At 43.7% G+C, this 288,358-nt stretch overlaps 1 protein-coding gene and 1 pseudogene across 2 annotated transcripts in view; both read right to left on the bottom strand.

Moving 5' to 3' along the window:
• Positions 1–699, bottom strand: part of LOC143963106 (migration and invasion enhancer 1-like) — a 12,970-nt pseudogene extending 12,271 nt beyond the window's left edge. Inside the window, exon 1 of the transcript XR_013270878.1 lies at positions 534–699. The product of XR_013270878.1 is annotated as a migration and invasion enhancer 1-like (transcript). The remainder of the gene's footprint in view (positions 1–533) is intronic.
• A 67,179-nt stretch (positions 700–67,878) lies between these two features.
• On the bottom strand, positions 67,879–257,851 carry LOC143963324 (transient receptor potential cation channel subfamily M member 7-like). The gene is made up of 39 exons (XM_077472928.1): positions 257,518–257,851; positions 234,978–235,057; positions 224,643–224,681; positions 217,616–217,796; positions 212,046–212,259; positions 210,725–210,849; positions 210,468–210,639; positions 207,285–207,459; positions 207,058–207,181; positions 200,007–200,079; positions 193,965–194,065; positions 193,720–193,854; positions 188,384–188,437; positions 174,746–174,877; positions 171,377–171,499; positions 171,018–171,289; positions 170,059–170,287; positions 158,692–158,844; positions 158,215–158,361; positions 155,928–156,056; positions 150,473–150,754; positions 146,493–146,667; positions 140,188–140,314; positions 139,522–139,703; positions 133,222–133,354; positions 128,762–129,702; positions 128,278–128,321; positions 126,520–126,616; positions 121,202–121,272; positions 110,357–110,394; positions 110,190–110,215; positions 103,107–103,157; positions 102,964–103,029; positions 101,235–101,518; positions 90,850–90,932; positions 88,628–88,833; positions 85,548–85,599; positions 73,698–73,804; positions 67,879–68,275 (listed from the first exon to the last, which is right to left on the bottom strand). Exons 1-39 carry the CDS (start codon positions 257,542–257,544, stop codon positions 68,151–68,153), a joined length of 5,775 nt encoding a protein of 1,924 aa, XP_077329054.1. The 5' UTR covers positions 257,545–257,851; the 3' UTR covers positions 67,879–68,150.
• Positions 257,852–288,358: the final 30,507 nt, after the last annotated feature.

Here is a 288,358-nt window from a genome sequence, read left to right as displayed (position 1 = left end):
CAATTCACTTGGCATAACATTATCTTTCACAATATTAAAAAAAGATATATTTGGGCTAACTTTACTGTTGTCTTATATTTTAATTCAAAAAAGTGTATTTTTTTCCCCAAAAAAGCGTGCTTGTAAGACCGCTGCGCAAATACAGTATGACAGAAAGTTTGCAACGACCGCCGTTTTATTCTCTAGGATGTTAGAAAAAAAAAATATATATAACAGTATAGTGTTTGGGGGTTCTAAGTAACTTTCTAGCAAAAAAAATAAACTGTTTTTAACTTGTAAACAACAAATCTCAAAAAGAGGTCCTTAAGTGGTTACACTTCAACAACAAAAAAAAAATCTGGAAGCCGATTGGTTTCTATGCAGAGCTGCACCAGATTTTGTACCCTTCAGTTTTAGTAAATCCTCCCCACTGTGCTCTTATAAACTCATGTCACGTAATGTAACATCGAATGCAAGTCCTGCGATACTAGGTCCACAATGATGGAAGGTGACCGTTTCTGCAGTATTTGATCCATGATGATAGACTTACTTACCAGTACTCTATATGGATCCTCACGGCTTGGCTCTGGCTCGTCATCTTGCTGCTTTGTTGTGCTTTCCAGGACTGGGCTGCCTCTATTTAAAGCAGCAAACAGATCACTGATACAGGAAGAACCAGAAAAGCTGCCTAGTCATTGTGAGCACATTCTCTGGGGTCACGTGACCGATGAAACCAGAGCTGTCAGCTGAAACTAGCAACACAATAAAGACTGGGAGTGGTGGGAGCTATGGGAGCGCATGGATAGAGCAGCTTGTGATATCTCAGTGATGGCCTGCCAAATGCACAGATTCCAGACACATCTCCAGCCAGTCCAGCTGAAATCTGGTCCAGATGCTACTAAATGAAGAGCTCATCCTGTGTGGGTGTTCAGCTCATGATCTGCAGTTAACCACTTACAGACCGGAAGATTTTCCCCCTTAATGAGCAGGCTGTATTTTGCGATACGGCACTGCGTTGCTTTAACTGACAATTGTGCTGTCGTTCTTTTGGTGGTATTTGATCACCACTGCTGTTTTTATTATTATTATTATTATTATTATTATTATGTAGCGGTGGCTCCTGAAGAGTGCGCGCTATGCGTTTTTCAAAGTTAAAGTTATGCCTGAACTGCAGTCTGGTTTGGGTACAATTGTCTAAATTTAGACTTTCGGCATCAGTCTGACTTGACTGTGAGATGTTCAGCCTGGCCACAGGGGGCGCTGTCGCTTCTGGCAGGCATGGAACTATGGTCTGATTAGGTGCTTAAGTTACTCTCTCTTGGAGCCCACCCAGGGGGAGTGGCGCTCTCGCTGTGCTTTCTGGGAGAGGGTATTTAAGATGCGGACGTCACGTGGTTTGGGGTTTCCGGTCCAGAATGATGTACTGACTTCATGGTTCTGGTCCTCCTGACTAGCCCCCAGGAAGGCTATGGCCTGGGGTGAGGATCCACCCGATTTTGATGTCTCAGGACTGGCTAGCCCGAGGCAAGGAAACTAAAGGAGGATTCTGAGGTGGTTGGCTGCTGTCTCCAGTTTGGGAGAGACCCAGTGACTTCAAGCATTCCAGGGGAAGACTCTTCAGAAGAAGACCATGTACGGGTTGGTTTCTTAGTAAGAGCCTGGAAGGGCTGAAGTACCCAAGAGAATACGGTCTCGTGGATATCCCCAAGCTGGCTGAGAGATCCAGGTATCCCACGAGTGTTCTTCAAGTTTAGTTTCCCTACGTGTTCTACAACAATGTCTGGCAGAGACTTTATCTTGTACGTTCTACAACAACGTCTGTGGCAGAGACTTTTTCCTGAGTAAGCACCTTGTTGGCTGCTAGGCCTTGGGAGAGATGGACTGTCCAACTTGAGTGAACATCCAGTTGCGAATGGCTATTCTCTGGATGCAGTCAAAGTAAGCAAGTTCTTCAACATTTTGACTTTGACACTAATGCCGCGTACACACGATCGAATTGTCCGGCATACTTAGTCCGGCAAACAATCCGGCGGATAGTCCGGCGGACTTTCTACCGAACGGACTTGGCCACACACGGACACACAGAAAGTCCGGCGTTTGCTTGCGCGATGACGTACAGCACGTACGACGGGACTAGAAAAAGGAAGTTCAATAGCCAGTAGCCAATAGCTTCCTTTTTGTACTTGCTTCTGAGCATGCGTCATTCTTAAGCCTTGTACACACGGTCGGAGAATCCATCGGAATGTGTGCTATCGGACCGTGTCGTCGGATAATCCGACTGTGTGTGGTATGCATTGGACTGATTCCGTCCAAATCTCCGTCGGACCCAATTTTCCAACATGTTGGAAATATTTCCCGACCAACTGGGCCGGTCGGACCTAATCAGATCATGTGTAGAGCATTTTGATCGGACCAAGTGCCACGCATGCTCAGATCAAATTCCTACATCAAAGCTATTGGCTACTAACCTGAATGTAGTCCCATCGTAACGAATGATCTGAATGATCGGATTTTTCGCAACTTTGTCCGACTGTGTGTATGCAACAGTTTCGGACAAAATCCGACGGATTTGGTTGGCAAAATCTCCGACCATGTGTACAGGGGCTTAGTCCGCCGGACTAGCATACTGACGAACATACACTACTTCAAATCATCAGATGCTCAGATCTCTGCTTCCACTCTTACATTGACAACACGCAACTTTATTTCCAGATCAATGGAAAAAAAGATCACCAACAACAACTTGAAATCAATAGAGGACTGGATGACCACTAACTCCCTCCAGCTGAACGAATCAAAGACAAAGCTTCTTATCTTACACCCAAATCATAAGCCCGCAACCAAAACCTCCTGGTCTCCACCAACCGTCTTTGGGCAGACTATCTCCCCAAAGACCAAAGCGAAAAGTCTCGGGGTTATTTTAGACGCACAAATGTCAATGGATGCGCAAATAGGATCTGTAGTCAGTGGATCTCACCATCTGCTGCGCATGCTTCGCAGACTCATCCCTTTTATCCCAAAGAATGACAAAGCAGTGGTAATTGGAACAATCATTAATTCACGTCTGGACTACGCAAATTCGCTTTACATAGGATTACCACAATATCAACTTGTTACAACTGATCCAAAACACGGCGGCAAGGCTGATAACAGGAAAAAAACCCTGCGAATCCATCTCTCCTTCGCTGAGGAGTTTACATTGGCTAACCGTAAAAAATCCGATCACGTTCAAGACCCTTTGCCTCACCCACAAATGCGTGCATAGAGAAGCTCCGCAATACCTAATGGAGAAAATAAATCATTACACACCAAACCGCAGTCTTCGATCAGCCAACAAAAACCTCCTCCTCATGCCCAAAGCCCGGTATAAATCCAAGGGTGATCGGAGATTCGCTATCCAAGGGCCTCGGCTATGGAATGCTCTACCAATCAACATCCGCCTGGAAGAAAATCACCTGGCTTTTAGGAAAAAACTCAAGACCTTCCTCTTTTAGCAGATGATCAAAGCTCGCCACAGCGTCTAGAGGCGATTCAGTTCACATTGTGCGCTATACAAGTCTTTCATTCATTCATTGTCCGCTGAAACCCAAGTCTGGCGGAAAGATTGGACTGCAAAAATACTTTCTAAGTCCGCCGGACTTTACGCTGAGAAAGTCTGCTGAAGCCCACACACGATCGAATTGTCCGGTGAAATGCATTTCGGCGGACTAAGTACGCCGGACAATTTGATTGTGTGTACGCGGCATAAGAGTACTTGAACTTCCTTTCCAACCCTCTGATCCCAATTTAAGAGACTGTTCATTGTCTAAGTTTTGCAAATAAAATCCATTCAAGTGGATCTGTTGTCAGTCTATCGAGTTACTGGGCCATTTACCACGGGACACCCCTAGACGTGAAACGAGGAGAAGAGAAGGTAACGGTAAGCCCAAATCTAACCAGCAGCTCCTTCAGGGGTAGTGCTACAATTATTATACAGGTTTTATATAGCGCCAACAGTTTGCAGCGCTTTACAACATGAGGGCAGACATTACAGTTACATTACAATTTGGTACAAGAGGAATCAGAGGGCCCTACTCGTTAGAGCTTACAATCTAAAAAGGAAGAGTCAATTGATACAAAAGGTAATAGCTGTGGGGGATGAGCTGATGGAGGAAGTAAAACAGTGTTAGTTAGAAGCAGAATAGGCTTCTTTGAAGAGAAGGGTTTTCAGGGATCGCCTAAAGATGGATAGATTAGGGGACAGTCGGACAGATTGGGGTAGGGAGTTCCAAAGGATGGCAGAAGCTCTGGAGAAATCCTGGAGGCGAGCATGGGAGGAGGTGACAAGGGAGCTAGAGAGCAGGAGGTCTTGGGATGACCGAAGAGAGCGGCTTGGTTGGTATTTTGGGACTAGGTCAGTGATGTAACTAGGCGCAGAGTTATGGATGGCTTTATAAGTTATTGTTAGTACTTTGAATTTTATTCATTGGGTGAGTGGAAGCCAGTAGAGGGATTGGCAGAGAGGGGTGGAGGACACTGAATGGCTGGTAAGGTGGATGAGTGGCAGCGGCGTTCATTACGGACTGAAATGGGGATAGTCTATATAAAGGTAATCCAATGAGGGAGTTGCAGTAAATGTTGCGGAGGCTAAGGCAGCATGATTTTATTGGTTTTTATTTTTTTTGCACTATAAAACAGAGCGACAATTTTGAAAAAAAAAATATATATTTTTTTTTTTTACTTTTTGCTATAATAAATATCCCCCCAAAAAAAAAAAAAAATGTCCTCATCGGTTTAGGCCCATATGTATTCTTCTACATCATTTTGGTAAAAAAAAAAAAAAAAAAACACCACGCAATAAGCGTATATTAATTGGTTTGCACAAAATTTATAGCGTCTACTAAATAGAGGATATATTTATGAATTTTTTTTTTTGTTACTAGTAATGGCGGTGATCTGCAATTTTTAGCGGAACTATGACATTGCAGTGGACAGATGGAACTATTGACATTTATAAACGACGACTGCTGGTCGGCCATTCAGTTTAACCGCTTGCCCTACCAGCCGCCGCAGTTTTACTGCGGCAGAATGGCACAGCTTGGCGAAATGACATTACCTTACGTTTCATCGTCTTTTGGCCACTAGGGGCAAGCGCACCCGCATCGCATGCCTGACTCCAATGCGATAGGGTGACTGCATTTCCAAGCTGCCATACAGGGACACCCCCCCTTCCCAAAAATCAGCTTGTGCTGTAATGAATCACAACACAGCCAGGGCGGCAGGTGCACGCTCTACACAGAAGCACTGATCATGCCCCCCAAAAAGGCCCCCGCATCAGGGATTGTGCCTCTGCAGACATTTCCAGGACAAGTACTGTCAGTGAGTAAAGCGGTGATGTGGCAGCCTTTTTTTTTGGGGGGGGGGGGGCATCAGATCAGCAATCCGAGACACGTGGTCACCTTACGATGCGAGTGCCCGGCTTGTGACAGAGCGAGAACCGGGATCTATGTGTGTAAACGCACAGATCCCGGTTCTTTCAGGGGAGAGGAGACAGATCGTGTTTTGGAAGGATTCGTTATTTCAGGAGTTTATATTAATTTCTTTCCAAAACAATTTGTCATTTCGGAAATGTTCTGTTATTCTTTTGTTTTTTCGAAAGATTGACTATATTCATTTTAAAGTGTTTGGACAATATAAACTGGAGTCAAATGCATCCGAAAGTAACGAATGGAACTAAATTCATTTTGGATTCATTTGTTATGTTATGATTTCAAGATTCTGAGGGATCCACCTCCATCCAACCCAAACACAATAAGTAGCAATCCTCTTATTTCACTTTTACACCTTACTGCAACCCTCAAAATTTCTACTCGCATTTGGCAAGTGGATATAAGCTGACGGCGAGTGTGTAGATTTGCATCAGAGGAGGGGGCAGCATCAGTGGCAGGCGGGGTTGAATGGGAGCCGATTCTCCTCCAGCCTACACCCCCCTAGCGCTGTGCCCGTACAATGTTAGGACCCGATTCTGAAGGGAGGATTCACACACAGTCATCCAATCAGTGACGTCTTTCATGTGATGAGCGTAGTGTGACTCCTCCCCGGTGTGTTGGTGGGCGGAGCTCAGGCTATGTGCAGTGTGGGGATGGAGGTGGAGGAGAGGTGAGCTCTGTGTGTCCTGTGCAGGAAGGCGGATAATAGTCTGGATTGTAGGGGAGGGAGGGGAATAATAGTCCAGATGGTTGGGGAGGGAGGGGGATAATAGTCCGGATGATAGGGGAGGGAGGGGGGTAATAGTCCGGATGGTAGGGGAGGGAGGGGGGTAAATGTCCAGATGGTAGAGGAGGGAGGGGGATAAATGTCCAGATGGTTGGGAAGGGAGGAGAAGATGAAATGTCTCCATAGATGAAGCGATGTCTGCACACCAATCATCCACATCCCATCACCCACCGGTCCCTCTGTCTGTATGACAATCCTTTATCCATACTTGGTTGTGTGATCTGTGCTCTGCTCTATATAATATATACACCTCTATAAACACTCTATACACTAATCGGAATTTCCGAAAACATTTTTGCGACCGTGTGTATGCAAGACAGGTTTCAGCCAACATCTGTCGGAAATAAATCCACGGTTTGGTTGTCAGAAATTCCGATCGTACACAGCATTATGCCTTGTACACACGGTCAGACATTCCGACGACAAAATCCATCGGATTTTTTCCGACGGATTTTGGCCCAAACTTGACTTGCATACACATGGTCGCACAAAGTTGTCGGAAAATCCGAACGTTTAGAACGAGGTGACGTACAACATGTACAATGAGACTATAAAGAGGCCAGTAGCCAATAGCTTTCGTCTCGTAATTTATGCTGAGCATGCCTGGCACTTTGTCCGTCGGAATTGTCTACACACGATCGTAATTTAAATGATCGGATTTTGTTGTCAGAAAATTTTAGATCCAGCTCTCAAACTTTGTGTGTCGGAAATTCCGACTGAAAAAGTCAGATGGAGCCCACAAACGATTGGATTTTCCGACAACACGTTCCGATTGCACATTTTCCATCGGAAAGTCCAACCGTGTGTACAGGGCATTAGAGTCTGCAAAAGACTTGAGACTGGGGTGGAGGTTCACCTTCCAGCAGAACATCGACCCTAAACATACAACCAGAGCTACAATGGAATGGTTTAGATCCAAGCATATTTATGTGTTATGCCGCATACACACGACAAACTTTTTTCCATCAGAATAAACTCTGACAGTCTTTCCGACGGAGTTCCGCTAAAATGGACTTGCCTACACATGATCATACCAATAGCTGCCCATGCGCAGTTTTTGGTCGGTCGGAATAGCATACAGGCGAATGGTTTTCTCGGTAGGAATCGATTCCGTCGGAAAGATTTAAAACATGTTCTATTTCTAGGTCCGTCAGAATTTTTGAAAAAAAAAAGTCAGATGAAGCCCACATATGATCGGACTATCCGATGAAATGATTCCGTCTGACCTTTTCTGACGGAAAGTCCGGTCGTGTGTACGCAGCATTAGAATGGGCCAGTCAAAGTCCAGACCTAAATCCAATTGAGAATCTGTGGCAAGACTGGGAAATTGCTGTTCACAGACACTCTCCATCCAATCTGACAGCTTGAGCTATTTTGCAAAGAAGAATGAGCAAACATGTCACTCTCTAGATGTGCAAAGCTGGTAGAGACATCCCCAAAATACATGCAGCTGTAATTGCAGTGAAAGGTGGTTCTACAAAGTATTGACTGATTGATGTGGGAAATTTCAAGGGGTATGATTACTTTTTCAAGGCACTTTAAGGATAGCCCACCCAAGGACCAGGTTGCTAAACCAATCCCTGGACCAGGTGTCCAATGTAGATCTGACTGCTGGCAGTCTTTTGAATCAACAGTTAGACTTGGTTCACATATATACGGGTGCGGCTTTTATTCGTTTTTATATTAGTGAGCATTGCGTGAATATTCTAATAAGATTCTTTCTGTATTGGGGTTGAGACTATTTGTTTACGCTGTCCAACAAACAAAGTCTGTTGGGAATGGGGAAATGAATTCAACTTAAAATGGAACCTCACCCAAAAGGGGAAGTTCCGCTTGTTTGCATGTTTCAGACGCCAAACGCGACTAACAAGTTTTTCAAGTTTTTTGTTTTTGAACATTTAAAAAAAAAAAAAGTTTTTTTTTAGAAACGCTTCTAAACGCAAACGTAGCAAAACGCTGCTTAATGTGGCATGTAAACACGACAAAATGGACGGTTTAAACGTGGGTTACTAACTGTCAAGTTAATTTGTTCAGGATATGTTGTAAAAACATCCCGTGTACACGAAGCCTTATAAAGAAGAAGAGAACGCGCTCTACACACAATAGGATTTTCCGACAACAAAACCGTGGATTTTTTTCTGAAAGAATGTTGGCTCAAACTTGTCTTGCATACACACAGTCACAAAAATGTTGTCAGAAATACCGATCGGCAAGAATGAAGTACAACACATACGACAAGCTGAGAAAAATGAAGTTCAATAGCCAGTGCCGCTCTTTTGCTTGATACCGAGCATGTGTTGATTTTTGTGCATCGGAATTGTGTACACACGATCGGAATTTCCGACAACAAGTCTTATGCCGCGTACACGCGATAGGAATTTTGGTCGGAAAAAGCTCTGATGGTTTTCCCGACGGAATTCCGACAGGATTTCGCTCAAGCTGTCTTGCATACACACTGTCACACCAAATTCCGACCGTCAAGAACGCGGTGAAGTACAACACGTACGATGTGACTAGAAAAAGGAAGTTCAATACCCAGTAGCCAATAGCATCCATCTTATAGTTGAATCTGCGCATGCCTGAGTTTTTGCACATTGGAATTGCATACACACGATCGTAATTTCCGATAGAACGCTTTTCCGTTGGAAAAAATTGAGAACATATTTTTGCTGGTGGGAATTCGGCCAGCTAAATTCCGATGGAGCATACACACGGCATACACACGGTCGCATTTTCTGATGAAAAACTCTGTCTTTTGCTGGCCGAAATTCTGATTGTGCGTACGCAGCATTATTGTTGGAAAATTTGAGAACCTGCTCTCAAACATTTGTTGGCGGAAATTCTGACAACAAATGTTCTATGGAGCATACACATGGTGGGACTTTCTGAAAACAAGCTCACATCCAACAGTTGTCGGAAAATCCTATTGTGGGTACGGCCCATTACAGGTTTTCTTCTAAGGTTGTCCTGTATTTGGCTCCATCAACTCTGACCAGCTTCCCTGTCCCTGCTGAAGAAAATCATCTCCTCAACATGATGCTGCCACCACCATGTTTCACAGTGGGGATGGTGTGTTCAGGGTGATGTGCAGTGTTAGTTTTCCACCACTCTTAGTTTTGCTTTTAGGCCAAAAAGTTCAGTTTTGGTCTCATTTGACCAGAGAACCTTCTTCCACATGTTTGCTGTGTCCCTCACATGGCTTCTCTCAAACTGCAAATGGGACTTTTTATGGCTTTCTTCTTGTCACTCTTCCATAAATGCCAGATTTGTGGTTCTCTAACAAACCTATAAGGACTGCACAGAACTATTGTATTTTTACTGAGATTAACTTACACACAGATGGACTCTATTTACAAATTAGGTGACTTCTGAAGGCAATTGGCTCCACTAGATTTTAGTTATTATTATTATAGGGTTATAAGATTAAGGGGGGCTGAATACAAATGCACGCCACACTATCAGATATTTGTTTGTAAAAAAAAATAAAAAAAAATGAAAACCATTTATCATTCGCCTTCCACTTCACAATTATGTGCCACTTTGTGTGGGTCTATCACATAAAATCCCAATAACATACATTTATGGTTTTGGTTGTAACATGACAAAATGTGGAAAATTTCAAGGGGGTATGAATACTTTTTCAAGGCACTGTACATCCAGAGATCTTTGACTGTCACAGGGAGGACAGCTATATCTTTGGTTCATCTTCACTATGCTGTGTGAGAAGCAGCAATGACCTTGAGGGAATAGATGGGTCCCAGGGGGCGAGAGGAAGCGGAGATAATCTTGTTCTGATTATGCTGATTGGCGGTTTATAAATAGTTTCTATTTTGCAGCAGTCTCTGTAAACATTTTAAAATATGAAGCTTTGCTTTACAAATGAATGCTGTCAATGATTGCTGACTGTGTCTTTGGTACTCATAAACATTTATAAATAAAGAATTTGGGAAAAAATAATAATGCAGATTTGATTATTAAAGAGGAGTTCCCCTTAAAAAAAAAAAAAAAAAAAAAAAAAGTCAGCCGCTACAAATACTGCAGCTGCTGACTTTTAGTAAAATCGGACACTTACTTGTCCCAGGGTCCAGCGATGTGGGGGAATGAAGCCCCCCTCGTCCCCCGCCTCCGCTCGGCGGCGCTGGCATTGCAACTGTGGGCACCCAGCTGTGGCTTCACAGCCGGGCACCCACTGTGCATGCGCGCGCTGCGCCACACGCCGTGATTGGCCGCACAGTCATCTGGGACCTGTCACATGTCCCAGATAGGTGAAAAAAGTGAGCTGCGCTTAAAAAAAAAAACTCTAATCAAAAAATGTTATCTAATCACAAAAATTCATCAGTAATCACAAGGAAAAAATAGTGACAAAAAGGGATACAAACAATTAACTTGAAAAATGAAAGAAAATGAATTATATCAGTAATATCTTTTAAACATATAAGTGACAAAAAATTTTAATCAGTGCCCATAATATAGTTAACATAAATTGCATACCCCTTATATATAAATCACATAAATTGTCAGTATTAAAGAAAATAAACCGACACACCCCCAATTAGTTGTAATAAATGAACAAAAAAAAACCAACAAAAAAATTATTTTGTTAAAGAAAAAAATCAGAAAGAGTCCCAGAAATAATATCCAAAGGATAGTGTTGATTCTTCCAAAGTGAAAATATGGAATTTTTCCATTTTTCCATCTATCACAATCGGAGATGCAGCATGTTATCCTGCTGGACGTCATGTGACACCCAGTCAGGATAACAGAACCACTTCCCGGCTATCATTCTGTTATAGGCTAGGCGGGAAGTGGTTAAAGAGGAACTGCAGTTTGCTCACATAATTTGTAATAAAAACATCTTTGCCATTCTGAAGCTTCCGTCCAACCACTTTGCATATTTTATATATACTGCGATTTTATACTTGCCAAATATGCTGCAGAAATCTCCCTACACTGAGTCTGGCTGCAGCCATTTTAACTTGTGGGCAGCTGAAGCCGTTGCCTGTTCACTTCCTGGATTTACACAGAGGCACACCTGCAGCTCTCATTGGCCCCCTTATGACTCATCCCTCCTTCCTTCTTCTGACCAGAGAGAGAGAGAGAGAGCTGTGCATGATGTCATAAGCCTAGGCTTTTTACCAGACAAGAAACATGAAGTCGGCTGTATAAGGTATTTACTGGCAGGAAAATAATGTTTTACTATCCAAAGTTAAAACAACAAGGCCAGAAGATTTAACAAATGGGAAGATGAAAAAATGACTGAAGTTCCACTTTAACCACTTAAGCCCCGGACCATTTGGCTGGCCAAAGACCAGACCACTTTTTGTGATTCGGCACTGCGTCGCTTTAACTGACAATTGTGCAGTCATGCAACGTGGCTCACAAACAAAATTGATGTCCTTTTTTCCCCACAAATAGAGCTTTCTTTTGGTAGCATTTTATCACCTCTGCGGTTTTTATTTTTTTGCGCTATAAACAAAAAAAGAGCGCCAATTTTGAAAAAAAAAACGCATTCTTTTTAACTTTTTGCTATAATAAATATCCCCCAAAAATATATAAAAAAACATTTTTTTTCCTCAGTTTAGGCCGATACGTATTTGTCTACATATTTTTGGTAAAAAAAAAAAAAAACGCAATTAGTGTTTATTGATTGGTTTGCGCAAAAGTTATAGCGTCTACAAAATAGGGGATACATTTATGGCATTTTTATAAAAAAATTTTTACTAGTAATGGCGGCGATCAGCGATTTTTATTTTGACTGTGACATTATGGTGGACACGTCGGAAAATTTTGACAAATTTTTGGGACCATTGGCATTAATACAGAGATCAGTGCGATTAAAATTGCATTGATTACTGTAAAAATGTCACTAGCAGTGAAGGGGTTAACACTAGGGGGCAGGGGAGTGGTTAATATGTATCCTATTTTGTGTTCTAACTGAACGGGGGATGGGACTGTGCAGGGAAACTAACAGATCGCTGTCTATACTCTCTATGAACAAACGATGTGTCTGTTCCCTGCTCAGATAACCGGAAACCGTGTGTTTATACACACAGCTCCCGGTTCTCCATGTACCCTGAGCGATCGCGGGAGCCAGGCGGCGATCGAGACCACCAGGCACTTGCATCTGCTCGGGGAGCAAGCGTGGGCTCGCGTGCATGCCCCCTAGTGGCCGTTTATATTAAGTAATTGACGTAACATAACGGCGATTCGCGCAGCCGAGCCATGATGCCGCAGTACAAATGCGGCGGCTGGTCGGTATGCGGTTAAGCTGTATTGGCAGCGGACAGGTGTGTTTGCATGTTGCTGTTGTGATGCCCCACTTCACGCCAGTGGCAAAAATGATCCAACGTACAGCTGCAAGATGTTTGTTCAGCTCAAATGGGGTTAAAATAGGCAGTGAGGAGGCATCTCACCATTTGTCAATCACCTCTGAAAAGCGATCTGAACATGAATCGCTCTTCAGAGGAGCAGCAGGTTTAGCCTTATTTCAGTTCAGTTCTAAGGTGCTGCAGGGCAGAAGAAAGACTAAAGAAATGGGAAGCAGCACAGACAAATAATAATGGAGAAAAGAGATGACATGGGGACAAGAATTTGCGTCACTTGCTTTCTGCTTGCTTAATAAAAGGCAAAGAATCCCGAACAGAGCACCTTCTACAATGCTTGTTCTGGGTCATGACTAATTTCTAATGCAGCACTGACCCCCGAAGGAGCGGCTGGTTTTTCTGGGCTTACCATTTACCTTCTGCACCTCATTCTTGTCTAGGGGTTCCCGAGGTTGATGGCCCAATAAACTGCAGAGACCGACACTTGAATCCCTTTTTAGGGCCGGTTCACACTGCGGGCGATGCGAGGCGACACGACTTGCCTCGCCGCGATCTGACAAGTCGCCCCCGTTCTGTACAATGGAACCGTTCTGAGAGGAGTGACTCGAGTCGCTCCGACTCAGAAAAAAGGTTCCTGTACTACTTTTGGGCGACCTCGGGGTGACTTGCATTGACTTCTATACAGAAGTCATTTGCAAGTCGCCGCTGAGGTCGCGGCAGGTCGCGGCGAGGCAAGTCGGTGTCGCCTCGCATCGCCCGCAGTGTGAACCGGCCCTTAGGAATTTTTATTTGCATAAAATGTTGAACAGAACTCAGTCTTTCCGTTGGGAATAGAGGGTATGGGTAGTAAAGCTCAGGTACTTTTGGAACTGCTGACACTTGAAATGTCTCTCTCTAGATGATCCAGGGAATAGCCATTCACAACTGGATATTTCATCTATCGGATAAATCCCTGTTTGTGGATTTAGCAGCCGACAGGTGATTTAAGCTTAGCAAAGTCTCTGCCACAGACTTGATTGTAGAACTTTAAATGAGCACAGAAACTTAGGGGTAACTGAAGGATGAAATTAGGAACTTTCTTATAGTACCAGTATCTTGCAGCCGGTCCGGCGATACCGTAAGAATGCGGATTTACTTGGTGTCCTTTCAGCTTAGCTTCCAGACTCTTACCGAGCAGCCAGCCTCGTGCGTGGCCCTCTTCTGAAGAGTCCTCCCCCGGTTGCGTTTTGAGTTGCTGGGCCTCTCCAAACCCGAGACGGCACTGGACCACCTTGAAATCCTCCTTCCAGTTACTGTGCCTAGGACTAGCCATTCCCGAGACTCGGAAATGGATGGATCTGCACCCCAGGCCATGAGGGCCTCTGGGGGCTGGTCAGGAGGACCAGGACCTCGGAGTCAGAACATACTTCTGGTCCGGAACCCAGAACCATGTGACCTCAGAACCTTAATTACCCTCTCCCAGAATACACAGCGAGACAACGCACCAGCTGATAAAGAGATTGGTACCCAATGCGTCCAACCAGACTGCGTTCCAATGCCTGTCAAAGGTGATACCTATACCTATGACCAGGCAGAACATAGTACAGCCCAGCCAAACTGATGCCAATACCACAATTTACTGAAATTAACCCTAAGACCCAACGATGGTCTTAGGAAAAAACTAAATTTAAAAAACATAGCACATGCTCTTCAGGAGCCTGGCGCTACACTAACATTTGCAGATGTCAGCCAGTAATGGAAGTCCACACATTTCTTTGACTATAATGGTTTTGGTCAGTTTTACCTGCCTCATGCACACGAGACGCAGATGAAACCTCTGTCAAAAAAAAGCTGAAACGCGCGTTTAGAAACGCGCGTTTTGCCGCGTTTGCATGTCGCGTTTAGACGCGTTTAGACGCGTTTGCGTTTAGACGCGTTTATAAAGATAACATCATGTAGACCCTCCCCAAGCTCTCAAAGCATTTTTTTTAACTATTTCTGCTATTTTGATCAGAGTGAGCAGCAGCAGCATAGAGAGCAGTTGTACACTTGCATTTGCCGTGTCACTTGCCACGGCACCTGCCACAAGTTGTGGATTGTCCACTTGCCACGTCACTTGCCACAAGTTGGGGATTGTCCACTTGCCACATCACCTGCCACGTCACCTGCCACAAATTGTGGATTGTCCACTTGCCACGTCACTTGCCACATCACCTGCCACGTCACTTGCCACGAGATGTGGATTGTCCACTTTCCACGTCATCTGCCATGCCACCTGCCACAAGCTGTGGATTGTCCACTTGCCACGTCACCAGCCACATCACCTGCCACAAGTTGTGGATTGTCTACTTGCCGCGTCACTTGCCACATCACCTGCCATGTCACTTGCCACATCACCTGCCACAAGTTGTGGATTGTTCACTTGCCACGTCACCTGCCACGTCACCTGCCACAAGTTGTGGATTGTCCACTTGCCACGTCACTTGCCACAAGCTGTGGATTGTCCACTTGCCACATCACTTGCCACGTCACCTGCCACGTCACTTGCCACGTCACCTGCCACGTCACCTGCCACAAGTTTTGGATTGTCCACTTGCCATGTCACTTGCCACGTCAGCTGCCACGTCACTTGCCACGAGATGTGGATTGTCCACTTTCCACGTCATCTGCCATGCCACCTGCCACAAGCTGTGGATTGTCCACTTGACACGTCACCAGCCACATCACCTGCCACAAGTTGTGGATTGTCCACTTGCCACGTGACTTGCCACATCACCTGCCACGTCACTTGCCACATCACCTGCCACAAGTTGTGGATTGTCTACTTGCCGCGTCACTTGCCACTTCACCTGTCACGTCACTTGCCACGTCACCTGCCACAAGTTGTCTATTGTCCACTTTCCACGTCACTTGCCACTTCACCTGCCACGTCACTTGCCACAAGTTGTGGATTGTCCACTTGCCACATCACTTGCCACCTGCCATGTCACTTGCCACAAGTTGTGGATTGTCCACTTGCCACGTCACTTGCCACAAGTTGTGGATTGTCCACTTGCAATTGCAATTGTTTAAAATATTTTTCTAATGGTTTTTCATCATTTGCAATCATTTTTGAGATTTTTAATGTAAAAAAAAAGGTCACCTTTAAAAACGCATATAAACGCAAACGCGGCTAAACGCGGTTGCCGCGTTCAGCCGCGTTTAGCCGCGTTTAGCCCCGTTTTGCGTCTGAAACGCAGAAATTTTTGTCTCTGAACGCATTTTTTTGCTTCTGGAAAAACGTGATTAAACGCAACTGCATATAAACGCAAAAAAACGAGACTGTGTGCATGGACACATAGGATAACATTGAATGAGTTCAGGTGCAGTTGAAAAAACTGTCCAACTGCATCTGAACGCGCGTTTAACTGCGTCTCGTGTGCATGAGGCAATGTAATGTTTTTAAAATATTTCAATGTTTTTTCAAAATATTTTTAAAATATTATTTATTCAAAATAATTTTAACCTTTAAACAAGTCCCATCAATCTACCAGGTAATGGAGATGAACAAAGCCAGACATGTTTAATGTCCTGTCTGTGGGACAACCATGGCTTCCTCCATAGATACAACGAAGAACTAAGTGTAGAAACAAAATGACAGGAAATGCGTTATGAGCAGAATAACCAGGTGGAAATTAAGGGACAATGCCTAATCATCACAACTAAGGCCGCGTACACACGGGCGGACTGTTCGCCCAACTTAGTCCGCTGAACAGTGTTTCAGCGGACAGTCCGCTCGTGTGTGGGCTTCAGCGGACTGTTTCAGCGGACAGTCTGATGAACAAAGTCTTACGGAATTTCCGTAAGACAGTCCGTTCAAACTTGGTTTTGTCCGTCCAAACTTGGTTTCAGCGGACAGTCCGCTCGTGTGTAGGCAAGTTGGACGGACTAAGTATCGCGCATGCTCAGAAAGGGTTTACACGGCCGAAGGTTGCATTGCAGTGTATAGGACGTCGTTTTTCTAGTCCCGTCGTACGTGCTGTACATGTCATCACGCACGTTTTCAGCGGACTGTTCGTTCATCGTGTGTGGTCAAGTCCGTTCATGCTAATTTTGAATGGACTGTTTGTCGGATTGTTTGACGAACTTAGTTGGGCGAACAGTCCGCCCGTGTGTACGCGGCCTAAGGATTAAACCCAGGACCCTGCATTTACAATATCTGATCTCCCACAGTATACAGAAAGTAGGAATGCAATTATTTTAGTAAATACCAACTGCTAAATACCTTTTCTCATCAGCGGTATATAGCAGTTTTGTGATTTCTATCAGTGTCTGGCCAGGCACTGGTTAAAGCTTGTAGGAGGATATTGCATTCTACTCTTTCCTATGAAGCTGCATGACCCCTGTCCCTCTGTCTGGTTTGTGCTGATTGGCCCTGTGCTGATCACACAAAACTCTCCTAAGAAAAAAGAAAAAACTCTAGCATTACACACCAAACTGAGCAAGGCTCTGCACTATCAGGAGATAGATTGGGGATGGTAAAAGAAGGGGAGGATCAGAGAAGACAGGATCATACAGCCTTTTTACACAATGCATAGGATTAACCCCTTAGGTTCCACAGTGAGTATAACAATATACATATACAGACTGATTTTACTGTTGGGGGTTTAGTAAAACTTCAAGGTCCATTACGGCAACATGGAAAAGGCATATTAGTGGCTATTTCAGAAATGTTCCAGAGTGAAATTACTTATCAGGAAACGCTCAGGAAGGAAGCTGTTTAGCAAAAAAGTAAATAGTTACCTTATGTGTGAGGAGCTATAATAGCGTGCAAATAGAAGATATTGCAGCAATACCCGTGTCTACACACGACACAGGAAGCTTTATGATGAAAGCACTTCTTGGTAATAAGGCTGGATTCACACCTCTGCATTTTTAGTGCTTTTTGCATTTCGCAGATTTGCTATACAGAACATGTTCCATAGGAAACCATGGTAAATGGACTGTAGTGCAAATCTGCAAAATGCAAAAAGCACTAAAACTGCATAGGTGTGAATCCAGCCTAATTCTCAGTGTTTGATTTGTGGGTGAATGTTATATTTATCGCTGTCCTATTGCTGAGCTGTACATCCCATTGTTTGAAAGTCACTATCTGCTGAAGTGTATTTCCACGTTTGCAGCCAAACTGGGATAACACCTTCCGGATGTATGTTACATGTCCCCATTCACTTAGCATACCATAAATATTTAAAAACTGGAACTTACCTTTTTGAAATTGTATTTTCTGGACAAGGTATCTGTGTTTGCCATAATTAACCCTGTCTGTTGTTGGCAGGCAGATCTTCATTATCGATTGTAACTAGATTTAACCACTTGGGATCCGCGCTATTGCCGAATGACGGCATTAGCGCGGACCTAGATTGCCGGGACTACGTCTATTGACGTCGTCCCGGTTACGAGCGGCGCGCTCTGTGATCGGCGAGTCCGTGAGACTCGCCTGATCACCGATCCGTGTAAGGGGTCGATCCCGACCCCTTATCACGTGATCAGCTGTCAGCCAATGACAGCTGATCATGTGATAAAACGGAGCCGGTAATCGGCTAGTATTCCTCCTCGCGCTGACAGCGCGAGGAGAAAAAAAAAAAGCCGATCGCCGGCGGCCGTGTTCGGGACATCAGTCCCGATCACGGCCAGCAATTCAAGCGGACACCTGCCCCCTGCCAGTGCCCACCTGCCACCCGCAGTGCCATCCTGAAATAAAGTAAGTGCCCCCCTGTCAGTGCCACCCAGCAGTGCCCATAGTGCCCACAGTGCCACCCAGCAGTGCCCACAGTGCCACCCAGCAGTGCCCACAGTGCCACCCACAGTGCCACCCAGCAGTGCCACCCACAGTGCCACCCAAAATCTGCCTCAAAGGTGCTGCACCCCAGTGCCGCCCAGCAGTGCCGCCCATCAGTGCCCAGCAGTGCCGCCCATCAGTGCCCAGCAGTGCCACCTATCAGAGCCACCTATCAGTGCCACCTATCAGTGCCCATCAGTCCCATCTATCTGTGGTACCTATCAGTGCCCATCCGTGCCACCCATCCGTGCCACTTATCCGTGCCACCCATCCGTGCCATCTTATCTGTGCCCATCTTTGCCCATCAGTGCTGCATTATCTGTGCCCATCGGTGCCGCCTTATCTGTGCCTATTAGTGCCGCCTTAACTATGCCTATCAGTGCCCACCAGTGCAGCCTATCAGTGCCCACCAATGCAGCCCATCAGTGCCCACCAATGCAGCCCATCAGTGCCCACCAATGCAGCCTATCAGTGCCGCCTAATCAGCGCACTTCAATGAAGGAGAAAAATGACCCGTTTGCAAAATTTTATAACAAACTATTAAAACATGATTTTTTTTTTTTTTTTTTGCATCCTTTTTTGTTTGTTTAGCAAAAAATAAAACTCCCAGCTGTAACTAAATACCACCAAAAGAAAGCTCTATTTGTGGGAAAAAAATGATAAAAATTTCATTTGGGTACAGTGTTGTATGACCGCGTAATTGTCACTCAAAGTGCATCAGCGCTGAAAGCTGAAAATTGGTCTGGGACTGAGGGGGGTTTAAGTGCCCAGTAAGCAAGTGGTTAAAGAGGTTGTAAACTGCCATAAAAAAAAACCCCCCAAAAAAACTAAAACCTGCAAGACAATAGCATAATGTGCTAGTATGCATCACATACAATCACATTATGAAATATTTACCTTAGAACAAGGCTCCTGTAGCTCGCCTGGTCACCGCCGTGGAAGCTGACATCCTCTGCATTTCTTCTGGGTTTGCGGGCTCCGGCACTGTGATTGGCCGACGTCGCGTGGAAGTCCTTTGTTGCGACAAGGTCCAGCACAAGCCACCGGACCTTCGGCACGCATTGTGCCACTGGCATCAGCGGCTGCATAAAAGGTGAATATGTTATCATATGTATCATTTTACCTACAGGTAAGCCTTATTATAGGCTTGAACGAAAGTGGAGAATTCCCCATGGGGCTTTTTAGCAGCAAATATGAGTCAGAATTTTTTTTCATAAATTATAATTATACAATTATAATTCATCAATACTGTGAGGGAGTACACTCTGATGTATATTGTTTATCAGTTATATCACATGGCATGATCCACTGTTTGCTTCCCCTTCTTAGTTCAAACTGTCTCGCATTGTGTACACCGGAGCTCATATTTTAACTTTTGTATCACATCGATGTCCAATTGTCTCTTGATGAATAAAATTAATATTTTTTATGAAAAAAATTCCGACTCCTATTTTCTGCTAAAAAGCCCCACTTTCATTCAAACATTTGTATCGGGGTGTACAGCCTTATCAGACGCCCATAAATGTGTCATTCATTGCTATAGCCTTATTATAGGCTTACCTGTAGGTAAAAACGACCAAGCGGACCATACAACCGCTTTAAACACTGTCTGTTCTAAGCCCCTGTACACACGGTTGGAGATTTCGACAACCAAATCCATCGGATTTTGTCCGTCGGATCTTGTCCGAAACTGTTGCATACACACGGTCGGACTAAGTTGTCGAAAAATCCGATCATTCAGAACATGATGACGTAATTTCGTTACAATGGGACTACGTTCAGGCTAGTAGCCAATAGCTTTGATGTAGGAATTTGATCTGAACATGCGTGGAACTTGGTCCGATCAAAATTCTCTACACATGATCGGAGTATGTCCGATCGAACCAGTTGGTCGGAAAATATTTCCAACAAGTTGGAAAATTGGGTCCGACGGAATCAGTCCGATGCATATCACACACAGTCGGATTATCCGACAACACGGTCCGATAGGACACATTCCGACGGATTCTCCGACCGTGTGTACAAGGGCTTACACAGGGTTAAAGGTGTAGATACAAACAAACCCAAGGATAAACCAAGGAAAAAAACAAGCTTTACTTACCACCAGCCCACAGACAACCAGATAACCTGTCTAACAGTATGCGTTAAAAACAGGGGTTTAGTCTGCACAAATTTGCAAATGCATGCGTAAGCCACAGAGCCGCGCCAAGGCACCCCAATATCTGTGGTACCTAGGACTAACTTATAAGTGTCCCCACAGTGGAGGCACATGCATTCTGTTGGATAGGTGAAAGCAGGTGGACTGAAAGGGAGCCATCCCTTCTTAAAGGTACAGGAGCACACTGAACACCCAGCACAATGGCAACACAGGTGTCAGTGAGATACCTGACCAAAAACACAACCTGTGACACAAAAAGGTGTAGATGCTGGGCTTCTTGCACTGTATGATAAGCTGGCCATAGATGGTTTGAATCGAGATTCGATCCATCTATGGGCAGGCTGATTATACCCAAGTCAATCCATCAATCGTCTTGGGTACAATCAGCATGTCAGATTTCTAGCATACGATTATTGCCAGCGGCTATAGCTGCTAGCAACGATCAGAGTGTTCTCCTTGTTTGTAAGGCTACCCCTGCCAGGAAATAGCTTGCAGTCAGCCATGACACCTCTTCCTGAAAAACATCTGAAAGTGTATTTTTAATGAAGGTGGGGTAATAAATAGTTCTGTTCTTTCTCCTTTTCATGGTCATTCCTTCACTTGCACTTTTAGCATTCCCTTGTTGATGCACTGTCTGTACACCCTATTCAACTTACAATTCCTTCCTTTTGCCTTTTACCCCTGGCTAGGTTGTTCCCAATCCCATAGGAAATGATCTTTTATGGATCTAGAGAACTAGCCTCCTCACCTCACATTTTACCCCTCTCATCTACCCTCCCTGCATATTCTCCTGTTTTGCTCTTTTCCCCTTTCCTACCTACTTATCTGCAGAGGATCTGTGAACCTCCTCAGGTCTATTTTCTTGCATTCGTCTTTTGTTTATCATACATCATGGGACACAGAGCCATAGTAATAACTGTATGAGTTATAAGGCACCTTCAGGTGATGGACACTGGCACACCCTAAACAGGAACTTCAATTCCCCATATAACCCCTCCCCTTGTTGGGAGTACCTCCATTTTTTCACCCCTTAGTCTTAGGTGTTGGTCACTAGTAAAGATGCTGTGCTGAGCTCCGCTGGAATATTCCTTACTGGGGCAAGCCATGCAACCGGATCCATTCAAAGTGTCTTTTCCAGGCTGAATTGGATGGTACCCGGGCCTCGTGTCCAAAGAAACAAGGTTTTACCTGTTACGCTTCTCTTTTTAGAGAGCTGGACCCCGGGATCCAGTGGGTTTTTTTTCAGCCATATTCCTGGCAGGGTGCTTTTTACAGGCCCAGGACCGTGGATCCCCCGATAAAAAGAGGTCCCCTGTCCCTGAAGGTTTTCTAACGGAGCCCACAGTGAGAGGTGAAGATTGGGTCTGCATAGTTGCCAACTGTCCCGAATTTCGTGGGACATTCCCGCCATTAGGATATTTGTCCCGAATTAATTTTGTCCCGGGAAATGTCCCGCGAAATTCGGTTTGTCACGGGAAATTGAATTTCCCATTTTTTTGCCGCCGGCCGCTGGAGACAATGTCTCCGCCGGCCGGCATTTTTAAGAACACCGGAAGTTGGTCTACACCTGTGGCGCCGCCCACCCCCGCTGCTAGTGTGTGTTTGTGTCAGTGAAGGGCGGTGGGCGGCGCCACAGTTATGTCTGCGCGTGGCAACGGCGGCCAGTCAGAAGTCTGTCAATGTGGATGTCGGGGCGAGGGCCAGGTGGATGTCGGGGGCCAGTCGGATGTCGGGGGCCAGTGACAGTCATGGTATGTGGCCAGTCTGAGAATGTGGGGGGCCAGTCTCTGAATGTGGGGGACCAGTCTCTGAATGTGGGGGCCAGTCTGTGAATGTGGGGGCCAGTGACAGTCATGGTATGTGGCAAGTCTCTGAATTTGGGGGGGCCAGTCTCTGAATGTGGGGGGGCCAGTCTCTGAATGTGGGGGCCAGTCTGTGAATGTGGGGGGCCAGTGGTATGTCGGGGGCCAGTCTGTGGATGTGGGGGGCCAGTTTGTGGATGTCGGGGGGCCAGTTGTATGTCGGGGGCCAGTCTGGAGATGTGGATGTCGGGGCGGGGGCCAGTCGGATGTCGGGGGCCAGTCGGATGTCGGGGGCCAGTGACAGTCATGGTATGTGGCCAGTCTGTGAATGTGGGGGTCCAGTCTGTGAATGTGGGGTCCAGTCTGTGAATGTGGGGGCCAGTGGTATGTCGGGGGCCAGTCTATGGCTGTGGGGGCCAGTCTGTGGATGTCGGGGGCCAGTTGTATGTCGGGGGCCAGTCTGTGGATGTTGGAGGGCCAGTGGTATGTCGGGGGTCAGTCTGGAGATGTGGATGTCGGGGCGGGGGCCAGTCGGATGTCGGGTGACAGTCATGGTATGTGGCCAGTCTGTGAATGTGGGGTCCAGTCTGTGAATGTGGGGGCCAGTGGTATGTGGGGGGGCCAGTCTGTGGATGTGGGGGGCCAGTCTGTGGATGTCGGGGGCCAGTTGTATGTCAGGGGCCAGTCTGTGGATGTTGGGGGGCCAGTGGTATGTCGGGGGTCAGTCTGGAGATGTGGATGTCGGGGCAGGGGCCAGTCGGATGTCGGGGGCCAGTGGCAGTCATGGTATGTGGCCAGTCTGTGAATGTGGGGGTCCAGTCTGTGAATGTGGGGAGCCAGTCTGTGGATGTGGGGGGCCAGTCTGTGGATGTTGGGGGGCCAGTCTGTGGATGTTGGGGGGCCAGTGGTATGTGGGGGCCGGTCTGTGGAGTATGTGGGGGCGGTCTGTGCAGGATGTGGGGGGGCGGTCTGTGCAGGATGTGTAGGGGCGGTCTGTGGATGTCAGAGGGACACCAGATGTAAGGAGGGGCTCCGCTGATGGACACAGATGTGAGGAAGGTACCTCTGATGGGGCACCTGATGTAAGGACAGACTCCGCTTGGGACACCTGATGGCATCTGGTGGCAGGCAACGTGGCTAGTGACGCCCGCATGGCTACCACTAATTCTGCATTATGGTGAGTGGAATGATTTCATTTCATATTACAATGTAATAATAGAAATAATGCGCTTCAATCATCCTGACACCATAACAATCATGGCGCCGGAATGATTGAAGCGCCAACACCAGGTATTTGGAGTATCTTTATCTGCTGATTGTCAAACTCTGGAAAACACATATTGCTATTGTGGTGTAGGATCGGGGGGCTGCTGTCCCTCCTTTCCCTCCCCCCCCTCTCTTCATCCCCCTCCTTTCCCTCTCTCCATCCCCCTCCTTTCCCTCTCCATCCCGCATTCATCTCAGACTCTAACCACACCCCTTTGAGCCACGCCCCATGTAAGCCACACCCACTATTTTACGTAAACCACGCCCATTTTTACATTTTCCTACACCACACCTATAAACTCATGCCCTGCCCCCTAATATACCACGACTCCGCCCACTGCCAAAAAAGTGTCCCGGATTTTTTTTTACAATGTTGGCAACTATGGGTCTGGTACCACAGAACCCTGCAGCTGGATAAGGTAAGGGAGATTCCTAAGGAATTTTTCTAATTTTTGTGGGCTTTCTCCTTTAACCACTTCCCACCCGGCCAATGTATATATACGGCGGGTGGGAGCCGCCTGCTCCTGATAGGACGTTCAGGAACGTCATTCAGGAGCAGCGGGATCGCGCGCGCGCGCGCCCGCGCAGCGGCGCGATCCCGATGTGCTCGTGTCACCCGGACACGGCACATCTCAGATCGGCAGGAGGGCTCTGTGATTGGCCCTCCTGATCACATGACGGCCGTGTCCAATCACGGCCGTCATGTGATGTAAACAAACAGCCGGTTGCTAGGCAATCGGCTCTCCTCTCCTCACACGGAAGTCACCGCTGAGAAGAGGAGAGCAGAACGCTGCAGCCGGCTGATGATCAGTGAGTATGGGCTGCTTTTCACAGCTTTTTACTCACTGATCATCAGTGTAGTGTAAACACACAACACACCACACAGTGAAAACACAGTCCCCACATATGTCCCCAAAACACACATGTCCCCAAAACATACATGTCCCCAAATAATAAAAACACATGTCCCTAATAATAAAAACATGTCCCCCACATATGTCCCACTAAAATCACATGTCCCAATGATTATCTGCACACATATGTACGTGATCACCTGCACACATATGTACATGATCATTTGCGTACATATGTCCGTGATCACACAAACCAATTATTATACACTTAACGGAATTTTTTTTACCAAAAACATGTAGCAGAATACATTTTGGCTTAAATTTATGACAAAATTTGATTTTATTGGATTTCTTTTCAAATAGAAAAAAGAAAATATTGTTTTTTTCCCAAATTTCCGCTTTTTTTGCGCTTATATCGCAAAAAAAAAAAAACGGAGTCGTGAATAAATAACACCAAAATAAAGCTCTATTTGTGCGAACAAAATGATAACAATTTCATTTGGGTACAGTGTAGCATGACCGCGCAATTGTCACTGAAAGCGCTAGAGCGATGAAAGCTGAAAATTGGGCTGGGAAGGAAGGGGGTGAAAGTGCCCTGTATTGAAGTGGTTAAAGTAAATGTTGCTATGCCTGTAGTCAATAAGGGCTGTCAAGAGCATGTACCTGTTCCATGCTTGTCAGTCTCGCCTCTGTGTTTCAAGCTGCACGCTTCCTCCGGCCCAAAGCTCCAGGTAGGATGTGGGAAAGGAAGGGGGGTTTTCTTATCCCAGGCATTTCCCCCCACCTGGATAGCTTCCTCCAGGCAGAGGGAGCATAGCGCTAGATGGCGGTATACTGCACCGCTCCCACTGCCATTATGGTGGTTCCCTTCGGCCGCTTCCCTCCTCTCCTAGTCCTCCTCCATGTGGTCTGGTCTGGATCAGAGCCCGCTCACACGGGGAACAATTTAATTTAAAATTGATGAAGGAGGGAGGCGCAATGCGTGGTCGGAGGAAGGGGATGGGTCTTAGCAGCATTGGCGCGAATTGAGCGTCCACAATGCGGGCTGCATAGTTATAAAATGCACCTTTCTGAGGTGCATACAGCTAGGAGGGACACAGAGCGGACGCGTGGCATGTGAGTTGGTGACACAGGCATTCCCAGGCACATTTTACTTTAAAGCATCAGACTGAGCTTAATAGCAGCGGCAGTTGCTGGACTATTACTCAGCAGTGGGTGCATTTTTGGTGGTACCTCTGCGTTTGTGTTCAGCACTGTGACCAGAGGAGGTAGTTCTAATACCACAAAGACCAAGGACATGAAGGTGTCACCCTCAGCTCCTAGGGACCCTCCCTCTGCAACATCATCCTGATCTAAGGAGGCTGGTCAGAGTGAGCCATCAGGGTCATCAGGAGCTGCAATTGCTTCCGACACTTCAGCCCCTGTCTATATAACTGAGCAGATCTTCTCCTCACATACCTCCCAACCATCCCGGATTCCGTAGGACCTTCCCGTGATTTGAAGTAAGTCCCGGGGTCTCGTGGATCAGGGCTGGAGTCCCGGAACCCAGGGCTGGAACAAGTTCCAGCCCTGGGCTCCACTATGTAGTGGTATCCTCAATGGGTTTAGTGTGTGCTCTCACACACAGCACCAAGTGAGGATTTTTGGGAGAATAGCTGGCTCTCAGTGGCCCACATCCCGCCTCTCAAAAGCCCCGATTCTGCCTGTCAGTGCTCGTGAAAGGTAAGAGGAACTGAATTCTTTCTCGCACAGAAGCGCTCCACCTGCTTCTGTGTGTTTGCGCCAGGCGCCCAGGGGGGACATGGTCCACATTTGCTGGTGGGTGTCCTGGGTCCCGGTGCCACAACTGCCCACATTGCTGCCCTCATATTGGGGATGCCGGATGTGTCTTTCCCTGCCTGTCAGGACTGTAGCATGGAGCCCAGTGAAGTGCTGTGAAAGTCCTCCTGGGCTCCTTGCTACAGTCCGAACACTCTGAGCTATCAGCAGTGCTGTGCTTAAAAAAGCACAGGGATTCACATTAATCTGCTTTTCTGAGAGCTGGGGGGTAGGCACTAGAGGAGAGGGGAATTGGTGAGAGAGCTGGGGGGGGCATTAGTAAGAAAAGAGGGGGGGAATTTGTGAGAGAGCTGGGGGGGGGGGGCATTAGTAAGAAAGAAGGGGAAATTGCTGAGAGAATGGAGCGGTATTAGTAAGAGAGAAGGTGGAATTGGTGAGAGAGCTGGGGGGGGGGGGCATTAGTAAGAGAGGAGGGTGGGAATTTGTGAGAGAATTGGGAGGCATCAGTAAGAGAAGAGGGGGGAAATGGTGAGAGATCTGGGGGGGGGGGGCATTAGTAAGAGAGGAGAGGGGGATTGGTGAGAGAGCTGGGGGGAGGGGAGCATTAGTAAGAAAGAAGCGGAGATTGCTGAGAGAATTGGGGGGATTTAGTAAGAGAGGAGGGGGAATTGGTGAGAGAGCTGGGGGCGGGGCATTAGTAAGAAAGAAGGGGAAATTTGTGAGAGAGCTGGGGGGAGGGGGGTATTAGTAAGAAAGAAGCAGAGATTACTGAGAGAATTGGGGGGATTTAGTAAGAGAGGAGGGGGAATTAGTGAGAGAGCTGGGGGGGCCATTAGTAAGAAAGAAGGGGAAATTGGTGAGAGAGCTGGGGAGGGGGACATTAGTAAGGGAGGAAGTGGAATTGGTGAGAGAGTTGGGGGGGGCATTAGTAAGAGAGGAGGGTGGGAATTTGTGAGAGAGCTGGGTGGGGACATTAGTAAGAGAGGAGGTGGAATTGTTAAGAGGGCTGGGGGGGGGGGGGGCATTAGTAAAAGAGAAGGTGGAATTGGTGTGAGAGCTGGGTGGGCATTAGTAAGAGAGAAGGTGGAATTGGTGAGAGAGCTGGGGGGACATTAGTAAAAAAGAAAGGGAAATTGGTGAGAGAGCTGAGGGGGGGGGGGCATTAGTAAGAGAGGAGGTGGAATTGGTGAGAGAGCTGGGGGGGGGGGGCATTGGTAAGAAAGAAGCGGAAACTGGTGAGAGAGCTGGGGGGGCATTAGTAAGAGAGAAGGTGGCATTGGTGAGAGATCTGGGGGGGCGGCATTAGTAAGAGAGAAGTTGGAATTGGTGAGAGAGCTGGGGGGGGGCATTAGTAAGAGAGGAGGGTGGGAATTTGTGAAAGAGCTGGGGTGGGCATTAGTAAGAGAGGAGGGGGGCATTGGTGAGAGAGCTGAGGAGCATTAGTGAGAGAGTTGGGAGGCATTGGTGAGAGAGCTGAGCAGCATTAGTGAGAGAGCTGGGGGGCATTGGTGAGAGAGCTGGGGGGCATTGGTGAGAGAGCAGGGGGGCATTGGTGAGAGAGCAGGGGGGCATTGGTGAGAGAGCAGGGGGGCATTGGTGAGAGAGCTGGGGGGCATTAGTGAGAATTAGAGGCATTAGGGAGAGCTGAGGGCATTGGTGAGATAGCTGGGTTTTGTTTAACCACACCCCTTAGGCACCTCCCACCATTAAGACTTTGTCCACAACCACATTTTGCCATTACGCGCGTCACAGCTAGGGATGAGCTTGGTGTTCGAGTCGAACGTATGTTCGACTTGAACATCGGCTGTTACACGTTCGGCGAATACTGAACGTTATGTGTGGCGCTCACGGGCCACAATGCACTGCGCCATCGCAGTGCATTGCTGGCTCATGATTGGCCAAACATGCACTGTGACCCCGCATGCTTGGCCAATCACAGCGCCGGCAGCGAGGAGAGCCATGATTGGCCACAGGCAAGGTGCCTGTGGCCAATTATAGCTCAGGCTGTGTAGTACACGCCCCACACTATATAAGGCCGCCAGCGCAGCGGCCTTGTGTAGTGTTCCGGCATCTGCAGGAGATAGTGGGTGTTGTCTGTGTGCCTTCAGCGCAGTATACGCCTGTATCTACATATATTGCTCTTCTCTAATTGAGCCATCAGCCATCTGCAGGAGTTAGTGGGTGTTGTCTGTGTGCCTTCAGCGCAGTGTACACCTGTATCTACCCTTTATTGCTGTTGTCTAATTGAGCCATCTGCAGGAGTTAGTGGGTGTTGTCTGTGTGCCTTCAGCACAGTATACACCTGTATCTATCTATATTGCTCTTCTCTAATTGAGCCATCAGCCATCTGCAGGAGTTAGTTGGTGTTGTGTGCCTCCAGCGCAGTATACACCTGTATCTACCTAATATTGCTCTTCTCTAATTGAGCCATCTGCCACCTGCAGGAGTTAGTTGGTGTTGTGTGCCTCCAGCGCAGTATACACCTGTATCTACCTATATTGCTCTTCTCTAATTGAGCCATCTGCCATCTGCAGGAGTTAGTGGGTGTTGTCTGTGTGCCTTCAGCGCAGTATACACCTGTATCTACCCTTTGTTGCTGTTGTCTAATTTAGCCATCAGCCATCTGCAGAAGTTAGTGGGTGTTGTCTGTGTGCTTCAGCGCAGTATACACCTGTATCTACCTATATTGCTCTTCTCTAATTGAGCCATCTGCAGGAGTTAGTTGGTGTTGTGTGCCTCCAGCGCAGTATACACCTGTATCTACCTATATTGCTCTTCTCTAATTGAGCCATCTGCAGGAGTTAGTTGGTGTTGTGTGCCTCCAGCGCAGTATACACCTGTATCTACCTATATTGCTCTTCTCTAATTGAGCCATCTGCAGGAGTTAGTGGGTGTTGTCTGTGTGCCTTCAGCGCAGTATACACCTGTATTTACCTATATCGCTCTTCTCTAATTGAGCCATCTGCCATCTGCAGGAGTTAGTGGGTGTTGTGTGCCTCCAGCACAGCACAATATACACCTGTATCTACCCTTTATTGCTGGTGTTCTATAATAAAGGCATCTGCAGGAGTTAGTTGGTGTTGTGTTCCCCCAGCACAGCACAGTATACACCGGTATCTACCCTTTAATTGCTGGTGTTCTATAATAAAGGCATCTGCAGGAGTTAGTGGGTGTTGTGTGCCTCCAGCCCAAAATACACTACTCAATTGCTGGTTTTCCCATCTCCCCACAGGCCATTACCATGTCTGGAAGGCCAGCAAGGAGAGGCAGACAGGCACGAGCCAATAAAAGAGGGCAAGCAGGCTCTGTGTCTAGAGACAACAGTGCTGGTCGTGGACGTGGTGCATCGTCATCAGCATGTGGCCATGGGACACGCTTGTCCTTATTTTCGGCAGCTAGACGCGTTGAGCCGCATCATGCCGAAGACTTGGTAGAGTGGATGACCAAGCCCTCTTCATCCTCCTCATCCTCTCTCACCCAGGCTCAGGGTACTAGCAAAGCAGCTGCCAACGCATCCTCTTCCCTCGTCTCAATGTCATCATCAGTGACTCCTTCCCTGGACCCACCACGTCCTCCTGAGCAGTCCCCCGAACTGTTTGAGCACAGTGTTGGGTACATCCTCCAGGAGGATGCTCAGTTTTTGTAGGCTCTGATGATGATACTCAGCTGGAGGAAGGCAGTAGTGTGAGCGCAGAGAGAGGGGATGCTCAAGAAGGACAGCAATCTAGCAGTCATGTTCCACAAGCTACAGCATACTGCCAGGTTTGCTCCAGTGATGAAGAGGTAGGGGATGATGAGGGCACTGACTCCACGTGGGTGCCTGGTAGGAGAGAGGAGGAGGAGGCACATCTCCAACGAGGCAAGATGCCCTCCGGGGGCCAGCTTAGGGGCAGCACACAGACTGAATCACACCGCAGAGCTCCTCCTGTGCAGGACTCTGCCTCTGCGTGTTATTCTAAAAGTTCTTTGGTGTGGGCCTTTTTTGAGACAAGTGCATCAGATCGCACCGCTGCTATTTGCATCATATGTCTCAAGCGTGTCTCGCGTGGCCAAAACATCAGCCGCTTGGGCACCACATGCTTGACCAGACATATGTTGACCTGCCATGCAGCTCGTTGGCAAGCTTACCTCAAAGACCCACGCCAAAGAACAAAGTGGACCTTTCCTTGCTCCTCATCAGCTGGGATCTCCAACCCCACTAGACCTTCAGTCCTCTCTGAAACCTGCACTGAGAGGAATGAAGGTGTAGAATTAGGTGTATCACAGCCAAGTACTTGCAGGCACTCTGCTAGCAGTACACCCATGTCCGATTGTAGAAGGCAAATTTCCCTGCCGAAGCTGCTGGACCGGGGAAAGAAGTTCACTCCCAGCCATCCACATGCCCAGCGGTTGAATGCTAGCTTGGCTAAATTGCTAGCACTTCAACTGCTACCTTTTCAGTTGGTAGACTCGGCCCCCTTCCGTGAGTTTGTGCAATGTGCGGTTCCTCACTGGCAGGTCCCCAAGTGCCATTTTTTCTCACGGAAGGCGATTCCGGCTCTCTACCGGCAAGTGGAAGGCAATGTCCTTTCCTCGCTGGACAGGGCGGTCAGCGGTAAGGTGCATATTACCGCTGACTCATGGTCCAGCAGGCATGGACAGGGATGTTACCTGTCTTTCACGGCCCATTGGGTCACTCTTCTGGCAGCTGGGAAGGATGCAGGACAAGGTGCAGTAGTGTTGGAGGTTGTTCTGCCACCACGCCTCCAAAATGCTACTATTGGTTGTGACACACCTCTCTCCTCCACCCCCTCCTCTTCTTCTTCCTCTATGGCCTCTTCCAGTGCTCTGTCCTCAGAACCAGCGGTGCTCCGTAGGCGTTCCAGGGGCAAGTACGCAGGCAAAACGATGCCATGCCGTGCTTGCGCTGGTTTGTTTGGGGGACAGGAGCCACACTGGGGCGGATGTTTTGTCAGCTCTGCAGGGGCAGGCCGAGAGGTGGTTGATGCCACGCCAGCTTAAGCCAGGAATGGTGGTTTGTGACAATGGCACCAACCTTCTCTCCGCCCTCCGACAGGGACAACTGACCCATGTGCCCTGTGTAGCTCACGTCCTTAACCTGGTGGTGCAGCGGTTCTTGGGAAGGTACCCGGGCTTACAGGATGTCCTGAAGCAGGCCAGGAAAGTCTGTGTGCATTTCCGCCGATCATTTAATGCCTGTGCTCGGCTGGCTGAGCTCCAAAAGGAGTTTAACCTGCCCAAGAACCGCCTTATATGTGACATGCCCACCAGGTGCAACTCAACCGGGCAGACCGCCGCAGACCCCCGAAGACGCTCCGCCCCCGTTGTGTTCTGGGAAACACACAGTTCCCAGAGACACAGCGGGGGACCATAAGAGACGCGCAGCGCGACTTGCGCATGCGCAGTAGGGAACCGGGCAGTGAAGCTGTAATGCTTCACTTCCCGATTCCCTGACAGAGGATGGCAGCGGGGGCAGCAGCGAGACGAGCGATCGCTCGTCATCTGCCGCCGACATCGCTGGACCCTGGGACAGGTAAGTGTGATTTTATTAAAAGTCAGCAGCTGCAATATTAGTAGCTGCTGGCTTTTAATATTTTTTTTTTAGGTGCAGAACCGCTTTAAGGACTGAGCCTCTTTTTCAGACTCAGTGTTTACATGTTTAAAACTGTTTTTATTGCTAGAAAATTATTTAGAACCCCCAAATGTTATAAATTGTTTTTTTTCTAACACCCTAGAGAATAAAATGGTGGTCATTGCAATACTTTTTTTCACACCGTATTTGCGCAGCGGTCTTACAGGCGTACTTTTTTGGGAAAAAATTTACTTTTTTGAATAAAAAAATAAAAAAAGACAACAGTAAAAAAATTTTTTTATATTGTAAAAGATAATATTGCGCCGAGTAAATTTATACCCAACATGTCACGCATCAAAATTGCGCCCGCTCGTGGAATGGCATCAAACTTTTACCCTCAAAAATCTCCATAAGTGGCATTAAAAAAATTCTACAGGTTGCATGTTTTGCATTACAGAGGAGGTCTAAGGCTAGACTTATTACTCTCTATCTACTGATCGCGGCGATACCTCACATGTGTGGTTTGACTACTGTTTTCATATGCGGGCGCTACTCGCATATGTGTTGGCTTCTGCGCGCAAGCTCGTGGGGACGGGGTGTTTTAAAAAAAAAAAAATGTTTTTCTTATTTTACTTGATTTTATGTATTTTTACACTGTGGGTCAAAAAGTCCTCAGATCTCATATTTGGACTTAAATGCAATAAAAAAATAAATAAATTGTAATTTGAAAAAAATTACATTGAAAAAATGTGCTTTTAAGAGGTATGGGCGGAAGTGACGTTTTGACGTCGCTTCCGCCCTGCTATGGTATAGAGACGGGTGGGGGCCATCTTAGCCTCACTCGTCTCCATACCACAGATAAGTAAGGTCCCAATCGCCTCCGCCGCTACTGACGGCTCTGGGAAGCGGCAGAAGGCACGGGAGAGCGGCGGGAGGGGGGTGGCACCTCTTCCGCTGCCTATAATGGTGATCTCATGGCGAACCCACCGCAGATACCACCATTATTGTACACACAACCGGCGCCTGAAGAGATGGATATCTGGGTTGTGGCAGCAGCTGCTGCTGTTACGGAGATATCCCTCTTCGAAAAATGGACGTACATTGGCGTACGCTGGTCCTAAAGTGGTTAAGGAATCGTGGGCTTTCAGGCTCAGTGATACCTACCTTGATTAATGCAAGGAAATCAGTTTCCAGAGTCATTTATCATAGTGTGTGAAAGGCATATGTTTCTTGGTGTGAATCCAGGGGTTGGCATCCTAGGAAGTATGTCATAGGTAAAATTCTTGCCTTTCTGCTAATGGGGCTAGAGATGAAGCTGGCCTTGAGTACTATCAAGGGCCAGGTTTTGGCCTTATCAGTATTGTTTCAGCATCTGCTTGCTTCACATTTTTTGATTTGAAGCTTTATACAGGGGGTAACACAGCTTAATCCATCGATTAGAGCACCCCTGAACCCTCGGGGCTTGAATTTAGTTCTGTTGGTATTACAGAAACAGCTTTTTGATACGACAGATTCCTTTGGTCCTTTTTGACAAAGAAAATAGTTTTTCTGGTAGCCATTTCTTCTGCAAGAAGGGTATCAGAGTTGGTGATTCCTTCTTGTAAAGAGCCATATTTAATCGTTGGATGGAGTAGTACTGCATCCTCATCCTAGCTTTCTGTCAAAGGTGGTTTCAGGTTTTTACCTAAACCACGATATTGTTTTACCTTCATTTTTCCCAGAACCCTGTTCTAAGGAATAAGAGTCACTACACTCTTTGGATGTAGTGAGAGCAGTCAAGATCTGTTTGAAGGCGACTGATCAGATTTGAAAAACAGATATCTTGTTCATGTTGCCTGAAGGTCCTAGGAAAGGGCAGGCAGCATCAAAATCCACTATTGCCAAATGGATTCCACAGGTAATTATTCAAGCTTATGGTTTGAAGAAGAAGGTGCTTCATGGGCAGTGCATCACCAAGCCTCCATGGCTTAAATCTGCAAGGCCGCAACCTTGTCTTCAGTCCATACCTTCACCAGATTCTATCAGGTGGATGTAAGAAGGCATGAGGATATCGCCTTTGGGCGCAGTGTGCTGCAGGCAGCAGTATAGGTCAGGTCTGATTGCACCCTACTTTTGTTTGTGTCCCCTCCCCTCAGTTGGCATTGCTCTGGGACATCCCATACAGTTATTACTGTGGCTCTGTGTACCGTGATGTACGATAAAGAAAATATGATTTTTATAACAGCTCAGTTTGGGTAAAACTCACCTTGCATAATGTGAAGGGTGTTTCAGAAAAATAATGGAGATTACTGTCAGATCTTGGCAAGATAGGGAGCAAAATAGTTTTTCTGCAAGAAACTCACTTTCAAAGTTATAAAATACCCGTAATGTACTACAAGAAAAGGATTTTACAGGTAAGCTGTTATAAAAATCCTATTTTTTCACTATTTTTGCTTCTCTCTCTATCACAATGTGCTCTGGGAGTTTAACCTCCCCCTCGACTTGGAACTGAGGTCTCTGGTTAAACTCAACTTGTATAATGTGAAGGGACTCAGTGTTTCAGAAAAATAATTGAGATTGCTGTCTGATCTTGGCAAGATAGGGAGCAACGTAGTTTTTCTGCAAGAAACTCACTTTCAAATTTATAAAATGCCCAAATTAACAGACACTTCCCAGTTGTCTATCACTGCCCCTCATCTTGTTTTTTTTCTTTAAATTCTTTATTTGTTTGTCTGAAACAAAAACAACTTAAAATACAAAGACTTCTGACACTTCTATAAATGCGACGGAAGGCATGGTATCACAATAACCTATAGCCATCATCTCTTTCTAAGGCCAAAGGGGGGTTAGTATCCTCCTAGATCACACTGTACCCTGGAAACTGCAAGCGCAAATAAAGACATGTACGTAGCTGTAGTGCAACGTAAGCGTAGGACATACATGACAGGGTGCAAGGCTTACGCAGGGGAATGGTACGAGGGGTTAAGAAAGTTACAAAGCTTACCTGATTGGAGGATGGTGTAAGAGGGGGTGGAGTAGAGTTGATGTGAAGGCACGTGAGTCTAGGAAGGTCAGCAGTCTGGAGCAGCAGGTCAGGAGGAACGTTCCCGCCCGCCCGCCCTTTAATGGGGAGGGTTGGTTGGCTATGGGGTATCCATGAGTACGAGTGGCGGTAGGGTCCTTGACGGCTGGTATGCAATTTATCTTTTCCAAATTAGGTTTTGGAAAAGTTAGGATCCATCATGGGTATGGAGTCCTCCCGGGTGGTCTGGCGGCTGGCCAGACTGACGGGCTAATAAGTTGGGGGTCTGTGGTCAATTGGTAAGTCCCCGAGGCAAGTTGGCGGCTGGGGACGAATGCCATAAAAAGTTGGGATTACAGGCTCAAGTAAAAATGGGGTCGTCAGGGATCAACAACTGTTTATCTGATGAGCTGGTTTTGGTTACAGGAAAATATATGGTAAAATAAAATGGTTACAGAAGTTTTAAAGAAAAAAGTTTAGTTTGGTTTATTGTTTAAATAAAGACCTGAAAGGCCATTTACATCCAGCAGGTGTCTGTGTCATTTTTTATAGAATAAGGTATAAAAGGGGTGTACATGTATGGATTGGCGTAGTAAGGTATCTGGCTACCTTGTCATGGATGGCAATTGCAGATACCTCCTGCCAAAAGGGTTCCATTGGGACCTCTATGGTGATTATGCTCAATGTATATTTCCCTAACATTTATCAATTACAATTTCTCAAACACTTGGTCTATAGTTCTGGAACACAGCAAGAGCCTCTTAAATATGAGGGGCAACTTTTAATTTTCAAAAAATTCCTTACTGCGTGTCTCTAGAGGGGCTTCACATTTAGTTTATTCCTGTCTCAAGAAACTGGAAACTGAATTGCTTTAGCTCCAACTCACTGATACTTATCGTTCTGTTCACCTGCATGTTCAAGACTACACGTTCGACTGCTCAATACATGACACCTATTCTCGTCTGGACTATTTTTTTAACCCCCATAGTGAACTGTCCCACATTGCGTCCTTGATGAGAGATCCGATTCTCGTCTTCGACCATGCTCCTGTGACTCATAAAATCTCTTCATAGTGATTAAACAAAGCCCTAATTCACGATACGGTTACCATGCAAAAAGTATCTATTGAACTTCGTGCCTACTTCTCCACTAATGATAGATCTGAGATAAGCCCTACTTTACTTTGGAAGGCACACAAATGTGTGTCTGGGATAGGGTTGCCACCTGTCCGGTTTTGACCCGGACAGTCCGGGTTTTGACACATGTGCCCGGGTTTCCGCCTGCTGGAAACCCGAGCAAACATTCCATGGTCCTATGGCCAGTGGCAGCCGGATCTCTGTCCCCGGCCGCAACATCTAGAGGAGCTGCGCGTACGATCCCCTGCCTGCTATCACTATCACACAGCGGGGCGCTCTGAGCTAGCGGGTGCCCTGCGATTGGCCGAACGGCCATGGGTGGGGCGGTCCAGGCGGCAGAAATGAGGGTCTGTAAATGGCCCTGCGGAGCTGCTGCTGGTCATGTGTGGAGGTGGAGGCGGGGCGGGGCTGCGCTGTGGATTTGATAATCGCGCATGCTTGCTCCCGGAGTCCTGCCTCACGATGTGTGTCTCCGACTCTCCTGAGGTCTCATCTGCTCTGTCACCCCTCTCCTGTGTCACCCCTCCTCCTCTGTGTGACCCCCCCCTTCCTCTGTGTCGCTCCTCCTCCTCTGTGTGACCCCCCCTTCCTCTGTGTGACCCCCATCATCTGTGTCGCCCCCTCCTCCTCTGTGCCACCCCCCCTTCCTCTGTGTGACCCCCCTCCTGTGTCACCCCCTCCTGTGTCACTCCTCCTCCTCTGTGTCACCCTGCTTCTTCTGTATCACCCCCTCCTGTGTTACTCCCCCTCCTCTGTGTCACCCCGCTTCTTCTGTATCACCCCCTCCTGTGTCACTCCTCCTCCGTGTCACCCCGCTTCTTCTGTATCACCCCCTCCTGTGTCACTCCTCTTTCTCTGTGTCACCCTGCTTCTTCTGTATCACCCCCTCCTGTGTCACTCCCCCTCCTCTGTGTCACCCCGCTTCTTCTGTATTACCCCCTCCTGTGACACTCCTCCACCTCTGTGTCACCCCGCTTCTTCTGTATCACCCCCTCCTGTGTCACTCCCCCTCCTCTGTGTCACCCCGTTTCTTCTGTATCACCCCCTCCTGTGTCACTGCTCCTCCTCTGTGTCATCCCGCTTCTTCTGTATCACCCCCTCCTGTGTCACTCCCCCTCCTCTGTGTCACCCCGCTTCTTCTGTATCACCCCCTCCTGTGTCACTCCTCCTCCTCTGTGTCACCCCCTCCTCCTCTGTGTCGCCCCTCCTCCTCTGTGTCGCCCCTCCTCCTCTGTGTGACCCTCCACCTCTGTGTCACCCCCTCCTCCTCTGTGTCACCCCCCCCCCCTTCCTCTGTGTCGCCCCTCCTCCTCTGTGTGACCCCCCTCCTGTGTCACTCCTCCTCCTCTGTGTCACCCCCTCCTCCTCGGTGTCACCCCCCCTTCCTCTGTGTCACCCCCTTCCTCTGTGTCGCCCCTCCTCCTCTGTGTGACTCCCCTCCTGTGTCACCCCTTCCTGTGTCAGTCCCCCTCCTCTGTGTCACCCCGCTTCTACTGTATCACCCCCTCCTGTGTCACTCCTCCTCCTCTGTGTCACACCTCCTCCTCTGTGTCACACCTCCTCCTCTGTGTCACCCCTCCTCCTCTGGTTTACCCCCTCCCATGTCACCCCCTCATCCTCTGTGTCACCCCCTCATCCTCTGTGTCACCCCTCCTCCTCTGTGTCACCCCCTTCTGTGTCACCCCTCATCCTCTGTATCACCCCCTCCGCCTCCTGTGTCACCCCCTCCTCCTCCTGTGTCACCCCCCTCCTCCTGTGTCACTCCTCCTCTGTGTCACCCCCTCATCCTCTTCCTCTCCCCTCCCCCTCTCCTTCCCCCCTCTCTCTCTCTCTCCCACCACTCTCTTTCTAATCCCCACTCTCACACCCCCACCTCACCCCCACCATCTCACCCCACCCTCACTTTCACCCCCTCTCTCTCCTACCTCCTCCCCCCTTTTGCTAACCGCCCCTTACCTCCTCCTCCTCTCTCACACCCCACCTCCTCCTCTCTCTCACCACTGCCTCTCTCTCACCTCCTCCTCTTACCTTCCCCTTTCTCACCCCCCACCCCTTTCCCTCCTCAGGGGATGGGGGCCCCATGAGTATAGCTGTATGGGACCCCAATAATTGCTAACAGCAGCCTTGTGAGTGAGTGCACCAGTTCACATGTGTCCTGAATCCTGTGTCTTTCCGACACACTTCTCCCAAGGCTCCCCACACAGGAAGGAAAACAACGCTACAGTACAGGAGCTCCACCCCCAAACTCCAGCTCCCATACTTCCTGGCTCGAAGCGACTCTCGGTAAGGCAATCCAATTGGGGACTTTTGGGGAAGGGGACACTGATGGGTGGGTTCCCAGATCTAATCGAGGGGGGGGACTGATATAAGGGAAGGGGAGTCTGTGGATAGGGAGGTGGACGATGTCAGTGGGGCAGTGGACAATGTCAGTAGGGCAGTGGACAGTGTCAGTAGGGAAGTGGACGATGTCAGTAGGGCAGTGGGCGGTGTCAGTAGACAGTGTCAGTAGGGAAGTGGACAATGTCAGTAGGGCAGTGGGCGGTGTCAGTAGAGCAGTGGACGGTATCAGTAGGGCAGTGGACGGTGTCAGTAGGGCAATGGACGGTGTCAGTAGGGCAGAGGACGGTGTCAGTAGGGCAGTGGGCGGTGTCAGTAGGGCAGTGGACGATGTCAGTAGAGCAGAGGACGGTGTCGGTAGAGCAGTGGACGGTGTCGGTAGAGCAGTGGACGGTGTCAGTAGAGCAGTGGACGGTGTCAGTAGAGCAGTGGACGGTAACAGTAGAGCAGAGGACGGTGTCAGTAGGGCAGTGGACGGTGTCAGTAGGGCAGTGGACGGTACCAGTTGTTTCAGTAAAATCTTATAGTGCATACCACAAAAAATTTGCCATGCGTCGCTAAAGTGTTTGGCTTGAGGAAAAGGTGGCAACCCTAGTCTGGGACAGGTTTCTTTTTAAATCATGGAGCTAAAATTAAAGAGGACCGAATGCAGCAAAGCACTTCGCTTTACATTCTCTATTTACTCCGTAACAGTAGTAAGAAACCAGGTTCTTTACTTGTCAAGGCCCCAGGGGCGTTACTAGGTGTCAAAAAGACCAGGGGCTTCAGCCCAAAGGCCGACGGGGTGGTCGTGTCGCGGGTGTGTTTGGCAGAGAGATGGGGTTGTGTTGCGGGGGGTAAGCTAACTTGCTGGTTGCTGCCTGGCTTACTAGTGCTGCCCATCAATGATGCATCAATGTATGACTCACCTACCTGACACACACTGACCTCACCTACAGTGGTGTGAAAAAGTGTTTGCCCCCTTCCTCATTTCCTGTTCCTTTGCATGTTTGTCACACTTAAGTGTTTCGGAACATCAAACCAATTTAAATAATAGTCAAGGACAACACAAGTAAACACAAAATGCAATTTGTAAATGAAGGTGTTTATTATTAAAGGTGAAAAAAAATCCAAACCATCATGGCCCTGTGTGAAAAAGTGATTGCCCCCCTTGTTAAAACATACTATAACTGTGGTTGTCCACACCTGAGTTCAATTTCTCTAGCCACACCCAGGCCTGATTATTGCCACACCTGTTCACAATCAAGGCATCACTTAAATAGGAACTGCTTGACACAGTAAGGTCCACCAGAAGATCCTTAAAAGCTACACATCATGCCGAGACCCAAAGAAATTCAGGAACAATTGAGAAAGAAAGTAATTGAGATCTATCAGTCTGGAAAGGGTTATAAAGCCATTTCCAAAGCTTTGGGAATCCAGCGAACCACAGTGAGAGCCATTATCCACAAATGGCGAAGACATGGAACAGTGGTGAACCTTCCCAGGAGTGGCCGGCCACCCAAAATTACCCCAAGAGCGCAGCGACGACTCATCCAAGAGGTCACAAAAGACCCCACAACAACGTCCAAGGAACTGCAGGCCTCACTTGCCTCAGTTAAGGTCAGCGTTCATGCCTCCACCATCAGGAAAAGACTGGGCAAAAATGGCCTGCATGGCAGAGTTCCAAGGAGAAAACCACTGCTGAGCAAAAAGAACATCAAAGCTCGTCTCAATTTCTCCACAACACATCTTGATGATCCCCAAGACTTTTGGGACAACATTCTGTGGACCGATGAGACAAAAGTGGAACTCTTTGGAAGGTGTGTGTCCAAGTATATCTGGCGTAGAAGGAACACTGCATTTCATAAAAAGAACATTATACCAACAGTAAAATATGGTGGTGGTAGTGTGATGGTCTGGGGCTGTTTTGCTGCTTCAGGACCTGGAAGTCTTGCCGTGATAAAAGGAACTATGAATTCTGCTGTCTACCAAGAGATCCTGAAGGAGAATGTCCGACCATCTGTTCGTGTACTCAAGCTGAAACGAACTTGGGTTCTGCAGCAGGACAATGATCCTAAACACACCAGCAAGTCCACCACCGAATGGCTGAAGAAAAACAAAATGAAGACTTTGGAGTGGCCTAGCCAAAGTCCTGACCTGAATCCTATTGAGATGTTGTGGTATGACCTTAAAAAGGCCTTTCATGCTCGAAAACCCTCTAATGTAACTGAATTAGGACAATTCTGCAAAGATGAGTGGGCCAAAATTCCTCCAGGACGCTGTAAAAGCCTCATTGCACGTTATCGCAAACGCTTGGTTGCAGTTGTTGCTGCTAAGGGTGGCCCAACCAGTTATTAGGTTTAGGGGGCAATCACTTTTTCACACAGGGCCATGATGGTTTGGATTTTTTTTCACCTTTAATAATAAACACCTTCATTTACAAATTGCATTTTGTGTTTACTTGTGTTGTCCTTGACTATTGTTTAAATTGGTTTGATGTTCCGAAACACTTAAGTGTGACAAACATGCAAAGGAACAGGAAATGAGGAAGGGGGCAAACACTTTTTCACACCACTGTACCTGAAATACATACACTGACTGACAGTACAGACATACATACACTGACCTCACCTTACCGGCTACCTGACATACATACACTACACTGACCTGGCTAACTGACATACACTGAGCTCACCTACGACGAGTATTATATATACCTATGTTTAAGTCAGTATTAATCATATGCAAGGAGCAAAAATAGAATATATGCATGGGCATTGTGCACACATATTCCCTTTGTCCAATGCACACACCAAAACACATTGGCAGAAGAGTAAACTTAGACTCAATTAAAAAAATATGCATACAAAATTTCTTAATAAGTTGTATTTTTATTATACTTAAAACAAAATCATCAACATCCAATATATGGGTGGGAGAGAGACAGAGTGTGGTTAATTTCTTATATTTTATGTATTATTATTTCTATTATTATTTGTTGTTGTCCTTTACTTACCTTTGTGGATTTTGTAATGGCCTGATATAGTTCGATCTAGCAGTGTGAGCACACAAGAGGGGATTCACTCTAAGGCCGCGTACACACGGGCGGACTGTTCGTCCAACTTTGTCCGCTGAACAGTGTTTCAGCGGACAGTCCGCTCGTGTGTGGGCTTCAGCGGACAGTTTTAGCGGACAGTCTGACGAACAAAGTTTTTCGGAATTTCCGTAAGACTGTCCGCTGAAACTTGGTTTGAGCGGACAGTCCGCTCATGTGTAGGCTTGTTCGTCAAACTAAGTTCCGCGCATGCTCAGAAAGGATTTACACGCCGAAGGTTGCATTGCAGTGTATAGGACTTCGAATCTCTCGTCCCGTCCTACGTGCCGTTAACGTCATCGCGCAAGTTTTCAGCGGACTGTTCGTTCGTCGCGTGTGGTCAAGTCCGTTGATGCTAATTTTGAACGGACTGTTTGTCAAACTGTTTGACGAACCTAGTTGGGCGGACAGTCCGCCCGTGTGTACGCGGCCTCAGACTTTTTAGAGTATATGGTGGGCATCAATACGGGGTAAACTTTCATGCACAGTGTTGGATATTATAATTTAATATACCTAATTCTGTGGGAGGGGATACTATGTCTCCTCTAATATTAAAAAACACAACTAGAAACATACAGTAGACTAGAGTATCCCCTCCCACAGAATTAGGTATATTAAATTATAATATCCAACACTGTGCATGAAAGTTTACCCCGTATTGATGCCCACCATATACTCTAAAAAGTCTGAGAGTGAATCCCCTCTTGTGTGCTCACACTGCTAGATCGGACTATATCAGGCCATTACAAAATCCACAAAGGTAAGTAAAGGACAACAACAAATAATAATAGAAATAATAATACATAAAATATAAGAAATTAACCACATCAATACCAGGCACTTAAACACCTTCCCGCCCAGACCAATTTTGAGCTTTCTGCGCTGTCACAATTTCAATGACAATTGCGCGGTCATGCTACACTGTACCCAAATGAATTTTTTTTTCATTTTTTCCCCACAAATAGAGCTTTCTTTTGGTGGTATTTGATCACCTCTGCGGTTTTTATTTTTTGCTAAACAAATAAAATAAGACAGAAAATTTTGAAAAAAACATGTTTTTGTTTCAGTTTCAAAACTTTGTAAATAAGTACGTTTTCTCCTTCATTGATGGGCACTGGTGGGGCGGCACTGATGGGCACTGATAAGGCGGCACTGATGAAGTGGCACCAATGAAGTGGCACTGATAAGGTGGCATTGATGGGCACTGATATGTGGCACTGATAGGTGGCAATGATGGGTGACACGGATGGACACTGATAGGTGGCACAAATTGGCACGGATTGGCATGGATAGCTGGCACGGATTGGCATGGATAGGTGGCACGGATGGGCATGGATAGGTGGCACGGATGGGCATGGATGGGCACTGATAGGTGGCCTGGATAGGCACTGATAGGCGGCATTGTATTGTACTGATGGATGCCAATCAGTGCCAAACAATAATGCATGCCAATCAGTGATGCCCATTGTGGGCATTGATTGGCATACATTGTGGGCACTGACTGGCATCCCTGGTCGTCTAGGGTGGCATACCTGCTGCTGGGCATCCCTGGTGATCTGGTGGAGTCCCTGGTGGTCCAGTGTGCAGCACAGACCCCCCCCCCTCTCAGAGGAGCAGCCGATCGGCTCTCCTCTACTCACGTCTGACAGACGAGAGTGAGGAACAGCTGATCACCGGCTCTTCCTATTTACACTGTGATCAGCCTGTGTGAAAAAGTGATTGCCCCCCTTGTTAAAACATACTATAACTGTGGTTGTCCACACCTGAGTTCAATTTCTCTAGCCACACCCAGGCCTGATTATTGCCACACCTGTTCACAATCAAGGCATCACTTAAATAGGAACTGCTTGACACAGTAAGGTCCACCAGAAGATCCTTAAAAGCTACACATCATGCCGAGACCCAAAGAAATTCAGGAACAATTGAGAAAGAAAGTAATTGAGATCTATCAGTCTGGAAAGGGTTATAAAGCCATTTCCAAAGCTTTGGGAATCCAGCGAACCACAGTGAGAGCCATTATCCACAAATGGCGAAGACATGGAACAGTGGTGAACCTTCCCAGGAGTGGCCGGCCACCCAAAATTACCCCAAGAGCGCAGCGACGACTCATCCAAGAGGTCACAAAAGACCCCACAACAACGTCCAAGAAACTGCAGGCCTCACTTGCCTCAGTTAAGGTCAGCGTTCATGCCTCCACCATCAGGAAAAGACTGGGCAAAAATGGCCTGCATGGCAGAGTTCCAAGGAGAAAACCACTGCTGAGCAAAAAGAACATCAAAGCTCGTCTCAATTTCTCCACAACACATCTTGATGATCCCCAAGACTTTTGGGACAACATTCTGTGGACCGATGAGACAAAAGTGGAACTCTTTGGAAGGTGTGTGTCCAAGTATATCTGGCGTAGAAGGAACACTGCATTTCATAAAAAGAACATTATACCAACAGTAAAATATGGTGGTGGTAGTGTGATGGTCTGGGGCTGTTTTGCTGCTTCAGGACCTGGAAGTCTTGCCGTGATAAAAGGAACTATGAATTCTGCTGTCTACCAAGAGATCCTGAAGGAGAATGTCCGACCATCTGTTCGTGTACTCAAGCTGAAACGAACTTGGGTTCTGCAGCAGGACAATGATCCTAAACACACCAGCAAGTCCACCACCGAATGGCTGAAGAAAAACAAAATGAAGACTTTGGAGTGGCCTAGCCAAAGTCCTGACCTGAATCCTATTGAGATGTTGTGGTATGACCTTAAAAAGGCCGTTCATGCTCGAAAACCCTCTAATGTAACTGAATTAGGACAATTCTGCAAAGATGAGTGGGCCAAAATTCCTCCAGGACGCTGTAAAAGCCTCATTGCACGTTATCGCAAACGCTTGGTTGCAGTTGTTGCTGCTAAGGGTGGCCCAACCAGTTATTAGGTTTAGGGGGCAATCACTTTTTCACACAGGGCCATGATGGTTTGGATTTTTTTTCACCTTTAATAATAAACACCTTCATTTACAAATTGCATTTTGTGTTTACTTGTGTTGTCCTTGACTATTGTTTAAATTGGTTTGATGTTCCGAAACACTTAAGTGTGACAAACATGCAAAGGAACAGGAAATGAGGAAGGGGGCAAACACTTTTTCACACCACTGTACCTGAAATACATACACTGACGGACAGTACAGACATACATACACTGACCTCACCTTACCGGCTACCTGACATACATACACTACACTGACCTGGCTAACTGACATACACTGAGCTCACCTACGACGAGTATTATATATACCTATGTTTAAGTCAGTATTAATCATATGCAAGGAGCAAAAATAGAATATATGCATGGGCATTGTGCACACATATTCCCTTTGTCCAATGCACACACCAAAACACATTGGCAGAAGAGTAAACTTAGACTCAATTAAAAAAATATGCATACAAAATTTCTTAATAAGTTGTATTTTTATTATACTTAAAACAAAATCATCAACATCCAATATATGGGTGGGAGAGAGACAGAGTGTGGTTAATTTCTTATATTTTATGTATTATTATTTCTATTATTATTTGTTGTTGTCCTTTACTTACCTTTGTGGATTTTGTAATGGCCTGATATAGTTCGATCTAGCAGTGTGAGCACACAAGAGGGGATTCACTCTAAGGCCGCGTACACACGGGCGGACTGTTCGTCCAACTTTGTCCGCTGAACAGTGTTTCAGCGGACAGTCCGCTCGTGTGTGGGCTTCAGCGGACAGTTTTAGCGGACAGTCTGACGAACAAAGTTTTTCGGAATTTCCGTAAGACTGTCCGCTGAAACTTGGTTTGAGCGGACAGTCCGCTCATGTGTAGGCTTGTTCGTCAAACTAAGTTCCGCGCATGCTCAGAAAGGATTTACACGCCGAAGGTTGCATTGCAGTGTATAGGACTTCGAATCTCTCGTCCCGTCGTACGTGCCGTTAACGTCATCGCGCAAGTTTTCAGCGGACTGTTCGTTCGTCGTGTGTGGTCAAGTCCGTTGATGCTAATTTTGAACGGACTGTTTGTCAAACTGTTTGACGAACCTAGTTGGGCGGACAGTCCGCCCGTGTGTACGCGGCCTCAGACTTTTTAGAGTATATGGTGGGCATCAATACGGGGTAAACTTTCATGCACAGTGTTGGATATTATAATTTAATATACCTAATTCTGTGGGAGGGGATACTATGTCTCCTCTAATATTAAAAAACACAACTAGAAACATACAGTAGACTAGAGTATCCCCTCCCACAGAATTAGGTATATTAAATTATAATATCCAACACTGTGCATGAAAGTTTACCCCGTATTGATGCCCACCATATACTCTAAAAAGTCTGAGAGTGAATCCCCTCTTGTGTGCTCACACTGCTAGATCGGACTATATCAGGCCATTACAAAATCCACAAAGGTAAGTAAAGGACAACAACAAATAATAATAGAAATAATAATACATAAAATATAAGAAATTAACCACATCAATACCAGGCACTTAAACACCTTCCCGCCCAGACCAATTTTGAGCTTTCTGCGCTGTCACAATTTCAATGACAATTGCGCGGTCATGCTACACTGTACCCAAATGAATTTTTTTTTCATTTTTTCCCCACAAATAGAGCTTTCTTTTGGTGGTATTTGATCACCTCTGCGGTTTTTATTTTTTGCTAAACAAATAAAATAAGACAGAAAATTTTGAAAAAAACATGTTTTTGTTTCAGTTTCAAAACTTTGTAAATAAGTACGTTTTCTCCTTCATTGATGGGCACTGGTGGGGCGGCACTGATGGGCACTGATAAGGCGGCACTGATGAAGTGGCACCAATGAAGTGGCACTGATAAGGTGGCATTGATGGGCACTGATATGTGGCACTGATAGGTGGCAATGATGGGTGACACGGATGGACACTGATAGGTGGCACAAATTGGCACGGATTGGCATGGATAGCTGGCACGGATTGGCATGGATAGGTGGCACGGATGGGCATGGATAGGTGGCACGGATGGGCATGGATGGGCACTGATAGGTGGCCTGGATAGGCACTGATAGGCGGCATTGTATTGTACTGATGGATGCCAATCAGTGCCAAACAATAATGCATGCCAATCAGTGATGCCCATTGTGGGCATTGATTGGCATACATTGTGGGCACTGACTGGCATCCCTGGTCGTCTAGGGTGGCATACCTGCTGCTGGGCATCCCTGGTGATCTGGTGGAGTCCCTGGTGGTCCAGTGTGCAGCACAGACCCCCCCCCCTCTCAGAGGAGCAGCCGATCGGCTCTCCTCTACTCACGTCTGACAGACGAGAGTGAGGAACAGCTGATCACCGGCTCTTCCTATTTACACTGTGATCAGCCGTGATTGGACACGGCTGATCACCTGGTAAAGAGTCTCTGTCGGAGACTCTTTACCGAGATCGTAGTTGAGGGGTGTCAGACTGACACCCCGCAACAATGATCGCAGTGATGCGCACCCCCGGGGGCGCACAGCGGCTCAAAATCCCGAGGACGGTCTATGACGTCCAGTCAGGATTTTGAAACCACTTTGCCGCCGTCATTTGACAATGGGCGGGTGGCAAGTGGTTAATGTGGACTAGAATATAAGTGTCTTAAATATCGTATATTGTATATAACATCCAATGTTAATCAAGGATCAATAAAAGTCCAAAAATAGTGCAAAACTGTATATCTCTTGTGTCCATAAAGTGCAGAGTGCAAAAAAAAAAAATCCAAAAAATATGTGCAAATAGTGCAAATAGTGCAAAAATAAATAAATAAATTGTATATGCAAAAAACTGTAAAAAAAACTGAGCAAAGCAAAGCTGTTTTATATATGCCACATAAGGCTACCAGCTATATAAGTAATGCGCTCAGTCAATATGTATCAGTTCACTGGAACCATGAGGTAGATCAAAAACAGATTATAGGTGAGTCACCTATAATCTGTTTTTGATCTACCTCATGGTTCCTGTGAACAGATACATATTGACTGAGCGCATTACTTATATAGCTGGTAGCCTTATGTGGCATATATAAAACAGCTTTGCTTTGCTCAGTTTTTTTCACAGTTTTTTGCATATACAATTTTAATTTTATTTATTTTTGCACTATTTTTACATATTTTTGGGATTTTTTTTTTTTTTTGCACGCTGCACTTTATGGGCACAAGAGATATAATACTGATTTGCACTATTTTTGGGCTTTTACTGATCCTTGATTAACGTTGGATCAGAGCTAATCCTCCAGGCTCCAGCCTCCAGCTAAGTTATTAATTATGCTTACCAAGCCCTCCTGCCGCCGTTCGCGCTCCTTCTCTCATAATTTTAATTTTAACTCCCACCAGTCCCCACAGTGCCGCACTACGCATGAGCGAGAAGGAACGTCGGCGGCGCCGCACTGCGCATGAGCGAGAAGGAGCGTCGGCGGCCGGTGGGACGTGTGACGTCGATACAATCACATGCGGTATCGACGTCACACGTCCCGCCGGTGTTCTGCCATATAGTGTCCGGCCATCATATAGTGTTCACCCCGTACTGCACATGCGCAGTACGGAGCAGACGAAGCTTTGGAAAATCTCCGAAGCTGAACGGCGCCTGCGCCGTGAGTGGAGGTGGTAGCCCCACCATCCAAGTGGACATAGGGTTGTGAATATTAGAGGGCCCGTCGCGGGCGAGCTTTGCTCGCCACGCTTCGGGCTCAGCCTCGCTGCGCTTGGCTCTTTTATATTCCTACTGTATGTCCACTTGGATAGTGGGGATAGAACCTGGACTCACGGCGCATGCGCCGTTCATCCTCGGCAATTTTCGGAATCTGTGTTGCTGTGTACTGCGCATGCGCAGTACGCAGCGGACACTATCGGATGGAGGACCTTATATGATAGGACATCGGCCGACGCTCGCTCCTTCTCGCTCATGCGCAGTGCGGCGCCGCCAACACTCCTTCTCGCTCATGCGCAGTGCGGCGCCGCCGACGCTCCTTCTCGGTCATGCGCAGTGCGGCGCCGCCGACGCTCCTCGCTCATGCGCAGTGCGGCACCGTGGGGACTCGGGGCTAGTAATTATAAAATAAATATACCAGACTCTGGGCTTTTCAGGAACACATTTGGGGCTTCAGTCACTGCTAGCCACCCCCTACTGACGCCCCTGCAAGGCCCTGAGGTCCTCAAAACAAGAACCATCAACTTTATAACTTATGTGATTCTTTCGAGACAACCTCACCCACCCACACTGAACACATTCGATCATGTATTCAAGTGTCTAATCTTTCAGTGTTCCTGCATTTAATCATAAATGCACTTGACACTCCCCTCTCAGGGGAGAAACTACATGCAGCTATCTGTTCCTCTAAGTCAGGTAAGGCCTCTGGTCCAGACAGGCTCCCACTTATCCACTTTAAATACTTTCAAAGCATGGCTTGTCTCAGAGAAAGTAGATAGAAAAAAAATTTAAGTATGACTAAAGGTAAAACTTTGTATTTAGTTTGAATAGAGAAGGGAGGTATCAACACCTTTCAGGCCTTCATTGCGATCTGTGCTCCCATTAGGGAGATTCATCCTCTGTCCTGTCATGTTCTCTGAGTGAAAATGTAAGTCCCAAAGATTGGGTTGTCACCAGAAATGAAATAGAGGGGAAATCTTCCAATTGGGGCACTAAATCTGGTGACCAGGATAACAATTTGCATTGATTTTCTCTCACTTCCTGTTTTGGCTATGGGACAGGAAGTGAAGGGAAATCTCTCCAATGGGACACAGTTGTCAAAAAAACTGATGGGTTAAAACCCTGAAAAAAAGATGTTTTGCTTTTAGTTCCACATTAAGAAGAGCATCTTCATCTGAAAGTAGGGGGTCTACAGGGGAATGGAAGAGAGTGGAAACTAGCTAGATGATTACGGTAATTAATTTTAATGAATACATAACTGACAATAACAATAAGATAAAACGGGAAAATGAGAAAAAACATTTAAAAAAAACTATAGATTTACTATATATACAGTATATTTACTATATATACAGCTCTTGTCCGTTCTCGGCGGTTTTCAGCCGCCGAGAAGGGCCGAAGGCGGCCGAAAGCTGATGAGAAGGGCCGAAGGCGGCCGAAAACCACAGAGAATGTCGGAAGGCGGGCAAAAGCCGCCGAGAAGGGCTGAAAGCTGCCCAGAGGCTCCAAGATGGTGGAGGATCGACGTATAACATGCATCGGTGATTTTACCCTGATTTTAAGGGGAAAAAAGTGCGTGTTATACGCCAATAAATATGGTATATATATATATATATATATATATATATATATATATATATAGCTGTTACTGATTAAAATTTTCATGGTCAATTAGTCATTTTTTTTAAATTGATTAATCAACGAATTTCGATTAATTATAACGGACATACAGATCCAACTACTTTTAGCTGATCTCCTAGCATTGTAACTCTGCATTACTCAGTGGTAAATGAGCAGATGAGGTTTAATGTTGAGAAATGTAAAGTTATGCACTTGGGGGCTAAGAATATGCATGCATCATCCATGACCTATGCATCTGATAATACACCCCTTCCCGGAAACCTTCCATTTACTCTACCCCTTACCTTTAACCTTTTCCCACCTTTTCCTTACCCCCCAAAAAATAGACCACACCGGAGTTTGGAGTATAAAAATGCCCATAGCAGCCTTTATTTTAACCAATCTTCAACCAAAATAAAATAAATAACTTTTATTACTATAATAGAAAAATACTTATATTGCAACAGCAATTACAACTCCCAGTCGTTTGGTCTTTGACGGTACCTCAGTTCTCCTTTTAACGTTACCCTTTTCACCAATACACTGCAGGACCAAATTTTCACCATACCAGGCCTCCGGCTGTTTATCAGCCCGGAGACAACCCACTTTCCCGCAGTGCCACCAAACCCGTATCCCAGCCTACCCTTCCTCTGGGATACACCAAAAGGGGGCACATACCACCTATGAGCCCCCCACACACTTCCATCACATCAGTTTCTTTACCCCGTCAAAGACCAAAGACACCGCCACAGCCCGCAAGGATGACCACCTTAGCCTTAAGGGCCCCTCCACACCCGCAGAGCCCGCTCAATCCCATCCTGCACCCCCAGGGTCCAAAGGTCGGTCCCCACAGCCGTGAGATGCACGCCATCCCCCCGAAGGTACATGCCCACATTCACCTCCAACTCCGTATTGCCTTACCACCAACCCACCATTCCTCTTTATAAACCTCCCCAAGGCCTTATTCACTTTAATCCTGACCTTATTGAGCCTGACCACCGATCGGGCCATACGCCACGCCATCCGTGCAACAATGTCGGACCAAACTAATACCATACCAGGAAAATCCCTGCGAAGCATCAAAAAGTCCCTTTTGACATCCGCAACGAGATCCCTGGTTAACCGGACCCCCAAGTCATTGCCCCCCACATGTAGTACTAACACATCCGGGGGCCTATCCAGTCTGGCGTTCCGATTAATTTCTGGCACAACCCTGCTACATTTCATCCCAGGGATCCCCAGCCACTGTATGCACGCTTCCCTACGAGAAATCCCCAGCTGCCTTCCTTCTGGCCTGACATCCACTCCTGGCACCCCAAAAAAACGTATGAGTGCCCTAATATCCAGACGAGGCGTTTGCGACCTCCTTCTGAAATGACAAAACAAAGTACTAAAAACAACTGTGTAACACCCTTCTGTGTCCCCATGTCCAGCCAAACCCCCTCTTCTCCCCCTGCACCGTAACCAGCAACCACCCCCATACAAACCCCTCCGAGCCCCACTTACACCAGTTGCGGCCTCACGTAGGACTTAAACCACCTCGATTCCCATCTCCCAATCCTCTTGACTGCCGCCTCATCCAACCCACATCTGGCAGCCTCTGTGGCCGCCCCAATGCGGAAGGAGTGGGAGGCAAAGTGCGAGCAATCCAAACCCTCGGCCCGTAAACACCTTCGGAACACAGCCACAAATTGAAATCTGGATAAAAAGGTCCCGTCCTCGTGCATCAACAAAGGGCCCTCCCCCTGAGGTCTAATCCCTAGAAATTCCGACACCACCCGCACCGGGCATAACCTCGAACTTGGCAGGGTGAATAGCCGTATATCCACCCCTCTGCCCCCTTGATACGTCTTAGACCTACGCAGCTTCAACATCACCCTATCCGCCCACAGCGCCACATTCTGTCCCAACAGACCTCCCCCAACTGTCTTCGCCGGACTCACCAACTCCCCCACCCGAAAAGCTCCAAAGAATGCTAACGAAAATGCTGTTCGGAACAACTGCGCTTCATAACGTGAAGTACATTGTTCCCACAATTGATCACAAATGACCTGCAAGATATGGAATGTCACAGGTCTTCTCATATCTTTCCGCGGATTGCCCTTGCTGTACCCTTTTAATGCCTGCTTCACCCAAAACCCTTTCGTGAACTCCTCTTCACCGCGCAATTGAAACCAAAAAGCCAGCGCCACTAGCTTACGCTCAATATAAGCAACAGACCCTAAGCGCTCCATAACCCTAGAAATGAAATACACCACCAACAGTCCCTGGTCACCACCCCCCCCCCCCCCAGCTCGGTGTCCGCCAGCCGTGTAAACTCCAACCATTCCTTCCACACTTTACTGTATGCCGCCCATGTTGCACCGCTCACCGACCTCCTGATCCATCCCGCGGCGACTCCAACGCAACCTCCCAGAGCCACCCCGGGCAGGGAATCCCCTCTCTCGCCACGTCCGGAGCCAGAGCCCGGAACCTCTGCCACTGAAATCGAGGCAAGGCATCGGCTACATTATTGTCTACCCCTGGAATATGGACGGCACCAGATGGCGCAACAGCCTGATCCCCGGCTGCGAAGATGCCGAAATCCGATTTATCACCTGCACCGCGCCCATGTTGTCGCAGTGCAACCTGATCTTCAGATCCCGGCATGTCTCTCCCCACAGTTCCACTGCCAGTACCACTGGAAACAATTCCAGCAGCACTAGGTTCCTCGTGTACCCTGCCTCCACCCACATCCGTGGCCAGGCTTCCGCACTCCATTGTCCCTGAAAAAAGGCCCCGTATCCTGTGGACCCCGCCGCGTCCGTCATCAATTCCATGTCGAAGTTACTCACCGGCCCTTTCATCCAGACCGACTGTCCATTGAACCCTTCCAAAAACGTCTGCCAAATCCGTAAGTCCTCCCTATGCTCCCTAGTTAACCGAATGAAATGGATCGGAACCTGAGTTCCCGCCATAGCCGCCGACAGCCGTTGGCAAAAACCCTGCCCATCGGTATGATTCGGCAAGCAAAATTCAACTTACCCAAGATCGACTGTAACTTCCGAAGTTGCACCTTCCTCAGGCCCATCAACTCCCTCAACTCCCCTTTGAGCCCTTCCACCTTGTCCCCAGGCAATCGGCATTCCATGGCATCCGTATCTATCTCAATGCCCAAAAAACTTAAAACCATAGCCGGCCCTTCCGTCTTGTCGGAACTCTGAACTTCTCCGCAATGTGCTGCAACGTGGCCAAGAGGATCGCACACACATTGGAAGAAGGAGGGCCCACCACAAGGAAATCGTTCAGGTAATGAATCACTGACGCTCAGCCCGACACATCCCGCACCACCCATTCCAAAAATGAACTAAAAAGTTCAAACTAGGCACAGGATACGGAACAGCCCATGGGTAAACACTGGTCCACGTAAAACTGCTCCTGCCAACAACACCCCAAGAGACTAAAGCTCTCCGGGTATACAGGCAACAGCCAAAACGCCGCCTCGATGTCAGACTTCGCCATAAGGGCCCCCTTCCCGTAGTGCCAAACCCAGCCCGCCACAGCGTCAAACGATGTGTATGACACCGTGCAGGCTTCCAGATCTATGGCATCGTTCACTGAACCCCCTCTGGGAAAGGAAAGGTGATGAATAAGCCGGAACTTGTTAGGCTCCTTCTTAGGCACCACCCCCAATGGAGACACCACTAAATTCGACAACAGTCGCTCTGTGAAGGGTCCACACATTCTGCCCAACGACACTTCCTTCGCCAATTTCTCGGTGACCACCCCGGGATTCCGCAATGCGGACCGTACGTTTTTTGCCATCGGAGGAACCACTTGCAATGAACACGGAATCCTAAAACCCACTGTGAACCCTTCCCCCAACACCCGCGCAGCCCCCTGTCCGGATACCTATTTAGGAAAAGCTGCATCTTTTCCATTCTCACTGGGTTATCCCTCTTGAACGCAGGCTCGCCGGCACGCTTGCCTTTTTTAAAACAACGGGAGAGTGAGTGATTTCCCCCGCATCCTGAACAGGACCCCCCGAACTTGCAGGACCCTTCGTTAAACTGCCAGCACACCCCCAATTTTTTCCCGGCCGGAAGTCCAGAGGTGGGAGTTCCCCCGCCCCCCCCTGAAAAAACTGTTGAGGTGCCCTCGCCGACGACATCAAGCGCATCCAGAGGCTGATATCCTTGTGGTCCCACCGAATATCAGGACGCACGGCCCTCCTCTGCCAAAACTGCTCGTCATAGCGCAGCCAAGCCGTACCCCCATACACTCTATGCGCTTCCCCGATGGCGTCCATATAACAAAACAGTGCCGAGCAGTGCTCTGGCGCTGTCTCACCAATCACGCTCGCTATTATGGCAAACGCTTGCAGCCAATTAGTGAAAGTCCTTGGTATCAGCCGATACATCCTCTTCTCCTCATCGTCTTTCTTAGAATCATCTGGCTTGACCCTATCAAAATTGAACTTCTCAAGGGGGAGTAGCGAAAAGATCTCCACATACTCACCCTTCTTTATCTTGTCCCTCACGTCCTGCTTGAGATGTGCCCCCAAGGGTCCCTCGTAACAGACATACACTTCGCACTTTGCAGCGTCAGCTAACCGAACCAAATCGCCCCGCGCCGCGGCCTCCTTCGATGTCTTCTCCTCCGCCGCACTCACCGAGCTCGTTCCAGCCGCCGGCGCTGCCGCCCCTTGCTGCGAACTTACCTCTACCGCCGTGCTCCCTGACGCCGGCACCGGAGCCGCTTACTGGGCGCCCGGAGCCTGTGACCCGTTAGCCACCTGGAGCAGGCCTGTCCCTGGCCCTGAGGCACCCAACCCCGACCTTGCCCCCAGGTCCCCCACCCAGGGCGCAACCTGCGGGGGCCCCCCTGTAGCATTATCAGCAAAGCGCTGGATCAGATCCTTCAAACCACCCAGCAACGCCTGTAACGACTCGGTAGCACGCCCGCCCCCTGCGGCACCCCCGCCCCTGACCCAGCTTCCTTATGGCCCCCCGCAGCACCCCCAACCTCCCCATCCAGCATAACCCCCAAAGCCTCTTGTAGAAACATGAGAAGATAATGGTAACACCTTACCTGGCTGCCTGGGTCTGCTCCCTTCAGCCGTCACTCCGGATGCTCCCGCCGCCTCCTCGCGACCATGGACCTCTTCCTCCAAACCCGACAGCTCCCCTTCGGATCGCACATCTGCCGTGGATAGCATAGGCGTTGATAACCCTCCGGTCGCCGGGTGTCCCGGGGGCGTGTCTGCAGTGCTAGCAGGCACTCTGCTGCCGCTATAGGCCCGCCCCTCAGCCTCTCTGCTGTGCAAGGCACCTGCACCACGTCCCCGCGCGGGCCCTGCAGGCCTGCCTCTGCTCTCCCTCTCGGCTCCATTTCCACCCCTCACCGGCCTTCCAGCAGCGTCTGGTAGCTGCAGCGCAGGCGTGACACTGCCTCTCCGCCGTCGGATCTCCCCCCGCGGTGACAACACTGCCGTGGCCGGGGGGACCGTTCTCCCTCCGTCTCATGTCCACGCCGGTGGGGAGGGGGTGGCTTCCGTCCCTAAACCCCCGCTTCCCGAGCCCCGCCCAAGAAGAGGATTCCACCCAGACCCCCCATGCGCCCCCGCTGAAGACCGTTTTGCCGGGGGGGGCAGCGGGTCCGCTATCGGGCTCCTAGGAAGGCGCTGGGCTCTGGTGGAGGGGCAAGGTGAAAAGCGCTCCGGTGGTCTGGACCGCCGAGCGCGTGGTGTGCAATCCCCCCCAGCAGCAGGCCCCCCCGCCGCCTCCCGCGTGATGGCCGTCACTTGTGACTGCAGCCATTCAGTCCCCCTTGTTGCTGCCACCGCGTGGAGCCTCTCCAGTAAGTCAGCTACGTCCGTCATGCCGCCCAATAGCCCGTACCGAGTCCAGGAAGACTGTCACTAACCCCCCGCCCTGCCGCCAATGCACCCCCACTCCGTCCCCGCTATGCACCGCTGAGTACCTCTCTCTCCAACTTCCTGAACCTTGTGACCCACGCTTGCCGTTCGGCTCCTCCCCTCATTTAAATAGTGCTCCGCCCCCCTTTCTTCCTGACTCTCAGCTCCTCCCTCCTACTCTTCTTCTATCTTTTAGTTTAACCCTGCAGGGGTTTACCCTAGCATTAGTCATGCCAGCTCTGCACCTCCATCTTTGCCTGTGTTTCCATGCCTCCCTTGCTAGGGGGAGTACAACTGGGGGAATCCATGGTGGAGAAGGATCTGGAGGTTTTGATAGATCATAAGCTCAATAATAGCAAGCAATGACAAGCTGCGGTTTCCAAAGTAAGCAAAGTCCTTTCTTGTATTAGGAGAGGTATGGACTCCAGAGAGAGAGATATCATTTTGCCCTTGTTCAAATCATTAGTAAGACCTCACCTGGAATATGCAGTTCAGTTTTGGGCACCAGTTCTCAAAAGGGATATCGGGGAACTGGAGAAAGAGTGCAGAGAAGGGCAACCAAACTGATAAGAGGCATGGAGGAGCTCAGCTATGAGGAAAGATTAGAGGAACAGAATGTATTCTCTCTGGAGAAGAGGAGAATAAGGGGGGGTATGATCAACATGTTCAAATATATCAGGGGTCCATATAGTGAACTTGGTGTTGAGTTATTCTCTTTACGGTCAAACCAGAGGACACAGGGGCATTCTTTACATCTAGAGGATTCATCTTCAAATACGGAAAGGTTTCTTCACAGTAAGAGCTGTGAAAATGTGGAATAGACTCCCGCCAGAGGTGGTTCTGGCCTGCTCAGTAGATTGCTTTAAGAAAGGCCTGGATACTTTCCTGAATGCACATAATATAACTGGGTACTAACATTTATAGGTAAAGTTGATCCAGGGAAAATCCGATTGCCTCTCGGGGGATCAGGAAGAAATTTTTTTCCCTTGCTGTAGCAAATTGGAGCATGCTCTGCTGGTTTTTTTTTTGCCTTCCTCTGGATCAACTGTGGGTATAAAATTGGGTATATTGGATTGGACGATATTTTGATATTTTTTATTTTATTTATTTATTGTTTTTAGGTTGAACTGGATGGGCTTGTGTCTTTTTTCAACCTGACTAACTATGTAAATGTGGTATACACTATATACAATCACCCGACACTAGTTAGTTTCCACAATCCATGACTTAACTTCACAGTTCACGCAAATACGTTTTAAATTCAAACTATAGCACTGACCTAAGTCATTTTTTTCCCACAGTAGCGGGACAATCCCTCCGTATCCGGTCTAACTAATTGCTCTCCCCTTATGGCATGGACCCCTGTGCAAAGAGGTGGTCATGCAAGCGGGTATCAAAAGGGTTAACACGGACCATAAACTTCTCTCACGTCTCCTTAGATCTCAGCAAGGACTCCAGGTCGTGGGTAGAAAGAAAAGATCTAAGTGCTCAACGCTTAAGTATAAGATTTAATTTTTGTGTTCAAACACAAACTACTCACATAAAGATGATAAAAACACAGCATGAAAAGCTGACAATCGTGTTAGTTCCGTAGGGAATCAGCGGGTGATGTCATGTGTAGCTCCTCCTCCGTATGCGTTACGTTCAATCAGAACTTCTACATCACCAGACTCCTCCCCCCTTACCTTCGTTAACAGACGGAGGCACTTGGGGAGAAGTCCTTGTGAGGTCGATGTCCGTGACGTCACCGGATCTCCGACAGAATTCTCTGAAGACTTGGAAGCCGGCGGAGAGGTGAGTACCGATCAAAAGAATTTTTACCAATCAAAAAAAATTAACGATTGAGAAATTCACCTTTCATTTCCACAGCCCTAATATACATACATTGTATATATTATATATATATATACAAAGTGCCACCGTAATGTAGGGTTGCCACCTTTTCTTCAAGTCAAACCTGAACACTTTATCGGCGCATGTTTTTTTTTTTGAGGTATAAACTATACATATAGTTTGCTATTATATAACATTTCTAATCATATGACATTAATAACAAGAGTCCCCCTTTACATCAGAGTCCACAGAGTTCCCCTTTTACATCTGAACTTGCAGAGTTCCCTTTCACTGTAAGGGAGAAATCTGGGGACTCTAACATAAGGGATGCTCTGATTTAAGGGGGAACACTAAGAACTCTGATGTAAGGAGAGGACTTTGATGTAAGAGGGAACACTGTGCCCTTTGGTGTAAAGGGGAACTCTGATGTAAAGGGTGCTCTGAGAACCCTTATTTACCTAAGTGTACTCTCTCAGAGGTAGGAGAGAGAAGGGGGGAGACTTCAGTCACAGACAGGGATGGATGGTGAGCTCACTCACCCCTTGGCAGTCAGCACCTCTCATCCAGATGTATCTGAGGCTACTGGACTTCTAATTAAGAGAGTAAGAGGTACAGATCAAGCCCTCTCTCCTCTCCTGTCTGTGTGTGTGTTTGGGGGGAGTGCTGGCTTTAGGCAGTGTGAAAGAGGGTGTAACAGACACTCTCAGCTTAGATAACTGCAGCCAGTAACCCTGCTGGAAAGCCATGGTCCAGTCTGAATAATGTGTCCGGGTTTCAGGCAGTCTGAAACCTGGACGCATACTTCCAAACCCGAACTGTCCGGGTGAATCCTGGACAGGTGGCAACCCTACCGTAATGCCAGGACGAAGTCGGTATGATGAAACACATCGGACCCGTGGCTGGATGGCAACTGGAAGGGACGATGACCTACCACCGGAAGTGGCGTTCTGAGTGTTTTTAGATAAGGAAGATGGGTGAAATTTGAACTTTGTCTTAGGTTCGCCGCAATGTAATATTTCCGGCATCATACACAATACCTATGCAATACTTTCATTGCCTTCTGGTAAGTGCACCACTATTAGGCTAGTGATGTAATGCTATATTTAAATAAACTTTTATATAGGGTATCACACTATCTGGAGTTGGACCTCTGTCTGATGGGATGTCGTTTTTACCGTGAGGGGTGACTGCTTTGTTTGCTAAGAGTGTGAAGCAATACTAATTGGTGAGTGTACATCTGACTGGGGAAGCGGTGACATGTTTACTCACATGAAGTGGTGAATATATATATATATAATATTGGGGGGTGTTTTATTTAAATGTAGAGCTTACCAGTGAGCTGAGTCCATGCCAATTGTGCCATTTTAAGGGCTTGTTAGCCCACTTTTATTAAAGGAAACATAATATAATTATATAATATAATACAAATGAAAAATGCAAAGCCACCTGGCACATCTGCTCAGGCTTATGCTTCAGCCCTCTTGGCTATATAAGAGAGGTCCTGTACAGGCACTGTACCTCTTTTCCAGCTTTTGTCCTGCTCAGCCACAGGCTCGATCTCTCAGTCTGATTATACCGTGCAGCCATACACGCACACACACCTGGAACATTCTTAGCTACCCTCATTAGCAGCTTCTAAATCTTTAACTCTTTGTTAGGACCAGTAGCGGCTGGTGCTTGAAAATATTTTTTTTGGGGGCGGGGGGTGGGTTGGTGGCAAACAAATCTAATGAGCTGGCTGCCACTGGTTAGGACAGACGGTGTTCAAATCCACATTTATAGCTGATAAGGAGATCTGCCAGCACAGAAAGACAGCATTATTTATTTTATTATAATTTATTTATTTATTATTTATTATTTTATTATTTATAATACAAATTAAAAAAAAACTTGCATTCCACAGAAAAATTCAGTTTAGGAGTAAAATATAAGAGCAAGTAAAAGGCTAAGCAGCAACTTTGTGAGATTTTTTTTTTCACTTGTTTCCTATTTGTTGAATGAGCATGAGATTATTTTTCCCAAAAGTGGATTCAAGGGGGCCTGTAATCATACCTCCCAAAATTTTGAGATAGGAATGAGTAGGGCCGGATTAAGAACGTCATGGGCCTTTTGCTGAGGGTTTTGTTGGGGCTTTTTAAAAAAATTTTTTAAATAAAAATGCAAACAATTTTTGGTTATAACAAATTAAATTAAATGGAGAGAGGGAAGATGAGAGAGAGAGAAAGGGGATGGGTGAGGGGTAAGGGAGGGAGGATGAGAGAGAGGATGCGCATTACAATGCGTTGGAGTGAGAGCAATGCAGTCTGGCCAAGGCAAGTGTCCGAAGGCACAGAACCCAGAAGGAAGACTGGGTAAAGATGGAAGCACCTGGGACCCGCCAGATTGATCACAGTGCAGCGCTGGAGGGCTCAGTCTGACAGGTAAGTGTACCCTAATGTGCTAATATGCTGTGCATACTATTACATTATGGCATAACCTACCTGAGAGCCTCTAAAAAGCAGTAATGTTAGCAAAGTTTATTATCGCTTTAATATCACAGGATGCCAGGAGCCTCTCATGGGGCTCCCTACTGACTCTGTGGCCATTGGCCTGTGCCTAAATGCATAGTTGTCAACATTTCAAAAATATTTTCAGGGACACTTTTTTTTTTACCAGTGGTTAATTTAGAGTAGCTGACATCCCCTATGTTCCTCTATACATCACAGTAGTAATCACACAATTAAATGAGTCCTAATAATGGGCAGAACAAATATGAGGAATGAGAAGTTTTCCTTTAGTTAACTAACAAAAGTGTGGCCATTCTAGAGCTGGTAACACTGAGGATATTCAATATACCGTATATACTCGAGTATAGGCCGACCCGAATATAAGCCGAGGCCCCCAATTTACCCCCAAAAAAACTGGCAAACTTATTGACTCGTGTATAAGCCGAGGGTGAGACATGCCTGTCCATCCCTGTGTGTGTGTCCGTCCATCCCTGTGTGTCCGTCCATCCCTGTGTGTCCGTCCATCCCTGTGTGTCCGTCCATCCCTGTGTGTCCGTCCATCCATCCCTGTGTGTGTGTGTGTCCATCCATCCATCCATCCCTGTGTGTGTGTGTCTCCATCCATCCATCCATCCATCCCTGTGTGTGTGTGTCTCCATCCATCCATCCATCCATCCATCCCTGTGTGTGTGTGTCTCCATCCATCCATCCATCCATCCCTGTGTGTGTCTCCATCCGTGTGTGTGTGTGTGTGTGTGTGTGTGTGTGTGTGTGTGTGTGTGTGTGTGTGTGTCCAGCCTACCTTTGTCCCGAGCCTCCGTCCCGTGCCTTGCCTCCTTGCCTCCGTCCCGTGCCGTGCCTTGCCTCCTTGCATCCGTCCCGTGTCGTGCCTTGCCTTGCCCCCGTCCCGTCCCGTCCCGTGCCGTGCCGTCCCGTGCCCTCTTCGTCGGCGGCCATTGTAAAGTTCAAAAGCTGCGCCGCCGCCTTCGCCTGTGATAGGCGGAACACTGAATTTCCCAGCAGCCTGTGTTCCGCCTATCACAGACGTCGTATCATCCTCGTCCGTAGTACGAGGATGATACGACGTCCGTGATAGGCGGAACACAGGCTGCTGGGAAATTCAGTGTTCCGCCTATCACAGGCGAAGGCGGAGCCGGAGGCGCGGCTTTTGAATAGAATGGCCGCTGTCTGTCTGCTCGACACGCTGATCGAGCGGGCAGACAGCGATGACTCGAGTATAAGCCGAGGGGGGCACTTTCAGCCTCAAAAAAGAGGCTGAAAATCTCGGCTTATACTCGAGTATATACGGTACATTTTAAAGAACTGTTTTGTGGGTAAGAGGCATAGGGGAGGAGTATGGGTGGTATAAAAGTTGGAAGTATATACAGGTGAGGGAGAGGAATCTGGAGGGCATATCAGTGGGTATTATGTACAGGAGAGGAGTGTGGGGGGTATGACAGTGGGCGGTATGCAGAGCAGAGGAGTGTGGAGGGTTGACAGTGGGCACTATGTACAGGAGAGGAGTATGGAGGGTATGCCAGTGGGCAGTATGTACAGGAGAGGAGTGCGGAGGGTATGATGGGGGCAGTATGTACAGGAGAGGAGTGTGGCGGGTATGATAGGGGTAGCATGTACAGGAGAGTAGTGTGGAAGGTATTATGGGGAGGGGGCAGTATGTACAGGATAGGAGTGTGGGGAGAGAGACAGTTGGCAGTATGTATAGGAGAGGAGTGTGGAGGGTATGACAGTTGGAAGTATGTACAGGATAGGAGTGTAGAGGGTTGACAGTGGGCACTATGTACAGGAGAGGAGTATGGCGGGTATGCCAGGTGGGCAGTATGTACAAGAGAGGAGTGTGGAGGGTATGATTCGGCAGTATGTGCAGGAGAGGAGTGTGGAGGGTTTGATAGGGGTAGCATGTACAGGAGAGGATTGTGGAAGGTATTATGGGGGGCAGTATGTACAAGAGAGGAGTGTGGAGAGAAACACAGTAGGCAGTATGTATAGGAGAGGAGTGTGGAGGGTATAACGTTGGCAGTATGTACTGGAGAGGAGTGTCGAGGATATGATGGGGCATTATGTGCAGGAGAGGAGTGTGGAGGGTTGGCAGTGGGCATTATGTACAGGAGAGGTGTGTGGAGGGTATCACAGTGGGCAGTATGTACCAAAGAGGAGTGTGAACAGTATGATAGTGGGAAGTATGCACAGGAGAGGAGTGTGGAGGGTATGACAGCCGGCACTATGTACAGTAGAGGAATTTATGAAAGTGCGAAGGGTATGGCGGTGGGCAGTATGTATAGGAGAGGAGTGTGGATGGTATGATTCTGAGCAGTATGTACAAGAGACTAATGTGGAGGGTAAGACAGTGAGCAGTATATACAGGAGACAAGTGTGAAGGGTAAAACAGTGGGCAGTATGTACAGGAGAGGAGAGTGGAGGGTATGACAGTGGACAGTATGTACAGGAGAGGAATGTGGAGGGTATGACAGTGATTAGTATGTACAGGAGAGGAGTGTGAAGGGTATGACAGTGGGCAGTATGTACAGGAGAGGTGTGTGGTGGGGTATCACAGTGGGCGGTATGTACAGGAGAGAAGTGTGGAGGGTATGGCAGCCGGCACTATGTAAAGTACAGGAGTTTATGAAAGTAGGTAGTATGTACAAGAGAGGAGTGTGAAGGGTATGACAGTGGGCAGTATGTACACGAAAGGAGTGTGGATGGTATGATACTGAGCAGTATGTGCAGCAGACGAATGTGGAGGGTAAGACAGTGAGCAGTATGTACAGGAAACGAGTGTGGAGGGCAAGCCAGTGGGCCCTATGTACAGGAGAGGAGTGTGAAGGGTATGACGATGAGCAGTATGTTCAAGAGAGGAATGTTACATAGTTATATAGTTGTGGATGGTATGTGGAGGGTATGACAGCGGGTACTATGTAAAGGAGAGAAGTGTATGACAGTGGGCAGTATGTACAGGAGAGGATTGTGGTGGTATGACAGGGGGCACTATGTACAGTGGGGCAAAAAAGTATTTAGTCAGCCACCAATTGTGCAAGTTCTCCCACTTAAAAAGATGAGAGAGGCCTGTAATTGTCATCATAGGTATACCTCAACTATGAGAGACAAAATGTGGAAACAAATCCAGACAATCACATTGTCTATTTTTTGAAAGAATTTATTTGCAAATTATGGTGGAAAATAAGTATTTGGTCACTACAAACAAGGAAGATTTCTGGCTCTCATGGACCTGTATCTTCTTCTTTAAGAGGCTCCTCTGTCCTCCACTCATTACCTGTATTAATGGCACCTGTATGAACTTGTTATCAGTATAAAAGACACCTGTCCACAGCCTCAAACAGTCACACTCCAAACTCCACTATGGTGAAAACCAAAGAGCTGTTGAAGGACACCAGAAACAAAATTATAGACCTGAACCAGGCTGGGAAGACTGAATCTGCAATAGGCAAGCAACTTTGTGTAAAGAAATCAACTGCAGGAGCAATAATTAGAAAATGGAAGACATACAAGACCACTGATAATCTCCCTCGATCTGGGGCTCCACGTAAGATCTCACCCCGTGGGGTCAAAATTATCACAAGAACGGTGAGCAAAAATCGAAGAACCACACATGGCGACATAGGGAATGACCTGCAGAGCTGGGACCAACGTATCGAAGGCTACCATCAGTAACACCCTACGCCTCCAGGGACTCAGATCTTGCAGAGCCAGACGTGTCCCCCTGCTTAAGCCAGTACATGTCCGGGCACGTCTGAGGTTTGCTAGAGGGCATTTGGATGATCCAGAAGAGGATTGGGAGAATGTCATATGGTCAGCTGAAACCAAAGTAGAACTGTTTGGTAGAAACCCAACTCGTCATGTTTAGAGGAGAGAGAATACTGAGTTGCAATCAAAGAACACCATACCTACTGTGAAGCAAACAGTTTTGGGACTGTTTCTCTGCAAAGGGAACAGGACGACTGATCTGTGTACATGAAAGAATGAATAAGGCCATGTATCGTGAGATTTTGAGCACAAACCTCCTCCCATCAGCAAAGGTATTGAAGATGAAACATGGCTGGGTCTTTCAGCATGACAATGATCCCAAACACACCGCCCGGGCAACGAAGGAGTGGCTTTGTAAGAAGCATTTCAAGATCCTGGAGTGGCCTAGCCAGTCTCCAGATCACAACCCCATAGAAAACCTTTGCAGGGAGTTGAAAGTTTGCGTTGCCCAGCGACAGCCTCAAAACACCACAACTAGAGGAGATCTACATGGAGGAATGGGCCAACATACCAGCAACAGTGTGTGACAACCTTGTGAAGACTTACAGAAATTGTTTGACCTCTGTCATTGCTAACAAAAGATATATAACAAAGTATTTAGATTAACTTTTGATATTGACAAAATACTTATTTTCTACCATAATTTGCAAATAAATTCTTTCAAAAATCAGACAATGTGATTGTCTGGATTTTTTTCCACATTTTGTCTCTCATAGTTGAGGTATACCTGTGATGACAATTACAGGCCTCTCTCATCTTTTTAAGTGGGAGAACTTGCACAATTGGTGGCTGACTAAATACTTTTTTTGCCCCACGGTATAAGAGACAAGTGTGGACGGTATGACAGTGGGAACTATGTATAGGAGAGAAGTGTGGAGGGTATGACAGTGGGCACTATGTATAGGAGAGGAGTGTGGAGGGTATGACAGTGGGCAGTACATACAGGAGAGGTGTGTGGGGGTATCACAGTGGGCGGTATGTACAGAAGAGGAGTGTGGAGGGTTTGACAGCTGGCACTATGTACAGTAGAGGAGTTTATGAAAGTAGGTAGTATGTACAAGAGAGGAGTGTGAAGGGTATGACAGTGGGCAGTATGTACACAAGGGGAATATGGGTGGTATGATACTGATCAGTATGTGCAGGAGACGAATGTGGAGGGTAAGACAATGACCAGTATGTACAGGAGACGAGTGTGGAGGGCAAGACAGTGGGCCCTATGTACAGGAGAGGAGTATGGAGGGTATGACATTGGGCACTATGCACAGATGACAGGCGGATGAAGGAATCTGGGAAGGAAAATTTAAAGGTTTGGGGAAGGTATTTAGGGACTGTGTAGTGGTTAAGCGAGCCATACATGGATTGAAATTATGCCAATTGAGCTGAGACCAGCCATAATCGATCTATGTATGGGCTAGCTGGTTGTACACAAGTCAATCTATTAATAAACTTGATTACGACCAGCCTGTCATGTTTTTCTCAAAACAATCAGTACTGCCAGCTATAGTTAGCAACACTGATCATTGTATTCTGTGGGTAGGGAAGGCTCTCCACTGGCAGAACACAATAACATTGCGGGGGTGATTATCCCAACAACAGGTTAGCATGTGAGAGGGTATGTGAGGATATGCTGGGAAGAGAGGTTGGTCAGCAGGAGGTTGTGGGGTGGTCATGGGATATCAATCAGCAGGTGGGGAGTAATTGGGAGTGATATCTTTTGGAGTAGGGTCTGTCATCGGAAGGTTGGGAAATGGTCACCTGTGATATAAGTTGAAGGCAGGTGGCTAACATGGGAAGTGGCTGGGGAGTGACCTGGTTTGTGGGGTGTGAAATGGATGATGTGTTTCTTTCATATTTGCCGTAATGATCACTGCCCTCTAAAAAGTGATCTGTGGTGGATTGCTTTTTAATGAGTGGTATAGCAGCAGCTGACAGGCGTTCATGAGGTGCTACTGCTGCCTCCTTGCTTTATTTTTTTTGTACGTTGCTGAATGGTATTTTTACATTGTTGGACTATGCTGCTACTGCGAGTGAGTTTGGCTTGCAGTTGCAGAGTGGCCCCATTGAAATCAATAGGCGAGTTTGACAGACTGTGCTGCCTGTCAAACTCTGCAGGCTCCAAGCTGTCCATTGAGCTTAGCGCCTCTGACAAGAAACGAGGAAAGGCACTTGTGAGCTCATCCTCTCAGTCTGCTGCAAAGAGAGTGTGCCAGTTAGTCGCTGAGCTACGACCCTCGAAGTTGATCGTTTTTTTTCTTTTGGCAAATGGGCCTATCTTAAGGTAAGGGGCCTGGAGCTGCAGCTCCAATAGCCCCTATGTTAATCCGGCTTTGGGAATGAGGGACACCTACTAGCAAACGTATGTAGGCATAGGACATGCCCTTGCCACACCCCCTTAAAGGAAAATGAACCAAAATAAAAGGTTAATTAAATCCACAAGGGTTTTTTTTTCCCACTACTATTCCTTTTATATTGTTTTTTTTAAATGTACAAATGCAGCAATTTAGAAATTGGATAAAAGGTTTAGCACTGGGAAACAATTTTTGAGAGATGAAAAGTGCATTTTATATTCAACTATATAGATCATAGCAAAATGAGGGACAAATGAGAAGGAATGAGGGGTAGAGAGACATTGCTCCAAACCAGGGACAGTCCCTCAAAATCAGGGACAGTTAGGAGCTATGCCTGTAATGACAGCTGTTACTTGTTGCCTCCAAGGCTCCCACCCCAGACCTGCCATTGCCCAACTACTGGAAGTGATGACAGCTTCAAACAGTTACATCAGTGTATACTGTATTGCCAACATATGATGTAGCACTATAAACACTTTCAGGAATCAGTAAATAGCAACCTCCATGTGAGCTTTAGTTGTGACAGATAACAGCCCTAACGTGTTTTTGTGCGGTTGCAGGGTAGTATCTACTACAAATAAACACAGTAATCAAACAGGGAACAAAAACTAGATGATGCATTTATCAGGCAGTTTGGATGTATTTATTTAAGCTAAGTTCAGGTTGACAGCCTTTGTTTGGATCTGTATTATAGTTCAGATAAGGGTAGCTGTGGCATATGATAAGGTGTCCATTTGTAGCATAGAAGAGCTGGAATGACTCCTTAAGGCTGGGTTCATACTGGCGTACGGCGTAAGCCCAGAGTCCCTGAAGTGAATCATAAAGTGGAACTAAACCCATAGATTTACCCGTTTCAAAAAACAGTTACATTGCTGGAATGCCCGGATTGCTAACTGTCACATTTGCTTGTGCCCTCAACCAAACTGTCAAACCATCAAATGGCTGGTGTCATAACTGATCACATGTGCAGCACCAAGGCAGTTGCAGATCAAACAGAGGCAGCTTCCTTGGCCATAAAGGATTTTAATTAAGCTTTAAGGCTGTCAGCCGACCACTCCCCAATGCCAAAAAATGGAGAGCAACTGAGCATGTGCAGAGCAGGGTGTGACATTGTATTACTGGATTTTAAACTGTATAGGCACTTATTTTTAATGTTTTACATATCTATACCTGCAAAAGGGGCCAACCTGAAGTCATCTAGCAGGACTTCATTTTCTGACTAAAGTTCCACTTTAAAGGAGAACTAAACCTATCAATATAACTCACAAAGGAGAAATGTAGTTATAGAGCAAGTCTAAAGGAAAAATTCATTTTGAAAGCGCCACATCCCTCTTAAAGTACACAGAAAATCACAGAAAAATCTATTTTTTGGGGACTTTTTAAGCGCATACATATAAAAAAGGAGAAATATATATATATATATATATATATATATATATATATATATATATATATATATATATATATATATATATATAGATATATATATATATATTATTTTATTTTTTTCTATATATTTCTCCTTTTGTATATGTATGCACTTTTAAAAAGTCCCAAAAAATAGATTTTCTGTGTTTTCTATCAATATAACTATTTCTCAAAACAGTTACATTCAAGGCATGACAGGAATGAGAACTGTCACATTTACTTGTGCCCCCAACCCAACTGTCAAACCATGAAATCGCTGGTGACATAACTGATCACATGTGCAGCATCATGGCAACTGCAGATCAAACAGAGACCAGACGGCAGCTTCCTTGACTGTAAAGGATAGGAGGGTTTAGTTCCACTTTAAGTTGGCCATATACTGGTAAACTTTCATACGAACGTACAGGTTAACTTACTGCATGTAAAAAAAGAAAACCTGCTATGATGTCATAATGAGTACCTGTACAGTACAGACATATATCCATCTGTAGTATAGAAATTACACTGGCAAACCTTTACAAAAATTAGACCTTTTATTTGACCAAAAATTACAGTATTACACAGTATATGGAATGAATCCATAGACAAATATTTACATCAACATTTAAAAAAAGAACATTTTATAGAAGACTAAAACAATGTATTCCTCAATAAAAAAAAAAAATCTTTCTTTGAAAAATATTATAGCAAACAATGAAAAAGACCTACAAATGGCACGTTCACCAGGCCAATATTCTAGGGCAGTGGAAAGCTTAGGAAATAGTCTTTTTCAGGTTAACATGATTGATCTTCCCTTAGAGATTGCTGGATTGGCCTTTCTGTCCCATGACTCTCATTAATGAGTAGAGCGCTTCCTCGGAGCAAAGCTTCATCTACAACATAGTCGTTCCTTTTTATCTCTGAGGAGATAAATATGATCTTTTTTAGCAGACATGCATTCAAATACTATGTAACATCAAAGTAAAACAAAAAAGCATACAACCATACCCACACATAACGCAACAAATTAAGAATGCTATTCAACTGCCTATAATATGAAGGGAGGGCCTAAATTTTGGACGGTGAAGAGGACAGTCATTAAGATTTTGAGCAAACATAATCCAACTGGAGCTAGTTTTAAAGGAGAAGTACAACCAAAGTTTGTTCTGCACTCCTGTGACTCGTTTTCAGCAGACAGAAGGCTGAAGCCCACTGTGGGCTGATGTCGGAGAGCTGGTCTAGGCTCGGACAAGATCGCGACCATAAGGTTGGGATCCACCCACATGCCTGGACCTGAGCCGGTGTTCTGGCATATAGTGTCCTGCCATCGGATACTAAACGCCCTGTACTTGCGCAGTACGGAGCAGAAGAAGCTTCGCAAAATCTCCGAAGATGAACGGTGCCTGCCTGCCTGCGCCGTGAGTCGAGGTGGTAGCCCACCATCCAGGCGAACATAGGCTGGCAAAATTAGAAGCCCCCTGTCCTGCCATTGGATACTGTCCGCCCCGTACTTGCGCAGTACGGAGCAGAAGAAGCTTTGCAAAATCTCCGAAGATGAACGGCGCCTGCCTGCGCCGTGAGTCGAGGTGGTAGCCCCACCATCCAGGCAGACATAGTCTGGCAAAATTAGAGGGCCCCTCGCGGGCACGCTTCGCTCGCCACGCTTCGGGCGCTACGCTTCGGGCTCGGCCTCGCTGCACTCGGCTCTTTTTATTCCAACTCTATGTCCACTTGGATGGTGGGGCTAGAACCTGGACTCACGGTGCAGGCGCCGTTCATCTTCGGGTATTTTCGGAATCTGTGTGTGCTGTGCACAGCGGACACTATCTACCCATCGCCCCAGTGAGTGAGAAGAAGGAAGAGCAGGCAATGGTGACTGACAGTCAGCAGCTCTCTGCTCAGGGAGCTCCGAGAACCAAGTGATCAGCAGTATTTGATTGCTCGGTTCTCAGTCTTAGAGGCGGTGGGGACAGATGTAGCATCCAGCTAGGTAAGTATGATTCTTAAAAATAAAATACAACCTATACTTCTTTTTTTAAGAAAAATGAGATAGGGATTCAATGATCTAACTTATCATTAGGATGTTGAAAGGTATAGGGTTGTGCATAACTTAAATGATAGATTCACCTTTTAAACATGTTACATCCTCAACCCCCCCCACACTGTGACAGGGGGCAGGGCACACTCTCCCTGCACCTGCCATCACATTTTAAAAACAGCATGGCTGTGTGGGGCTCTGCCAGTACAGCTGCATCATTTATTCACAGGGATCTGTGTATGAAAAAAAAACAACCACTGCAGCAGACAGACATGGAGCTTTATTGAACTTGTAGCTGTTGTAAAATAAAAAAACAAAAACAAAACCACCGGTAAGGCAATGGCATAATGTGCTAGTATGCATCGAATACTAGCACATTACGAAATACTCACCTTGGAACAAAGCCCTCCAGCGCTGTGCTGTCACTGCTGAAAGGTCTGACATCTTTCCCCGGTCTTTCTTTTCCGGGTTTGCATGCTTCAGAGCCGCGAAGACGTCACTCCTGCATGCACACAGGAGCCTTCAGTTCTGGCACAAAGCTCTGAAGGTCTGGCAAGGTATGCCAGACTTTCAGAGCGCATGTGTCGGTGACGTAACTGGCTGCATCCAGGGGGAATATCTCCTAAACTGTGTGCATTTAGTAGATATTCATTTTACCTACAGGTAAGTATTATTATAGTCTTACCTGTAGGTAAAAATGACCAAGGAGGGTTTACTACTGCTTTAACCCCTTCGTACCAACCAGGGACATACAGTATATGCGGCCTCACGGAAGTGGGCTTTTTTCTGTGGGGCCACATATATGAGTACCTCCCTTTGTGCTGGGAGCGCGTACTAACGATCAGGACCTGGGACTGTGGGTTCTGTGGGTCACCTGATCGTTGCGGTAGCCTCTGATTGGCTATCACAGTGATCAGTCACTGTGAGCCCGAACCTGGTTTCCTTCCTTTTCTGAATGAAGAGAATGATACATTGTATCTTCCTTTTCTTGCAGGAGAGGCAATAAACAATACAAGTGTGTAAAAAAAAATTTTTAAATGTAAATATAAAGCTAAAAATTGAGAAAAATAAAATAAAAGGACCAAGGTTGCCCGGGTTTTTCTTAGCATTAAGGTCAAAAGGTGAAGATCGGGATCAAAGGTCACAGCATATTTTGTGTAGAATAAAAAAAATGTTTTTTAATGCAAAATGCTCACCATTATTTCTGGGCTGTACTACAGGTACAAACAACAACATATACCACATATGTGGTATTGCTGCGATCGGCAAGAGCAGGAGAATTTAATTTGGGTAGTACTTTGGTGGTAAATTATGAAAATAGCAAGAAATATACAGCTGAATAAAAAAATATTTATTTTTACTATTTTGGCCAAGTTTTCCTTAGATAATAAAACAAAAAAATAAGGAGATACCATTACCATTTACCACCAAAAGAAAGCCCAATTTGTTCTGAAAAAAACAAGGGATAATCTATCTGGATATACTAAGTAGTTGTGACGATATGTACAGTTTTACTAACACGTGTCAAACTTGCAAACTTGAGTTTAGGCATTTAGATTACCTGTAGGTATGAAAGGGTTAATCTATTCTTCTGGCTTTGTAACAAAAAGCCCATACAGAAGTACAGGCACAAAGTTGGAGAATGGAGGAAGACTGTGCAGGAGCCTGACATTGCACCAATGATCTGTTGATCAACAGTGCAATGATTTTTAAGCTCCTGTAGAAAAATTTATAAATGCACATTGCACAATAGTACGAAGTGTAATGAACACTATCAAAAAGCCAGGATGCCTATGTAAGAAGCTTCAAGTGGAAGCTGCTATTCACCAACACTCAACCTGCTCTGTGCCTTAGCCCTTGTACACACGGTCGGAGATTCCAACAGAATGTGTCCTATCGGACCGTTTTGACGGATATTCCAACTGTGTGTGGGCTCCATCGGACTGTTTCCGTCGGAATATCCGACGGACCAACTTTTCCAACTTGCCGGTAAAATTTTCCGACAAAATGCTCCGATCGGACATACTCCGATCATGTGTAGCCTACTCCGACGGACAAAGTGCCATGCTCAGATCAAATTCCTAGACCAAAGCTATTGGCTACTAGCCTGAACGTAGTCCCGTCGTAACAAAATAACGTCATTACATTATGTACAATCGGATTTTCCAACAACTTTGTCCGACCGCGTGTATGCAACAGTTTCGGACAAAATCCGTCAGACAAAATCCAACGGATTTGGTTGTCAGAATGTCCGACCGTGTGTACAAGGGCTAAGGGTCAGCTTCTATCTAAAGTTGGGCATAGGCTTATTGAAATCTGGGTGGGTCAGCGGGACCCATCTGAATTTCGATCAGTGTGTGACCCATAACCGACAGTCCCAGGTCCCAATCATTAGTACGCGCTCCCAGCACAAAGGGAGGCACTCATATATGCGGCCACAGGGAAAAAAGCCCACCTCCGTAAGGCCGCATATACTGTATGTGTCCAGCCGGTACGAAAGGGTTAAAGCTCTAGTAAACCCTCAACAGAAGTCGATTGACTTCTGTTTAAGGAACATGCTAAAAAGCTTTTGTCAATCTGTGGCTGCAGCCAAGCAGCTGTTGCTGCAGATCAATGTATTCATGACAGCAGCAGGTCCCACTGTAAGAATATTATATTATTAATATTATAATTTCCGGGTGCGAGAAATTCCTCCATCTACCTCATTTGTGTAGATGGAGAAATCTGCAAATTTTCTTTCATTCAGGCTAAAAATAACTGCACATCTATAGCCTTCTCATAGGAGTATTTTGCTGTACCATGCAGATCCCCAAAAGACAATTCTCGATTTAACCAAAAACTGCACTTTATTATTATGTTTCAACAGTGTTACTGAATAAGAAAATTTTGTTCTTGAATATGAGGAAACATTTTTTGGTTTATGGTAAAAGCCATAGCATCTTCTATCTAAGCTTGATCTAGATCCTTGGTAACCATCCTGGGGCCCTCTGGTATTTATTATGCAGCCATCAAGAAGGTCTCCCCTCTGCAGTGCTGCCAGCTTCCCTCTTCCCCTCTCCCTCTGGCTCCAATGGGGGATGTTTCAGGATGAAGGGTGGGGGAAGGGGCCAGTAAATATTTCCTTTACCGGCACCTTCTTTTTCTGAATGAACACAGTGAGGTATCTGTACCGAGCGCACCTGTGTTCATTCTTAACTGAAGCATAGTAAACTATGCTGTTGAGCACAGAGCACTTCCCATTCCTTCACTGCTCAGGGCAGCGAAGGCTGCAGAGAAAGGGACTGGGGAAGCTCTGTCCTCAGTCCCTTTCCCTGTCTCTAAAAAAACCGACCCCCCCCCCCACCCCAAACAGGTCTCCTAAAATGATTGTAAACAAATAATAAAAAAAAATAGAACTGTAAACAATAATTAAAAAATCTAAATTGTAAAAAATAATACAAATAAAAAACTACTGACACCTTCCACTGCCCTACTGACACCAATCTCTGCTCTTCTGACACCAATCTCTGCTCTACTGACACTGTCCATTGCTCTGCTGATATACATGCATGTGTCATTGTGCTCCGGGGTGCACGCACTAATGCAATAGGCTACGCACACCAATGTGTACGGTCCTTTGGTGATGTGAGGGACCACATATGAGGCCCCCTGCATCATGTAAGTTGACCACCACTGATTTAGAGGGTGGCAATGCTGACACCTTGTGACCCCTGTTAGCATGCAGCCCTATGAAATGCAGTGCTAGTCAATTTCAAAGCATAGGGGTGACTATGCAAAAACAAGGACAACTGTGCATGTTCAGTTTTTCCTTGGAGTGCATGAAAATACGGAAAAAAACACACCTGAGCAATATATGCTGTATGTTGTAAATTGAACATGAGATAAGTATCATGAGATCACATAGGGCCCATGGCAAACACTTCTGAAGAACTTTGAAGTCCTTTAACAAATCCTCTCTACCCCCTTAATGCAGCATGCCATGTTTAATACTTCTTCCCCATTCCAGAGATCTTCATATATGGCTCTGCACAGCACTGCCCAGCTTTTTTACAGAAAGTGTCAGTGTTCCTTTTCTTGACGCTCATGCTCACCATGGCCCTATTCATTGCTATAGGAGAGGTGTATTCTGCAGGTTGGCTAATGACATGGACCTTACTTGTTCATAATGTACATTAAATAACAAAAAATGATTGTGCTGTCATATCAGTGTAGATATGAGGAGTGGTATCTTTAACCAGCAATTAATTTACAAAGCAACAGTTCCCCCATACTGCCTTCAGGTGCACTCATTAAGTATACCTTACCTGGAAGTTTTAAATGCTTGCAGCATGTGTTACATTGGTGGTTGGCACAGAAGTTTTTAATGGCATCATCCCCGAGGTTGGCTGGTCCAAATACCATGTCATTCGATCTGGACAAGAGTAAGAAAGACATGTCATAAGGAATAAAGTAAGTAAGAAAGGAACCATAAACTGGCTTAAGACCATTTCCATTTCAGCACAGTATGGGTCTATTCATAAATAATTTGCTGGACGAATGTCACAGGTATTCTCCAAGCCGTAATAAATGTTTCATATGAACGTCAGCTCCATCCATTGGAGATAATGCAGTACTTTCCTAATTGAAGTATTTAAAAAGAAAAATACCACATTATGGCCATTCGATGGATCATATGAACTAATCATATTAGTGAAAATATGGGGAAAATTTGGTACACCTGGTTGAATACTTATCCAGTTTTTTTGTTTTTTTTATAATAATTTGTATGTGTTTTAGTGTCTTGTTGTTATAATCAAGTGACAAGGGAAAGATAATGCCAGTTGAAGGCAATGCAACAGAAAGTCTTCTCTCAATGTGTATATTAGATATAACAAGGTTACTAGTCTTAAGTGAGATATTTCTGTTTCAACACAAACAATAGCATGTAACTATCTAAATTAAAGTTAGCTAAAATCCTAGCAATGTACTGCATATGAGTGTACAGAAGATATTTTTTTCAGTCCAGTAACACTCAAACCATAGTTATACCCCTAAATGCTACCCTTTAGGTGTGGTGGTTGCATTTGTTTCCTTTGTTCAGAAAAATTATTTCCTTTATTTTCACCTAGTTATTCTGTAAGTAACACACTTGTCGGCGAGGCCAAGAGAACGTAGGACACTTATTGCATCCTGGGGTGCCATCGGCAGGTTTTCAGTCCACAGCTGGTGTGAGCACCACTCTCGGAGGTAGTAATAGAATATCAGTTCCACCTTAGCATGCACAAATAATTTGCACAGCACATTATCCTGCTCTCCATTGCTTAGTCGGGGATCAGTTTTGGAATAGGCCACCAGTGAAAGTAAGGGACAAGTCTAGAGTGCTTTTCTAATGCTTTACTTTGTGCGACTGTAGTACACACAATTCCAGAGGCGGATATTAGCACTTCTTATAGTGGACAGTCTTTCGTCCTTTTCCTATCCCTAAGCCCAACTGGTAGAAACAGAACTCCAAGGCATTTCCCAGCCAGGGAATACTATGTTCATGGTAGGCTATATAGCTGCAGCCAAGTCTCCACCATATCTCATAGGGGCCAGACCCAAATACTCCATGCCTCTCCACTGACTGTATACCTGAACTCCCCTCTGGCTAAAGCACACCTATATATATGTTAGGAAAGGGCGCCACCTAGTGGCAGGACACAGAGACCCCACCTCCTTACACCTGTCCTGTCCTAGGGTGAAAATGTATTCAGAGAGGAGCAACGCTGCCACCCTAGGCTGCTCTCCTGATTGAGATTCCAGTTCCGTGCACAGGAAGGTACAAGGACAACATACTTCTGACAAGATCAACAGATATTTTATGTACTAGCATAAAATGTTGTTAACCAAAAAAAAAACAAAAAAAACAGCCACCACATCTATGGACCGGTAGACCACAATATATTAAATTTTTGTTCTTGGGTTTAGATACCATTGAAATATATGTCATTATATGCTATTAGGTTTGCAGTTAAACAGTACTGACCAGTGGCGGCCCGTCTATAGGGGATGTATGGGCACACCCCCCCCCCCAGTCGGGTGCAGGACACAGTGCACTATGGGAAGCAATGACGCCAATGCAATCACGTGATTGCAGACTAGACACTTAATTTGCAGGGTTTTCTGCTGCTTTGTGGTGCTATGCAGTGCACCTCTACACTCTCATAGTGTCATTCTCCTTGCTGTATGTTGCTTGGCACCGCCGTAGAACGTGGGCGGTGCTTTCCGCTCTGATGTCACTTCCGGTTTCTCTCTGCCAGTGAGAAGCTGGAAGTAATGTTGCCGCAGCTTGGATGGAATGCAGGCCCGAGCGAGGCCTAGTTGAAGATGCTGCTGCTGGGAGAACAGGAAAACTTGGAGAAGTGACAGATCGGAGGACATGCCAGGACATTTAACGCCTCATCTTCATCATCCTCCCACTGACCGTTGGACAATGAAGAGGAAGAAAGGTAGGTGCAGGCTGTGTACAGGGGGCAGAGTAGGGTTGTCACCTGTCCAGTTTTGACCCAGACAGTCTGGGTTTTGACACATGTGCCCAGGTTTCCACCTGCTGGAAACCCGGGCACAGATTCCACGGTCCTATGGCCAGTGGCAGGCAGATCTCTGTCCATGGCCGCAACATCTAAAGGGGCTGCGCGCATCATCCTGTGCCCGCTATCACTATCACACAGCGGTGCGCTCTGAGCCAGCGGGTGCCCTGCGATTGGCCGAACGGGCCATGTGCGGGACAGGGCGGGCCGAGCGGCAAACATGGGGGTCTGTGAATAGCCCTGCGGAGCTGGTGCTGGTCATGTGTGGAGGTGGGGGTGGGGGCGGTACTGCACTGTGGATTTGATAATCGCGCCTGCTTGCTCCCGGAGTCCTGCCTCACGATGTGTGTCTCCTGAGGTCTCATCTGCTCTGTCAGCTTACCCTCCTCCTCTGTGTCACCCCTCTTCCTCTGTGTCATCCCCCTCCCTCTGTATCACCCCCTCCTCCTCTGTGTCACCCCCTTCCTCTATCACCCCCTCCTGTGTCACCCCCCTCCTCCTCTGTGTCATTCCCCCTCCGTGTAACCCCCCTCCTCTGTATCACCCCCTCCTGTGTCACCCCCTCCTCATCTGTGTCACCCCCCCTCCTCTGTGTCACCCCATTCCTCTGTATCACCCCCTCCTGTGTCACCCCCTCCTCTGTCACCCCCCTTCCTCTGTATCACCCTCTCCTCCTCTGTGTCACCCCCCTCCTCTATGTCACCCCCCTTCCTCTCTATCACCCCCTCCTGTGTCACATCCTCCTTATCTGTGTCACCCCCTCCTCTGTGTCACCCCCTTCCTCTGTATCACCCCTCCTCTGTGTCACCCCCCTTTCTCTCTGTCACCCCCCTTTCTCTCTATCACCCCCTCCTGTGTCACCCCCTCCTCCTCTGTGTCACCCCCTCCTGTGTCTCCCCCTCCTCCTCTGTGTCACCCCCTCCTCCTCTGTGTCACCCTCCTTCATCTGTGTCACCCCCTTCCTCTGTCACTCCCTTCTTCTGTATCACCCTCTCCTGTGTCACTCCCTCCTCCTCTATGTCACCCCCTCCTGTGTCACTCCCCCTCCTCTGTCACCCCCTACTTCTCCGTGTCACCCCCTCCTCCTCTGTGTCACTCCCCCTTACTCTGTATCACCCCCTCCTGTGTCACCCCCTCCTCCTCTGTGTCACCTCCCTTCCTCTGTATCACCCTGTTATGTCCCTTTGACACAGGGTCTCTCAGGGTGTTGCTAGCAATGCTGCCAGTGTCTGCTCAGCAAGTTACACACAGGCTGGATGGACTTCTTAACCAGGGAAGAGTTTATTACTCACTCAAAATGCGATGTACATTTTTTACATGGAGGATTAATATAAACAGATCTCCCTCTCAGTATCATGCTGCTGCTTTCAGTCCCACACACACTGTGCATGACTTCCTGGTATAGCCCCTCCCTCAGCATGCATCAGGAGAAAGGGGTTAAGGATCACAGTGATTCTGCATAAACATTACACCTCCTCTTTTTCTCGAAGAAAAAGAATAAAACATAAAATATATATATATATATATATATATATATATATATATATATAACAAGAGAAAAATTACACAACACATAAAGAACAAGGCAAACAGGATCAGTTCAGCAAGTAGTATCTTCAACACAGTCCTGTGGCTCCCGCAGCACTTCAGGAGCCCTTTTTCTCAGTTTCCTATCCCGTAAGATTTCAGTGCTTTGCCAAAGAGCAGTCTGATGTCTTTAGCGGGCAGACTTACGAAGTGGCACAGCACTGGAAGGGATAGAGTCGGTCAAGGGTTCTGGAGATGTCAGTGGGTGTCCAACAGACCAATCAGTCTCTGCGACTCCAGGCACATGTCCGGACTCCTCAGGAATATGGTCACTGTTGTGAACTTGTGGGATCATGCCAGACACCATGCCATATGTCACTAGTAGAGCCCTGAGTAGACTCTGGTGGTTGGTTAGAAAGAGGGGTCGGGTTTGTTTCTAGTGGTCGGCAAATGAGCTTCCTCAATTGTGAAAGGTGTCGTCGAACATAAACACCATTCTCCAGGCAAACAAGGTACATTCTTCTATCAAGAGGTCCATCAATTATGCCAGGAAGCCAATGAGGCAAACCTCTGTAACTCCAAAACCATACAAGATCACCGGCACGGAATCCAGGATGGCCTGGTGGAGGAGGTGTTGGTGACTTTTCCTGTGGACGGACTAAATCCAGTTTGGTGCGGAGATGCCTGCCAAACATAAGAAAAGCAGGGGACAGCCCATTAGTAGCGTGTTTTGTGTTTGTGTTTTGTGTACAGGGTCAAGAAGTCCAGCATCTTCTACTCTGACAGTCCGATCTGGTCCAGAGTGGACAGTAAGTGCTTCTTAAACGTCTGCACAAACCGTTCTGCCAGCCCATTCGAGGCTGGGTGATAAGGAGCTGTTTTGTAGTGTTGGATGATCAAGGCACTGAGGAAGGATTGAAACTCATGCAATGTAAATTGAGTTCCATTGTCCGAGACTATGGCTGTTGGCAAGCCATCCTGAGCAAAGAGCTTCCTTAAGACTAGAATGGTAGCAGCTGAGGTAGTAGAAGGCATTTGAAATACCTCCGGCCATTTTGAATGTGCATCTACCATGATCAAATACATTTTACCCTGGATTGGGCCAGCAAAATCAAGATGGTGTCTTGACCATGGGTCTGTCGGCCACGGCCAAGGTAGCAGGGTTCATTTCTTTTGGGGTCGCTGAGCTTGACAGCACTCAGGACATTGAGCCACATAATCTTCAATTGCTTTATCCATTTGTGGACACCAAACATAGCTCCGGGCTCGCTGCTTCATGCGCACCACGCCAGGATGGCCTTCATGCAGTATCCTTAGCATGGTTGGTTGCAAACACTGAGGTATAATCACTCTATTGCCCCACTGTAGGCAACCAGCATTAGTCACAAGCTCACATTTTCTGGTAATGTACGGACGAAATTCACCTGGGCCATCCAGCCTGAACATACGAGAATATCAGAGACAGGATGGGATCTGCGGCTGTATGTCTGGCAATTAGGGAGGTGGACATACAGGACCGTGGCCTGTGTATTTCCACTATGCGTATGTCTCCAGGTGGGTGGTCTCCAATTGGCAATCTGGAAAATGCATCTGCATTGCCATGGGCCTCGTGGGAGCGGTATCTGATAGAATAAGTATAACCTCCCAAGAATAAAGCATACCTTTGTAAGCGAGATGCGATTGTTGTAGAAATTATTTTCTCAGGATTCAGTATGGACAACAGAGGTTTGTGGTCAGTGATAAGTGTGAACTCCCATCCATAGATGTATGTGTGAATTTTTTTTGTGGCCCATACAATGGCCAAAGCTTTCTTGTCTATCTGGGAGTAGTTTAGTTCTGCTGAGGTTAAAGACCTGGAGGCAAAAGAAATGGGGCGCTCCGTGCCATCTGGCATGACATGGGAAAGCACAGCACCCAGTCCATAAGGTGAGGCATCACAAGCCAAGGTGACGTGTTTCTTTAAATTGTAGTGGACCAGAACCTGAGAGGACAGAATGAGCTCTTTAGAAAGCAGAAAAGCTTCTTTATATTTGTCTGTCCATATTCATTTAGCTCTTGTATCCAGTAAGCAATGTAATGGGTAGAGCTGGTGTGCTAGGTTCAGCAAGAAACGGTGGTAGTAATTTAGAAGGCCAAGGTAGGACCTGAGCTCTGTGACATTCTGGTGAGTAGGGGCATGGGTAAGGGCTTTCACCTTTTCTTCAGTAGTGTGTAACCCATGTTGGTCCACAGTGTGGGCACAAAATTCCAGTTGAGACTTGAAAAATTTGCATTTTGAAAGATTGGCACGTAAACCATACCGTTGGAGTCTCTCTGGCACAGCTTCAACATTCGTTCTGTGTTCTTCATCAGTGGGACCAGTAATGAGCATGTCATCTAGTAAACATTAGGTGAAAGGTATGCATGCCAGGACCCTTATCCATGATCCGCTGCCAGATGGCTGGAGCTGGGGCTATGCCAAAAACCATGCGGTTATATTGGAATAATCCTTTATGGGTGTTAATGTTCAACAGATGGCGTGAATTTGGGTGTACTTGCAGTTGCAGGTAACCCTTCTTTAAGTCTATTTTTGTAAATTTTTGCCCCCCAGCCAGTGAGCCAAATAGATCTTCAAGTCGAGGCAACGGGTATTGATCCACAAGAAGTTGGTTGTTCAGGGCAACCCTGAAATCCCGACAAATTCTAATGTCTCCATTCTTTTTCTTGACAGGCACAATTGGTGATGCCCATTCACTTCTATCAACTTTAGTTATGATCTTTTCAGCCAATAGATGGTCCAGCTCTGCTTCCACTTTCTTCCGCAAGGCAAAGGGCACTGATCTTGCCTTACAAAACGAGGTGAAGCACCAGGCTTAAAGATAAGGTGGGCCATTTTTTTTTTTTACCGAGCCCAATAAGTTCTCAAAAACCTCCTTAAAGTGTGACTTCAGGGATTCCACCCAATGGTCTACCTCAGAAAGCAATGTACATTGGGCAATGGCAAGAGGGGGCATTCCCAGGGCTTTGATCCAGTCCCTACCATAGAGCGGAGGACCTCCTTTACTGACCCGATGCCTTTAAATCAGTCCATGAAAGGACAGACACAGCTGCCCCTGTATCAACATCCATGGAGAGAGGACAGCCATCGAGTGTGACATCCACTTTTATCGCAGGAGTGTTCCCAGCTACCCGAAACAGTCCAACATGCTGGACACAGGTCTTCTCATCAGAGCTGGAGCCGTTCTTGTCAGTATTCACATGAGATGTCTGTTTATGTCTACCTTTGTGGTAGTGTTCGGGGAGTGTGAGCTGTGGCAAACACGCCTAATATGACCAGTCTTTCCACAAAGAAAACAAATGACATCCTTAAACTTGCAAGCAGGTGCACTGTGAGAAGTGTTACCACAACGGTAGCAAGTTGGTATCCTAGAGACAGAAGAATTAGGGTGGTGAGGTTTAGGTTGATTTGGCGACGGCTGTCTTGGGTGTCGGGCGATAGCAGTGTGGAATATTTCCTCTCCCTGGCTTGCAGGAGGTTCAGGTGGTGCCTTCAGTAGGGTGGCATCCCGTGTAGCCAACTCCATGACTGTAACAGTGTCTGTGGCTTTCATCAGAGTCAAGTCTGTTTCTGTGAGTAAACGTTTCTGTATGGCTGGGTCGTAAAGTCCCATGACAAACATGTCGCGGAGAGCCGTCTGCAGGTAGTCTCCAAACTGGCAAGTGGCAGCTAGTTTACATAAAGCAATGATATAAGTCTTTAGATCCTCCCCAGCATGCTGCCTCCTACTGTAGAATTTAAACCGCTCTGCGATTTCTAACGGCTTTGGGTTGTAGTGCTCATGTAGACTCTGAATTAACTCAGGCAGGGGCTTAGAGGCCGGCTTGTCTGGAGAAATTACATTTCTGAGAGTGCCATATGCAGCCTGACCCAATGCTGTGAGGAAAACTGCAACTTTCTTTTCTACAGCCACACTATTTGCTTCCATATACTGCTCCAGCCTCTCCACCCAGGAGCTCCATGATTCAGCAGCAGGATCAAATGGTTGAATAAACCCTATGAAAGCCATATGTGCTAAAATCCACAATCCTTGTCGCCACTGTTATGCCCATTTGACACAGGGTCTCTCAGGGTGTTGCTAGCAATGCTGCCAGTGTCTGCTCGGCAAGTTACACACAGGCTGGATGCAATTCTTAACCAGGGAAGGGTTTATTATTCACTCAGAAAGCGATGTATATTCTTACATGGAGGATTAATATACAACAGATTTCCCTCTCAGTATCATGCGGCTGCTTCCAGTCCCACACACACTGTGCATGACTTCCTGGTATAGCCCCTCCCACAGCATGCATGAGGAGAAGGGGGTTAAGGGTCACAGCGATTCTGCATAAACATTACACACCCCCTCCTGTGTCACCCCCTCCTCCTCTGTGTCACCCCCTCCTGTGTCACTCCCCCTCCTCTAAGTCACCCCCTCCTCCTCTGTGTCACCCCCCCCTCCTCCTCTGTGTCACCCCCCTCCTCCTCTGTGTCACTCCCCTCCTCTGTATCACCCCCTCCTCTCTGTCACCCCCTCTTCTGTGTCAGCTCCCCCTCCTCTGTGTCAGCTCCCCCTCCTCTGTGTCAGCTCCCCCTCCTCTGTCACCCCCTCCTCCTCTGTGTCACCCCCTTCCTCCTCTGTGTCACCCCCCTCCTCCTCTGTGTCACTCCCCTACTCTGTATCACCCCCCTCCTCCTCTGTGTCACCCCCCTCCTCTGTGTCACCCCCTCCTCTGTGTCAGCTCCCCTTCCTCTGTGTCAGCTCCCCTTCCTCCTCTGTGTCACCCCCTCCTCCTCTGTGTCACCCCCCTCCTCCTCTGTCACCCCCTCCTCTGTGTCACCCCCTCCTCTGTGTCACCCCCTCCTCTGTGTCACCCCCCCTTCCTCTGTGTCACCCCCTCCTCCTCTGTGTCACCCCTTCCTCTGTGTCAGCTCCCCTTCCTCTGTGTCAGCTCCCCTTCCTCTGTGTCAGCTCCCCTTCCTCTGTGTCAGCTCTCCTTCCTCTGTGTCAGCTCTCCTTCCTCTGTGTCAGCTCTTCTTCCTCTGTGTCAGCTCCCCCTCCTCTTTGTCGCCCCTACTGTGTCAGCTCCCCTTCCTCTGTGTCAGCCCCCCTCTTCTGTGTCAGCTCCCCCTCCTCTGTGTCAGCTCCCCCTCCTCTGTGTCAGCTCCCCCTCCTCTGTGTCAGCCCCCCTCTTCTGTGTCAGCTCCCCCTCCTCTGTGTCAGCTCCCCTCTGTGTCATAGTAGTTAACATCTACCTTAAAGTGCTTGTAAACCCTTACAAACCACTTTGACCTACAGGTAAGCCTAGATTAAGGCTTACCTGTAGGTCCAAGAAACATCTCCTAAACCTACACAGTTTAGGAGATATTTACTAAAAGACAGGCACTGCTGTCTATGGCGCATGCGCCATAGACAGCAGTGCGCAGGCGCACTATTGCCGCTAGCAGCATGGAGCTGCTAACGGCGATATGCCATTAGTGGCGGCTCCCATGCGCTCTGTACTACAGGGGACAGCGGTGACATCGCTGGCTCCTGTGTCAGGTAAGTGACACATATTGGGCTACTATGCGATGCATAGTAGCCCATTATGCTTTACCTTTGCAGGGAGACAAAGAGGAAGTAAACAAATCAGGGTTTACTTCCTCTTTAAGTGTGTTAGGTATAGAAACAGGTAAGATAAGATGATCTTTTTCCAATATCTTATGCCCATGGTCAGCCGTATACAACCCAGATCAGCATATGTTTGCAGCGGGCATGGGCAGGTTTTTGTGATCAGCCACAGATAGGAATCAATTTTTTGCTATTCAGCGCTGCATTGATTTAACTGACAATTGTGCAGCCGTGCAACGATGTACACAAATAAAATAAATGTCCTTTTTCCCCCACAAATATAACTTTTTGGTGGTATTTTTCCTGACGGCTCCATGCCAGCCCAGCTGGGGATAGGCTCCACCCCCCATGCCTCCATGATGTAACCCATATAAATTTGAGCCCACCTACAGCCTCGGCGTTCTTCTTTTTTCCTCCTATGCGCAGGACCTAGGTGTGATCCTCTACCTGGCTGGTCTAAAGGGCTGGCCATCCGTCCATGTGTGGATTAGAGTGGACGAAATCCCTGGAGTCTCGGCTAAATGACCCATAATCCAGGGAGCCCTGCTGCTGGTCCTCAGGGCAGCTTTTGTCAAGGCTAACAGCCTTGTCTGGGGTCTGCTGGGTCCATGTAAAGTGGGCACTAGTGTTGGCAGAGTCTCCCCTATGCACAAAACAAGAAAGGACAGTGCTCATTGTGCCTATAGTAGAATATGCCATAAATTCCCAGTATTATTGCTGATCAAGATTTTAGGCTGGACTTTTCAGAAGTCTGTTCTGAAATGTCTTCAGGCGTGGCTTGATTTTCGGTCTATGTGTAAGTATGCTATAGGCACACATTTCATCTATCTCTGCCTTCACCGGCATACCTAATAAACACCTAATACTTTTTTTCAAGATGCAATTTTGTTGAAACCTCAAATAGTTGTTTCCGAAATGGGATCTCCCATTGCTGTTGGACGTTATTTCATCAGATGCCTTCAATCTCCCTGTGGTACCTCTCTGAAAACTGCTTTACTGGTGGCAATAACATCAGCCAGAAGAGAGTCACCATTGGTGGCCTTGGGGTTTAAAGAACCCATACTCGCGTACTTCCCAGACAGGGTGGTAATCATGTCAGTGCTCAAATTTTGTGCCTTCAGAATCCATATCACACAAGAATCACGGCACCCTTCACTAGAGGGGTCTCGACCTTGAGAGTGGCAGCAGACCGAGTGTCTGAAACTATCTGCAAGGCAGCTACGTGGGCACCAAAATATTCATATTCATGGCTTAATGACAGTTGAGTTTGGCCGAAGCATCCTGGCTTCTGTTTTTTTAATCAGAATTGAGGAGTGTGTAGCATTATCCCTCCCCTGTTTTGGCTAGTTAGTTCCCAGCTGTGCTGACATGGAGCCGTCAGGAAAACTGAAAATTTAATTCAAATACTTACCGTAATTTTCCTTTCCCGACGAGCTCCATGGCAGCACAGATCCCACCCAGCTTGGTAGGACTAGTTACAGAACCCCGAGACGGTAGGTAGGCTCAAATTTATATGAGTTAAGTCCTGGAGGCATGGGGGGGGGTGGAGCCTATACCCAGCTGTACCCAGCTGTACCCAGCTGCCATGGAGCTCTTCAGGAAAGGAAAATTATGGTAAGTATTTGAATTCAATTTTCCGTTATTTGCACCCCCCTCCCCAAAAAAAATTTTGAGCACCAGCCGCCTCCGGTACTGCCTTATGTATTTTATTTCTAAATATACTTTAAAACTACAATACACCGAAAAGCACAGTAACCTTGATAAGGAAAGGAATGCAGATAAAAAATACATTTATGAGGGCCATGTAACTAACTCTAGTAAGTCAAATTAGAAAATAATTAGACAGGAATATTCAGCCTTAGGCCCCTTTCACACAGGCTTTTCAATCAGGACTGCCTGTCAGTTTTTCAGGCAGACCTGATTAGAGCCTCCATTCACTCCTGTCAGCGGTGAAGTGTCCGCTGACACTCGCTGCTATCCGATCCCATGAAATTCCAACAGATGGTGATCCTATTTCTATCCATCTGGCAGGTTGGATCGGATAAGGGTCCTTTCACATAGGCAGTTTGCCTGGCGGACTCCGCTTTGCTCAGCGGGGATTGATCTGCTGATCCCCGCTAAGTAGGCAGATGACCGGTCTGTCTCCATTCACTGCACTGAGACGGACCTGTCAGAGTCCCCCTCTCCTCTAGTTTGTTTTCATCCTATCCGATCCACCAGGCAGATGGGAAATAGGGTCACCATCCATCTGGATGTCACAGACAGGATCGGATTGGATAGCAGCGGGTGTCAGTGGACATGTCACCGCTGACATATGCCTCTCTATAGGAGCGAATGGAGGAAGGCCCATGTGAACACACGTTGGCCTAACACATGATTTTGTTTTTCATTTCAAAATACTATCAGTTGGGTGTGTCTTTTAGCTAAGTTAGTTTATATATATATGACTCACCTGCGTTCTCCAGCTTTAATAACAGATGGATCTGTCAAATTTTCCCCAACGCCTTGAAAAATAAAAATAAAGCACAAACATTTTCTAATGTGGTTTTTAACAGTTGATCTTCAGTTACATTTCACATTTTAGTAGACATGTGCGCCATTAATAAATTTGTTTCATTTCGTTCCGTTTCGTATTAGCCGGTAATTCGTATTTCGTAATTTGAGTCCGAAATAAAATTTTGATTCGTACAAAATACGAATTTTTGTTAGGTTCGTTAACTTTTTGTAACAATTACGAATGTTCGTTATGATGAATTTAAAAAGCAAAAAATACCTTTCTCAATATGGCGTTGTCTCATTATGCTCATTATGAGGGGCTCCCACCATCCCTGTCCTGTGCTGACTTCCTGGGTTTGTACACCTGCTGTGCTCATTATGAGGGGCTCCCACCATCCCTGTCCTGTACTGACTTCCTGGGTTTGTATGCCTGCTGTGCTCATTATGAGGGGCTCCCACCATTCCTGTGCTGTGCTGACTTCCTGGGTTTTTAACTTCATCATAACGAATAATCGTAATTATTATGACAATAGTAAAATGATATTAACGAACATTCTTATTTTGTTCGATTCTGAATCTCCCATCGACTACCAGTCTCCCACTCCCATATTAAAAAAGGTAATTTTCCAAACCCCCACTCAGCAGCAGAAGAAAACCTCTGATTGGTCAACAAAACACCAGTCACGTGTTACGGAATTTGGATCTGAAATTCGTCAACGAAATTTCATATTTCAAATTGTATACGAAATTTCATATTTCGTATACAATTCGGAAGCATAGAAATTTGTATTTTGGATGCTTTCCGAATGTATGAATTTTTGGAAAATCGTACGAATGTCTACATTTTAGCTGTAGGGCTACAAATATGACAAATGTTTGTCATAACTTACAATACAGGAGTGACATTGGAGTGAAATCTACACTTTTTGGTAATAGTATTAAAGTTTCTATCTATAGTAATCCTTTTGCTACCTAAGCATTTTGTTCATTTTTCACATGATATTTGAGCAACTGTTTCATATATTCATATTCAGATATTCATATATTATATTCATAAATATAAAATAACATATTTGTAATAATAATTAAAGAGAAAGTAAAACCTGTTGGGTTTTACTTCTTCTTTATTTCCCTGCAAAGCTAAAGCATAATGGGCTACTATGCATCGCATAGTAGCCCATTATGTGTCACTTACCTGACACCAAAGCCCACGCTGCCGCCGTTGTCCCAGCGAGCAGGGAGCTTCCATCTTCGCCCCTCTTCCTTTCAGGGCAGTGAACTCTGGCTCTGTGACTGGCCAGAGTTGCATGATGTCAATCCAGTCACTGCATGTCTCCTATTAGAAATGGCATGATGTGCCCTTTCTAAAGGGCACATGCCCCGATGACATCGGCGCATGCACCATAGTCATCTCCGTTCGTCAGTTTAGTAAATATCTCCTAAACCGTGGAGGTTTAGGAGATATTTCAAGCACCTGCAAGTAAGCCTTAATATAGGCTTACCTGTAGGTAAAAGTGGTTGTACAGGGTGTACAACCACTTTAATATAACATAATTATTTATATATATTCATATAACTGTTTCAAATCTGTTATTGTTATTATTATACAAGACTTATATGTCACTTACAGTTTATGCAGCGCTTTACAATATGAGTACAGACAGTACAATTGCAATATACTTTAATACAAGATTAATCAGAGGCCCCTGCTTGTCAGAGCTGACAATCTTATGCCTTGTACCCACGGTCGGACATTCCGATAACAAAATCCATCAGATTTTTTCAGACGGATTTTGTGCCAAACTTGTTTAGCATACACACAGTGGGACAAAGTTGTCGGAAAATCCGATCATTCGGAACATGGTGGCGTTCGTTGCGTACGACGGGACTACGTAGAGGCTAGTAGCCAATAGCTTTAGTCTAGTTATTTAATCTGAGCATGCGTGGCACTTTGTTCATCGGAATTCTCTACAAACGATCGGAAAAAGTCTGATCTGATTTTTTTGTCAGTAAATTTGAGATCCTGCTCTCAAATTTTTTCCGTCGGAATTTCCGAAATGTCCGATAGAGCCCACACACGATCGGATTTTCTGACAATATAATCCGATCGGACCTTTTCTGTCGGAATTTCCGACCGTGTGTACAAGGCATAAGAGGGAGGGTCAAGAAATACAAAAGGCAATAACTGTGGGAGATGGGAGAAAGTGAAGTGTTTTTGGGGATCATCTAAAAGTGGACAGAATAGGAGATAGACAGATTCAGGTAGGGGGTTCCAGAGGGGGGCAGAGGCTCAGGAGAGGTCCTGGAGGTGAGCATGGGAGGAGCTGACAAAGGAGCTAGAGAGCAGGAGGTCTTGGGAGGAATGAAGAGAATTAATCTGTTTGTATTTTAGATTTGTAAAATATAAAATAATGAGATTATGTCAAATAAAGAGGTACCAAATATGTCAAGTCTATGAGAACCCTTTTGTGGTTTACAGGTGCTTTAGCGCTGGGAATAGTCTCTGCCAAGTGCCTGAAAACCGCCTCCCATTAATTCAAGTGTGACTTTTCACAATGGGGCAGTGCGCTTGCGGGACGTTAGGAAAAGTCCTGCAAGCTGCATCTTTGGGGTGGTTTGGGAGTGCTGTAATTAGCGCTCCCAAAATACCCTGCCCATTGGCATGAATGGGCAGCCCTTCCAAAGCGTTTTGGAAGCGCCACAACATGGGAGTTTTTATCCCCTTCTTTGGGGTTAAAAGCGCTCCGCTAGCGCCCGAAAAGCTCAGCTTAAACAGCACTAGAGCGCCACTATAACTAGTAGCACTTTAGTGCTGATGCGGCTGCGGCCCCAGTGTGAAATGAGTGTTAATGTGTGCATCCCCAAATCTCTATTTTAAATATTATATCTGCAACATTCTGCTTTGCCTTAAAGATAATATTGTTTAAAAGTCAACCAGTTAAATAAAATGTTAATTTATAATAGTGGGTGTAAGGACAGCAACACATACATTTTGTTACTGATAATATTAAGGAGCCATTAAACAAAGTGATCTACCTTGTAAGTCCAGGACCAGAAATTCCCCTCTTGAATACTCATAGGTCCAGTGGCTGAAGGCTAGCATGGTCTTCTCCAGCTTGTTTGATGGGACTGTTTCATTACCGGTGTTGTTATTATATTTTCGAAATCTTCCCGCCATGCATTCTTCAATTGTAAACCACTGTCCAACAGAGTGACAATAGAGGAGGAAAACCTCCAGAAATCTGCCATGGAAGAATATTTCATCAGCTCTACAGGTCACAAAACCTTGGCAGAAGTACACACATATCACTAATATGGTAAGGTGGGTGATGGAATCTGAGACTATACACTAACTTAGATAGGGCTTTTTCCCTTTTATGGTATATCACTTTAAGAGCTGGAACTGATAGGCGATGCTCTGACTGATATATAACTCTGTGACAGGAAGAGAGCTTAAATGTCCTGAAAAAGTTCCGGGGTTGGAACAAAACATGTAGACACGGACACTAGGATGGGCTCCACCACACACCCTCTCTGATGTACCGCAACCAATTATACCATCCGATCCTATATTAGAACTTAGTGGAGCCATTGAATACTACTGCAATCACTGTCCATCCATGAGACATAAGCTGCCAACAGTACACTGTATACCTTCGACCTATGGGACTACTGTAGATTGCATGCTGCTGATTTTCATCATGTCTATATTACCGGCCAGTACTTCAAGAGCCTAGACGCATGGAGAGTGGGATGTACAGTGGGATATACACTGGAACCATGAGACAGCTGCAGCGGGACTCTGAGTAACCTTGACCCCTAACACAGGTAGACTGGCTCTACTGGCAGTACATCATCACAACACACTTCCGGTCCCGGAAATCAACCAGTATACCGGGGCAGCAGCTTACCACTGCTTATGGGCAGATTTCCTGGGAACTTATCTGCTGTTTACACTGGGTGCCAGGCTTTTAGGCACCCTTACATGTGAGTCTAATACCATGTTTCTTTTTTACCTGGAATAAATGTTGTAAACGTTACTGCTCAATGAGGCTTTTTCTGTAATTTTTATGAGGAACATCTGCCCCAAACATCGCTAGTACTTAGAGGATTGAGGCACTCCTTATTGAGTCCACTCATATGAGGAATCAACTAAGTTTAAACCACATCAGCCCACAGAAAATCCACGGGCACTGCCCCACATGCGTGTTTGACCAAACTAGAAATAGTTGGTCCACTTGGAGGGGTGAGTTCACATCTATGTGGGGGGCACCATCTTGTGAGCACATATCAAGCATTTATCAAGCATGGATTCCTATCCCCTTTGTAGAGCACGAGCACTTTACTTGGGATTTGGAACTTTTATTGCTTCAAGGTTATTGATGTTTGCAACAAATTATCTGCATTGGACCTTTTAGCGATTTTTTTTCAAAGTCAGTTTCAAATGTGATATTTATTTAACATTTTTGGCACTTAGCGTGGTATATTTATTTTCTTTAGTGCAGTATGATACCCACAATGGCTTGGATGCAAGCATAGCACTGGACATGCCAGCTACACTCACTACGAATGGTTCCTTTTAAACAAGGTGTAATGATTTTTGGCCTGCCTGCTGAGCTCCATCTCTCTGTCTCCAGTACACTATGCCTCATTAGTACTGGTGGTAAATCATGCAATCCTTTGGAGGGGCTCAGGTTTAAATTGTACCCATGGTCTGAAGGTGCTTATATTGACTATCTGTTATTTGAGTTTGACCAGTACATCACTCATACCTGATGACATTGGATGGGCTGCATTTACTCTCATGACATAGTTGGCACTTATTACATAGCTCTAGTTTTCCTCACTGGATCATCAGGGCGTTGGCTGTGCACTGCATTTGCTCATTGTGCCCTTAAGGTGCAGAGTTACCACATACAATTATTCCGTTTTTATTGGGTCCCTTGACTTATATGGACTTTAGGTCCCTTTAGTGTGCATTTATTCACATCAGGGGTTCCATTTATAAAGTCACCTCTGTCTCAGCTTCCTATGGGAGGGTTATAGTGTTTTTCTATGTTAGGGAGGAGGGTTATAGGGTGTGGGTCTGGGTAGGTTTGAATATTTGGGTATGTGATGATGATGGTTTTTAGGAAGGAGGGAGGAACATAATGTTGTAGGAGCCTTTATGCTGTTTATATTTTATATTCAATCAACAAGATTTTTTCTATTTATTGTAGTACACACATAGACACAATGCCTGAACACACAGTACTTACTTTGGAGTATATGGGATTGCTTTGGGTTTCATTTGGTTGAAAGCAAACAGTAATTTTTGGGCAGCTCGTTGTTGCTGGATTTCCTAGAATAGAAGTAGAAATAGAGAATTTAAGATAAAATTTAGGTAATATGTTAGCATATGACCACTAAAACACGAACAGAGGCTGCATGTGTGTGATGTATTATAATGATATTTCCAAAACAAATTCTATATAAATCTATATACATCTTTCAGACCTTTATTTCCCTTAAAGCACAGCTACACTACCCTCTGTCACCAGCTCTTGTAGTGGGTATAGCATGTATGCCTTTTCTTTTTTAGTTAAAACAAGGTTTACTGCGTTTAAACTTGGCAAAGAAAACTATTAAATGCAATTAACTTGCTTATATACTATGACAATTATACAGCATGCCCCTCTTACCCATGGCACATGTATCAAGAAGAAGTATAGAATTTTAATAAGTTGGTTCCTGTTGAAAAGTATAATAAACATCACAGTGACCCTAATATACTGTAGGGAAGGTTATTTAAAAGTAAGTGTAGAATTTGAAAAGAACAAACATTCATACTCACCTAGGTGGATGTAGCATCTTTAGAGAGCAGCGAGCAAGTGACTGTCAGTCACCAGCTCTCTGCTCTGCCCCTCCAGCACTCACTGGAGCGCTGGGCTGTGGAGGGAGCTGAACGGCTGGCTCAGGATCTCAGCATCGCTCTGAGAGGCTGAGCAAGCTGCCGGTCAGGCATCTGTGTGTATCAGCTATATGCGGGTCACAGGAGTGCCGAACTAAATGCATTTCTGTGACCCAAAGGAGAACTAGGGTCAAAAGAAATTTGAGAGCTCTCATACATGCAGACCACAGTAGACTCTACTACCCTAGGATATACCTGAAACCCTCAAATACATACATATTTTAAACAGGATACTTGCAGTAGGGTATCTTACAAATATACCTTATCATTGTTTATTCTGTTGCCTTTGGATTATGGCAGCATGTCTACAATACTGGCAGATTAGTAGACAAATATAACTTTGCCTTGTATATATTACAGGGCCTCCTCAACCTGAATAATATCTCTAAAATACACCCCTTCCTAAGAAATGACACCACCAAGCTTCTAGTTCACTCCCTGGCCATCTCTCACCTCGACTACTAAAACTCCCTCCTCATTGGATTACCTTTACATAGGCTATCCCCCATTCAGTCCATCATGAATGCCACCGTTAGACTCATTTACCTCACCAACCATTCAGTGTCTGCTACCCTCCACTGCTCCCTCCACTGGCTTCCGCACCCAACAAATGAAATTCAAAATAATAAAAACAACTTACAAAGCCATCCACAACTCGGCCCCCAGCTACATCACTAACCTAGTCTCAAAATATCAACCAAACCGCTCTCTTCATTTCTCCCAAAACCTTCTGCTCTCTAGCTCCCTTGTCACCTCCACCCATGCTCACCTCCAGAACTTATCCCTCTGCCACCCTCTGGAATTCCCTACCCCAATCTGCCTGACTATCTCCTACTCTGTCCACTTTAGACAATCCCTGAAAACCCTCCTCTCCAGAGAGGTCCACCCTGCCCTCACCTAACAACTGTATTACCACAAGCTCTAACAAGCAGGGCCCTCTAATTCCTGCTGTACTAAAAATTGTATTGTAATTGTACTGTCTGCCCTCTTTTTATGTTGTAAAAAGCTGTGCAAACTGTTGCTGCTACATAAATCTTATATTATTATAATAATAATAATTACTTGGAAAAAGTAATACTATGCCTTATATATATTACTTATGTGAATTCTACTGCCAATGTTTCTGGGTGCCACTAGATGTCCTTCCTTACATATCTACAATTTACTTGTGTAGAAACTATCCTAACACCTAGTGCACATGATGAGAAAATGGGATGAAAAATACAGCTTTCTAAGCCGATCGCTAGTACACAGCTTTTGAGAGACAATCACAACAGTTCATGAGAAAATATCTGAAGGGACAAGAATGAAAATATTTCTCGCACGACAACTGAACAAACAGTTTTTATGTAATTAGTATGGTATTTGTACGAAAAGAATTGTGCGACCAAGACCACGCAAGCTTGGAAATTAAGATATACTTTACAATACAATACATTACAACACTTCTGAAGTTTATTCTTTTTTTAACTTAACCTATTGGTTTTCGATATAAGACTAGCATGCAAAAAAAATGAAATAAATAGGACAATAAGGGGCAAAAATGGCATAAGGGTAGCTAAGTATATGACTAATATGTTCTCTGCTGTGGGCTTCAGGGAACATCTTGCAGAGATCTGTATCCCAAATGGAAACCAAGTACTTCCGCCATGATATATAAATAAAATATATCGCATCACAGCAGGAGGTTCTTCATCAGTAGTAAGGATATAGTCTAGGAGAGGGAGGCGCATGTGATCACCACTTCTAGGGAACAGTACTGCTCCCCAACAAGTTGGGGGATAGGGGGAACCAAGTCAGGACTTATGTGACACCAGGCGACTCTGCTGTGGTGGCTTTCCTATTGGGAGAAGCAGGAGGACCCCTAAGTGCACAAAATCCATTGATTGCCCTTAGTTCAGGAGAGCCTTCTGGGAACAGACAGGACAGAATTTTCACCTTTTAGGAGCCTAAGCACCCATGGCACTCTAAGCACCTGAGTATTAGCAGTTACATATTTACAAGACACAAGTCAAGTCCAACCTATGTGTGTGATTTTATGTCAGTATTACATTGTATATCCCTGTATGTTGTGGTCGTTCAGATGCTTATCTAATAGTTTTTTGAAATTATCAATGCTCCCCGCTGAAACCACTGCTTGTGGAAGAGATTCCCACATCCTAACCATTATTACAGTAAAGAACCCTCTATGCAGTTTAAGGTTAAACAGCTTTTCTTCTAGTTTTAGTGAATGGCTGCGTGTCTTATTCAATTCCCTTTCGTGGAAAAGTTTTATCCCTATTGTGGGGACACCAGTATGGTGTTTGTACATTGAAATCATATCCCCTCAAGCGCCTCTTCTCCAGAGAGAACAAGTTCAGTGCTCGTAACCTTTCCTCAACTAAGGTCCTCCAGTCCCTTTATAAGTTTTGTTGCCCTTCTCTGGACTCCAGTTGGACATTCCAGTTCCAGCACATCCTTCCTGAGGACTGGTGCCTAGAACTGGACAGCATACTCCAGATGCAGCCAGACCACAGTCTTGTAGAGTGGGAGAATTATAGTTTTATCTCTGGAGTTGATTCCCTTTTTAATGCATGCCAATATTAGGCTTGTGCAATTCGTTTCGTAACGAATCGAAATTCGGCCAAATTTTGCATCTTTCGGACATTCGGATGCATCCGAATAAAAAAATAACAAATTACAACGAATACGAAAGAAATATAACGAATGAATTCGAATGAATTCGACATGATTCGAAATTATTTCAACCGCATTCGAAATTATTTCAACTGCATTCGAAATTATTTCAACTGCATTCGACATTATTTCAACCACATTCAAAAATATTTTGTGACCCGACTTTAGGGCCATGTATCTCGGGGTCACTTGGTGCTAGAAACCTGCATACCAAATTTGGGGTTTCTAGCTATAAGTGACCCAGAGATATGTGGCCCCAAAATCGGGTCGCAAAATGTCATTCTCTGCTCTAATAACTAATAACATTTTGCGACCCGATTTGGTATGCAAACACAATAGTACGAGCACTACAACATATCCAAATTTGGAGTTTCTAGCACCAAGTGACCCCGAGATACACGGCCCTAAAATCGGGTCACAAAATATTTTCGAATGTGGTTGAAATAATGTCGAATCATGTTGAAATAATTTTGAATCCGGTAGAAATATTTTCGAATTTGGTTGAAATATTTTTGAATGTGGCCGATTTTTCGAATTCGGTAGAAAACTAAACGAAATCCGAAAACGAATTTAAGGAAGTTAACGAATATAACTAAACGAAATGAATGAATTAACGAATTAAAACGAAACTAAACTTAACGATTTTTTTCCTTTTGCACATGTCTAGCCAATATTCTGTTTACTTTTCTTGAAGCAGCTTGGTGAGCCTGTCATCTGCCAGGACCCCCAGGTCCTTTTGCATCCTAGATTCCCCCAGAGGTTCTCCCCCTAGTGAGTATATTGCATTAATATTTTTGCCACCCAAATGCATTATTTTACATTTTTCTACATTAAACCTCATTTGCCCACCCCATTAATTTGTTCAGATCTTCTTGCAAGGTTTCCACATCTTGCAGAAAAGTTATTGCCCTGATTAGCTTAGTATCGTTCACAAATACAGAGATTGAGCTATTTATCCCATGAATTAATAAATTAAATAGGATTGGTCCCAGGACAGAACCCTAGGGGACCCCACTTTCCACCTCAGCCCATTCAGAGTACTCCCCATTTATCACTACCCTCTGAACTCATCCCTGTAGCCAGTTTACAATCTATGTACTCACCCTATGGTCCATGCCAACGGACCTTACTTTGTACAATAAACATTTATGGGGAAATGTGTCAAATGCTTTTTGCAAAATCCAGATACACCACATCTACAGGCCTTCCTCTATCTAGATATCAGCTCATCTCCTCATAGAAGGTTAATATATTGGTTTGGCAAGAACGATTTGTCATGAATCCATGCTGATTACTGCTAACGGTACTGTTGTCATTACTAAAATATTGAATATAATTCCTTTTCATCCCCTCCAAGAGCTTGCATACAATTGATTTTAGGCTAACTGGAATTCCCAGGGATGTATCTTGGCCCTTTTTAAAATATTGGTGCTACATTGGCTTTTCTCCATTCCAGTCAGTAGACTGTTTGTAAAAATTAGGAACAATGGTCTGGCAATTACTTGAATGAGTTCATTAAGGACCCTCGGGTGTAAGCCATCTGGTCCCGGTGACTAATGTTACGTTTTTCAAGTCTAATTCTAATTCTGTCCTCTGTTAGCAATGAGGGTGTTTCCTGTGATGTGTCATAAGCATAAACATTTCAGTTTTGGTTACGGAAGCCCCCTGATTCCTTCGTGAAGACTGAGGAGAAGAATAAATTTAAAACCTCGCCATCTCTCCATCCTTAGTAACCAGATTCCCTTTATCATTCTTTATGGGATCAATATGATCTGACCTCCCTTTCTTACTATTTATGTACTTAAATAATTAATTGCCATTTTATTTACCTATGTGCCTTTTGTGTTCTCTCTTAGCCGCCCTGATTGCACCCTTACATTTCTTGTTGCATTCTTTGTAAATTTTTTGAAGGCCTTCTCATTTGCTATATGCATTTTTACGTTGGAATTAAGCCACCCAGGACTTTTATTAGCTCTTTTAAATTTATTTTACATTGGAATGCACTTGCTAATGCCCTTATTTAATATGCTCTTAAAGCATACCCATTTTCTTTGTACCTAAGATTGTATCCCAATTATTATCTTCTAGCAAGGATCGTAGTTTAGGGAAGTTGGCTCTTTTGAAATTCAGTGTCTTTGTATTCCCTTTATGTTTCCTATTTGAGTGATTTATACTAAAACATAAATGACCTGTGATCGCTGTTTTCTAAATTGCCCCATATTCCCAAATTTGTGATCAGGTCTGTATTGTTGGTAATCTAATCAGTAGGTCTAGTAACGCTTTGTTTCTAGTTGGTGCATTTACCGTCTGACCCATGTCCTGCAAGTCATTTAGGAACTGGTGAGCCTTATGCGTGGTTCCTTCCACCCAGTCAATGTCTGGATAATTAAAATCCCCCATTATAATGACACGTCCCATTCTTGCTGCTAATCCAAATTGTGATAGGAGGTCAACCTCTGCCCTGTCCCTCTGGTTAGGGAGCCTACAGCATAATCCCATTATTACTTTCCCCTTAGTTTCCTCCCTTTGTAGCTCCACTCATAAGGATTCCACCTCCTTCCTTGCTCCCTTAGTGATGTCATCTCTCACATTCACTTGTACATAATTTTTTATATACAGGCATACCCCACCTCCTTTTTTACCTTATCTATCCCTGCAATATAGGGAATACTCTTGAATGGTTGCCAGCCAATCATGAGAGCTGTCGAACCAATGCCCCCAATTCTACCCTCTGGAATATGTTCCACTCCGACTATCTCTACCTCTGGACCCCCCTCCCCTCGTCACCTAGTTTAACCACTTCCCGACCAGCGCACGACGATGTATGTCGACAGAATGGCACGGGCAGGCATATTGGCATACAGGTACGTAGAATATTCAATGCCGCCCTGCCATCGGGAGCGCGCCGGCGGCGGCGCGCTCCCGCGCTGGTCGGGACCCCCGTGAGTCTGGTCGCGGGACCCGCGGACTCAATCGCCGCGGGCATCCCCGCGATCGTCTCACGGAGCGGCCGAATGGAGGAAATGCTGTGTAAACAACATTTCTCCATTCTGCCTAGCAACTAGTGACGCTGATCTCTGCTCCATGTGATTGGAGCAGAGATCAGTGTTCACTAAATGAAAGCCCAACCCCCCTACAGTTAGTAACACACCCCTAGGAACACTTAACCCCTACACTGCCACCCACTGGTTAACCCTTTCACTGCCAGTGTCATTTACACAGGAATCACTGCATTTATATAGCAGTGATTACTGTATAAATGACAATGGTCCCAAAAATGTGTCAAAAATGTCCGATGGGTCCCCCACAATGTCGCAGTCACAATAAAAATCGCTGATCGCCGCCATTACTAGTAAAAAAAAAAAATAATAAAAAATTATTAATAAAAATGCTATAAAACTATCCCTATTTTGTAAACGCTATAACTTTTGCGCAAACCAATCAATAATCGCTTATTGCGATTTTTTTTACCAAAAATATGTAGAAGAATACGTATCGGCCTAAACTGAGGGAAAAATTTTTTTTTTTAGATATTTTTGGGGGATATTTATTATAACAAAAAGTAAAAAATAATGTGTTTTTTTCAAAATTGTCGCTCTATTTTTGTTTATAGCGCAAAAAATAAAAACCGCAGGGGTGATCAAATACCACCAAAAGAAAGCTCTATTAGTGGGAAAAAAAGGGCGTCAATTTTGTTAGGGAGCCACGTCGCACAACCGCGCAATTGTCAGTTAAAGCGACGCAGTGCCGAATCGCAAAAAGTGGTCTGGTCTTTGACCAGCAAAATGGTCCGGTCTGCAAGTGGTTAAAAGCCCCTCTAACTTCTCGGCCATCTTCACTCCATCTTCACTCCCAGCAGATCTGCACCTTCCCCATTTAGGTGCAGTCCGTCCCTTCTATAGAGCTGGTAACCGACAGAGAAGTTGCCCCAGTTCTCCAGGAACCCAAACCCCTCCTTACTACCCCAGCTCCTCAGCCACTTGTTTACTTCCCTAATCTCCCTCTGCCATTCTGAAAGAAGTTTTTCTTTTTTTTTTTATTAAAACTTGCTGTAAGCTACCTTGTTGGAAATGCCTCTGTGTGAAGAAAAGATTAACAGCAATGAGTTGTCATCACTATAGAGCGAGTTGCGTAAATTTCCCCTTTTCCTTTATTTTTGGGCCTTGTTCACACCATGTGCAGAGGCGTCAGTTTTTATGCAATATTCTGCAAGGGCACAACAAAAAAACAATTTTCCTCTATGTGCCCTGTTCACAACACAACTCTGGTATAACGTGCAGATTTTTTCTGGGTAGGAATCTGTATCCTGTGCAGAAAAAAAATCTGCATGGGATACCAGAGTTGTGGTGTGAACAGGACACTCAGAGGACAATTGTTTTTTTTGTACCCGTGCAGAACAAATGCAGAAAAAGTGACATCTCTGCACATGGTGTGAACGAGTCCTGAAGGTCCTCAGTGTTGTAGTGGGACCCTGGAGACAGATGCCTGAAGCTACTGGTACAAAGAGAGTAATCTCAAAGTAAATGCAGTGGTGTACTAATGGGGGTGCAGGGGGTGAGGTCTGCTCTTGGTGGGGGCTCACTGGGAGTGCTGGGCCAACCTGACAGTTCATTTTTTGTGTAGCACGCTGCTACCTGGCAGTGCTGTGTAAAGAATCTTCTGCGGCCATGGAACCCCTAGTGGGCCCGCACCTGCTGTGCCAGAGAGAGTGGGAGCTCAGTGAGATGCAGTCTCCTCCCCCCAGCTTTCTCTTTCTCTGCTACGGCTCCCCTTTAAGCCTTCCCTCTATTAACACATCCTGCTTCATTTCTCCATATTATTAAATTTTTTTGGGGGTCTTGATCTGTCATAAAAAATGACAGGCCCCAGGTGCCAGATATGCTAGGTATGCCGCTGAGTAAATGTATCAATGACAGCAATGAAGCTTTGTAGATGTGAGCTCTGAGTTTCTCTGGTTTCTGACCTTCCTTAAAGTGATAGTAGATTGATCTTTTTTTTTTAACAAACATGTTATACTTACCTGCTCTGTGCAATGCTATTGCACAGAGCAGCCCTGATCCTCCTCTTCTTGGGTCCCCCGCCAGTGCTCCTCCCTCCTTTATAGTGCCCCCATAGCAAGCCTCTAAGTCAATCCTGAGCCATGCTCTGTGTGTCCATTGCTCGCTCTGGCACCCCCCACACCCAGATCGTGGCTCTGGCACCCGAGGGGGGTGATGCAGCCGAGAAACGTACCTCTCAGAGCAGCAGCGACCTCCGCTCCAGCGCGAGTCTCCTCGCTCCTCTTTCTAAGCGTCAGGCATCCAATAGAGTGGCCTGGCGCTTTGGCCAATGATTGGCGAGGGAGGAAGGTTAGTGTGAAAATAGCAAAAATGTATTTGCTATGGTCAAACATTTGGGTGGGATCAGGGAGCACTCTCTGCGCCCCAAACACACCCTATTTTAAAGCCTCAGGCTCTAATCAGGTGCTTCAAAATATACCACCCCCTCCCACCCCCGCCATAGGAATCCATGCGTCCGGCATCCTGAAAGGGGCTGGGCGCATGGATGGGGGGCGGTGCCCTTTTGCCCACAGTCCACGGGCCGCCACTGGTCTGACGAGCGCTAGGGTGCATCAAAACTGCTCCACAAACGCCTATTCCATTACAGGAAATAAACTACTTTTAATGCCCTGGAACTGCAACGCAACTGCTTGCCAGAGCATTTGCAAGGAGTTACCATAGACTTGAATGGGAGGCGTTGAAAAGCTTAAAACACTTCCTGACTTGACATGAGGCTTCATGTCTTAATAGTATGATCAGCACTGTGTGCTGTCTATTGTATCATTTGCATAGGCGTTTGAGGGGTGTTTTTAACGCCTCTCAAATGCCTGCTTTTAGACCCCTTACAGATTGAGGTGCTTTTCAGGCGTTTTAGCGCTAATAATAGCGCCTGTAAAGCCACCCCAGTGGGAAAGCCCGAGTGCTTTCACACTGGGGCGGTGCGCTTGCAGGATGGGAAAAAAGTCCTGCAAGCAGTGTCTTTGGGACGGTGCAGGAGAGCTGTATACACCAATCCCAAAACGCCCTGCCTATTGAAATGAAAGGGCAGCGCTGCCGAAGCGCTTGCAAATCGCTTTGGTAGAGCCGCAACACGGGCGCTTTTAACCCTTTCCTCAGCCTCCAGCATGGATTAAAAGCGCCCCGTTATTGACCAAAAAGCGCCGCTATAACAGCTGTAAAGCACCGCTAAAACTAGCCGCTACCGGCCACACCACCCCAGTGTAAAAGAGCTCTTAATGCTAGGGTGAACTTAGCCTAAAAGTGCATTAACGCACCTATAGCATGAATGAACATTTAGGATGTGTTCTACAGGCGTTCATTTTGCATCAGGCAACACTTCTCAAACGCCCTGTGTGTTTTTTTTATTACATGACTAAAATGGAAAATAATCACTTTTAACGATTTTCAACCGCACTGTAAATGCCACAGGCGCATTTACAGTGCAATTAAGGTGAAGTGAATAGAGGCAGTATCAAAGCATCAAATGCCTTACAAGCTCTGCAGGCAGTGTTATTTTTGCCTCACAGCAACACTAACGCTACAGTGTGAACGCCTCCATCCGCTCCCTATTATAACAATTTTGAGTGGCATTGATAGGCATTCGGGAGAAGTTAAAAAGCGACCCATCCACCTATTTTCAACATCTGTGTGAAAGAGTCCTTGGTGCTTCATAAGGAGGATTTCCCTCCAACAAGAATTGGTCTAACACCCTTTTGGAAGGGGTGGTAACATGCTGGTGATAGTCATAGCTCCTTTGACCACTCACACTACATGTAGATTTTTTTTAATATATAATAGGTGTTTATGTATTATTGGAATTTCCTGTACACCTCATCCACCTGTGCGATTTGCACACAGACACAGCAAGGATGACAGTGACCCATATATCTTTTACATAATTATTATTATTATACAGGTTTTATATAGCACCAACAGTTTGCTCAGCGCTTTACAACATGAATATAATAGTTTTACTCACCCTGAGGCACAGCTGTAGCACCGTGCCATCTTTATATACATCTGACCAATTATTCACCACCTCAGGTAGGAATGACTTGATGATATAGAGGTGTCCAGCCTTGAGGATGTCATTCTCAGACCAGGTACAGGCTACTTTCACAGCTCGTCTCAATCCACCTCCCATTTCTTCCTTAGTTAGTATCTCTATTGTGGCATAATAGCCATTATGAGACCAGGACGACATGCTGTTGTTCAGGATGTTTGGTGAGCTTTCTTCTAGCCGATACACAGTGGCCAGCTCCCCTGAAATAAACCGTGGGCACTTGTTAGATATATGCACTTTATTTTTAATACTTAATTTACAGCATTTATCTGGGAAAAACAAAACTAGGATATAAGCCTCGTACACACGATCGGATTTTCCGCAGACAAAACCTTGGACTTTTGTCCGAAGGCGTGTGCCTGGATTTTGTCTTGCATACAAACAGTACACAATTGTCGGCCAACAAACACAAACGTAGTGACGTGCTACGAACCGAAAAAGAGGAAGTTCAGTTGTCAGGCACCACCCTTTGTGCTCCTTCTGCTAATTTTGTGTTAGTAGAAGTTTGGTGAGGGTCGATTTGCTCTTTTCATTTTGTGCTTTTTAGTTTGTTTCTGAACGGCCGTTCATCAACCAGAATCGGAGGAGATAATGTGTTATTTATTATTGGCCTTGGAGTTATTGCTTTGACCCAAGTCTAATCCAGGAACAGGAGGAGGAGAATTTCTTGGACCAAAAATTGGTTGCTTTATTAATCGTGACCAATCATGTCATATGCCTTTGCTGCGGAAGCTCCAGGAGAATAATCCAGATGAATTATCTCTGGATGACGGACCCCTGCTTTCACCAACTCTTGGAATTGTTGACCCCCTATATTAAGAAGCAGGACACATACATTAGGCTTTTATTTTATTTTTTGGTTGAATCATGATTTGATTTGGTATATTTTCTATATTTTTGGATGCATAGAATGCACTTTTTGGTTAAGTTCTATTGGCAGATAGCATGTCTAATTTTATTTGTTTTCTTTTTTTAATGCACAATAAAAAAAATTGTGGAGAATAATACTTGGCTATGTGTTTTACTTCAAATGACAGTTTGGGAGTAGGCAGTTACATTTTAAAAAATACAATGTAAAATTAACAAGGGACACTGACATAGTTGTATCTTTGATCTTAAAAAATACAGGATAATGGTGCTGTGGTAACTTGTACCAAAAAACAACAAAAACAAAAAAACAAGCATAATAATATTCTTGATATCGCTAGAAAAAAAAAAAGAAAATTTGTTTGCAATAACTCCAGTATCACCAGCAAAGCAGCTTCATTATTATCCCATTAAAGAAGAAGAGAATGTGCGCTGCATTTCGAGATTTCATAATTTGCCACGTCATGAATGTTAATTCTCCATTACAGACACTAGTTTACAAGACCGACTTGTCCTTATTTCCGAGCATGCGTGTTTGTACTTTGGACTTTTGTCCGATGGACTTATGTACACACCCTCAGAAAATCCGACAACAGACATTTGTCCGCATAAAAATTTTAAAGCCTGCCATCCAACATTTGTCTGCGGAAAATCTGACAACAATTGTCCGATGGAGCGTACAAACGGTCGGATTTTCTGCCGACGGCCTATCATCACACATTTCCCATTGGAAAATCCGATCGTGTGTACGAGGCTTAATTCAAACTTTTCTGCTTACCTACAGGAGGCAGGGGTGTAAAGGGTATACTCTGGGAGAGCCGGTATAAGTTGTTTCTTTCAATGGCTGTTGGCGATACACAGAATAAAGTTAGTAACTGATCATAATTTAGTTTGATAAAATATTTTCTAAATAATACTCACCGGAATAATAAAAAGATTTATCCATTGATGTTTTAAAATCATGGCCAAATCCTAAAAAATAAAAGCGTTTCAATTAAAATGCAGCGCTATTATATTCCATACATCAAAGGCTATCTGTTCCCCAAAATGTTAGCACTTTAAATGCATATATATGTACATGACAGGTTTAAAGCTCAACTCCAGGTATGATCTTTATTGCATACTTAGCCTGGTTTAGCTTTGCACAATATAAGTATGTACAGTATATCTCATACACTGGTGAAGCTTTGTACAATATAAGTATGTACAGTATATCTCATACACTGGTGAAGCTTTGTACAATATAAGTATGTACAGTATATCTCATACACTGGTGAAGCTGACAATTATTATAGCAGTGTTTCTCAACCTTTTTGCCAGTCAAGGCACCCTTTAAAAAATGATGGGCAATCTCAAGGGACCCCATTCTAAAATGTAAAAAATGATTTCAATAGTTTTACATAATGCAGCAAAATCCACAAATCTAAGTAGGACACCCAACATTAGAGGGGCTTTATTCTTTCAAAGCAAATACATTTTTGCAAACTGGTACTGACTAGTATTCCAATGTTTCTCTTCTCCCTCAGTTTTTCTCCATCACTCAGCTAATGTGACCTGCACGCTGATGGAGAGGGGCAGGGGATGGGTCAAACAAGGATGCTATGCAGCCGACTGACACCCTCCTTATCAACTGATGATGCCATTGGTTATTAGCATGCCAGCAGCTAGAAGATTGTAATGGTGCACAATGCAAACCTGTGGCTTTGTGTAACTAAAAAGCCAGCCTTCATCCACACGCTGACTTGTATACAATTTTTGGACAATTTTTAGGCATTTTGCCAAGTCACCCCTAAAAAAACTTGAAGGCACCCCCTGCACTATAGAAATCAGCGCAATTACAGTCATAGCCACAAACTTACAGGTCCTGCGCCATGCAGCTTCCCTTCTGCACACTGACCACAAGGAGGTCACTGCCTAAATACTGCCGCCATTCACAAAATGCCTTGTATGTTATTTCATGAATACAATGTGTGCACTGATTGGACGAGGTGGAGAGGAAGGATGGTGGTGTCACAATCTCTACCTTTGTCTAATGCGCCACTGAAAAGTACTATTTTTTTTGTTCTTGATTACTTGGCAGCAGAAAAAAAATAGAGAACAATTTTCTGTTTTGCCTAAGTAGTATTTGTCCACCATTGTTTGCTTAATTGCTGGTCTTTATGCAAAAAGTACACACATTAAAGTTGTGTTTTATGCCTCCATTATATTTACTTATATTTTTATATTTCAGAACTCTAATTCAAACTGTGCTTATGGTGGAAAGTGCACAATCAGAGGTTACAGTAAAACATGGATGTCACAACAAACAGTACATCCAGACGTATAAGCAGCTGAAGTTATATGCATACGAAAAACCAAAGGAGACAATGGGAAGATATTCCTCATCAGGGTCCCCCCAACTGAAATTGTGACGACAATAAGGAATAATTTGATAGTGCAGGTGGGGTACTGTACAGATAAGAAGATTAGCATTGGCCTTTTATAATAATGGACAGCCTCACTGACAAACAGGAATGTCCTGAACGCAGGAGTTGTTAACAGAGCTCAACATTTACAGGAAAAGTCAAGATCCGCATGTAACATCAGTTGCCTATATTTTTGTTCATTTTATATAAATTTTTCATGGAAAGTAACATTTGCCAATGGCTCTTTTAAAGTGGCTGTAAACTCTTAGCCCTTGTACACACGGTCGGACATTCCGACAACAAAATCCGTCGGATTTTGTCCGACAGATTTTGTCTGAAACTGGTGTTGCATACACACGGTCGGACAAAGTTTTCGGAAAATCCGATCGTTCGTAAGGTAATGACATCATTTAGTTACGACGGGACTACTTTCAGGCTAGTAGCCAATAGCTTTGGTCTAGGAATTTGATCTGAGCATGCGTGGCACTTTGTCCGATTGGAATTCAGATTGGATCATGTTGTCGGAAAATGTTATAGCCCAGCTGTAAAACTTTGTCGGTCGGATATTCTGACAGAAACAGTCCAATGGAGCCCACACACAGTCGGATTATCCGACAACACAGTCCGATCGGACATTTTCCATCGGAATGCCGGACCGTGTGTACAAGGGCTTACATATACCCAGTGAAGTGTCTAGCCCCAGGTGATACATGGAGATTAAACAAATCCTCCTACATGAGTTGTACCTGTTTGTCTGCCGTGTTCTTTCATCTACAGCTATTCAAAGTCCAGAATTTATACAGCTTGTCTGAACTTCCAGAAAGCAGGGAAAGGGGGGATCAAGTTACACTCTGTAGAGAGCAGTGAGGGGAGCTCTGAGAGCTAATTGGAGTTAAGGGAAGAACCCCCCAGTATCCTTTTACATAATACACAGAAACAGAGCCGAGGCTGTCAATCACAAACTGTGTGCTGAAGCTCCTTACCCTGTCACCTTTTTACCTCATGATGTCAGAAGTGACTCATATAGATAGCAGAAGAATGAGGCAGCAGAGAGAAATGACACTAAGTGCTCTGGACTGAGACAAGTACACACTATAGAGGGATATGCTTTGTGTATATTTCATGTTTGAGGTTTACAATCGCTTTAAGCATGCCACCGATTAACCTAAATTTAGGACTGTAACACAAACCTATAGTGACACTGTATAGCATAAAACACCTGCACAGAACATCAGGTACATTTAGCTGCTACTGTTCAGTAGAACCACGGTGCCACCTGAATGTCTTCGTGTGGTGATAGTAGGCATGCCCCTGTTCAGCCAATGAGCAGGACTGGGCAACACCCCATAAGATGTAGCTGGCCTGTAATTCTGACTTTCAGAAAGCTGTTGCAGGGAACTCCAGGAGCATACTGGGTGGTCAAATTCATTTTATATTATTCTACTCTTTTTTACTATGTGGTGTCACTAAAGGTTCACGTTAAATTAACAACACAAGAGGTAGCATTGCCATTTCTGCATATGTTTACTTTCTTTACTTCTGATTTTATTTGTTTTATCTATTTATAATTTATTCTTGTACTATCCATTCTTGGGGGTCTAACTTAACCCCCCTGGTGGTATGATAATGTCAGATTTTTGCTTCGCAAAGCGGTACAATGTTTTGCATAGAAATTTGGCGTTTTATATTGTAGGCCTGTAATTCTTAGTAATAACTCACTTAAATCTGTCCAAAGAAGAGTCTAGTAGACATCCCGGGTATGATAAAGTTTGAAACACTAAATCATAAATTATAATTTAATAAATAACTATACACAATGGTACGTTAAAGTATAAGGGCTCATGCACAAAAACGCACTTGAGCCCAAAAACACTGTTTTGTACAAGAGTTTGAGCTTTTTTTTTCTCTGCTTCTAAATGCCCCTCCTTTGTGTCCATGTACACTATGGGTGTTTACAGGAGTTTAAAGGTAGGGGTGTTTATTCTAATGGCCAGATGGTCTTCCAGTGGAAACTTATAAATACTATGGGAAAATATAGCTTCCAGAGCTCCTAAAAGTATTAAATTGGGCAAAGGAGGAAGGGAGGTTGCCTATGTCAATGACTGAAGCAACGATAATTGTTTTGCATAAGGAGGGGAAGGACTCGTTAGAAATTAAGTCTTACCAACCTATTTCCCTTCTTTGTTCAGATGCTAAAATATTAGCCAAAGTACTGGCAGCCAAATTGAATAAAATCATTTCCAGACTCGTACATCCTGATCAAACGGGTTTCATTCCTGGTAGATCTACTAGCATGAATATTAGGAGGCTATATCTTAACCTGCAGCTACCAGCAGAAAATACAGGTAAAAGGGCAGTTATGGATCTAGTTGTGGTCAAAGCCTTTGATAGCTTAGAATGGGGATATATCTGGCGAGCACTGGGTGAATTTGGATTCGGTCCTATGTTTATTGCATGGATAAAAACCCTGTATAATGGTCCTAGTGCTACAATCAGGGTTAACAATGACTACTCGGATAAGATTCTATTAGAGAGGGGGGCAAGACAGGGGTGCCCATTGTCATCCCTGATCTTTGCTCTTGCTATGGAACACTTAGCCATCGCAATAAGATCAAATACCAATATGGAAGGTTTCCGGAGAAAGATGGGGGAGGAGAAAATTGCATTGTATGCGGATGATGTCCTCCTCTTTCTGGGGGATACAGAGCAATCCCTCAGGCAGGGGATGAACATCCTCATGGGATTTGGTAGATTCTTGGGACTGGTTATAAATTGGGAAAAATCAGCCCTGATGCCGGTAGATCTCTTAGGGAACCAAAGCTTATTGGCAATTCCTCAGTTAGAAGTGGTTGAATGAATAAAATACTTAGGGATACATATAAAAAGAGATCCTAATAAGTATATAAGGGATAATATAATCCCACTTATAGCCAAATTTAAAAGTAAAATTGAAATCTGCCAGCGACTCCCACTATCAGTCGCAGGGAGATGCAACTTGATCAAAATGCTGTGGATGCCTCAAATATTGTATCTGTTGCATAATTCTCCGACATGGATAGATAAAAAATGGTTTAAAAAAATTTAAGCATTATTTAGAGAACTTATACGGAGAGGAGGCGTGTCACGGATTGATTTACAAACTCTGCAGATGCCAACTAGGAAAGGAGGGATGGTAGTGCCACACCCAAGGAGCTACTTTTTAGCAGCTCAACTGCAACATTTGGGAATAAGTAAGGATACAGGAGGAGGAACAAATAAGGCATTAATTAATGATTGTAGGGGCACCCATAAGACAATAGTGGAAGCACTGGAGGCAAACTGATTCATTCATAGAACTCCCACGATAAAATTAGCCTTAAAAGTGTGGAAGGCAGTAAAGGCAGTAAAGGGTCTAGGAGGTGTGACTAAATATGCCCCCCTATGGAATAATTCGAATCTGCAGGAATTAGAAATGATAGGAAGATATAAAGAATGGGAAATAAAGGGGATAGACAGGCTGGCCCAGTTATATGAAGGAAACACATTAAAAACATTCAATGCACTGAGAGTGGAATATAGTTTACCGAAACACTAATTTTATAAATACTTACAAATCAGCATGCTCTAGATAAACAATTTGATAAACAAGGACCGGCTTGGAACAACTCCCCTATCTATCAAAGACTAAGCTTCTAGGATAGAGCAAGAGGATTTATAGCAGAAATGTACCCACACATATGCAAAGGGAGTATAGAAAGCCCGGAAAAGCTTAAAAGCAGAGGGAAATGGGAGGAGGAATTTGGAACATTCTCGGATGAGCAGTGGATGAGGATATTGGAGGGAGGACATCTGATTTCTGTCTCGCCCGCACAGAAGGTCTCACATTTGATGCTGTTACATAGGTCATACTATACGCCTAAGAGACTGTTTAGGTTCGGGTGGAGAGCGGATGCCGGGTGTCCTAGGTGCCAGGATACTGGGGACCTGGCACACATGTTCTGGAAGTGTCCTAAACTGTTTCGTTATTGGTCAGAGATCCTTGATATTCTGAATGAGACATTTAGTGTAACGTTGAACAGGAACCCCAGATTATGTGTGCTGGGTCTGGATGAGGGAATAGGAGGATCACCTTGTACAATTAAAGCAGTATTGAGGTGTATGTTCCAGGCAAGCAAACTGATAGCGCAGAGGTGGCAGGCAGAGAAACCCCCCTCGTTAGTAGACTGGGTGAAGTTAATCACAGAAACAGTATGGAAGGAAAAGGTAGTGTATATAAGGAGAGGAAATTTAAAAGAATTTAAAAAAATTTGGAAACCATGGTTGGACAGGATGGGATACCCAGTGTAGGGGTTTAGGAAGGTAGATAAGAAGGAGAAGGGAAATCTGGAGTAGAAAACAATAAGCAATGGTCCTATGGAAGTAGAACAGTTAAAAATGAAGGGGAATTGATTAAAGCGGAGGTCCACCCTAAAGTGGAGCTTCTGCTCATTGGAACCCTCCCCCCCTCCGGCGCCACAATTGGCACCTTTCAGGGGGGAGGGGGGTGCAGGTACCTGTACAGTACAGGTATCTGCACCCACTTCCGGCATAGATATCTGCAGAATATACGCCCCTTTCCGCAGATATCTACGCCCCTTTTCGAAGGTCCCCCGCTGTCTGCTGGGAAACACACGGATCCCAGAGACAGCGGGGACCATCCTTATTGTGCAGCGCGACTCACGTATGCGCAGTAGGGAACCGGGAAATGAAGCCGCAAGGCTCCACTTCCTGATTCCCATAGCCAAGATGGCGGCGGCAGCACCCGAGAGACGATCGAGAGATCGGCTTCGGGTGCCAACATCGCGGGCGCGCTGGGCGGGTAAGTGACATTATTTTAAAAGTCAGCAGCTGCAGTATTTGTAGCTGTTGGCTTTAAAAAAATAAATAAAAAAATGGCGGACTCCCGCTTTAAGTGAAGGAAAAAGAGTAAAAATGAGTGAGTAAAAAAATACACCAGGAATTAGTGGGGGGAGGGATAGGTGAGGTGTTAGAAGAGTTTTCGGTAAACTGTGTGAAAAAGCCCTCTTTTATTTACTATTGTATCTTTTCTATTTGCTTTGTTTTATCTTCTAAATGAGTATTGGATATATATTTATAAAGAATGTATGTTGTATAATAATGAAGAAAATGAAGAAAGATTATGAAATTGAAAAACATTCTGACCAATAGAAAGCTTGAACACCAGGTACAAAAACGCACATGAACGCGCATGCAAAAACACAGCTTTTTAGCACATTTTTCTGCTGCTAAACTCCTGTAGGATAAAATGCATCATAGAGAATACAGTGTGCATGTGACCTAAGACAAGATTTTACAATTATTATTATAATTATTATTTGGAAAGGAGAAGCATGGCGTTTGCCTCCAGGATGACTTTGCATAGCTCACTATAAGTGCCATATGGCTACTAATAATTATTATTATTGCTATAAAGAATTTGATAGCGCCAACAGTTTATACAAGGCTCTACAAAATAAAGAGACACAATACAATTCAGTACAAGAGGGTTAGGAGTGCCCTGCCTGTGAGGACTACAATCTGAATCAGCAAAAACAAAATATCACTTGGTAAAATGTCTTACTTGTAAAGGTTTTTTTCTTAAGAGACCTAAAAAGAGAATAGGAAATTTGAATAAATACATAATGCTTTTTAAAGGTAAATGTATATATAAATATTATAATACTATTTATATTATATATATAATATTATATTATATATAAAAATGTTTTTAAAACATGAAAAACTTACGACTTTGGAGCGGATGAATATCGGCTGTAATATGGTTCCTGTTTAAAAATGTTTAAAACATTACATATTACTACTATTTAAAGAAATGTTGTTAAAATCAAATTGTGAATAAAAATTGTCCTTGCAAAAAAGATAGCAAATATCTTTCCTTCTATTTGTGTCAAAGAATGCCACTGCACTTAAGAGAAATCCTGGCCTGAAGGCTCTTCAAAAACTGACACTTCTGGTGTTACTACTTCGTCCTTTAGTACTGTGATGGCGTGTACACACGGTCGGATTTTCCGACGGGAAATGTGAGCTTGTTGGCTGAAAGTCCGACTGTGTATGCTCCATCCGTTGGATTTTCTGCCAACAAATGGTGGCTAGCAGGTTCTCAAATTTTCCACCAGCAGAACATAGTTGTCGGAATTTCCGATTGTGTGTACACAAGTCCGTCGTACAAAAGTTCACACATGATTGGAATCAAGTATAAGCCAGAAGACCACAGTCTTGTAAAACTAGCATTCGTAATGGAGATATCACATGACTATTGAACTTCCTTTTATTGGCTTGTCGTGCGTCTTCTACGTCACCACGTTCCCACGTTCGTAATTGTTGGCCAACATTTGTGTGATCGTGTGTATGCAAGACAAGTTGGAGCCAACAACCTTCAAACAAAAATCCACAGTTTTGTTGTCGGAAAGTCCGATCGTGTGTACGCGGCATAAGGGTTGGCAGTAGGAATCTGTTAGTACAGGAGGGGACTTTTAGGTGCCGTCTTCTGTTAAATACAGTGATGTTCAGTAGAGTGGGCAGCAGAATGAATAAGTGTTACATGTACGCATTTAATATTATTTGACGTTTAAAGGACAATGGCCCTATTTTATTATCTTTCTCTTTATCAAGTCACAACTTGATAAAGCGCATGCATCAATTAAGTTTGTGGTCCAAGCCGCCTCCATGTGGTTCCTCCCTACCTGTGTCATCCGTGCCGGCACACCCAGCCTGGAGACACCATCCTGCACTCCCAATTATTCTCCCCATAGAAATTCAGAGGACTGACACTTCCATCTTCATTCTGGCTTGGAATACAGTGTGAGTTTTCATCTTAGCTATGACATGGTGGCATTCAGTACTGCTTATTTTCAATTGTTTGCATTTTGTTTTAGAGGTCCTGTGATCTTTTTTTTGGAATGCAATGGAATTATCTGGTCACTTTTGCTGGATGATTTTGTGTTGTAATTACCACAATCAGTGGTGGTCAAAAAAATTTGACCCTAAATATTACAAGCCTTGAGCACTGGCCAGACTTCCTATTCACTTACATCATTACTAGCTGTCCATCCTTACCCCCTCTATTCATCCTGCCCATCTGTTAGCCAACTGGTGGACATGCTGAAAAGATCATTCATGCACTCCCAATTCTACTTCAGCAGTGCTAAATGTTGGAGCAATATACCCATCTCTGGAATTACACACTCGTGTAAAGATCAGTACAAACGGAGGGCATATGAGTTTCCTGGTCTGTCTTAAAAGCTGGAACTATAAAGCAGGAGACCTTAGGCAGGCCATAGACCAGGGGTCCTCAAACTTTTTAAACAGGAGGCCAGTTCACTGTCCCTCAGACTGTTGGTGGGCCGAATCAATGCGGCCCCACCTGTGCCCATCAGCGCAGCCTCACCTGTGCCCATCAGCGCAGCCTCACCTGTGCCCATCAGCGCAGCCTCACCTGTGCCCATCAGTGCAGCCACACCTGTGCGCATCAATGCAGCCACACCTGTGCCCATCAATGCAGCCTCTTCAGTGTCCAGCAATATACCTTCACCTGTGCCCATCAATGCAGCCACACCCGTGCCCATCAGCGTAGCCACACGTGTGTGTTATATTCTTAATATCTAAATTTTAATTGGCTTTATTATACTTTATTCAGGATAATAATATTCCCATACTCTCATACTGTGTGAATGCAAAACCTTGAGTCAATTAATTCTGTGTTATGGCTTGCATAGCTGGAAAAGTAAATATTTAAAACCTGTCAGGATTTTGATGAATATTGTATATCTTATATATGCTTTTAAGGGCTATGTAAGTGATATTTTGTTTATTTTAACTTATCCAGTTCATTATATATATATGTTTTTAGAAGGTCTTTCCTATGTAATTGAGACATATTTTTCTTAGAGACAGACTCACACCCATTTCCTGACAGTTCATTAGAAGCTAGAATTGCATTTTAAGTAGTAACACATGTTAGCTCTGTTACAACCACTCTTAGCCCTCCCACCTTTGGAAAGGAGGAGTTATCTTTCGGGCGGGAGATTAGAGCCTGGTTAATATAATGAGAAGTGCTGGGAGGAGGGGGGCTCTTGAATCTTACACACAGAAGAAGGCAGATGTCGCTTAAAAAGCTCAGCAGCATATAAGAAAGACACATGTCTTGCATACTGGCTGCCAGCATACAAAGGGTTATTCCGCCATTTTAGATTTGAAAATAACCTTATATCTTCTATAAGAACCATTTTTTAAGATACAAATGATTAACATTGTACTATTTTTGTAAGCATCCTTTTGTATTTAAATGTGTACAAATAAATACACATTTTTAAATTACGCTTACTCAGATCTAATTAAGGAAATTCGTCTCACAAGAATTGATTGATTTCAACATATACTTAAGACTTTGAAATATCATAAAATATCGTAATATTTCATATATTTCATATATATTACAATTGGCGAATTCCAGCCAGTTCAATCATAAGTCGGAAGTTTTTTTTTTCCAACTTCCATCCTTGTAATCAGAGGGGAAAGAATTGATGAACAGAGATTAAACTTCGCAAAGATTGAAAAAGAACCTAGAAGAAAAATCGATCGATTGATTGTGAAAGACCGGAGAATTTCAGATATACAGAAGTCTTGACAGACGTGAATTTGACAGATATGGTCAGAATTTTCTGGTTGACGTTTAATGGCTATGAATAAGGATTGATTTGAGTTTAAAAAGATTTGGTTGTGACGTTTGGAATATTATTGAGGACTTTGATATAATTTTAATATTTTTATCTATGTGTCATTGTCATGAGTATTAAGTTTTTATTTTTGTTTTGTTCAAGCTGAACATTGAAAGGGTTGTATTCAGTCAGCATGGTACTCAGAGAAACAGAGATGATGAGCTACACGTCATAGGCGGAGCTAAAGCTTCAGAACAGACAGGAAATGTTATCAGGATTTAGGGAAAAAGGTTCTGAGTCACCTCCAACATTAAAATATGTGACTTCACTTTTAATAGATGAAAGTGGAAGGCCATGGTTACATGGTTTATTAAATGGTAAGAATACTAAATGGTTAATAGATTTAGGATCTGAACTCAGTTTAACTAAAAACAAATGATCTGTGAATATTGATTTTCCAAAATGTAATTTAACTGATTTCAATGGAAAAGAAAATACAGTTGCAGTTAAAGTTTCTGATGTGACTCTCGAAATTCCCGGAATTTTAAAAACAAATATAGACATATGGTGTTGCCAAAATACAGAGAATATTTTAGGCATGGATGTGATTAGTAAATTAGATTGGATTATTGATTTAAGTAATTCTACTACATGGAAAGATTCATCTAGTCCCAAATCTATGTTAATAGATTCCTCAAAGTACAGTAACGTTGGAAGTATTTGTACAGCAGTCGCTGACATATCTTCAGATTTAATTGGCCACACACAGGAACCAATCTCGAATTGGAACAATCAGTTAGAGCACATAAAAGTCTTTGGAGTCAGACCAAAATGGATACAGGTTTGTTTAAAGATATTGAGATAGTATTGACAAGGAAGAGAAGAAAGGTTCACTAGTGATTTATAGTGATAGTTCATATGTTGTACGTTATCTATGTAGAGGTTTTGTGGATTCATCCAATAAGACTCTTGTGCAGAAAGAGACATTAGAAGCAGTTTTTGACCTTGCAGAGAGTAATCCTCTTGCATATGCTATTGTAAAAATTCCAGCACATAAAAAAAAAAAAAAGTGAGTTATCTGTAGGTAACAGAACAGCAGATTCTTTGGTAAAGGAAACAGCTTTTGCATGGAGAGTTAGTAGTCCAACCTGATATGGTATCAATTAATGTTGTGAAGAAAGTGGACACACATATTCCTTTAATTTCAGAGGAAAAAAAGGTTATAACAATCTTTTTTATTCTTCATAGGTTGCCACAAAGTTATTATTTGGGTCATTAGACCATAAGTTTGTGTCATGACGAAAAAGGATTATTGTGTATTTATAGTTCACAGCACCTACAGGTGGGATTCACTAATGATGATGCTTTAACTATTGTTTAGAGGTTGAATAATCATGTTTTTCTAGTTTGGGATATATCAGCAAACCTCAGTAGTGACAGAGAATGTGTAATATCAGGGAATAGAATAGAGATTTCATGTATGATAACATTCGCAGTTTGTAGGTATTATTGTGAGGATGTATCGGATAATTAAATCTAGGATTGATAAAGGTTGTTGGACAAAGGAAATATTTGGGTTGATGTTGTTCCAGTTATTTTTAATGGATGTAAGAAGCACAATTTCTGATGCTACAAAGTATTCTCCTTTTGAGTTTAAAAGAAAAAGTAAAATGGCTTGTGTATTGCCTCGTGGAGTCATAATTGGTTGAAGAAAAGTTACAAAATGGTTTCTCCTCATATTTCTAAGTTTGAAAAAGAAAGTTAATTCATGATAAAAAGTGTCTTTGTTAGTTAAAAATATAAGTTTTTATATTACAATGTTTCTTGATTAAGAGAATAAGAAATAATTTGTATATATATATATTGATAAGGTAAAAAGGTTTGTGTATGTTTAAAATGGTTTTTACAAAGGGTTATTCATAGCAACCCTTAGGAATTTAGAATGAGACACCCATTGTTTTAGAAAGGTGGGAGGGAAAATACTCATTCTGTGGAACAATATAGCCCAGCGGAACTTTTAAGCTAGTCTTAAAAAGGAAAAAGGTGGGAGTTGGTGTTTAGGAGTAGAATTTTGTAACAGGAGAGGAGACAGTCAATTACTGGAGGGCACACATTCCAGGGAGATTTTTTCTCCAGCACACACAAGACACATATATATCATGAAGGATTGTTATTAAATCCACGCACATATCGGATTTAATCTTCAGAATAATCTATTTTTTGATATTTTACAATTGATATTGTTTTTTGTAACATTTTGTTATTTTGTTGTTAAACCAAAATTATCTTTTATATAAGATAAGCGGTCTATTAAGTAGACCAGGAACAGAAAGGTTTATTTAAGATAAAATTAGATATTGTTGACACAAGTCTAAGACAAGAAAAGATAAAAGATGATTAAAGAATTGTTACATGTGAGGCCACACCCAGAGATGGTGACACGTCACAGAGTTTCAGGAGTTGAAACATGGAAAAGTAGTTGGGAAAGTCCATGGACATTTTGGGATGTTCAAGGGGTACAAATACTTTCTCAGTTCAGTGAAACAAGTATGTAGAAAGAAAAATGTGGGTATAACAAATTTTATATTCCAAGATAATGATGCTGCCTTTATTTTTTCAGGAATTAAAAATAAAAATCGAATCTGAAGAAAGTGCGTATTCCAAAAGAAAAAAGATGTCAGCACAACAAATGAAAAGTTTTAAAGAGAGAAAGTGTATCATCACTACAGGATGCATCTTTTCCCTAGTGACAATTTTATTTGTGATAAGATATATCAAGAACTGCTCAAGTTATATAAAGACTAACAGGAATGAAGAATTACACAACAAAGATCATATGTTATTCAGAAATAAGAGAGATGTAGACATTGATATCAATGCAGATGAACTGAAAAATAAGAACATTGATATCATTACAAAGGACAAAAATGATAGAGTTATTGATATTAGTGCATATGATAAAAATCATAATTTTAGAGATGTTGATATTAATACAGCAGAAGATTTGTATGGATTTTTATGTATTGGTGATGGATATCGTTGTTGTTTACAATTGTATTTCATTCACAGCAATGATATTGACATCAAAGTTAAAATAGAATCCAAAACAAAGTTTGTTAAAATGCAGGGATCTTATAGACTAAATAACAAAACCGGAACTTTTGAGTGTAACATATTGTTGAGGAGTTTCTGGTCTATATTTTTAAAGGGTAATGAGTCAACAATTTGGTCTGGAGATGTTACTAATATTATGACAAGATCTGGGAAAATACTTTATTCCTTTGATCAATTTTATTATCTTTTTCAAAGTTTTGTAAAGATATTAAATCCAAAATATTTAAACATCATTGGAGATGAAAAAGGAGACGTTGTAAGAACATGGGTTTTTAAAGTAACAAGAAAATTTACTGAAATAAGGGTCAAAATTGATATTTTTATAGTTGACAGGATTGTTCCAGAAATTAATATTTACCCACAATCTTTGAAAATTATGGAAGATAAAGATAATTTGCATTTGATATGTGATACAAAAATATCTTTACCTCAAAATTCATTGTTGACTTGGAAAAGGAATGATGAGTTTTTGGGTAGTTTTCTTTATAGTTCTACTGTCATAATTCATAAAGGAATTTTTGGTAGTGTGAATTGGATCAATGATACATTCGTTTATCAACAAATGAGAGTATCTTTGAATGATACTGGCATATATGAATGTTGCATATCAATAGAAAATTATCCGGTGAAATGTGCAAAGGCAAGTGTTGTTGTTATGTCTCCAAGGAAAACTCCATGTGTCAATAAGAAAAGTTTCTCTGCAAGCCCTTTTCAAATTAGCCATTTCCAATCCAGAACTCTTTTGAGAGAAGGAAAGTTTGTCATTGTTTTGTGGAACTTTAATGTTTCAGAATGGAAAATTTCTACAAGGTTTCCACAATGTCAAGGACATCTGGTTAATATGGAATTGGGTATTGAGAGATGGTTTGGAATTAATAATAGAAATTATAACAGAAATAAGCGTGGTATTGTTGAAGGTATTTTAGGAGGGATTGGCACAATCGGGAGTATAACAAATAGTATGGATATTAATACTTTAAAGTCTGATCTAGAAACCGCTGGTTTAGTGGGAAGTAACGGTATTAAAATACAAAGACATTTAAATCAGATTTTAGAAAATATGGTAATTAAAATTGCTAATATAATGGGTCCATCTATTTTACATCTTCAAAATATTACTCTTGATTTGATGAGAAGTGAACAACATTCTCATATAGCCAGAGCATGTTTAGAGATTCAAACGGAATATTCCACTAATTTTAAAATAATTGCGCAAGCATTTCAGAGTGGAATAACTCCTCTTGGTATTTTACAGTATTTGCCCAAAGAATATTTATATGCGATAAATCATACAGATTTATGGGTAAATAAATGGATAGGATGCAAGCAGGACATATGTTATAGTTCTTCTATGATTCCAATAGCCGGAAAAGAACAAATTTTGGTTCCTATCACTGTTTTGGGATTACCTGTCAGTAATACACAATTATTATACTATAAATTACAGTATACAGATTTTGTATTTAACAATGAAAATTCTGAATTAGAACAATTAGATTTGTCATCATGTTTACAATTCCAGTCTAAAATTATATGTTTACCTAATCAAGATAAAAGCATATTTCATTCTTGTTATCATAATCATACATTATGTTCAGCAAGAATTGAAAATAAAATTAATTCTGAATTAGTTACTCGTGTAGATAAAAAGAAGGTTTGTTTTCAAATTATGTCAGATACAGAAAAGGTTAAAACTTTTTTCTCTTCTTGTACAAATACAGAAAACCTAAATCAAGGGTTGTATTGTATAGAAGGAGATATTGTTGCAATAAGTATTAATGGATTGAGAACAAATTTAACAAATATGTTTATGAAAAATATTAGCGCTCTTCCTACACAGTATAATATTTCTCAAATAGATGAATTTCCATGGGAAAAATGGGCAAATATAATTCAAAAGGATCAAGGTTTATTAATAGCTTTGGCTAAGGAATTGCAGAATGCAAAAGTATTGTTTAAACATGAACAAGGTAATTTGCAAGAAATATCACATCAATGGTCAGAATTTTCAGGAAGTAATTGGTGGAAAAGATTTAGTAATAGTGTATCCATGTGGGGAAAAACTTCGATAACTTCAGCAGCAGGAAATATTTTATCACATCCTATTGTAATTATTTTTATTATTATCATGTTATTCCTTATATTCCAGTTATGTTTAATGTTTAGAATGAAAAAATTATATTATCGAATTAGAAGTGATATTAAGAAAGGAGATGATTTGTTACAAAGTAAATTGAAGAGGAAAATGCGTTTTGAAGGTATGAATCCAATTGTGCAGGACAAAACATTTGGAGTTATTGAATCAAAGTTTGTTTGAATGTGACATGAATGATGATGGATGAATTTTTAATCTGAAAAATATGATTAGTATTCATATTTCAGAGGGGAATGTTATATTCTTAATATCTAAATTTTAATTGGCTTTATTATACTTTATTCAGGATAATAATATTCCCATACTCTCATACTGTGTGAATGCAAAACCTTGAGTCAATTAATTCTGTGTTATGGCTTGCATAGCTGGAAAAGTAAATATTTAAAACCTGTCAGGATTTTGATGAATATTGTATATCTTATATATGCTTTTAAGGGCTATGTAAGTGATATTTTGTTTATGTTAACTTATCCAGTTCATTATATATATATGTTTTTAGAAGGTCTTTCCTATGTAATTGAGACATATTTTTCTTAGAGACAGACTCACACCCATTTCCTGACAGTTCATTAGAAGCTAGAATTGCATTTTAAGTAGTAACACATGTTAGCTCTGTTACAACCACTCTTAGCCCTCCCACCTTTGGAAAGGAGGAGTTATCTTTCGGGCGGGAGATTAGAGCCTGGTTAATATAATGAGAAGTGCTGGGAGGAGGGGGGCTCTTGAATCTTACACACAGAAGAAGGCAGATGTCGCTTGAAAAGCTCAGCAGCATATAAGAAAGACACATGTCTTGCATACTGGCTGCCAGCATACAAAGGGTTATTCCGCCATTTTAGATTTGAAAATAACCTTATATCTTCTATAAGAACCATTTTTTAAGATACAAATGATTAACATTGTACTATTTTTGTAAGCATCCTTTTGTATTTAAATGTGTACAAATAAATACACATTTTTGAATTACGCTGACTCAGATCTAATTAAGGAAATTCGTCTCACAAGAATTGATTGATTTCAACATATACTTAAGACTTTGAAATATCATAAAATATCATATTATTTCACATATATTACATGTGCCTGTCAATGCAGCCACGCCTGTGCTCATCAATGCAGTCACACCTGTGCTCATCAATGCAAACTCTCCAGTGTCCAGCAATGCAGCCTCACCTGTGTCCAGCAATGCAGCCTCACCTGTGCACAGCAATGCAGCCACACCATTGCACAGCAATGCAGCCACACCAGTGCACAGCAATGCAGCCACACCAGTGCCCATCAATGCAGTCTCTCCAGTGCCCATCAGTGTAGCCACACCTGTGCACAGCAATGCAGCCTCTCCAGCGTCCAGCAATGCAGCCTCGCCTGTGCACCGCGGGCTGGGTAAATTACATAGGAGGGCCATATCCAGCCCAAGGGCCGTAGTTTGAGGACTCCTGCCATAGAAGGTGCAAATTTCTTTTCTGCAACCACGGGTTGCAGGAAAGAAATTTGCATGTTTTCCCCATCAGTGTTGACAGGAAAATCCCTCCTGCCGAGACATTGTATTCTCCCGGCAGGAGAAGACAGTGATTATTGCTAGCGGCTACAGCAGCCACTAGCAATAATTGCAAGTAAAATCCAGCAGTCTGGTTGTACCGAAGTTGATCTGTTCATCAACGTGGCACATTCAGCCTGCCCATAAACAGTTTAAATCTCACCTGGTTCCTGCTGAACTGGCCGAGATTAAAACTGTCTATGGCCAGTCTTAAAATGGTTGTAAAAGCAGGAGTTTTTTTTTTTATCTTAGTGCATTCTATGCATTAAGATAAAAAGCCTTCGGTGTGCAGCAGCCCCATCTCGATCCAGCAATGTGCATGAGAGACTCGGCTGTCTGGGACTCTCCTTTCCCTCTTCATTGGCTGAAACAGCTGCGAAGTGCCATTGGGTTCCACTGCGGTCAATCAAATTCAGTGAGCCAATTAGGAGAGAGAGGGGATGGGACTGGGCCATGGCTTTGTGTCTGCCCTTCATCATTACCTTTAATTAGTGTCCACCTGAGTTATAGGAGGGGTCCTTTTAGTTCTTCCATAAAGAGGATTGTATTTCTCCCATGGTTGAGAAGTAGGATATTTCATTCTATACATAGTGGGGTACTTTGATGCAGTAGTGGGCTTAAGCACTGTATGGCCATATGGTGTGACCAAATCCCCATATTTTTGCTTCTTTGCTTAATATGTTCAGGTGCTTTAGCCTTGCAGGATTTAAATATAATTTTTGTATGTGTGCGCTGTAATCTTTTGTTCTGTGTCTGAATAGACACACAGAGCAGTGGCTCAGCTAGGGTGCCCCCATAGCAAGCTGCTTGCTGTGAGGTCACTCAACAGGAGGGAGGGGGCAGGAGCGCTGACGGGGGACCCGTGAAAAGGAGGATTGGGGCTGCTCTGTGTAAAACAAAAAAATAACAAGACTTTAGTATTACTTTAGGTTAAGCAGACTATGACAAAATCTTAGTTTGCGTGAAAAAAAGGTAAAGGTAAATCGATATTGATGATTTATTGCATGTTAGGCTCATTACAAAATTGTCTTTTACAACAAAGGTGCAGTTGTACTTTAATGTTCTTATCCTGTGTTATTGTACAAAATTCCTCCCCACAATCCACTCACCTTCAGTAAGGCTGCCTTGGAGTCGATTTGATACAGATCTTCATAAGACATAGATTTGCTGTCCATGTTAACTACATTAAGACAAAATATGATAAACATAAACAAAAAAGGAAACACAAATTTGATCATTAGGCTCATTGAGTGTATTATCTGCTGCAATCTGATTCTAGCTTTTAATTGTTTAGCACCGGTTAGGACAGGCATGTCCAAAGTCCGGCCCGCGGGCCAATTGCGGCCCGCGGCCCGGTTTTGAACGGCCCGCCTGGTTATTTGGACATACATATCTTTTGTGGCCCCCGACGATCTCCCAGCGCCGGGGCCACAAAAGATATATATCAGCCGTCACTAAAATGGCGGTCCGAGTCCGGACCGAGCAGCGCTTCTGCCCGGACCGCCATGCCGCCAGTGTAGCAAGCGACAGCAATCACTGGTTTGCTGGGACCGCGGGTTTCCCCAGCAACCAGTGACGCTGCGCGCATGCGCCCGCCCCCTGCTCCTGGCCGCGTCTCTCGGAGCTGAAGAGACACGGGCAGTAGGGGTGTGACGTCACGTGCGCGCCCCGCTCCCCTGCTGCCCGCGGTTCCCGGGTCCTGGATCTCATCACGAGGCAGCTTCAGTTGTGCCCACACTCCTGCTGCAGTTAAGGTATGTGGGCACATTAGTTATCCATTAGTGATCAGTGTTGTGCACACTGTTGGGCATATTTTAAGGGGCTTTTTTTTGTAAAGGGCACGCTGATGGGAAAATTTTATGTTAAAGGACACTCTGATGGGCACATTTTATTTTAAGGGGCACGCTGATGGATATATTTTTTATGTGCACACTGATGGGCATGTTTTGTTAAGGTGCCCCTTAACAAAATATGCCCATTGATGTGCACATTAAAAATATACCCATCAGCGTGTCCCTTAAAATAAAATGTGCCCATCAGAGTTCCCTTTAACATAAAATTTTCCCATCAACGTGCCCCTTAACATAAAATAAGGGTCACGCTGATGGGCACCTTTTATGTTAAGGGGTAATCCGATGGACAAATTTTATTTTACGGGGCACGCTGATGGGTATATTTTTAATGTGCACATCGATGGGCATATTTTGTTAAGGGGCACGCTGATGGGTACAACAAAATGTGCCCTACAAAATATGCCCATCGATGTGCACATTAAAAATATACTCATCAGCATGCCCCTTAAAATAAAAATTGTCCATCAGAATGCCTCCTAACATAATAGGTGCCCATCAGTGTGACCCTTATTTCATGTTAAGGGGCACGCTGATGGGCAGATTTTATTTTAAGAGCAACACTGATAGGTACATTTTATATTAAAAGGGGCACTTTGATGGGCAAATTTTAAGTTAAGGGGCATGTTTTGTTGTGTCCATCAGAGTGCCCCTTAATATAAAATGTGCCTATCAGCATGACACTTATTTTATGTTAAGGGAAATCCTGATGTGCACATTTTATGTTAAGGGGCACTGTGATGGGGACACCTGATGTAAAGGGGCACTGTGATGGGGACACCTGATGTAAAGGGGCACTGTGATGGGGACACCTGATGTAAAGGGGCACTGTGATGGGGACACCTGATGTAAAGGGGCACTGTGATGGGGACACCTGATGTAAAGGGGCACTGTGATGGGGACACCTGATGTAAAGGGGCACTGTGATGGGGACACCTGATGTAAAGGGGCACTGTGATGGGGACACCTGATGTAAAGGGGCACTGTGATGGGGACACCTGATGTAAAGGGGCACTGTGATGGGGACACCTGATGTAAAGGGGCGCTGTGATGGGGACACCAGATTTAACTTGACAATAAATATTGTTGAAATGCTAAGGAAATTGTACATTTCTCATGTTTTTGATAGATATACAGTTACTACAATATTTCTGAGTCGTAGCACAGACTTGAGATTCGGACCTCGGCCCAAAGAAAATTTTGGCGACCGGACCTCCTTTAATTTGAATTCATTACCCCTGATATATATGCTTCGGAAGGTACAGGGAGGACAGGACCGAGCGCCGTACACAGGAGAATTTCCTGTTTACGGGCGGCCTCTGTAATAGGAAGTCCTTCTCCTGCACTGCCATTGGACGACTTTTCTGTCCATCAAAGGAGGCGGGACTTTCTATTAAAGAAGCCGCCGTGTAAACAGGAGATTCTCCTTTGGCGCTCGTCAGTGCATTCCTGGCAATGGTGCTGTGTTCCTGGCAATGGTGCTGCGTTCCTGGCAATGGTGCTGCGTTCCTGGCAATGGTGCTGCGTTCCTGGCAATGGTGAGGCATTTGGGGAGGCATTCCTGGCAATGGTGAGGCATTTGGGGAGGCATTCCTGGCAATGGTGCTGCGTCCCAGGCAATGGTGCTGCGTCCCTGGCAATGGTGCTGCGTTCCTGGCAATGGTGAGGCATTTAGGGAGGCATTCCTGGCAATGGTGAGGCATTTGGGGAGGCATTCCTGGCAATGGTGAGGCATTTGGGGAGGCATTCCTGGCAATGGTGCTGCGTCCCAGGCAATGGTGCTGCGTCCCTGGCAATGGTGCTGCGTCCCTGGCAATGGTGAGTCATTCCTGGCAATGGTGAGGCATTTGGGGAGGCATTCCTGGCAATGGTGCTGCGTCCCTGGCAATGGTGGGGGAATTCCTGGCTATGGTGGGGGCATTCCTGGCTATGGTGGGGGGCATTCCTGGCTATGGGGGGGGCATTCCTGGCTATGGTGGGGGGCATTCCTGGCTGTGGTGGGTCTGCAGATGTGCACTGATTAGGCTGCATTGGTGGGCACTGACCATTATTTTGCTTCACAGTTCTTTATTTAAACATTTTTTTTTCCTGAAACTTCCCTCTTAAAGTGAAGGTGTGTGTTATACGCCAATTAATACAGTATGTACAAATACGCCCAAGCTCAATTCTTCCCACACACAGCCACAAAGGCAAGAGAATTCTTGTTGGGCAATGTATTAGTGCTCGAACGAACACACTTAGACCGAATTTTAACGATTCAAAGAATGTCAGGCAAAATGGTCGGCCCTCGCGCATGTTCACTTCATCAAATCCGGCCCTCTTTGAAAAAAGTTTGGACACCCCTGGGTTAGGACATCTGCATCTTACTAGTATTTATAGAAAACCACAACTGCAGTATGTTATTTCGATCGATATAAGGTCTGGATGGGCCACTCCTTCCTTTTTCTCCAGCTGGCACTCCAATAAGGACAGAACAACGACTTTATGCATACATTTGGGAGAACTCAAATTTATTAAACAATTTCACATTACACTCACAACACTATGGAGCCCTACCACAGACTGTTGTACTTTGACCACGGTCAAATGATAACTGAGGCCCCTAAGCTTTCCTTTGGTTATGGATGAGCTCATGTTTGGTCCAAACTTGGGTTCAGACCAAATCCAACAGGATGCTGTCCAGGACATTCCCCAGTTCACAGCTATACATACACTAAGGGGCAGGGATGATTGTGACATTTTTGACCTTATATGGTTACATGACCGTATTAGGTCATTGATGTCTACAGCATACCCACCCCTTTGTGTATGTGTAGATTAGGGATGAGCTCTGGTGTGTTCCTGCCAGGAAGTCGGCACTGCACTGCGCTAATCACAGGCAGTGAGACTTTTCCCGATCTCTGCAGCTGCACATCGGGACAATGGGGGTTATTTACGAAACGCAAATCCACTCTGCTGATTTTATGATCCAATCATGTGCAAGCTAAAATGCTGTTTTTTATTTTCCTTGCATGTCCCCCTCAGATCTACAGCGACTTTACTTCCAAGTGCACTTGCAGTGCAAAGTGGATTTTCCTTTAGTAAATAACCCCCAATGTGACATGCCTGTGATTAGCGCAGCGCAGTGCCAACTTCCTGGTGGGCTCTGCATGTGAGCTGTGCGAACACGCCGGAGCTCATCCCTAGTGTAGATGTGGAAAGGGGAATGTCGTGCCCTAGCTGCAGTTGAGTGAGTTGGAGTAACAGCTTCCTGCCAGGTGAATACCTAAGTTTAGCCAAAACCTGAGCTCATCCTTACTCCTGTGGGTGCTGTGTGCGTAAATGCTGCCCATCTCCTTTTGCCCTGACCATTTTTTTCCACTCTGCCAAACACCCCAACAAGTGTTACTGGCTTTGTCCACCCCATACTCACTCTTCTTTCCAAGGGCCACACTTTATTCGCCTTTCTTCCTCAGGCACTGCCCACTGATTGGTCTCATACTCCCATCTTAGGCTTTCCACCATTTAAAACAGTGGCCACCACTTCCATTGGAACAGGGGGGAAATTGAGGCTCCAGCCTGAACAGGCTTCACCACAAGCCCACTGCCAAAACTCAACTGATAAAAGTCTTGCTGACAAGGCTTTTTCTGGCACTTTTTGTTTACAAGTTTAAATCAGTATTTTTTGCTAGAAAATTACTTATACTTTTTTTAGCAGAGACCGTAGGGAATAAAATGATGATTGTTGCAATTTTTATGTCGCACAGTATTTGCACAGCAGTTTTGCAAACGCAATTTCTTTAAAAATACACTTTAATTAATAAAAAAAAAAAAAAAATGCAATAGTTACCCCAATTTTTGTATAATGTGAAGGATAATGTTGCACTGTCACACTTGAAAATTGGGCACGCTCGTCGAATGGGAAAACTATGGTACTTAAAAATCTCCATAGGCAACGGTTTAAACACCTTTACAGGTTACCTGTTTAGAGTTACAGAGGAGGTCTAGTGCTATCATTATTGCTCTCACTGTAACGTTCCCAGTAATACCTCACATGTGTGATTCAAATACCATTTACATATCTGTGAGTGACTTAAGTATAAGTTCGCTTCTGCGTTCGGGGGGGGGGACATTACAAATTTTTTTATTGTTATTTATTTTACTTTTTATTTTTACACTGTCCCTTCATTTATTTATTTTTAAAACGCTTTTATTTCTTGGGCGAACCCGCGGAAATGGCAAGCCCGAGAAACACAAGCCTGTCCTACTGCTTCGGAAACCACTCCAGCGGCTCATGACCAGTTTTATGAGAAAGCCGGTGGCCTGCTGAAAAAAATGGTACCGGGGCTTTGGCTGATATCTTCAGCCATAATCACGGTAAACCACTTGCAAACTGAAACGTGTGTATATATATATATATATATATATATATATATATATATATATATATATATATATATGTATATGTAATGCGGTCAGCCAGTGATTAAAGTGAGGCATTTATTATCACCATAATTCATTGATGGAAATCAGAAGTTTGTTAGTGTGAAGCCTGCCCAGAAACATTTGCTTTTAAATCTTCAAACAATTTCACCTACACTGACTATTTGATGTAGATGGAGAAGTTGGTTGGAATCCATTCAGGTCTGTGCAGGAAGAAGTTCTTCTGAGACCATCTTCATTGCTGTAAGTGGACTAGAAATCAAATAAGAAGCAGTGTTATTTTTCATACTGGAGGTCCCTGGATAAAAGTAGCTAATTGTTATTAATCAAACAGGGCAATTACAGGTTAGGCTAAGGCCGCGTACACACGGGCGGATTGTCTGCCCAACTAAGTTCGTCAGACAATCCGACAGACAGTCCGTTCAACTTTTGAATGAACGGACTTGACCACACACGATGAACAGACAGTCCGCTGAAAGCTTGCGCGATGATGTATACAGCACGTACGACGGGACTAGAAATACGACGTCCAATACACTGCAATGCAACCTTCGGCCGTGTAAATCCTTTCTGAGCATGCGCCATACTTAGTCCGTCCAACTTGCCTACACACGAGCGGACTGTCCGCTGAAACCAAGTTTGGACGGACAAAACCAAGTTTGGACGGACAAAATTATGGAAATTCCGAAAGACTTAGTCCGTCAGACTGTCCGCTGAAAAAGTCAGATGAAGCCCACACACACGAGCGGATTGTCCGCTGAAACACGGTTCAGCGGACTAAGTTGGGCAGACAATCCGCCCGTGTGTATGCGGCCTTAGGGGTTTAATTATAAATGCATTACAAATAATTAAAATATTTTTCTAAATGGATTCCATTGCAAATGTGAGAAGCCCAGTGTTAATTTTGGCATCAAATTTTGATTTAGTTTTAGTCTTTTGACTAAAATTACCATTTTAGGCCCCTTTCACACTCGTGCACCCTGAAAGTCGTGCAATTTTTGCCACATTTTTCACAGCGATGTTGCCGCGACTCTGACATGACTTGAAGCAAGGTCTGTATAATCATGAAGTCTATGGACCTCAAGTCGCATCAAAGTCGGACCAAAGTAAGGCAAGGACTACTTTGAAGTGACTGCAACTTGAAGTCGTACAGATATGAACGGTACTCATTGGAAATCATGGGGTAAGACTTGTCATGTGACTTTGCAATCCAAAGTCGCAGGACAAGTCGCACAAGTGTGAAAGGGGCCTTAGTTTTAGTCTAATATTAGTAATCTGCAATTGTTTTAGTCAAATGAAATCATTTTAGTCAACTAAAATCAAATGTGTTTAGTTAAATAGCAATGCATTATTTAAGCATTTCTCTAGAATTTCCAAACTCATTATATACTCCTGGGGTAAAAAAAATCTAATATCATGTTATATATTATTATTTCTAGTATTAAAGCAGAATTCCACCCAAGAGTTAAACCTCCACTGATCTGTTTCCTTCCCTCCTTCAGTGCCACATTTGGCACCTTTCAGAGGGGAGGGTGGAATGGGTACCTGTTCGGGTACCATTCCCAACTTCCAGGAGGCATTGAAGCCGTGCCGTTCCTCTGGAATTTTTGCCCCCTCCTTCTTCCTCCGCTGCCGGCCCAGTTATAAAGCGTGGGGCGCTTCACACATGTGCACTAGGGAACCGGCTGTGAACCAGAAAGGCTTCACTTGCTGGTGTACATCATACTCAAATGTATATCATGCTCAAATGTATATCTTTTCATCCTAGCTCAGCTCCTCTTATAACCATTCTTTGCAGTGTTGGATATGGTGGGGAAGAGTTAAAATTTCCCATTTTTTATTGACGTCTGTGACTCCAAGGGAAGACAATGGTCAGGTCCCCCCTTCCCAAAACTACTAAGAAAAAGGTTTACCTCTTTATCCTCTGACAACTGCTTTGTTTTGCACAGCTTGAATCCTGAGTAATAAAGCATATTTATTATAATGAGATCAATCTGTAATTCTCAAACATGGCAATTGTTTATAATGTCTAGAACAAAATCCACTTTAGCATTGTGTTTTGAGATGGGAATGAGGGACACCTATTAGCAAAAATATGTAGGCATAGGACACACCCCCTGTCACACCCCCTTAAAGGAGCATTATACAAAAAATCATTAGTTAAACCCACAAGTCCTTTTTTTTTTTTACCACTACTATTGGTTTATATTGGCTTTTGACATTTACAAATGCAGCAATTTAGATATTGGATGAAAGGTTTAGCTCTGTAAAACACTTTTTGAAAGATAAAAAAAATATATAGATTGGACCAAAATGAGGGACAAATGAAGAGAAAATCGGGGCCTTTATTTAAAATTGGGGACAGTTGGGAGCTATGAAATAGTAATTTAACATTACCTGAATGTTTTGATTTTGTCCAGAGTTTCTGAAACATCTCAGTAATGGTACTGCTGTTAGACAACTGTTCCAATTTGCTTGGAGGTTTAGCTGTACTTTCATGAATGTCGTCATCGTGACAATCACCACCCTCAGCAGGTGACATTCCTGATGATAGCTGACCATCCTTCTTATTTGATTCTTCATCTGATATTTTGAAATCTGTATCTACATGGTCAACATCATGCTTGTGGATATCATTACCCCTGTCATCAATAAATGCCAAATTTACAATGCCTTCTTCCTTTAGAGTGTTGCTTTGATCAACAGAACAGGCAGACTCTGTAAATACCGAAAAAGTGTGCAACTGTATATTTTGAGACTGAAGAGAATCATTAAGTTTTGGGGTGACCCGTAACTGTGGAGGTGTTTGGGGACTGTGTATCATTGCTACACTTGAGTGATATCTTTTTAAAGACTTAGGCTGAGAGTATCCTACTTTATGTTCACTGAAAGCTCCTTTCTGGAATTCCAGGTCATCGCATTTCTTGTCATGGCCATCATCAGATGAGTGAAACAAAGAACTACCTGGAGGACTAGTATCTGAAATATTGATCCTTCGCAGTGAGATTGAGGCTTTAGGTTGCATAATTGTATCCAAACCAGGCTGTGAAAGGGAACGACTCCATACTTGATCATTTCTGCCTTTTCTCCACATGACAGAATGTCCAAGTCCGTCATCGGTGGTGGTCTGCTGTGATCGGCTAATATCACTGGACATGATGCTGTGGCTTCTATTAATTTCCAAGGCTTTCTGCGCTGTCAAGGTTTTCATGGAATCCAAAGTGAGTCCTGAAAGATCTTGTAGGTGTCCAATGTGATCATCTAAATGATGAAGCAACTGTTTAATGAAACCAACATGTTCTCTGACATCTTTCACATCACCAAGCATATCTTCCACTCTAGAAAGATCAAAAATAAAATTATGGAATATTGTAAGTGCTTTTTAATTTTAAAGTGATTACTGACAGACAAATGACAAATAAAAGTCTATAGTACATACCAATATCTTTAAACAGCAACCAATAGGAAACAGTAATTTATTTTTTACTTTCCACTAGTCGGATAATAGTTTTTTGTCAGCTGTGGTTAACATTGTCTATAAGTACAGAACAGTTACAATATAGGTTTTCTCTAAGTAGATGAGTAGGACAGAAGGGGGCAGCCTGATACAATATGAATTAAACTGTACGTTCCCTTTTTATTTTGTGTGTTTTCTTTTATTTTATTACTCTACCTCACCGGGGCATTTAAATATAAATCTCATAGAAGATGTTAGAGGAATTGTCAATTTTAATGTAATTTTTCCAAATGTAACATGAGGGACATTCAGACAAAAAACCCTACTAAGGACACATTTAAAGTGGTTGTAAATGCTATTTTTTTAAATAAAAACTAACAAACGGGCTTTTACTGCAAAGTATATTCCCATGGGCAATAAGTTTAAAAGGCTAAAAACAAAACCTATGTGGCTCACGGCCAAAGTTAAAAAAGCTATAAACTGTAAGAGAAGAGCTTTTAAAAAATATAAAAATGAAGGATCACTAGTGTCATTTAAATGTTACAAAGAAATTAACAGTATATGTAAAAAGGAAATCAAGGATGCAAAAATTCAAAACGAACGACAGATTGCAAAAGATAGTAGGACAAACCCCAAAAAATTCTTCAAATATATTAATAGTAAAAAGGTCAAGTCTGAGCATGTAGGCCCTTTACAAAACAATCTAGAGTTTGTGACTGGGGACAAAGAGAAGGCTAATTTATTAAACACTTTCTTCAGCTCTGTGTACACAAAAGAGCATGGGGGAGCTCATGTCCATAATGGGGGTGGTAGTGACACAGCCCCAAATGATCCACAATGGCTCAAAAGGGATATGGTCCAGAAATACTTAGACAGAATAAAGGTGGATAAAGCACCTGGACCTGATGGCATCCACCCACGGATCCTAAAAGAATTGAGCTCTGTAATTTCAGAGCCATTGTATCTAATTTTTAGGGACTCATTAATGACGGGAATAGTCCCACTGGATTGGCGCAGGGCGAACGTGGTGCCTATATTTAAAAAGGGATCAAAGTCTTTACCAAGTAACTATAGACCTGTTAGCTTAACTTCTATAGCTGGGAAGATACTGGAGCGTTTAATAAAAGACCACATCGACGAGTTCTTGCTGAACAATAACACTTTAAGCAACAGACAGCATGGATTCATGAAAGACAGAAGTTGTCAGACAAATCTGATTTCGTTTTATGAGGAGGTAAGTAAAACCTTGGACAGAGGGGTGGCGGTGGACGTGGTATACTTGGATTTTGCAAAAGCATTCGATACTGTTCCGCACACACGGCTCATGTGTAAGGTAAAGTCTACAGGTTTGGAAATATCAGTTTGTAAATGGATAGAAAATTGGCTAGAAGACAGAATTCAAAGAGTCGTGGTTAATGACTCTTACTCTGAATGGTCTAAGGTTATCAGTGGTGTACCCCAAGGTTCAGTGTTGGGACCCTTACTTTTTAACATCTTTATAAATGATATTGGGTCTGGCATCAAAAGTAATATTTCTGTCTTTGCAGATGACACCAAGATATGCAGTGGAATAACGTCTTTACAGGATGTCTCCAATTTACAAGCCGACCTCAATACACTGTCTAATTGGGCGACTATGTGGCAGATGAGGTTTAATGTTGATAAATGTAAAGTTATGCACTTGGGGCCTAAGAATATGCATGCATCATACATGCTAGGGGGAGTACAACTGGGGGGATCCATAGTGGAGAAGGATCTGGGGGTTTTGGTAGACCATAAGCTCAATAACAACATGTAATGCCAAGCTGCTGTTTGCAAAGCGAGCAAAGTCCTTTCTTGTATTAAGAGAGGTATGGACTCCAGAGAAAGAGATATAATTTTGCCCCTGTTCAAATCATTAGTAAGACCTCACCTGGAATATGCCGTTCAGTTTTGGGCACCAGTTCTCAAAAAGGATATCGGGGAACTGGAGAAAGTGCAGAGAAGGGCAACCAAACTGATAAGAGGCATGGAGGAACTCAGCTATGAGGAGAGATTAGAGGAACTAAATTTATTCACTCTTGAGAAGAGGAGATTAAGGGGGGATATGATTAACATGTTCAAATATATTAGGGGTCCATATAGTGAACTTGGTGTTGAGTTGTTCTCTGTACGGTCAACCCAGAGGACACGGGGGCACTCTTTACGTCTAGAGGAAAAGAGATTTCAGCTTCAAGTACGGAAAGGTTTCTTCACAGTTAGAGCAGTGAAAATGTGGAATAGACTCCCACCAGAGGTGGTTCTGGCCAGTTCAGTAGATTGCTTTAAGAAAGGCTTGGATACTTTCCTGATGGTACATAATATAACTAGGTACTAACATAGGTAAAGTTGATCCAGGGAAAATCCGATCGCCTATTGGGGGATCAGGAAGGAATTTTTTTCCCCTGCTGTAGTAAATTGGAGCATGCTCTGCTGGGTTTTTTTTTCGCCTTCCTCTGGATCAATTGTGGGCATAAAATTGGGTATCTGGATTGTACGATTATTTTTTATTTTATTTATTTGTTTTTAAGGTTGAACTGGATGGACTTGTGTCTTTTTTCAACCTGACTAACTATGTAACTATGTAACTTGCCTGCTCTGCGCAATGGAATTTCACAGAGCAGCCCCAAACCTACTCTTCTTGGGTCTCCTTCTGCTGTACCTGGCTCCTCCTTTCTGATGAGTGCCCCCATAGGGTCACTGTGTGGGCTAGTTCCCAAGCCTCACTGTCTGCGTCTATAGACACAGACAGTGAGACTCAGCTCCACTCCTTGCTTCCTCCTCACTGGCTTTGATTGACAACAGTGGGAGCCAATGCCTCAGCAAAGGCTGTAAGACTAGGAAGTAGAGAGAAGAGCTGTAGACAGACACAGCGCTGGATCCAATAAAGGCTCAGATAAGAAAGAGGGGGGAGGGGGGATACAGATTCCTAATTTTTTTTTAACTTAATGCAAAGAATGCATCTCTCTTCTTACATTTATAAAGGCCAAAAGACAGTTGTGACTAATAATAAGTTAAAGTATGTCTGCCAAGTAAGATGTGGACTCAGGAATGGAGACTTTATGCCACCCAAAACTCTACAATATATCCAGGCTCCAGCACCCAGTACAGAACTTATTGAGATTCTGAGAATACAAAAAGATTTTTTTCGACACATCAGTCATGCCCTGGAAACCTAGGTGACACATACACACCATCCACAATCTGTGTCACATAGCTCAGAATACTCTGTCATAAATAATAAAAAAAAATGTAAATAGTGGGCAAAGAATAGGAGGGGTCCATCTCCATTTTGCATTTCCTCTTTTGCTCTGGCTCTGTTGGGAATATTTTTATTCTGTATGGCAGAATGCCATTTGAATTGCTCACATTTACATAATACCTTTCTGTTGTTACACGGATTCTTTCATCACTCTTGGAACTTTCATGATCTTTCTTGTCATTGAAATAAATTTGAACACATTGTCCTTCAAATTCATGAAGTCTTATTTGGTCTTCCTCCGTTAGAAAGAGTTCTGTTTGAAAAGAAACAAGTAAAGGCTGATCGATATTTTTTTTATGATTAGAACAAGACACAGTTAAGGTTTTTTTTAGGAAGGGCGAGAATGTTTGTTACCTTTTGAATAAACGTGTTATCCTTCTATCTCTCTCTTTCTTTATATATATATATATATATATATATATATATATATATATATATATATATATATATATATACTGTAAATATATATATATATATATATATATATATATACACACATATATATATATATATATATATATATATACATATATATATATATATATATATATATATATATATATATATATATATATATATATATATATACATACACACAGTATATCACAAAAGTGAGTACACCCCTCACATTTTTGTAAATAATTTATTATATCTTTTCATGTGACAGCACTGAAGAAATTACCCTTGGCTACAATGTAAAATAGTGAGTGTACAACTTATATAATAGTGGACATTTGCTGTCCCCTCAAAATAATTCAGCAAAGGACAGGTTCCATTCGGAACAGGCCTCGCCATGGTTGAGCAAAGGAGTTGCATGCACATGCTCAGTGTCATATCCAGAGGTTGTCTTTGGGAAATAGACGTATGAGTGCTGCCAGCATTGCTGCAGAGGTTGAAGGGGTGGGGAGTTAGCCTGTCAGTGCTCAGACCATACATCACACACTGCATCGAATTGGGAAGCCCCTTCTAACGATGATACACAAGAAAGCCCGCAAACAGTATCTTGCCTACAGTCAAGCATGGTGGTGGGAGTGTCATGGTCTGGGGCTGCATGAGTGCTGCCGGAACTGGGGAGCTACATTACATTAAGGGAACCCTGAATGCCAGCATGTACTGTGACATACTGAAGCATAGCATGATCCCCTCCCTTCGAAGACTGGGCCACATGGTAATGACCCCAAACACACCCCCAAGACAACTACTGCCTTGCTAAAGAAGCTGAGGGTAAAGGTAATGGACTGGCCAAGCATGTCTCCAGACCCAAACCCTATTGAGCATCTGTGGGGCATCCTCAAATGGAAGATGGAGGAGCGCAAGGTCACTAACATCAACCAGCTCCATGATGTCATAATGGAGGAGTGGAAAAAGACTCCAGTGGCAACCTGTGAAGCTCTGGTGAACTCCATGCCCAAGAAGGTTAAGGCTGTTCTTGAAAATAATGGTGGCAACACAAAATATTGACACTTTAGGCCCAATTTGGACATTTTCACTTGGAGGTTTACTCACTTTTGTTCTTTTGTTGCCAGTGGTTTAGACATTAATGGCTGTATGTTGAGTTATTTTGAGGGGACAGCAAATGTACACTGTTATACAAGCCGTACACTCACTACTTTACATTGTAGCAAAGTGTAATTTCTTCAATGTTGTCACATGAAACTATATAACAAAATATTTACAAAAATGTGAGAGGTGTATTTACTTTTGTGAGATACTGTATATACAATATATATATATATATATATATTATTAAGTTTTAATTCTTGTTCAACGTTTTTACTGATTTTAATCAAAAACGCACAAATGCAACAAAGTGCTTCAGGTAAGAACATTGGGAACAGATTCATATCTCCGATCACTGAAACTTACAATAATAGGTAATGTGGTGCAAAAGAAAAGGGTTTGTCAGTTTTGTGAACATCTTTATAAAAAGCAACAGCAGATAGGTAAATGGAAAACTGGTAACAGACCATATTGTTAGTGCTTTCACAAAGATCCTGTGTAGGGACCTGGCCCCAGTAATAATTAGGCCAACCAGTGATATGTGTGTAAAAAGCAGGGACGGAGGGAAGGGAAAGGGAAGCATTGTCTTCTCCTGGCGGGGACAGCCCCCCCCCAACCAAGAGAAGACAATGGACTGGCAGGAAGGATTCCCGCCACAAAACTGTCTGCATTGATGGGGTAATCAAACAAATTTATTTTCTGCAACATGTGGTTGCAGGAAAGTTATTTGCTCTCCGTTTATGGCCAGCCTAAGGCCCATTGTATGGGAAATTTAACTTCAGACATCGTTATCGCATCAGAAAACTATGCCTTCGCTATTATCTGCTTCGCAACTTTAAAGATAGTTTTTTTATTCAAAAAGTTTTGTAGTTCTTACAAAAGAAGGCAAATTCGAATCATCAACACTACCATTCCAAAATGAATATGAAAAAGTAAATCTTAAGCTATGTTTCCTAAATTGTGGGGTGAAGAAGGACATACGAGACGTGGCCACACAGGACGGTGGATATTGGTGGGTAATAAAGGTTAATGCTTAAGCAGCTGCACTGGGTTCTGATCCACAATTTACAGAATTTAGTTTGTCACACCACATCATATGACCCGCTGGTTTGATAGTACTCCAGGTTTTATGTATTTTTTTTACTAAGCTGGAAAGGCTGTACTAGTATTAAAGTGAGTGGCATCATTACCAAGCCCCTATGTATATTTTTGAACTGAAACTATATTAACAGTATTAAAGTCCTGAAATATGCCAGGACTGGTACTGCTGTTGGATGTAAGCTCCAGCCTGTCACAGTGACCACATTTAGGACTGTACAATTCTTCCAGTGGGTGAAAAGCCAATCAATGGTTATCCATCTGTTTTAGTTGGTATTTCATATGATATCTTAAAATGTGGACCCCTGTGTTTCACAACCGTTCTTGTTGACAATACTAAAAAATAAAAAATAAAAATGTGTCCTTCAGGTCATAGTCTAATATTATCACATGAATGCTCATACCAAGATAACAGAAAGAAGAAAACAATAAAAATAAACACCTGCCAGGAGGAGCTGACGGTATAAAGTTAATATGCCAAATTGAAAGGATAAAAACCTGACTGAGGCTCATTTTTTCATTCTTGTTGATAGCATTAGCCCTGTCATCAATAAATGTGCGAATTACAAAACCCTTCCTTCTTATGAGTTTTTGCTTTGATCAACCTAAAGTATATTTAAACCCTCATCTTGTAAAACAACCCATTCATTTTAAAATCTAAAAACAGAAATGAAAGACAAAACATTTGTGTATAGCTATAATAAAACATTATACATACCTTTTTTTTATAAGTAATCACATAATCTCTGTTCACAGATGCATGAGGAGCTCAGAGAGCTGGGGGGAGAGAGGAGAAGCAGCAGCACACTTATCTTCCCAGTGAATGGCTATGCAAAGTGTGGGGGGAGGTCAGCATAAGTCCCATTCATTAAAGGAGAGCAGGCTGAGTTTCCAGCAAAGCCGGGAAACTGACAATGCTGTGGGATGTGGTCTCGTGCCTAGACTGGTCAGTTTTAAACAAGAAAACAGAGGGATTGACAGGAAGACCAGGTATTTTACACAAAGGTGTAAATACAAAGAGAACAGGATACTTTTTTTATGCAAGCACATGGTAGAGCAAGCACATATCAGAAATATGAAATGTCAGGGTAGCATACTCTTTAAGATCAACAAAAACTATCAGGCCTTTTCAGCAGATATCACAAGACCAAATGTAAATGTGTTTGGTCACATTGTAGGCAGGTGCAGTCTGCATTCCCCATTGTAGGTGGCACTCGATTGGAGTGGTAATGCAGAAGGGGAAGGAAGTTGACTTCCTGAGGTCATGGGTCGACAGCTGTCCAATATTACTCTGGCGCCCCATGTGGTTTTGGTGGCCATCTTGGGTCAGGAAGAGTCTTGGGTTAGGCTCACAGGTTTGGCTTGTTTTATTGCCAAAGTAGGGATAGGTTCCTCATCTGGGACAGTGCTTAGAGATAAGGAAAGATGCTGGAGGAGTAGGAACAGTGCAGGGCTACATCTACCGCGCTTCAGGAAGCCTTCCCTTTTCGGTGTGGACTGGCCAAGCTGCATTCTACTCCTCATTGCAGATGCTGTTGGAATCTTTAAGTCTGCAGACCACTGTTACCGCTGTTGTAAGTGGTCCCGGACAGGTGTGCCTACCACGCAGAAACCTACATCGTCGGCTTTCCTGCTTGCCTTACCCGGGAACACCTCAGGAGCGGTGAAAGGTAGTCAGGAGATATCGACTTGTGATACATTGTTGTTACATGCTCTTTTATTTTGAATCTTAAGGAAACCTATAATAAATACCTTTTAGTACTGGATTATGCTGTGTGTATCTTTGTTCTCTGCTTGTGACAAGCAAACATCTAGATGGATTACATGCAGAGAGCTGACAACACCCAACACAACACTTGTAAGTCAAGTGTATAACCCAGTATCTTCTGACGGAGTGTATGCAGTGAGCAGACATCATCCATTGACAGATAGGCGTATAACCCAGTATTATCTGGTAAGTACATTGCCCAGGGGGATTGTGACATGTGCAGTGTGGAGGAGGCCATTGTTTTGAATTATTATCTGCAACATTCTTTCTGTGATGGACAATCCTACATTTACATCTGCCTCATTTTATATATAAAGTGGACTTCATACTTATTTAACTATTTTAGTGAACTTTTATCAAATCCTAAAATGTTTGGCTTATTTTAGCGCTGCTAATGTTATGGTATTTGGTATATGGAACCGAAGAGGGGGATAAGACCCCCGAAGTCGGAAAAGAAGACCCCCGGATGGCGTCGGCCACGATGAAGAAGAAAGCCAGGCTCTTCCGCTAGTGAAAGAGCTAGCAGAAGATATCGGTGGAGTCCAGCGAGAAGACTCCCAAGACGGAAGACCACCGGAGCTGTGCAATAAATTATTTTAAAAACATGTGTTGTGTTTTTTTCTTTACACTTTTTTTTCACCAGGTGAATGGGTAGAGGTACATAGTACCCCAATACTCATTCACATAGGGTGGGGAGCCGGTATCTGGGGGCCCCCTTATTAAAGGGGGCTCCCATATTTCGATAAGCCCCCTGCCCGCAGACCCCAACAACCAACGGCCAGGGTTGTTGGGAAGAGGCCCTTGTCCTCATCAACATGGGGACAAGGTTCTTTGGGGTGGGGGAGCCGCAGGGCCCCCCTTCCCCAAAGCATCCCCCAATGTTGAGGGCATGCGGCCTGGTATGGCTCAGGGGGGGGGGGCGCTCGCTTGTCCCCACCCCCTTTCCTGACCGGCCGGGCTGTGTGCTTGGATAAGGGTCTGATATGGACTTTGGGGGGACCCTCACGCCGTTTTTATGTCGTAGGGCTTCCTCTTTAAGTCCATACCAGGTGACGGGGCCAGCAACGTGTCAATCTCGTCAATGGAGGCGGCAACATTGACCTCCTTCACTAGTCCCAGCTACCTGGAGCCGCGCTCAAAACGAACTGGCTTTTCTCCGTGTGTGGGCAAGTCCGTTCATTTCAAAAGTCCGGCAGACTAGCGCACAGACGGCCATTATGTCCTCTGGACTGCCGAGTCTGGCGGACAATTTTGAGTCAAAACTTCTTTCTAAGTCCCCCGGACTTTTGAGAAAAAAAAGTTTGCTGGAGCCCACACACGGGCGGATTGTCCGACAAACTCTGGTCCGCCAGATAGTCCGATCGTGTGTACGCGGCATAAGGGTGAACTTACCCTTTAAGCTTTTGCAATAAAACCTGGAAGCTGATTGATTTCTATGCAGAAGTGAGCCTGATTTTGCACTCTCCAGCTTTAGTAAATAAAACCCTGTGTGTCCACACCCTGCTGCACATTTCTCACAACATCATTGCCACCCAATAGACTAAGTGGCCCATAAAGGGTAAGTATATCAGCCCTTTTACTCTAGTCAAAGGGTTAATAAACCCACAACAGTAAAATCAGTAAAGGGTTAATAAACCCACAACAGTAAAATCAGTCTGTATATGCAGTAAAGCATGCTTGTTATACTCACTGTGGAAACCTGAGGGGTTAATCCTCCACATTGTGTAAAAAGGCTGTTTGATCCTGTCTTCCCCGATTCTCCCCTTCTTTTTCTGTCCCCAAGCCACCTGCTGAAATTACAGAGCCTTGGAGGCACTCTGCACATGCTCAGAATGTATTGCTAGAGAGTTTTTTTTTTTGGGGGGGGAGTGCATGTGATCAGCACAGGGTCAATCAGCCCTGCGCAGACAGAGGGTCAGGGGTCATGCAGCCTCATGAAAACTCCTCCTACAAGCTTTAACCAGACACTGATAGAAGTTACAAGACTGCTATATACTGTCCATAAGAAAAGGTATTTAGCATATACTGTAGGTAAAAATTATTTTGAAACTTACTTGGTCCTTGTGACTTGGTCTTAGGTCTTCCTCTACACATCCAAGCAATGGCAGTGGTTATATGGGAGAACAGAACAAATGGAGGAGGGAGCACTGGCTTGCCTTGATAAAACATAATCACATAATAGCGCTGGAACTTCCACAGGTGATTAGACATTGCTTTACATTCGAAGTACACATTGCTATGGGACACAAAAAACACACCACCTTGTCAATCTTTGACACAGAAACTGCTCATATACAAAAAAAGTAATTGATACGTTGATAGATGAGGAAATAATGTGAGACACACACACATATACAGATTTATAAACCCCTGGAAACAATGGGTATTTTTGTATGTGTGGCTCTAAAATGGGAGCCCTGCTGGTAGCCTTACTGCTTTTTTAGGTTCCTGCTGCTAACAAATATATTCTTATGGAGATTTTCTCCTTTTTGATTTTCCTGTAAAAACATTACTACTGGAAAAAGGAAAGCTTCTTCTTCATTTCCCAGGAACAATGCTGTCCCGGGCACAAAGAGTAAGAAAAAATCTCTACAGCAGGGACACAGAGAGCAATCAACACCTGTCAGAGATTCTATCCCTTTCTTTCCATTTCTAAAACTAAAAAAAGATTGTGTCTGAAGTTACGTTTTAACTATGCCAGCAAATGACATTTCACTTACTTGAAAACAGCAATGAGAAGATTAACCATAATAATGTATTGAACAAACACATAAACAGCTTGCAGATATCCATTCAGCCAGCTTCCTATGCCACAGAGATGTGGTACAACTGAGTCATTGGCACATGCTTGGAAAATTAAAGAAAACATCGAATTACATAAAATACATTCAGTGCAGAAGCAGCCCAACCCTTACCATTTGCCAATACTGAAAGACAAAAACAAAGATATTGGCATCTCTATTTCTGTTTTCTTTGTATGTGAATAGACTACCAGGAACAGGCTTAATGGATAAGTTCACCTTTGGAACATGTTAAATGTAGGGTGTAACATAATATGGGGTGTAATGTAATATGTTCTGGCTCCTGCCTCCACTCCTTCTGATCTGACCCTCCCTGTGACAGTGGGAGGGGAACCTCCCCACATCCGCTGTCATAATTTAAAACCAGCTTGGCCATGCGGGGTTCTGCCCACATGTCCTTATAATTTTTTCACAGAGTTCTATGAATGGATGAACTACATGTACCATTGGTCATTGCAGTTAATGGCTTGTAGCTCTCTTAGTTCATTGATTCTTCCTGCAATTCAGTAACTGCCTGGCCGTACAGGAGGTACAGGTAGACATTGTACTGGGAGTCTGCAGGAGCCTGGAATTGTACGCACCTGCTGATCACGGGTGCCATGCTTTACAGGCTCCATTGTAAAAAAATTATAAATATAATTTTTTTTACCCAATAGGTACTGTCTCCACAGTGTGAAAGGAATGATTAATTGCTAATAATCAATAGTGCCGACAAGCTGAACTCACAATATTGCACATAACAATATAAAAACACAAATAACAAAAGTAATGTTGCGCTGTCATCAGATAATTGCTTAAATAGATTTGTTTAAACGCATACCAGCAAATGTATAAATTAATAATAAAGTGAATATAGTGCCTTAAGCCTGCAATTAATATAAATAAAATTCATCCAATTAGTGCAGTCCACATTCATAAAGTCCATGCTACCATGCAAGGAAAATAAAGTGCAAAATCCCTCTCACAAAAAAATTATTGTAAATTGATTAAAGTCCCAGATACAGTAAATTATTGAAAGATGGTATTCAACATGTGCACATCCTATTGTGCCTGGTGCTGTAGGTGATCACCCAATCGTGCTCCACTCCAAGATGAATAAATTAGCTTCTTACCAGAAAGTAAGGCCTTACTAGGGTCTGAACTCGCTTTAGTGAGCACACCCTTCACTGTAGGTATGGATAGTATCTCCCATTGGAAAGGACCATAGGTAATGAAAGTGGAACTACACTTTATCTAAACATCAAAAACCCAATTTAATTCATTTTTAATAATCAAAGCAGCTCCCCCATCCATCCATGTCGACATGCTTTATTTTGTTGAGAAATCACTTTGAAAAACAGCCCTTATCATTTATGATGTGGCCATCTTGAGTAAGTCCAGATGATTCATGTAGCAATTACATCCTGGAATCCCTTAGCTCAGGCATGCAAGCAGGAGGATGTCCTTAGCTGAGAAAATCCCTCCTCCCCTTCTGAAAACTCCTGGGATGTAAGACATCATTTGCCTAGGCATGGAAACCAGGAAGTAACTGAAGAAATGTATAAAAAAAAGTTTAAAACAAGTAAACATGATATATTTTCCTTTCCATTTACTAATGCTAGCAGCATAAGGATTAAAAATAGTCAATGTTGATTGACAGAGGGAAGACCTGCTTTAATCACTTGGACACAATCTCCAGATCACTTCGCCAAATATCAATCCCACAAGGTCATATGGGGCAAGATGTATATAAAGAGAGAGGAAGAAAACTGCATTGCACAACATCCACTTGTATTAATAATTTATTAAAAAAGTCATCTACTTACAAGACTGGTTAAAAGACAGGCATTCAATACAGGTCACGGCTACTTCCTCTGCCCGATGTACAATTCGTCATGAGAGACGTCTTCACTGGGGCAATGGGAATAGCGGTGCTCACAGAAGGCAAGAAAAATGAGTGACAATTTAAGAAAATATAATAAATATCCCCCAATTTAAAAAAAAAAAATTTCTTCATCAGTTTAGGCCAATATATATTCTTCTACATATTTTTGGTAAAAAAAATCGCAATAAGCGTATATTGATTGGTTTGTTATAGCATCTGCAAACTATATTAAAGATTTATGGCATTTTTATAATTTTTTTTCTTACTAGTAATGGCAGTGATCTGCGGTTTTTAGCGGTACTGCAACATTGTGACGGGTAGATTGGAGACTTTTGACACTTTTTAGGATGATCAGTGCTTAAAAAAATGCACTGATTCCTGTGTAAATGTCAAAGGCAGGGAAGGGGTTAACACTAGGGGGCAATCAAGGGGATAATTGTGTGCTCCCTCACTGTGTTTTAACTGTATGGGGATAGGATTGACTAGGAGAGGAGCCATATAGTTTTTCCTACTTAGCAGGAACAAACGATATGGCTCCTCTCCTCTGACAGCACAGGGTTTTGTGCTTATACACACAAATCCCTGTGCTGGCGCTCGTGCACACAATCATGTGTGGCCGGGGGCCACACGCATCGGGTCCCCCGCCGTACAAAAAAGGGTAGGACCTACCCGTAGGGGATTTCGCCCAGGAGAGCCATTGTGCCACAGTATATCTGTGTGACATGGTCGGCAAGTGGTTAATATGTGTACCAACCCAGCCTAATGGGGTAAAATACTTAGAAAATGTTAGAACTAATTACATATATATATATATATATAAGTAGAAGTGGCAGCCTATTCTAGGAATGCTACAATCAATTTAGCAGAAGCTTACATTAAAACCGCTTAAAATAAAATGAAATAAAAATGGAAAAATGTCCCTAATCCCCTATTTGATCAAAATTTAAATTGAACAGTGGAATATCATTATTCAAAAAACAAACCCTTTTATTCCTCCCAAGACCTAACTATTATTAATGAACCAATTTATGTCCCATTCAATGTTAAGCCCCTGTGGACAATGGGTTCTGAGCTCATAAAACCAGCGGTTTTCACGCCTGGAAATGCATTGCTTCCCCGCCAGTGGGAAGAAAAATATTCTATACCTTCATTTTTTTTCTTTTCTGTATTTTATTTTATATTTTTGATCTCACAATTATCAGGGATGGCAGTGGTTTAGTACTAAAACCTTTTTCAAGAAACCAACAGGAATAGGTACATTCAATCACACAGTTTTCATCATTCCAGTTGGCTGCAGGGTATCCCCAAAAGCCAATGTTTGAGGATCCAATGCAACTTTTCTAATGTGATTGATTTTATTTGATTAATTTTATGAACCAATTAACAGTGATCAAACAGTGGTTCATTGAGAAGGGCTATTCAAATCAATCACTTGATAGAACTATACAAGTTACATCTGTTGACAGAAATAATTTCTTAGTGCCTAGAGAAAGAGGGAGAAATGATTTAGGGCAGTGGTCATCAACCCTGTCCTCAGGGCCCACTAACAGGCCAGGTTTTATGTATTACCTTGGGGAGATGGAGACTAGAATACTGCAGTCACTAAGCAGAAAATTAGATCACCTGTGATCAGGGCTGGACTTACCATTGGGCTTGACTGGGCTCAAGCCCATGGGCCCCACCCAATAGGGGGCCCCGCCGAGATACATAGCCGAGTGTACTCGGCTTGGCTCCACTCACAGTCACGCCCAGTCCCGCCCTATGATGGACATAACACAGGGACTGGGTGCGACTGTAGCTGAGCCAAGTACACTCGGTTACTCTCTGCTCCGCTCGGGACTTCGAGAAGACCCAAGAGCTGCCGAGAGGGCCAGAGAACCGCCGAGATACACAGGACTCTGTATCTCAGTGCCGCCATTTTTAAACGTCAAGACTGCAATGACAAGGCTGCAAATGACACTGGGGCAAGGCTGCAGATGGATGGGCAAGGCTGCAGATGGACACTGATAAGGCTGCATTGATGGGCATTTAAATGTACGTTTTTTGCTTAAACTTCCCTCCTAAAAGTTTTTTTTCTTAAAATTCCCTCCTAAACTTGGGGTGCATGCTATATGCCTGACGCCGATAAATATGGTAATGTATAGAAGGTAGGGCCCGAAAGTGACTCAAGCCCAGGGGCCCCCACCACCCTAAGTCCTGCCCTGCCTGTGATGTATTTCAGTTATCTTGCAAACCTGGCCTGTTGGTGGGCCCTGAGGACAGGGTTGATGACCACTGATTTAGGGTATGAGTGGTCCTTCCCCACCACTTATTTTAGCCATGTAGAATTAATTAACAAATTGTCAAATAGACACTGGAATATTTTGAAGAGTGGTCAGGTATTGGGCCAGGCTATTCCAAATCGCCCTAGAGCAGGGGTCACTAAATGGCAGACCTGCAGTCTGAACCCGGACTGAATTACAGTCCTATCTGGACTGTGACTCTGCCATCCAGCAGCATGGGTGTTCTCTCCTGGTGATAACTTCCTTCCCATGCTGCTGCCACTGGCAGGCAGAAGGCACACCAGGACCGAGGGCGGGATCACCCAAGCTCACAAGCCGGTTCCTTGCCGCCAAGACACCCGCGAAGACATGGGGTGGTCCCAACAATCAATCACCTGAGAGCCAACAGTCTGTAAATCTGTAAGTACCGCTATTCCCGTTGCCCCATTGACGAAGCGTATGTCAGGCGGAGGAAGTAGTGGTGATGTTAGCATGCCCGCCGAGGCGCTGGGCGCTAATCTGTAATGAATGCCTGTCTTTTAACCAGTCTTGTAAGTAGATGTATATTTTAATAAACTATTAATACGAGTGGACATTGCGCATTTCGTTGGGCATTTCTTCCCTCTCCTAATATATATCATGTCCCATATGACCTTGGGGGATTGATATGTGAAGTGATCCGGAGATTGTGTCCAAGTGATTAATTACCTATGGGCCTTCCTAATGGGTTATACTTGCCATACCAACAGTGAAGGGTGTGCTCACTAAAGCGAGTTCAGACCCTAGTAAGGTTTTACTTTCTGGTAAGAGGCTAATTTATTCGTCTTGGTGTGGAGCATGATTGGGTGATCACCTACAGCGCTAGCACAATAGGATGTGCACATGTTGAACACAATCCTTCAATAATTGACTGTATTAGGGACTTTTATCAATTTTCAAAAATTTTGGGGGAGGAATTTTGCACTTTGTTTTCCTTGCATGATAGCATGGACTTTATGAATATGGATTGCACTAATTAGATGAATTTTAATTAATATAAATTACTGGCTTAAGGCACTATATGCACTTTATTATTAGTTGTTTGCTAGTATGCATTTATATGAGTCTGTTTAAAGCGTCAGTCCGCCCACCACTGCTAAAATTAAAAGTCAGCAGGTGCACATACTACAGCTGCTGACTTTTAATAAATCGGACACTTACCTGTCTTGGAGTCCAGTGATGTCGGCACCACAGCTGATGTTTCCATCAGCTGTCGGGTGCATGCCACCTCCATTTCGAGTAAGGGAACCCGGCAGTGTAGCCTTTCAGCTTCACGCCGGGAACCCTACTGCGCATAAGCGAGGCTCCACTCCTCTCTCCTATTGGCCCGACGACAGGGGGGGGTGGGAGCCCCAGGCGTGACGTCAATACCTGCGGCTAAGGTGGGGAAAGCATACCTGTGAAAGACAGATATGTTGTTCCCTCCCCCCCCCCCCGAAAGATGCCAAATATGAGTACAATAATCGGAAGTTTCACTTTTGGGTGGAACTCCGTTCTAAGCACTTTTTTGATGACAGCACAACATTTCTTTTCCCTTTTGCATTTTTTTACCTGCAAAAAGATGTGCATTTATTATTTTTTCATAACAGGTGAACTTATCCTTTAAACCCTATCTATGCTATGCTTGCAACTATCATTTCCAGTTGTAAACTAGATTTGAACACTGTCTGTCCTAACAAAGGGCTACACATTGAGAGGTGTATTTTAATTCTGCATTGTATAATAATGAAAGGAAGCTCAGCCTGTCCTTGGAACAGACTCATTCTGTTCACAAATGCCAACACTCTACCATAAGGCCTTCTCCTGAGAAACATCAAAAAGGTAAGAAATATTTATAAGCATTTTTAGGTATGCTGTGTAAATTAGAACACATAAACATTTAATGGGGTTTCTCAAATTTGTCTGCAAAAGTAGAAATATGTCTCCTGCTGGGTGCAAAGTGTAGGCACAACTACTGTTGCAAATCTACTTGATTTACTGGTAGTGTCATGGGAGCCCAACATAGTCATGAGCCAATAGCAATGTATATGATGAACGATTGGCCAATATACTTGACTTACTATCAATTTCATAAGCAAACATTTCACCATACATCATCCAGTATGGTCGAAATACAACAGCTTGAGCAAGAGCAAAAGAAGGCTCCTCGTGAGGATGTAGAATTCCTTGCTTTGGGACACCAAAGGCTACCACAACAATCCCCATTATAACAACAATGAAAAACATTTTTGACACCTAAAAAAAAAAAAAATGTTTGATTATGAACAGAAGCTTGCTTAGGAAAATATGCATACATCCCAACTTTTTGAGATAGGAACGAGAGACATCTATTAGCAAAAGTATGTAGGCATACCCCATTCCACGCCCCCTTAAAGCAGAATTTAATTAAAAAAAAGATTAGTTAAACCTACAAGTGCTTTTTTTTACCACTACTATCACTATATCCTGGCTTCTGAAATTTACAAATGCAGCAAATTAGAAATTGGATGAAAGGTTTAGCACTGTGAAACACTTTTTGAAAGATAAATAGTACATTTACATACAACTATACAGATCAGACCAAAATGAGGCAAAAATGAGGAAAGAGGGACTTTGTTTCAAATCAGGGACAGTCCCTTGAAATAAGGAACAGTTGGGAGTTATGAACATGCAGTTCTATATATAGGCTTAAGAAAGAATAATTTTACATTTCCTGACAATACTAATCTGAGGACCTAAGGATTAAAAATTTGTTTGCAGAATTCATAAAGGGATTGTAAAGTCAGACGTTTTTTTCTATCTTAATACACTCTATGCATTAAGATAAAAAGCCTTCTATGTGCAGCAGCCCCCCTCAGCCCCCTAACACTTATCTGAGGTCCCCCTCTGTCCAGTAATGTCTACGAGTGCCTCAGCTGTCCAAGATTCTCCCTCCTGATTGGTGGACACAAAGCCGTGGCACCATTGGCTCCCGCTGCGGTCATTCAAATTCAGCTAGCAAATCAGGAGTGAGAGGGGACACGGGGCTGGGTCACTGTTCCGTGTCTGAATGGACTCAACAGGAGGGAAGGGCCAAGAGCACAGAAGAGGGACCTGAGAAGAGGAGGGTCCGGGCTGCTCTGTGCAAATCCACTGCAACAGTGCCGATAAGTATAACATGTCTGCTATCTTTATAGGAAAAAAATTAGACTTTACAATCACTTTAAATCTGTTGTTCTAGCAGCAAGGCAACCACCAAATGTATCTAAAAAGGACTAACACAAGTTAACTATCACTCATACACACATAAGCAGGCATCTAGTGTTAAGCTGGTCAAACATAGCTCAAGTTTTTGCCAATTCCAGCTAAATTGGCTTCAGTTTGTGCAGTGGGCCACCCTGTAAGCAGCAACCACCTCAGTAAACTTTGAGTAAAAAAAATATACTGTATGTAGCACTGGTATTTTTGCCTTCTAATGCTATGTAATGCTAAACTATGCACAATGCTATAAATTGGTATTTGGCTCCATCTATTGGTATAAATGTAAAATTGACTTTGTTTCTGATTTCTAGAGCATTGGGAAAGCTTAACAGGAAGTGACTTAATCGTTTTTCTTGAGAGAGGACTCACTTACCCAGAATGCACACTCACTTACCCATGAATACTGAGTGGCTGAACTGCATGCTGGGTAGGCAATAAAAGGGCCCGCGTGGCCATTTTCTTTCTCTTGTTCCTGGGATGCATGGCCTGCCTGCAGGGGTCTGTGGGTGGGTGTGTCTCACAGAGTCGCGGCCTACATCGTGTGGAGCAGAACTTGAAGCCAGAGGAGAACCTTACACCACAGCATGATGGAGCAGCAGTGTGGTCGGATTGGGAAGGGTCCAGAGGCACCCTGACTGAGGAACCTGAGAGCTCCTGTTGACCTTGTGAAACGGTACAGCATGACGGCATGCCTGCAGCAAATAGACTGAGATCTTGTGGAGCAGAGGCATCCATCCAGACCTGGTATGGTGAAAGGGCTGTTGCCCAGAAGTTTTGTACCGCACTTAGACTGTTCGCATAGTGTTGCTGGGACCTGTAGTACCACGGAACAGTGCAGTTCCATAGAGTTACATGTGCATAGGCCTCAAGCCTGATTTCATTACCAAGCAACTGCCACTGGAAGTATATTCCCAGGGAAGGAATTCACAAATACTTTGCACAATTGAAGTTACTGTGTTACATTTTTCTACACTGCTTTACTGGTCCGAAATCCTATGGATTATAAGGACTGCAATATAAATGGCTAGCTGAAGAAAAGAAGACAAGAGACTATATTCCTTACTGTAAGGTCTAACAGTGTTGCTATTACCTACTAGAGACTGTAGGGGGAATATTGAGTAAATATACTGTGTTATCATTCTGTTCAAATATTGTGTAGCACATTACAGATCTCATAGTGTCTGCACATTGTGCTGGAAGTGGGAAGGTGCCTAGCGCTGAGGTTGTTGCCTGAGCATTGGTCCCACTTGGAGACACGCCTGCAGGAGCAATACAGGTAACTCTCATGTGATAGCCATTCACAATTACTTGCTTCATTACTGTGTCAGGATTGTATACCAATTACGGTTCTTGAGTTTGATGTTTGAACCTGTTCTAGTAAGCTTATCTTTTGGTTTAATACAATCTGTTGTGAGGCTTGTTCATTCTCCAAACAGGTGCAGCAGTGTGTACCCAGGTGACAACACAGGTAAAGTGAATATAATCTGTGACTATTCAACTGTCTTTATTATTATTTGGTTTTGCACCAACAATGTTACACAGCTGTGTCAAGCGGGTTGAGCCAAATCCTTGGGGGTGGAAATTGCAGAGTACAGGCCCATTTAATTATCAGCCGCTCCTTCGGGGGTAAGTGCTACAAGTATATATCGAAGGGGTATGGTGGAAAATTGGCAGTTGAACAGTGATTGCATCCTATCAAATGAAAGCAGTGGCTATCTGAATACAATAGGGAATAGAGTCCTCCATTCATATTCTTTACCATTCTTTACCATGGATGTATGGCTTGCCTTAGGCAAGCCATACATGGTTGGAATCTCGGCCAGTTCAGCAGGAACCAGTCAAAACCGGTAATGGGCAGGCTGAATGTACCAAGTTGATCGATCAATCCACATGGGTACAGCCAGCCTGCCGGATTCTCTTGCGATTATCTCTAGCGCTTGTTATAGCTGCTAACCATAATCACTGTCTTCTCCTGGTAGAGACGGCTTCACCCGCTGAGAGAAGACACGGGCCCAACAGGAGGGATTCCCACATCAACACTGTCTGTGGTGATGGGGGAATCAAGCATTGGGTTGCAGGAAAGAAATTTGCTCTGTGTATGGCTGGCCTTAAACGGGCAGCCCTGTGCAAGGGAAGAAAACCCTGATTGGTGAGAGTTCCAACCCTTCTCTTCCAAGACTAAGTAATGAAAGGAAGCTAATAAACATGTAGATTTGGAATTTGTATATATAACTGATATATAACAGATTTTTTTAGTTTGAAAATAATTCTGCTTTAATTATTATTTTTTTCAGAAATGCATACCTGTATTAAAGAGCGTTAATCTCTCCTTCTGAAAGTCCTTATTGTTTGGCTGTTATGCTGATCTTATGGCTTTACTGACCCGGAAAAAATACACATGTAGGGATCTACTGCCCTCTACTGTGTGAATTTGCAAATGCCTGTAAATATATTATGTGCAGTATGTACTTTCTGCCCCTGGGTCATTGGCTTTGAAACCCTAAAAGGAGGAAGAGAGAGATAATCCCCCCTGTTTACAGAGGCCCTATCCTGGGCGGTGTCCCTGACATATTTTTCTTTATCAAACTCACCCTTCCACTTAGTGAAGGTTCTGGTTCTCTTACTTACACGTTTAGCAGGATGTCCTGTTTGGGGAGACCATTTTGCACCCCCCCCCCCCAAAAAAAAGCCGTCAGTACTTAACTAGCTGCATATTTCTTTTTGGCTCAGTGATTGAATGCAAGATGGACAGGGGGCCAGCAATGGAAGCAACGGTTCATATTAACTCAATATTGCAAAATATTAGACCATATAGGCTTACCATTTTCGCCAATATAAAAACGTACAGGCCAGCATCTTGATTCACATTTAATAAATCCAACAACCTCACAAACCAGAAAATTGTGTTGAGACAGTAGATTATTCTTCCAGATTCAAAAACGAAATCCTCACTAGAGGTGCTGTTGGTTATATTTCTAGAGCCGAATCTTAGACCAAAACCGATGAGGAATGTTAAAATTCCCAAGAATTCATTAACATTCAAGTAACTGCTGAAATGTGTTTTAAGCTTCTGGCTTATTTTACCAGCCTCTGAAATGAAGATCTGCAATGAAAAGAAAAATGGGTTTAGCGGGGCTAGGTTAAGATGGGTATAAACGCAGAGAACTCACAGATCTCCCCCACTGCGCTATTTTAATTTGAGGGTGGTGACTCCCACCTGACAGAATACACACATTAGTGCAGTATGCTATGATTAAGCATTTATATTGATGTGAAACACAGTAGCCTGTCTGTACCTTTCATCACCATGATGTAAGAGATTTTGCCATGAATAAAAGGTGTTATTCGGAGTGTGCCCATTCAGCTATTTTCTTCTATTTTCCACACACATTAGTACAGTAGCCATTGACTACAGTGGCTGATCAAATGCTGATTTTCCAGCATGACTTTTTAACAGAAGTCAGTTGTTAGACTTACTTTTGTTGAACAGAGCAGGGAATACACACATTGAAATTTAGCCAGTTTCCAGCTGAACCAGCCAAATTTCTATACAACTTTACCCTGCTTTAGTTTCATTAGTGGCATAAAAGTGGGTAATAGTGGTCAGTAACATAGAACAATTAGTCACAGATTAACCTCACGTACCTAATGGTTTGTTATACATGGATCAAACTTCAGCAAGTTTAGCCCTCTTCAGCACCACCTGCCAATTGTTCAATTAACTTTTGTGCAAGGAGCCAGGCAGAACATTTTCAACCAACTCATCCAATAAGATGCAACCATTGTTCATGTACTCTGGCAGCCACTAATGCCTGCTCTCAAATTACAATAGCCAGCAGGGTAGGTTTTCCATCTTCTCTATTTACTGTGGATATAGGAATCTGTTACATTACTTCTGTAAGTGTATGGTCAGCCAAACAGAAGTGATGAAAGATGACCACTGCCTGGTCGCCACTGGGGGAAGGGGGGGTGTTCTGAAGTCTTAAAGCGGTAGTAAATTCTACCGTTGATTTTTTTTTTTTAAATGGCCCTCTTCAGGCCCATGTTATAATGTGCCACTATGCACCACATAATAGCACATTCTAACAAACTTAACCTGTAAATAAAATCCCCCCAGTGGCATGCTGACACCACTGCCAGTGCTTCCATCCTCACACCATCTTCTTTACGGGTTTGCGCTCTCTGGTGATTTGAATGGCCGGGCCATGATAACATCACTCCCATGCATGCGTAGGGGAGTAATGATTGTGCAATAGCACTCTCTGCATTCAGGGCACACTCAGTGTACTCTGAATGCAGAGTTACTGCTCATGCGCCAGTGATGGCATTGACTGCAGACAATGTGAATATTTTCTAAATGGCTCAAGTTTAGAAGATATTCACAGTCCCAATACCGATACTAGTGTCCGATGCTTGATCCGATACTTGGGCAGTCAGGGGTAATCGGTGCGGTGGTGGAGGGAGTTACAAGCACCGATCCCCCTATATAGATTTCAATATAGCAGCTCACAGCCGCTTCTCCTCCCCTTCCCCGCAGCTTTCAACTGCTATATTGAAATCTATACAGAGGGATCTGTGCTTGTAACTCCCCCCACCGCCGCACCAATCACCCCTGACTGCCCCTGTATCCACCTCCAGTCTCCCACTGTGTCCTTCAGGCTCCTCCGGTCCCCCTCCGTGCTCCGCTCCCCCCTCCGTGCTGCTGTCCCCCCATGTTACTGTCCCCTTCCATGCTCCTCTCCCCCCTCTGTGCTACTGTCCCCCTCCGTGCTCCGTTCTCCCCTCCTTGCTACTGTCCCCCTCTGTGTTCTGCTCCCTCCTCCATGCTACTGTCCCCTTCCATGCTTCGCTCCCCCCTTCGTGCTACTGTCACTAGAGGTCGACCGATATGGGTTTTTCTCTGGCCGATGCCGATATTTAGAAATCATGGCGGCCGATAGCTGATATATGATGCCGATTTTTTTGGGCCGATATGTTAGGCCGATTTTATTTTATTTATTTATTTTTAATCCCCCTTGATCTAACACACCTTTCCCACTGGAGCGTTTTTCAGGCGCTTTTGGGCTAAAAATAGCGCCTGTAAAGTGCCTGCAAAATGGCTCCCCTGCAGTCTGTGTGAAAGACAGAGTGCTTTCACACTGAGGCGATGCGCTGGCAGGATCTTAAAAAAAAGTCCTGCAAGCAGCACGTTTGGAGTGGTGTATACCGCTCCTCCACCACTCCTGCCCATTGATATGAATGGGCACCACTGCCGAAGCGCATGCAATGCGATTTGGCAGCGGTGCTTCATGGGCGCATTTAACCTCTTCCTTGGCTGCTAGCTGGGTTATATGTGCCCCACTAGCAGCCAAATAGCACCGCTAAAATTATGGTAAAGAGCCGCTAAAACTTGCGTTTTACCATCAACGTCTGCCCGCTCCAGTGTGAAAGCAGCCTTCATAAGTGATACAGAAAATTTCTTACACTTAAAGCGGAGGTCCACCCTAAAATGGACCTTCCGCTCATCGGATTCCCCCCCCCTCCGGCGCCACAATTGGCACCTTTCAGGGGGGAGGGGGGTGCAGTTACCTGGATAATCCAGGTAACTGCACCCACTTCCGGGCTAGCTCTCTGCGGAAAGGGGCGTACATTACGCCCCTTTCCACAAGTGCCCGCCCCCTTCTGCAAGTGCCCCGCTGCCTGCAGGGAAACACACAGATCCCAGAGGCAGCGGGGACCGTCCTCATTGCGCAGCGTGGCTCCATTTCCTGATTCCCATACCCAAGATGGCGGCGGCAGCACTCGAGTGTCGATCTAGAGATCGGCTTCGGGTGCCGACATTGCGGGCGCGCTGGACAGGTAAGTGTCACTATTTTAAAAGTCAGCAGCTGCAGTATTTGTAGCTGCTGGCTTTTAAAAAAAAAAACGCGGAGTCCCGGCGGACTCCCGCTTTAAACATTTATTAAACAAAACAAATCTCCAATCAGTTTACTTGTATGTATGATCTAGATTAAAAACAAAAAAAAAACCTATATATTAAATAAAAACGGGTAGTCAAAACTTTTGGACAAAAAAAAAAAAAAAAATGGGCTAACTTTACTGTTTTTATTTTATTTTTATTTTTTAAATGGTGTATTTTTTTCCCAAAAAAATGCATTTGAAAGACCTCTGTGCAAATGCCGTGTGACATAAAATATTGCAACAACCGCTATCGCTATTTTATTCCCTAGGATCTCTGCTAAAAAAATATATATAATTTTTGGGGGGTCTAAGGCCGCGTACACACGGGCCGACTGTTCGCCCAACTTTGTCCGCTGAACAGTGTTTGGGCGGACAGTCCGCTCGTGTGTGGGCTTTCAGCGGACAGTTTCAGCGGACAGTTGGACGGACAAGGTTTTTCGGAATTTCCGAAAAACTGTCCGCTGAAACCTTGTTTCAGCGAACAGTCCGCTCATGTGTAGGCTTGTTCGTCAAACAAAGTTGTGCGCATGCTCAGAAAGGATTTTCACGCCGAAAGCTATAATGCAGTGTATAGGACGTCGTATTTTTTGTCCCGTCGTACGTGCCGTTCACGTCATCGCGCACGGTTTCAGCAAACTGTTCGTCCATGCTAATTTTGAGCGGACTGTTTGCCGAAACTGTTGGACGGACAAAGTTGGGCGAACAGTCCGCCCGTGTGTACGCGGCCTAAGTGATTTTCTGGCAGAAAATACAGGATTTTTACTTGTAAGCAACAAGTGTCAGAAAAGATTTAGTCTTTAAATGGTTAAACTGAGAACTTCTACACAGAGATGACTTCATTCATTCAGAAGTGTAAACATTGTATCATTTAGTTCTTTTCTTGGCAGTCTGCCCAGAGAGGAGGAAAGTGTTGCTATGACGACTCAGGCAACTCACACTGACTTCTTACAGAAGTCATTTCAAAGTCCCGCTGTAGAATCGGCTTTTTATCAACACAATCGGCCGATGCCGATTATTTAAAAAACGGCAAATATCGGCCGATATATCGGCCGGCCGATATATCGGTCGACCTCTAACTGTCACCCTCAGTGCTCCCCTCCATGCTCCCCTCCGTGCTCCGCTCCCCCTTCGTGCTACTGTCCCCTTCTGTGCTCCGTTCCACCCTCCGTGCTACTGTCCACCTCCATGCTACTGTCCCCCTCTCTGCTCCACTCCCCCCTCCATGCTACTGTCCCCCTCCGTGCTCTGCTCCCCCTTTGTGCTACTGTCCCCCTCCATGCTACTGTCCCCCTCTGTGCTCTGCTCCCCCATGCTCCTCCACCCTCTTTGTCCTGGATCTGTCAGGATGGAGAGTGGAGGAAGGAGCTGGTAAATATGTAATTTACTGGCTCCTTCTTTTTCCAAATGAACAGAGTCAGCGACTGTGTTTATGATGCTTCAGTTTATCAGTCGTTGTCTCCTCTCCATTCATGTCTAGTGCAGCTGAGGCTGTAGAGAAAGGGACTGGGCAATCTGTGTCCTCAGTCCCTTTCCCTGTTTCAAAGGGGAGATGTCAGGGGTCTATTAATCTGATGGCCTGATATCTCACCAAAGCCCCTCAACAGGGCAGATAAAAAAAAAGGAATTGTAATAAATATTTAAAAGGTTAAATTGTAAAAATAATAAAAAAATAACAAAACACACTGACTCTGTCCACTCCCCCCCCCCAAAAAAAAAAAAAAAAAAAATATATATATATATATATATATATATATATATATATATATATATATATATATATATATATATATATATATATACATACACAAGTATATAAAATTAAAAAGTAAAAAAATAAAATTGCAAAAAATAAAATTGGTAATCATTATCGGCAAATACTTGAAAAAAGTATCAGTACTTGTACTCTGGCTTAAAAAAGTGGTATCAGGACAACCCTAATTCACAGTATGTACAGGTAAGCCTTATTAAAAGCTTCATATAAGCTTTATTATAAGCTATAGTTTACAACCGCTTTAATACAATTCCTATTTCTTCCCTATTGTTTCATGCGCATTTCTGACGTTACTTCATTGTTCATAAAAGAATTCGGTTCATTGACAAAAAAACTGATCAATGCATATATTGGTAATAAAGACCAAATACACAATATATTCAGCAGGGTTAACGTGAAATTCATGTTTAGCTTTTAATGACTGGGACTGGAAAGCAGGTAAAAACTCAATCAGGATCCTGGTGTAAAGAAATTGGTGATTCAACCCCCCTGCCCCAATGTCTATCCAGAGCATTAACATTCCATTTTAGCATAGTTTGGCTTTTAAACTCTGTTTCATACACACCTCACGCATTGTCTCGACACCTGTAGTGACTATGGTTATGATCACAATCCACTCTTGCACAGAAGGTAAAGTTTCCATCTTAACCAGGACGACATAGGTGTAGAGCATCAGGAATGCTAGATACACTAGCTAAATGCAGTAAACAAGTATAGGTTAATAACTGAACACGAAAACCACCAAAAATGAGACTATATTAATAAAAGTAGCCACATGATAGAAGTATAATATGCTCTAAAATATACATGGACAATGGGCTACTTATTTGGAATGGAATTAACATGTAATTAAAATGGAATTAACATGTAACCAAAGACAAAACTGGGGGTAAGAATACCTGTCAGGTTTTTATTGCTTTCTGTGCACCCTCTCTATATATTTTGTTTACTGTTATCATGAAAAGTGAAAGTAAAAGAAAATCCCAAATTTTGGAATGATACCAGAACAGCAATAGAGGGGAAATCTTCCAATGGGTACACTAGTTCTTCTGACTCTGGTGGCAGCCTAGGATTTCCTCACTGTGGAGGGATTTCCTCTCATTTTCTATTTTGGCTATGGGACAGGAAGTGAAGGGAAATCTCTCCTACGGGACACAGACGACAAAAGAAAAAAAAAACTGACAGTTTATAACCCTTCCTTACTCTATCCAAAATTAAAAATATTTAATAGCTATACCCTTTGATACCCTTTCAAAAAGTCACGTGAACAGTGATGCAACATGCCAGAGAGAGAGCTGGGTGACGTCATTTCCGGTCGCGGCCGAGACGAAAGTTCCTATGCTTCTAACGCTGACTGTTTACAACTTAAACTTTAAGTTATTTGTGTGTGCTAATAAAACTATTTGTGGAATTACAACACTATGAAGCCTTCCCCTGCCTTTATATGTGTATGAGCCTTCTCTATCCTAGTGATTGTGACTCTGCTGAGAAACATCTTAGGAATCGATCGGCCACCATTTTGGATTGATTAGTGTTGGAAATACCAGACACACTTATCAGTTGGATTTATGAGGTGAGAGGCTGGGGGAAACGGTGTGGCACGCAGTGGATGGTGGAGATTTTCTGGATATTGGCACTCTACACTTTATCTATGATGAACTATATTTGCACAGTGTGGATTCACTAAAGTATCTGAATACAATTTTTTTTTTTTGCACTCTATATGGGACTATATAAAATTGTATATTTTTCGACTGAATTGTACATTTTCGGATGAATTAGCAACACATTTTTTGGTATATATGTTTTTTATTTTTTACATTATGTCATACACCTTGAATGTTGAAATTTTTTGGGGGATATTGGCACTTTGCACTTTACTTGAGATGAACTGTATTTGCACGCTGTGGATTCACTAAAACAATTGGTCTATCTTTTTATTAGATTTTTTTATTTTAGTCTGTTGAATTGCATACTTCTCTGGAATAATATTTTTTGCACATTCAATTCACTGAGTGTTATTTGCACATTGGTTATTGCTAATTGCAGATTTGCTATTTATTATTTTGCACATTGGAATATTTGAATTTTGCATTTTTTTGCACATTGCGGTATTTGCACTAGTTGTATCACTTTGATTAGCTATTTATTCATAATTTTATTATTATTTATGCAGCAAGCGCCACATTTTCTTGATTATCATTTAATAGCTATAGAAGTTTGCATCCTGGGTATGTTTATGTTAACAAGGAAGCAATGTTAAGCTGGCCATACATGGTTCAGTTTTTTTTGTTCAGCCAGCAGCCTGAACAAAAAAAACGGAACCGACTCCTCGTATTCTCTCCGCTGCACTATTGTATTATGACAGCAGGGAGACTTTTTTTCTGATGGGGGGGGGGGGGGGGGTTGAACAGATGCCGATCAGTAGATTGACATCTGTTTGACTACAGTGGACCACATGGATCAAAGTTCAGACATTCCTTGCTGAAGCGGTTGAATTTCAATCCATCTATGGACACCTTTAGAAATAATGGTCCACATAGGTCATAATTATAGAAAAAAATTCTGTTATAATTAAATCTACAGTAAAAAATGATAGTTGATACCTGATTGGAGTCCATAGATAACAGGGACTAAACTTTTAGACAGCACAAAGGAGGCCAACTCAAGTAAACTTTTCCCCTTGGACATAAGCTATCTACCCATCATCAATGCAGTACACCCAACACTGCAGGTGCTGTTTTTCCAGTACCTATGTCGGCCAATCATGCATACCTCTACACGACAGACCTAATTAATGCATTTTCAGCAACTGAATACAATGAAAATGTATCAAGAAATATGGCATTTACCGTGTTAAACCAGAATTTCACAATTGGTGCATGGTAAAATGCAAAATACTTCTGTGCCAGAGGAAGACGCTGATACTTTCCTTCAATCCTTATTTCAGGATGATTTTCTCCAGATCCATCATGAAATGCATGTTCTTTACAAGCACCCTATAACATAGTAGTTATGAATAGTTAAACTGTATAACAATGAGCAGAAATATGGTAGGGTAAGGAAATGCGATAAATTCTGCTTTAGTAGCTGGCAAACCCTAAAATGTATTAGAAAGTGGCAGGTGTGGCAGTACAGTTATTATACAGTAATTCAATATGTATCTTCATCTGCTAATGATGCTGGAGATATAAAAGCTGAGTGTGTTCAGCACCCAAGGTTCTATTCTTTCCATTGGTTTAATAATACTTGGTTTAGTAATACTGTACAATATAAGGAACATAACTCAGTATCAAGACAGTTCTAAATGTAGATGTTTATGGCCTTACCAGAGTAATTCCTTCTTCAGTGTATTTTACATCATCCCGTTCATTCTGTATCATCTGATGGGCACCCTCAGACAATGGGATGTGGGACATTTGTGCCTTGGTTTTGTAATTAAAAAATGGAATAACTGGTGGCAGAAAAATGCCTAGAATCACCTAGAAAAAACAAATGTATCAATTTTTTATAACAGTTTTTATTGTGTACAAAATCAAATAAATTCAGCCACTAGATACATGTATTACATCAGGGATACGCAACCCCCGGCACGGTTGCCTCAAGCGACATGCAAAGCCTATTTTGCTGGCACTCGACTCCCTCCCCATCAGCAGTGCAGGGAAGTGTCAGTGAGACACTAATGCATTCCAATCTCAAAATTCCCCACGCTGCACCTGCACTGAGGGGGAGGCACTGGGCCCCACACATTGTAAAAGATGGGAAACATTGTTTGGTTCTCTAACTTTGCTGTAGCTGCGATCGGCAGCTTTTGTGATGGGGAAGAGATTGGGTGCAGTTCTGCTGGGGGGGGGGGGGGGGGCAGTCCCTGTTTCCAAGAGGAGGAGGACTGTCATTGGCCCCTGCTAAAAGCAATCACAGTCCTGCTAGCCCCGCCCACCATCTGGAGATCTGGAGGAAGATGACTTGCTTGGTTGCCACTACCAATCTCAGGAAAAAAGGGATTTCACTGTGATTGAGAAAACCACAATCAGGTGACAGTGAACCTTTGCGTCACTTACTACATAACCCCTGCACCCCAGCCAGTATTCACTTATTCTCAGCTGTGGGAGCCCAACTTATGATCTTGCAGACAGGCCCGCTGCTTTCAGAAAATACCCCATACCTGAGCTCAGAAGTGCAGGGGGGTACAGTGGTGGGTTAGATGTGCAGGGTTGTACAGTGGTGGGGCAGATGGGCAGGGGGTACATTGGTGGAGCAGATGGGCAGGGGGTACATTGGTGGGGCAGATGAGCAGGAGGGTACAAAGGTGGGACATATGTGCAGGATAGTACAGAGGTGGGGCAGATGTGCAGGGGGTTACAGTGGTTAGACAGATGAGCAGGGGTACAGTGGTGGAGCAGATGTGCAGAGGGTTACAGTGATGGGGCAGATGTGCAGAGGGTTACAGTGGTGGGGCAGATGTGCAGAGGGTTACAGAGGTGGAGCAGATGTGCAGAGGGTTACAGTGGTGGGGCAGATGTACAGGGAGGACTTGATCTGAGGTGTAAAAGTGCAGGATATTATTTACTCACTACTAATCAAGTAGTTTACAGCATTTATTTTATAAAAAATCTGTTTCATGATTGAGAGTGTGGATTACACAGGGCTAGGGGGAGGATGACGTGAAGACACAACGTCTAGCATGGTGGGAGGGGTATGTGTGAGCGGGAGTGTGGCTGTGGGAGGCTGATATCGCCAGAGCGTGAGAGGCTCCGAATCGGCTGCTGACAGCTCCCGAGCCAGCTCCAGACCCTGAGTCCCTCGTATTGCCCGGAGGCAGCTTCCGACAAGTTTAAAGAGGAGCCCACTGGGGTGAGACCGGTGGTAAGGTAAACAGGAGTCGGCTGTCTCCCTACCCCCCGCTCTCTGCCCCCTGCCTCTGCTCACACCGATGACCAGCCTATGCAGCCCCTATTGAAAGTACACTGCGTCTGCGGCTGATTAGCTGGACGGGATTGGAAAACCAGGATCGCTCTGAAGGACAGAAATAAGAGGTACCCTGTATCATGTATGACATGTAAAAACGTTATCTACTATGGGAAGCTAGTGGTACACCTGGACAGGCAAATCCTAAGCCCTTGTACACACGGTCGGAGATTCCGACGGAATGTGTCCTATGGGACCGTTTTGTCGGATAATCCGACTGTGTGTGGCCTCCATCGGACTGTTTCCGTCGGAGTATCCGACGGACCAAGTTTTCCAACTTGTCCATAAAATTTTCCGACAAAATGCTCCGAGCGGACATACTCCGATCATGTGTAGCCTACTCCGACGGACAAAGTGCCACGCATGCTCACATCAAATTCCGAGACCAAAGCTATTGGCTACTAGCCTGAACGTAGTCCCATCGTAACGAAATAACGTCATCACGTTATGTACAATCGGATTTTCCGACAACTTTGTCCGAACGTGTGTATGCAACAGTTTCAGACAAAATCCGTCGGACAAAATCCGTCGGACAAAATCCAACGGATTTGGTTGTCAGAATGTGTGTACAAGGGCTTAGAGGTTGGTAAGAACTTTTTCCTCTACTCATTTAAAAGAGTGGAATACGTTAATCAGGGAACCCACCACATATAAAGGATAAGACATTCGGATATCATCTGCAAATACATTTCAAGCTGTAAACAAGAACAACAGAAGCGAAATGTGATGTGTGGAGATAATCTTAGATTCCTTTGAATTTATCTCCTAATTGGGCTAGTATATGTGATGGGATTTTCTGCATATTTTTTATGCTCTCTGTGATTCCTTGCTTTGTTTTTTTTTTCTCTCTGGGTACCCCTCTTTAACCACCATACTAACGGTTGCAAAAAAAAGAAATTATAAAAACAACGACAGTAAAAAAGGTGTAATAATCTGAGACTTACAGGATAACCAACTGGTAAGCCGACTGAAACACCAGAAGTAATTTCTCAAATAGTTCCAGTTCAGTAGCAGTATTATATGGCCAAGAGGTACGGTAATCCCTAAAAGGACACCACATGACTTTTTAGCTCTCTTATAGACTGGAGCAGAGTTTTTATAAAAGTAAACCTGGGTGCTGGTACTCTTGACCAATCAGGTTTACCATTGCTTTGAAAGATAACCAACGAGGGCAGCTGACTGATGGTAAAACTCTGGGAGGAAAAATTTGCAACTGAATCGCATAACTGCTTGTTTGTGCATCTGGGATCAGTAAGTTACAAACGGTGCCTGGTGGAGTGGTGTACCAGAGGGAGTGGATATACTTTAACACTTTATAGGGTCGGGACTGTCTAAGGCAGTCCCCATCCTAGCGAGAATCATACTTACTAGTGGGGGACCCGACAAGCACAGGACCAAAAACTACAGTCTATGAGCACCTGACACAGACTAGTCAGTGTTAAAAACAGGAATCCCTTCAAAACAGATGCCTGAAGTTTATGCATGAAAGAAGAAGTAAGGACTAATAGTAGGAGGTTTAAGTCTGGTCGTCTATTTTGTCCCCGCTATTTATTATACTAAGGTGGTCAGTTGTGACATATAGAGGGCAGTCACTGACCCGAATTGCAGATAATTAGGATTGTAAAAGGACTCTCAGAGGCAGGGGAATATAGGATACTGCTGGAGGCCGCAGGACTTGTAAACCCTAAGGGTGTACAGGACTGGAAAAGGGAGGAACCCTATTCAGAAAGAAGAGACACAAGAAAGGAAAACTGGGGAAACGAATAAGAAGGGTAAAGGAAACCATCATGAGTAAATCTACGAGCAAAGTAACAAAGGGGGGTCCCCCCAAAAACCCAGAAGGAAAAAACAACTGACAGTACAATTGAGCAGTATATGACCCAAGGTGTAAGCCCAAAAAAACAGGAAGGGGCAAGACGACAACACCCCAAAACAGATAAGAAAAAGGGAACGGATAAAAAATCTGAGGTGACATCCGACCAGTCCAGAGAACACTAAACAACTGAAAGTGAATTGAAAATAAGTAAAGCGGAAGAACAAAGAGTAGAGGACCAATTACCAACAAAAGGAGAGATGATGGAGATGCTCCTGCGACTAGAAAATGCTATTAAAGCAGATATCAACTTGTTAAGAGTCGACCTGGGGCATCTGCTAACAAGAGTGGAGGTGGTGGAGGAAAGAATGGATAAACAGGCCCAGGAGGTATGTAAATTAAAGGAGTTGGTCAAATCATCACAGCAAAATCAGAGGAGATTACTTTATAGACTTGAAGACCAAGAAAATCGAAGTAGAAGACAAAACATGAGAATCCGATCAGTACCAGAAGTAAGAGGAGAAGATCTAAAGAAAATTATTAAAACAATATTTAATCCCTTCTTAGACAAAGGTAATGAAGAATTTCCCAAGATAGAGCGAGTACATCGGGTTGGTAAACCCAGAAATACAGACCTAGACCGACCCCAGGACATAATTGTCAGATTTAGATTTTATGAAGACAAAGCAGAAATCTGGGCAAATCTAAGATGAAAGGCCTCAGCCCAATATGAGGGCATAGAGCTGCAAGTATTCATGGACCTAGCTCCAGAGACATTGGCAAGAAGACGTATGTTAAAACCCCTACTTGAGAAGATGAAAAAACAGAATATAATATATAACTGGGGGTTTCCAGTATGTCTGTTAGGTTTCAAAGAAGGAATATCAGTAAGGCTGAGATTCCCAGAAGAATTAGGGGACTTTTTTTAAGAGGCAGGGGTATCAACGGGGCTAGGGAGGAGTGGGTGGGCTGTTTGGGGGCTGGGGGTGTGGTGGAGGGCTGGCTCGCCCCCCTCCCCCTCCGTGAATGGGGGGGCGGGGGGTGCGGAGGCACATGTGGGAGGCCTATCCCAGAAAGGCGACTCAAAGATGGTCAGGTTACCCAAGGCCATCAGCGAGTCGGAGGCCGACATAGGGCCAGGGGGGAGGGGGCGGGGAGGAAAGGGGGAAGGAGGGAGGGAAAGATATCAATAGGTTTGATAAGAAATCTACTAAATCCCAGTATAGACGAGAGAAACCAAAACTGCATAGTGAAAGAAGAAAGCCAGGATGACAGTTATAAACTTTATGACATACAACGTCAAGGGATTAAATATGCAGAGTAACAGGCATAAGATTCTAAAGGAGCTTAAAGAATATGACGCTGAGGTGCTTTTTTTACAAGAAACTCACATCTCACACGAATCAAACATTAAGTTATACTCTAATGATTTTCCGATTTGGTATTACGGGGACACAATTACAAAGAAAGGAAGGGGGGTGGCAATAGGGTTCACCTAGAAGATACGGTTTAATTTAGAAAATAGGGCAATAGACCCTGAGGGAAGATATCTTTTCTAAAAGGCAAATTAGGGGAAATGGAGTGTACTTTGGCAAACATATAGGCCCCTAATAGCAATCCTACAAAATACTTAACAGAAATTTTGGGAAAGTTGATGGATTTTAAGAGAGGATCCGTGATATTAATGGAAGATATGTTTCTGTATAGACCCGGCAATAGATAATACGTCCAGTGTACAGGGGACAAGTAATGTTCAATTAAAACGGGTTAAACAAAAACTGTACATGTGCCAAATGGTGGACGCGTGGACAATCCAGCACCCAAAGGAAAAAGATTTTACGTTCTACTCCCCTGTACACGGGACGCATTCTAGGATTGACTATATCTTTGTAGATCATAGAGCATTGGAAAGAGTAGTAGAAACCAGTATAGAAATAATTACATTTTCAGACCATGCCCCCATAAAGATGAAATTGCTAATACCTGGAGATCAAAGAAAACCCTTTACATGGCGTTTAAATGAAGAAATAATCCGAGAAGTAGAAGGATATAAAAGGGTCGGCCAGGAATTAGAACAATATTTCTCGATAAACGACACAGAGGAAATTACAGGACAAACCCTATGGGAGGCTCATAAGGCCTACATTAGGGGGATCGATAGCGGTTGGATCAAGGAAAGAAAAAAGAGAGATCCGAAAAAATTAAAACATTAATGGAGGAAATATTTAGAGTAGAACAACAACATAAAAAACATCAGAACCAAGATAGAATGTTGTATCAAAAATGAATAATCAAAAGGGATGAATTAAAAGCTTTAATGGAACATAAGACCAAAAAAACATTCAACCGAATAGCCAGAGAAAGGTATTGGGGGGGGGGGGGGATAAACCACTAAATATCTAGCAAGAATGCTCCACAAGAAAAAATCTATAAATTTAATAGGGAAAATCCAGACTGGTAATGGGGACATGGCCCATACAACAAAAGAAATTGCAAAAATATTTAAAAACTATTATGAGAAGCTATACTCAGTAGAACAGAAGGAGGGACTGAACGAGGGGGAAAAAAAAAAGAAAAATTAATGACTTTTTGAATAATGCTAGATTAGCAAAGATTACGGATATCGAAAAGGAAATACTAGAAAGACCCATAACTGAAGAGGAAATAAATAAGGCCCTAGTAGACTCAGCCCCGGGGAAAAAATATACTACTACAAAAGGTACAAAGAAATTCTAGTCCCTAAGTTATGTAGATACATGAATGGTTTAGGAACAGAGTATGAAATGAGTAAGGAGGCCTTGTCCGCCTCAATAACTGTAATCTGGAAGGAGGGGAAAGATGGGACGATGTGTTCTAGTTATAGGCCAATATCATTGCTCAACACTGATACAAAATTATATTCCAAAATATTGGCAGGCAGGATGAAGCCCCTGATGAGTTTACTGGTACATCCGGACCAGGTGGGCTTTATACCAGGAAGGGAGGGAAGGAATAATGGGGTGAGAACTTTGCATCTGCTGCCGCGGATGAAGGAGAAGGGGAGCTTGAGTCTATTCCTGTCGACGAATGCCCAGAAGGCTTTCGACAGGGTAGACTGGAGCTTCATGTTCCGGACACTGGAGGCAATGGGAGTTGGACCAAAAATGGTCCAGCAGATTAAGACACTATATCATCACCCGATTGCAACCATAAAGATAAACGGTACGTTGGTGCCCATTGTCACCCCTTTTGTTCGTGTTATCCTTAGAGCCATTACTTTCCACGATCCAAAATGACCCAGAGATAAAGGGATTTGAAGTAGGAAATGAAGAACATAAACTGGCAGCATTCACGGACGACGTATTGTTTTAAATAAGTAAACCAAGCAACACAATGCCCAAATTAACGAAGGTGATAACACATTACGGCGAACTGACAAACTTTAAAATTAACCAAGCAAAATCTGAGGTTCTAAATATCAACACATGTATATCTGAAAAAAAAATTTAAATTCCCTTGGTGAAAAGAACTAAAATACTTAGGTATAAAACTGAAGACTTCATTGGAAAAGAAATATAAATTAAACTATATCCCATTGCTAGATGAAATTAAAACTGAAAATACGAGACTGGTAAATAGACCACTCACCTAGTTGGGACACATCCATTCACTCAAGATGATGCCTATAGCTTTACCGAATTTTTTTTTTTCAAAGCTGAAGTCATTATTAATTTTTGTTTGGAATAATAAAAAACCAAGAGTATCCTTCTTAAGTCTGAAACAGGAAAAAAAACGTGGGGGGCTAGCAGTCTCCGATATTCAAAAATAATATAAGGCGATAGTGCTGTCGAGAATAGTCGAATGGGTAAGAGAAAATAAAACGGAAAAAAAGGTGGGTGAATTTAGAAGACACTTTTAGCAAGACACAACTGAGTAAGATCGTATGGAATCCGCCAAAATATAGGTCACTTGATCCGAATACAAATGAACTGACACGGAACGGAACTTAGGATGGGGTCTATAAACAAGTAAACGTACACTATAACTCTCCACTAATAGCACTGAAAGTGAACAAATATTTTGCACCAGGAAGAAAGATTAATGGCGGGAATTGGTTGAAAAAAGAGAGGGCACAGTTGAGAGATATTATAAAAGAGGGGAAGATTTTATCATGGCACGATTTAAAACACAAGGGGGAACTAGCAGGGATCGATGAATGGCGGTATCTCCAGTTGGCCCATTTTGTTAAAAGTCTACCTCAACCATTAAGATCTGAAGATGAGCTGTCGCCGCTGGAGCGGCTCTGTTTGACAGATAACCCCAAAGGAATCATATCAAGGCTATATATATGCTCTTGTTAGAAGGTAACAGGCTGGAGATCCCGCCATACATACAGAAGTGGGAAAGGGAACTGGGAACACAATGTGATAAAATCACTATGGGAAAAATATTTAAATTAACACATAGGTCAGCATTCGACAGTAACTCTGCCGAAATTAATTACAAATGTCTAACTAGATGGTACGCTACACCAGATAAAATCAGAAAATATCAACCGGGCAAATCAGGGGACTGTTGGCGAGGAGGCAGAGAGGCGGGAACAATGACGCACCTTTGGTGGAGCTGCCCGAAAATCAATAAATATTGGAAAAAGATCTTACATTATGTAAAAGAAATAACTAATACAGTAATCCCAGAGGAACCATGGATAGTGCTAAAGGAGGTATCACTAATCCCACAGCTTTTAAATGCTGCAAAAAGATTGATACCTAAGAAATGGCAAGAAGAGGAGTGCCCAACAATTTGGGAGTGGATAGATGCAGTCGAAGAAACTTATAGTATGGAAAGTTTAAGTGATAGTAATGGAGTCAAAAGAACCGTAATAATAGATAAATGGAAAGAGTGGAGAAAATTTTAAAAAACATGGAGCTATGCAGAATAATTAAGAATTTAAGATCTATATGGGAAATAGGAAAAGACCAGAAATGGAAACAATACCTTAAGTAATGTAGTAATAGTTAAGCGTGGGAGGGGGGAGGGATATAGTAGAGGTTGGAGGGTGGATTTATGAATGTTTTGTAAGCACTTCTTTGCTTGTTTTTTAAATTATGCGGAATTGCACATAAAAAGAAACGTATAAGAGCAAAAAACATATGCTACGATGATGTGAAGGTTAGAAGGGACAGAAATGAATGGAAAGTTGATTTGAGTCTCTCGAGAAAATTCGCTGAAGTGGCAAAAAACCCCCCCCCAAAAAAACAGAAAAATAAAAAATAAAATTATTGAGAGTGTGAAGTTGAATTTTTTTGTTATAAAATCGTCACGCTCAATTTCTTTGAAACCATTTTTCGCCACACTGTGCTCAAAAGGTTGCCTAACCCTGTATTACATTAACTCATATACCATTTCTGTTAGCAATAGTCATTGGCTTCTAACCTGATGGTGGGTACATTACTGAAAACAGGGACCGCCCCTACGAAGAGCTGTATGAAAAATAATAATTTTAGAAAATATGTACACTTTTAAAACTTCTGATATCCTTTCATTTATCTAAGCATAATAAACAAGTTTAACCTTTGAGTGTTATACTGAGAATATTCTAAGTGTAAACAGTTACGTTTCCCTCTGTTTCCTAATGTAATTGTTTGTAGACTGATGCAAACAGTAGATATTGTGTTATTGTGAAAAGACTGATTCCTTAAAAAGCTAGGTCACCACTTCTTAACATTGATGTACTATGGTCATGCACAGCTAAAGCAGTGCTGAGGCTGCCCTCTTTAAAACAGAACTCCAGGTAAGCTCCAAACTCACTCAACCATGTCTTTATGGACCTTGCTTTGTGCACTGGTCCAAATCATTTGGTGGAGGGGGGATTATGGTGTGGGGTTGTTTTTCAGGAGTTGGGCTTGGCTTCTTAGTTCCAGTGAAGGGAACTCTTAAGTCGTCAGCACACCAAGGCATTTTGGACAATTTCATGCTCCCAACTTTGTGGGAACAGTTTGGAGATGGCCCTTTCCTATTCCAACATGACTGCGTACCAGTGCACAAAGCAAGGTCCATAAAGACATGAATGAGTGAGTTTGGGGTGCAGGAACTTGACTGGCCTGCACAGAGTCCTGCCCTAAACCTGATAGAACACATTTGGGATGAATTAGAGGGGAGACTGCGAGCCAGGCCTTCTCGTCCTCATCTGTGCCGGACCTCACAAATGCACTTCTGGAAGAATGGTCAAACATTCCCATAGACACACTCCTAAACATTGTGGACAGCCTTCCCAGAAGAGTTGAAGCTGTAATAGCCGAAAAGGTTGGGCCAACTCAATATTGAACCCTACGGACTAAGACTGGGATGTCATTAAAGTTCATGGATGTGTAAAGGCAGGCATCCCAAGACTTTTGGTAATAAAGGGGGTGATTTACGAAAGGCAACTCCACTTTGCACTACAATTGCAAAGTGCACTTGAAATTGCACTGAAAGTGCACTTGGAAGTGCAGTCGCTGGAAATCTGAGGGGTAGATCTGAAATTAGGGGAAGCTCTGCTAAATTTTATCATCCAATCCTGTGCAAGCTAAAATGCTGTTTTTTATTTTCCTTGCATGTCCCCCTCAGATCTACAGCGACTGAACTTCTAATGCGCCTTCAGTGGATTTGCCTTTAACCCCTTCCCACCCGGCCAATGCATATATACGGCCGGGTGGGAGCCATCTACTCCTGATAGGACGTTCAGGAACGTCCTTCAGAAGTAGCGGGATCGCGCGCGCGCGCCCGCGCAGCGGCGCGATCCCGATGTGCTCGTGTCACCCGGACACAGCACATCTCAGATCGACAGGAGGGCTCTGTGATTGGCCCTCCTGATCACATGACGGCCGTGTCCAATCACGGCCGTCATGTGATGTAAACAAACAGCCGGTTGCTAGGCAATCGGCTCTCCTCTCCTCACAGGGAAGTCATTGCTGAGGAGAGGAGAGCAGAACGTTGCAGCCGGCTGATGATCAGTGAGTATGAGCTGTTTTTTACAGCTTTTTACTCACTGATCATCATTCTAGTGTCAACACACCACACAGTACAAACACAGTCCCCACATATGTCCCCAAAACACACATGTCCCCAAAACATACATGTCCCCAAATAATAAAAACACATGTCCCTAATAATAAAAACATGTCCCCCACATATGTCCCACTAAAATCACATGTCCCAATGATTATCTGCACACATATGTACGTGATCACCTGCACACATATGTACATGATCATTTGCGTACATATGTCCCTGATCACACAAACCAATTATTATACACTTAACGGAATTTTTTTTACCAAAAACATGTAGCAGAATACATTTTGGCCTAAATTTATGACAAAATTTGATTTTATTGGATTTCTTTTCAAATAGAAAAAAGAAAATATTGTTTTTTTTCCAAATTTCCGCTTTTTTTGCGCTTATATCACAAAAAATAAAAAACGGAGTCGTGAATAAATAACACCAAAATAAAGCTCTATTTGTGCGAACAAAATGATAACAATTTCATTTGGGTACAGCGTAGCATGACCGCGCAATTGTCACTGAAAGCGCTAGAGCGATGAAAGCTGAAAATTGGACTGGGAAGGAAGGGGGCGAAAGTGCCCTGTATTGTAGTGGTTAATAAATAACCCCCATAGTGTATATGCAAACAGTGATTTCCAAGGCATTTGGTGCACAAAAAGTGGAGTTATATCCTTTGTGGCTATTAAGTAATATATTTCAACAAAAGTGTTTATTCCCTGAGTTCAGCTTTAAAACTTTTAAACTGTAAAGCTCTCCACTCCTTCCCCTGAGTGTGTTCTGTCTTTGTGGATCCTTCCAGGCAATTCACAAAAGCCGGGTGCATTTTCTGATTTTGGCACCATGTGATATTCCCTGGCTAGCTTTATCATTTTAATTTTTTCATAGCTACCTTTAACCATGAATTTTTCCTCAGGCTCAGCCTTCCCATCCATATTTCTGTCAGCAATTTCTGAGTACATTCATGAGAAACAAATGTTTGGAGTTTTCCTGAAACAGCCAGCTTAAGGCAAGTCGATTTGCTCCAGTTGCGTAGCTCATATGTTAGTATCTTCATTGTCTTTCTTTCATTACTCTGGTAGGCCTTATCAAGGAAATCAACTGCCAGATCTCCAAATTCTCTATGGCAGAGAGGATAACAAAGTGCCGTCAGCATAGTCTCACAAAAATAAATCACATTAAAACAAATTAAACAGTAATAGTAACAACAATAATATACTATATTTATTATACTATGTATTTTGTTCATTCTGCTTTCCATAAGGCTCTCTGGTATTCTGTCACAAAATTTTTTGGAAATGGCTGGATTTGGGATAATTCATATGTAAAGCCCCATACACACTATCAGATTATCTGCTGAGTTTTTCCTTCAGATTTACCAAAACCATGTAGTAGAAGGGCCTGCCTGATTGCATACACATTGAAACTCCTAAGGTTTGTCCTCATATTATATGGTTTTGGTAAATCTGAAGGAAAAAGTCAGCAGATAATCTGATAGTGTGTATGGGGCTTTAAGAAGGCCCTACCCAGCCACCTCCTGCTCAAGCTTTCTCTGTGGGGTAGGGTATGTAGTCAATTGTCCTGGTTGGAAGCTTCTCAGCTGATCACGGTTAATTTCCTTATAGAGGCGACATCATTGAGAACATCTCTAGAGAGCCCCTCCCAATGTGACCGATGTGAGCACTCGTGGTCCTATTGCAATCTCATTAGAAAGCTCTTTAGTGGCTGGATCATGCATGATTCTGTGGCAGAATTGTTCGTGTCTAGGCCACTTTTCTTGTGTGTTGCTTAATCGCTGATAAAAACAATTGCCAATGTTAATTCTTAGTAAATAAAAACAAATATATTTACTTGGAATATTCTTTGAGCTTATCCGGTGTATCATCAATGATGTCCCATTTCCTAGCTTCCCGTGACATTGCTCGGAACAGACACCTAGCAACCAGTGCCTTAGCCATAGATTCTTCTCCATGCTCCCAGAAGAAGAGTGCCATCTTTTGTCTTTTCATCAACACTGCCCAAACTAGGAGCTCATTATATGGATAGTGGAAAGGTTTTCCACTGTCATCCTCACGGTGAGCTATGCCAGATCTGGGGACTTTTTCTTTTTCATTTGTGTCATTCTGCCAGTAAGGAAAGAATAAATGTTATTAAAGAGAACATATCTTCATAACTTTCCTGGATTGTCAAGTTTGATTTAAAAATGATACCTTAGACCCGAATGGTTTGGCAGTCTGAAGGAAGTGATTGTGTCTTGTTTTTTCTTTCCTATCTATCCTTCCCAGAGAGTTGTCACTTTTTGAAGAGCTTCCTTGATCTGACTGGCCTAAAGTCTAAAATGAAAAATAATGTAATTTACCATTATAGCAAGCTAATCTAGCACATTAACCACTAATTTACGGAGTAATCCATTATCTCCATTATCTCCCCCCCTCCCCCCCCCCCCCCCCAGACTGGAATGCCGCAGCTATTCAATTGGCGAAAAACTGTCAACATCAATGTTAATTCCTCTCTAGATAGAGATATAGTACAACTGGTCTAGTATTAAAGACAAGTTCTCAGCACCCAAAGCTGATTTTTTTTATATAGGTACAAATCAGCGCACTGCATCCTATTACTAATATGAAACAATAAAAACACAATCAAACTGACTACTTATGAACATAAATTCAATTACACTCTGCTAGCTTTTAAATGAATAATAATCACACTTTAACTTATTTTCTGATCATAAAAAGACATACTTACTATTCCAAGTTGGAGAATGCCCTTGATGATGCTAAGTCCAAGGAAGACTGGCAACACAATTGCCTCAGGCCAGGGGCGGACTGACCATTGGGCCACTCGGGCACTGCACACCCTGCCAGATTGCCTAGGCACTTTATAACGCCTTTAGCTTTCAACATCTTTTTCCAACCTTAAAGAGTAAGGCCGCGTACACACGCGGGGACTGTTCGCCCAACTTTGTCCGCTGAACAGTGTTTCGGCAAACAGTCCGCTCGTGTGTGGGCTTTCAGCGGACAGTTTCAGCGAACAGTCCACTGAACAAGGTTTTTCGGAAATTCCGAAAAACTGTCCGCTGAAACCTTGTTTCAGCGAACAGTCCCCTCGTGTGTAGGCTTGTTCGTCAAACTAAGTTCCGCGCATGCTCAGAAAGGATTTACACGCCGAAAGTTATAATGCAGTGTATAGGACGTCATATTTTTCGTCCCGTCGTACGTGCCGTTCACGTCATCGCGCACGGTTTCAGCAAACTGTTCGTCCGTCGTGTGTGGCCATGTCCGTCCATGCTAATTTTGAGCGGACTGTTTGCCGAAACTGTTTGACGGACAAAGTTGGGCGAACAGTCCCCGCGTGTGTACGCGGCCTTACTCCACATTTGATGAAAAAAAAAACCAACCCCTGGGTGATCAATTTACATTGCAGGGATTTTAACAAACTTTGTTTGCAGAATTCTACCTTTTTCTGGCCTAAAGAACAAGCTGTGTTTTTTCACCATGTCTTTTGGATACCAGTTCTGATTAAGAGTGGCTGGTTAACTATAATCACCTGGTGCACTCTTAGGGGGTTATTTACAAAAGGAAAATCCACTTTGCACTGCAAGTGCACTTGAAAGTAGAGTCGCTGTAGATACGAGGGGGACATGGAAGGAAAATAAAAAACAGCATTTTAGCTTGCACATGATTGGATGACAAAATCAGCAGAGCTTCTGCTCATTTCAGATCTACCCCTTAGATCTAAAGTGACTGCACTTCCAGTGCAAAGTGTATTTTCCTTTTATAAATAACTCCCTTAGTGTTCTGATGAAAAAAGCTGCAGTGTCTGCACCACTTTAGAAATATTAAAAGAATAAGTTAACCTTAAAAAAAAAAAATGCACATATTTTTGCAGGGGAAAAAAAAATGCACAAATTCCTTTTTTCCCAAAGGAGGCTTCAAAGAATTGCACCCACAGCCTGCACACCCCCCCCCCCCCCCCTCCATCTTTCAGTATGGCTTTTGGTTAAAATTTGACTTGAGCAGACTTCTAGGAAAATCAGTAAGCCAATCACACAACCAGGAAATGACATTTTTGATAGTTCTCTATATAACCATGTCTCCAGGTTGCCATATTGCAATGAATTTTACAGAAAATTACAGAGGCCGCAGATTGAAAAGGAAAGGTAATTTTTGAATAACTACAATATGGCAATTGTATATACTAGAATGTTTTTTCATTTGCTGTATTTTTTTACAGATATGGAGTTACCCTTTATTTCTGCCAGTTAGACTATAAATAAGCATTGCCACACTGGTGACTGACTCTGTACTCCCACCATTGCTGTAGGCTGCCTATAATCCCCTAAAACATCTAGAACTAAAACATTTTACAATGACAGGCTGTAAAATGCAGCAGAGCATGACTGTCTCACTTTGTTCTCATTCAATCCCTGTAATGCCGTGTACACACGACCAGTTTTTCCGTCAGAATAAACTCTGACGTTTTTTTTCCGATGGAGTTCTGCTGAAACAGACTTGCCTACACATGATCACACCAAAGTCCGATCGTTTAGAACGTAGTGATGTACAACACGTACGACGGGACTAGAAAAAGGAAGTTCAATAGCCAGTAGCCAATAGCTGCCCTAGCGTCGTTTTTGGTCTGTCGGAACAACATACACATGAACGTTTTTTCCAAAAGAAATTGATTCTGTCGGAAAGATTTAAAACATGTTCTAATTCGAGGTCCATCAGAATTTTTGAAAAAAAAAGGCAGCTGAAGCCCACACACAATCGGACTATCCAATAATATTGTAATGCCCTGTACACATGGTCGGTCTTTCCGACGGAAAATGTGTGATCGGACTGTATTGTCAGAAATTCCGATCGTGTGTGGGCTCCATTGGACTTTTTCCGTCGGAATTTCCGACACACAAAGTTTGAGATCTTGTTCTAAAAATTTCCGACAACAAAATCCGATTGTTTAAATTCTGATTGCGTGTAGACAATTCCGACGCACAAAGTACCACGCATGCTCAGAATAAATTACGAGACTAATGCTATTGGCTACTGGCCTCTTTATAGTGCCGTTGTACGTGTTGTATGTCACCTCGTTCTGAACGATTGGATTTTCCGACAACTTTGTGCGACCGTGTGTATGTAAGACAAGTTTGTGCCAAAATCCTTCAGAAAAAATCCAACGGACTTTGTCGTCGGAATATGTGAGTGTGTACAGGGCATTACAGTTGAAGCAACACATGGATTGTTGTAATTCATCCCAACCAACTTCCGGCAGTGCCATTATCTGGCCTGTCTGTAAATGCGGAGAAACATAAAAAGTTTTGTGAAATAAGATCCAAGATTCATACATTAAAATAAAAAGGAATCATAGACCAAATACTTTCATTATATGTGATAGCCAAAAGCCGTTATCAGATTACAATGTTTTGTGAGATGGAGATTCTTTATCTAATGGCTGGACAGTTGCACAAGAAGATCGAGGGAAAAAATATTTGTTGCTGCTAAAAAGCAAGAAAACAACTCAATCCATATCAGTGTTTTCAGGGCTCATTTCACCCTCAAATGGAGCTCATTAAATACCTGATTGAGCTTTTTGTACATTGTTCTGAAGTTTCTCTTTGTGTAGTTGCATCTGTATGTTCCACCCATAAGAAATTCTATAACAAGTCCAACATCCAGGAGGGTGATCTTGTATGTTGCTGGGAGGTTACCCTAAACCAGATTCAATGATAACTAAAGTGAAACAATACAATAAGTATACAGATTAAATGTACATATGTGAACTGCTGTTCTTGCAAAAATACCCATCATTCTATTAAAACAAGCTCACAGATGGTAGGAGACCTCCTTTATCCTATTCAGCCTTGGAGCTTCCTGTATCATTCTCCTGATCATTGGACACTGTTCAATAATCTTTCTTTTTCCAGTGAGCAGAAATGTCAAATAAGAATCTGCAAAGCGGAAATAGGAAATAGGAGTAGCACCTACCTTGCTATAGAGTCAGGGTATATAAATCACACATTTGAGCTATAGAGTAGAAAAGTTTACATTTATATGTGTTAAAATTGTGATCACTAACAAATGAAGTTATTTGTTCTCAAGGACTAACGATAGGCGGTTTAAATCTCAGCTGCCTCAGCAGGAACCAGCTGAGATTTGAACCATGGGTGTACCCAAGTTGATCAATTTATCAACTTAGGTACAACCAGCCTGACAGATTTTATTTTAACAAGAAAAGCCTGGCGGATTTTACATGCGACATTGCTATTGGCTGTTACAATAATCACTGTGTTCTCCTGAGAGGGGCAGCTTCTCCTATTAAAAATGGCATGGTGAATAAAAAGTCAAACCGAATAGATTTATTAAAGTGGACTTCTGAGGATAGAAATTGGGAGTAGTTATTACTTACTTTTTGAAAGGTACAGGCTCCAGGGCTGTCAGGATAAGGATTACAATCCCAAGGCCTGCACCTTTCAAAACCAAAACAGCCGATGGTTGTAAAAGTCCTTAGAGGTTCACTTTAACATAGTACAATCAAATTGCATCAAATATATAAAGATACACACACACACACACACACACACACACACACATATATATATATATATATATATATATATATATATATATATATATATATATATATATATATATATATATATATATATATATATATATATATATATATACATATACACACACACACACACACACACACATATATATATATATATTTATGGTCGAAGCCATATGGCCGATACGGATATGAACAAATAGACTTACCATAAGATTTACAACATGAAATGGACCTGAAGTGTGCCCTGGTCTGATGGTCGGTATACCAAAATAAGGGGGCAAAAACATTCAGGTAGGGGTGTAGTTTTATTAGTTTTTAGCTTAATTAGTTGAGCAAGTTTGGTGAATGCTTGTGCCATTTCCACCTGAGGATTGGGGATGTACCGGGCGAGGTAGGCAGGGTTCCAACTGCTTAGTCTCTGAATGACGTGACTTGGGACCCATGCCAAGATGCTGCCAAGGGTGCTCCAATACTAAAGAGTGACCACGGTATGGACCGGGGTCGAGGTGTAGGCTGCGTAGAAGAACCCCATGTGTTTGGAAAACTGGCAGGTACACAAGTGTTAGCACGAAAAGGCAACAGGGGACTAGAGTTTACGCGTTCCGGTAGGAGTGACAGTAGGTGGTCGAGTGTGGTTACTTGACACCAGGCACTGTTTGTTCTATAGAAATTGACGTCTATCCTGGAGCCAGATTGCTGGGTTTTAGACACTGCAAGGTGGAGGATGAAATGGTGTTGGTAGCGAGCCAAGTGACGACTACGGAGAACTAGGCCTGCGGGATTGCTGAAGGTGAACTTGCTGGGCCATCAGAACCTGTAGTAGGCTAAGTAACTGGCTGTTTGTATGAGCAGGCTGGGCAGAAGGCCAAATTGCGAACTAGTGAAGATAGTAGACCTGTCCCAGAAGATGACAGCCTGGAATGAACATACAATGGACATTAAACTGGTGCCGCCAAGATAACTGCAGCAGTCTGCGCAGGAAGGACATAACCGAGAGCGGTCCAGACCTGGCTTCATCAACAAGATCAACCTCGGCCCAGTTGTCGGTGGTGAAAGCCACGGCCTGTCCTGTCCTGACATGACCCCAGAGTCAAGAGGCTGTCATGACCGGGTATAGCTTGAAGAGGGAGGAAGTCCAGGTAAACCCGGGGTTTAGGAGTATCCCTGATGCCATGGTTCTGTAAACCAGTGGTGGCCAAAAATTGCAGCGAAGCCTGTGGAGGCTGCGGCATCTGTCATTACCAGGGGTGACAGGGGCATCGTAGATAGAATAAACATTGCTATACCAATCCATGCAGTAAGGAACCTTCCGACATTGATGGGTCTGCTATTGCCACGGCATCTAAATTAAGGATCTGAGAGGGGACCTGTGTCCGTGAGAAGAAGATTAGGAGGCATGACATAAAGATCGACCCTGGGGAATGGCCCGTATTGCAGATTTGAGCATTCGTTAGGTGGTGTCTGTGTAGAACCTGGCTGCCAGTGCTACTAATGATAAATTGGCTAGGCCGTGGAAAACCACAAAGGGCCAGGTAGATGGCCGCTTGGATGACTAGACTGGGGAATGTGCGAGGATTTTATATGTCCCTAAAGACGGCAGTTGTGATGGGCGAGCGTTTGCCGTTGGCTATGGGCTGATGCCTCTGGATGCCTCGTAGTGGGGATCTTACTGTATGGGCCGTAAAGACAGATGGCTCTCTGGGTCCTGTAAGGATAAGAAATGCTGAACGCTGGCTAGGTATAGCCTGACCGTGTTACAAGAAGAAGCCAGTTGCGTGTGTCAACACGATCCTGGTGCAGGATGGAAGTTGAACTCAACTGTCCTAAGGGAGAGATGACAGACAGGAAACGGTGAGTGGCTTGTAAGAAAAAGCCACAGGAGACAAGTGGCCAATTAAGTGCTGCTGAAAATGACGTGTAGCCAGTTTGTGTGCCACTGAGAATGTGCTTGCAAAAGAATGATTGCAAGAAGTTATGCTAAGTCGCGTGCCTTGGCATGATTGCAAAAGTTGTGTTTAAACGTGTGCTTGCGACAATTGCACGGGAGTTTGTCACTGGAGATGTGTTCATAGTGACTGTAAGAAATTCGTGTTACCGCATGTGCTTGCGAAGACTGCAGGAGTTGTGCTTGAACGTGTGTTTGGATGCGTGCTTGCAACCATTGCAAAATGTTATGCCAAGATGCGTGCTTGCAACGATTGCAAGATGTTATGCTAGGATGCGTGCCTGCAACGATTGCAAGGAGTTACACCAGGATGCATGCTTGCAATGATTGTAAGGAGTTATGCCAGGATGCGTGCCTGCAACGATTGCAAGGAGTTATGCCAGGATGCGTGCCTGTAACGATTGTAAGGAGTTATGGTAGGATACATGGGCAGCCAGGTCGAAAAAGACAGAAGTCCATCCGGTCCAACCACAAATCAAATAAATAAAGTATCGCACAACCCAACATACCCAATTCTACACCCACAGCTGATCCAGAGGAAGGCAAAAAACCCCAGCAGAGCATAGTCCAATTTGCTACAGCAGGGGAAAAAATTCCTTCCTGATCCCTTGAGAGGCAATCGGATTTTTCCCTGGATCAACTTTACCTATAAATATAAGTACCCCGTTATATTATGTACATTTAGGAAAGTATCCAGGCTTTTTCCTAAAGCAATCTATTTAAGCTAGCCAGAACTGCCTGCTAGCAATGATTGCAATAAGTTTGTGCCTGGACATCTGCTTGCAATGATTGCAAGAGGTCTATGCTCGAATGCGTGCTTGCAATGATTGCAAGAGGTCTATGCTTGAATGCGTGCTTGCAACGATTGCAAGAAGTCTATGCTTGGATGCGTGCTTGCAACGATTGCAAGAAGTCTACGCTTGGATGCGTGTTTGCAACGATTGCAAGAAGTCTACGCTTGAATGCGTACTTGCAACGACTGCAAGACGTCCATGCTTGAATGCGTGCTTGCAACGATTGCAAGAAGACTATGCTTAAATGCGTGCTTGCAACGATTGCAAGAAGTCTGTGCCTGGAAATGTGTTTGCAATGATTGCAGGGAGTGTATGCTTGGGTGCGTGCTAGCAGCGATTTGCAAGAAGTTGTTTCTTGGATGTGTATGGAATGAATCCGATATGAATTGGTCGTAAGAATGAAATGAATTCTATATGAGTTGATCCCATGAAATTAATCTGATAAGAACCAGTTTTAGAGTGTATGAATTTAATCTAATATAGATCAGACCGTGGAGAGTACGAAATGAACCCGGTAAGAATCGATTTGCCGCTGAGGCGACTGGAATTGAAACGGGTTGTAGCATGTATAAATGAAACTGAGACGAATCTTTGTAACTATATGTAATGAATCCTGATGGGAACCGGTCGTAAGGTGTATGAAAGGAAACCAACATGCATTGGATTGTGCGACTAACAGGGGGAGTAGCAGTGAGGCGAAGGTTTTAACAAACGAATCGAGACCCTGGGCTGAACTTCGAAGCACGAAGGATCGATCTATAGTGAGAGTCGGATTTGGAGGAAATGACAGGCAAAATGCGAACGATACCTGTAATGCTGAAATGACTGGTGCGAACCAATGTATTGTTGGTATGAGTGGATTAGACTCAAGTGACAAGTGTGTGAAGTGAATGAGTGAAATGTTTGCCGTGACATAGGCTGACTGCGATAAACGACGTTTCAGACGATAAGTGACGAGTTGAACTGTGGAGCATGTAATGAAATGCGACCAAGCCAATTGGGAACAAAACAACTGGAGCACACTGGAACGAATCGGTGCATCTCGGATGCGACCGATTCGAATCGGGGCACGGTATATGACGGTCAAATTAATTAAATATCTGTTATGACAGAGGCATAAGTCGGTCGTGCCGCGACTGCGACTGATGATGAACCGGACTCTGGAGCATGCACTGAAATGAGGCTAAAGCACTGGGGCACACCGTAACGAATCGGTGCATCACGTATGCCACTGGATTCGAAACGGAGCGCGGTACGTGGCGGTGAAGTTATTTTGCTTGCCATGACAGAGGCACGAATCGATCATGCTGCTGTTGCGACTGACCGTTAATCGTACATGCTCTGGAGCATGTACTGAAATGTGGCTGAAATACCTGGCGCGCCGAGACGAATTTAGCGCACGATGCGACTGGATTCGTATCGGAGCGTGATACGTGACATTGAAATGATTTCCCATGACAGAGACATGAATCAGAGAACAGAAACCTGCAACCGACAATGAATCCTGACTCTGGAGCATGTACTGAAATGAGGCCGTAAACAACTGGGGCACATCGGAACGAATCGGTGCATCACGGATGCGACTAGATTCGAATCGGAGTACGGTGAGTGACAGTGAAATGAGTGACAACGTTTGCCATGACAGAGGCCCAAATCGGTCGTGCCGCGATTGCGACGGACCACAAACGGGACTCTGGAGCATGTACTGAAATGAGGCCGAAAAATACCTGGAGCACGCCGGAACGAATTGGTGCATCGTATATGCGACTGGATTCGTATCGGAACGTGATACGTGACAGTGAAATGATTTCCCATGACAGAGGCACGAAACGGTGCGCCGCAACCTGCGACTGACAACGAACGGGACTCTGGAGCATGTACTGAAATGAGGCCGAAAAATACCTGGGGCACGCCGGACGAATTGGTGCATCGTAGATGCGACTGGATTCGTATCGGAACGTGATACGTGACAGTGAAATGATTTACCATGACAGAGGCATGAGTCCGGGACTCAAGAAATGGGACTCTGGAGCATGTACTGAAATGAGGCCGAAAAAACAACTGGGGCGCACCGAGACAAATCGGTGCATTGCGGATGCGACTGGATTCGAATCGGAGCGCAGTAGGTGAGAGTGAAATGATTTGAAATGATCTGACATGGTTCGAAATGGTTCGGCCTTGACATGGCACTGACCAGTGTCCATCAAATCCACGAGAAACATCGATTAGTCTGTGGAGCATAAAACAGTGAGACACGCCTAAACGAAGCTGTGTCTTTGCGTCGGTGTGAGGTACACAAAAAACAAAGAAATGTTTGGTATGATAACGTAACGAGTAGTAGACAGACGTCGCGGCTGTGTGTAGGGTTTTACGAATGACTCGTAAGTTTGATATCGAGGTTTAGTGACGAGACATTTACAGTGTATGAAATGACAAGTCAACCGAAAAAACCCTACCTGCGACAGCCGAATCAACGCATTAGTACGTAAATTGCGACCGGGAACGAGGACCTCGAACAACTACGAAGCGGTAACTCACGGACGCTAACGAGTTTCGAAGAGTCGGCCTAGTGACGTCGTGCCGCGCACCGGAAACCGACAAAGACCACAGGCTGGTTAAATACCCCCGGGCTCCTCCCATAAATTCAGGCCACCATACTGGCCTTCCTACATATATATATATTATATACATACATACATATACACACATGCACACACATATATATCACATATTACACAATAGTATTATATTATCATATTGTAAAGACATCTATTATATAAAACACACAGGGAGTTTCAACTTCCTGCAACACACATATTAGCATATCATTAAAAATAGAACTATACATCATCATCAATTGTTTGAGTTCCATCATTAATATTCAGTTGCTTGTTTAATTGACCAGTTAAGTCAGTGGTTAAATAATTTGTTTTATTTATAAAACTCCACAATTACCTTAATTGGGCAATACATTATGTATAATAATAATCCACTGAGTCTATAAAAGTGAATTATATCAATAAAAAGCCACTGTGAATTTCATTACTATTGTATTCATAGAAAAAGAAAGTGATACCAAGTTCCTAAAGCTTTACTCAGATAATGAAATCATCATCTATCTACTAAGTACATCACCAGACACTGTTTAAAATTCTCCTAATGCCCCATACACACGATTGGACTTTCCGACAACAAAACCGTGGATTTTTATTCGAAGGTTGTTGGCGCTAACTTGTCTTGCATACACACGATCACACAAATGTTGGCCAACAATTACGTACGTGGGAATGTGGTGACGTACAAGACGTACGACGAGCTGAGAAAAAGGAAGTTAAATAGCCAGTGCGGCTCCTTCTGCTTGATTCCGAGCATGTGTTTTAACTTTTGTGCGACGGACTTGTGTACACACGATCGGAAATTCCGACAACAAAGGTGAACCTGCTAGCCAACATTTGTTGGTGGAAAGCCCGACAACAAATGTTCAATGGAGCATACACACGGTCGGACTTTCAGCTCACAACAAGCTCACATCCAACATTTTACGTCGGAAAATCCGACTGTGTGTACGCAGCATAAGACCAATGAACTGAAATTATCAACGTTAACCCATACAAAAAATGATATGAAATGCACAGCTGTTCTTGATATCTGAATGATAAATGGTGAAGCGCTACCCTTATATTAAAGCGGAGCTCCACCCAAAATTGTAACTCCGCTGCTACATTTGGCAACTTTAGGGGGGAGCGGTGACCTATTTTCAATTTTTGGAGACTTCACCGCGGCAAGGTCCCTGATTGGTTTGTGCAAAAGTTATAGTGTCTACAAAATAGGGGATATTTTTATGTCATTTTTATTTATTTACTAGCAATATCGGCGATCTGTGATTTTATCAGGACTGCGACATTGTGGCGTACAGATTGGACGCTTTTGACACTATTTTGGGACCATTGACATTTATACAGCGATCAGGGCTAAAAATAGCCACTGATTACTGTATAAATGTCACTAGCAGGGAAGGGGTTAACACTAGGGGGTGCTCAAGGGGTTAACTGTGTTCCCTCAGTGTGTTCTAACTGTAGGGCCAATGAGAGCTGCAGGGCTGGAGGTGTGCCTCTGTGTGTCTGTGTAAATCCAGGAAGTGAACAGACAGCAGCTTGAGCTGCCCACAGTTAAAATGGCTGCAGCCAGACTCAGTGGAGGGAGATTTCTGTAGCATATTTGCCAAGTACAGAACACAGTATATCTAACATAATATGCAAAGTGGTTGGAGGGAAGCTTCAGGGTGGCAAAGATGTTTTTATTGCAAATTATGTGAGCGGACTGCAGTTGCCAGACATCCCACCCTGCAAAAACGAATTTCAGGAAGGTGCCGCTTTGAGCCAGCGCCGACTCCCCCCCCCCCCCGCCCCAATTATATGCAGCCTTACCAGTGCCAATGAAATGCAGCAATACCAGTGCCCATGAAATGCAGCCAGATCACACAGAGCTCTGAAAAGGATTTGAATATCAGCAGCGACTGTAACAAATTCCCGCCTCCTATGATACACGTCACACTGATTCAATGCATCATTGGATCAGTGTCCGTCTATCTTGGAGGTGGGATTTTGTTACAGTTCTCCACCTCACACAGACAGGGATGTCATCACATCTGCCCCTCATTCAGCCACAGACTGTGAGCCCCCAGCCAAATGCGGGAGACTTGGGATGTCGGAGTTCCTCTTTAACTCCCAGCCAGCAAAGCTGTTCCAAAGTACTAAACATGCCCAGAGTGACCATATCAAAAATATATCAATAATATACACGTTTTCATGACGTTGGCAGGGACCCGCCCCGGACCTGGGGTTCATTTTAGCCGTGGGCTGCCAGCTATCCACTTCATGTGATTCCACCACGAGGAGGGACACCTTTTAAACTATACTGGTATCACCCAGATACTTCACACACACACACTTTATTTTACTTTATTTTTTGTTAGTCAGCAGCGCACGCCTATTTAATTTGTTCATAAACGACCTGGAGGATCGGGTAAATAGTTCAATCTCTGTATATGCAGACGACACTATGCTAAGCAGGGCAATAACTAACCTTGCAAAAAGATCTGAACAAATTAATGGGGTGGGCAACTATATGGCAAATGTAGAAAAATGTAAAATAATGCATTTGTTTCAAATTACTTTTTATTTCGTTTTTTAAGAAAACATATTAACATTTATCCAATATTCAACATTCAAGGGAAAACACACACATAAAACACTTCCTTTACATAACCATATAAATATCTCAACTATAGGCTATTGTATTTCCTTTTTAACTTTCCCCTTTCTCTCAATCCCATTCATTAAAAGAAAAAAGAAAAAAAGAATTGTCCCCTTCCTTTCCCTCATCTCCCCCCACTCCGCCCCCCCCCCCCCCCACCTCCACGCCTCCTCCCATGGGACCCTCCTCTCCCCTCCACTTACAAATATTCTATCATTCTTCTTGAGGATCGAAATTCTTCCCATTTTTGCCATAACACTGGCATTTGATTGTTTCTATATCCTTCTTCTCTTATCTGTTTTTCCATGTAATATATTTAGTTAATTTCACATATCCAATCCGTCACAGTTGGACTACTTATTTCTCTCCATTTACGTGCTATTACTGTTCTAGCTGCTGTAGTCATATGATATAATAGTTCTGCCTCCCTTCCAAGGGTCAAGTCCTGGGGAAAAAAGCGTGGGAACTCCCACCCAAGATTCACTCCCCCACCAAAAAAACAAAAAATTATACTCTTATATGCACAAACACTTCAAAAGTGGTATTTTTCATCCAATTTTCGTATTGTATGTATGAAGCTTAATTGTTAGTACATAAAAAAAAAATCCTCAATAAACATAAATTCTCTGAATAATCAGCATTCATTCAATTGTGCTTCCATGCAAATGTGAACATCAGGTTCTGATCTTTATTGGGGAATGTTATTTTGTTTATGTTGTGAGTTTACACTTTTCATTGAAAAGAGTTTGGATAACACAGGGTTGAACGGAAAAGTCATAAATGAACTGCACATTATCTGGACAGAATGCTTGGGGAGATAGTGATGTGTTCCTGCTTAGGAGATGTATGTTAGCTTGGGGGACTGCAAACTCTGCAGGGCTCCAACACACACTCGCTGCTATTCCAACCCTTCACATATTTTCACATAAACTTCCCTCCTGGCATTAAACTTTGCCAGGTAATGTGCTCAGCTTACCACCCCAAACTGATGTTCCTCCCTCAGCTCACCTCTCTCCCTGCATGACCGGTGAGCAGAATAGCTGTGCTCCTCCTCTGGGTTCTCTCATCATATGGCACTGAAGATAGAGGAGGGGGGATTCTGGCAATGCCTGAATGGTCAGTCCACCCCTGGTGTGCGGCGCTTACTATTGCAAGCTGTGTCGGCGGCTGCTGGTGTATCACCTGCCACACAGCTCACATACTTCAAAGTCTTGCAGGACTAATGGGAATGCTAATGGGAACTGAGTTGCTGTTGTGGAAAAAGTACAGGAACTCCGTTCCCATGCGTTCCCGCAGGACTTGAGCCCTGCTCCCTTCCCTTTATTGACTTATAGTATAGAATAATGCAATGTTTATTTGGACTCAATTCTACTCCAGCCACTTTCTGATAAAATTCCAATATCTTATTCCAGTCCAGAATACTCTCACCTTTCAGCATCTATACCATATATGATCTAAAGTCCCCCTTTCTACCTTACATCTCCAACATTTCTCCGTATTCCCTTTATTTATTGTATTCATTACTACTGGACTCCTATACCATCTTAATGCAATCTTATAGTTTCTTTCTTGATATTTAGTTGCTGTTGATAATTTATGTATTATCCCCCCAAAAAATTCCCATTCTTCCTCTGTTAATGAGTTTCCTATTTCTTCCTCCCATTTTTTTTATTCCTGTTAGTTCCTTAATATTTCCAAAGGGAAGTAATGGATCATAAATCTTAGATAATTTTTTAACCGGTTTATATTTCCCCATAACCATTCGCTCAAATTTAGTAACTTGTCTATTTATTAAAATTTCAATTGGTTCAATAAATGTCCTTAAGTGATGGTATTGTAGCCATTTATTTTTATATTCCGGTCCCCAATCTTGAAATGTTGGCATTTTTCCATCCACTAAGATCTGTACCGCCCTTTCATTCTCCAATATATTCCATTTTAAATATTTTGTAGCTTTTAATGCTGGCGTAAATTCTGGATTGGAGAATAATGGGGTCGTAGGTCCAACCATAGTGGACAGATTTCCTTTTTTCAATATGGCATCCCCATGGCCTTTACAAAAATCAGTAATTCTTTTTCTTTTGGTCTTAAATGGGGTTTTATCCATGGTAAAAATTTTAGTTGTGTCCCTACAATATCTTCCTCAAGATTAACCCATTGTTTATTATACGCATTATGGTGCCAATATATTATTATGATCAATGATGCTGCTTGCAAATATTTAGAAAAGTCAGGTAATGCTAATCCTCCATTTTTTTGATCTAATTAATATTTCTCTTCTTATTCTGGGGGTTTTATGGGACCAGATAAAGTTTCCCACTGCTTTTCTCAGATCCCTCATAAGTTTTTTTGATGGTATTATAGGTATCGTTTGAAAGATATATAACAATAATGGCAATATCTCCATCTTCACTATATTTATTTTTCCTATCCATGAATAGGTTATTTTATCATATTCTTGCAATAGTTTATTTATTTTTTGGACTGTCGCATTATAATTCAATTCTTTTCTTTTTCAATTCAAATTTTTCTGGATATATATTCCCAGGTATTTAATCACATCCTGCTTCCATTTAAACGGAAAGTCTTTTTGTAAAAGTATCTGTATTTTTTCTTCTAATGTAATATTCATCAACTCAGATTTATCATAATTTACTTTAAAGTTGCTTAATTCCCCAAATCGATTAAATTCTTTTATTAAGTTTGGAATTGTTATTATAGGGTTAGTTATATACAATAGTAAGTCATCTGCATAAACAGCTGTTTTATATTCTTTACCTTTAACCTTTTATGTCCTTATTTTCTCTTATAGCTTTAATAAGATGTTCCATTACTATTATATATAACAATGGGGATAAGGGACATTCCTGTCGAGTTCATTTTGAAAATTTTATGTACTCTGATAGTATTCAATTTATTCTTACTTTAGCTCTTGAATTCAAAATAATGCATTTGGGTGGCAAAAATATGAATGCAATCTATACACTGGGAGGGGGGGGGGGGGGAGAACCTCTGGGGGCATCTAGGATGGAAAAGGACCTGGGGGTCCTAGTAAATGATAGGCTCAGCAATGGCATGCAATGCTAAGCTGCTGCTAACAAAGCAAACAGAATATTGGCATGCATTAAAAAGGGGATCAACTCCAGAGAGAAAATTATAATTCTTCCGCTCTACAAGACTCTGGTCCAGCCGCACCTAGAGTATGCGGTCCAGTTCTGGGCACCAGTCCTCAGGAAGGATGTACTGGAAATGGAGCGAGTAAAAAGAAGGGCGACAAAGCTAATAAAGGGTCTGGAGGATATAAGTTATGAAGAAAGGTTGCGAGCACTGAACTTATTCTCTCTGGAGAATAGACGCTTGAGAGGTGATATGATTTCAATTTATAAATACCGTACTGGTGGCCCCACACTAGGGATAAAACTTTTTTGCAGAAGGGAGTTTAATAAGACACATGGCCACTCATTAAAATTAGAAGAAAAGATGTTTAACCTTAACGTAGAGGGTTCTTTACTGTAAGAGCGGCAAAGATGTGGAATTCCCTTCCACAGGCGGTGGTCTCTGGAGGGGGCATTGATAGTTAAAAAAAACGAATAGATAAGCACCTGAACAGCACAACATACAGGGATATACAATGTAATACTGACATATAATCACACACATAGATTGGACTTGATGGTCTTTTTTCAACTCCACCTGCTATGTAACTATGTAACTATGAGTGCGTCAACATTGTTCACATGCACAATGTGTCTATAAACACACTTAGGACTATTCAATTATTTGGGAACATTTAGATGTTACTTTTTATTATATATATATATTTTTTGAGTTATCTTAGTTTTTGTTGTTTTTTTGGTTTGGTTTTTACCTATTTAAAAAAAAAAATCACAAATTGAGTATAAGCGCTGTGCGCACACATAGTAAACCTTGGGATCTATGTCGTGACTGGTCTGGCATGCTCCCCAGCTGCTTCCCACCTTGATCTTTATTCCATCTTTTTGGGGGGATCATCCGCCTCAACCCTGGGTGAAACAGCTCATCCCAGGCCACCGCCCAATTACATCACAGAAGCTGGGTATAGCCTGCAAGCTTTATGTGTAAGAAATTTAGAATTAGTCTGTCGTTTGACACTTTTCCTCTCTAGAGGGCATTATATATTAACGGGTATTTATCTGACTTTTCAGCAATTACCGTGCATTTTACTCTTGACGATTGGCTATAACGCCATGAAACGCGTCAAGAATTTAAATACGAGTACCGAGACATGCTCGCCCAAAGATGCATTTTTAATATTGGTGCCTACTATTTGTATATGTAATATGTGAATTTAATTTATATGCTCTGTATTTTATATGAATTATCTTTATTCATTCTGTATTGATTACATAATTTATGTCCATCGATTACCTGTATTGTGTTATATTATATATTTTCTAAGTAATATTTTTTGAATATGATTGATATTGATACATGAATTTATTACAATCATGGATTACCCTATGGGATTAAGATGCTAAACCAATACAGACAGATGTAATATTCTATGCAGTAGTATACACATTTACATGCCTCATTTAAATTCCCATTTTCTTTCTTTCCTTTTTTATGCAATAATATACATTGCATAGGAAAAGTTGAATTATTACCTTCTTGACATCTTGGATTAGCTGCAGAAGGGTGTCTTTACTTGTGTATTGAGCCTATGAAACAGCAAAAAAGAATACTTAATTGTTGGTCTTCCTGTAAAATCATGTGAAACCTAACCCATAACAACTTCATAAAAACAAAGTTCTTTAGCATGAAATATACATTTTGCATTAATAATTATGTTACCAAAAAGAATGTGTGCTGTAAACTGACTCCAGCATCTTTTCTGTTTTCTCTTGCTGGAGGCCGCCATTTTGCTGAAGCCCAGAGCATTTTGCTGAACCACAGTAAATCTTTAGGCTGTCAGCAGATTGACCTCTACAAATTTGGCACAGTGCCTAAAATAGAGAACAGCTGAGCATGTGCAGTACAGGGTGAGACAAAGGTTTGGATTTACTAAAACTGCAGCGTGCAAAATCTGATGCAGCAACAAGCTGAAGTTAGAAGCTGACTGGTTGCCATTCACAGCTGCAGAAGATTCTGAGTGCTCCAGTTTTAGTAAATAAACCCCAGTGTATTACTTGATTTTAACCCCCCTAGTGGTAATCCCGAGTCTGGCTCGGGTTGAGATTTTAATAACAGGAGCGGTAACCCCGAGCCAGACTCGGGATCGCATCGCTGGATGCAGGGGAGGACACGGTGAGAGTTACTTACCTTGTCCCCTGGATCCAGCGATGTCCTCCGCGCTGTGTGATCGAGCTGTCCTCCGCTCGATTCAAAGTGCCGAATGCCGCCGAGCTCCGTTCCCTGCGACGTTACGACACACGGGAGCGGAGAACGGCGACAAATTCAAAATAGTAAAAACACACAAAACACACACAGCACTGTAATCTTACAGATTACAGTACTGTATTAAAAAATTACAGTGGTCTGTGCAGTGCCCTGCATGCACTTTTATATTATAAATACTGTTTTTTCTGGCTGAAATTTGGAGATTGTCCATAGCAACCAAAAAGTGTCCCTTTTTCAGTGTTTTAGGATTTGATTGCATTATTGAATAATTTTTATTATTCTTTATTATATTATAAACTTTATCATACCCGGGATGTCTGCTAGACTCTGGTTTGAACAGATTTAAGAGAGTTATTCCTAAGAATTACAGGACTACAAAATAAAACGCCAAATTTCCATGCAAAATAATTGTACCGCTTTCAGCACCTAAATCCAGACTGAATCATACCGCCAGGGAGGTTAAACAGTATAGGCACTTATTTTTAAACCCCTTTCACACTTAGCTGTGGCCATGTCAGTGCTAAAGCACTGTTCGTTTTAGCAGTACTTAAATAGCGCTTTTCAGCCACTAGCAGGGAGCTTTTAACCCCCACTAGCGGCCAAAGAAAGGGTTAAAAGTGCCCATGTCGCTTCTGGACCGCTTTTCAGGCACTTTGGAAGCTGGGCAGGATATTTTTTGGAGCACTGTATACAGCACTCCCAAACCGCCCCAAAGATGCTGATTGCAGGACTTTTCATAATGTCCCACAAGCGCACCGTCTCAGTGTGTAAAGTCGCACTGAAATGAATAAGGGGCGTTTTTCAGGCTGTATTAGGAGGCTATTTCTAGAGCTAAAATGCCTGAAAACCGCCTCAATGGGAAAGGGGTCTAAATGTTTTACATAACCTGCAAAAGGGGCCAGCCTGAATTGATCTCGAGAGAGAGAGAAAGGAAGAAAGAGAGAGAAAAAGAAGAGAGAGAAAGCCATTTAAGGACCGCCCACCGCATATACTGTATACTGCGGCAGGGTGGCTCTATTGCACGAAAACAACATACCTGTACGTTGTTTCAAGCAACAGATAGTGTGGACGCACACGCCCGCTGCAGGGAGGAGGAGGCAGTGCGTGTGTCATGCCGTTGTTTTCTATTGCACGAAAACAACATACCTGTATGTTGTTTCATGCAACAGATAGTGTGGACGCACACGCCCGCTGCAGGGAGAAGGAGGGGATGCGTGTGTCCTGCCGACCCAATGTCCGCCGGCCACCCGCGATTGCTTCACAGAGAGGCAGAACAGAGATTACCTATGTAAACAGGGCAGATCCCCATTCTGACAGGGGAGAACATGGAGATCATCTGTTCCTAGTAATCAGGGACAGCGATCTCTGTGTTGTTGCTGTCAATACTTTCCCTACACAGTAGGAAAGCACAAACTGGCAACACATTTAACCCTGTGATCGCCCCCGATGTTACCCCCTTCCCTGCCAGTGTCATTTATACAGTGATCAGTGCGTTTTTTTTAACACTGATTACTGTATTGGTGTCACTGGTCCCCAAAATGTGTCACTTAGGGTCAGATTTGTTGCAGTCCCGCTAAAAATCGTTGATACCCGCCATTACCAGTAAAAACAATAAAAAAAAGAGTCCATAAATCTATCCTGTAATTTGTGCAAACCAATCAATATACACTGATTGGGATTTTTTTACCAAAAATATGCAGCAGAATACATATTGGCCTAAATTGATGAAGGAATTTTTTTTTTTTTTTCTTTTTCTTTTTTTTTTGGATATGTATTCTAGCAGAAAGTAAAAAATATAGTTTTTTTCACAATTGTCTGTCTTTTTTTGTTTATAGCGCAAAAAAAAAAAAAAAGCGCAGATGTGATCAAATGCCACCAAAAGAAAGTTCTATTTGTGAGAAAAAAAGGACATACATTTTATTTGGGTACAGCGTCACACGACCGCGCAATTGTTAGTTATAGTAACGCACTGCCGTATTGCAAAAAATGGCCTGGTCATTAAGGGGTAAATCCTTCTGGGGCTGAAGTGGGTACAGACTAGGTCCTCCCGACGGACTTTCTGCGGAGTTCCGACTGACTTTCCGAATGGACGGATTTGGCCACACACAAACGGACTAAGTCCGTTCATAAGTCCATTAGTTTTGAACGTGATGACGTAAACGGGACTAAGCAAGGAAGTTCAATCGCCAGTAGCCAATAGCTGCCCTTGCATTGTATTTGGTCAGTCGGACCAGCACACAGACAAACAGTTTTCCTGATTTTAGTCCGTCGGATAGATTTGAAAGGTTCTATTTCTAGGTCCGTCGGCTTTTTCTTTTCCGAAAAACAATTGGATTAGCCCACACACGATCGGATTGTCCGAGACGGACTAATCCCTTCGGACCTAGTCTGCGGGAAAGTTTGGTTGTGTGTATGCGGCATTACAGGAAGTGAAGGAGAGAGTGGCCACACACATGCTTTGCAGGCCAGGAGGTGCTGAAGGCTGATTTTGTGCTGTATCCACCCCTCCATCCAGGCTGAAAAGGGACAATACAATATAGGCAAATGTTACTGCACTGCGTAGCTCACTGTTTGTTATATTACTGTCAGTCCTGTCTGGGAATCAGAGATACTGTATCCATTAGAGGCTTCTCTGATTCACTGAAACTTTCTATTTTGCATACTGCAATATACTTGGGCTATTTCATAACATTTTGAGATGGGAATGAGGGACACCTACTAGCAAATGTATGTAGGCATAGGATACGCCCCCTGTCACGCCCCCTTAAAGGAGAATTAACTAAAAAAAAGATTAGTTATATCCACAAGGTCTTTTTTTAATCTTTTTTTATATTTAAATATAAAACAGCATTTTAGCTTGCACATGATTGGATGATAAAATCAGCAGAACTTCCCCTCATTTCAGATCTTCCCCTCACATCTACAATGACTGCACTTCCAAATGCACTTTCAATTGCACTTGTAGTGCAAAGTGGATTTGCCTCCCATTATAATAATTCATATCATTGTTTATCTTGTATAAAACAATGAACTTGTGCCGTTAAGCAGTACTGTATTAGGCCCGGTTCACACTGATGCGACAATCGATGCGACTTTGGAGCACTTGTCGCATCAGAAGTTGGCCCCCATTCAGTGCAATTGAACCGTTCTAATCAGTGCAACTTGAGTCGCTCTGACTTAGAAAAAGGTTCCTACACTGCTTTTGGTCTGACTTACATTGACATCTGTTAACCTCACTGGCGGTATGATTAGTTCTGATTTTAGGTGCTGAAAGCGGTACAATTATTTTGCATGGAAATTTGGTGTTTTATATTGTAGGCCTGCAATTCTTAGGAATAACTCTCTTAAATCTGTTCAAACCAGAGTCTAGCAGACATCCCGGGTATGATAAAATGTATAAGATAATAAATAATGATAATAAATAATAATAAAAATGATTCAATAATGTAATCAAATCCAAAAACACTGAAATGTTTTCATTTGCAGAATTGTCGCTGTCATTAGATCTAGTGTTTGATGACGAATTTCGCCACATATCGCTATCGCTCAGTTCTGCAAGTGATTATAATTTATTATCGCTGTTTTCTAGTTAGTCTAAAATCACTTTTGACATAAAGGGACAGTTTTTGGTTGCTATGGACAATCTCCAAATTCCAGGCAGAAAAAACTGTATTTATAATATAAAAGTGCATGCAGGGCACTGGACAGACCACTAGGGACAAAGGGGGTGTGTAATTTTTTTATACAGTACTGTAATCTGTAAGATTACAGTACTATGTGCGTTTTGTGTGTTTTGACTTTTTTGAATTTGGCGCAGATCTCCGCTCCCGTGCACTGTGACGTCGCAGGGAACGGAGCTCGGCGGCACTCTGGCACTGTGTGAATCGAGCGGAGGACAGCTCGCTCACACAGCGTGGAGGACATCGCTGGATTCAGGGGACAAGGTAAGTAAGTCTCCCTGTATCCAGTGATGCGATCCCGAGTCTGGCTCGGGGGTTACCGCTTATGGTACTGAAATCCCAGCCCGAGCCAGACTTGGGATCACCGCCAGGGAGGTTAAAGAAGTCGTATGCAAGTCGCGGTGAAATCTTGCTGGGGTCCGACTTCAAAGTTGTTCTTATGCCGTGTACACACGACCGGAATTTTCGACGGACCAGGTCTGACGGTCTTCCCGACGGACTTTCGGGGGAGTTCCGACAGACTTGGGCACACACAATCAAACCAAAGTCTGACGGATTCAAACGTGATGACGTACGACCAGACTAGAATAAGGAAGTTCATAGCCAGTAGCCAATAGCTGCCCTAGCGTCGGTTTTTGTCCGTCGGACTAGCATATAAACGGATTTCTCGATAGGAACTGGATCCGGTGGAAAAATTTGAAACATGTTCTATTTCTAAAGTTCGTCAGATTTTTGGACAGCAAAGGTCCGATGGAGCCCACAGATGATCGAATTGTCCGACAGATTTGTTCTGTCGGACCTTTGCTGACGAAAAGTCCGGTCGTGTGTACGCACATGTTTTTAGAGGGATGAACTTGGTTTTACATAGGACTGATAAGAATAGATTATGGAAAGATAAGGGTAACAGCATAGAGAACACTTACTGCATTGTACAATTCCTCCAGCCTGGGTATTGTCAGAAATCTGTGCATACTGATTCCTTTCTCTATGAGAAGTTTGACAAATGCAACCCTGTTCATAACAAGCGCATCCAACATGATCTGTTCCAAGGGTTTTGTCTATGAAAAAAAAAAAAATTATATATATGGATTTGCTTTCTGTTGCCCCAAGATCTTGTAAATAGGATTGGCTTAATATAATATGAAATAAGCGATAAATGTTCACATACCAACCACTGCTGTTCTTGTACAAAAATACATTTTTTGGCAATATCTACTCTGTCCCAAGCCAAAGCTAGAACAAGCCGATCGTAAGGAGACATATTTTTGCCTAAAAGAAATAAAACAGAAATATATATATAAGGGGGTATATGATCGCCAAGAGGTCCATATAGTGAACTTGGGGTGAGTTAGTCACTTTTAGGTCATTACAGAGGACAAGGGGGCATTCTTTACATCTGGAGGAAAAGAGATCTGACCTCCACACATAGAAATCCTTATTTACAGTAAGGCCGCGTACACACGGGCGGACTGTTCGCCCAACCTTGTCCGCTGAACAGTGTTTGGGCGGACAGTCCGCTCGTGTGTGGGCTTTCAGCGGACAGTTTCAGCGGACAGTTGGACGGACAAAGTCTTTCGGAAATTCCGAAAAACTGTCCGCTGAAACTGTGTTTGAGCGAACAGTCCGCCCGTGTGTGGGCCTGTCCGCTGTACTTTCGAAAAGAGCGGACTGTTCCCGCTCGGAAAGTCCGCCCATTTCGAGCGCGTGTACAGGTAGGCGGGGCCCGCGAAGGAGACGTCGCGGGCTCCGCCGCCTGGAATGGGCTTAAAGGGGAACCCCAACGCCGAAAAAAATCGGCGTGGGGGTTCCCCCAAAGTCCACACCAGACCCTTGTCCGAGCACGCTACCCGGCCGGCCAGGAAAGGGGGGCGAGCGAGCGCGCCCCCCCTCCTGAGCCGTACCAGGCCGCGTGCCCTCAACATGGGGGGGTGCCTTGGGGAAGGGGGGGCCGCGCGGCCCCCCCACCCCAAAGCACCTTGTCCCCATGTTGATGAGGACAAGGGCCTCTTCCCGACAACCCTGGCCGTTGGTTGTCGGGGTCTGCGGGCGGGGGGCTTATCGGAATCCGGGAGCCCCCTTTAAGAAGGGGGCCCCCGGATACCGGCCCCCCACCCTATGTGAATGAGTATGGGGTACAATGTACCCCTACCCATTCACCTGTGAAATAAAGTACAAAAAAAAACACAACACAGGGGAAAAAATATTTTATTGCACAGCTCCGGGGGTCTTCCGTCTTCGGGGGTCTTCTCGCCGGACTCCTCCGCTATGTGTGTGTAGCTCTTTTACTAGCGGAGGAGTCCGGCTTTCTTCCTCCCCGCCGCCGGCCTCTTCTCCCGACTTCGGGGGTCTTGTCCCCCTCTTCGGTTCTTCTGCCGGGCCACCGCGCCTTCTTGTAGCTCTTTTACAGGCGGTGGCCCGGTCTTCTGTCGCCGCTGCCTTCCGTTCTTCTGTCGCCGCCTTCGGTTCTTCTGCCGGGCCACCGCGCCTTCTTGTAGCTCTTTTACAGGCGGTGGCCCGGTCTTCTGTCGCCGCTGTCGCTGTCGCCGCCTTCCGTTCTTGTTCTTCTTCTTGTTCTTCTTCTTCTTCTCCAGGAGATGTTGACACGTCGCTCCCTCCGGCCGGAATGCCAGGGACACGCTCCGCTGCCACTTATATAGTGACAATGGGGCGGTGTCACATGGTATATGTCACATGGGTTGGTCACATGGTGACCCCGCCCCCTTACGATGTCATAGTCCCCATGTGACATCAACCCATGTGACCAACCCATGTGACATATACCATGTGACCCCGCCCCATTGTCACTATATAAGTGACCGCACAGCGCGGCTCTGGCATTCCGGCCGGAGGGAGCGACGTGTCAACATCGCCTGGAGAAGAAGAAGAAGAACAAGAAGAAGAACAAGAACGGAAGGCGGCGACAGCGACAGCGGCGACAGAAGACCGGGCCACCGCCTGTAAAAGAGCTACAAGAAGGCGCGGTGGCCCGGCAGAAGAACCGAAGGCGGCGACAGAAGAACGGAAGGCAGCGGCGACAGAAGACCGGGCCACCGCCTGTAAAAGAGCTACAAGAAGGCGCGGTGGCCCGGCAGAAGAACCGAAGAGGGGGACAAGACCCCCGAAGTCGGGAGAAGAGGCCGGCGGCGGGGAGGAAGAAAGCCGGACTCCTCCGCTAGTAAAAGAGCTACACACACATAGCGGAGGAGTCCGGCGAGAAGACCCCCGAAGACGGAAGACCCCCGGAGCTGTGCAATAAAATATTTTTTCCCCTGTGTTGTGTTTTTTTTTGTACTTTATTTCACAGGTGAATGGGTAGGGGTACATTGTACCCCATACTCATTCACATAGGGTGGGGGGCCGGTATCCGGGGGCCCCCTTCTTAAAGGGGGCTCCCGGATTCCGATAAACCCCCCGCCCGCAGACCCCGACAACCAACGGCCAGGGTTGTCGGGAAGAGGCCCTTGTCCTCATCAACATGGGGACAAGGTGCTTTGGGGTGGGGGGGCCGCGCGGCCCCCCCTTCCCCAAGGCACCCCCCCATGTTGAGGGCACGCGGCCTGATACGGCTCAGGAGGGGGGGCGCGCTCGCTCGCCCCCCTTTCCTGGCCGGCCGGGTAGCGTGCTCGGACAAGGGTCTGGTGTGGACTTTGGGGGAACCCCCACGCCGATTTTTTTCGGCGTTGGGGTTCCCCTTTAAGCCCATTCCAGGCGGCGGAGCCCGCGACGTCTCCCTCGCGGGCCCCGCCTACCTGTACACGCGCTCGAAATGGGCGGATTTGCCTCCGCCTTACGTGGGCGAGTCCGTTCATTTCAAAAGTTGAGCGGACTGTTTGGCAAACAGTTCGTTGAACACAGTCCGCTCGTGTGTGGGCAAGTCCGCTCATGCAAATTTTGAGCGGACTGTTTGCCGAAACTGTTTGACGAACAAGGTTGGGCAAACAGTCCGCGCGTGTGTACGCGGCCTAAGAGCTGTGAAATGGTGGAACAGACTCCATCAAGAACCAGTTCTGGTCAGCTCAGGCAATCGTTTAAATACACAAAATATAACCGAACACTAATATTTAGAGGTAATAACACCAGGGATAATTGCTCCAGGGAATATCTGATTGTCTGCTGAGGGATCCGACTGTCATGGCATTGGCCATGTGACTTGCCACAGCCAAGAGCCACTAACCTGGAAAAAGTATGCAGCTATGGGGCTGTAGGTACAGAAGTGACTAGGCGCCCTCACATACCAGGAAGTGCATGTTTAATTTAGAAGGCAATCCAGACAAAAGGTGCATTTTTTTAGGGTACTGCTTAGGCACATTTAACATTTCTAAATGTTCCCTTTAACATAACACACATAGGCATGCGCTACCTATTGCATTAGGGTGTGCACCTCAAACCAAAGCTTCTGTGTATGTGTGTGTGTGTGTGTGTATATATATATATACAGTGCCTTACGAAAGTATTCGGCCCCCTTGAACTTTTCAACCTTTTGCCACATTTCAGACTTCAAACATAAAGATATAAAATTAAAATTTTTTGTGAAGAATCACCAACAAGTGGGACACAATTGTGAAGTGGAACGAAATCTATTGGATAATTTAAACTTATTTAGCAAATAAAAAACTGAAAAGTGGTGCGTGCAAAATTATTCGGCCCCTTTACTTTCAGTGCAGCAAACTCACTCCAGAAGTTCAGCGAGGATCTCTGAATGATCCAATGATGTCCTAACTAACTGATGGTGATAAATAGAATCCACCTGTGTGTAATCAAGTCTCTGTATAAATGCACCTGCTCTGTGATAGTCTCAGGGTTCTGTTGAAAGCGCAGAGAGCATCATGAAGACCAAGGAACACACCAGGCAGGTCCGTAATACTGTTGTGGAGATGTTTAAAGCCGGATTTGGATACAAAAAGATTTCCGAAGCTTTAAACATCCCAAGGAGCACTGTGCAAGCGATCATTTTGAAATGGAAGGAGTATCAGACCACTGCAAATCTACCAAGACCTGGCCGTCCCTCTAAACTTTCAGCTCAGACAAGGAGAAAACTGATCAGAGATGCAGCCAAGAGGCCCATGATCACTCTGGATGAACTGCAGAGAACTACAGCTGAGGTGGGAGAGTCTGTCCATAGGACAACAATCAGTCGTACACTGCACAAATCTGGCCTTTAGACCCCTTTCACACCAGGGCGTTTTGCAGGCGCTATAGAGTTAGAAATAGCGCCTGCAAAACGCCCTAAAGAAGCTGCACCATTGTGTGTAGTGTGAAAGCCCCGAGGGCTTTCACACTACAGCGGTGCGCTGGCAGGACGTCAGAAAAAAGTCCTGCCAGCAGCTTCTTTGGAGCGGTGAAGGAGCGGTGTGTTTACCGCTCCTCCACCGCTGCTGCCCATTGAAATCAATGGGGCAGCGCTGTAATGCCGCCGGCAACACGCCGCTATTGCGGCGTATTGCCGGCGGTTTTAACCCTTTCGCGGCCGCTAGCGGGGGGTAAAAGTGCCCCGCTAGCGGCCGAAATGCGCCGCAAATCCGGCGGTAAAACGCCGCTAAAAATAGCGGCGTTTTACCGCCGACGCAAGGTGCGGTGTGGTGTGAAAGGGGTCTTATGGAAGAGTGGCAAGAAGAAAGCCATTTCTCAAAGATATCCATAAAAAGTCTTGTCTAAAGTTTGCCACAAGCCACCTGGGAGACACACCAAACATGTGGAAGAAGGTGCTCTGGTCAGATGAAACCAAAATCGAACTTTTTGCCCACAATGCAAAACGATACGTTTGGCATAAAAGCAACACAGCTCATCACCCTCAACACACCATCCCCACTGTCAAACATGGTGGTGGCAGCATCATGGTTTGGGCCTGCTTTTCTTCAGCAAGGACAGGGAAGATTGTTAAAATTGGGGGGAAGATGGATGCAGCCAAATACAGGACCATTCTGGATGAAAACCTGTTGGAGTGTGCAAAAGACCTGAAACTGGGATGGAGATTTATCTTCCAACAAGACAATGATCCCAAACATACAGCAAAATCTACAAAGGAATGGTTCACAAATAAACGTATCCAGGTGTTAGAATGGCCAAGTCAAAGTCCAGACCTGAATCCAATCGAGAATCTGTGGAAAGAGCTGAAAACTGCTGTTCACAAACGCTCTCCATCCAACCTCACTGAGCTCGAGCTGTTTTGCAAGGAAGAATGGGCAAGAATTTCAGTCTATCGATGTGCAAAACTGATAGAGACATACCCCAAGCGACTTGCAGCTGTAATCGCAGCAAAAGGTGGCTCTACAAAGTATTAACGCAAGGGGGCCAAATAATTTTGCACGCCCCACTTTTCATTTTTTTATTAGTTAAAAAGGTTTCATAAATCCAATAGATTTAGTTCCACTTCACAATTGTGTCCCACTTGTTGGTGATTCTTCACAAAAAATACAATTTTTATATCTTTATGTTTGAAGCCTGAAATGTGGCAAAAGGTTGAAAGTTCAAGGGGGCCAAATACTTTCGCAAGGCACTGTATAAACACACTTTTTTGCTGACAAGCCAGGGTTCATATCGATTTGAATTATTGCCTTTTATTTGGTCCCTGTGCTTGCCCTGCTCAGTGCCCTTTCTCACTGTTCACCTCGATCTTACAGCCACCCGCCTGCTGCTATTCAGGCTCTGCTGTTCTTCCAAGGGAAAGAAAGGCTGGAGGGAAGGCGGAGGGCAGGTAGAGTGCAGATGTACATCACTCCGCCGGCACCTGCGGGACCTGCAGCTGGAACTATTGAAGCCGGATAAGAAAATGCCGCTGGATTACTCCGCGGCTGTGGTCCCTAGTCCCTGCTCAATCACCTCCCACTCGCAGCACAGCTGTTTTTCCTGGCCCGGACCCAACCCCAGTGGTGACCGTGAGTTACACATGTTACAGCAGTCATTACTAGCACTGGCAGTAAAAGCACAGACAGAGCACATGGATGATTAGGGTGTGCCTGGGCACACCCAGCACACCCTGTGCATACACCTATGCTAGCACATCTTTAATTTTTAGCTCAGTCCCACTTGAACTGACTGTATACTTTTGGTCAGTGGTTCAGTATGTGCTGAAGTAAGAGGATCAGAGCAATAGTCAGACAAAAGAGCGATTTCTAAAGATCAGCATTAGAAGTCTCTATATAATATTAGTTCCACCTTGCCATCAGAAGAAGGCAGATCACCATGCAACCAAAAATGAACATATACTGACTTTTTAACAGAGATGTTAGGATTGCAACATCGATGTCCTGTTGTTCTTCGGGTCCAGCATGGTATAGAGTTATCTGGAAAGCAAAAGGAATCATCAGAAAATGCTTTTAGACATGGCTAAACAATAACCTCTGCCTGTCAACTGATTTATGTCCTGTATGCAAAGACGGTGATTAACAAATAACATGCCCCTCATTAAAGGAGAAGTCCAGCCTGAGCTCCTATGGATCACAGGAGTGCAATTCGTTTGGCATTCCTGTGACCCGTTTTCAGCAGAGAGTGGCCTGACGTCCGCTCTCCATTGATGTCACAGAAATCAGTCCTCGCACCACGTCATACCTACGATGGGAGTCTGGATCCACCAGCTGCCTGACCTGACACCCAGCTCAGCCTCTCAGCGGCATGCCTGATATGTCCCACTCCATCCCTCCACAGCTCAGTGCTCCAATGACCGAGGAGGAGCAGAGTGGAGAGCTGCTGACTGAAATGCAGCAGCTCTCCGCTCAGGGAGCTATGAGAACCGAGCCATCAGCGATGTTCGATCATGTTCGGGCATTCTTCCCACAGATAACCAATGTAAGAGGCATTCTTCCCACTGACCACCAATGTAAGAGGCGTTCTTCCCACTGACCACCAATGTAAGAGGCATTCTTCCCACAGACCACCAATGTAAGAGGCATTCTTCCCACAGACCACCAATGTAAGAGGCACTCTTCTCACTGACCAGTAGTGTAAAGAGCTTTTTTACTTCAGACCCCAGTGCACGTCTTCCACAGACCATCATTGTACGAGGGTCTTGTACTCACTGACTACCAGTGTAAAGGAGTCCTTCACTCACTGACCACCAATGCAAGGAGACACTTCTCCACTTACCATTGATGTAGGTGGCATATTTGTTAAATAGGCAATACATGTCATATTCCTTATTTTTGATTTATTCTTCCAGATACAACTTAATGATTTTGCTTATGTATAATAATAGAATAATAATAATTATTTAATAATTATTGGTAGGGTTCCCCCAAGGCTCAGTTCACACTGTAATCGCACTGTGTGTTCCTGTTCTCCATTTCAGGGACAAATTAGGGAGGAATCTTTGCCTGAATTCGGCCCTGTAACGGAGCCAAAGACGCACAGCATTTCTGTGCAGTGCGCTCCACATCCGCCCCGGAGATATGTGAACCGGCTCCATAGAGAGCCAGTCACATTCTCTTGCTATGCAAATTGAATGCGAGGAATCCCGCATCCAATTTGCATACAGTATCTCACAAAAGTGAGTACACTCCTCACATTTTTGTAAATATTTTATTATATCTTTTCATGTGACAACACTGAAGAAATTATACTTTGCTACAATGTAAAGTAGTGAGTGTACAGCTTGTATAACAGAGTAAATTTGCTGTCCCCTCAAAAGAATTCAACACACGGCCATTAATGTCTTAATTAATTAATGTGGCAACAAAACTGAGCACGCCCCTAAGTGAAAATTTCCAAATTGGGCCCAATTAGCCCTTTTCCCTCCCCAGTGTCACGTGACTAGTTAGTATTACAAGGTCTCAGCTGTGAATGGGGAGCAGGTGTGTTAAATTAGGTGTTATCGCTCTCACTGTCTCATACTAGTCACTGGAAGTTCAACATGGCACCTTGTTCCAAAAAACTCTCTGAGGATCTGAAAAAAAAAGAACTGTTGCTCTACATAAAGATGGCCTAGGCTATAAGAAGATTGCCAAGACCTGAAAACTGTTCTGCAGCACAGTGGCCATGACCATACAGCGGTTTAACAGGACAGGCTCCACTCAGAACAGGCCTCTCCATGGTCGACCAAAGAATTGAGTGCACCTCCGCAGCGTCATATCCAGGTTGTCTTTGGGAATCAGATGTATGAGTGCTGCTAGCATTGCTGCAGAGGTTGAAGGGGTGGAGGGTCAGCCTGTCAGTGCCCAGACCATACGCTGCTCACTGCATCAAATTGGTCTGTATGGCTGTCATTCCAGAAGGAAACCTCTTCTAAAGATGATGCTCAAAAAAGCCCACAAACAGTTTGGTAAAGACAAGCAGACTAAGGACATGGATTACTGGAACCATGTCCTGTGGTCTGTTCAGACCAAAATAAACTTATTCGGTTCAGGTGGTCTCAAGCCTGTGTGGCGACAACCAGGTGAGGCGTACAAAGACAAGTGTGTCTTACCTTCTGTCAAGCATGTTGGTGGAAGTGTCATGGTCTGGGGCTGCATGAGTGCTGCCAACACTGAGGAGCTACAGTTCATTGAGGGAACCATAAATGCCAACATGTACTGTGACATACTGAAGCAGAGCATGATCCCCTCCGTTCGGAGACTGGGCCCGCAGGGCAGTATTCCAAAATGATAACAACCCCAAACAAACCTCCGAGATGACCACTGCCTTGCTAAAGAAGCTGAGGGTAAAGGCGATGGACTGGCCAACCATGTCTTCAGACCTAAACCCTATTGAGCATTTGTGGGGCATCCTCAAACGGAAGGGGTAGGAGTGCAAGGTCTCTAACATCCACCAGCTCTGTGAAGTCATCATGGAGGAGTGGAAGAGTGGCAACCTGTGAAGCTCTGGTGAACTCCATGCCCAAGAGGGTTAAGGCAGTGCTGTAAAATAATGGTGGCCACACAAAATATTGACATTTTCAATTAGGGTTGTACTCATTTTTGTTGCCAGCGGTTCAGTCATTAATGACTGTGTGTTGAATTATTTTGAGGGGACAGCAAATGTACACTGTTATACAAGCTGTACACTCACTAATTTAAATTGTAGCAAAGTGTCATTTTCTTCATTGCTGTCGCATGAAAAGATATAATAAAATATTTACAAAAATGTGAGGGGTGTACTAACTTTTGTGAGATACTGTAGGGATGAACCCAGCCCTAAACCTGTAAGGTATGTCAAGGGTTCCTATATTATAAAGAGTTGGAGAACTGCCGCCTTATATAGTTAGAGGACCTGAAGGAAAACAGGTTATGACTACCAGGTCTGTATCCTGACTGATGCCATGCTCAAATTTCCCATCAATCAAATAAATGGAGACAACAAAAAAAGGTTCCAGATTCAGGGGTCTTTTATATGGAGATACTTTAGCCTCAATATTGCTGTTTTGGAATTAATGCAAACTTGGGAAGGAGCAGAATGCTATTGCCTCCTTTGCCTTTAATAACGCCTATTGTGAGACCAACCCAGAGACCTCAATTAGAGATGGCCTTCCGGTTTGCCCAGTGGCCGGTTTGCAGCGATTCGCCAAACCGGCGGACTTCTGCCACTGTCCGCACGGCTTTTACATTGTGAAGAACTTTGACCCATGATGACACATCCATCAGGGGGTACAGGACAGCCAATTGAGACATTTCAGCACATGGACAATTGGAAATACCCCCTACCTTATAAATAGACCTGATCTGGCGGCCATTTTACATTCTGTCTTTTATCAGTGTAGGGACAGGACGCTGTGTGGAGCAGGGACAGTCAGTTTAATTACTAGCTATTACTATTAGGTCCACAAAGGTCATTTTAAGGACTGGTATAGGTGTACAGTATATAGTGTTGTAATACACTTAGAATATACTTTCTTTCAAGTATATTATGGTGCACTGCTGACCGCTGTGCTGCTGAGTGCTTGCTGACCGATTCTGCAGCTGTCTTTTATCAGTGTAGGGAGGGACAGTTTGGTGGAGCAGGGACAGTCTGCAAATCACTAGCTACCAGGTCCACAAAGGTCCTTTTAAGGACTGGTATAGGTGTACAGTATATAGGGTTGTACATGTATAATATACTTTCTTTCAAATATAGAAAGCATATTATACTTGACTGCTGAGCTGAGTGCTGACCGATTCTGCAGCTGTCTTTTATCAGTGTAGGGACTGAGGGACAGTTTGGTGTTTGTAGCAGGAACAGTCTGCAAATCACTAGCTACTAGGTCCACAAAGGTCCTTTTATAGGTGCACATTATATAGGGTTGTACACATATAATATACTTTCTTTCAAATATAGAAAGCATATTATAGTGCACTGCATGCATTGCTGCTGACCGATTCTGCAGCTGTCGTTTCCCAGTGAAGGGAGGGACAGTTGACAGCTGGTGTCAGTGCTCTCTTACACGGTGCTGGTGTCAGTGCTCTCTATGTCGGTGCTGGTATCAGTGCTCTCTATCTCGGTGCTGGTGTGGTCTCAGTGCTCTCTATCATGGTGCTGGTGTGGTGTCAGTGCTCTCTATCCCGCTGCTAGTGCCAGTGCTCTCTCTCTATCTCGGTGCTGGTGTCAGTGCTCTCTCTCTATCTCTGTGCTGGTGTGGTGCCAGTGCTCTCGATCTCGGTGCTGGTGTGGTCTCAGTGCTTTCTATCACGGTGCTGGTATCAGTGCTCTCTATCACAGTGCTGGTGTCAGTGCTCTCTATCATGGTGCTGGTGTCAGTGCTCTCTATCACGGTGCTGGTGTCAGTGCTCTCTATCACGGTGCTGGTGTCAGTGCTCTCTATCACGGTGCTGGTGTCAGTGCTCTCTATCACGGTGCTGGTGTGGTGTCAGTGCTCTCTCTCTATCTCGGTGCTGGTGTCAGTGCTCTCTCTCTATCTTGGTGCTGGTGTCAGTGCTCTCTATCTCGGTGCTGGTGTGGTCTCGGTGCTCTCTATCACGGTGCTGGTGTGGTGTCAGTGCTCTCTATCTCGGTGCTGGTGTCAGTGCTGGTGTCAGTGCTCTCTATCACGGTGCTGGTGTGGTGTCAGTGCTCTCTATCTCAGTGCTGGTGTGGTGTCAGTGCTCTCTATCTCGGTGCTGGTGTTGTGTCAGTGCTCTCTATCATGGTGCTGGTGTCAGTGCTCTCTATCTCGGTGCTGGTGTCAGTGCTCAGTCTCTATCACGGTGCTGGTGTCAGTGTTCTATCTCAGTGCTGGTGTTAGTGAGGGAGATAGCAGCAGAGAAGCCAATCAGCAGGCAGTGCCAGCACCATGGAGCCCTGCATAGGTGGAGGTAAGGGCCGGGCAGAGGGAGGGGCTCAAGCACAGGTTGGCACACTGGGACACTGGCACAGGACTGCGCTGCCCTGACTGTGGCACTGATCATCTCCTGTACTTCCATCATAGCCTGCCCTGACCTTGCCTCTCCTCCATGGCCTTCATGCGCTCCTGAATTGTCAAAATTTCACAGATAAAAAAAGGAATGTTTGTCGTTGTTATGTCAGTGTCCATGTTGTTATGTCATTGTCCATGTTGTGGGACTATGTGTGCACAGCTAGTAAGTATTTTGTGGCTGAAAATATGACCTGGAGGTTTTTAAGGTTCGCCTGCCATTAAAGTCAATGGGGTCCGCCGCAAACTTTGCGGTTCGCAAAATTTTGGCCATGTTCACGGTTCGCGTTCGCGAAACGTCCCGTCGGAAGTTCGTCCATCACTAACCTCAATTACCAAGCTCTCTCTAGCTGAAAATGCTAGTTGCCTCTATATAGTGTTGATGCCTTTGCTTCAATACTCTGAATCTTTGACCTGGAACAAGGATGGTGATAATGACTTCTGACTTCTAATTTAAATTTGCATACCATTTAAGGTCAGTGACTCAGAAAGCAATAAAGTTAGTAGGTCGACATAACATAATAAATAATTGTTAATGTTCATAATTTGTTAATGACACATTTACTGTAAGGCTGTTTTCACCCCGAGGCGTTTTACAGTATAGTGTTAAAAATAAGCGCCTGTAAAGAGCGGCTCCACTCACTCCAGTGTGAAAGCAGAATGGTAAAAAAAGGTCCTGCAAGCAGCATCTTTGCAGCACTGTAGGAGTGGTGTATACACCACTCTTACAGCGCCCCTGCCCACTAAAATCAATGGGCAGCGCCACCAAACCGCCACTGCAGCAGCGCCTTTGCAGGTGGTTTTAACCCTTTTTTCGGCCACTGGCGGGGGTTAAAACCTCCCCGCTAGTGGCCGAATAGAGCCGCTAAAATGATGGTAAAGCGCCGCTAAAAATAGCGGCACTTTACTGCCGACGCCCCCAACGCCCCAGTGTGAAAGCAGCCTCAATGCAGCACTATTTCAACTCGAATTTACTCTGCTAAAGCCTAACCCGTACAAGATGAATTCTCATTGGTTATTACACATTAACACATTTAATAATTAGCCCTTAAAAATAAGAACTGTTTACTTATCAAGGCTTAAATGAAGCCTGTTATTCTAAAAATGAATTCCCATTTCAGCTTTAAATGTTTCCCACATAAAAAGCTCTAAACACTATATGGGAATATCTTTGAGTGTGGTGTATACATTTGTTTTCTTTTCTGTTTTCACCTGGTGATCTGACCAATAACACACCTCCTGTGTTAGCATGCTCCCACTCTGGATGAATGAGCACAGGGGGCACTTTTGAACAGCAGCATTGGCAGTGTGTGGGGGGGGGGGGGGCATGTTAGATGTACTAGCAGATTTAAATACACTAATAAATTGAAGCCAAACTCCAGTTAATACTTTATAAGCAGTTAAAGCAACCAGTTTTTGTTTTGGGATAAAGGTTTTACATAAATAAATAAAAGCTGCTCATTGTAAGCACCCCTGCCAGTGTTAAATAATTTGACGCATTTCTGTAACTAATACATTCTGCTACAGAGCTTGTTCTTTTTGCAAACAAACCGATTTACTGGCTGGATCATATGATGAAAATAGAAGAAAGAAAGCTTAAGGCCCCTTTCACACTTGTGCGACTTTTCCTGTGACTTTGGACATCAGAGTCACATAAAAAATTGTACCCAATGATAACCATTCATTTATGTGCGACTTCAAGACACATCGACTTCAAAGTAGTCCCTGTACTACTTTGGTCCAACTTTGATGCGAGTTGAGGTCCAGAGACTTCAAGTTTACACAGCCATTCTGTGAAATTGCGTCAAAATCGCAGCAAAATCACACGATTTTCACGTTGTGTGAGTTTGAAAGGGGCCTAAAAAAAGAAAATGATTGCAGCCATCACATCTAAGAAATGTAAATAAGTGAAGCATGTATTGCCACTGGACAAATCCGGAAGAAGTAGAAGTAAAATCAACAAACTCACTAATTGTTTGGTCCTCATACAAGCCAATAATGTCTGGAACATGTGAGCAGTTTCACACTGATTTAGGCTGAAGGAGTTCTTTATAGTGGCAATAACATCAGCCTCTGAGCCTTCTAGGAGTTTTCTATTCATGGGGATAAAAGATAGAGTGTTATTAAATAACAATGTGGTTTCTAGTGGTTTTCATTAGAACACATTCTGTAATCATTCATTAGAACACATCTTACCCCTGGTCCTCTGTATGTTTATATACATATGCCAAGAGATCTGCGGCTCTGCCACTTCCTTCACAAACCACCACTGGCACTGGAGGGTTCTGCTGAAGATACTCACACACTGTCAGGATAGTACTGGGTCCACCCTCTAGTATTAGAGCCACAATAGGTATTTGCTTGCCAGTTCCTGAAGACGAAAAAAAGTACTTACATATACAGGTATATTAAATGACCGCTAAGGATGAGTACTGTTAAGAGTAAGAGGATCCTATTCTATAAGAAAAGAAATTGCAATCATTTTACAAGAAAAAAATAACTATAGACATCAGTCCATTAGGACACACGTTTTATTAAAGTTGTATGTATTCTATACATTAAGATAAAAAGCCTTCTGTGTGCAGCAGTCTCCCCATCCCCCCTAATACTTACCTGAACCCCATCTCTGTCCAGCGATGTCCCCGAGTCCCATGGCCCTCTGGGACTCTCCCTCCTGATTGACTAAGACATTGCAGTGGCACCATTGGCTCCCGTGGCTGTCAATCAAAGCCAGTTAGCAAATCAGAAGAGAGGGGGCGGGGCTGAACCGCAGCTCCGTGTTTGAATGGACACAGGGAGCTGCAGCTTGGCTTGAGTGTCCCCATAGCAAACTGCTCGCTGTGGGGGCACTCAACAGGAGGGAGGGGGTCAGGAGCACTGAAGAGGGACCCGAGAAGAGGAGGATCTGGGCTGCTCTTTGCAAAACCACTGCAACAGAGCAGGAAAGTATAATATGTTTGTTATTTTAAAAAAAATATATTAAATCAAGACTTTACAATCACGTTATTTCTGCTATTAATAGTGAGTTTTCTCTTTATGATTTAATATTTTTTTACAAAGGCTGGCAAAGGCCTTTTAAAAAGCTGTACAATACCACCACTGGTAAAAATCTTTATGTTTGTGATATTGACCAATGAAGGATCAAGAAAACATATGCTGAGATCTTTGTGCTTTCTTCTCCTGTAAGTGCATTCCCTGTGTTAGCCCTTGTACACACGGTCGTACATTCCGACGGAAAATGTCTGATCAGACCATGTTAATCCGACTGTGTGTGGGCTCCATCGGACTGTTTCCGTCGGAATATCCGATGGACAAAGTTTTAGAGCTGGGCTATAAAACTTTTCGACAACATGATCCGATCGGACTTTGTCCGATTGTGTGTAAAGAATTTCCGATCAGACAAAGTGCCACGCATGCTCAGGTCAAATTCCTAGACCAAAGCTATTGGCTACTAGCCTGAACGTAGTCCCGTCGTAACTAAATAACGTCATCACGTTATGAACAATCGGATTTTCCGACAACTTTGTCCGACCGTGTGTATGCAACACAAGTTTCGGAAAAAATCCGTCAGACAAAATCCGACGGATTTTGTTGTCGGAATGTCCGACCGTGTGTACAAGGGCTAAGACTGACAGCATAGTGTAATGTAATATAATATATCCTGATTGGCAACACTGCTGACCTTCATGCTCTAATGCCCCATACTCACAGTCAGATTTTCCGACGGAAAATATGCAATCAAATCATGTTGTTGAAAAATCCGATCGTGTGCGGGCTCCATTGGACTTTTTCCATTGGAATTTCCAACACACAATGTTTGAGAGCAGGATCTGAAATTTTCCGGCAACAAAATCCGATCATTTAAATTCCGATCGTGTGTTCCGATACTGCCCTCTTTATAGTCCCGTGGTACGTGTTGTACGCCACCGCGTTCAGAACGATCAAATTTTCCGACAACTTTGTGCGACCGTGTGTATGCTAGACAAGTTTGGGCCAAAATCCGTCAGAAAAAATCTGACGGATTTTGATGTCGGAATGTCCGACCGTGTGTACAAGGCATAATGCTGCATACAGACGATCGGAATTTCCGACAACAAATGTTTGATGTGAGCTTGTTGTCAGAAATTCTGACTGTGTGTATGCTCCATCGACATTTGCTGTTGGAATTTCTGACAACAACTGTTTGAGAGCTAGTTCTTAAATTTTCTGACAACAAGACTTGTTGTTGGAAATTCCGATCGTGTACACAATTCTGATGCACAAAAGTCCACACATGCTCGGAATCAAGCAGAAGAGCTGTACTGGCTAATGAACTTTTTTCTGGGCTCGTTGTACGTGTTTTTGGTGATCGGAATTTCCGACAACATTTGTGTGACCGTGTGTATGCAAGACAAGTTTGAGCCAACATCCAGTATACACTCTCAGATTTTACGACAACAAATGTTGGCTGTGAGCTTGTTGGCTGAAAGTCTGAGTGTATGCTCCACAGAACATTTGTTGTCGGACTTTCCGCCAACAAATGTTGGCTAGCAGGTTCTTAAATTTTCCGGTAACAAAACTTTGTTGTTGGAATTTACAATCGTGTATACACAAGTCCGACGCACAAAAGTTCACGCATGCTTGGAATCAGGCAGAAGGAGCCGCACTAGTTATTAAACTTCCTCTTTCTCAGCTCATCATACGTCTTGTACCTCACCGCGTTCCCAATTGTTGGCCAACATTTGTGTGACCGTGTGTATGCAAGACAAGTTGGAGCCCAAAACCTTTGAACAAAAATCCACGGTTTTGTTGTTGGATAGTCCGATCGTGTGTACGGGGCATTCATTTTAAGCTGGTCATACACATGAATCTAAATTCGGCCGGTTTAGCAGGGACCAGCCAAATTCATGTGTGGCCGCTGTGGTTGTACAGAAGTCGATCTACTGATCGACTTCTATTAAATTGCCTTGTCGGTAGATTTTTACTCAATCAGAAAAACAGGCAATAGGCTGTAGCTCTGATCTGTTTATTCTGATGGAGGGGGGAGTCTCCCCACTGTGTCATTGTATTCTGACAGCGGGGAATCCAACATTCAAATCGAATGTGTGGGTGAGGGAATCGGGTCAGTTTCTTCTTTTTTTGTTCAAATCGCCAGTTGAACAAAAAAATTGAATAAACTGACCCGTGTATGGCCAGCTTAAGTGCTACTGCGCAGTGGGTTACAGTAAGTTAATGTAAAATCATATTTAGGTACTTACAGTATAAAATTCATCAGTGAAAAAAAAAAATATATATATATATATATATATGTATAATACATGAATGTCCTAAATGGTGACTTTATTTGTGCCCGAAGCTGATTTTTATTGCAATTGTTATAAACTATTTGCCAAAATTTACTTGAATGGATTTGCTGCAGACAGATTCTACTCTCCAAATCTTTTCGTATAGGAACTTCTGCTCCATGTCGCCCAACTGTTCCATCGTCCACAAGAATGAAGTGAGAATGGAGGCTATTCAGGACATGAAGTTTGCTAAGTGGGGTCAGTAGAGCTTGGTATGGTACTACAATCTTGAAGAAAACAAAAATAATGAAGATGGTCACTTCCGAGAGGTGAACAGATCATGAAAACTGTGCATGGGCCAAGATGACTTACATTTCTTCCAACAAGATCCTGTCTACCTTCAACTACACCCCATGGAGCTATTCCAACAGTGCAGACCTTCTGATTTAGGTAGGATGAATTCTCCTTTAAGGCATCTCCAATGTGTTCAGCAACCCCTGCGTCATAAGGAAAACGCAAACCTATCATGTACTTAGTTATAATGGGTGTATTGTGCACACAATATCTAATTCAACACTAATTCATCAATAAATTGCAACCAGTTTCAGAATTTTTAAACTTTAACAAAGAAGCATGTAACACCTTCCATTAGCTCCCAAACCTCTCCTTTTTTCCACTGGAGCCCACACACGATCGAATTGTCCAGCGTAGTCCGCCGGACAATTCAATCGTGTGTACGCGCATTAGTTGCAGTCACGTACATTGCTCTATGCACATAGAGTGTTGTGGTTTTGTTACTAGATAGGATGATAGTTAGTACTGCTATGTTTTAAGAAAGGGTGGCTATGCTCCTACATACAGTGTAACAGTGGAGGTCACTCCATCAGGGGCGCCACCCCCCTATCCATGTTTCCGACTCTCTAATCTACATGCGGAGCACCAAACTCAATGTTTTTTTTTTTAGAGCTTGAGGCTCTAATAGGCTTCAAAAAATGGTGGGCTCTGGGCGCAGAGCACTGCACCCCGAGCTCACCCAGTTGTGTGACAATAGAGAATGAATATTGTCACACTAATTCTCCTCCCGGCCAGTCAGAAAGCGGGTCTTGAGACCCATTTCCTGATTCGCAGAAATGAGAAGTGATCCTATTGGCATAGGACAAGGAGGAGGGAGGAGACATCACGCAGGGGAAGCCTCACTGCCATGAACGCGAGGAAGGAGAACGCAGTGTGAAGCTGCCATCCACCGCTCTGGAGAAAGCCCATGCTAAAGATGGGGTTAGTGCTCGGTTGCTGACCGACTGACTGGCGGGGGGGGTGGGGGAGACACCCGACTGACCGGGGGGGATGCAGGAGACCTAAAATTTCCTAAAAATGGAGATCAACTGAGCATGTGTAGAACAGGGTGAGACTGTATTACTATATTTGATACAGTATTTTCTATATTTTCATTTTCTGACTAAAGTTCCACTTTAAGTCACTCAATATGCTGTTTACAATGTATTTTATGTAATTTTACATGGTTATCAATATGAGACTACAATCAATGACATTTGTACCCTAAAATTTCCACAGGGTACCCTCTATTATCTGGTTGCTCTGCAAAAAATGGGGCATTTAACATGGCTAGTCCTGATACTTGTGTGTATTTTATATATTTTGTATGCACTATAACATGGTGATTTTGTTTATTTACCATTATTCACTCCTCCCGTGAAGATCCAAGATCCTGTAGTTGTGGCCACTTTCACTAATCCTCTAGAAAGCGCCTCCTTTATATGAGGATGGAGGTCAAATTTTTGCTTCCCACCATGTACAGAGATAACAAGTTTTGGTAGCTGCATCCTCCACTCCTTAACCATAAGATGAAGTATATCTTCAACCTTACTGTCGCTTGATAGTCTGACATACTAAATGAAAAGAAAATTCAACAGATACATATATAACTTTATAACCCGTATATAACTTTATATATATAACTTTATAAACCGTATATAACTTTAAATAAATTTGTATGTTTATCATGTGCTAATTAACACGTTATGACATACTTAGGGAAAATGTACGTAATAGTATAATAACAGCACAACAACCCATAATAAATAACAAATATCAACTTAAATTAATCATATACTATATACTATCATCATATACTATATAAATCTTCTACTGGGTGGGAGCAGGTCAACAGTCAGTCATTAAATATATAAGACTGGGCTTATATTAACTGTGTCATAATCAAAATAATAGGGTACAATGCCACCCAGCACCTTTGTCATCTAGCAATAAAATATAACAAAGTCAGATACTGGAAGGCCATCGTTGATATATTACCTTTGGTATTTTCCATTACTATACCTCAAGACCCAATTGAATGCATGCTGGACTATATAGATGAGGAATTGTTTATTCTCTCCTCCCTCCTGGCTCACATTGCAATAATAAGACTTCTCTAGAGGGTACATAAGCAAATAGCTCAGTTTTGGCTTTCATCTCAAACTCTCATTAAGCAACATTGGATCAAACAGGTAAATTCTGCTCTAATACATGAATTAATGTCCATCTGGCAAAATTGGTTGGATACCCAAGGCTTGCTCCTCCCCAGTCAATTCTTCATAGACTACTGTAGGTGTAAACATCTCAGCATCCTTGGGGCGATGGTCCAGATACTTGGGACTAGTCAAATATTGGGATGAGGAATCTTGCGTCTTTACGTTTGGAAAACAGATGTTGGACATTTATACCTTCTTTTCTTATATGACTTGCCATGTAAAGTTTTTGCTTATAGTGTTATATTTCTTTAAAAAAAACTTTTTAGTGTTAAACCTTGTGCCACAGCTATTTACACGATTATTATCATGTTAAAGGGCAACTCAATTTTTGTTAAGTAAAGTGCTGAGAATGTACATCTCAGCTTACTGAGGCCGGGCCCATCCTGTGTGCAAGGGTGACTAGGTACTGCACATACACAGGAGTAATATCATCCTACGCCAGCCAATGGAAATAGGCCGAAACCTGGCACACAGGAGAATTTGCTGGCACCCACGAGGGCGCATTGGGAAGGTGAGTGTCCTCCTCTTAAAGCTGTTTCTATAGCTAGCAACTATGTTCAGAATTATGTAGTTAAAGCAAAGAAGATTAGCTGCCATTGGGTCCGATTTACTATCATGGCAGTTTGTAATTATAAAATCATATTCTGTATACAGGAGACGGCACCATAAAATAGGTAGATAAATGTAAAGTGTATATATAAACTTTTAAAACAACTTTTGCACTCATATTCCTGAAAACCCACCTTACATTTGTTATGTGTCCCCGGGCACAAGTATGTCTATAAATGTTTCTTAGAAGAAGGCCTTATGGCAGACTACAAGTTTTTCTGAACAATATTAAAGTGTGATTAGAACAGACAAACTTCCCACTAATTGTCATACAATGCAGGAGGTCAGCTTCTAAACCTTTAGCCCTTTGTTAGGACAGGCAGTGTGCAAATCCAGCTTACAACGGATAATGAGATCTGCCAGCACAGTACAGACAGAATTGTTTATGGCAAACACAGCTCTCCAGACCTCTCATAAACAAAGAGGACTAAGTAGGATTTTTTTAGTGATGCTGTTATCAAAAAACTGCATATAAAATGTTAAAGCGGAGGTCCGCCCACCACTGCAAGAATGCAAAGCCAGGAGCTACACATACTGCAGCTGCTGGCTTTTAATAATAGGACACTTACCTGTCCTGGAGTACAGCGATGTCAGCACCGCAGCTGTTGAGTGCTCCTGCCGCCACTGCGGGTAAGCGAACCCGGCAGTGTAGCCTTGCGGCTTCATGCCGGGAACCCTACTGCGCATGTGCGAGGCCCACTCCTCTCTCCTACTGGCAAAACGACAGGGAGAGGAGGCGGGAGCCGAGAATTTAGCTGAGCAGGGACATCAATATCCGCAGCTGTGGCTCCCACAAGTGGGAACAGGATCCTGTCCCCGCTCCCCCCTAAAAGGTGCCAATTGTGGCATCGGAGGGGGGGATGAAACAAATGTGTGGAAGTTCCACTTTTGGGTGGAACTCTGCTTTAAGCAGCCATTTATAAATATAGGTTATAGTTATAATGGACATGGCCCAAGTTTGAGAATTTCTGAGCTTTATATCTGAGTGTAGCTAAAAGAGACTGTTCTGAGTAATCGTTCCTCAATAAACTCGGGCTGTTTTTGTTTTATGTTTTTCCTTTTTAATGTTTTTATAAAACTTTGTATATATTTCGTATATGATGTGATGCTCTGTACCTTGTACCTTGGAGCTGCCAGTCTTGGCACAAGCTTGGGAAGAAACACTGCATGCGCCGATGAAATCATTGGGCACACTACCACACAAATATCTCCTAAACGGCGCATGTTTAGGAGATATTTTCAGTACATATAGGTAAGCCTTAGTATAGGCTTACCTATATGTAAATATAGGTCAGGGGGTTTTACAACCACTTTAACCCTCCTGGCGTTATTCCTCAGTGTGGCTCAGGGATACATTTCAGTTCCATTAGCGGTAACCCCGAACACTCGGGATTGCTTTGCAAAATCCTGGTACAGCATACTTAGCCTGTCAGCAGAATCCTGCGATGTCCTCCCGCTGTGTCCTCCACCGAATCATCTGCCCCATGTCCTGTGTTCCGTTTCCTGCGAGCGTCGCGATGCGTGGGGGCGGAGCCTGGTGGCAATTCAAAAAATACAAAAAAAAACGCATACAGTACACTGTAATCTTACAGATTACATTACTGTTTCAAATAATTTCACATCTTTTTTGTCCCTAATGCTTTGTACAGTGCCCTGCATGCAGTTTTATATTATATATACTGTTCTTTCTGCCTGGAAACTTGAGATTGTTCATGACAACCAAAAAGTGTCCCTTTATGTCAAAAGTGGTTTTAGACCAGCTAGAAAACAGCAATAATATATTATTAGAATCACTTGCAGAATTGAGCGATAGTGAATCGTGGAGAAATTAATTTTATTATTATTATATTCTTATTTTTTATAATTATTTATAGTTATTTATTATATTATAATTTATGATTTTGTGTTTCAAACTTGACCATACCCGGCATGTCTACTAGACTCTTGTTTGGGAAGATTTAAGTGAGTTTTTCCTAAGAATTATAGGCCTACAATATAAAACGCCAAATTTCCATGCAAAACAATGTACCGCTTTGAGATTCAAAAATCTGACAAAATCATACTGCCAGGGAGGCTACTGCAATTCTCTGCAATAGGGTAAAATACCTAATTATCTAAGCCTGATTTTGATCCAGCGTTGTGCCTGCTCCTGCTGCTGTCAATAAAATCCAGTGATGAGGGAATGGGTGCAGGGCTGAGCCACACTGTGTATGGCAATAGACACAGAGAGCACGGCATGGGATTAAAGCGGAAGTTCTGCCGTTTTTTTTAACCCTTTCATGACTAAGCCTATTTTTGGCATTTGGTGTTTACAAGTTAAAATCCATATTTTTTGCTAGAAAATTACTTGGAACGCCCAAACATTATATATATTTTTTTAGCAGAGACTCTAGAAAATAAAACGGCAATTGTTGCAATATTTTATGTCACACGGTATTTGCGCAGCGGTGTTTTAAACGCAACTTTTTGGGAAAAGGGACATTTTCATAAATTAAAAAAAACAGTAAAATTAGCCCAATTTTTTTACATAATGTGAAAGATAATGTTACGCCGAGTAAATAAATACCAAACATGTCACACTTTATAATCGCACGCACTTGTGGATTGACGACAAAGTACGGTACCTAAAAATCTCAATAGGCGACACTTTATAAATTTTTTACGGTTACCAGGTTAGCATTACAGAGGAGGTCTAGTGCTAGAATTATTGCTCTCGCTCTGACGATCACGGCGATACCTCACATGTGTGATTTGAACACTGTTTACATACGCGGGCGCGACTTCCGTATGCGTTTTCTTTGCTTCGCGAGCTCGCGGGGACGGCGGGCGCTTTAAAAAAATTTTTCTTTTTTTTTATTTATTTTATTTATTTGAAAATTACTAAATTGTTTTTAAAAAAAAATAAAAAATTTGATCACTTTTATTGCTGTCACAAGGAATGTAAACATCCCTTGTGACAGTAATAGTTGGTGACAGGTACTCTTTATGGAGGGATCTGGGGGTCTATAAGACCCCCCACCCCTCCTTTACACTTCAATGTATTCAGATCGCCGAAAACGGCGATTCTGAATAGTGTATATCTTTTTAAAACCGGCGCCATTGGCAGCCGAGTAAACGGGAAGTGACGTCATGATGTCGCTTCTGTGTTTACTATGAGGAGACTGGAACGAAGCTGATTACGCCTTCGTTCTAGTTCCTCCCCAGCGGCCGGAGGCATCGCACACCGTTCGATCGGGAGCACCGGTAACAGCGACGGGAGGCGGCGGGAGGGGGGGACGTCCCCTCCCGCTCCTCCAGCATAACAGCCGAGCGGCTTTTAGCCGCATCGGTTGTTATGACTGGAAAGCCAATCGCCTGCTGAAGAAAACGGTACCGGGATGATGCCTGCAGGTGCGGGCATCATCCCGGTATACCCCCCGGAAGCCGAGTACGCAGATCTGCGTACGCTCGGCGGGAAGGGGTTAAAGTCAGCAGCTAGAAATACTGCAGCTGCTGACTTTTAAAATAAGGACACTTACCCGCCCAGCGCGCCCGCGATGTCGGCACCCGAAGTCGATCTCTCGATCGGCTCTCGGGTGCTGCCGCCGCCATCTTGGGTATGGGAATCAGGAAGTGGAGCCTTGCGGCTTCACTTCCCGGTTCCCTACTGCGCATGCATGAGTCGCGCTGCGCAATAAGGATGGTCCCGGCTGTCTCTGGGATCTGTGTGTTTCCCAGCAGACAGCGGGGGACCCGCAGGAAGTGGCGTAAATATCTGCAGATTCTGCAGATCTCTATGCCGGAAGTGGGTGCAGGTACCTATACTATACAGGTATCTGCACCCCCTCCCCCCTGAAAGGTGCCAATTATGGCGCCGGAGGGGGGGAGGGTTCCAATGAGCGGAATCTCCACTTTAGGGTGGAGCTCCGCTTTAAGCCTGCATATGTGTCACCATGTAGCAAGCAGCTTTCCATGGTGGCTGACGGGGAAGAGGAGGAGCCCAGAACACCAGAGGGGGAGGATCAGGGCTGCTCTGTGTAAACCCATTGCACAGAGCAGGTAAGTATGACATGTTGGTTTTTAAAAAATAAATTAACTTAGCAATTATTTTAAATAAAACCTTTACCTTGGCTTTACTAGTCTGTGAACCTCCTTGAAAGTCAATGGTTCCATAAGCATCTGTAGAACTTTTCACTGTGTGATTTTCCGCTGTCCAAACCTCTGACCCTGGCATATCCCCAGAAGGGTTTCCTCCAGCATTGCTCCTATAGAAGCTGTGTTCTTTTATTAGCCGGCCACAACAGCACCTGCACAGCAGAAAGACATTACCATTATGCTCTACATTATGTCACATAGGAGATCACTGCGCAGTGGCAGCCGAAAGTGGAGAAAGAGTCCGCTTGACAGAGGAAAGTTTTTTCTTTTAATTGCTACAGCCTGCAGACTACAGTCTTCTCTCTGCCTCCACCCACCCCCTTCCTTCTGGGGAATTCTCTGACTGGGATGGCTCACCAGCCCCATTGCAGCCAGACCCCAGGACCAGCAGCCAGACCCTTGGCCCCAGCAGCCAACCCCTTGGCCCCAACAGCCAGACCGCCCCAGCAGCCAGACCCCTGGCCCCAGCGGCCAGACCCCAGGACCAGCAGCCAGACCCTTGGCCCCAGCAGTCAGACCCCAGGACCAGCAGCCAAACCCTTGGCCCCAGCAGCCAGGACCTAGCAGCCAGACCCGAGAATCAGCAGTTAGACCCTTGGCCCCAGCAGTCAGACCCCAGGACCAGCAACCCAGCTCCAGCAGCCAGACCCTTGACCCCAGCAGCCAAGACCTAGCAGCCAGACCCTTGACCCCAGCAGCCAGGACCTAGCAGCCAGACCCCAGGACAGTTAGCCCAGCCCATCAGCTGTGTGATCTGGCTACATTTCATTGGGTTTTGGTAAAGCTGCATTTCATGGGCACTGGTATAGCTGCATTTTTTTGGCACTGATCAGGCTTCATTTAATTAGCACTGGTAAGGCTGCATTTTATTGTGGGGGGGGGGGGGGGGGGGATTCAAAGCGTCACCTCCTTGAAATTAGTTTGAAACCTCCCTGAAATGAATTTTTGCAGGTTGGGATGTCTGCCATCAGGGGCGGACTGAAAACTCATGGGGCACCCGGGCAATAGGAGATTATGGAGCCCCTAGGCAATCAGAGATTATGAGGCCACACAGTATACACAAACACACACACACAGTATAAAATCACACAGGTTACACATACATGTACACACAGTATACACAGATGTGTTTCTATTGGCTGAGGAGGTACTGGAGAGGTGGGGCAGCTATAATCTCAGGATTTTTAGACCAAAAGGATGTCGGCAAGGGACATTTCAGATGGCAGATGTAAAAAAACACAGATTTTCACATACTGTCCCTGGTTTTACTGAGGCTGGCAACCCTGATGGGGCCCCCTAGTGGCCCGGGGGCCCTCGGGCAGTGCCTGAGTTGCTGAATGGTCAGTCTGTCTGCCATTTAAGGCCTGGTCAGTGTTGTCAACCATCTGTGTTTTTACTGGCAACCAGTAAAAAATGGGCACTTTTCACCTGCCAGTAAATGCCAGGGACAGGAAAAGGTTGCCAGTAAAAAATATGGCTGTGGCGCTTGGCCCAGCCAAGAACATTTGAGTGTCTTCTACAGTGTGTTCGGGCAGCGCTGGCGGGGAGGGGGGTCTTATGGAAGCAGTGCCTGAGCATTTTGCGTGATGTCATGGTGCAAAGGAACCGAGCTGAGCGACCAGGACCTGGTGTGAGCAAGGCAAGCTGGGAGCGGGAATGACAGCACTGTTTGGACTGCAGTGGACTGAAGGGACCATCTGGCATGGAGAGAGACTGTCGCTGTGATGGGGACATGTGGTGTCAATGAGGTGTCATTATCTTCTGTACCTCTGCACACTGCTGTCAGTTTTACAGTGAGAGTCAATTTCACGTGTTTGTGCCTGGCCATTTTAATTTCTTGTCCTCCTGAGTCCTGTCCCTAAACGACTTACTTACTAGTAAATCGATCGTATTTACCATTGTAAATAAAATAAGAAATTTTTTGTGACTTCCCAATCGGCTCACGCCAATACAGGTCGGCAAAGTGGCATGGATGCCCAAAATCACGTACCCGTACATCGCTGCGTCATTGGCGGCAAGTGAGCACGTGCCGCGGGAGTGTGTCCGTGGTTCCCACGGACTCATGGTCCACCGGTAGCCTGTGATCATGACATGGAGAGGCAGAACAGGAAGATGCCTATGTAAACAAGGCATTTCCATATAATCACACACATGGGTTGGACTTGATGGACTTGTGTCTTTTTTCAACCTCACCTACTATGTAACTATGTAACAATGTATTTCCCTGGTCTGCCTAGCAGCATGACAGGGATCTACTGCTCCCAGTGATTGGGAGCAGTGATCTCTGTCATGTTCTAGTGAGCCCACCCCCCTACAGTTAGAACACGCCCAGGGAACGCACTTAACCCCTTGATCGCCCCCTAGTGTTTAACCCCTTCCCTGCCAGTGACATTTACACAGTAATCAGTGCATTTTTATAGCACTGATTGCTGTATATATGCCAATGGTCCCAAAATAGTGTCAAAAGTGTCCGATGTATCCACTGCAATGTCGCAGTCACGATAAAAATCGCAGATCACCGCCATTACTAATAAAAAATGTATAATAAAAATGCCAAAAATCTATCCCCTATTTTGTAGACTAGATAACTTTTGCGCAAACCAATCAATATAGGCTTATTGAGATTTTTTTTAATCAAAAATATGTAGAATACAAATCGGCCGAAACTAAGGAAGAAATTCATTTTTTTATATAATTTTGGGGGATATTTATTATAACAAAAAGTTAAAAATCATGTTAAATGGACTGCAGTGTGTTTCAGCAAAACTGAAAACGTGCAAAAAAAATGCATAGGTGTAAAACAGGCCTAAAAGGTTTTTCTTTAATTATTCTCGTATAAGATTTGGTATTTACAAAATGTTTAAAGGCATAGTTCACCTTTAACATACCTCCCAAATCCAGACTAATAAACTCCCAGAGATTGCATAATTCTGCCCTGCTTTGTTGCTAGGATGTTGCTACGGGTGACTTCCAGCCGTTACGGTTCACCCCAACCATCACAAGAGTGAGATCACAAATACTGATCTACTGCATCAGGGGAGAGAGAGCACATGGGAGCTCACTCCTCTGATGAGGAAGGTGAACAGAAGCAGCTGGGACTGACCCCTAGCAACATCCGAGCAACAAAGCAGGACAGGGTGATCTAATCTCTGTGGGGTTTTCAAGCTTTGAGAGGTACATAAATGACCAAACCTATAGTAAGGACATTATTCAACCAAAGCTGCAAAGTTATCTTTTATCTACAGGCGGCCCCTACCTGCATAGGCAGTTCAAAGCAGTATCCTTTGAACCTGTATATCTGGAAGTACAGGTGTAACATTTTTAGAACTGCTGTCATTTATACTACTGTGCAAAAGTTTTAGGCAGGTGTGAAAAATGCTGTAAATGAAGAATGCTTTTAGAAATAGAAGTGCTAATAGTTACTTGTTATCAATTAGCGTAGTAATGCGCAGCCTATTGCATTAGGGTGTGCACCCCAAAGCTCAAACACACATGCGTATACATATATATACACACACACATTATATTGTCAAAATGTATTGTGACACCTGCCTTTACACCCACATGAATTTAAATTGCATCCCAGTCTTAGTCCGTAGGGTTCAATATTGAGTTGGCCCACCCTTTGTCGCTAGAACAGCTTCAACTCTTTTGGGAAAGCTGTCCACAAGGTTTAGGAGTGTCTATGGGAATGTTTGTAGATTCTTCCAGAAGCTCAGTTTGTTAGCACTAATTGGCACTGATTCTCAGCACTGATGGGCACTGATTGGCAGCAATGATGGGCACTGATAGGCACTGATTTCTGGCACTGTTAGGCAGCAATGATTGGCAGCACTGATTGGCACTGATAGGCAGTAATGATGGGCCCTGATTGGCACTGATAGGTGGCACTGATTGGCAGCACTGATGGGCACTGATAGGTGGCAATGATGGCCACTGATTGGCATTGATGGGCAGCACTGATTTGCACCGATTGGCAGTGTTGATGGGCAGTAACTGGCAGCATTGATTGGCACTGATAGGGGGCGCTGACTGGCAGCACTGATTGGCACTGATAGGCAGCACTGATGGGCACTTATTGGCAGAACCTATGGGCACTGAGTGGCATTAATAGGCAGCACTGATGGACACTGATAGGCAGCACCGATGGGCACTAATTGGCACTGATAGGAGGCACCGATAGGTACTAATTGGCACTGATAGATAGCACTGATGGGCACTGATAGGCAGCACTGATGGGCACTAATTGGCACTGATAGGCAGCACTGATGAGCACTGATAGGCAGCACTAATTGGCACTGATAGGCAACACTGATGAGCACGGAAAGGCAGCACTGATGGCCACTGATAGGCAGCATTGGTTGGCACTGATAGGCTGCACTGATGGACACTGACAGAGGAGAGGGGGAGTTTCACATGCAGCAGACTGTGGGACTGCCCACCCCCAACATTGCGACTGAGTTGTGACAGCTGGTCGCTCTCCCTGCATGCAGCTACAATACCTGACAATTTCACACACACTGAGCGGCTCTGGCAAGCCACACGATCGGCTGAATGTAAAACTATTTCACAAGAGGCGAGGGCTACACACTGCTTGGATGAAGCTTTTCCCAGCAGATCTCGGGAGACAGCACAGTGATTAGGGTGTCCCCAGGCACACCCGACACACCCCGTGTGCATGCCATGTCAATTAGCAACATTAATTGAAGAAACTCAGCAGGTAGGTTGTTCCAAACATCTTGGAGAATTAACCACAGATCTTCTGTGGATGTGGGCTGTCTCAAATCCTCCTGTCTTTTCATGTTATCCTAGACAGACTCAATATTGAGATCAGGGCTCTGTGGGGGCCATACCATCACTTCCAGGACTCCTTCATCTTTACAGTGAAGATAGTTCTTACTGACATTGGCTGTATGTTTGGAGTCATTGTCCTGTTGCAGAATAGATTTTGGGGCAATCACACACCTAATGGTATGGCATGATTGATAAGTATCTGACTGTATTTCTCAGCATTGAGGACACCATTGATCCTGACCAAATTTCCAACTTCATTTGCAAAAATGAAGCCCCAAACTTACAAGGAACATCCACTTTGCTACACTGTTGCCTGCAGACACTCATTATGGTACAATTCTGCAGTCCTTCACCAATAAACTGCCCCCGTTACAGCAAAATATTCACATTTTAGCTCATCAGTCCAGAGCACCTGCTACCATTTTTCTGCTCCCCATTCCTATGTTTTCATGCTTAGTCTTGTTTCTATGTCTCCTAAAATGATGTGCACTTTCTAAACAGTATATACCCACGAAGACAGCAGATATACAAGTAAAATATGTAGGGAGATTTGTTTCATCTCTGCATATCTTCTGAGGTTATTCACTGCACTGGGTATATGTGAGGGTTTACATCCATTTTAAATTTCCTTAGTTGACCACTGTGTCTACAGTCCTCAACATTGACAGTTTATAGGTGCTTTTTCAAAAGAGCTTGAACAGCACATCATGAAATTCCAGTCTACTTTGAAATCTTTGCCTGGGAGAGACCTTGTCGATGCAGTATAACTACCTTGTGTCTTGTTGCTTTGTTATGTCTTGCCATGGTACGTATATGACCTGTGACCTCAAACTGTCTCCCACTACCTTACCTTAGTAGCAGAGTTTGGCTGTTCCTCACCCAGTTTTAAGCCTCCTACACAGCTGTTTCTGTTTCAGTTAGTGACTGTGTTTCAACCTACATATGAATTTGATGCATTAGCGCCTGCTTGGTATATATGGTGAATCATACACCTGATCCTAATCCTACAAAATTCCTGACTTTGTGCAAGTAAACAAAGTGTGCAAGTGTAAGGAAAGATGCTAGTTTGAAGCCAAAGGGTAGGACAAATAATAATCGAGCGCTACCAGATTACATACAGTGAGAATCTCCTGTTTACTTGGTGGCCTCTGTAATAGGAAATCCCGTCTCCTGGGCCGCCATTGGACCACTGTTCTGTCTATCATAGGAGATTCTCACTGTATCCAATCTGTTGGCATTCATCCCCCCACGCCCCCTCTCCCCTCTAGGCTGCAGATAGGCATCGATCAGGCTGCACCGATGGCAATGGTAAAGCTGCAGCATTGATGGTAATGGTGAGGCTGCTGCATTGATGTGGACTAATGAGTCTGCATGGATGGCACTTGTGAGGCTGCAGATGGGCATTGATCAAGCTGCATTAATTGCAATGGTGAGGCTGCAGATTGGTACTCTGACCCTTATTTTGCTTCAAAAGTTCCTTATATAAACATTTTTTTTCCCTGAAACTTCCCTCTTAAAATCTATGTGCGTGTTATACGCTGATAAATACGGTACCTGTTTGTTTAAAGTTAGCAGCTACAGTATTTGTGCTCCACCTATTTATAATAGTGCTTATGCCTTTCTGCTGACCCATCTAGCAGCCAATCAGAGCCCTTCCGAAATTCCTCAAAAAGTGGTTTTACTGGCATGTGTTTGTATACTCTGATGAGTACAAGGCCTTACTGAATGTAACCCGTGTGTTGTTCTTGATTTCACTTGTTTTCCAAATGTTCTGATTTTCTAATCGGTGATATATTTTGACACATTTGTTATTGGTCTCTGTATTTACTGTGAGTTGTCTGAAAATAAAATAAAGAATTGGAAAGAGCCCTTCTCCTATTGGTCAAGTGCTGCATGCAACAATTAACAGCTCGCTAATTGTCTTCCTGTGTGCCGTTGGCAGCAAGTGGCAAATGGATGACCCCAGAACAGCAGGGAAGGCAGAATCCATTGTGTAAAGCATTCATTACTGAGGGGTGCTTGCAGACGCCCCCCCCCCCCCTTAAACCCAGATGTAACCCTGCTTGAAAAAATCTGGTCTAGATCTACAGTACATATTCATTTTGTACAAATGACTTTGCAGATATATACAGCACTATAGTTCCTTATCTAAGCATCCTGATATGCAAATTAAACTTGAACGTTCATGGAGGTTCAAAACTTACCGCACAAGCTGGTGGCAAATCTGACATCCAGGAATACATCTATAAAATAAACATATTTATGAAGCACAACATTAACACTAATACATGTTTAAATTTCCCTTTTCTATAATATTTTCTTTGATATCAAAGGTCATTAATTTTTGGTTACCCAGACCAAATTTTGCAACAACATTATTTATGCATCAGTTAACTTGTCAATAATTATATGATTCATTTTAAAACATAAATCAGGGGTCTCCAAACTGCTGCTGTGGGCCTTTGCTAGCCTTTATCCAGCCCTGGGGCCCTTTTCCTCCCACTGATTTGGGGCACAATTCCTCCCACTGGCACCAACAATGGAGAATTATTTATTCTACTGATACCAATGATGGGATACTTTTCCTCCTACTAATAGGGGCACTCCTCCTCCTATTGCCCACCCACCCTGAGGCCATATTTATTCTCACTGGTGCCAGGTCCGGGATATTTTCTACCCCCGCTGGCTACAATCCGGCCCTCCTAGAGTCTGAAGGACATTAAACTGGCCCTTTGAAAAGTTTGGAGACCCCTGACCTAAATCGTTGTTACTTAGTTTTTAGGAAACATACAATGTAACTATTAAAACGTTTTTCCTTTTTAATTGCTGTATTGCTCTGTTTGAAGTGTGCACAGGTGTGTCTTCCTAGTCCTACAATGGATGAACATTGGTAGTGAGCACCGTGCTTGAGAACCTGAATCTACAGATTATGGTTGGAACACTATTATTTATTTTTCATGTAATAGTACATATTGCTTTTAACTTTAAAATACACTAGAACTCAAATATGTAAATGTCTATTTAGATTTCTTGTTAAAAAAAATTTAGAGCCCAATTCAGAGTAAAAAAAATGAACACAGACACACACTCACACACACAGAAACAGACACACACACACACACACACACACACACACACACTGCTCCCAATTGGACATCAAAGTGGGTGCAGGTTTGTGAGATTGTGCGTCCCCGAACTTCAACTGTCTGCATTTGAGGACACACCCACACCTGCACCCACACGAATGTCAAATTGAGAACAGCCGCTATGTCCATGCACCCGCCGCATTCCAATTGCCATGAATAGGCCTGCCTATATGTGGATGCACAGAACACCTGTGCTTCCCCTCGTGAAGACACAGCCCTTGCTTGGATGTATACTTAAAGGGGTTGTAAACCTTTGTGTTTTTTCACCTTAATGCATCCTATGCATTAAGGTGAAAAAACACCTGGGAGTGACGGGCCCCCCAGCCCCCCGTTTTACTTACCTGAGTCCTGGAACTTGACCCGGCGGGGACGTGCTGTCTCTCTGCCCAGGGTTCTCGGCTCTTGATTGGAAAGATTCATAGCAGTGCAGCCATTGGCTCCCGCTGCTGTCAATCAAATCCAATGATGCGGGTGCCGAAGGGCGGGCCAAGTCATACATTTGGCGGCTATGGATGAATGCTGGACTCGGGAGCGCACCCACAAGGTAACAGCCTCGGGGAGGAGCCACAAGAGCTGCCAGGGGACCCCAGAAGAACAGGTTCGGGGCTACTCTGTGCAAAACGAGCTGCACAGTGGATGCAAGTATGATATGTTTGTTATTTAAAAAAACAAAAACGAACCCTTACAATCACTTTAAGTATGTCTGTCTGAACAGTTGATTACACAAACCTAAAATAACCAATTCAGATATTTATACTAGCTGTAATTAAAATAAAAAATTGTTGTATTTAAAACTAAATAATGGTTAATGAATACATTTCTAATATATTCTTGTGGAACTTCAGGCCGCGTACACACGGGCGGACTGTCTGACGGACTTGGTCCGCTCGTGTGTGGGCTTCAGCGGACTTTTTCAGCGGACAGTCTGGCGGACTAAGTCTTTCGGAATTTCCGTAATATTGTCCGTCCAACTTTGGTTTCAGCGGACAGTCCGCTCGTGAGTAGGCAAGTTGGACGGACTAAGTATGGCACATGCTCAGAAAGGATTTACACGGCCGAAGGTTGCATTGCAGTGTATTGGACGTCGTATTTCTAGTCCCGTCGTACGTGCTGTACACGTCATCGCGCAAGCTTTCAGCGGACTGTCTGTTCATCGTGTGTGGTCAAGTCCGTTCATTCAAAAGTAGGATTGTCTGACGGCCTTAGTTGGCCAGACAGTCCGCCCGTGTGTACGCGGCCTCACTTGTTTTAACTTTTTTTTTTGGATTTTTTTTTTATAAATTTCACAATTATAAGGCCCCGTTCACACCTATGCGAATTAGATGCGGGTTTCTCCACATCCAATCGGCATAGTAGGAGAATGTGACTGGCTCCCCATGGAGCTGGTTCACATGTCTCTGTTGCGTCTGCGGAGCGCACTGCACATAAACGATGTGCGTCTTTGGCCCCGTTTCAGGGCTGAATTCCTGTGCGATCCATAGAGGGATATAGTGTGAACCCAGTCTCAAGGTTAAAAATGAAAATACATAAGAATCCACAAAAAAAGGTATTTTTACTTTTTACCTTATAATTGTGTACACATATGGTATGCTTATAAGTTGTATGCATCAAAATGGAGAGACATATGGAGACTTATATTTCAAACATTTTAGAAATAATGTTATCCATGGATTATACCAATAATTGCTTTTGGCATTGGGTTTTTATATGTTTTATATGTTTCTATTTATCCACTATATGGCTCAGTTGGAGAGCTTTGTAGTGAGCCATTGCCGCAATGTGCGAATTTTACATTAACTCGATTAATTTTTAAGTCCCACCTAACTCCGGGGATTCCAATCAGGTCAGAATCCTCCCTGTGTCCATCTATATATGTATTAGTGGGCAGCAGCATGTGTTTTGGCCCCTAATGATGTCAAGTATGACAAAACGCGTAGGAGGGAGCCGAAACACTGCTGCGTATGCATGAATAGCCACACCCACCTTTGATCCTGCCATGGAAAGCCGTTTTTACAAAAGAAATGCTCATTTATCCTCAGCTCACTATAAGTGTATTTACAGAGTAAATCTGTTTATACTTGATGACCTTTACAATGTAGCGTCCTTCTTTTCTTTTCATGATGATGAGTTTTTGGTCACATTGACGAGTGGAATCCAAGGTGGCAACTTAGTGTATGCTTGCAAGATGGCACGCAGTGAGTCCATTACCCTGTGTGGAGTACTTTGAGTGCAGTTTGACTACCCTTTATTGGGGGTCATTCTATTCTGGTAATCCCCCACCTGCTGCACTAGGGTGGTGTTTGGTGTTGTTGTGCTGAGATTTGAAGGCTTTTGGGATCCACAACTGCATTCTATAAACATCTTTCCCTTGGATCTTCATTGGGACTTACATTATTTATATACTATTTGCACAATGTAATAAGTTGGCAGTATATCACATATTTTCACATATATAGATCAGTTTATATTTATCTATTATCTATACATGTGTGAATGCATTTTTTTTTAGCGCTTCACTTTTGTATATTCATTTGTGGTACTGTGCATTAAAGTATGTTTGGGGAGGACCATTTCCCGGTTACCCCCTAAAAGAGGGCTACATTTATTTCATAGTAAGCATCTCATATCTTAAGGTTTGTTAGTAATTTCATTGATGTGGGAGTGCCTGACATCAGCCCATCTTATCATGTATGTGATCTGTTTTTAGATTATGTTATTATATTATGTAATGGCCTACACAGATTAAAATGTTTAATTGCCAGTTATTATTAAGTGATTATATTAATTTTTGTATAAGATTTCTAAATGTGGTAGCTGTGATATACCTGCTCTACAGTCTTTCAAATGATTCACAGTAATTGAATAGATCTATTCCTTTATTGAGAGAGTTTTGGATATATTACATTGTCTTATATATCCATCACCTAATGAATCAGCTTAATGTACCTCTAATAGCATGTCAACAGGGCTGTTTCCTGACATGTTTGTAGGGAACCTACTTGTAATGCAGAGTGGTGGCACATGGGCAGTTAATACAAGCACTGTGGCCAGGCTAAGGATATTGAAATTCCCCTGGAATACGCTCCTTCCTCGTATCTCTTTAGTGCAGGTTCACATCGTAATCGCACAGGAATGCGTTCAGTGCAATGTGATTTTTACTTGTATTATATAACAAGTGTGATTTAACTCTACTTATGGCTCGGTCTGATTTTATAGTTTCTGACAGTAGGAAAAGGCCATGAATTCAGAAGATGCAGTCAATCCACTTGTTGGTAATATTTTTTTCCAGATTGGATGAACTGGGTCACCGCATTGATCAGTTTGCCATGGCGTTATAAATGCTTGAGTCGCACCTGGAATCTCCCACTGTGGCCTCCCCAGTACAAGCTATGTTGCAGGCCGACCCTGCTTTTTCTCCAGTCTCTGTGCAGGCACCCCCCCCCCCCTCAAGTTTTACCTCTATAAGAGGTATGTCTGGTTCCGCTCTATTTCCCTAGCGATTTGGGTGTGATCCAGTCCAATGCAGAGGGTTTCTCAACCAGGTTGAGATATACTTTGAGACGCTGCTCCAGGTGTTTCTCACGGACAGAAGCAAAGTAGGTTTTGTGATATCTTTGCTTTCTGAGAGAGCCTTGGCCTGGTCAAACCCTCTATGGGAGACGCAAAAAACTGTTGTTTTGTGCTACCCTGAGTTTGTGGCTTTGTTTAAAAGGGTGTTTGACGTTCCTGCATGCTCCGTTTCTGCTGCCAAGTGCCTCAGGTCCATCGAACAGAGTACGAGAACTGTTGCAGACTACGCCATTAAATTCCAAACTCTGGCAGCAGAGGTTGCGTGGAACAATAAGGCCCTCGTGACTGCTTTTTCTCATGGTCTCTCGGATACCATCAAGGACGAGATAGCAGCCCGAGATATATCCACTGAACTGGAGAAGTTGATCACGTTTGCCATCCTCATAGACTCCAGACAGAAATACTTTCTTTTAAGGAGCACTTGTGGAAGCCTCCTGTATGTTTGCCTCCAAGCTTTGCAGTCCCACCCATGCCTTCCTCACCTCCCATGCCTCCTGGTACTGCGTCGGTCAGTGAAGGTGAACCTATGCACTTGGGTTTCACGCGTCTCTCTGCAGATGAGAGAACCTTTGGGAGGAGGGAGAGATTGTGCCTTTATTGTGGCCAGGTAGGTCACTTTTTGGAGTCTTGTCTTACCCATCCAGGGAATGCCCGAACCTTGAGGTCCTGTCATGGTCAGACTTTAGGTGGCATTGTTTCATCCCCAGTTATCCAGAAGGATAAGCCCCTGGTTTTGGTCACCCTTTCTTGGGCTGAGTCGTCCGTCGATATACAGGCTCTAATCGACTCTGGGGCTGCAGGCCTGTTCATTGATGCTACCTTTGTATCGAAGCACTCGATTCTGCTGCAGCTGCATGAAACTCCACTTGACATTGAGGCTCTTGACAGGAGACCTCTACAGCCTGCCCAGGTGACTCATGAGACGGTTCCGTTGTCCATGGCCATAGGGGCTCTTCACCATGAGACAATCCAATTCCAAATAATTTCCTCAACTAAGTTTATGCTGGTTATTGGTTATCCTTGGTTACAGAGGCACAACCCCTCTTTTGATTGGCTACATGCTGAGGTTTTCTCTTGGTCACCACAATGCAGTGAGACATGCTTCCAGAAGGTAGCCAAGGTCCTGCGCATCTCTTTACTCTCCTTCCTGCTGCAGGAGTACTGCGATTTTAGCCTTTGACAAAGATCAAGTCGGTAGTTTGCCTCCATACCGGCCGTATGATTGCGCAATTGACCTTCAGCCTGGTGCCACGATTTTCACGAAGCTTGATTTGAGAGGAGCATACAATCTCTTGAGGATTAAGGAGGGCGGTGAGTGGAAAACTGCATTTAATACCAGAACAGGCCATTATGAATACCTCGTAATGTCTTTTGGCCTTTGTAATGCCCCAGCAGTTTTCCAGGATTTTATTAACCATGTCCTCCGAGATTTGTTGCAGTTATGTGTGGTGGTTTATCTCAGTGATATCCTCATATTTTCCAAGTCCCTCGAGAGCCATCACACAGATGTGATCTGTTGTGTGCTTCAGAAACTAAGAGAGAACAATCTCTATTGTAAACTGGAGAAGTGCGAGTTCCATCGTGAACGGGTTAAATTCCTGGGTTATGTCATTTCCACTGCTGGTTTTTCAATGGACCCAGAGAAACTTTTGGCAGTACTACAGTGGCCCCGACCCATGGGTTTACATATACTGCAGTGCTTCCTGGGCTTTGCCGACTATTATCTGAAGTTATTTGTAGCTTCTCGTCTCTGGTCAAGCCCCTGACTGATATGACCAGAAAGGACGGTAACCCACAGAGTTGGTCTCCGGTGTCCATTAAGACCTTTGAGAGTTTCAAGGCTGCCTTTGTTTCTGCTCCTGTGTTGGCACCATAAGAATTTAACATTCTTCACACTGACCATAAGAATTTCACATTCTTGTCTGAGCTTAAACGCCTCTCTCCCAGAAGGGCACGATGGGCTCTTTTCTTGTCACGTTTTCAATTACATAGTCTCCTTCTAAGTACTAAGAATGTAAAGGCTGACGCCTTGTCACGACAATTTTCCTCCACTTCCAAGTTGGAGTTGGTTCCGGTCCCTGTGGTTCCTCCTGACTGTATTCTGGCTACAGTTCGCACCAGTCTCACTTCTCCTTTGGGTGACAAAATTCTTGCTTCTCAGGTCCATGCTCCTCCTGAGAAACCTTATGACTGCTGCTTTGTCCCAGTGTCAGAAACCACAAATCAGACTGAGAAAGAAGTACAATTAAATCACACTTGTTTATTAAATAAAAATAAAAAGGTAAATAGAAAAAGCGTAGTCAAAGCATAGCCAGAGTCCAGTAACCGGATAGAGTTCATTGTGGATTTACCAAACTCCCACGGCAACACAGTTATCTTTATGGTGGTTGACCGGTTCTCAAAGATGTGTCATTGTATTCCACTTAAGAAGATGCCCACTTCTAAGGAACTGGCTTCCATTTTTGCTTGGGAGATCTTTCGCTTACATGGGCTACCCAAAGTGATTGTCTCAGACAGAGGTAGTCAGTTTGTGTCCCAGTTCTGGTGAGCCTTTTGGGAATTCAGCTTGCTTTCTCTTCTGCGTATCACCCGCAGTCTAATGGGGCTGCAGAACGAGCCAATCAGTCCTTGGAGCAATTACTACATTGCTATATTTCCGAACATCATAACAACTGGTCAAACCTATTACCGTGGGAAGAGTTTGCTCAAAACAGTGCCTTGAATTGTATTTCCTGATTGTCCCCATTTATGGAGAATTATGGTTTCCAACCTTTCCTATGGGGCGATGACTTGTTTGTTCCGCAGAGTATTCCTGCATTAGAGTAGCATCTCTGTGGTCTTCGTTCCACTTGGGCACAAGTCCAGGAGGCTTTGCGACTTTCTAATGATAGGTACAGACTCCATGCTGACCACAGACGCCTGCCTGTGCCTTCCTATCAGGTTGGGGACAGGGTCTGGCTGTCATCTTACAACCTCTGACTTCGTGTTCCTTCACTGAAGCACCTTGGTATATTAGGCCTTTCCGTATTCTTTGCAGGATTAACCCAGTGGCTTACGCATTAGACCCTCCTTCTAATATGCATATTTGGAATGTATTTCATGTCTGCTTATTAAAACCCTTGATCTACAACAGCTTTACCACTTCGGTGCCACATCCTCACCCTGTACAGGTTGAGAACCATGAGGAGATATGAAGTACAGTCCACTGTTGACTCCTGTAGGTTCTGTGGGTGCATACAGTACCTGGTGTATTGGAAAGGGTACGGTCCAGAGGAACGCTCTTGGGTCTCATCCTTGAACGTACAGGCCCCTGTCCTCTTCTGTGACTTCCATAGAGGTTTTCCCCTCAAGTCTGGTGGTTCTCCGAGGGGGAGGGGTCGTTAAGGAGGGGGTACTGTCAGGGCTGGGCTCAGCCCTTCCTTCTCTGAACTGGCCCCTCAGCTGTTGGCTAATTACCAGCTTCTATCTCTCCACAGTTACTCAGCTGTTGATGATATCCTGCTTGTTAGTTTTGCCTACTTAAGCCATCCAGTCCAGAGGTTCTCTGCCTTTGCCTTGGTCAACATCACAGAAACTTTTATGCTCCATGTCAGCTGACAACTTCAGTGGCTTTGACAATCGCATCAGCCTGCAACGTTATTGCACATTGTTATTGACCATATATAAAGTCTCTGATGTCATAGATTGATAATGGATATGTATAATAGTCACCTCTTTTCAATTGCTGGATATATCATTTTAAGGCCAGACAGTATGCTTATCTTTTCGTATCTGCTTTGTATACTGTATTCTTTCAATAAATACTAATTAAACAAAGAAAAAGACTTGCTTTGCTGACATCCCTTCTGGCTCCAGATCCTGCTTGCTGTTCCACTACATTGATCCCTGACTTCCGGTTACTGAACTTTGGCTATGTTTTGAGTACGTTTGTTCTTTTTACTTTTATTATTAAACAAGTGTGGTTTAACTGTACTTCTGTCTCGGCCTGATTTCATGGTTTCTGACAGTTTTTTATATTGGTACAAAAACATTCTTGTGCGAATGTACAAGTAATGCACAAGTGAACTTTCTAACACATGCAAACTATTGTTCTTTGTAGTATAGTGAATCATAGTTACATAGTTAGTTAAATAGTTAGTCAGGTTGAAAAAAGACACAGGTCCATCAAGTTCAACCAAAAAAAAAAAAATGCAATCCCATATACACAAACCTACACCTACAGTTGATCCAGAGGAAAGCAAAAAAACCCCAGCAAAGCAACAGCGGGGAAAAAATTTCCTTCCTGATCCCCCGAGAGACAATCAGATTTTCCCTGGATCAACTTTTACCTATAAATGTTAGTACCCAGTTATATTCTGTACGTTTAGGAAAAAATCCAGGCCTTTTTTAAAGCAATTGACTGAGCTTGCCAGAACCACCTCTAGAGGGAGTCTATTTCACATTTTCACAGCTCTAATTCCGCGTACACACGACCGGACTTTTCGGCGGACTAGGTCCGACAGTCTTCCCGACGGACTTTCAGCGGAGTTTTGACAGACTTTCCGAATAAACGGACTTGGCCACACACAATCACACCAAAGTCCGACGGATTTGAACGTGATGATGTACGACCGAACTAGAATAAGGAAGTCAGTAGCCAACAGCTGCCCTAGCGTCGGTTAGGATATACATGAACGGATTTCTCGATAGGAACTATTTCTAAAGTTTGTCAGATTTTTGGACAGCAAAGTTCAGATGGAGCCCACACACCATCTAATTGCCCAACAGATTTGTTCCGTCTGACCTTTGCTGTCGAAAAGTCCGGTCATGTGCACGCACATGTTTTTAGAGGGATGAACTTGGTTTTACATCCACGAGCTGATTTCTCAATAGGAACTGGGTCTGGCGGAGTTCCGGCAAAAAAATTTGAAACATGTTCTATTTCTAAAGTCCGTCAGATTTTTGGACAGCAAAGGTCCGATGGAGCCCACACACACAATCTAATTGTCCGACGGATTAGTTCCGTCGGACCATTGCTGTTGAAAAGTCCGGTCGTGTGTACGCGGCATTACTGTGAAGAAACCTTTCCGTATTTGAAGATTAAATTTTTTTTCCTCTAGACGTAAACAGTGCCCCCTAGTTCTCTGTAATGACCTTAAGGCCGGGTTCACACTATAGCGATGCGGGAACGCCGCTAATCCGCGGCGTTTACCCGCATCGCACACCTCCCGCCGGCAGTTCACACTGCCCTATGCGGACGGCTGGGAGTGTCAATGTTATGTTAATGACACCCCCAGATCCTTCGGCATATCGCAGTGCGATCTGCCGACTCGCACAGGAATCGGATCGCATGGTGTGAACCCCCATGCGATCCGATTCTGTTGCGGACCCAAAAAAGGGTCCCGTGCGAGTTTGCTGCGGGAGCGCTGCGAATTCAGCCATACTATCTGTATGGCTGTACTCGCATCGCTACGGAGATCGGATGTGATTTGCTGTGCGAATCACATCCGGATCTCCCCCCGCAGCGGTGTGAACCGGGCCTAAAGTGAATAACTCAACACCAAGTTCATGATATGACCCACTTATGTATTTGTACATGTTGATCATATCCCCCTTAATCTCCTCTTCTCAAGAGGTAATAGATTCTGTTCCTCAATCTTTCCTCATATCTGAACTATCAATGCATTTATCAATACATGAACAAATCTGCAATGTACTATGCACATTGAACACAGCTGAAAGCAAGTTCTAATGCCCTATTTAATTACCACATTGCGAATATACTGTTCTATTGTAATGGCAGGAAATATAATAATGTTGTATTTTATTGGGCAAAAAACAAACCTGTGAGGTTCTCTTGAGCTTGGTATCATACAAACACAGTCCCGTTTATAAAAGGTCTTTTCTATCCAGGACAAGTTCATCTGGAAAACAAAAGTGTTAAGCTTTATCGAGCTGATCATATAATTTGTTATTTGTGATGTGAAATTTGCCAGATAACTTACAGGTTCGTATTGCTGCTGACAATGAAAGGCTATGTTAAAAGTGGTATGAAGGCAGAAAAAATGTCATAGATTACAGTATACTGTGTGTGTGTGTTAGACATGTGCGATTAGTTTCGTACGAATTTCCAGAAATGTGTACATTCGTACGAATTCGAAATAAGAATATTTATGCATACGAATTCTATACGAAAATTCGTTTATGAATTTCATATCCAAATTCATAACGAAAATTTGTAATTGTTACGAAAAGTTAACAAACCTAAAAGTTAAAACCCCAGGATGTCAGTACAGCACAGGGATGGTAAATCATAATGATTAATTCATCATAATGAACTTTCGTTATTTTAATGAAAAGTTTAGGAATCTAACAAATTCATATTTCGTACGAATCTGAATTGAATTTCGGACTCGAATTACGAAATATAATTTTTTTAAATACGGAACAAAACGTAACAAAATTTTTGACGGCGCCCATGTCTAGTGTGTGTATGTGTATATATACATATATATATATATATATATATATATATATATATATATATATATATATATATATATATATATATATATATTATATATATATATATATAGTGGGGAAAATAATTATTTGATCACCTGCAGATTCTGTAAGTTTGCCCACTTATTAAGAAATTAAAGTACGTACAAATCCAAATTGAATTTCAGACACGAATTACGAAATACAATTTTTTTTAATACAGAACGAAACAAAGCAAATTTTTGACGGCGCCCATGTCTAGTGTGTGTGTATATATATATATATATATATATATATATATATATCTATCTATATCTATCTATCTATCTATCTATCTATCTATATATATATATATATATATATATATATATATATATATATATATATATATATATATATAAAAATGATATAAAATATATATAATTATTTGATCCCTGCAGATTCTGTAAGTTTGCCCACTTACAAAGAAATTAAAGTGGTTTTAAACTAAAAAAAAAAACCTGCAAGACAAAGGCATAATGAGCTAGTATGCATCACATACTAGCTCATTATGAACATCATGAAATACTTACCTTAGATCACTGCTGTTACAGCATTCCCTGCACACCGATGTGACCAGCGACATGTCTCCCGGAGTTATTTCCGGGTTCGCAGGGCTCCGGCGCTGTGATTGGCTGGAGCTGCGATGACATCACTCCCATCGCCGGTCACAGCACAGGCCCTGAAGAAACGGCACAAGCGGGCCATTTCTTCAGTGCTAATGCGCCAATGATGTTGATGTAAGTGTATACAGTGAATATCTCTTAAAAGTTTAGGAGATATTCATGGTACCTACAGGTAAGCCTTATTATAGGCTTACCTGTAGGTAAAAGTAGTGTAAGTAGGTTTACAACCACTTTAAGGGTCTATATTTGTTATCATAGGTTTATTTTAAATGATAGAGACAGAATATCAACCAAAAATCTATAAAAAAACACATGATACCTTTTTTGCTTTTATGGTTTAATAAACTTCAATGGAGAAGCAGCAGAAAAGCTTGTAGTACTTTTCTATAGTGATTTTAACGCAATTTTGCCACGTTTTCCATTTAAAATCTGCACACCAAATTTGCCAACCCCCCCCCCCCCCCCCTTCCCCCCCAAACGTGGGAAAATCGCCATAGATGTGAAGATCTGTAAAGAAGAGTGGACCAAAAGCCCTCCTGAGATGTCTGCAAACTTGGTCACCAACTACAAGAAACGTCTTGCCTCTGTGCTTGCCAAACAAGGGTTTCTCCATCAAATACAAAGTTATCTTTTGCTTGGGGATCAAATACTTATTTTATTCACTGAACTGCAACTCAATTTATTTGTTTTATGTGTTTTTTTTTTAATGGATGCTTGGTTGATATTCTGTAACTATCATTTAAAATACATGTATGATAAAAAATGATAAACCCTTAATTTCTTTGTAAGTGAGCAAACTTACAAAATCTGCAGGGAATACTTTTGGAATATTTTTTGGTCAAAGTTATCCCCTTCCCCCTGATGGTGGACATATATTCTTAACAATGCAACAAAATGTAGGTCCTTTAACTGATCATTTTAATGGTAGAAAAAATTACTTGCTACTGAACTGCAAGTATTGCCATTAGACATATCATATGTGTTTTTCTACCATCAGTTTCATTTTGCTGATGTAAAATACTTTACAGTTGCATGTTAGGAAATAAACCACCCCAGGGGTACTTATAATGTTGTTTATGTTTTTTTAGAAGGATATTTAAATCCTGATATCTACAACTGTAAAGCTGGTCCTGAAGAAGTGGAACAAACCTTGAAAACCGAAAACAGAAGTCAGTCGTACATGAAATATCATAACGGTTCAATATTGCCTAGCATCTGTTGTGAATACCAGAGTTTGTTTTCACAAATCTTAGAATCTCTAATGCCACATTGGAAGTTAATACTGAGGGTTGGTGGCCACAAATACTACAATATTCCACACTTTAAATGACTAGTTATCAAATTTTCCAACACGTCTATCTAATGCCCCCCACCCCATAGCTGTTGGCTAGTGGGCATCTACCTACCATTATAAGCTTTACCAGTATCCAGTAAACATTTTAAATCTGTGGTCAGTAATGCTATACTACTTATAATTTTGTTGTTCTAACTTCCAGACTTTATGGTTACTTACATTCCATATCCAGGATCCAAGTATCTGCATTCTTCGCTTCTTCGGGTCCATCGACTAAGAATGATGAAAGGACTAACTGGCCATGAAATTACCAGTCTATCACTTTTCTTGGCAACTGCCTGTGGCTAGAATATTCCAAAGTACCGCACATGAGGTTTAAAGTATAAAAAGAACTACAGGGCTGTTTAAGCCTTTAGCAGCTACAGTGAGGTTTGTGATCTAATGCATGTAGTATATATAATAGGCGGAGATGTTATCGGGGAGTGACTGTATGTAATATTTATATTGTCATTAAAGTTTGGCACATTGCTATAAACATACTCATCATTACTAGGAAGCTGTTGATATACATGCTACCCAGTGCTGTGGGGAATTATTTTCCAATAGTGCCAAGCAAAAGTTAAACAGTGAGTTGATGGCTCCCAGTGAAAAACACCCCTTGAATGACTACAATGGCATAGAGACATGAAAGAGATGGGTAAATGGTTCTATCTAAGGAATTGATCTGTTATCATTAAGACAGACATACAACTCACTTTGCATACCATTGTGCATGCAGATTATCAGTATTTTTCATGACTATACAAATAATAAGCAACATTCTACTAAATTGGTATAATAATACACCTCATTTGTTAATTATATAAATTGCCAGGTTTTAATTACAGTTTTTTTTTTTTTTTTTTTTTACAATTTTCTCATAAGGATAAGTCTAGCCATTGGAAATATTGGCACTCACAAAGACTTTTAGCGTAAGTGCATTTAATCCTTAAAGTGGAACCACACTGCATGTGAGCACCACAAATGCCATTTAAGTCATTTTTAATATTCAAAGCAAACTCCCCATCCAGCCATGTCTCCATGCTTTATTTTACTGATGAATCACTTTAAAAACAAAAAACATTAAAAACAAGCATTTCTATGGCAGATGATTCATATAGCCATTACTTCCTGGAATCCATCTGGCCTTAGCTGTTCACAGATGCTCGCCATCCAATCTGACAGAGCTGGAGCTATTTTGCAAAGAATGGGCAAAAATGTTACTCTCTAGATGTGCAAAGCTGGTTGAGACATCCCCAAAAAGACTTGCAGCTGTAATTGCAGCGTAAAGGTGGTTCTACAAAGTATTGACTCAGTGGGGCCCGAATACAAATGCACGCCACACTTTTCACATATTTGTAAAAAAATGTATTATCTATTTATCATTTTTCTTCCACTTCACAATTTTGTGCCACTTTGTGTTTGTATATCACATAAAAACCAGTAAAATACATTTACGTTTTTGGTTGTAAAATGACAAAATGTAGAAAATTTCAAGGGGTATGAATAATTTTTCAAGGCACTGTATATTAAGCAAGGATTAGCAATGTAAGGCTTTGAAAGAGTTTGGTAAGGACCAAATTGTAATGGCTAGAAAACATGGTCAGAGCATCTAAAAAAATGGAGCTCTTGTGGGATGTTCCCGGTCGGTATTTCATCACTTCTGGTTCCATCTTTCTGTTTAACTGGCTGTTAGCGGCCAGGAAAGCAGCTGATCAGACCGATCTGTGTCTGATCAGCTGCACTGGAGGCCAGAGAGATTTGGGGTCTATAAAGAGGACCTGCCAGGGACCATGCTGTCACAAGGGATGTTATTCATCCCTTGTGACAGCAATAAAGTAAACACAAAAAAATAAAAATAAAGAGACAGTGTAAAAATTGTTTTGGATACAATAAATGATAATTAAACATTTTAAGTACCCCCGTGCTTATGTACAAATGCGAATGCATATGTAAGTCATGCATGCATATGTAGACAGTGATCTGTACATTTTCATTGCATTCTAATGTGAACAGACCCTAAGCCCCTGTACACACGGTCGGAGATTTCCACAACCAAATCCGTTGGATTTTGTCCGTCAGATTTAGTCTGACGGATTGTGTCCGAAACTGTTGCATACACACGGTCGGACTAAGTTGTCGAAAAATCTGATCTTTCAGAACATGATGACGTAATTTCGTTACGATGGGAATAGATTCAGGCTAGTAGCCAATAGCTTTGATGTAGGAATTTGATCTGAGCATGCGTGGCACTTGGTCCGATCAAAATTCTCTACACATGATCGGATTACGTCCGACCGGCCCAGTTGGTCGGGAAATATTTCCAACATGTTGGAAAATTGGGTCGGACGGAGATTCGGACGGAATCAGTCCAATGCATACCACACACAGTCGGATTATCTGACGACATGGTCCGATAAGACGCATTCCGACAGATTATCCGACCGTGTGTACAAGGGCTAAGACAGTGATGGCGAAACCAACTTATTTCTTTCAAAGTACCAACACAGAATTTAGGCTCAGATCACACTGGAACTGGCTGCGGATCGCACAGGAAAGCTGTGCGTCTCCATTCTCCTCAGGGCCGAATCTTTGGGTGTGAACCCAGCCTAAACCTACCAGCAGCTCTTTACAGAGGATGGGACTGATCATCCCTCTGGATGAGCCCTAAGGGACCAAAAACGTACAATTCTGCCAGATTCGCTCAGAATGCAGGGTTCAGGAATGTGTTGTGCTCAGAATACACTGTGCAACATACACATACCTACCTGACACATGCACTGACCATTGTACACACCTAGCTGACACATGCACTCACCTACCTGACCATTACACTCACCTACCTAACACATGCACTCACCTACCTGACCATTACACTCACCTACCTAACACATGCACTCACCTACCTGACCATTACACTTACCTACCTAACACATGCACTCACCTACCTGACATTATCCTCTCCTACCTGACACGTGCACTCCTACCTGGCCATTACACTGAACTACCTGACATTATCGTCACCTACCTGACACATGCACTCCTACCTGACCATTACACTCACCTACCTGACCATTACACTCACCTACCTAAAACATTTTTTTCCCCCACAAAAACGATAAATTTAATCCAAATTTTGGGGGTTAATCTGGATCCAGACCTAGAGATGATGAAGCAATTGAAACTGGACAAGAAGGAGTTAAAAGGGGAAGGTACCCTCCAGCAGGTGAGTAGCTTGATCCTCTGCGTCTAAGCCCCCGTACACACGGTCGGACATTCCGACCACAAAATTCATCAGATTTTGTCCAAAACTGGTGTTGCATACACACAATCAGACAAAGTTGTCGGAAAATCCGATCATTCAGAACGTGATGACGTTCGTTCGTTACGACTGGACTACGGTGAGGCTAGTAGCCAATAGCTTTGGTCTCGTAATTTGATCTGAGCATGCGTGGCACTTTGTCCGATCGTAATTCTCTACAATTCTCTACAAATGATCGGAAAAAGTCTGATCGGATTTTGTTATCCTGCTCTCAAGTTTTTTCCGGCGGAATTTCCGACCGAAAAAGTCCAATAAAGCCCACACACGATTGGATTTTACGACAATATAATCCGATCTGACCTTTTTCGTCGGAATTTTCGACTGTGTGTACAGGGCATAAGAAGCAGGACACCATGGACTGATAAGATACTCAAGAAAGGTAGCCGGATGGCCGCACAACTAATTAACACCTTTATTGTGCAAAATTGAGTAAAATCCAAAACAGTCAATCCATGTACAGAAGGGGTACAAAAAGAACAGCTAGCTCTGCATATGTGCACTCCAGACAATCAAGAAAGGTAGCTGGATGAATTAACACCTTTATTGTGCAAGATTCATCAAAATTCAAAACAGTTAATCCATGTACAGAAGGGGTACAAAAAGAACAGCTAGCTTTTTGTACATGGATTGACCGTTATGGATTTTGATTAATCTTGCACAATAAAGGTGTTAATTCATCCAGCTACCTTTCTTGATTGTCTACAGTGCACGTATGCAGAGCTAGCCCCTGATGTCTGAGAGTGAGGCAGAGTGGGTTATCCATGGGATAACATACTTGGAGCGGTGTGAACCCCTTTTCCTTCGGACTGAGAAGTGTACATGTCCCCTCCACATCTCTCACCTGTTTCCAATCCTCCAGCAGCTCATTCCCACCTGCAAGTCTCCCGCAAGCCTCCTCTGATCCCAGCCACGTGTTCTCTTTATCATACCCTGCACGTCACCGCTGACCCCAGAGATTTGTGGGAGTCATAGTTTGATGGTGGGTGCGGTATGGATGAGACAGCTTCCATGATTGGATTTCCACCCGCACGTCACCCCTGGCTGCTTCTTTTTAGTCACACCCACCTCAGACATGTCACCGCTGTCCTACAGACCTGTGGGCGATGTAGTTCGCGATGGGGGGTGCAGTGCGTGATTGAATGTCAGTGTTTCAGTGTGTTTTCTCCATTTTCCTGGCGTGCTCACAGAGAAAACTCGGCGTGCCGGCAGTGGCACGAGTGCCACGGGTTCGCCATCACTGCCCTAAGACCATAAGTTTGGATGATGACCCGAGTCACCAGATTCAGATCCCTTAGAAACACAGGGTAATGAACAGGGAGTGCTACATGTAAGACTACCTGTACAAATGTCTAAATTAAAGTGGATGAAAACCCCCCAAATTTTTTTTTAATTAAGACTCATATCTGTTACAGCAGAGGATATCATTTCATCTGTGCCCAGTCTTGCCACGAAGAGTTACGCTGCTTTCACACTGAGGAGCTTTAAAGGCGCTATAGCACTAAAAATAGAGCCTGTAAAGAGCCTCTCCTGTCAGGAGGTGCGCTGGCAGGATGCCAAAAACAGTCTTGCAAGTCGCATCTTTGAGGCTCTGTAGGAGCGCTGTATACACAGCTTCTACAGCGCCCCTGCCCATTGAAATCAATGGGCAGAACCGCTGAAGTGTCAGGAAGCGCATGTAACCCTTTTTCGGCCATAAGCTGGGGTTAAAAGCTATCGGCCAAAAAAGGCCGCAAAAACAACAGTAAAGCGCTGCTAAAAATAACAGTGCTTTACCGCCAATGCCCCCAGTCTGAAATTAGCCTACATCCAGCTCTGAGCAATCCTCTTATCTTTCTTCAGTAAGATAAAAACAGACACACAGTGTCCCTTTCTCCCCCCTTGCTGTGAGTGACAGGTGATTTCCTTATCTCATGCATGAGTGTGAGAGAGGCATTCTGTGTACTTCACATCCCCCCTCCTTTCTTATCCAGCTCTCCCAGGATTGGCTGCCCCACACCTCAGCATGATTGGGCATGCTGAAGTCATGTGGTGACTTTCCTGGGTTTTGACTGGATGTCATTGATCATGAGAAATAATCCACGTGATCAGCAGAAGCTCAGTGTAAGAAATATCGATGCCTGGTCAAGGGGGGTGTAGAGGTGGGGGGGTCTACTGACATCACGGTTCCACCCACCGAGCCCTGGACAACAGACCTGTCCACAGAATCCGGAGTATTGCAGGGCTCCAAACAGCTAAAGGTATTTGACAGGTAAAGATACATGCAGGAGATTTACAGAAATATTACTGGGCCACACAACTGGTCACTATAAGATGGTGGTTCACACAAGACAATATGAATCCGGCAGTAAATTTAGAGGCGGCCATCTTGGGGTCTTACTCGGAGCTCAGTAATCTTGTATATTGTGAACCTAGGTATAGCCCTCAGGTGACTGCTCTCATGAAAACTACGTTGTTGGCCTGGAAGCAGGTTACCAACTATCTAGCAGAGACGGGTACCATTTCTCCTCATACTCCGCTCTGGGGTAACCCCTCTCTGCCACAGCTTATAACTGTACTGGACCCTCAAGTCTAGGCTAGATTTCAGATAACTAGGAAGGCTCCCATCCCTGGCAGAGCTCAAGCGACAGTATCATTTACCACCATGAATGTATTTCAGGTACATGCAACTTAAACATGCCTTAAAAGCTAAGTTTCCGGCTAGGGTGGGCCTTGCTGTGCACTCGGTTGAGTTCCTTCTCACAATGGATGAGAATGACCGTACCTTATCCTCTATATACCTGAGACTCACATGCAGGGATGCCCTGAACACAGCCAAGCTTTTTGAGGTATGGAAAAAAGATATTCTGCTCTAACAGAGGAGGACTGGACCGAGGGCTTGCGGCAATGCATCCCGCTTATGATATCGGCCAGGGATCGATTTGTTCAGCTCAAGTTTTTACATAGAGTGTATTACACTCCTTCCAAATTATCCAGAATATACCCAGGAGTGACGGAAACTTGCCCTAAATGCAGGCAGTCGGAGGGGACCTTTATCCATATGGTGTGGGAATGCCCTCACATTCAGGCATTCTGGCGGGCAGTAGTGGCTGATATAAACAGAGTCGTGGGTCTCTCACTGGACAGAGATCCCTTGATATTTCTACTAGGCATTACTGACAATTTAAATACTACCAAATATATTGCGCTATTTGTTTTCTATGCGGCCTATTATGCTAGGAAAACAATACTCTTCAAGTGGAAGCTACCGGACCCCCCTCAACTTTCGGCATGGAAGGCATTTATAAATGCGGTTCTGCCCCTATATAAAATCACATAGATGGGACGTACCGTATTTATCAGCGTATAACACACACTTTTTTCCCCTTAAAATCAATGGAAAATCGCGGGTGCGTGTTATACGCCGATCCCCTGCTGTTGTGAGCCTCTGGGCGGCTTTCAGCCACCTTTGGCTCTTCTCAGCAGCTTTCAACCGCCTTCGGCTCTTCTCGACTGCTTTCAGCCTTGTTTGGCTCTTCTCTGCGGCTTTCAGCTGCCTTCGGCGCTTCTCGGCCTCGGCCTCCAAAGCTGCCGAGAACGGCTAAAAGCTGACAAGAGCAGCCGAAGGTGGCCGAAAGCTGCTGAGAAAGGTTGAAAGCCGCCGAGAACTACCGAGCACCGCTGAGATACACAGGAAATCCGGAGCTGTATCTCGGCGGCGCAATTTTTAAAAGGAAAAGCTGCAAAAAAAACGGACAAGGCTGCAAATGACACTGACAAGGCTGCACATGATGAACAAGGCTGCATGACAAGGCTGAAAATGAAGGACAAGGCTGCATGACAAGGCTGCAAATGATGGACAAGGCTGCATGACAAGGCTGCAAATGACACTGACAAGGGTGCAATGATGGGCAAGGCTGCAGATGGACACTGAGAAGGCTGCATTGATGGGCATTTAAATGTACGTTTTTTTTCCTTAAACTTCCCTCCTAAAAGTCTTTTTCCTTAAAATTCCCTCCTAAACTTGGGGGGGGGGGGGTGTTATACACCAGTGCATGTTATACGCCGATAAATACAGTAACTGTCCTCAAAAATCTGAGAAGATTTGGGCGCCCTGGGTGCAGGCTGAGCATGTGACGGTATAGCTGGACAGAGAGGAGACTGCAAATCTAAAGGCTAGATGACAGTGTACATCACAACACTGGCATAATGATTGAATGAGAGATGTTTGTATTGTAGGGAAAAACAATCCGGGATGTCCACAACTAAATAAATTACGTGATCTGTCCTCTCTCCCCTATCCCTCCCTTCGTCCCCCTTCTCTTCTCTTCTTGTTTACACTTCTTTCTTCCCTCCTTTGTACTGCTCATCTCTTTCGTTTGTGTACCCTCACCCCTCCCTCCTCTCTCCTTCATCTCCTTTTTGCTAACCTTCAGTACAACATAATGAGGTGTACCTTATATAGGTTCTGGTACCTCTTTTAGGTGAAACACATACAATGATCCTGAATATGATTGAGGGAGGAGGTGGCACAGAGAGTGGGTATTGCAATACGGATGATGACCTCAATACTGTGTTTAACTCCAGAGAAATATGAATGTCAGTGCAAATATTGTTGGGAAGATTCTGGGTGTGGTGTTAATAACTGTTCTTGTGTACAATGTCTCATAACTTCAATAAACATTCCTTCTGTCAAAAAAAAAAAGATATATGCAGGAGGCATGTATATCCTTATAGATCAGCACTATGGAAGTAATTTAGAAATGATGAGAGTGGGTTTACATCCACTTTAAGGTAGGAAAGACCAACAGTCTCTGAAACAAGGTAGACCAGGCAGAAACCTGGCCCTTGAAAGTGCTGAGAGCCAAATGCTGGTCCATTGCCAGCTGCAGGCAGAAGAGGACTTAACCCACCAGAAACACCTAGTGTGAGAGTACAGAGACCCACACAAAATGAAATATGCTGTCCTTCAATTCAAGCAACAGGAGTAATGCAGTTGCTATTCATAATCAGGAAGGTACATTGCAGCCAGGTGGTACAGAAGTGTGGTACTTGGTGCAGGAAATGGATCCTCCATAGCAAGGGGTCCGTGTTCTGGCTCCCTCCCCAACATTCGGTCTCCTGTAGTAATTGGGACCAAACCCGCCTTAGGGAGGCCTCAGTTACATGGTACAGGGTTGAGGTAACAGAGATACGCTGGACTGGCAGAAAGGTCACAGGCTCACGAGCTCTACAAACAATAACACTGGTAATCTCTAATGCCGCATATACACGATCGGAATTCTCGTTGGAAAAAGCTCTGATGGTTTTCCCGACAGAATTCCGACAGAATTCGGCACAAGCTGTCTTGCCTACACACGGTCACACCAAATTCTGAACATTTATAACGCGGTGACGTACAACACGTACGACGGGACTAGAAAAAGGAATTCCAATAGCCAGTAGCCAATAGCTTCTGTCTCGTAGTTCAATATGAGCATGCGTGATTTTTGGCGTGTCGGAATTGCATACACACGATCGGAATTTCCGATAGAAAGTTTTTCCGCCGGGAAAATTGAGAACATGCTATCAATTTTTGACTGGCGGAAATTCAGACAGCTAAATTCTGATAGAGCATACAGATGGTCGAATTTTCTGATGAAAAGCTTGACATTGGTCTTTTTCTGTCCGTAATTCCGATTGTGTGTACCCGGCACAAGTCAGGGAACTGCCTTTATGTTAGATTTTCACACAGCCCCGCTTGGTCCTGTGCATTGACGCATGCAGGGTGAGTGGCTCCACCCACAAGTGTTATTAGCAGAAGTTTTAAAATCACTTGCTACATAAAGCCAATTAAAAGCCCTGCCATTTGCCTCCCAAAGCTTTTTCACTCGGTTTGTGTCAGTATTTAGAAGAAAAAAACAAGATAATTTGGAATACCCCACGCTTGGACTCCAAATATGTGAATAAGTGTACAAGCTGCTCCCCTTATGCCGCGTACACACGAGCGGACTTTTCAACATCCAAAGTCCGACGGACTGATTCCGTCAGACTATTCGATCGTGTGTGGGCTGCAACGGACTTTTGATTCGCCAAAGTCTGACGGACTTTAGAATATGGAACATGCTTCAAATTTTTCAGACGGAACTCCGCCGGACCCGGTCCCTTCGAAAAATTTGCTCGTGTGTATGCTATTCCGACGGACTAAAATCGACGCTAGGGCAGCTATTGGCTACTGGCTATGAACTTCCTTATTCGAGTCCAGTCGTACGTCATCACGTTCGAATCCGTCGGAGTTTAGTGTGATTGTGTGTGGCCAAGTCCGCTCATTCGAAAAGTCCGGCAGAACTCCTTCGGAAGTCTGTCGGACATAAGTCCTCTCGTGTGTACGGGGCTTTAGAAGTGCAAAAGAACTTGACTTTGTGAGTTGGGGGTTGTTAAATCGTAAAGGGGGCGCTACAATAAAATAGTAGTAATAAAGTGCTGCAAGTATCTTATTATTCAATACATACTGCAATATACACTAAATACATATAAATATTCAGCTCAAAAAAAGTAAACAAAACAAACGAATAAACAAATTGTCCATAGAAAATAGTGAAACTGGAATAGGTGTAAATCCTGTATCCCGTCACCGGTTCGGAAAAATGGACAACCACAGCACCCAGTGAAATTATGATAAGTAGCCTACTCACCGACTCACCTTGACCCCTTTATTTAAAAAGTAATGTCAGGTGAAGCTTTAGCAGGTTTAGGGAACTGCCAACCTTGCTGGAGAAACTTCAGCTTAGATGTACCAGTGATATTGTTTCAATCCACGTTTGCTCAAGAAAAAATATAGAGAGAACCGGACCATGGCATAATAACGTTTTATTTACAATAACATAAAAACAAAAACAGCCAGATGGCCTCTTACTTTAAAAGTGCCATAACCTCGGCACTAGAGGGAACGAACGGATCAGACCGGGTGAATGGTAACCTAGCTGTGCTGCTCCCACTGCTTGAATTGCCGTGCGTTCTACCCCCTGGATCTTGGAAACCAAGCGTTCGGACCAAAAGCAATGTGACCGGAATGCGCCTCCTGATGACGTCATTACGACGAAACGTACGTCGAGGCCCATTCCGGTCACATTGCTTTTGATCCAAACGCTTGGTTCCCAAGACCCAGGGGGTGGAACGCACATGCCAATTCAAGCAGCGGGAGCGGCACAGCTAGGTTCCAATTCACCCGGTCTGATCCGTTTGTTCCCTCTTGTGTCAGTATTTAGCTTTCTGCTCCAAAATAAAAACATCTTATATATAACAATCTTCAATTACATGTAGCTAATTACATGCTAACTAGTGTTAAGGTGCTATCCCCACCTAAGGGGGTGTGTTTTTAGCATTTCTGCTTGATGTGCTTTAAGTTCCTGGGGGCTGAACTACATTACAGCAGTCCCTCCTTCCCCCCCCCCCCCCTTGCTTCTCTTGGACAGTCATGTCCCCTTTTATAATACTAAAGAAGATTTTTTTCTGATGACTGCTTCTATAACAGCTTGATGGTTTATGGTTCACTTTAGATGAACTGCCAGATCTCTCCAGAAGCACACTGCACAGATGGGCTTTACTACAACTATTGCTGGAAATGTATGCTATGTAAAGATGGGACCTTTAACCTGCTAGTTTTAAAGAATGCCACTTTTCCCTCTTCCCTTATTGAAGGAACTCATCCAGCTCATTTTGAGTTGCTGGCAATAGAACAATTGCCCATGAAGAACTGGTTTTGCCAACTCCCCCAGGGCATCACAATCATCAGTGATCCCCCAAGAAGTAACAAAAGGCCTTGGTCTCCACAACAACAATTATGAATTAAACCAGTTGTATACTGTAGATTATACAACTCTACCCAAAGATTAAAGGCCTACTAACCTTCTGGTTGAGAACTACTATATTGAGACCTCAGAAAAATGACTTTTCTCTCCTCGCTTGCATTTGGTCACCTCTTTTTTTACAGCAGCTTATATGTGCTATACAATAACAATGCCTTTACTTGATAGCTGGACAAAAGTCACCACAATGCACCCATGCTCAATAGCAGCTGGTACATAAAGGTGTCGCATCTGAAAAGCTAGAGACTATGTATCCTACATAAACTTGACTTGGGTGACAACAACTCTAAGCCCACGTACACACGGTCGGAGATTTTGCCAACCAAATCCGTCGGATTTTGCCCGTCGGATTTAGTCCGACGGATTGTGTCCGAAACTGTTGCATACACACGGTCGGGCCAAGTTGTCGAAAAATCCGATCTTTCAGAACGTGATGACATAATTTCGTTACGATGGGACTACATTCAGGCTAATAGCCAATAGCTTTGATGTAGGAATTTGATCTGAGCATGCGTGGCACTTGGTCCGATCAAAATGCTCTACACATGATCGGATTAGGTTCGTCCGGCCCAGTTGGTCGGGAAATATTTCCAACATGTTGGAAAATTGGGTCGGACGGAGATTCGGACGGAATCAGTCCGATGCATACCACACACAGTCGGATTATCTGACGTCACGGTCCGATAAGACTCATTCCGACAGATTCTCCGACCGTGTGTACAAGGGCTAAGTGTTTACATACCACCACACATTACCCCAACCATTTTGGAATCCCACATCGTAATAAAGTGTCTTCTTCCAAAATCCTCTGCAGCAGAACTTTATTTTAGCAGCCTGCTAATTGATAATTTTACTTAGCCAGTGTCTCACCAATAAACGAGGTAGCAACATGTCACAGTGCCTCTTTAATACTCCAAGAAAACAACACTCTAAATAGCACTTTTTTCCCAGTTTGTGTTCATACATATATCACACAATACGCAATATTAAAAGGTTTCCTTTGAGAGACACATTTGAAGCTCATATAATGGTGATTCCAAAAGAAGCCTAGATCCTAAGCCAGTGATGGCGAACCTTGGCACCCCAGATGTTTTGAAACTACATTTCCCATGATGCTCCACTACACTGCAGAGTGCCTGAGCATCATGGGAAATGTAGTTCCAAAACATCTGGAGTGCCAAGGTTCGCCATCACTGTCCTAAGCTATTCTCTAATTACTGCAATAACAGAGTGATAATCTTCTCACCCACTTTTTCCACATTTCCCTTTTTTTCCGGGACACGCTCAAGGAAGTTACATTTCTCTGCTTCCCTCTTTCAGCAGTTTAGAGAGGCAAAAGGGGTGAGGCAGAGGTAACTGGGTAAGGGATGGCCCAGAGGTACCATCATGGACTTCACTGTGAGGGATGCTGTTTATGGGACAATCACGAGTAGCTGTGTACTGTGCTGTTTTACCAACGTAATGCATGACTCTAATCCAGGGCAGGCAGCATGGAGGACAAGTTTACTCAACAAGGCACTAAAATGGTACAACTTAAATACACATCACCAGCAACAGAATCATCCAGTAGAGCATTCCACTTACCTCTATGGAATCACTAGCTCTCTGCTCTGAAATTCTATTGAGTCTAGCTAGCGATGGAGAGACTTTGCCAGAGAACTATGGCTCATCTATACCAACATTTCTCAATCTTTTTCCAGTTGCAGCACTCCAAGGCTCCATGCACACTGAGCTTAAAAAAACTCCAGTTCCCTTGGCAGAAAAAAAACGCTCATATAGAACGTTTTTTGTACAAAATTTAGACGAGTCTATGAGAGTTTTGTGTTTTTTCTGCCAGAAAGCTTCAATCGGGAAACAAGAAGTTTTTTTTTTACTGCCTCTAAACGTTGAGTTCAAAATATGCCTGTAATCGTCCTACTTTGGACACATAGGATAACACTGAGTTGCTTCTACAGGCAGAACACAAAATTCCTGTAGAAGCAGCGATTTTTAAACCAGTATACATGGAGTATAAGGGTCCTTTCTCACAGGTGCCTCCGTTTTGTGTAATCTGCTTGCTTAGCACGGGATTGCTGTGCTGATCCTCGTTGAGCCGGTGGATAACCGGTCTGTCTCCGCTCACTGTGCAGAGCAGAGACTGACAGAGTCCTGCTCTCCTCTATGCAGAAATCGGATGACAACAGACTGCATGTCCATTGTCATCAGATCATATCTGATCCTCAATGCTGATGGAAAATACGACCACCATCCGTCTGGATTTGGCAGACAGGAACGGATAGCAGTGGGTGTCGGCGAACATGTTAACACTGACATCCGCTGCTCCATAGGAGTGAATGGAGGCTCCGATCAGGTCCATCTAAAAAACTGACAAGCGGACCTGATCGGAGCGCCCGTGTGAAAGGGGCCTAACGCAAAATCGCTTTAAGGAGAAAGGCTTACCAGAAAGTAACAAATCTGAAAACATACAGCGCTCAGTAGCAGTCTTACCTACTTACAGGCAATTTGTTTACCTCCCAAAAAACATGAGTCCCATATATACATATAATAACATTAATACCTTGTCTCTCAGCGTCCATTAAAATATGTTTTATGCAGTGCTAAATTCACTGTAAGCATTACCGTTCTGATTAATTTAACCTCTAGGTCCACAAATCATGGATTTTCCACTGTTGTTTACTCAGTGTTTCTCTAACCAGGAAAAGTGATTTGTAACATTGTTACAAAATATTATAGAGGCAGCAATTTACCTTCATATGTGACAAATAACCTATCCTTATAAAATGTATTCTGGGCCTGTAAGCAGAGAATATTCTGCAGCAAATCCAGGCCAAAGTGGCCATAAAAGACCAATAAAATTGGAGCATTAAAAAAAATCTTTGTAGGGGTATAAAGAAATAACTATACACGTGATACCTGCTTTCTGCACAGTCAGCGGTCAATAGTGTTACACAATATATTTTCTGTAAAGATGAAAGACGATCTTTAAACTGTATTGGTATTTCAGCGATACATCTTCAGCAATTACAATAACGACTGTCTGAATACCCTCTATTCTGGCTGTTTTGCGCTGTATAAAATTGCTACAGTCTGTTATTCTATATGTTGTTCCATATTCAGTATGTGTAAGTCTAATAAGTCTAATGAACTGTATTGATTACTCTAATGCCCCATACACATGGTCGGACATTCCGACCGCAAAATCCGTCAGATTTTTTCAGACGGATTTTGGCCGAAACTTGTGTTGCATACACACGGTCGCACAAAGTTGTCGGAAAATCGAGGTGATGTAAAACACGTACGTCGGGACTATAAACGGGCCAGTAGCCAAAAACCTTCATCTCTTGGTTTATTCTGACCATGCGTGGCACTTTGTCCGTCGGAATTGTCTACACACAATCGGAATTTATGAGATCGGATTTTGTTGTCGGAAAATTTTAGATCCTGCTCTCAAACTTTGTGCATCGGAAAATCAGACGGAAAAAGTCTGATGGAGCCCACACACGGTCAGATTTTCCGACAACATGATCCGATTGCACATTTTCTGTCAGAAAATCCGACCGTGTGTATGAGGCATTTGCCTTCAGTGTTTAAACTCACACAAACTAATTCACATTACATCGTGCCTTAAGGTGCCCTACCTAAAGACAGCCTATTCAATCCAAATTAATGGGCTGTCTTTAGGTAGTGCATCTTAAGGCAGTGCACAGCCAGCATACAGGAAATTGCACCTATCCTTTACATGGGAATACAACGCATAGCAGTGGCATGCTGCAATACATGTATGTTTCTTTATTGTAGTGGGGTGCCATTCACTATAAATTGCATTGCAATGCAATTACCTGTGCTTGTTGCAGTATCATGCAATGTGGTAATATTCACATTATCACAACACAAAGGTTTGAACCCGGCCTTAGGATACCAGCATCAGTGGTTGGGTAGGCTGATGTTTTGTCCAATGTTGTAATATTTCACATATTTAAAAAGCAGGTATGACTAGATTTAATCCAGTGCTGTGTGGTACAATAATAAGAGAACCTCACATCAGGTATGTTCACTTTAATGTTTGATCATGGTCACTTGATCCGATCTTTCTGTTTATGATCATCCTAAAGTTACTATACAGTACACTGTAAAATCTGACCATATAATCTCTCTATTATCTCCTCTTAGATTTATTGAACAATGTAATAGAAGGGCTAGCTGTGTATATTTTAATCCAATCGGGAAGGCTCTTTTACTACCTAACTAGAGCTGAAGAAGCTTGTACAATCAAGTTACATAGTTAAAGTAGAAGTTCATGCTAAAACTAAAATCTCTGCATCTATAGACATCCACGATCTAACACTAACCTATCTAGCGCTGTAAAAAATAAAATGAGTATACATACCTTTTCTGGAGCCAATCCGACCCAGTCTCCAGCGGCAGAAGCTCTGCAGAGGACACAGCCGACAACGGCTGTAGAATGAATGGGAAGTGACATCACCCATAGACTTACTATGGGGCTTCCGTTGTCGGATGTGTCCTCTGCACCCGCCCACATAGTGAAGCCGCAGCTGACAGCTCAGCATGGGATCAGAGCTTCCACCGCTGGAGAGCGGGTCAGGTTAGCTTCAGAAAACGTATGTATACAATTTTTTTCTTTACAGGGCTAGATAGGTTAGTGTTAGATCTTGGGTATCTATAGATGCAGGGATTTTAGTTTTAGCATGGACTTCAAATTTAAGTTGAAAAAATACACAAGTCCATCTAGTTCAAACAATAGAAAAATGACTAAAATGAACCCACTTGCTGACCGGCTCACGCCGATATACGTCGGCATAAGGGCACGTACAGGCATATTAACGTACCTGTACGTTGCCCTTTAAGAAGTGGTTTGCGGGTGCCCGCCGCGAGCTCCACCACGGGTCCCGGGGATACCTACGATCGTCTCACGGAGAGGAAGAATGGGGAAGTGCTGATGTAAACAAGCATTTCCCCATTCTGCCTAGTGACACTGGCACTGATCAGTGTCGTGTCACACATAGCCCCTCCCCCCCACAGTTAGAATATCTCCATAGGACACACTTAACCCCTACAGCACCACCTAGTGGTTAGCCCCATTCACTGCCAGACACATTTACACAGTAATCAATGCATTTTTAATTGCACTGATCGCTATATAAATGTGAATGGTCCCAAAATAGCACCAAAAGTGTCCGATCTGTCCGCCTTAATGTCGCAGTCATGATAAAAATCGCTGATCGCTGCCATTACTAGTAATAAAAAAATTATTACTATAAATTCCATAAAACTATCCCCTATTTTGTAGACGCTATAACTTTTGCGCAAACCAATCAATAAGCGTTTATTGCGATTTTGTTTATCAAAAATATGTCGAAGAATACGTATCGTCCTAAACTGAGGAAAACATTTTTTCTTATATATTTTTTGGGGATATTTATTAGAGCAAAAAGTAAAAAATAATAATTGTCGCTATATTTATTGTTTATAGCGCAAAAAATAAAAACCCCAGAGGTGATCAAATGCCACCAAAAGAAAGCTCTATTTTGGGGGGAAAAAGGACATCAATTTTGTTTAGGGGACACGTTGCACGTCCGCGCAATTGTCAGTAAAGCAACGCAGTGCCGAATCGCAAAAAGTGCTCTGGTCTTTTGCCAGCCAAATGATCTGGGGCTTAAGTGGTTAAAACCACCATATAAAGAACCCTATACCTACAGCTAATCCAGAAAAAAAGCAAAAAAAAATAATCCTTAAAGCCCAGTACAATATGATCCACCAGGGAAAAAAAATCCTTTTGATCACCAAAGGAATTTGGATATTCCCTGATCAATGATCTCTGGTGTTTTTATATGAAAATGTTAATAGGCACTTACAGTATATTCTGTGGATTCAGGAATGCTTTTAGAATTTTTTTAAATAATCAATTGAGCTGGCTAGAACTAGTTCCTGAGGGATTATTTTCCATATTTTCACAGCTCTTACTGTGAAGAAGCATTTCCATATGCTGGGGTAAAAGCTCTTTCCCTCAAGACCCAAAGTACCGTAGTAACATGTGTTAAGAATGGAATTGATAACAGTGCGTCCAACACATCCCTGTGTTGGGGGGGGGGGGGGGGCTTTATTTTCCTATTATGTAGTGGGTATCACAAATTCAGGCCAAGGTTAAAATGGCTCCTTTTTATATCAGAGTCTGTATTTTCACTTTTGGAGCCAAACTGGGAATCCCCTTACTTTATTTGTGTTATATGTTCTCATTCATGTAGCTTTGAAAAAGTTAACAGATTATGATTTTATTTGCTCTTTTCTGAAAACTCGAAAATTTACATTTTTCTCTACTATGCAAGAGGACTGGGGAGTTAATGTTTGCCATGATTAACTTTGTCTGTACTGGACAGGTAGTGGTTAATGCTGCCCCAGCTGGGAAGGTTTGGGTTAAGTATGTTTCCTAATTCTTTTAATGGCAGGCTTTTCTGGGTCTGACTCACTGGTGCTGTACATTATAAAAGGGACAATGGTCTGGTGGGTGAGTGAAGGGGATCGGAGCTAGAGAGTATTGCTTGTCACCATGGCCGGAGTCTAGATGGCCAGTGTCATGCCGAAATCAAAATTCCCACTATTAGGGGAGATTGCTGCAACTTGCAGACCTCCCTGAAGATACCTCCTATGGGTTCTGCCCAGTATGGACTTTCATCCTACAGGTACCCGAGGTGTAAAGCAGTGACCCTAACCAAAGTGCCTAGCGTGTCCCAGAAGAACCCACCCAAGGGTAGGTCTCACATGTGACCCTTTCCTTGGCACCCAACGAGTAGGCAAACATGGAGGACATGACACCTTACCTACTATCCCCTCTACCACCCTCCTGCAATCATCTCCCCTAACACAGAAAAAAAAGATTCAGAAACAGGCTTTTTGCAATGTATGTCAATGAGGGAAAACTCAGTGTGTTCTTCTTTGTCAGTGGGGACAGACTCTTCATTTCAAGTTGCTCGGAGTAGCTTGCAGTCTGCCCAATGCCTGCTCCAAACACATAGAAAGATAAGAATTTTTTTTTTTTAGGCATGCTCTGTGGACAGCAAAAGTGGCAGTGCACCATAAACAGAGGGGTGCTCAATCTGAGCCCCCAATCTCAAACCAGGGAAGCGCATGCCCAGGTTCTGGGATGGCATGTCGTCAAGCCCACATCGTGATCAACGAGTTGCTAACCCACATCCCAGAGCATCAGAGTGCATAGAGCCAGCACCAGCAACAGAGGAAGCAGGAGACCGTCAGGAGCTGATTCTTTCTCTGTAGTGCCAGCTCCTGTCCTAGATGGAGTGATACCAGGTTCACTTCACCTGGGAAAACTTTCTAGCAGCCTGGAGAGCAATATCAGTAGAAGCTGGAAGAGGAAAGTCAGTGCATTAAACATCACATAAACAGCACTTTTGCAATGGGCATATTGTAAGATGTCCCCATAAAATATTTTTACAGGATACGATGTCCAGTATAAAATAGTTAAGGTGTACTGATAAATATAGAAATAAATTATGGAGTTAAGAAAAAAATAAGACAGTAAGTTAAAGGGGTGCTAAAGGGATGGGGGGAGGAGGGAGGGGAGGGGATATGGTTGGCTGGTAAACAATGTGATATGGGTAGTGGAGAGGTGAAGGGGGAAGAAGGATAGATTATTGGAAAATATCTTGAATGTAAAGTATTTTGGCTTCTCTTTTCTCTTTTTTTCACTTTTTACCATGAAGTTGTGTAATAGAGGAAAAATTCAATAAAGAATAAATAATAAAAAATAAAAAAAATAATGTTTGTGTGTGTATACCTTTATATGAATGTTATAAATAATTTCCCATATCAATAGATGAGTTGCAATTGAGATGGAGATTAGAAAGCGATGGTGCTCTTTAATAGCATGGCTATAGTTATGGAATAGTGACAATCCTATGTATGTTCACAATTGATTGTTTCTACCTTGCGAAGCCATAATTGCAAGCCAATCTGCACACAAATATAGGTATTTGATATTAGCTAATTTACATATTGTCCCAACAGCCTGAGCCAGTAAAACGGCAACATACCCCCCGACAATATGTTAAAATAGGGTATTCTAGCAGAGGGGTGTTACTTTGGGCACCAAGCCTTTTTGCAATTAAACCCATAGAAAACATAGCAGCTTGGTCACTTGTACATGTAAGCTTATGATAATGTTGACCTGTAGGTACAGCGGATACCTCCTAAACGTGCATCATTTAGGAGATATTCACATCGGTAGCAGTCAGTGAAGACACCAGGGAATTTGCACTATGCTGTAAACGAAGGGCACACCGAGCGTGCCGTCCATTCAGATCACTGTGCTGGGTTCGTGGCTCCCTTACGCAGGAGTGATGTCATCGCTGCTTGGCTGTTCAAATGGCCAGAGCATGCGAACCTGGAAGAAGACTAGGTAAAGATGGAAGCCATGTCAACACACCGCTGGAGGGTTCACTTTTTTAGGTCAGTCTGTCATAATGTGCTAGTATGCAGTGCATACTAGCACATTATGATATTAACTTGCAGGGTACAATTTTTTTTTTCTTGAGACTTTACTACTTCTTAAAGGCTGCAGTTATGTAAATCCGGCTCCAACTGAAAGGTCTACACATTAAAAATGAGATGCAAGATGTTAATGAAACATGCATTTATAGGTAATTATATATAAAAAGAAAGGTGAAAGAAGAAAGCATGAAAACATTGCAGTTGTCCTTTCACTTACCATATCGAGGTCTTGAAAACTGTCCATGTTTCTTCTTTGCCTCCAATGTAGTATGTGAGGGTTCCACACTCCTTGCTTGTCTTCAGCTCTTGGGCATCCTGATCAGACCAGAATTAGGGAGAGACAAAGTTCATCAATGTGTTAAGCTAATTTAGCTTAAATTTTGAAGATTGCCATTCAAGAACATTCCATGCTTTTATGTGAGAATAGCTTCGGGCAGAGTGTGATGTGTTTTCTACAAGTTGTCAGAAACAAACCAAACAGGTCTATGATGAGAAAGATGGTTCAGTCTTTATAGAGCCAAAGACTGCAGCCAAATACTTCCAGATCATGCTTACTAACCACATTTCTTACACTGAGTCATTTACGTAACCACACTTGCCTATATTATCTGCAAAACTCGCCTCTTGAATGAGTCAATAAACCTAAAATACAAGATGGGTTAGTGTGGGAGGTTGGTGCAAGTAGATGAACATTACAAGACACGTGTCATAAAAGAGTTTGTATTACCTGCTTTATGTAGGTGACATTATTGTATTTGCTGTGTGCTTCTTTTTTAAAAAGAATAAGTTTAAACATGGATGCAAGCATGTACAGCCTCTAGACTGAAGCCCAATATTTGCTTTTTTATAACAGTTCTTTATTTGACATGTCAGCCAATTATCCTTGCAGACAGGTAAAGTTACTGAAAAAAGGGGGCCAAACATGGGCCAAAAAGCCCTTAAAGAGGAAGTAAACCCTCGTAAAAAACCCCCCAAAAAAACAAAAAAAACCTGCAAGACAAAGGCCGCGTACACACGAGAGGATTGTCTGGCCAACTAAGTCCGTCAGACAATCCGACAGACAGTCCGTCCTACTTTTGAATGAACGGACTTGACCACACACGATGAACAGACAGTCCGCTGAAAGCTTGCGTGATGACGTGTACGGCACGTACGACGGGACTAGAAATATGACGTCCAATACACTGCAATGCAACCTTCGGCCGTGTAAATCCTTTCTGAGCATGCGCCATACTTAGTCCGTCCAACTTGCCTACTCACGAGCGGACTGTCCGCTGAAACCAAAGTTGGACGGACAATATTACGGAAATTCCGAAAGACTTAGGCCGCGTACACACGGGCGTATTGTCTGCCCAACTAAGTCCGTCAGACAATCCGACAGACAGTCTGTTCAAAATTTGAATGAACGGACTTGACCACACACGATGAACAGACAGTCCGCTGAAAACGTGCGCGATGACGTGTACAGCACGTACGACGGGACTAGAAAAACGACGTCCAATACACTGCAATGCAACCTTCGGCATGCGCCATACTTAGTTCGTCCAACTTGCCTACACACGAGCGGACTGTCCGCTGAAACCAAGTTTGGACGGACAAAACCAAGTTTCAGTGGACAAAATTACGGAAATTCCGAAAGACAAAGTCCGTCAGACTGTCCGCTGAAAAAGTCAGCTGAAGCCCACACACGAGCGGATTGTCCGCTGAAGCACGGTTCAGCGGACTAAGTTGGACAGACAATCCGCCCGTGTGTACGCGGCCTTAGTCCGCCAGACTGTCCGCTGAAAAAGTCAGCTGAAGCCCACACACGAGCGGACTGTCCGCTGAAACACGTTTCAGCGGACTAAGTTGGACGGACAATCCTCTCGTGTGTACGCGGCCAAAGGCATAATGAGATAGTATGCATAGAATACTAGCTCATTATGTATTACTTACCTCAGATCGAAGCCCCCGCAGCGGTCCGCATCTCCCCCTCCAGTCGCCGACATGTCGTCCTGGAGTTACTTCCAGGTATTGCGGTACCGGCGTTGTGATTGGCCGGAGCCGCGATGACGTCACTCCCACCCATGGGAGCCGCCAGTAATGGCACGCAGACTGAAGCAACGGCCATTGCTTCAGTTTGCCCCAGTGCACATGTGCCGATGACATCGGCATATGCAGGGTACAGGGGATATCTCCTAAACCGTGCAGGTTTAGGATATATCCTGGGTAGCTACAGGTAAGCCTTAATAGTACTCCTACAGGTAAGCTACAGGTAAGCCTTAAAGCGGGAGTCCACCGGGACTCCGCGTTTTTTTTTTTTTTTTTTAAAAGCCAGCAGCTACAAATACTGCAGCTGCTGACTTTTAAATAGTGACACTTACCTGTCCAGCGCGCCCGCGATGTCGGCACCCGAAGCCGATCGCTCGCTCGGCTGCCGGGTCCCGCCGCCATCTTGGGTATGGGAATCAGGAAATGGAGCCTTTCGGCTTCATTTCCCGGTTCCCTACTGCGCATGCGCGAGCCGCGCGGCGCAATCCGGACGGTCCCCGCTGCCTCTGGGAGCTGTGTGTTTCCCAGCAGGCAGCGGGGCACTTGCTGAAGGGGGCGGGCGCTTGCGGAACGGGGGCGTAACCTACGCTCGTTCCGCAGAGAGCTAGCCCGGAAGTGGGTGCAGTTACCTGGATTATCCAGGTAACTGCACCCCCCTCCCCCCTGAAAGGTGCCGATTGTGGCGCCGGAGGGGGGGGGGGGGATTCCGATGAGCGGAGGTCCATTTTAGGGTGGACCTCCGCTTTAATATAGACTTACCTGTAGCATAAAGTTGTAAAAAAGGGTTTACAACCACTTTTGACTGCATATCTGGCATAGACTCGGCTCACTGGTAAGCTCTACACTGAAACTAAATAACCCCCAATATTACAGTATATGTATTGTGAGTATTGTGCATATTCATGCGTTTGGGTGTGGGTAAGAAAACAACAGCTTTTTTCAATACATAATTGTTGAAAAAATGATCATATGATATCACTTTTTCAAAGATATCCATGTAAAAGCAAAGAATGCGTAAAATCTAAAGAGCAAGATATGTGTGGAGGGGACACTGCATCTATAATGCCGCATACACACGATCGAATTGTATGACGTACTTAGTCCGTTGAAACACATTTCAACGGACAATCCGCTCGTGTGTGGGCTTCAGCTGACTTTTTCAGCGTGCAGTCCGGAGTACTAAGAATTTCGTTTTGCACAACAATCTTTCCGTCGTACTTTGGTTTCAGCGGACAATACGGTCGTCAGTATGCTAGTCCGATGGACTAAGAATGGCGCATGCCCAGAAAGGATTTACAGGGCGGAAGCGTTCTGTCTTGTAAAACTAGTGTTCGTATTGAAGCTAGCATATTCGTCATGCTGCTAATTTTGTGATTTTTTAATATAGCACATTCTTTTCTTCTTCATAATGCGAGAAAAGTGAAGTTGCTTTGCTGCTTATATTCACACAGAGTTATCACAAATTTCTTTATTCATCCTCATCCTATGATTAATATTCCAATTCGAGAATAAATTAAAAAAACTAAAACGGACGAATTAAGCTGAAGTCTGAAAAGCGCGAATCGTCTCTAACCAAACTTCCACTAACGCAAAGTCAGCAGAAGGAGCCCAAAGGGTGCTTTGCTGTGTCTTGGACTTCCTATTTCTAGTCCCGTTGTACGTGCTGTACGTCATCGCGCAAGCTTTCGTCGGACTGTTTGTGTATCCGTGTGTGGTCAAGTCCGTTCAGTAGAAAGTACGCCGGATTGTCCGTAGGATTGTATGACGGACTAAGTCCGTCATACAATTCGATCGTGTGTACGCGGCATAATGAATACCGACAGTTACGTCTTAGTACTGAAGGATCATCAACCCAATAATTGATGTAGAAAGAAAGAAGTGAAGAGAAATGGGTGTTCAAGGATGACCCTTCAGTACATTCATATCCACAAACAGCATATATAATATAAAAGTATTGAAGCTTACTTACAAAACATTGAATATTAAAAATTATACAGATAGTAAAAATAGGTTTTCATTGAATAATAGCGCAATAGAAACAATCAGACAATTAACAGAGACCAATAAGGCCTTTCCTATGTGTTTTGCGGTCACAGTCGCTTCTTCAGGGTTAGAAGTTCTACGTCAAATATAATGCCTGGTATCACCAATTTAAATCTACAAATACAATGTACAAATACAAATTATATGCATAAAATTACCATGGGAGGTTTATTTACTAAAGGCAAATACACTTTGTGCTACAAGTGCACTTGAAAGTGCAGTCACTGTAGATCTAAGGAAAATTAAAAAAAATGCGTTTTTGCTTGTACATGATTGGATGATAAAATCAGCAGAGCTTCCCCTGATTTCAGATCTTCCCCTCAGGTCTACAGTGACTGCACCTCCAAGTGCACTTGTAGTGCAAAGTGTATTCGCCTTTAGTAAATCAACCTCATAGTATTTACACCTCCTCTCCCACAGGGCATAGAAGTAGTAATGTGAAAAAAAAATTATCTTCAAGAATGTACACTGCCTTGCAAAAGTATTCACCCCCATTGGCTTATTAGCTATTTCGTTACATTGCAGCTGCTAGTTCAATGTTTTTTTTTAAATCTGAATTATATGTGATGAATCAGAAAACAATAGTCTAATGCCGCGTACACACGGGTGGACTGTATGGCGTACTTAGTCTCTCGAAACACATTTCAGCGGACAGTCCGCTCGTGTGTGGGCTTCAGCTGACTTTTTCAGCGTGCAGTCTGGCGTACTAAGTATTTCGGATTTTTCGAAATTCTGTCCGTCGTACTTTGATTTCAGCGGACAATCCGCTCGTCAGTAGGCTAGTTCGACGGACTAAGAATGGCGCATGCTCAGAAAGGATTTACACGGCGGAAGGGTGCTTTGCTGTGTATTGGACTTCCTATTTCTAGTCCCGTCGTACGTGCTGTACACGTCATCGCGCAAGCTTTCGACGGACTGTTTGTGCATCCGTGTGTGGTCAAGTCCGTTCAGTCGAAAGTATGACGGACTGTCCGTCGGATTGTATGACGGACTAAGTACGCCATACAGTCCGCTCGTGTGTACGCGGCATAAATTGGTGAAGTAAAATTAGAAAAATATATACATACAACTATTTTTCAGAAATAAAAAACTGATAATTGGCATGTGCGTATGTATTCACCCCCTTTGTTTTGAAGCCCATAAAAGGCTCTGGTGCAACCAATTACCTTCAGAAGTCACATAATTAGTGAAATGATGTCCTAATGTGTACAATCTAAGTGTCACATGATCTGTCATTACATATACACACCTTTTTGAAAGGCCCCAGTGGCTGCAACACCTAAGCAAGAGGCACCACTAACCAAACACTGCCATGAAAACCAACGAACTCTCCAAACAAGTAAGGGACAATGTTGTTGAGAAGTACAAGTCAGGGTTAGGTTATAAAAAAATATGCAAATCTTTCAGTGATCCCTAGGAGCACCATCAAATCTATCATAACCAAATGGAAAGAACATGGCACAACAGCAAACCTGCCAAGAGACGGCCACACACCAAAACTCATGGACCAGGCAAGGAGGGCATTAATCAGAGAGGCAGCACAGAGACCTAAGGTAACCCTGGAGGAGCTGCAGAGTTCCACAGCAGAGAGAGAGTTGGGCTTTATATCAGAGTGGCCAGAAGAAAGCCATTACTTTCAGCAAAAAACAAAATGGCATGTTCTGAGTTTGCAAAAAGGCATGTGGGAGACTCCCAAAATGTATGGAGGAAGGTGCTCTGGTCTGATGAGACTAAAATTGAACTTTTTGGCCATCAAAGAAAACACTATGTCTGGCGCAAACCCAACACATCACATCACCCAAAGAACAACATCCCCACAGTGAAACACGGTGGTGGCAGCATCATGCTGTGGGGATGTTTTTCAGCAGTCGAGACTGATAAACTGGTCGGAGTTGAGGGAAAGATGGACGGTGCTAAATATAGGAATATTCTTGAGCAAAACCTGTACCACTCTGTGTGTGATTTTAGGCTAGGATGGAGGTTCACCTTCCAGCAGGACAATGACCCCAAACACACTGCTAAAGCAACACTTGAGTGGTTTAAGGGGAAACATGTAAATGTGTTGGAATGGCCTAGTCAAAGCCCAGACCTCAATCCAATAGAAAATCTGTAGTCAGACTTAAAGATTGCTATTCACAAGCGCAAACCATCCAACTTGAAGGATCTGGAGCCATTTTGCAAGGAGGAATGGGCAAAAATCCCAGCGGTAAGATGTGGCAAGGTCATGGAAACTGTAAAAAAAAACAAAAAAACTTCTTCAAAGTTGGGGGCATGTTCTGTAAATTAAATGATGCAAATTCTGAACAATCCATGTTAATTCCAAGTTGTGAGGCAACAAAACACGAAAAATGCCAAGGGGGTGAATACTTTTGCAAGGCACTGTATCTTCCTGTTCTTGGAGGTCACTATACATAATTCAAAACTGTCCTCACTGCTCTCGATTTATGATCACTTGATTGAGTCCAGAAGCTTGGTGCACAGAAGGTTCATGCAAAGGTTCCTGTCTTGTTTTCTTGCTTTGTAAGCCGATTGTGAATGTTTGAAAGGATGGGAAATGTCACCCCTTTAGGATAACAAAATTTTCCTAAGAAATCAAGTTCCCAACAAAAATTGGAATCTGTGCTTCATCCTCTCCTCCTTATGTTCAGTCAAGACCACAACAGTTGCTGCATCAGCTGCAAATAGCAGTATAAAATTAGCCATACTTACTCACCACAAGCCACAGAAAACAAGGATTCATATTCTCTGCAAGAGTTTATGATGACTGCAGGAAAAAAAAAAAAAAAAAGCATGAAAACACATGTAAAACATGTATACTAAAAAGCGCGTGACCTGTTTGGACCCCAATGCAACATAAGCATGCCTCCATCCCTATAATGATAAAAGAAAAATGAAAGTGGATTGTGGGACTTTAAATGAGGCATGGATATGTATTTGAAATGGTCTGGGATACCTGAAATATTATTCATTGTCACTGTCCCATGCGGGAAAATCTGTATACCCATAAGGAATTGCTAATCAATCCAATAAATTGAATGCAAATACTGAATAGTAGGTATATATAATGTATCATAATATATAATACATGGATCATGCAACAAGAAGCATAATTAATTATAGTAATAATCATATTGACATATTTAATGTATATAATGGATAGACATAATTGGTACAAGCAATCACAATTAAACAAATTGAATGGACATACAGAACAGGTGAACATGGTTATCCTAATAAATATAACAATAAATTAATAAAAGAAATTCATGATTGTAGCAAACTTGGCTTGGCATCCCTGAGTATGGACTCTACGTGTTTCATGGCGATTTCAGCCAATCATCAGGAGTGGGATGCATCAAAAAAATCGCTAAATAGAGAGATGAAATAAATGAGTAAATTGGTCGGTCACAGTCTCAAATGAAAAATTATTGCTTTCTAAAAAGAGAGCAGGTGTTGAATGTAAATGCATTACCTTTGGCCACGTTCAGATAAATCACCCAGCAGACCCAAAAAGGGAATAGGATGGTGGCACTGAATGAACCGTCTCCCCCGGGGTTGAGGCGGGGACACATCCCCCTCACCCTAAGCCATAGCTCTCCAAGGAACCTGGAGGAATGGAGAAGGGGCAGTGGGAAACAGCGGCCAACGGGAGAAGCGAACAGCCACACCACAATGCCAGAGTATGAGGTATGCACATATGGGCCACAGATCAGAATCTAAAAGAATAAATAAATAAAATGAATAAAAAAATAAATGTCGTGAAATAAAATGAAAATTGGATGATAAAAGCTATGATGAATAGTGATGTTTTAAAGGGAGAAAAAAAAAAAAAAAACACAAACCCGTGTTATAAAATATGTGTGAAGTAAGAGGAGTTGCAAAAAACAACACTGTCCACCTAGGCTTAAACACCTATCAAGAAGTGACTAGGTGATAAACATTACAAATAGGTGAGTGTATATAAAATGAAATAAACTAAGTAGTAAGTGATAGAAAAAAAGGGTTAAATAGCCTATATATACAAAAAGGTCTAAGTGTTATGCAAGCATGTGTCTAGATTGATCCTTAAATAGGACCTCCTAATTACCTAGAGTGTAGATCAGAGCCCATAGAACCTCTCCTCCTGATGGAATGTGTGAAGTGAGCTGCTGGCCTGACCCTGCCTTTGTATCCACAGATATGGGGCGAGTCACCGCCAACGTCATGCGATTGGACAGAGTGGACACCCACCCGTGGTGCAGAGACCACAGCTGTAGTCCATCCCGTCCATATAGCCTAGCTAGATGGAAAAAGCACTGCCACACAAACCGGCATCAAGCAAGATGCCGAGCATGCAGCGTGCTGGCATGACGCCGAAGCATCAAGGTCCCACTCTGCCCCCATCATCTAACAGGGATGGGCAGGGGAGAGGGAGCTGGATGCCTCGCAACCCCAGGAGAGAAAGACCAAAATAAACAGGACCACCCATCCAGTGGGCTGGACGAGCCAAAGGGCATGAAAAGAGGAAGCTGATTAGCTGAAATATCAGAACATTAATAAAAAGAGACTTTCATATAATGACCCATTAAAGAAAAGAGAAATATTAATATAGATCCTAATGATGATACAAACTAGTGGGGGGAGATGCCAAAAATATAAATTAACTCAGAAATCTAAAAATCTGAGGGTATACAATCATTTGGATGTATTGGGTTTTTGTATTTCCATAGCAGGTCACAAGGGGAATGGGTGTCTTCCACCCTGGTATATGTATACTAAAAAGCGCGTGACCTGTTTGGACCCCAATGCAACATAAGCATGCCTCCATCCCTATAATGATAAAAGAAAAATGAAAGTGGATTGTGGGACTTTAAATGAGGCATGGATATGTATTTGAAATGGTCTGGGATACCTGAAATATTATTCATTGTCACTGTCCCATGCGGGAAAATCTGTATACCCATAAGGAATTGCTAATCAATCCAATAAATTGAATGCAAATACTGAATAGTAGGTATATATAATGTATCATAATATATAATACATGGATCATGCAACAAGAAGCATAATTAATTATAGTAATAATCATATTGACATATTTAATGTATATAATGGATATACATAATTGGTACAAGCAATCACAATTAAACAAATTGAATTGCGAGGCATCCAGCTCCCTCTCCCCTGCCCATCCCTGTTAGATGATGGGGGCAGAGTGGGACCTTGATGCTTCGGCGTCATGCCAGCACGCTGCATGCTCGGCATCTTGCTTGATGCCGGTTTGTGTGGCAGTGCTTTTTCCATCTAGCTAGGCTATATGGACGGGATGGACTACAGCTGTGGTCTCTGCACCACGGGTGGGTGTCCACTCTGTCCAATCGCATGACGTTGGCGGTGACACGCCCCATATCTGTGGATACAAAGGCAGGGTCAGGCCAGCAGCTCACTTCACACATTCCATCAGGAGGAGAGGTTCTATGGGCTCTGATCTACACTCTAGGTAATTAGGAGGTCCTATTTAAGGATCAATCTAGACACATGCTTGCATAACACTTAGACCTTTTTGTATATATAGGCTATTTAACCCTTTTTTCTATCACTTACTACTTAGTTTATTTCATTTTATATACACTCACCTATTTGTAATGTTTATCACCTAGTCACTTCTTGATAGGTGTTTAAGCCTAGGTGGACAGTGTTGTTTTTTGCAACTCCTCTTACTTCACACATATTTTATAACACGGGTTTGTGTTTTTTTTTTTTCTCCCTTTAAAACATCTCTATTCATCATAGCTTTTATCATCCAATTTTCATTTTATTTCACGACATTTATTTTTTTATTCATTTTATTTATTTATTCTTTTAGATTCTGATCTGTGGCCCATATGTGCATACCTCATACTCTGGCATTGTGGTGTGGCTGTTCGCTTCTCCCGTTGGCCGCTGTTTCCCACTGCCCCTTCTCCATTCCTCCAGGTTCCTTGGAGAGCTATGGCTTAGGGTGAGGGGGATGTGTCCCCGCCTCAACCCCGGGGGAGACGGTTCATTCAGTGCCACCATCCTATTCCCTTTTTGGGTCTGCTGGGTGATTTATCTGAACGTGGCCAAAGGTAATGCATTTACATTCAACACCTGCTCTCTTTTTAGAAAGCAATAATTTTTCATTTGAGACTGTGACCGACCAATTTACTCATTTATTTCATCTCTCTATTTAGCGATTTTTTTGATGCATCCCACTCCTGATGATTGGCTGAAATCGCCATGAAACGCGTAGAGTCCATACTCAGGGATACCAAGCCAAGTTTGCTACAATCATGAATTTCTTTTATTAATTTATTGTTATATTTATTAGGATAACCATGTTCACCTGTTCTGTATGTCCATTCAATTTGTTTAATTGTGATTGCTTGTACCAATTATGTCTATCCATTATATACATTAAATATGTCAATATGATTATTACTATAATTAATTATGCTTCTTGTTGCATGATCCATGTATTATATATTATGATACATTATATATACCTACTATTCAGTATTTGCATTCAATTTATTGGATTGATTAGCAATTCCTTATGGGTATACAGATTTTCCCGCATGGGACAGTGACAATGAATAATATTTCAGGTATCCCAGACCATTTCAAATACATATCCATGCCTCATTTAAAGTCCCACAATCCACTTTCATTTTTCTTTTAACATGTAAAACATGCTTCAATGTAGGCAGGTTGAAATGCATGTAGTTAGTTCCTACAGCTGTCCCAGGCTGGGACAAGGGTTCAAGCATTTTTGGTTTGGTTTTTCGCATATAAAAGAAGGGGAGCACTATGAAGAGAGCCGAGAGTCTATGTAGAAACACCTGTGAGTGCTAGAACAGAGCTTAAGATATCGGGAACCACGGACAGCATCCAAGTCGTGGACAATACCTATATGGACTCCCGCTTCACTCTCGCCTCAGGTATGCCTGGGCCACTACTCTATTTTAATTAGATTAAGTAACAGGACGTTATTCATGTTGTATTGCCATGATGCCTTTTTACAGTAAACGTTATCTTAACCGTTATGAGTCTAGTCTGAAGTTATTCAAAGGGGTGCATGTTGATTCTGGTGTATTCCAAAGAACCTGGGTCTGTAATAGCACTATGGGGTATGAAATAAAACTACTACAAAAGGTTAATTTAGCAAGACAAGGAAGAGGAGTGTCGTTGCTGTGGGTAAGCAAGTGAAAGAACAGGCTACAATCAACCAGTCATTAAAACATGGTATCTGGTAAGGTGACAGGTCCTCCAGTAGCGAGGGGGTCAGTCTTCTGACACCCTCCCTAACGTTCCATCTCCCATGGCAACCAGGAGCAGACTAGCGTTACCGAGACTTATAGCCTAGTCACGTGCTACGTGAAGGGCAGAGTTAAGTGAGAGCTTGTTGGAGGTTGATGCTAGTTCCTCGGCGGGACCCAATTCTGTTACTGGGAGTGAGGTAACAGAGGTACGCTAGACATGTTGAGTGGGAGCAGGCTTGGCACATCCCTCCTAAGGCAACATACAAGTACAGTGTGTAGTGACAGGGGAGAAGTTGCTTTTCAGAGGAACTCTGCACTTTATTACTGCAGACAGTAAAAGCTCATCTCTAAGTAGGGGAACTGCCTTAATGTTAGATCCTCCACATGACTACAGTCTTTGCCACACTCCATGTAAGACTTACCCCACATGCATGGGTGCGGTAGATCCCGTTCACAAACTTACACAAAAATGCTATGAAAGCATATAAAAAAGGACACGTGTAGAACCCTTCTCCTAGATAGGCTGCTAGGTTTGGTTAGGCAATTTTGGGAACCTGGAGAGGTTCACAGCCAGAAGGGCTGGTTCAGCTGAAGATGCTGAAGATGCTGCTTGTCTTATTAAGGTCCCAACTGTGCATTGCTCCTGCTACAAATTCTTTTGAAGCCGAGAGAGGGATTTTTACTGGGGGGGGGGCAGAAAAATGAGGAGACTGTCTGGTTGAACTTTGAAGGGAGCCACCCAAGTCTCAAGGACACTGAGAACACACCTGAGTGAAGGATCCTAGTGACTGTGGTTGCTGTTAGCCCCCTGGTTCACTAAAACTAAGGCTTGCCTGCCTGGAGCCTTACTTATGGTGTGCCAGTGTTGTCTAATTCATCCTACTGCTGAAGGAACTGTGAAGTAGATGCAAAAAGAAATGTCCTCGCAATGTTGTTCAGTGTTCTGGAGTATTCCACAGGTTCCCTGGGCCCCATCCAAGTAATTCTGCAATAAACTTTAAAAAGGCAACCCCTAGGCTGTTTATTGAGCCAAATGAATGAATGTTGTTTGGCTGGCTGCCACCATGCTAGTCGGCAAATAACCTAGGATAAAAATCAGCAGCTTTTTAGGGGCTTAGCACTACATATGCATATATGCAAATAGAGCTTAGGCTCGGTTCACACCTATGTGTGTGTGCCAGCCGATTTTGCTAGGGCACGGCAGCCCATTCATTTGAATGGGCTGCCGTGCCTGTGTTTCCCACAGAAAAAGGTGCATGTGAGCCAAGCCTTAAAGAGAACCAGTGAAATCTTTAGAGACGTGTGGACAACACTCTTGGAAGTGTCCCAGCAGATTTTGGGGAAAAATTCCATTTGTCTGGGCAGCACGTGAGTATTTACACTATTATTATTTTTTTTAAATTTGGATAGTATTGAAGGTTTCAGTTTCAAAAATATAAAATTTGCAGGGCAATTGCATTTTTTTGCTAAGCTGCTTTTAGAGCTGACATTTGTCAGTGAATTTTTGCTCTCATTATCATAATGTTGGTGTGTTCATTCCTACTATAAGTTACCATATTTTCAACCTCATTGTATTTTAAATCCTAAATAGGAACACTTTAAAGCCACAATCCAGATCTTGTCCTCATTTTTTATTTAAATGTAATGTGTCATATAAGAGAAGTTACCTATATGTATATGGATTTGAAACTTTTTAAGTCACTGACCCTCAACAGGTAGGCACGGACTGAGCTCCTAATCTACATACCAGTTCCATGTCAGGTATTCAGTATTCATGCCAGATAGGCAGGCCATTAGCATTTTCAGATGGTAAGTGATTGCCTATTTATTTATTCATTTACATATTTTCAATAAATTATGTTCATTCTCAACAACTTATATACTTTCCCGAGCAAAAATATTTTTTTTCATATTATGTAGAGTAGATAATAGCTAACAAAGACATGTGCTCCCACTGTGGAGACCCTCATTAATGTATAAGGGTTAGGACTGCAAGTAATACAGGGTGCCTTGAAGGGGCCTTGCAGCTTATGCATGCATTTTCAAATGTGTGCTAACTAAACCCCTTTTTTTAATGCATACTGTTGGACATGTTAATTTGGTTGGTAAGAAGACTGGTTGGTGAGTTAAGCTGGGAATTTTTTCTGGTTTTGTCTTTCATGTGTTTTCCCTTCCATGTGTTCATTGCTGTGAAGGCCAGTTATAGATAGGGCAGGGGCCATCTCTTTGTTACTGGTGTAAATATTGGCATCCTCCGTATCACCCCCAGAAAGAGGACCCGATGCCAAACAACAGGGTTCTACCTTTGCGCAAAGAAGTAAACCCAGGGGCTGCAGGGCTGGTCGCAGGATCCAACAAAAGAAGGAGGGAGTCGGAATAGATGGCATTTTTAATCTAGCACAAGTAGTTTTATCTCATAAGGAACAGAATATTTTAAATTTAGGTTTGAAGTGTGGAATGAAAAAACCGGTCAATAAATTTAATGTATTTGTGGATGTACACAAATACATACGCAAATTAAACATAAAAAAGCATTTTCTAGGGAGTCAACCACGGGTAGGACCACCCGTAACATATATAAATAAGCCAGTTAACAGTGGTCTAAAAAATAAATCCCTTTTTAATCCACCTAATTTGCCTAAACAACCATATAGAGGTTTTTAAGGGTTTAGTTTTAAAAGATCTCGAAATGTTAAAACCTATAAAATTACCACAACATCGATATATTAATGATGGCATTGAAATGCTAGAAAAACGGAGAGATATTATTATTCGTCCAGCGGACAAAGGAGGTGGTGTGGTCATTCTCATGAAAGAATTTTACCATGATCAGATTATAGAGATGTTATCTGACAACCAAACATATGCAAAGTTGGAATCAGATCCAACAAGAACATATCAAAATCAGTTGGAAAAATTGGTGAGGTCTGTGGTAGGGAAGAATGTGCTCACGAATAAGGAGGAAAAATATCTTCTTCCCTCGAGCAATAGGATACCTACACTATATACCCTACCCAAGATACATAAAGACCCAATAAATCCACCAGCTAGACCCATCGTAAATAGCATTGGTTCAGTGTCATCAAGACTGGGTCAATATTTAGATACTTTTTTACAAAGAAGTGTGGTAAATACGAGATCTTATTTAAGGGACACAAAAAGTTTTTTAAATTTTCTACATAAAGTAGATTTAAAAGATAGAAGGGAAGTCTTAATGGTGACATCAGATGTAGCATCACTTTATTCGGTAATTCAGCATGACGATGCTCTTCTAGCATTAAATTGGGCACTTAGTAAAAGAGACGATCTTCCCCATAGCCAGAAAATATTTTTAAGGGATGCATTGGACTTTTGTCTAGGCCATAATTATTTTTGGTACGATGGGGCGTTTTACTTGCAGAAAAGGGGTGTGGCAATGGGAGCAAAGTTTGCACCCAGCATAGCCAATCTTTTTATGGGAGAATGGGAGGACAAAGTGATTTTTAGTGATCCTCCTTCTGAATTAATTTTCTATAAACGTTTTATTGATGACTTGTTTTTGATTTGGGAGGGAAATGCAGAGCAACTAAATTTATTTATTAACAAATTGAATAACAATGACCGTAACATTAGTCTATCCTCGGAATGGAATAAGGAGGAGATACATTTTTTAGACGCAACAGTCTATAGAAAAGGGGATAAATTGGAAACTAAGGTATTTTTTAAAAATACAGATCGTAACAGTTATCTACCTATTTCCAGTGGCCACCACCCTCAGTGGCTACGGAATATCCCGAAAGGGCAAATGACTTGTGTACGAAGGAATTGTTTAGAATTTGAGAATTACATTAAACAAGCCAATATTTTAGCAAAAAGGTTTTCCTCAAAGGGATATGATCATCAGGAACTACAGAAAGTGATTGAGGACGTTGGAAATACACCTAGAGCACTATGTCTAAAAGACAAAAGAGAGGAAGAACCTAGTATAGATCGAGGAATGATTGTTGAAGTGAAACGTGACAAAGAATGGGGTTTTATCTCTAACTTTCATTCACAATATAAAGATGTAGAAAGTATCTTCAAACGGCACTGGCATGTTTTGTTACTGGATAAAAAATTACATTCTGAATTACCTGCCCTACCTCAGTTTATTTATAGAAAAGCTCCAAGTTTTGGAGATAAAATTGTAAAAAAAGTTATTGACCCCCCGAAACCCCCTCCCACTCTTTGGGATAGAAATGGGTTTTTTGCTTGTCGTAAATGCAAGGCGTGCCGTGAAGTAGCAAGGCCTATTAGATCTCTAGATAATTTCTGCTCACCATCTAATAATCGTAGTTTCCCGATTGAACAATTTATCACGTGCAATAGTACGCACGTGGTATACGCTTTAACGTGCCCATGTGGTCTAATGTATATCGGCAGAACCAAAAGAAAATTGCGAGTAAGAATAGCAGAACATATACACAATATAAAGATTGGATATAAGGACCACAATGTGTCACTACATTTTAAGCTTAAACATAATAGAGATGCTACGGGTCTACAATTTTGGGGAATAGAACAAATTAAACCACACTGGAGGGGCATGAATTTAATACGTGAATTATCCAAACGAGAAACTCATTGGATATATTCCGCAGATGTCCTTAGCCCTAAAGGCCTAAACATAGAACTTGATATAAATTGTTTTATAAGTGACACTTAAGACCATACATAAAGTTTGTCTAAAAACTCATGGAGGGTCATTAATAAGTTCATGTACAGCTAGTGCTATTTTTAATTACTGTTCCTTTAAAATGTATATTTAAAAAAAAACATTTTTTATAGATTTTTTTACAAAAGAGTCTTTTATAGTATAGATGGTATAATATATATTTCTTTTATAAAAAGGTTTAAATATCTTAGGGTATCTCTAATACTGTTTCAAAACCATGCGTCATATGCATATCCACCTGGGTGGCGTAATGAAATCATATATGGATATATATATATTTTTTATAATAATTTTTTTATAATTTTTTGCACTTTTTATCAAAATCTGTATATTTCCTGTGTCTGGACAATAGTAAGATGAAGAATAGCTTGGATTTTTATATCTTTAAATTTTCAAATTTTTAAATTTTAAAAATATAATAAGCATTACTACATGTTTTTCACGTGTAGTTTGTTTATTTATGGTTCCGGGAAAACACCGGTTCACTTAATTTAATGTAGCCATATGGGTAACAATTGTTCTGTTTTTAACTTATATTTATGATACAAGTGGTTTAGATTATATATTTTTATATTATTGAACTCTTAAAATGATTGCTGAACATTTTTTAATTGTGCATAATATGAACGATTACATCGGCCGATCAGGTTGGATTTGTATGTGGACAACCATATATGATGATTGATCGTCCTTTAGCATGAATAGTACATAGATCAGTTCATATTTATGTAACATATATTGATAATAATAGTTTTTAATATTGTACATACTGTTCTAATATTGTGCATACTGTTTTCATAGATCGCTGCATTTGGGGGTTGGTCTGCGCCGATTGCAGCTGCTCTTAGTACGAATAAGTCTGAGGGATAGTCTGTGATTGGTGTAGCGCCCTGTATATCATGCGGTGGTAGTAATTGATTGGTCTGGGACGTAAATAAAAGAACACTTCCGGTATTGTATGTTACGCCCTCAGATGAAGTCGGAAATGACGAAACGCGTCAGAGCATAACCATACCAGAAGTGACGAGTGCGCCTCAATCCCTGCGTTCCAGCGAGCTGAGGAAGGCGGAAGTGTATCTCCTTAGGTGCATAACAAAAAGTTTGTTTCTCCTCAAGCGCGATTGAATCAGCGGGATAAGGCATAGTACTTTTTTAAATGCTTGAACAGTTTTCTATTTGGTACGCATATATATATTTGGTTTTTACATAATAAATAGTGTCAAACAGTATTATGCTATGTTTGGGCATCTTTGTTTTTTATTTGTGAAAGCCGATTTCCAATAAGGGAGACAACTAGTGGCCAAAGGAGGATGCTGGATTAGCAGTTTAAATGCTTTTTTGTTTCAAGTGTTCTGTGAGTGTATCCCCATAGGGGTTTTTTTTTTCGTCCGACAAGTGGTGATCTACATGGTGGAAGCTGTATCTCATTCACAATATGAACGGATAGAACAAGCACCCTGCTCTCTGGACACTGAACTGAACTTTATTTAAACGCATGTTTTGTGAAAAATGTGCATGCGCTGCTATACATGAAAAGTGGACTTTTTGATTTAAAGTTACCTGTTTTGTGTATTTTTATAAATTATATACTTTCCTGAGCAAAAATATTTTTTTCATATTATGTAGAGTAGATAATAGCTAACAAAGACATGTGCTCCCACTGTGGAGACCCTCATTAATGTATAAGGGTTAGGACTGCAAGTAATACAGGGTGCCATGAAGGGGCCTTGCAGCTTATGCATGCATTTTCAAATGTGTGCTAACTAAACACCTTTTTTTAATGCATACTGTTGGACATGTTAATTTGGTTGGTAAGCAGACTGGTTGGTGAGTTAAGCTGGGAATTTTTTCTGGTTTTGTCTTTCATGTGTTTGCCCTTCCATGTGTTCATTGCTGTGAAGGCCAGTTATAGATAGGGCAGGGGCCATCTCTTTGTTACTGGTGTAAATATTGGTGAGGGAACACACTGGGCACCTTAGCTGCCATTGTGCTATGAGCTGGGTATACAGTGTATCCCTGTGCCTTTAAGGAGGATTGGGCTACCTCCAGGCCCACCAGCCCCTTATCTATCCATTAGAATGCAAGTGGAGACTCTCATAAATGTATGTAGCGCCAGCTCCTGAAGAGCATGTGCTATATGTTTTGAAAGTTAATGTTACACCTGAACTGTAGTTTGGTTTGGGTACAATTGTTCTAAACTTGGACCTCAGCATCAGTCTGACTGGACTACGGGATGTTCAGCCTGGCCACAGGGGGCGCTGTCTCTTCTGGCAGACATGGAACCACAGTCTAGTTGGGTGCTTTAAGTTACTCTCTCTCGTAGTCTGCCCAGTGGGAGTGTCACTCTTGCTGTGCTTTCGGGGGGAGGGTACTTAAGATGCAGATGTCACGTGGTTTGGGGGTTACGATCCAGAAGTACGTTCTGACTCCATGGTCCTGGTCCTCCTGACCAGCCCCCAGGAAGGCTATGGCCTGGGGTGGGGATCCACCCGAATTGTTGTCTCGGGGCTGGCTAGCCCGAGGCAAGGAAACTAAAGAAGGATTCCAAGGTGGTCTGGTGTCGTCTCCGGTAGTTGGAGAGGCCCAGTAACTTCGTAGCTATCCAGGGGAGGACTCTTCAGAAGAAGGCCACGCATTGGATGGCTTCTTAGCAAGAGTCTGGAGGGGCTGAAGTACCTAAGTGAATCCTGTCTCGTGGGTATCGCCAAGCTGGCTGAAAGATCCAGGTATCATACGAGTGTTCCACAAATTTTAGTTTCCTGAAGTTCTACAACACCGTCTGTGGCAGAGACGTATTCCTGTAAGTTCTACAACAACGTCTGTGGCAGAGACTTGTTCCTGAGTAAAGCACTTTGTTGGCTGCTAGGCCTTGTGAGAGAGGGGCTATCCAACCTGAGTGAACATCCAGTTGTGAATGGATATTCTCTGGATCTAGTCAAAGTAAGCAAGTCCTTCATTATTGACTTTGACACTAAGAGTACCTGAACTTCCTTCCTAACACTCTGATCCTATTTTAAAGAGACTGTTCGTTGTTGAAGTTTTTGCAATAAAAATCCCTTCATGCGGATCTGTCGTCAGTCTCTAGAGTTACCGGGCATCTACCACAGGAAACTCCTAGACACAAATCGAGGAGAAGAAGGTAACGGTAAGCCCAATCTAATCAGCAGCTCCTTCAGGGGTTAGTGCTACATGTATAAGGGTTAAGAATTCAAGTAATACAGGATGCCATGAAGGGGCCTTGCAGCTTACACATGTGTTTGCAAATGTGTAAACTAAAGCTAAACTAAACCCCTGTTTTTAACGCATACTTTTGGACAGGATAATTTGGTTGGTAAGAAGACTGGTTGGTGAGTTGAGCTGGTTTTGTGTTTTTAGAAAATAGCTAAACCCGTCAGATTTGTTTGTTTTTTGCCATCTGTGTCCCACTGGGCAGATTTTTATCCGCTTTCTATCCTGGAGAGAAACAGAAAGGGAGGTAATCTCTCCAAAGTGAGAAAAATGTGCTCTCTTAATTAGTTGTTACCAGAACAAGTGTCCCCATTGGAAGATTTGCCCTCTATTTCTGTTTTCGTGACAATTCAAAATTTTGGAATTCCCTCGCTCATTGTTCCAGTAATAGATCACCAGGACAAATTGAGAGAGTGAATCTCCCCCACAAACATACAGACAGCAATAAAAGCCCCAGCAGGGGTTTTAACTGGCTGTAGTTATACATTACTCTTTCAGAAATTCTGACATTAAGCATGACTGCATGTAGTGACTTCAAAAGCATATACATTGCCAGTTCTTAGCCCTTGTACACACATTCGGAGATTCCGATGGAATGTGTCCGATCGGACCGTTTGGTCGGATATTCCGACTGTGTGTGGTCCACATCGGACTGTTTCCGTCGGAGTATCCGACGGACCAAGTTTTCCAACTTGTTGGTAAAATTTTCCGACAAAATGCTCCGATCGGACATACTCCGATCATGTGTAGAGAATTCCGATCGGACAAAGTGCCACGCATGCTCAGATCAAATTCCTACACCAAAGCTATTGGCTACTAGCGTGAACGTAGTCCCGTCGTAACGAAATAACGTCATCACGTCGGATTTTCCGACAACTTTGTCCGACCGTGTGTATGCAATAGTTTCGGACAAAATCCGTCGGACAAAATCCGACGGACAAAATCCGACGGATTTGGTTGTCGGAATCTCCAACCGTGTGTACAAGGGCTTAGAGTAAAAAAAACTGCAGCTTGGGCCAGAGATGCAGCAGCAGTGTGGCAAAGTTAGGAGCTTCTAATTGGTCTGTAGCTACTAAAAGTGACTCCTATCCTAGTGACAGTTGAGCTCATAGGTTTATATAAAGCCTGCTTGCAATGTGTCAAACAGCTCATAGAGAAGCCTAAAATTTCTGAAACAAAATCATTTGGAGCGATGAGCTCAAAATTTAACTTTATAGTCACAATTAGGGATGAGCTAAAGTTTGGGCCAAACCCGCTGAAAACTGTTATATGATAGCAGTCTGCTGGCCAACTCAACTGTGGGCGTGGAAATGCTGGTGACATCAATGACCTAATATGGCCACATTTTGACAATGTGGTTGACTAAATATGGCCATGTGGCCATATTAGGTCCATGAAGTGACCAGTATCCTTGCCCTTCAATCTCTCTTTAGCTTTTCCAAGAGATGTTAATGATCTGTATGGCATTTATCTCTGACCTTATGGTGAAGCTCTTAACATGAGATCTTGATAGGGCTGAGAACTGGCAATTGTGTTGGTCTGTCCATCAAACTTAATACCCTAGTTTCTTGTTTCCTCATAAAATAGGTTTGTATGGCTCAGAAGTAGGGATGAGCTTCAGGTTTGGTGAAAACACAACTATCTGGGCGTTCAGACAAATGCCCGAACATTTACCCATTCAGCACCTATGACCATTATATAAAATACTGGTATTACTTACGCTGGTATATACTGTATGACATATGGCCCCCTTGCATCTGGCCAGGAATCCCTGGAAATGTAAGCAAATGAACCAGGGATTGTTAAAAGAAAAAATGGCATGGGGCACTCCTCGCAAAAAAAACAAGAAAAAAGAGTGGATTCCCTCCCAAAAATCCATACCAGACCCTTATCTGAGCATGTAGCCTGGCTGCTGGCTGACTAGAAAAGGGAAGGGATGAGCGTGTAGCTCCCCTCCTGAACCATACCAGGCCACATGCCTTCAACATAGGGGGGTACCATGCATATGCTCGCTCCCCTCTTTCCCATTGCATGCTCAAATAAATCTCCTGTATGGAGTGTGTGTGTGTGTGTCATGCTGTTTTGTTTTAGTTTTTTTCTTTTGTTTTTTGCATGGGATCCCTCTTAAAATTTATACCATAACTGAAGGGCCTAGTTTGAATTATGGGGAAACCCCATGCCTCTTTTTTCTTGTGTGTGTGTCTTTTATAATCACCTATTTCAGACTGTCATCTAGCATAGGCGTCTGGTAGAGATGAGTGGAATCTCTGGGGGGCTGTCATGTTATTGCCAAACACACTTTTTTTTTGTAAATGTCAGTGTTGCTCTAAAAGGTTGTATACTTTACATAGATGCTTTTGCATGTTTAATGTTTCACTTTAGGAATTACTCACTTTTGCCAAATTGAATATTTTATTCTTTTGCTTTGGTACATGTCCCTCAGGGCAATGCCAGTCAATTATTTGATAGTTCCTTGACTATTAGCCTAGAAAGTGGCCAGAGAGGGTTATGAGGGAGTGAGGTAGGGGACAGGTAAGGGGCCAGCCCTCTAAAAGTAGCAAGAGAAGGAGCTGGGGGGGGGGGGGGTGTTATGTATGGATGAGAAGAGAGGGAAGAAAAAAAAATAAGAAAGGAGGTGGGAACAAGGGAAGGAAGAGGAGAAAGAAAGGGTTATGGGATAGCAGGGGATAAGGAGTGGACTTTTGTATTTGTCAGGGAAGGTTTTCTCAATCCAGTAGAGCCAAAAAATATAGAATTTATAAGAGGTGTCTTTCATAGAACTAGTGAGATCCTCCATGTGTTGGATATTGTTAAACCCGTGGATCCATTGTTGTATCATGAGTGGAGAGGGAAGACTCCAGAGAGCGATAATGCAGGGGAATGCAATATTATTATGCAATATTATGGCTTTGACTATGAGTTTTTATAACTCTTTTTTTATTTTCAATACTTTATTTTCGTCACAAGCAAACAATAAAGAGAATGCATAGAATATACATCAGAGATGACAGCATGTCCATCTAAGGGTTCATTGAGAGGGAGCCATGTTACATTTGCAAGGTGCGATTTAACATAATGTCCATCAAAGCAACAAATATTAAATGCAAAATTACCCCTAGGGACTAAGCAGCTGGTTGCCTCTGTAACCTTTATTTTTTAAATTAAAGTGGATGTAAACCTGATTCATGAAATTTGAGCTGGGCACATCTATCTGCAGTGTTTTCTTATCTCTTTTCAAAGCACTATGACCCATAGCTGTCTCCTGCTCTGTTCTTCTGTTATTAACCTGATAACTTCTGACAAGTTCTCCCTCAACTGTGATATAAAAGTAGCCTGAGTTTTGTGTTGGGGAGGATGCTATCAATAGATTAGCAGAGTGCTTAACGATTTAACAAACAGCACTGAAAGTCTTTACTTATGAGGAGAGGGGGTGTGTGCCTTTCCCCCATCAGCTGTCTTGGCTGTATGTCCAGGCTTTACTGCAGTGGTGAACAGGAAGAGAAAATCCCCTAACTGTCAGAAATCAGACCGAGACAGAAGTACAGTTAAATCACACTTGTTTTTGTTTTTATTAAACTTTATTTAAGGTATGCAGGTTACACAAAATGGCATAATATCACATACATTGATCAACTACATCAAATGATGGGCCATAACAGTAACCCTTCAAAATTTCCAAATACCTTAATGATATAACAATCCAGGTTCCCTTATAGTATCCCGGTAAATCAGAAAACTGTGGTTCCAAAACTGTGCTATAAATATCCTTTACATGAATCTATACTGTGCTGTGAATCACTTAGCTGTAAAGAGTGATAAAGTTATTGGACCTATGAATATCATACTAAAGGTACTAAAGGTACTAAAACAGGGCATTATAACCTGATATAAGGTGTGGCTCTTAGTCCTGGATTCGCAGGCGTAACATTAGTGTAACACCGCAAACCAAGAGATTTGAAAAGCTATAAGAAGGAACAGTTGGGGGGGATTAGAAAGTTCTGGCAAGGCCGACGGCCCTCCGCTCTCCTTTTGGTGAGTCACTCAAAAGTAAGACTTGAATTAGTCTGAGAATCGGAACAGATCCCAGTGTGTCCAGAGAGTGTTGTGTTCCTCCTCTTTATCCCCTATGGCAGCTGTAAGATGCTCCATCCGCTGAATATCACACACCCTGGCAAACCATTGTGACACTGCCGGTGGAGATTGTTGCTTCCACGCACTGGGTATACAAGCCCTGGCTGAATTCAAGAGGTGTTTCAGTAAAGATTTGCAATATCGCTTACAAGACATGGGCGTTAGATTTAGAAGTACAGCTGCCGGGTTGTCCTGAAGAGAGACGTCGGTAATCTTGTGAGTGATCTGTCTCCAGAAAAGAGACGGCTCTGGACACTCCCAAAAGATGTGAAGGATAGTTCAAGTTTGGGTACCACATCTCCAGCACAGAGGGCTATGTCCTGGGAATATTGAAGCCAACACTGATGGGGTCCTATACCAGCGCGTGAGGATCTTGTAGGTGATCTCCTGGTATTTGCTACACAAGGACGATTTATGTGCAAAAAGGGGGATACGATTCTTTTGATCCTCAGTAAACGTAATGTTGAGATCTCTCTCCCATTTTTTCAAATATGGGGGATCATGTTGTGATGTGTGAGCCAGTAAGATGTTGTAGGAGTAAGAAAGAGATTTCCTTACGGGTTCTTCTCCCAGGCACAGGTCTTCAAAAGACTTAGGCTGTCTACGGAAACCTCCAGTTTCCGGGAGGGATCAGAGGAAGTGGGAAAGTTGTGAGATCTTCCATCTACCCAAAATGGAAGAATTAAGGATAGGATAAGGGCTTGAGGGGTCCACCCACGCAGAGGGGCCAAGAAATGAAGAGGCTCTAACCAAGTTCTGGTCTGACTGGAGCCAGAAGGACCTGTCAGATATACTTGGTGTGAAGTCCGCGTGTCCAATTATGGGTGTTAAAGGGGAGGGAAAGCTGGCATTCTCTGCTATCCTAAAGTATCTGTGAAGCTCCTGCAAAGTGGGCTCGATCCGAGGGTGTGGGAAGGAGAATTATGAGAACTGGGTCCCACTCCAAGGTAAGCCTGCTAAGGGAATCGGCACTGTTTCTTGTTCCAGGTGCACCCATAATTTATGGGGTAAATGCCTACACCAATCCACTACTCTGTTCATGTGAACCGCTATATAGTAAAGGGCTGAGTCGGGGAGGCCAACTCCGCCTCTGGTTTTGGTCGCTGTAGAAGTGATCTCTTAAGCCGCGAAGGCTTGCCCAGCCAGACATTGTTAACGAAAGTTGTACGTAGCTTACTAAAGAAGCTCTGTGGTATCTTAATTGCCAAAACTTGTAAAAGGTAGAGCAGCCTCGGCATGATGTTCATCTTTAAGATATTGCATCTATCGAACCAGGAAACTGCCATATTCTTCCATCTGTCTAAATTAGATGAAAATATGTTCAGGAGGGGCTGGAAGTTAAGTTGGTAGATGAGATTAAGGTTAGGAGGGATCTTGGTGCCTAAGTATTGGATAGCCTGAGTCCACCAGAAGGGAAAATTGTCACTGTATTGGCACATTGCAGAGAGGAGAACCGGGAGGGAGGTATGCGGTTCTGACATGTAAAACAGAAGGTCATCTGCATAGGCAGCAACTTTATGGTGGTATGTGTTGGTTACCAGTCCTTTAATGACTGGGTTTATCCTAATGTGTTGCAATAGGGGGTCTAAGGAGAGTATGAAGCGGAGCGGGGAAAGCGGACACCCCTGTCTCGTGCCATTACTTATAGCAAAAGGGCTGGAATCGGCTCCGTTTACCCTGATCGTAGCAGTGGGGGTAGAGTAGATGGCAGAGATCCAGGACAAAATGGAGGTCGGCATCCCCAGGCGTCGCAGGGTGGCTATGTCAGAAACCATGAATCAGGCTGAGACATAAATACAATTAAATCACACTTGTTTATTAATTTAAAAAAAAGGTAAATAGAAAAAGTGTAGTCAAGCATAGCCAGAGTCCAGTAACCAGATCGGGTAGTCAGCCAGGCCAGAAGTCAGGGATCCAAGTAGAGCACAGCAAGCAGGATAAGGAGCCAGAAGGGATGTCAGCAAGCCAGTTTTTAAACAAACCGCAGGAGATGGTTTCTAGTGATGTGACCAAGGCGAAGGCAGAGGTGAAGTGAGCTGGAAGGCTTTAAGTAGGCAGGTCAGACGAGCATCATCAGGAACAGCTGGTAACTGTGGAGAGAGAAGAGAGCTGGCAATTAGCCGACAGCTGAGCGGCCAGCCCAGAGAAGGAAGGGCTAAGCCAGCCCGCACAGTACGCCCTCCTCAATGACCCCTCTCCCTCGGAGGGCCACCGGGCTTGAGGGGAAACCATCTATGGAACTCGCGGAGGAGGACAGGGGCATGTAGGTCAGAGGATGAAACCCAGGAGCGTTCCTCCGGACCGTTCCCCTTCCAACGCACCAGGTACTGTATGCGCCCACAGAACCTACGGGAGTCATCAATGGACTGTACCTCATACTCCTTATGGTTCTCAACCTGAATAGGGTGAGGACGTGGCACAGAGGTGGTAAGATCGGTTACAGACCAACGGTTTCAATAAGGGGACATGAAACACATTTGAGATGCGCATACTAGGAGGAAGGTCCAACGCGTAAGCTACTGGGTTAATCCTGCAAAGGATACAGAAAGGCCCAATAAACCGAGGTGCAAACTTCAGTGAGGGAACACGAAGCTGGAGGTTGCAAGATGACAGCCAGACCCTGTCCTCAACCTGGTAGGAAGGCGCAGGCAGGCGTCTGCGGTCAGCATGGAGTCTGTACCTATCATTAGCAAGACACAAAGCTTCCTGGACTTGTACCCAAGTGGAACGAAGACCACGGAGATGCTCCTCTAATGCAGGAATACTCTGCGGAACAAACGAGTCAGGCAACATGGAAGGTTGGAAACCATAATTCGCCATAAATGGAGACGATCGGGAGGCAGAATTCAAGGCACTGTTGTGAGCAAACTCTGCCAAAGGTAATAGGTCAGACCAGTTGTTATGATGGTCAGAAATATAGCAACGTAGGAATTGCTCCAAGGACTGATTGGCTCGTTCTGCAGCCCCATTAGACTGTGGGTGATACGCAGAAGAGAACACAAGCTGGATTTGTAACTGTGCACAAAAGGCTCGCCAGAACCGGGAGACAAACTGACTGCCCCTATCCGAAACAATCACATTGGGTAGCTCATGTAAGCGAAAGATCTACCGAGTAAAAATGGAAGCCAGTTCCTTAGAGGTGGGCAACTTCTTAAGTGGAATACAATGACACATCTTTGAGAACCGGTCAACCACCATAAGGATAACAGTGTTGCCTTGGGAGTTGGGCAATTCCACAATGAAATCCATAGACAGGTGAGTCCAGGGCCTCTCTTCATTGGGTATGGGTTGTAGGAGGCCCACTGGAAGGTGTCGTGGAGTCTTACTCTGAGCACACACGGGACAGGCAGCTACGAAGGCAGTAACATCAGCCCGTAGACTAGGCCACCAGAATTGTTGGGATATGGCCCAAATGAGTTGATTCCTCCCAGGATGGCAAGCTGCTTTGGGAGAATGGTAAGTCTGGAGCATTGCAGTACGGAAACTCTCTGGGACAAAGCAGCAGTCACAAGGTTTATCAGGAGGAGCATGCACCTGAGCAGCAAGAATTTTGTCACCCAAATGAGAAGTAAGACTGGTGCAAACCGTAGCCAAGATAGGATCAGGAGGAATCATAGAAACCGGAACCGACTCCGACTTGGAAGTGGAGGAAAATTGTCATGACAAGGCATCAGCCCTTACATTCTTAGTACCGGGTAAGAATGAGACAATGTAATTAAAGCTCGACAAGAAAAGAGCCCATTGCGCCCTTCTGGGAGAGAGTCGCTTAGCCTCAGACAAGAATGTAAGATTCTTATGGTCAGTAAGAATAAGAACGGGCACAGTGGTACCTTCAAGGAGATGTCTCCATTCTTTCAGGGCTGAAATGATCGCCAACAGCTCTCTGTCACCAATCTCATAATTGCATTCAGCAGGTGACAATTTCTTGGAAAAGTAGCCACACGGATGCATAGCGCTCTCAGAATTAGGACGTTGAGACAGAAGGGAGCCAACTCTAGTCTCAGAAGCATCAACTTCTAGGATAAAAGGCAACGTAGGATCAGGATGTGCCAGCACAGGAGCAGAAACAAAGGCAGCCTTGAGAGTCTCAAAGGCCTTAATGGACTCCGGAGACCAACTCTGTGGGTTACTGTCCTTTCTGGTCATATCAGTCAGAGGCTTGACCAGAGACGAGAAGGTACAAATAAACTTCCAATAGTAGTTGGCAAAGCCCAGAAAACGCTGCAGAGGATGTAAACCCACGGGTCGAGGCCACTGTAGGACTGCCGACAGTTTCTCTGGGTCCATCGAAAAACCAGCAGTGGAAATGACATAGCCCAGGAATGTAACCTGTTCAAGGTGGAACTTGCACTTCTCCAGTTTACAATAGAGATTGTTCTCTCTTAGTTTCTGAAGTACAGGACAGACATCTGTGTGGTGGCTCTCCAGGGACTTGGAAAATATGAGGATATCATCAAGATAAACCAGCATACACAATTGCAACAAATCTTGGAGGACATTGTTAATAAACTCCTGGAAAACTGCCAGGGCGTTACAAAGGCCAAAAGGCATTACCAGGTATTCATAATGACCTGTTCTGGTATTAAACGCAGTTGACCCCTCTCAGGTCAAGCTTTGTGAAAACCGTTGCTCCCTTGAGGCGGTCAAATAACTCTGTAATCAATGGAATCGGGTAGGCATTCTTAATCGTGACACGATTGAGACCCCTATAATCTATACAAGGTCTCAGTTCACCACTCTTCTTTTTCACAAAGAAGAAACCATCACCATCAGGAGACGAGGACTTGCGGATGAAACCTCGAGAAAGTGTGTCAGCAACATACTCCTCCATGGCCTTATCCTCCAAGACCGACAAAGGGTAAACCCGGCCACGAGGAGGTATGGCACCAGGTTGAAGGTCAATTGCGCAATCATAAGGCCGGTGTGGAGGCAAACTACCGGCTTGACCTTTATCAAAGACATCGCCAAAATCACGATACTCCTCTGGCAGGGAGGGGAGTGAAGCGGTGCACAGGACCTTGGATACCTTCAGGAAACATGTCTCACTGCATTGTGTTGACCAGGAGAGAACCTCGGCACGGAGCCAATCAAAAGAGGGGTTGTGCCTCTGTAACCAAGGATAACCAATAACCAGCGGAAATCTGGGTGAGGAAATAACTTGGAATTGGATTATCTCATGTTGAAGAGCCCCTACGTCCACGGACAACGGAACCGTCTCATGAGTCACATGGGCAGGCTGTAAAGGTCTCCCATCAAGAGCCTCAATGGCAAGTGGAGTGTCATGCAGCTGCAGCGGAATCGAGTGCTGCGAAACAAATGCAGCATCAATGAACAGGCCTGCAGCCCCAGAGTCGATTAGAGCCTGTATCTCGATGGATGACTCAGCCCAAGAAAGGGTGACCAAAACCAGGGGCTATCCTTCTGGATAACTGGGGACGAAACAACGCCACCTAAGGTCTGTCCATGACAGGACCTCAAGGTTCGGGCGTTCCCTGGACAGGTAGGACAAGACTTCAAAAAGTGACCTGCCTGGCCACAATAAAGTCACAATATCTCCCTCCTCCTAAAGGCTCTCTAATCCGCAGAGAGATCCATGAAGCCCAGGTGCATGTGTTCATCTTCACTGACCAACTCAATACCAGGAGGCATGGGAGGCGAGGGAGGCATGGGTGGGAGGCAAACGTACAGGGGGCTTCTGCAAGCGCTCCTTAAGAGAAAGTCTTTCTCTGAGTCTGGAGTCAATGAGGATGGAAAATGAGATCAAGCTCTCCAGCTCAGTGGGTATATCTCTGGCTGCTATCTCATCCTTGAAAGAATCCGAGAGACCATGAGAAAAAGCAACCACGAGGGCCTCATTGTTTCAAGCAACCTCTGCTGCCAGAGTACGGAATTCAATGGCATAGTCGGCAACAGTTCTCGTACTCTGTTTGATGGACATGAGGCACTTGGCAGCAGAAGCGGAGCGTGCGGGAACGTCAAAAACCCTTTTAAAGGAGGCCACAAACTGAGGGTAACTCAAGACAACAGGTTTTTGTGTCTCACATAAAGGGTTAGCCCAGGCCAAGGCTCTCTCAGAAAGCAAAGATATCACGAAACCTACTTTGCTTCTGTCCGTGGGAAACGCCTGGGGCAGCATTTCAAAGTATATCTCAACCTGATTGAGAAACCCTCTGCATTGAACTGGATCGCCCCCAAATCACTGGGGAAGCGGAGCAGAACCAGACATATCTCTTGTTAAAAAATATCCTCACCAAAAAACCCCAATCAGAGGAGCACACAAGAAAAAAGAGGGGGTTTAAACATGCAGAGGTCAAGAGGACAATTGTGTTTGGATGAAGGAACCAGTGGCGGCTGGTGAAGTTTTAGGATGGGGGGGGGCGCAAGACCCCGCCCCTCCACGGTCGGCCCCTCCCACTTCTCATAAGCCACACCCCTTATATAATCCACATCATATACCAGGCTGCACATTATACACAGAGCTCTGCACATCATATACCAGGCTGCACATTACACACCGGGCTCTGCACATCATATAACAGGCTGCACATTATACACCGGGCTCTGCACATCATATACCAGGCTGCACATTATACACTGGGCTCTGCACATCATATACACAGGGCTCTGCACATCATATACCAGGCTGCACATTCTGTGTAGTAGTATGAGATCATACTATGATCATGGGCCACAGGTATGACATCATACGACAATCACGGGTCACAGGTATGACATTTTAATACAATCATGGGTCACAGGTATGAATTCTCTGAGCTCACACAAGATCTGCTGCCGTCCAACCACTAAAAATTAAGGAAGTTGATGGGGGGGGGGGGGGCAGGCTGCCGTCCAACTACCAAAAAAAATGTATGAAGTTGATAAAAGGGGTGTGGGGGGTTGTGCTGCCATGCAACCACCGAAAAAAATTCACAAAGTCAATAAGCAGAGGGGTGGTTGTGCTGCCGTCCAACAGGAGAGGTCAACAATGGCAGCACAGTAATTCTCTCAGAGGAGATTTCCATTAATCGCAGTAGAAAAGTACCCAGTACTAACAGTCCTCCATTGAGAAGAACCTGTACCTACTTTCCTTTCAATGTGCAGTATTTTTCATAAAGCGGAGTTCCACCACTCATCGGAACCCTCCCCCCCTCCGGTGTCACAGTTGGCACCTTTCAGGGGGGAGGGGGGTGCAGATACCTGTCTAAGAGAGGTATTTTCACCCACTTCCAGGCATTGACTCCCACGGGAGTCTATGCCTCTTCTTGTCCAGCTGTGCTGGGACACACACGTGTCCCAGAGACAACGTGGAGCATTCCCATTGCGCTGCGCGACTCGTGCATGCACTGCGCGATCGACCGCGCCACAGAGCAAGTTTTTTTTGGGCAAATGAAGCGCCTCGTCTGCAATCTCGTGATAGACGTGGTGCTTCACATATTGCACTGCGTCCGGCGCCCGCACCTGTAATGTTAGTAAGAAGTGTATCTAAATCCAAGGTGTCAATTAGTTCCCTTTCTTCCTGTTCTTCCAAGAGCGACACCAGATCATCTAGCGCTTGTTGCTCCCTCCGCTGGGGACCTATTAGCTGCTTGGGTTTGATGTACATATATTTCAGAATTAATTTACGGGCAAAAAGGTTCAAGTCTTTGATGGTTTCGAAGGTGTCGATATTG

This window comes from Lithobates pipiens, unplaced genomic scaffold (assembly GCF_037356315.1).
Source record: "Lithobates pipiens isolate NorthernLeopardFrog02 unplaced genomic scaffold, aLitPip1_a1.2 Scaffold_8, whole genome shotgun sequence".
Classification (NCBI taxonomy): Eukaryota; Metazoa; Chordata; class Amphibia; order Anura; family Ranidae; genus Lithobates; species Lithobates pipiens.
This window is presented reverse-complemented; position numbering and strand designations above follow the sequence as displayed.

What these genes read in the sequence shown, in the direction of transcription:
- LOC143963324 (XM_077472928.1), bottom strand. Translation starts at nt 257,544, where the DNA reads ATGGACAGTTTTCAAGACCTCGATATG. An exon ending in AAACATACAGAGGACCAGGG is followed by an intron (nt 207,182 to 207,284) that starts GTAAGATGTGTT and finishes CCCCATGAATAG; the next exon opens with AAAACTCCTAGAAGGCTCAG. An exon ending in GCAATCCCATATACTCCAAA is followed by an intron (nt 88,834 to 90,849) that starts GTAAGTACTGTG and finishes CTTCCATGGCAG; the next exon opens with ATTTCTGGAGGTTTTCCTCC.